The 288358-nt window shown below is 39.6% G+C and overlaps 2 protein-coding genes and 1 long non-coding RNA gene across 12 annotated transcripts; 1 reads left to right on the top strand and 2 right to left on the bottom strand.

Moving 5' to 3' along the window:
- Positions 1-67652: 67652 nt before the first annotated feature.
- Positions 67653-194792, bottom strand: WRN (WRN RecQ like helicase). Of its 8 annotated transcripts, none has more exons than XM_024986202.2 (35): positions 194320-194475; positions 182193-182372; positions 173148-173249; positions 172383-172495; positions 164131-164273; positions 163484-163632; positions 162574-162723; positions 160335-160404; positions 153263-153377; positions 150800-151220; positions 148665-148745; positions 146044-146185; positions 143672-143747; positions 141944-142011; positions 141559-141667; positions 140901-140969; positions 136712-136794; positions 132030-132136; positions 126738-126925; positions 116274-116448; positions 111449-111630; positions 106657-106758; positions 106284-106376; positions 98125-98263; positions 93070-93240; positions 92898-92992; positions 91795-91867; positions 90928-91004; positions 83511-83586; positions 83166-83278; positions 81032-81146; positions 79983-80114; positions 77248-77410; positions 73435-73649; positions 67653-70391 (listed from the first exon to the last, which is right to left on the bottom strand). In XM_024986202.2, exons 2-35 carry the CDS (start codon positions 182193-182195, stop codon positions 70272-70274), a joined length of 4230 nt encoding a protein of 1409 aa, XP_024841970.1. In that variant the 5' UTR covers positions 182196-182372; positions 194320-194475; the 3' UTR covers positions 67653-70271.
- A 302-nt stretch (positions 194793-195094) lies between these two features.
- PURG (purine rich element binding protein G) lies at positions 195095-235780 on the top strand. 3 transcript variants are annotated; one of them, XM_024986352.2, is made up of 3 exons: positions 195095-195191; positions 195508-196386; positions 234883-235780. In XM_024986352.2, the coding sequence occupies exons 2-3, from the start codon at positions 195514-195516 to the stop codon at positions 234976-234978; spliced, it is 969 nt and encodes a 322-aa protein (XP_024842120.1). In that variant the 5' UTR covers positions 195095-195191; positions 195508-195513; the 3' UTR covers positions 234979-235780. The 3 variants fall into 3 exon arrangements, with proteins under 3 accessions (XP_024842120.1, XP_059738338.1, XP_024842119.1); XM_059882355.1 differs by having other exon boundaries at positions 220605-235780; XM_024986351.2 differs by lacking the exon at positions 234883-235780 and having other exon boundaries at positions 195109-195191; positions 195508-214315.
- A 19916-nt stretch (positions 235781-255696) lies between these two features.
- On the bottom strand, positions 255697-284523 carry LOC132344060 (uncharacterized). Its single transcript, XR_009493160.1, has 3 exons — positions 284295-284523; positions 280662-280743; positions 255697-256366 (listed from the first exon to the last, which is right to left on the bottom strand). It is a non-coding gene; the product is annotated as an uncharacterized lncRNA (long non-coding RNA).
- Between the last annotated feature and the right edge of the window lie 3835 nt (positions 284524-288358).

Below are 288358 nucleotides of genomic sequence, written 5' to 3'. Positions count from 1 at the left end.
TCTAAGTAAGGTAACAACAGCCTTCCCTACTGGTCAGCTATTGTAACATAGAGCCCCCAAGTCACATGACTCAACATGACAGATGTTTAATTTGACACAACCTCATCATCCTCACTGAGGGACACAGGCTGGGGTGTGTCCACCATCTGGAACATCGCCAGTCAGTGTAACATGGAGAAAGGACTTGGAAATCCTATCTTGGTTCCTGAAATCAGTCCTGAATATTCACTGGAAGGACTGATGCTAAAGCTGAAGCTCCAATACTTTGGCCACCTAATGCGAAGAACTGACTCCTTAAAAAAGACCCTGATCCTGGGAAAGATTGAAGGCAGGAGAAGGGGACAACAGAGGATGAGATGGTTGGATGGCATCACCAACTCAACGGACATGACTTTGAGCAAGCTCTGGGAGTTGGTGATGGACAGGGAAGCCTGGCGTGCTGCAGTCCATGGGGTCACAAAGAATTGGATACAGCTGAGTGACTGAACTGAACTTATCTTGGTTCTAATAGGCTCCTGCCAAGGAAGGACCGTCATCACTTCTGCTCCCTTTCTATTGGCCAAGTCAAATCCTGTACCTATGTCTAACTTAAGGGCCTGGAATGTGCTTGGAAGGAGGGAAGAATTATTGATGAGCATTCTCAGTTGTTAGGATACAACAATTGTTTTCCAGTTAAAATTATCTTCCATATAATGTAATTCGCACTCCTCTGATACTGCTTCTTTTTCACTTTCAAATATCGACATCTTTCAGAACCTTATTAAGATGCTCCTTTCTAACACATAAAGGATTTACTTCCTAAAACTGCAAACCTCTAGAATGCCTCTGTGCCTATTCAGACACCATAATTTATATGTACAGCAGAATGTCTTATGCATAAATGCCGACTTGCTGTTCAAATAAAATAAAATTCCAGCAGTGTTGCCATTTGGTCATAAAGCTCCTATTACATCTAAGGAAAGCGTTCATTGACAGTTTGACAGATTATTGTATTTTACTCCCTAATAGTTATCAGCTAAAAATTCAGAGGACTTTAGAGCAAGGGCACAGCCCTGTTGGAAACCAGAATTCAAACTGAGCCAAAATGGACTTCCTGATATCACAGGGCGAGTCTGCAACACAGTCTACCAATCACTAAGCATTGGGATGATTTTTGCATTTTCTCTTTTAAAGGGAAGGTCAAAGCATTATCCTCAGGATGAAAATTAAATTCCACCTTGGAAAAGTTTGTTTTTAAAATGACACGGAAACAATTAACTTGGAGAAGATAATAGCATAACTTAAAGGCATAAATTAAAGCAACTATGGGATCTAGTACCTCTATGCGTGTGTGCCCAGTTGTGTCTGACTCTTTGAGATCGCATGGACTGAAGCCCACCAGGCTCCTCTGTCCATGGATTTCCCAGGAAGAATATGGACCAGGTTGCCATTTCCTTCTCCAGGGGATCTTCCTGACCCAGGGATGGAAACTGTTTCCGGTATCTCTTGCGTTGGTAGGCGGATCCTTTACCACTGAGCCACCTGGGAAGCCCTTGTATCTCCAGTATCATATGAAGAAAGTGATCACCTCTAGGCACTTTTATGAAAGTATTAAAGAATGATCGAGAATATCATATGGAATGTTTGAAAAAGTTTGAAGTCTGTTCTAGATTCAACCCTCCTGGTGATGCGCTCTTATTTTCATTTCATATTGATTCCATTCTTTTACTATTAATGGTAGTCTGTGGGGGCTTCCTTCAGGGGTGCACTAGCATAGCACCACAGTGCTGTGGAAAACCCAGACTGCAAATGAAGGTCAGTGGTAACAGAGGAACACTGCATCCTAGGGCTTCCCTGGTAGCTCAGCTGGTAAAGAATCCACCTGCAATGCAGGAGACCCCAGTTTGACTCCTGGGATGGGAAGATCTCCTGGAGAAGGGATAGGCTACCCACTCCAGTATTCTTGGACTTCCCTGGTGACTCAGATGATAAAGAATCTTCTTGCAATGCAGGAAGACTTGGGTTTGATCCCTATGTTGGGATGATCCCCCGGAGGAGGGCATGGCAACCCACTCCGGTATTCTTGCCCGGAGAATCCTCATGGACAGAGGAGACTGATGGGCTGCAGTCCATGGGGTCACAAAGAGTTGGACACGACTGAGCGACCAAGCACATCACAGCACCTTCATCCTGACCAAAAATTAGTATTGATTGAGCACACTTACCAATCACGATAAAATACTTCTATTACTTTGCTTATAAAGTTCAGTTTTCTATTTTCATTTGGGAAGAGGGAGGTTGTACTTTCTGGAAATTCAAATGAGACTCACAGAAACATCTGGGAATTTTCAGCTGCAGACAAAACAATAAATTCACTCTAAATCGGAAAGCCAGTAGGGTAAGGGCCATGGAGATGCCTGCCAAGAAAGATGGGGGTTGGGATGGAGAAGAATATCCCAACAGAGCAAATAGCACCTGTCAAATGGCAGAGATAAAAGGATGAGTGAGTATTACACATGCAACCACCTGAACCATGTTCAGGGAGACCAAATTCTGGAGCAGTGTGGAGAGTGGCAGTGTTGAGATTAGATCCTGCACAGCTTTGTAAGCTCGTGTCAAGAATTTAGACTTAAAGGGCAAAGAAAACCTCTGAAGGATGTTAAACAGACATAAGGCATGATTACATTCATGGTTACACTGTTGCTTAATATAAAGACAGCATAAATTTCACATAGTCATATCCAGCTGTGTCTGTTGTAGTTAGGAGAAACCAGCTTTATCTGGAGCTCCATTTGAAACCTGATCTCAAACTGAGGCATTTCCCCCTCATTTCCTGGGAGCCTGAGTTCACGCCATCCCACTAGGAGAGACAAAACACGATGCAGTCAACTTTACTTACACAACCTGCCAGGTTATTTTCAATGCTCTTTTTGGAGTGTTAGTGTTTAGCTAGTTTCAGCAGCAATTTATGACAGCGCTCATTTCATTTACTGTTCCTTCCATGATGTCCATTTGCTTAGTGAATGTGATATGTTGGCATTGTTTTCATTTCCTTGGTATTTGCTGTTTTGTTGGGATTTTTAATTAAGCTCAATGACTAAACACTGGCAGGTTATATATGCAGGTTCCAACAGTGAGCATATTCTCAAATGTAAAAAACACATAATACTTATAAAAGAAATTAACAAGAGCAGGTACACAGCCTCATTATAGAGACATTAATGCAGAGGAAATTGCCTACTGGTGGATGTGAAGATAACCAGTGTTTTCCTAATGTTAACTATTGAAGCAATCTTTAATTACAGAAATAACTGAGTTTATTTAACAGGATTTCAAATGGATATCCATTTAGGGTAGCAGTGGTGCATGGTAATGTCTCTTTTTAAAATAAGATAATTATATATTCATTTTGGAAAATACACAGACTGCTTTGGGAAAATTTTATCAGTAGCAAAGGCAGATGGTAAAAGTGGATGTCCCTTTGCTCACACCCGTCAACAGCAACACGACTGACAAGTTAAACCAGATCACTCTCTGTTGTGGCGACTGTCCTGTACATCGTAAGATGTCCGGCATCACCTCAAGTCTCCACCTACTCAACGCCAGCAGAGGCCCTGTGCCCGGCTGTGACAATCCCAACCGTCTTCAGACGTTACCAGATGCCCCCAGCTCCTGAGAACACGGCTCTGAACCCATCAGGGGACCAACTCAAAGACTGCATTAGGTGGCCTGGACTCGGGTGAGGAGGGATGGAGGGAGGGAGGCAGATGGAGTCCATAGGCTGAGAACACGTACTGGGGAGGGAAAAGCTTCCGGGTTAGTGACGGACAGGGTGTGGGAGACAGCAGAGGAAAACAGGAAGTGAGGCTAGGCGCTCGCTTTGTACCCTGAGCAACTGTGCTGCACCACCTATTGGGCTAAACTGGGACTGCGGGGCGGAGAAGGCAAAGGCACCCCACTCCAGTACTCTTGCCTGGAAAATCCCAAGGATGGAGGAGCCTGGTGGGCTGCAGTCCATGGGGTCGCTAAGAGTTGGACACGACTGAGCGAAGTCACTTTCACTTTTCACTTTCATGCATTGGAGAAGGAAATGGCAACCCACTCCAGTGTTCTTGCCTGGAGAATCCCAGGGACGGGGGAGCCTGGTGGGCTGCCGTCTATGGGGTCACACAGAGTCGGACACGACTGAAGCGACTTAGCAGCAGCAGCAGCAGGAACTGCGGGGAGCTGAGGCGGAAATTACGAATTTAATTTTTCATGTCGATTTTGGAGATGCCGAAGACGCTTCAAATTAAGAATTTTGTTAATAACAAAACGTTGAGGATTTTCCTATGTTACAAAACCCACATGATCGGTACCCCCCTCCACCTCCCCGTCCCTCGTGACACTGACTTCAAGAGTCACTACTGGTTCCCGCCCAGCAGCCTTTCAGTCTGCTCCTCCCTCTGCCTGGCATTCTCTCACGCTGGGTCCTTTTACGACTGGTTTCTTCCCATCACTCGGGTCTATGTTTTCTTGACCCTTCCAACAGCTCTCTTATCCCAGCCGCCTTTTTCCTAGCATCTTTTTTTATTTTTTATTTGGTGCTTATTAGGATCTAATTTTTTTTTTCCTGTCTAGCCTTTGTTCAGAGAAGGCAATGGCAACCCACTCCAGTACTCTTGCCTGCAGAATCCCATGGACGGAGGAGCCTGGTAGGCTGCCGTCCATGGGGTTGCGAAGAGTCAGACACGACTGAGCAACTTCCCTTTCACTTTTCACTTTCATGCATTGGAGAAGGAAATGGCAACCCACTCCAGTGTTCTTGCCTGGAGAATCCCAGGGACGGGGGAGCCTGGTGGGCTGCCGTCTATGGGGTCGCACAGAGTCAGACACGACTGAAGTGGCTTAGCAGCAGCAGCAGCAGTCTTTGTTAGTGTTTCCCTACCAGAAACATGCTCCATGAAGTCTAGGGCTTCTTCAGCTGTTCAGTTTTTGGTTGTTTTAACCTCTGTATTCCCAGCACCTTGAATAAGGTAAGACATTCATTCATCTATCAAATAAATCAATATGCCACAGACTGCCGGACTCAACAATTTCATATCTACCTCGTTTTTTGCCTTCATCAAAACTGTTCATTTACCTGAGTTCAATTCAGTTCAGTCGCTCAGTCATGTCTGACTCTTTGCAACCCCATGAACTGCAGCATGCCAGGCCTCCTGTCCATAACCAACTCCCAGAACTTGTTCAAACTCATGTCCATCTAGTTGGTGATGCCATCCAACCAGCTCATCCTCTGTCATCCCCTTCTCCTCCTGCCTTCAATCTTTCCCAGCATCAGGGTCTTTTCCAATGAGTCAGTTCTTCACATCAGGTGGCCAAAGTATTGGAGTTTCAGCTTCAGCATCAGTCCTTCCAGTGAATTTTCAGGACTGATTTCCTTTAGGATGGACTGGTTGGATCTCCTTGCAGTCCAAGGGACTCTCAAGAGTCTTCTCCAACACCACAGTTCAAAAGCATCAGTTCTTCAGCACTGACCTGTCTTTATAGTCCAACTCTCACATCCATACATGACTACTGGAAAAGCCATAGCTTTGACTAGATGGACCTTTGTTGGCAAAGTAATGTCTGTGCTTTTTAATGGACAAGAATCCCTTAAAAGAAATGGAGTAGCCCTCATAGTCAACAAGAGAGTCTGAAATGCAGTACTTGGGTGCAATCTCAAAAATGACAGAATGATCTCTGTTCATTTCCAAGGTAAACCATTCAATATCACAGTCATCCAAGTCTATGCCCCAACCATTAATGCTGAAGAAGCTGAAATTGAGTGGCTCTATGAAGACCTACAAAACCTTCTAGAACTAAAGCCCAAAAAAGATGTCCTTTTCATCATAGAGGACTGGAATGCAAAAGTAGGAAGTCAAGAGATACCTGTTATAACAGGAAAATTTGGCCTTGGAGTACAAAATGAAGCAGGGAAAAGGCTAACAGAGTTTTGCCAAGAGAAAGCACTGGTCATAGCAAACACCCTCTTTCAACAACACAAGAGAAGACTCTACACATGGACATCACCAGATGGTCAATACCAAAATCAGATTGATTATATTCTTTGCAGTCAAAGATAGAGAAGCTCTATACAGTCAGCAAAAAAAAGACCAGAGCTGAATGTGATTCAGATCATGAACTCATCGCAAAATTCAGACTTAAATTGAAGAAAATAGAGAAAACCACTAGACCATTCAGGTATGACCTAAATCAAATCCCTTATGATTATACAGTGGAAGTGAGAAATAGATTCCAAGGATTCGATCTGATAGAGTCTCAGAGATTGAACCCAGGTCTCCTGCATTGTGGGTGGATTCTTTACCAGCTGAGCCACCAGGAAAGCCCAAGAATACTGGAGTGGATAGCTTATCCCTTCTCCAGTGGATCTCCTGCTTTGCAGGCAGATTCTTTACCAAGTGAGGTATTAGGGAAGCCCGACCTAAGTTAGGATTTATTTAAATGGCATAATCATCTACTTTGTGGCTAAAAATATGAGTTGTCTTTACTCCCTGCTCTCTCAATTCACACTCAATTTTTCTAAGGCCTTTCCATTCCACCCCTAAAATATCTCCAGTTCACACCTTCCATTTCCTTCACAAGGTCCAAAACATTTCAAGTGACTTCCTAATGAGTCATTTTCTACCTGCTGTTACTGAGTCTCTAAGCTACTCAAAAAGTTATCTTTCATAAAATATGAATATTATTTATTCTTTTAAAAGGTTCCAGTTACCCACAGGGGGAAAAAAGGTTTTTGTTCACACCATACAACATGTGGGATCTCAGTTCCCCAACCAGGGGTTGAACCTGCACCCCTTGAAAGGTGGAGTCTCAACCACTGGACTGCCAGGGAAGTCTTTTAAACTTTTTAAAAAAGTTTAAAAGGAAAATCTTTTATACTCTATAACATGGCTTCTAAACCTATTCCCAGTCTGGGCCACTTCTTCAGCAGCTGTGTTTCCATTTAGTTTTTAAGCTTCATTTCTGTGGACTGACATGCACTGTGTGATTCTTTAGAGTGAAACTTCTGCCATTCCTTGAAAACCTTTTTAAAATAGCTATGTATTGGGGACCTCCCTGGTGGACTGGTGGCTAAGACTCTGCATTCCCAGTGCAGGGGGCTCAGGTTCAATCCCAGGTCAAGGAACTAGGTCCCACATGCCACAACTAAAAATCTCACATGCCACAATGAATATCAAAGATCCCACGTGCCTCAACTAAGACCTGGTGCATCCAAAATAAATAAATATTTTACAAATAAACAGGTATGCTTTTGGTCAAGCGTTTTCCATGGACTGAAATGCCTCTTCTCCTTTGTACACAGTGAAATCCATTTATCTTCTTCAAATCCAGTTCATACACCATGGCATCTGTGAAATTCCCTTATCCTATCTGTCAGAAGTAAATTCCTTCCCTGGTGCTCCTGGAGCTCAGACATGGGCATGTCTACACACATCTTTTAACACCAGTTCAGTTCAGTTCAGTCGCTCAGTCGTGTCTGACTCTTTATGACCCCATGAATCGCAGCACGCCAGGCCTCCCTGTCCATCACCAACTCCCGGAGTTCACTCAGACTCATGTCCATCAAGTCAGTGATGCCATCCAGCCATCTCATCCTCTGTCGTCCCCTTCTCCTCCTGCCCCCAATCCCTCCCAGCATCACAGTCTTTTCCAATGAGTCAACTCTTCACATGAGGTGGCCAAAGGACTGGAGTTTCAGCTTTAGCATCATTCCTTCCAAAGAAATCCCAGGGCTGATCTCCTTCAGAATGGACTGGTTGGATCTCCTTGCAGTCTAAGGGACTCTCAAGAGTCTTCTCCAACACCACAGTTCAAAAGCATCAATTCTTTGGCGCTCAGCCTTCTTCACAGTCCAACTCTCACATCCATACATGACCACAGGAAAAACCATAGCCTTGACTAGACGGACCTTTGTTAGCAAAGTAATGTCTCTGCTTTTGAATATGCTATCTAGGTTGGTCATAACTTTCCTTCCAAGGAGTAAGCGTCTTTTAATTTCATGGCTGCAGTCACCATCTGCAGTGATTTTGGAGCCCCCCAAAATAAAGCCAGCCACTGTTTCCACTGTTTCCCCATCTCTTTCCCATGAGGTGATGGGACCAGATGCCATGATCTTTGTTTTCTGAATGTTGAGCTTTAAGCCAACTTTTTCACTCTCCTCTTTCACTTTCATCAAGAGGCTTTTGAGTTCCTCTTCACTTTCTGCCAGAAGGGTGGTATCATCTGCATATCTGAGGTTATTGAGATTTCTCCCGGTAATCTTGATTCCAGCTTGTGTTTCTTCCAGCCCAGCGTTTCTCATGATGTATTCTGCATATAAGTTAAATAAGCAGGGTGACAATACACAGCCTTGACGTACTCCTTTTCCTATTTGGAACCAGTCTGTTGTTCCATGTCCAGTTCTAACTGTTGCTTCCTGACCTGCATACAGATTTCTCAAGAGGCAGGTCAGGTGGTCTGGTATTCCCATCTCTTTCAGAATTTTCCACAGTTTATTGTGATCCACACAGTCAAAGGCTTTGGCATAGTCAATAAAGCAGAAATAGATGTTTTTCTGAAACTCTCTCGCTTTTTCCATGATCCAGCGGATGCTGGCAATTTGATGTCTGATTCCTCTGCCTTTTCTAAAACCAGCTTGAACATCAGGAATTTCACGGTTCACATATTGCTGAAGCCTGGCTTGGAGAATTTTGAGCATTACTTTACTAGCATGTGAGATGAGTACCATCTGATCTAAATGAAAACTACTTTGTGTCTGTCGTCCCCGTATTTCATCTTATGAGCATCTTAAAGGGTGGAGACTAACATGTTCGCTTATTCATCTTTGTAAATGTCCCACGAAGCCAAGCAAATTCTCTAAATAGATTGGCTCTCAATAGATGTTTGTGGAATTAAACATCTGAAGAAGCAGAGAAGCCTCTGGGACCATCTTAACTAGAGACCTTACAGCCACATTCATTTTCTAAAGAACACTAAGTACTTTCTTGTCTTGTCTTGACTCCTCAGTTTCAGTCTCTTGATGAATCTTCACATCTCACTCTGACATCATTTAAAAATCTCTGGTTAACGTGGCTCACACCTCACTTCAACTGGCAAGCAGAGAAAGCGAACGGTGAAGCCCAGAGTTTGAGCTTACAAATTCAGACTGGATTTTTGAAGGTTCAAGCAGGAACAACCAGAAATTGTGTGCCTACAGATGTATGTACTGAGAAGTACTCAGAAACGCTTATGTAATATCATTGCCCCCAAAGTGGAACTTGAATCAGTCCTCTAGAATAACTCCCATTACAGAAAATTCAAGGGACAACAGATTGAGTTAAATAATACCACAAAGAGAATAAAGAAAATACCAAACTGGCATAAATTCTACAGGAAAACTGATCTAGTTTTTGTAACAGGTCAGTGGGAAAAGGTGAAGAAAGACATTTTTTAAGCACAAAGAAGTTAAAAAGCAGTGTCAAAGACAGAGAAAAAAAATCAGAGATTCTAGAAGGACCCATCAATCATGAAATAGGTCTAAGAAGTTATGGAAAACAAAGGACATTTCTATAACCCCTGGACTCAGAGACCCTGCTTTCCTGAGCTGTGGCCTCTATGAGAGAAAAGAATATGATCACCAAGTTTTTCCTGACTCTCACATTCACCTTTAGTAAGTCTGCCAGACTTTCTGTACTTTGTGAGGTTTTTTTTTGTTAGCCATGCCACGGAACATGTGGGGTCTTAGTTCCCCAACCAGGGATCAAACCCACAGCCCCTGCAGTAGAACCTCAGAGTCTTAACCACTGTACTGCCGGTGAAGTTCCAAGTTTTCTGTACTTTGGTTTGATTTTCTGAAAAACTGAGAAAGTAGCTAGTGGAAAAAGGGGAAAGCAACTGATTGAATGTCTTTTCTCAAAACAGGTGACAACTCTAGCGTCAGACTCTGTTAGAGCAAATGAACCAGTGGTTAAATTCACTGTTGAGAAACAAAGAACAGCTTTCCTGACTTGCCTCACTGAGTTAGTGTGTGACAGAGAAGTTTAAAAGAGAAATAAAAATAGTGACTGCAAAAGACTCCCCCAAAACATTCCCATTAACTGACCATCCTTTTTAAAAATGCAGTATCTTCCGTATCATCGCCAGCTTCCCAGGTCCTCCTGAGGTCACAGTCTACCAGTTCCTGACAATTTTCTCATGACCTACCTGGATGCCAATGCATTTGTTAACCGAGAGCAATTAAGTTCTTAACAGGGGGAAAAAGAGGGCTGGGGGGATTTCTTTCCTCCCTATGCTTTCATGCTTCCATCCTCAGATAATACTGAAAGAAGGGGATGTTTGAGTATCTGCCCTACATCTTCAAATGGAAAGTAAGCACAGAAAAAAACACATTTGGCTAAAATCACTGAATGACGTGAGACTATTTAAAGCTGTTCTTTATTTTTAGGTGTTGCCCTATGTATCTAACCACATAAGCTTGTGAGAAGAGAAATAGAGTAGAAAGAGCAGTAATCCTGGTTTTGCCACTAGAGGGAGCCAGGGTGAACAATTTCTCTGATTCACAGTTAACAGGGAAATTACCCAGACTGTTTTACATGAAATTGAGGATAGGGGACGTGATGGCGCTTTGTGATGACTCTAAAATGCTACCTAAATATGACGAGTTGTTACTACAAGATCTGTTGCCTCCCTGAATACTAATGGCCACCATAAAGTTGTGTTAGAAAAAGAGACTATTTTGTATTGACCATGTACTAGATAGAAAGTCAAATGCCTACAAGTCTAGCAATCAAAATGCTTAAACATGGAGGAGATTTCTAGTGCATGGATTCAATAAATTTGTCAACTACAATTACACTTAACAAAATAATCTAACAAATTGGTAAGCAGAATATACTAGCTCCTTTTGGGCTCCCTGTAGATGGTTAATTCTCTGAAAGATAAAAAGTATATATCTATGTCTTTAATCAAATGAAAAAATATCAAACCCTGTAAGTAGGCTGGCACTTGTACTCTTAACAACAAATTAGAACCCTAAATGCTTTTTATTCTAACAGCACCTGTGGCTAAACGTTATCAAAGATCAAGCTGAAATCAGTCATATTGTCCAGTAAATAGGAAAATTCACTCTTTTTCTTATTCTACTATTTGCAATTGCATTCTCCTCGGGCATTATAATAGTAATATGCTGCTGCTAAGTCACTTCAGTCGTGTCCGACTCTGTGCGACCCCATAGATGGCAGCCCACCAAGCTCCTCCATCCCTGGGATTCTCCAGGCAAGAACACTGGAGTGGGTTGCCATTTCCTTCTCCAATGCATGAGAGTGAAAAGTGAAAGTGAAGTCGCTCAGTCGTGTCTTGACTCTTCGAGACCCCATGGACTGCAGTCCACCCCAGCATATATTATGTATCAGACATTATTCTAAGTTTTCTATACATATTAACCCAACTATATTGTATATATTAACTATAAAGAGTTTTCACATCCATTCTAATTAATTTGGAATGATTTTCTCTTTATCACATTATATTTTGTTTTATGTACATTTTCACCCATTCTGCAGGTGAGTGAAAAACGTTCTCATCTACTAAAAAGGGGTTTCCACCCTGCTACAATGAAATAACATATTTAAATGAACTCCAAAGGACTATAACTAACTTTGCCTCAGGTTTTATATAAAAATTAAAAAATAATTTATCCTTACCATAGTATGTAAGTTAGTGAATTTAAAAATATTAAATAATTACTGAATCCAAATTTCTGAAGCAGTTGTCACTAAGTCGTGTCTGATTCTTGCAATCCCATGGACTGTAGCCTGCCAGGCTCCTTGTCCATGGGATTCTCCAGGCAAGAATACTGGAGTGGGCTGCCATTTCCTTCTCCAGAGGATCTTCCCGACCCAGGAATCAAATCCAGGAATCCTGCATTGCAGGCAGATTCTTTACCAACTGAGCTATAAGGGAAGACCCATAGCTGGGTCTTCTGAAGTAAAAACAATAAAAAGTAGGGATCTTTCCTTATAAAAATAGATTAAAATATATTCTACTTCTAATTAATACAACATACTAGTTATGATTTTCTGCCAGAAAGTTTAAAAATCTATAAGGAATTCTGTGTATCTTAAATTACAAAAGGACAAATAATTTCCATCAGATTTAATTTTCTAATACATATCTCCATTGAGATTAATCAGAGATTCAGAGAGATTAAAAAGAGGTGGGCAAATGTAGATGGTATGAAATATTCACCAAGGCCAAGAAATAAATTCTATACCTAACAAAAAGCAAATGCAAAGCATCTCATTTCAAGATGCAGACTTGAAAAGTTTCCATCCACGCCTTTAAGGGCTGGGCACACCTGCCTGTTGTGACCCCTCGCCTGCTCACAGCTCACCTGGCTTCTGACTGCCACAGACAATGGGGTGGCGGGAACCTGCCTCAGCCCCCTGCCCTCCCCTCCCCACCAAAAGGTTGCTGTAGAGTAGGAGCTGTGTATCTTTCTCCAAAAGCTAAGTGGTCATTTAAAAAAGGCACAAAGCATTTGGTAAGCACTGTGCTTCATACGTTACAGGTAAATATCCCAATTATTTCAAGACCACCTATGATTAATCAGTTACTCTCTGTATTTCACAGTGAGGAAACTGAGGTTTAGATGGGTCAAGGACTTTCTTGATGGTCACACAGTAAATGGCAAAGAACAAAATCAAATCCAAGCCTGTCTGATTCCAGAGCCCATTGTCTTAATCACAACACTACATTACCTAAATGTGACAGGCTCCAATAGAAAGAATTATAATTGGGGTGTTGACTTCCGGATTCAGGTTATTTATGAATCCTATTTTATAGAATGTAGAATATGTATTCCCACTTGATAAGGAATTACCTATTTTTTAAGATTATTACTCAAAAGTATAAATCTCTGAAAATTGCTGTTGATTTTGAAATGTGTGTTATCACAGACACTTACTTCAAGGATAAGCTCTGATTACTCTTACAAGCATTGGTAACCACTAGACCTTTCAGGTATGACCTAAATCAAATCCCTTATGATGATACAGTAGAAGTGACAAATAGATTCAAGGGATTAGATCTGATAGACAGAGTGCCTGAAGAACTATGGACAGAGATTCATGACAACATACATGAGGCTGTGATCAAGACCATCCTCAAGAAAAAGAAAGGCAAAATGGTTGTCTGAGGAGGCCTTACAAAAAGCTGAGAAAAGAAGAGAAGCTAAAGGCAAAGGAGATAAGGAAAGATATACCCATTTGAATGCAGAGTTCCAACAAATAGCAAGGAGAGATAAGAAAGCCCTCCTCAGTAATCAGTGCAAAGAAATAGAGGAAAACAATAGAATGGGAAAGACTAAAAATCTCAAGGGAGAAAGCAATGGCACCCCACTCCAGTAGTCTTGCCTGGAAAATCCCATGGATAGAGGAGCCTGGTAGGCTGCAGTCCATGGGGTCGCTAAGAGTCAGACATGACTGAGCGACTTAGCAGCAGCAGCAGCAGCAGCAGCAGAAATCTCAAGAAAATTAGAGATACCAATGGAACATTTCATGCAAAGATGAGCACAATAAAGGACAGAAATGGTATAGACCTAACAGAAGCCGAAAATATTAAGAGGTGGCAAGAATACATAGAAGAACTATACAAAAAAGATCTTCATGACTCAGATAAGCATGATGGTATGATCACTCACCTAGAGGCAGACATCCTGGAGCACGAAGTCAAGTGGGCCTTAGGAAGCATCACTAAGAACAAAGCTAGTGGAGGCGATGGAATTCCAGTTAAGCTATTTCAAATCCTAAAAGATGAGCAACTGAACTGACTGAACTGAACTGAACAAGCATTAGTATAATTACTTATGTATTACTCAGTTATCATTTAAATTCACAAATGGTATTCCAATTATAATTAACAATTCTAAACAGCTCTGTAAGAGTCTTGTTAAATATTTGTGCTGTTCTCCCCCATGCTATTTTTAAAAAGATTTTCTGAATTCAGTGATTTGAGAATCATTGGAATTTAGGAAACTAGGCACCCCTCTTCAGTCCCATTACTAAATTTCCCCTAAAAAACTAAGCAGATAAGTTTAAATACCCTGCACAGTAAGAAATGTAACTGGCAGAATAAGTGGACTATATATGTGTTTGTTTAGTTTTCATTGTAAATTTAAGAATCTATGTGACTAATAATTTCTAAGATTAAAAATGAATTTTCCTAATTATTCAATGAAAAGAAGGCACTTATTTATATACTTCTCTATTTGCATAGGTATTCATTACACACTTTTTAAAAAAGATTTATTTATTGACTTCTTTTATTTTCGGCTGTGGTGGGTCTTCACTCAGGTTCTCTCTCGTTGTGCCAAGCAGGGGCTACTCTTTCTGCAGCATGTGGGTCTCGTTGCCATGGCTTCTCTTGTTGCGGAGCACAGCTCCAGGCCCGTGGGGTTCAGTAGTTGCAGCTCCCAGGCCCTAGCATTGGCTCAATACGTGTGGACCATGGGCTCAGTTGCTCCACGGCGTGTGGGATCCTCCCAGACCAGGGATCAAACCAGTGTCCCCTGCATTGTTAGGCGGACTCCTCACCACTAGACTACCAGGGAAGCCCTCATTATATACTTTAAAATTTTCCCAAATTCTAAAATCCTGGCTCATCCCTGACGACAGCAGGATGTCAATTCCAGGGATAGTCTGGAATCATCACCGATACATAGCATCAAAGACAACAGCAAGGCCATTTTGCAGGTGCAGGAACAATCTTCATGATAATTACAATCCTGAGTCTATTTTAAAATCTAATCAGCAGCACTCTCATGAACATGATGATGTTGGTCAAACATGGTCTTTACCTCCGTGATGAGTTTCTCTACCAAACCTTTAGAATTCCAGAACTGGGAAAAAACCATAGGGATCACCCCTATATAACAACTTACTCTTTGTATAAATGAAAATCTGAGATCGGGGGATATAATTTGCCTAAAGTGAAAGTGAAAGTCACTCAGTCATGTCCAACTCTTTGTGACTCCATGGACAATACAGTCTATGGAATTCTCCAGGCCAGAATACTGGAGTGGGTAGCCTTTCCCTTCTCCAGGGGATCTTCCCAACCCAGGGATCGAACCCAGATCTCCCACATTGCAGGTGGATTCTTTACCAGCTGAGCCACAAGGGAATTTGCCTAAGGTCACTTCTTTTATAAACTTGACTTTGATACTGAATTTCATAGAATCACATGAGAACTAAGTTGTGTCAAAAAAAAAAAAAAAGTGCACCTTCAAATTTGAGAAATTCTATATTAATAAGAGGACCAGTGGGTGGGGTTGAATTCTGGTTTCATCAGGCTCTAAGTTTGGGCAATTGGCATACATTCACAGATTTCAGTTTTCTATTCTATAGAGTAAGCAGTCAATTACTCTTGAAATCTGACACCCTTGAGCAAATGAAGAAGGCAAAAAGTTTAGTCTTGATTGTTGAATGTGGAAGAAAACTTAAATACTAGATTGGAGGCACTTTAGCTGGAGGCATTTAATTAATAATAAAAGCCTAACATTCATTATTTATTATGTTCTAATACTGAGTTAACTGTTCTACATGTTTCTTTTTTCCTCACAACTTTGAGACAGATTCTATTACACTGACATTGCAGGTGAGAAATTGAGGCTTTAGGTTAAGCAGCTCAGCCAAGGTTTCCAAATATTAAATGGAGCAGCAAAAATTTAAACCTAGATTTAGTCTAACTCTAAAGCAATGGTTTTAAATACTGCGCTGCCCTTTGGATAATTCATTTTGTTATCATATTTCTTTTTTTTTTTTTTTATCATATTTCTTAACCAGTCGCTCTTCTGGACTTTTTTTCCTTCTGAGAACAACCGTGTTTGTCCACGACTCTTGATAAAATCCAATTCCTATCTCTGTGGGCAGCCATTCACTCCATTTCCGTTCCTGCTGGCATCTGTAAATTAGCCTCTGGTAATTATCTGTGTAGGAAGCAGCAGACAGTGTACAGAACAATGTAACTGTCGGTCAGATTCCAACATGGGAATTTAGCATTCTTGAGTCATAAATCAACATACAATGGCCCAACTTGAGGATGTATTTGCTCAAGCTTCAAAAATAGGCTTAACTGCATAGCTGTGTTCAAATACACCTTCTTACACCTGCAACGGTAAATTCTCAATCCACAAGAAAAAAAACAGGTGTTCACATCTTACCCTCAAAGACAACTGGTACCCACTCTGTTTGACCAGATAGTGAATTCAATGTGGGGGTCATCTCTTCTCCTTGAGAATATACTATATTCAGTTCCAGAAGCCATATGCAGATACTTGAAATGTAGCCTTAGAAATAATCTTAATTCAAAAGTTAAGATTTAGACCTAGTCGCAGGAGAATAACTTCCTAAGAGGCCTGAAAGTTCAATGTTATGTTTCATTACATCCTTACACTGTGGAACACTCATATTTTAATTTATAAACATTGTTTTCTCTTTAAGGGAACCAGAGACATGGGAGAGATGAACAATGCAAGAGAATAAGTAATCTTAGGTAAAGGCACTGGCAAACTACAGTCTATTGGCCAATCTGCCTGCCATCTGTTTTTATAAATAAAGTTTTATTGGAACTCAGTTTCACAGTCCACAATTTTTTTTTCATGCTATTGCAGCAAAGCTGAGTAGTTGCAGCAGAGACTGTATGATATGTAGAGCCTAAAATATTTATCATCTGGGCTTTTTATAGAAAAAGTTTGCTGACACTGGCTTCCATGATGAATCGGAAATCATCACATACATACTTCTTTGGAGTTTCTTATAAGAATACATCTGTAAGTGAAAAAGCAGAAAGCTCAGGTCAGATTATCCATTTGATCTCGCTTAAGAAACCAACTCAGCAATCTAGAATCGGCTCCTCTGACACCAGTTCCATTAGCAGATGTTCACTGTGCTCTTTCCATAAGCTTTTTCGTATTCTACCATCAGAATGGCTCTCCTCGTAGAGGCATCTTATGATATGTCATACTTGTTAAAATAAGATGTGAAGAGAAAGAAAGGAAGAATGCCAGGCACCATGAATAACACATTTAGGGGCACAGAAGACATCTTTTGCTTCACAGCTGTTCTTAGGCCTGGCCTTGCTGCTGCTGCTGCTGCTTCTAAGTCGCTTCAGTCATGTTCGACTCTGTGCAACCCCATAGACGGCAGCCCACCAGGCTCCCCTGTCCCTGGGATTCTTTAGGCAAGAACACTGGAGTGGGTTGCCATTTCCATCTCCAATTCATGAAAGTGAAAAGTGAAAGTGAAGTCGCTCAGTTGTGTCGGACTCCTAGCAACCCCATGGACTGCAGCCCACCAGGCTCCTCCGTCCATGGGATTTTCCAGGCAAGAGTACTGGAGTGGGTGCAATCGCCTTCTCCAAGGTCTGGCCTGGCCTTATTAGCCCTTTACAAAGTATGTCAAAATATAGGAGATCATGTAAGCCAAGTCTAATCCAGGGCCTGAGATTAGGTCCTCAAAGTGAAGAACGGAAAACACTGGACTACTGATCCTTAGGTCCCAGTAGAGATGGAAGACAGATTCAAAGAAACAGCACTTACCAAAAGTGAGTCAAGGAAACAGCACTTAGCATAAATGAACCGATCCTGCGAGAAATGATGGTTAACATTCTCTACTGAGGCTTTCGTCTTTCTTTAAACTCCTCTAAAGTACATGTCTCTTTTATTCCTGAATGATGTTGGAATTCCACTGAGAAAGTACCAACATAAATTAAGAGCGACAGACCACTAAGGAAACAAATCCTTATTGATATTTTAACTTCAGAACACTAGACTCTTGAAATTCTAAAACTTAAACATCTCCCGAAGCACAAATTGGTACTGCATGCTTTGTAAGACTGCTGAACTGAAATGAGTCACTGAAGTAATGAGTGAGCACAGCCGACAGCCCTGCTCTCGGGTCTCAAAATAGCTTCATAATTCTCTGTTCATCTTCTAGATGAAGCAACATTTCTCATGTGATTACAAAAATAGTGCCCTGAGGAAAATCACCTGCTAGTCCTCATGACAGAAGAGAAAAGAATTAAAGATGGCAGTCCAGTGGTTAAGACTCCACGTTTCCAATACAAGGGGCACCGGTTCGATCCCTGGTCAAGGAAGTACGATCCTGCAAGCTGCAAGGCATGGTCAAAATAAATTAAAAAAAAAAAAACTAGAGAGGAAAAATGTGATGAAAATGTAGTGGGATGAGATGGAAGAGATGGATCAATGGGGGTCTAGAATTCCACCTGAGAATTCACTGGAAAATGAATTATCTACTCACCAGTTTTCTTAATTTTTATCATTTATTTTTATTACTATTATTTTCATGTCTTCTGATGAAAATATGTGTGCATTTTGGGGATTTACACCAACCATTGGGTCATAGGATATGTGCCTATTCAACACTAGTAGATACTTTCAAATAATTTCCAAAGTGGTCATACCAATTTACACTCCCATCAGCAGAGTATGAGAATTCTGTTGGCCATCTCCCTTCCCATCCTGGACAACACTTGACTTTTACAGCTTTTCTCAATTTAGCTGTTCTATATGTGTGTATACGTATGTATCACGTTGTGATTCTTAATTTGGATTTCCCTGATGGCTAGTGAATTCTACCTCTATTTCATGTTTCTTACCATATGGATATGCTTTTTTAGGTTTGAATATTTCTTCCATTTTCTACCAGTCATTTTGCCTTTTTCTTATTAATCTGTAGGCACTATTATTGGGTTGGCCAAAAAGTTCATTAGAGTTTTTCTGTAGGAGGCTATGGGAAACCCCCAATGAAATTTTTGGCCAATCCAATATACTTTACAGATACAAGTCCCAGTTGAGGTTTGCCCTTTCACGATCTTAATTATTTTTTGAACACATTCTTAATTTTAATGTGGTCCAGTTGATCAATGCTTCACTTATGACTGACCCATTTGGACAGTATTGTGAATACTATTAAGAAATCTGTCCTAGACTCCCTCCTCCCAGATAATAAAAATAATCTAGAGGAGTATATGATAAATGCATAATTCAGACAAAAGATATCATATATACAGTTGAACATTGAACAACTGGAGGGTTAGGGACACTGACTCTCTGGGCAGTCAAAAATCCGCATATTACTTATTATTAGAGTCAGCCCTCCGTATCCATTCCACGTACTTCTATCTGAGCACCCACATCCACAGATTCAGCCAGCCATGGTCATGCAGTGCTACAGCATTTTCTATTGAAAAAACATGTGTTTTAATGGACCCAAACAGTTCAAACCCATTTTGTTCATGGGCCAACTGTATACATATATATACAACTTTCGCTCCTTAAAGCAAACCCTCACCATTTTAAATTCTCTGGAGTTTATTAGGCCTGACTTTTCAGGTTGGGGAAGAGATGCAGTTAGATTGTATAACATAGAGACTTCAGGAAACCCTCCATTCCTGTGTTTAGCCCCTTGACCCAAGCTCATCCTCATGGTACCTGTTGCTGGCAAATCCTAAACAGATCTACATTCTCATCACAGGATTTGGTTCCCATCTTCCCCTGTCTTGTTTTCAGCCTTTCAAAAATGTGTTGACATCTCCTGTCCATTGCAGCTCTTCTCCCATCCCCTAAAATCTTATGGTTTTACTCATTTTTCTATCGATTAAGTGTGAATTGAGAGGGGCAGAAAGGCAATGGCTTCCATCCATCATTTCACAGCACTTTTATCCTTACCTCTTTAACCGTCCCCTTCTTCCCTAAGTACTTATTCTTGCAGTTCTTTCCCCAGCTGCCTGTATTCCTATGAGGTTCCCTTCCAGCCCATATGGTCAACTCTCCACCTCCATTCCTTTCTCATCCTTCCCATCTTGATCTCCTGTTAACCTCTTTCAGTGGAGAATGTCCTAGATTCAGATTAAGAAGAGACTAGACAGAAATGTTAAGTATGTTTTAGAATTTGGCGGTTGCTTTCGGAGAAGCCAGCTGACTCCTTCCCTTGAGAAGAGGCTGCTAGGGAGCTAGTCTGCCCTGGTTGCCTGCCCATCCCTCATACAGGTCTCCCAGGTCACACTCAGGTCCAGTTAGTTTATCATTCCTGGAATGTTAAGAAATACTCAGGAATATTCAGGTCTCCATGGTAACTACTTCCATGGATTCTCACTTTTTCCATTTTAGCTGTTTAACAGAGCACTGAAGTCTGCAAAGCACTGAAGCCTGCAATTTTTCTGTAATTCTCTGAAATTTCTTTCTGCTTTAGGACAGTATACTAATTCCATCAAATATCAAACCTGAATTCCTGAAAGTTCCTTTGGGTATTTACATGACCTGGTACCAATATAGGAGCTACACTCACTCCTCAGGAGTTCTCACATAACTTATGGCTTTAAAAACCATCTCTGTGCTGCGGGTTCACACATGTAAGTTCTGGCCTCAAAATGTGTACACAACTCTCTACTCCACATTGCTACTTGGCTGTCTAACTGAACCAACACCAAGCCTTCAGTTCCAACACATTTCCTCCAACTTGTTCCTCTCATAATCTTCAGTTCAGTTCAGTTCAGTCGCTCAGTCGTGTCCGACTCTTTGCGATCCCATGAATCGCAGCACACCAGGCCTCCCTGTCCATCACCAACTCCCGGAGTTCACTCAGACTCACGTCCATCAAGTCAGTGATACCATCCAGCCATCTTATCTTCTGTCGTCCCCTTCTCCTCCTGCCCCCAATCCCTCCCAGCATCAGAGTCTTTTCCAATGAGTCAACTCTTCACATGAGGTGGCCAAAGTACTGGAGTTTCAGCTTTCGCATCATTCCTTCCAAAGAAAGCCCAGGGATGATCTCCTTCAAAATGGACTGGTTGGATCTCCTTGCAGTCCAAGGGACTCTCAAGAGTCTTCCCCAACACCACAGTTCAAAGGCATCAATTCTTCGGCGCTCAGCTTTGTTCACAGTCCAACTCTCACATCCATACATGACCACTGGAAAAACTATAGCCTTGACTAGATGGACCTTTGTTGGCAAAGTAATGTCTCTGCTTTTGAATATGCTATCTAGGTTGGTCATAACTTTCCTTCCAAGGAGTAAGCGTCTTTTAATTTCATGGCTGCAGTCACCATCTGCAGTGATTTTGGAGCCCAAAAAATTAAAGTCTGACACTCTTTCCACTGTTTCCCCATCTATTTGCCATGAAGTGATGGGACCAGATGCCATGATCTTTGTTTTCTGAATGTTGAGCTTTAAGCCAACTTTTTCACTCTCCTGTTTCACTTTCATCAAGAGGCTTTTGAGTTCCTCTTCACTTTCTGCCAGAAGGGTGGTGTCATCTGCATATCTGAGGTTATTGAGATTTCTCCCGGCAATCTTGATTCCAGCTTGTGCTTCTTCCAGCCCAGTGTTTCTCATGATGTACTCTGCATAGAAGTTAAATAAGCAGGGTGACAATATACAGCCTTGACGTACTCCTTTTCCTATTTGGAACCAGTCTGTTGTTCCATGTCCAGTTCTAACTGTTGCTTCCTGACCTGCATACAGATTCCTCAAGAGGCAGGTCAGGTGGTCTGGTATTCCCATCTCTTTCAGAATTTTCCAGTTTCTTGTGATCCACACAGTCAAAGGCTTTGGCATAGTCAATAAAGCAGAAATAGATGTTTTTCTGGAACTCTCTTGCTTTTTCTATGATCCAGCGGATGTTGGCAATTTGGTCTCTTGTTCCTCTGCCTTTTCTAAAACCAGCTTGAACAACTGGAAGTTCACAGTTCATGTATTGCTAAAGCCTGGCTTGGAGAATTTTGAGCATTACTTTACTAGCGTGTAAGATGAGTGCAATTGTGCGGTAGTTTGAGCATTCTTTGGCATTGCCTTTCTTTGGGACTGGAATAAAAACTGACCTTTTCCAGTCCTGTGGCCACTGCTGAGTTTTCCAAATTTGCGCATCTGAGTAAATTGCAACTCCATCCATCTTTCCAGCTGCCCAAGCCAACTAAATGTCTTATAATCAAATGAATTTAAACCATATCTGTGTATACACATAAACACACACACTCACACTGACAGATATACACAATGAAAGACTATTCAGCCACAAAAATGAAAGACATGCTGCCATTTGTGACAACACAGATGGCGTTTTCAGGGCGTTGTGCTGAATGAAAAAAGCCAATCAGAGAAAAATACTATATGATCTCACTTCCATGTGGAATTAAAAAAAAAAAAAAAGCCCAAGCTCATATAAAGAGAGATCATATTGGTGGTTACCAGACTTGGGGGCATTGGGTGAAGATGGTTAAAAGGCCCAAATTTCCAGCTACAAGATAAACAAGTTCTTGGGATGTAATATACAACATGATGACTGTGGGTAACAATACTGAAAGTTATGAAGAGAGTAGATCATAAATGTTCCCAGCACAAGGGAAAGAAATGTGTAATTATATGAGGTGTCGGATGTTATCCAAACTTATTGTAGTAATCATTTCACCATACATACACATATCAAATCACCATGTTGTACACCTTACACTTATACATTATATGCCAACTGTATCTCAATAAAACTGGGGGAAATTTTATAAATTACAAAAAAAAAAATTCCCTTCACGTCGTCTAGAACAATCAGTTCTAGACAACAATCCCAACAGTCAGAACAATCCTTCCAACATTTCAGTCACATCATGTCGCTTCTGTGCTCGGAACTTTCCTCTGGATCCCCATCTTTCTCAGAGCAAAAGCCTACAGACCACATGTATCTGGCTACCACATCTGACACTTTCCCCGCTGCCTACACCCCTCCAGCCTCGCCTCTCTGTTTGTTAAGCACACAAGCACAATGCTGCCTCAGGGCCTTTGCACTTGCTAAACCCTCTGTCTGGAATGCTCTCCCTTTAGATATTCCCAGGGATAATTTTGTCACTTCCCTTAAATTTCTGTTCTAGTGCCTTCTTAATAGTAAGCCGATTTATGCAATAAACACTCCCCATCTCCCAGCCCAGACATAAACACACACACACACGCACACACCTTAACTTGCCCGGTTTTTCTCTGTGGCACTTATCACCATCTAATATGCCATGTGCTTCCTGTGTATCTCCCCCCATTAGAACAGAAGATCAACGTGATTATTTTGTTCACTGCTCTATTCCTAGCGTCCATTCTAGGACAAGGTTGCTGCTGCTGCTGCGTCGCTTCAGTCATGTCCGACTCTGTGTGACCCCAGAGACGGCAGCCCACCAGGCTCCCCCGTCCCTGGGATTCTCCAGGCAAGAACACTGGAGTGGGTTGCCATTTCCTTCTCCAATGCATGAAAGTGAAAAGTGAAAGTGAAGTCGCTCAGTCGTGTCCAACTCTTAGCGACCCCATGGACTGAAGCCTACCAGGCTCCTCCATCCATGGGATTTTCCAGGCAAGAGTACTGGAGTGGGGTGCCATTGCCTTCTCCGAGAACAAGGTTAGCCATAGAGAAGTCATTTGATAAATACTTACAGAGTGAATGCCTGAATACGTGCTAATATATGTGTAGATTTTTCCTGATACGATACAGAAGAAAACCTAAGCAGTAACCTTGAGAGAGAGAGACTAAGAGTGAAGTGGGAAGGGATGTTCTGTTCCTCTTTCAGGCCTTAATATATTGTTTGATTTATCTGCATTATGTCATACATTAAATAATTATATTGTGATTTGTTTTGGCCCTGTAATTCTGTACACTAAAAATAATAAATGACTTTTAATAAAAAATAGATACTTGCAATGACACGTTTTTACCCCCACTTCAGTGGTCCATCCTTTCCATGGATCAACAATGTTAAATACCCACCCCCACCAGTGCATTGCCCACCAGTCTTCTCCCTCCAGGAGTCCACTCTACTGCAGTCATGACCTGTTCTAAAGGATTTATAATGATTATAAGAACATAAAATTAGCAGAGTGTCCTTATTACCAACAAGCATCGCTGCCATTAACTCTGGGATGACCCTAGCCTAGAACATTTCTGAGTTCACCTCTGTTCCCGAGCATAGGACTCAGCCCATGAGTTACATGTAGCACCTTCTTGCTGTGTGGCTCCCATGGATGTCAACTTCCCTTTTATGTCAGCTCCTTCCCCTGGGATCCTTCACCTCCAAGGCTCTGAGGGGCAGTAGAGCACAGGCGGGTTGAGGAACTTACCCCTCTTTCTTCTTCCCTTTCACTTCTCCTCAAGATGTACTTTTCATTGATTTATTTTACTTCCTTTATTTAGCATTAAATCTTTTATATCAAGTTATTTTTCTGAATTATCTATTTATTCACTTACCAGCACTGTGCGAATATAAAGGGTATATATAGCTTTATAATAAGTGATAGCAAATATTTTAAGTAGAATCCAGTGTGACTGTTTCTGCCTCATTATATTTCTTTTTCAGCATTTTTCAGTGCTATTTTTAGTGCTTCATTCTCCAGTGGGGAACAGGGTTTATCTCCATTCTGGAACTCATGTGTTTTCCATGTATTTGCTATTTATCTCTTACTGTGCTTAATTAACACGATCTCAGCTTTGTTTTTTTTTTTTTTTTTTTTCCAGTGTGTCATAGGCACCTGTTTATTTGTCTAAGTAATGATGTTTAAAAAAATATTCTGTTCAGAAATACAAATGTCCTGATAACAACAACATTGAAAAAGCATGGGCCTTCCACGGTGGACCAGTGGTTAAGACCTCACGCTTCCAATGCAGGGGGCGCATGTTTGATCCCTTGGAGGGGAACTAAGATCCCACAGTTTGCAAGGCACAGCTAAAATAAATAAATAAGATGGAAAAACCAACCACCAGGGTCTCTCTAGAAATTGCAAATGTTCAGCTGAAGAGACTTAAGCGTTCGGGGTCATGCAGGTGTTTCCTCACAGTCCTCCTCTGGTCGTCACGGTTTGGCTGGAGTGAGCAGAACAAAGGGAAAGATGACAGGCCAGCAGCCTGGGAAAAACAGGCAAAGTGCTGAGGTAAGAATACGAGGCTCCTGACGCTGGATACGTTCCAGTGTGATAAGATAAACCCATCTCACCGGAGTCTTGTGGGAATGAGGTAATCAAAATTATGCTCTGGCTTATTATGCACAGAATGATGAACAGATGTTTTGCATCTCCTGAGGAGCCAACAAGTGGGAAAGGGCACACTGCAGCGTCAAGTATGTAATAGTGTTTCTGCGACTTTCATGCATATCAGCATCAGCTACTGAAGCAGACTGTCTCAGCGCGAGGGGGAACAATGTGCATTTTTAGCCAGCACCACAGGTGATTCACACAGAGGAGGCTGACGGACCATATTTATGTAAATTCTGCACATAAACTCAACTGAAGGAAGAACTTTCTAGAAGCTGGGAACTAAATCTCTGGAGCAAGATGGTGGGAATTCCCAAGGAAGTAGAACAGGGAGCCTGCTTTCGTAGTGGCTCGTGTTCTGGTAAGAAGGAGGGAAGGGATTTTGAGGCCAAAATGTTCTGTTTTTAAGACTAAAACTGCTTTGGCTGCATTGGCAGGAGGTCAGGAAGTAAAAACCAGAATGGAAAGAGGTCCGGACAGAGCCTAACATGGTTGAGTGTTTGTCTCTCCTTAACATACACCAGCGGAGTAAACATCATTATCTTGCTTTACTCTTTGTAGTTCACTGGGCATGATTTTCTTCATGAAAAAAAAAAGTGACATTAGCCTAGAATTTCTAGGTGTCCTTAGTTTTCTATTGCTTTCTAACAAATTGCCAGAAACTTAGTGGCTTGAAAGGAAACAAGTGTGACCTCACAGTTTCCGGAGGCCAGAAGGCCAGGCTTGGCAAGGCTGGATTCTCTGCCCAGAACCTCACTGGGCTGAAATCGAAGTGTCAGCTTGGGCTGCATTTCTCATCTAGAGTTTGGAGTCTTCTTCTGTTATGCACTGAAATGTGTGCCCACAAAACTCATGGAGCCCTAACTCCCCAATGTGACTGTATTTTGGGATAGGGCCTTTAGGAAGTAATCAAGGTTGAATGAGATTATAGGGGTGGGGCACTAATCTGAGAAGGTTAGTGTCCTTTATTTGTTCACTCACAATTTTATTAGCTTATGCTGCCCCCTAGGCTCATAACTGCAAGTGCAACATTTTCAGGCTATCATTGGCCTTTTTTTTAACTGAACTATAGTTGATTAAAGAATAGCAAGAAGAAATAAGAAAGCCTTCTTCAGCGATCAATGCAAAGAAATAGAGGAAAACAACAGAATGGGAAAGACTAGGGATCTCCTCAAGAAAATCAGAGATACCAAAGGAACATTTCATGCAAAGATGAGCTCGATAAAGGACAGAAATGGTATGGACATAACAGAAGCAGAAGATATTAAGAAGAGATGGCAAGAATACACAGAAGAACTGTACAAAAAAGATCTTCATGACCCAGATAATCACGATGGTGTGATCACTGACCTAGAGCCAGACATCCTGGAATGTGAAGTCAAGTGGGCCTTAGAAAGCATCACTATGAACAAAGCTAGTGGAAGTGATGGAATTCCAGTTGAGCTATTCCAAATCCTGAAAGATGATGCTGTGAAAGTGCTGCATTCAATATGCCAGCAAATTTGGAAAACTCAGCAGTGGCCACAGGACTGGAAAAGGTCAGTTTTCATTCCAGTCCCAAAGAAAGGCAATGCCAAAGAATGCTCAAACTACCGCACAATTGCACTCATCTCACACGCTAGTAAAGTATTGCTCAAAATTCTCCAAGCCAGGCTTCAGCAATATGTGAACCATGAACTTCCTGACGTTCAAGCTAGTTTTAGAAAAGGCAGAAGAACCAGAGATCAAATTGCCAACATCCGCTGGATCATAGAAAAAGCAAGAGAGTTCCAGAAAAACATCTATTTCTGCTTTATTGACTATGCCAAAGCCTTTGACTGTGTGGATCACAATAAACTGTGGAAAATTCTGAAAGAGATGGGAATACCAGACCACCTGATCTGCCTCTTGAGAAATCTGTATGCAGGTCAGGAAGCAACAGTTAGAACTGGACATGGAACAACAGACTGATTCCAAATAGGAAAAGGAGTTCGTCAAGGCTGTATATTGTCACCCTGTTTATTTAACTTCTGTGCAGAGTGTATCATGAGAAACGCTGGACTGGAAGAAACACAAGCTGGAATCAAGATTGCCGGGAGAAATCTCAATAACCTCAGATATGCAGATGACACCACCCTTCTGGCAGAAAGTGAAGAGGAACTCAAAAGCCTCTTGATGAAAGTGAAAGTGGAGAGTGAAAAAGTTGGCTTAAAGCTCAACATTCAGAAAACAAAGATCATGGCATCCAGTCCCACCACTTCATGGGAAATAGATGGGGAAACAGTGTCAGATTTTATTTTTCTGGGCTCCAAAATCACTGCAGATGGTGACTGCAGCCATGAAATTAAAAGACGCTTACTCCTTGGAAGGGAAGTTATGACCAACCTAGATAGCATATTCAAAAGCAGAGACATTACTTTGTCAACAAAGGTTCGTCTAGTCAAGGCTATGGTTTTTCCTGTGGTCATGTATGGATGTGAGAGTTGGACTGTGAAGAAGGCTGAGCACCAAAGAATTGATGCTTTTGAACTGTGGTGTTGGAGAAGACTCTTGAGAGTCCCTTGGACTGCAAGGAGATCCAACCAGTCCATTCTGAAGGAGATCAGCCCTGGGATTTCTTTGGAAGGAATGATGCTAAAGCTGAATCTCCAGTACTTTGGCCACCTCACGCGAAGGGTTGACTCATTGGAAAAGACTCTGATGCTGGGAGGGATTGGGGGCAGGAGGAGAAGGGGACGACAGAGGATGAGATGGCTGGATGGTATCACTGACTCGATGGACGTGAGTCTGAGTGAACTATGGGAGTTGGTGATGGACAGGGAGGCCTGACGTGCTGCGATTCATGGGGTCGCAAAGAGTTGGACACGACTGAGCAACTGATCTGATCTGATCTGATAGTTGATTTACAATGTTGTGTTAGTTTCAGGTATACAGCAAAGTAAATCATATATATATATATAAAGGAGTGTGTTTATACACACGTGCACACACACACACACACACACATATATATATATATATCTCCACTCTTTTATATGAGTAGATTCCTTCCCATATAGGCCATTACAGACGACTGAGTCATGTTCCCTGTGCTATACTGTAGGTCTTTCTTACTTGTCTATTTTATATATAGTAGTGTGCATATGTCAACCTCAATCCCCCGATTTATCCCTCCCCATTAAGAGAACTAATGTCCTTTTGTAAGAAGAGGATGAAGCAACAGTAATCTCTCTCTGTCACCCTGAGTGTACACAGAGAAAAGCCATAAGAGAACACAGCTAGAAGGCAGCTATTTGCAAGCTAGACAGTTCTCATCAGAAACTAACCCTGACAACAGCTTGATTTTCAGAACTATTAGGAAATAAATTTCTGTGGTTTGAGCCATTCTGTCTGTGGGAACCTTGCTATGGCAGTGCTGGCAGACTAATGCATCATTCAAGCTCACGTGGTTGCGGCAGAATTCAGTTCCTTTGGGTTGTAAGACTGAGGTCCCTGTTTTCTTGCTAAATCAAAGTGATTGCTTCAGAAATGAGCATCTGCCCCAATTCAGGCCATTTAGTTTTGGGGTGGGGAGGGCATTACTACAGATGAAGATCCCTCAGTCCTTTGAGGTGTTCTTGCCTGGAGAATCCCAGGGATGGGGTCGCACAGAGTCAGACACGACTGAAGCAACTTAGCAGCAGGCAGCAGCAGCAGCGGTCCTTTGAGAGAGTCAGTAGAAGCCAGTCTTCACAAAGATTGATGCTAGTCTTTGAAACATCTCAGTATCTGACTGAATTGAGGTAATCAGTCCCTGACCTAACTGCCTTCCAGAAGCAAAAGTATATCATCATTGGAGAAAAATAACATTGTCCAGATCCTCCACTTCTCATCATAATTTTTCATACACTATAACTGCAGCCATGAAATTAAAAGATGCTTGCTCCTTGGAAGGAAAGCCATGATAAACTGAGACAGTGTATTAAAAGGCTGAGACATCACTTTGCCGACAAAGGTCCATCTAATCAAAGTTATGGTTTTCTTGGTAGTCATGTACAAATGTGAGAGTTGGATCATAAAGAAGGCTAAGCACCTAAGAGTTGAGGCTTTTGAACTGTGGTGCTGGAGAAGACTCTTGAGAGTACTTTGGACTGCAAGGAGATCAAGCCAGTCATTTCAATTCCTTTCCATTTCAATTCAAAGGTTAATGTCGAAGGAAATTAACCCTGAATATTCGTTGGAAGGACTGATGCTGAGGCTGAAGCTCCAATACTTTGGCCACTTGAAGCAAAGAGCAAACTCACTGGAAAAGACTCTGATGCTGAGAAAGATTAAAGGCAAAAGGAGAAGGGAGTGGCAGAGAATGAGATGGTTAGATAGCATCACGGACTCAATGGACATGAATTTGAGCAAACTCCAGAGATAGTGAAGGACAGAGGAACCTGGCGTGCTGCAGTCCAGGGGTCGCAAAGAGACGGACACGACTTACCAACTGAACAACTACAACAATGTAGAGCTTACAACCTAAAATTATCAGGTATCAAAAAAAATAAAATAAAATTATCAGGTATCAAAAAGATAAGAATTGTCTAAAAGTTAAGGAAAACAACAAATGATAGGATTGGATGATATATTTAACTTAAAAAAGCAAGATGGAAAATTTCAAAACTGTAAACTTTAAAAAAAATAAAATAGAAATTCTGGACCTGAAAAACACAATTATTAATCAATTGAAAATAGAACTAATGACAAGAAGATACAATCTTCTCTTGGTACGCATGGCGGTGGGGTGGGATTGGTTCCAGGACTCCCTGCAAACACTTAATTTCCATGAATGTTCAAGTCCCTTATTTGCATATGACCTACATACATCCTCCTATAAATCATCCAGCAATTACTTATAACACCTAATACAATGTTAATTCTATGTAAATAGTTGTAAATACAATGTAAACACTATGCAAATAGTTGCTGGCATGCCTCAAATTCAAGTTTTGCTTTCTGAAACTTTTTGAAAAAAATTTTTATGAATATTTGCAATTCATAATTGGTTGAATGCATAGATGCAGAACCATAATATGGAAGACTGACTGGAATTCAAAAGAAAGTATCAAGTGGACAGGAAGACTCAACATTATTAGGACATGTGTTCTTCCCAACTTGATCTAGAGATTCAATGTGAGCCCGATCAGTACCCAGCAAGTTGTTTTGTGGATACCAACAAACTACTTCTAAAGTCTGCATGAACAGGCAAAAGACCCAGAATAGTCAACACAATATTGAAAGAGAAGAATGAAGTTGGAAGACTGATATTACCCAATGTCAAGACTTACTTTTAGCTACCAAGGAAGCATGGCATTGGCAAAATAATAGACGAAGAGATTAATGGAACAGAGCAGAGAGCCCAGAAGTGGACCCACATAAATATAGTCAACTGATCTTGACAAAGTGGCAAAGACACACACAATAGAGAATATTATCTTTTCATAAATGACAAAAAAAATAGACATTCACAAGCAAATAAATCTAGACACAGACTTTTTACCCTTCACAAAAAAATAACTCAAAATGGATCAGAGACCTAAATGTAAAATTCAAAACTATAAAACTCCTAGAAGATAAGATAAGATAAATCTTCGATGACCTTAAGCATGAGGATGACTTTTTACAGATAACATCAGAGGCATGATCCAAGAAGAAACAATAGATAAGCTGGACTTCACTAAAATTTCTGCTCTGCAGAAGACATCAAAAAATGTCCAAAAATGAGAATACAAACCACACACCGTGAGGAAATATTTGCAAAAGACACATCTGATAAAGCCCTGCTATCCAAAATAAACAAGGAATTCTTAAAGTTTCAGATCAGATCAGTCACTCAGTCGTGTCCGACTCTTTGCCACCCCATGAATCGCAGCACACCAGGCCTCCCTGTCCATCACCTACTCCTGGAGTTCACTCAGACTCACGTCCATCGAGTCAGTGATGCCATCCAGCCATCTCATCCTCTGTCGTCCCCTTCTCCTCCTGCCCCCAATCCCTCCCAGCATCAGAGTCTTTTCCAATGAATCAACTCTTCGCATAAGGTGGCTAAAGTACTGGAGTTTCAGCTTTAGCATCATTCCTTCCAAAGAAATCCCAGGGCTGATCTCCTTCAGAATGGACTGGTTGGATCTCCTTGCAGTCCAAGGGACTCTCAAGAGTCTTCTCCAACACCACAGTTCAAAAGCATCAATTCTTTGGTGCTCAGCCTTCTTCACAGTCCAACTCTCACATCCATACATGACCACAGGAAAAACCACAGCCTTGACTAGACGAACCTTTGTTGGCAAAGTAATGTCTCTGCTTTTGAATAGGCTATCTAGGTTGGTCATAACTTTCCTTCCAAGGAGTAAGCGTCTTTTAATTTCATGGCTGCAGTCACCATTTGCAGTGATTTTGGAGCCCAGAAAAATAAAGTCTGACATTGTCTCCACTGTTTCCCCATCTATTTCCCATGAAGTGATGGGACAAGATGCCATGATCTTCCTTTTCTGAATGTTGAGCTTTAAGCCAACTTTTTCACTCTCCACTTTCACTTTCATCAAGAGGCTTTTGAGTTCCTCTTCACTTTCTGCCAGAAGGTGGTGTCATCTGCATATCTGAGGTTATTGAGATTTCTCCTGGCAATCTTGATTCCAGCTTGTGTTTCTTCCAGTCCAGCGTTTCTCATGATGTACTCTGCATAGAAGTTAAATAAACAGGGTGACAATATATAGCCTTGACGAACTCCTTTTCCTATTTGGAACCAGTCTGTTGTTCCATGTCCAGTTCTAACTGTTGCTTCCTGACCTGCATACAGATTTCTCAAGAGGCAGATCAGGTGGTCTGGTATTCCCATCTCTTTCAGAATTTTCCACAGTTTATTGTGATCCACACAGTCAAAGACTTTGGCATAGTCAATAAAGCAGAAATAGATGTTTTTCTGGAACTCTCTTGCTTTTTCCATGATCCAGTGGATATTGGCAATTTGATCTCTGGTTCCTCTGCCTTTTCTAAAACCAGATTGAACATCTGGAAGTTCATGGTTCACATATTGCTGAAGCCTGGCTTGGAGAATTTTGAGCATTACTTTACTAGTGTGTGAGATGAGTGCAATTGTGCGGTAGTTTGAGCATTCTTTGGCATTGCCTTTCTTTGGGATTGGAATGAAAACTGACCTTTTCCAGTCCTGTGGCCACTGCTGAGTTTTCCAAATTTGCTGGCATATTGAGTGCAGCACTTTCACAGCATCATCTTTCAGGATTTGGAATAGCTCAACTGAAATTCTATCCCCTCCACTAGCTTTGTTCGTAGTGATGCTTTCTAAGGCCTACTTGACTTCACATTCCAGGATGTCTGGTCTAGGTCAGTGGTCACACCATCGTGATTATCTAGGTCGTGAAGATCTTTTTTGTACAGTTCTTCTGTGTATTCTTGCCATCTCTTCTTAATATCTTCTGCTTCTGTTATGTCCATACCATTTCTGTCCTTTATCGAGTCCATCTTTGCATGAAATGTTCCTTTGGTATCTCTGATTTTCTTGAAGAGATCTCTAGTCTTTCCCATTCTGTTGTTTTCCTCTATTTCTTTGCATTGATTGCTGAAGAAGGCTTTCTTATCTCTTCTTGCTATTCTTTGGAACTCTGCATTCAGATGTTTATATCTTTCCTTTTCTCCTTTGCTTTTTGCTTCTCTTCTTTTCACAGCTATTTGTAAGGCCTCCCCAGACAGCCATTTTGCTTTTTTGCATTTCTTTTCCATGGAGATGGTCTTGATCCCTGTCTCCTGTACAGTGTCACAAACCTCATTCCATAGTTCATCAGGCACTCTATCTATCAGATCTATGCCCTTAAATCTATTTCTCACTTCCACTGTATAATCATAAGGGATTTGATTTAGATCATACATGAATGGTCTAGTGGTTTCCCCTACTTTCTTCAATTTAAGTCTGAATTTGGCAATAAGGAGTTCATGGTCTGAGCCACAGTCAGCTCCTCATCTTGTTTTTGCCGACTGTATAGAGCTTTCCATTTTTGGCTGCAAAGAATATAATCAATCTGATTTCGGTGTTGACCGTCTGGTGATGTCCATGTATAGAGTCTTCTCTTGTATTGTTGGAAGAGGGTGTTTGTTATGACCAGTGCCTTTTCTTGGCAAAACTCTATTAGTCATTGCCCTGCTTCATTCTGTACTCCAAGGACAAATTTGCCTGTTACTCCAGGTGTTTCTTGACTTCCTACTTTTGCATTCCAGTCACCTATAATGAAAAGGACATCTTTTGGGGGTGTTAGTTCTAAAAGGTCTTGTAGACCTTCATACACCTTCATAGAAGCGTTCAACTTCAGCTTCTTCAGCGTTACTGGTTGGGGCATAGACTTGGATTACTGTGATATTGAATGGTTTGCCTTGGAAACGAACAGAGATCATTCTGTCGTTTTTGAGATTACATCCAAGTACTGCATTTCGGACTCTTTTGTTGACCATGATGGCTACTCCACTTCTTCTGAGGGATTCCTGCCCACAGTAGTAGATATAATGGTCATCTGAGTTAAATTCACCCATTCCAGTCTATTTCAGTTCGCTGATTCCTAGAATGTCGACATTCACTCTTGCCATCTCTTGTTTGACCACTTCCAATTTGCCTTGATTCATGGACCTGACATTCCAGGTTCCTATGCAATATTTTACCTTTTTCCTATGCAACCTTTTACATAGGAACCTCTTTACAGCATCGGACTTTGCTTCTATCACCAGTCACATCCACAGCTAGGTATTCTTTTTGCTTTGGCTTCATCCCTTCATTCTTTCTGGAGTTATTTCTCCACTGATCTCCAGTAGCATATTGGGCACCTACTGACCTGGGGAGTTTCTCTTTCAGTATCCTATCATTTTGCCTTTTCATACTGTTCATGAGGTTCTCAAGGCAAGAATACTGAAGTGGTTTGCCATTCCCTTCTCCAGTGGACCACATTCTGTCAGATCTCTCCACCATGACCCGCCGATCTTGGGTTGCCCCACGGCATGGCTTAGTTTCATTGAGTTAGACAAGGCTGTGGTCCTAGTGTGATCAGATTGACTAGTTTTCTGTGAGTATGGTTTCAGTGTATTTGCCCTCTGATGCCCTCTTGCAACACCTACCGTCTTACTTGGGTTTCTCTTACCTTGGGCATGGGGTATCTCTTCATGGCTGCTCCAGCAAAGCACAGCCATTGCCCCTTACCTTGGACAAGGGGTATCTCCTCACTGCCGCCCTTCCTGACCTTCAACGTGGGATAGCTCCTCTAGGCCCTCCTGCGCCCGTGCAGCCACGGCTCCTTGGAGTTTAACAATAAGAAAACAACTTGACTGAAAAATGGACCAAAGGTCTTAAGAGCTACCTCACTAAATAAGATATACAAATGGCAAATAAGCGTGTGAAAAGATACTCCCAACATATGACACAAGGAAACACAAATTAAAGCAACAATGAAATATTTGTTGTGAAATGAAACACAACATCCCTCGTGTGTGCTCAGTTGTACCTGACTCTTTGAGACCCCATGGACTGTAGTCCACCAGGCTCATTTGTCCATGGAATTTTCCAGGTGAGAATACAGGAGCAGGTTGCCATTTCCTCATCCAGGGGACCTTCCTGACCCAGGGATCAAATCGTCTTTTCTCATGTCTCCTACATTGGCAGGAGGGTTCTTTACCACTAGCGCTACCTGGGAAGCCCTATTGCTGCTGCTAAGTCGCTTCAGTCGTGTCCGACTCTGTGCAACCCAATGGACGGCAGCCCACCGGGCTCCCCCGTCCCTTGGATTCTCCAGGCAAGAACACTGGAGTGGGTTGCATTTCCTTCTCCAATGCATGAAAGTGAAAAGTGAAAGTGAAGCCACTCAGTCATATCCGACTGTTCTCGATCCCATGGACTGCAGCCCACCAGGCTCCTCCGTCCATGGGATTTTCCAGGCAAGAGTACTGGAGTGGGGTTCCATTGCCTTCTCCGGGGAAGCCCTATTAAGAATGGTCAAAATCTGGAACACTGACAACTTCAAAAGCTAGTGAGAATGTAGAACAACAGACACTGCTTCATTGCTGGTGGGAACGCAAAACAGCACAGCCACTGAGGAAGACGGCTTGGCAGTTTCTTACAAAACTAAATGCACTCTTATCATACAATCCAGCAATTGCACTTCTTGGTATTTACCCAAAGAAGCTGAAAACTTATGCCCACATAAAAACCTACACATGGATGTTTATAGCAGCTCTATCCATAATTGTCAAAATTTGGAAGCAACCAATGATCTCCACTACGTGAGAAAATAGATAAACTGTGAAATATTGTTCAGTGCTAAAAAGAAATGAGCTATCAAGCCATGAAAAGACATGGAGGAAAGTTAAATGTTTATTACTAAGTGAATAAAGCCAATATGAAAAGGCCTACCTTCTGTACAATTCCAACCATATGACATTCTGCTGCTGCTGCTAAGTAGCTTCAGTCATGTCCGACTCTGTGCGATCCCAGAGACGGCAGCCCACCAGGCTCCCCCGTCCCTGGGATTCTCCAGGCAAGAACATTGGAGTGGGTTGCTATTTCCTTCTCCAATGCATGAAAGTGAAAAGTGAAAGTGAAGTCGCTCAGTCGTGCCCGACTCCTAGCGACCCCATGGACTGCAGCCTACCAGGCTCCTCCGTCCTTGGGATTTTCCAGGCAAGAGTACTGGAGTGGGGTGCCATTGCCTTCTCCATATGACATTCTAGAAAAGGCAAAAATTATGGAGATAGTAAAAAGATAGATGGTTGCCAGCGGGTGGGATAGGGGTGGCGGGGCGAAAGGGGGTGGGGGAGAATGAATAAATGGAACACAGAGGATGGGGTGCAGTAAAAACACTCTGCATGATATTATAATGATGGATACATGTCGTAATACATTTATCCAAACCCACAGCCCCAAGAGTCACCTATGGACTTCAGAGGGTTATGCTTAGTTAAGGCAGGCTCATCAATTGTAACAAATGTAATCCCTCTGGCAGGGGATGTTGATAACGATGGAGGCTAAGCATGCACAGGGGTAGGGAGTACATAAGAAATCTCTGTACCTTTCACTCGATTTTGCTATGACCCTAAAACTGCTACCCCCAAAATGTCTTTTTATTTTTAAAAGAAAATATCTGGAGTGAATCAAGGAAAATGCAAAGAGTTTGAAACCAACAGAATATAATAAAAATATGCAACATATGTAATCAGGCTCCTAGAAGAAGAAATAGAGAATGAGGACAAAGCCATATTTGGAGTAATAACGATACAATTTTTCCCAAGATAATGAAATACACAAATTCACAGATTCAAACCCAAAGCAGGAAAAACAAAGAAAATCCCTAGGTACATCAGATTAAGATTTATTTACAGAGCTAAAAGTGCTAAATAAAATAATAATAAATAAAGAGAAATTTTTTTAAAAAAAGAAAAAGATTACTTTTAAAGGATAAACGGTATGACATTAAGACAGAGGATAACTTTTCAAAAGAAATAATGAAAGCCAGAAGATGATGAAATAATATCTTCAAAGTATTTTAGCCTAAAATTCTATACATAGTGTGTGCATGTATGCTCAGCTGACTCAGTCAAGTCCACTCTTTGTGATTCTTTGAGACCCTATGGACCGTAGCCCACCAAGCTCCTCTGTCCATGGGATTCTCAGGCAAGGATACTGGAGTGGGTGGCCATGCCCTTCCCCAGGGGATCTTCCAGACCCAGGGACTGAACCCGGATCACCTGTGTCTCCTGCATTGCAGGCGGATTCTTTTCATGGCTGAGCCACCAGGAAAGCCCCTATATATAAAGTAAAAATACTTTTTGAAAGTGAAAATTGGCTGGACCCATTTTCAAACTAAAACTGGAAGCATTTATCCCCAGCAGACCTAAAAAAGAGAAAGAGAGAGGCCTGAGCAGAAGCAGCTGCCCCACATGTCCCCCCCGGGCCCATGTGCAGTGACTGAGCCTAACGGGGGGGACAGGGTCAGTTGCTGGTCATGGAGCTCCTGCTAAGGAGCCCTCACTATACACAGAGCTTGAAGCAAGTGGTCTTACTCTCACAAAAAGGAGGGAAATCCAACCTTCAGCTTCCGCATGCGTGCTCAGTCGATGCAGATGAGCACACAGGCTCATCTTACAAGATGAGGAAACTTGTAAGGCGAAGTGATCAAATTCCCTGGCGAGGAAGTGGCCAAGTTGGATTTAGACCAAAAGGTCTGACCCCAAAGGCCATACTCTTAACTCTGATGAGAACCCCTCACCAAACAATCCTAAGCCCCAGTTCTGCACCACACAAGGCTAGCGGCTTCGTAGGCATCACCTCATTTTCGTCTCCAGACACCTCCATAGGTAGGCATTAGCTTTGTTTTATACATCAGGAAAAGGCATTAGACAGCACCTTGACCAAAGGCCTAAGTGTCAGCAGTGGACCTCAGATTCTGATTCAAAGTGAAGTCTGGAGAATTTAAATGTTATAAGTGTATCCCTTTTGTGAGTGAACAAAAAAATAACAAACCTGGAGGCTAACTGGCAGATCAGTTCAGTTCAGTTCAGTCGCTCAGTTGTGTCTGACTCTCTGTGACCTCATGGACTGCAGCACAACAGGCCTCCCTGTCCATCACCAACTCCTGGAGCTTGCTCAAACTCATGTCCATTGAGTAGGTGATACCATCCAACCATCTCATCCTCTGTCGTGCCCTTCTTTTCCCGCCTTCAATCTTTCCCAGCATCAGGATCTTTTCAAATGAGTCCATTCTTCCCATTAGGTAGCCAAAGTATTGGAGCTTCAGCTTCAGCATCAGTCCTTCCAATGAATATTCAGGATGGATCTCCTTTAGGATGGACTGGTTGGATCTCCTTGCAGTCCAAGGGACTCTCAAGAGTCTTCTCCAACACCACAGTTCAAAAGCATTAATTCTTCGGCACTCAGCTTTCTTCACAGTCCAACTCTCACATCCATACATGACCACTGGAAAAACCATAGCCTTGACTAGACGGACGTTTGTTGGCAAAGTACTGTCTCTGCTTTTTAATTGGCAGATCAGAGCCTTGCTATTTCCGAACAAAATAATTTGCCTCCTTATCCCTCTGTTTCTCCAAACCTTTTCTCGCCTTTCCCCTTTTCTTTTCTTTAATTTTTTGGCCACACTGTGCAGCATATGGGATCTCAGTTCCCTGAGCAGGGATCGAACCCACACACCCTGCATTGGAAACTTGAAGTCTTAACCACTAGACAGCCAGGGAAGTTCCCACCTTTCTCCTTTTCTTTAGGACCACCAACCACTCTACTATCCTTGAAGCAGCTACATGTAAAGGCATCCATGGTTCACACCTGGGGAGGAATATAAGACAATACTTTAACTTCCTGGGGACATGCACCTTGCAGTCTCATTCCAAACTGCAGAGTCAAAGGCCTTGTCCCCAGTTAAGGAATTTGAGCAAACGGGAAAATTGCAGGAGAGATTCTAGAAGTTTTGCCACAGATTATCAGCTTTCCTCTGGCTCTGTGCAATTGGACATCTGATCATTTCCTAAATAAAAACTTTTACATATGCCATATAATAATACATATGACAAGTTTTAGGGATTTTTGTCTTGTTTAAAACAGTTGGGGGGAATGAGAAAAATAGTCTACAATATTCCTGTCTTAGGGTTTCTTCAACTCCCCAGTACTTATCATTAATATAATCCTGAAATGTTAAATCCTCTTAAGGGCATCAGTCACACAGGACGAGTACTCATACCCTTACAACTTCATTTAACCTTAATTACCTCCTATAAGTCATATCTCCAAATACAGTCATATTGGGGGTGGGGAGGGAACCCAATTCAGCCCACAGGGAGGACTATGGAACACATTAGAGAGGTCTGGGAATAAGAAGCAACCTGTCTGGTTAAGGAACAGGATGTGATCCTATGTGATTGTGGCTGTCTGAACTAATGTTTCTTGATTGCTTTCTCAAATTCAGCGTCCTGGAGGAAGAGGGAATTAAAAAGCAATAAGCTTTTGTAAGACACATAGAAAGCAGTCAATGGTCAAACGGATTATTCAATTAAAGGATAATTTTGTTGGTTTAAGTTTCTAACCTCTCAGTTCTACAGAGCAGCCAGTCTTGGCTTCTTAATGATCTTCCATTTGTCAACAGCGATAGAAACTTCTGAGCCGATAGGAGTGTTTCTGTGGATTGAGCACGCCACCCAGTGGCCAATGTGGAAATTGCAGAGACACGCCGCGTAAACAGTGCAAAAGAGAGCTTTTCATCCAACAGTGCAACAGTCACTGCTAATTACCACTTCCACCTCCCAGACCAGAAACCCCTTCTGGACTTGACTGTGTTTCCGGCTCTCCTGCCTTCTGTGTTGTGACGATCACTACAGCCTGAATTGATTCTTCTGTCCCCATTCATGTCCCATCTGCATCCCTCCAACCCATTCTCCATGTCGCTGCCAAAAAAACTCTACAAACTTGTACTCCTCGCATACATTTTCGGAGCGCTATATTAGACAATGCAGCTAGGCATAATTTGAGAATATTGCTTATAATAAATATAAGCCAAACCAAAGAACAAAATGAATGTAGATGATAAATATGAGTATGAATGTATATTTATATATATATATACTTACAATGCATAAATACACACAGACATACATAGATACATCAAAGAGGAGATCTTTCTAAAAATAATACAAAATCCAGAAGTCACATGGAAAAGATCAATTTGACTACAGACAAGCTTGCTGCTGCTGCTACTGCTAAGTCGCTTCAGTCTCGACTCTGTGAGACCGCATAGACAACAGCTCACCAGGCTCCCCCATCCCTGGGATTCTCCAGGCAAGAACACTGGAGTGGGTTGCCATTTCCTTCTCCAATGCATGAAAGTGAAAAGTCAAAGTGAAGTCGCTCAGTCGTGTCCGACTCTTAGCGACCCCATGGACTGCAGCCTACCATGCTCCTCCGTCCATGGGATTTTCCAGGCAAGAGTACTGGAGTGGAAAGTTTTGATAAAGAAAAATAATGCAATAAATGTTTGGGGGCTTTCCTGACCAAAGATCAGGGAGCATCCCCTTTCCTTTGGCACATTTAAAACAAATACAAATATAACCTGTGATGGAAAAATTCAGAATTCCAAAAGACAGATATCAGTCAGAATCTACTACTCAAATGATTAATATCCACTCAAATCATTATATAATAATCAAGTATCACAAGATCTGCTTTCTCAGACCACCATTGGTAGGGGGTGTTTCCTTTCATTCAACTGTCTAAATGGTGTAGACCTTCACCCACCTATTTTAGGAAGGATCAGCTGACAAGTTTGTCCACCAACAAGCCCCATGTATAAGAACTGCTTCCTCTAACCCAGGACTGAAGCTACCTGACGCCCTTTTACATCCAAATTGATGAGAATGATGAGATGAAATTATAACTTTTCTTACTTGGGTCACGTTCTCAAAGAGCAAAAGACAGAAGAAACTTAGAATATACTTTGTTCTTCTGTTCCTTTCTCTTCTCGCAACTTGGATAAATTCACTTTTGGCAATGAAAGTCCTCATGCCTTGTTTTGAGAACAAAAGTCACAGCCTATCAGGCCCCTGTGTCTCCAGGTGGAAGAAAGAATGTCAGACGTAAAAGGTAGAGCAGGAGTCTTCACCTGGACGTGCAGGATTTTCCAGCAAAGTCTCCTGATGCAGGTATCAAATTATCAAGTTTAATAATCACCTCCCCACGATGCCTGATGGCCCCAGCACAGGTCTGACCTGACTCAACCAGCCGCTGACTTAACATGAGAAATCAGAGAACTGGAGGAGCCCAGAGCTGGGAGACCTACTAGAGGAAGCCAAGGAGTGCAGTGCCTGATGGGAATATCTTACAGGATGCAGGACAAGGAAACCAGTGGCACAAGATCAGTGACCTCGGGCATATTTATCACCCCCTGAAAGCAGGAATCATGGCAGAGAAAGTCCCTTCACAATAAGCACAAATAATAATGGATAAGCCTTCCCTTTTCACCACGGCCAGTAACTCACACACGCTGCCTTTACTGTGCTGGAACAACCACATTCACAGTGAACTGGGAACATGGCTCACACTCTCCCTCTCTCAAGGAAGAAAGCCTGCAGCGTACCAGAGTAGTTTTGCTTCCACTTCCATGAGCAACTCAGTTCACACCTGTTACTGCTCTTTATCTTCCTTGGGTTCACATAGAGAGGATTTTTGTACCTAAAGGCTCTGAAATGGCCGAAACGGAACATTTACTGAATTAACTTCACTGCCCAACTGCACCCTGAGCCTAAACTCACTTCCTACCTGTTTCCATCTCAAATGCTGCCAGGCTGTGCTGTAACAGCTCCCCAGAAGGACACAAGGAACAAAACGGACATTTTTTAATCCCCAGACCCTTCAGCAGTAATACAAACATGCACCAAATTTCGACAATATGAATCCCCTCAGAGTGAGTGCTGAGAAAGAAATTGGACTCCAGAAGTAAAATCATCTTATGTACGACAGCCAAAAAAAAATCAGTCCCCAAATCTGTTCCCCTCCCACATTTTCAGTCTGTTTTGTCTTAAAGAATCTCACCTCCTGGGTGGATTCAGGCCCCTGAGTCAGTAGCTATAGGCTAACTTTTACAGAATGGGTTCCTTCAACACCTCCAAGTTGAATTAACCAGCCTCACATCTCTGCCTTAAACCACTTGTCCAAAGATCAGAGTAAATAGCATAAAAGAGACACCTAGCATTAGCACTGGATGGAACCCATCGCCAGCAACATCCCTTCCAGCTTTTTAGGATGAAGTGTGTATTCTGACTGTGCTAAGATATTATTCTTGTGGAAAGAATGTAAATAACTAGGTAATTAACATATTAGGAGAATTCACTTACTGATCGTTCCATCACAGAGCAGTTAGAAAGCGTCAAAATTAGTGCCGTGTGCAAAGAAGCTTGGAAGACTGCATGGGCCCAGCTGCCCCTGGAAATCTTCAGCCCTTTCCTGGAGCTTTAATGATGCATCATCCCCCTAAACCTTAAAATTCCCTTACTGCCCTCCCTTCAGAGGGAAGGTGTTTTTAGAACACCAACTCTCCCTTCTCTATTCCTTGATCAATGAATAAAGTTTCTGCTCTGATTTATGGAAGCTAGTTTTATTTGATGGGCATTCCCAGCTCTAGGCAAAGGACCTACTGAAGGGGTCACTGACCTGGTGGGGACAGATAATAACTCTCTCCCTCAATAACTGACCAGATATCACCGCATTGCAGAATGTGAGTCCTGAACACACACAGCACTCTGTGAGTTCAAGACATCAATGGAGCAGTTAGGGATAAAAGCTGTTAGGGGCTGCTGGTGGGCCTGACTCTATAAAACAGCAGGATTAACAGCACATTTATCCAACCGCTAAGATCAGGAATTAAACCTTAATTCTCTAAAAGAACAGCAGGTAGAAATTGAATCATGTTTAAAGAAAACTGGATACCACCACTGAGAAGGGAAAAATAAATCAATTCTTCAAACACATTGGCAAAGTTCCCCAGGGAGAAAATTCAGTGGCTTTTTTTTTTAAACCTGTTGCCTCAAACTCTACCCACCCCACTCACCATGCACAATCACACACACACACACGCGCACACACATTCACATACACGCACAGCTGCAAATATTTAAACCCCACCAACAACTTCATCTGTATCATTACACTGCCTATCAATATTTCATTATCATCAGCAGCATTTCATTTCACTATCATTGTGAGAAATGCACAGTGTTTTCACATGTTATTTATTCTATTTCTTCTTCCAGTATTGCGTACATCATGTGCTTTTTTTTTTTAACCTTACTCTACACTCTTTATAATTCTCTTCTTCCTCAATACATCAGACTAGATTTTTTTTTCCATATAAGCAATGGCTCCTCAACTTGTTGCCCTACATAACCCCTTATCATAAGCAAAACTTCTCAAGAGAAGAGGATTCCATGAGTGTTGGACTCCTTTCAGAGTTTTTATAGGACTCTAATGGGAATTCCAGGACAAATATAAAATGTCTCCTTTCATGTGGGAGATGAGGTCATTTCTAAGGGGCATATGTTAGGTGGGAGTCTTCTCATGGGGGCCTGTCCTGTGACACAGAACAAAAGGTGAGCCACTCAGAGCAACAGACCCTCTATACATCAAGTCACATGACTGTGTGAACATAGCCTAAATAGACACAGGCATAAATGTCTACCAACTCTCACCAAACAGCAGGTCCATCCACAAACTCAACACCCTCCTTATTCCCCAGTAAGTTGCACAGAAGCGGCTGTCATAAGACCAGGAAGACAGGCATGATCTTTGTCCTTCCAAGTGTCTTTGCACAGCTGGGTTCTTCCCACGTGTTCCATGAATGGACACACAGACATCAGCTATGTACAGGCAACCCCCTCATCCACTACAGATGAGTGCAAATGCGCTCAGTCCTTGGCTTCAGCTACTTCCTAGGAAGTCACTCACACAATGGAAATAGGACCTTTAAGCCTGCTCATGGGAAAAAAAAACACCAGAGTTCGAGCTATGATTGTTGGAGGAACCTAGGAAAAGTAATTTCCTTTACAACTTGTTAGCTAGTTAACATAAAACTTATGTTTTAGACATCAGAAAACTGGGCATAAATCATGAAGCTACTGCTTTAATACTGACACCCTTATAATTACAAATAGACCACATTTTTAATTTTTGACTTAAAAGTATATACCTTATGTTTTTACAAGACACATCAAATTTGAAAGAACTCTTTGTATTCAAATAATTCAACTATTTTAGGGGATGTCACAAGGGAAACTCACTTTGTAAAACAAAAACTTAAAAATTATGATAAGTCATGCCCCTGATTTATACCTTTGGTAAATTTCCATGTTTACTTGTGAAAATATTTTATTAAAGTCAAGCCTGCTTGTATTACCTAAAATAGCAGTGACTAATCATGAACCAGAGCTTCTGACAACAAAGGGAAACCCACCTCTATCATGCTCCTGGCCATCACCTCAGAGAAAACGCTGATGGATTTGGGGAGTAAGAAAACACAGGAGACTCTACTTACAACTAAAGTTGCCGCAGGAGCTGCCTCTAGAAAGCCCATCGCAGTAACTCTCCACTGGCAGAAATGCAGCCTTTCTGAGCCATAGGGAAATGGGGAAAGGCCTGAAGGAAAGACCCCCATCACCTTGCTAGAAGAGGCTTAAGAAAAGAAGGTTCCAGATTGTGCACTCCCTCATTTCTTTCTGTTGTCTTGTTAATGCAAGTTCGTGTGCCCGACACACAGTGGGGCTAAACAAACTGAAATATGGGAGTTGGGAGCAGAGAAAGGTTTATCGCAGGGCCCTGTGAGGAGATGGGGTGGCTCATGCCCTGAAAAGCCTCGCGCTCACCCAAGGTTTTCGGCAGAGCATCTTTAAAGGGCAGGTAGGATTGGGGCATCCACAGGGTATGGGATCACAGTTCTCTGACTGGCTGATGGTGAGACAACAGGTGGTGTCACGGGGGTGAACGTTATCAGTCCTTCTTAGGCTCCAGGAGGCCTGGGGCCACGTGCTCATGGTCAAGTAGTAAAGATCTTTTGTTTGGCGGGGCTTTTTCACATTTGCCAAACAACTCAGGAAATGTGCATCAAATACTGTTATCTACTCAACAGGTACTTCAGAGACGAGCTAAAGAAGAGGATATGCGGGAAGGCCTCTTCTGAGCAGGCCCTATAGGATCCTGTGGAACTCCCGTCTCTTAAAAAGAAGCTCCTTAGGAAATCTGTCCAACTGAAAGCTTTTCCATTGTCGGTGTTATTAAGCTATTTTTGATCATGGTCCTAGGGAATAAGGCTATTGTCTGCTCTGCTCTTGACTCTCAAACAAGGTGACCCAAGCTCTATAGAGCGAAAGATCACAGATTCCGGTTCTGTAAGGCATGGTTGTAGTTTAGTCACTAAGTCATGCCTGACTCTTTGTGACCCCATGTACTGTAGCCCGCCAGGCTCCTCTGTCCATGGGATTTTCCAGGCAAGCATACTGGAGTGGGTTGCCATTTCCTTCTCCAGGGGAACTTCCCGACCTAGGGATTGAACCTGTATCTCCTGCCTTGACAAGGGGATTCTTTACCACTGAGCCACCAGGGAAGCCCCCTGTAAGATGCACGGCACACAGAACCACAAAGCAGATGCCTGAGCAGCAACAGAGCTCGTGAGGCTCTTCTGGCTAATCAGCTTGGAGACCAAAGTGTATGTCCAAGGAGAGATAGGTCCCAAAGCCCTCAGAAAGCGAACCTTCTGGTGACTCTTAATGGGCACTGAAATGGACGTTTGTTCTACAGGTGGACTCTCTTCTCAGTCCCTTCCCCGTGGCCGTTATCCTGGGAGTGCTGGGAGGTTGGCTTGATATAAACTGGCTACTAAACAACTGGTGAGTGTAAAAGACATGGAGGCTGGCTGTTTACCAAGAGCTAGAGAACTTCAGCTTGTGGAGAGTAAGAAGAGCCCTAACAGACTGAAGAAATCCACACAGGACCCCCATGAAACACACATCAAACAGGCAAGGCACTGCCTGTCTCCAGGAAATCTCCAGGAAATGGGAACGAGTTTGAAAGAAGTGAGTAAGTCAGAAATGAAGGTGAATTTCAGATGAAGCCTGGAGGAGTTCCCCTGGGGTCCATTTAGGAAAGCTTGAGTTCTTAAAGAGCAGCCTTGAAAAGGCAGGGGAGTCCCTCTTTTCTCTCCCAGATTACACACCAGCTTCCTGGCTGTGCAGCACTACTGAACATAACAAAAGGCAAAAAGCCTCAGCCAATTATAGCCTGGACGGAGGCAGGTGGCCAGAACTCCCTGGTCTCCACGCCCATGTTGTCACTGCAGAGAATGAGTCACGCTGAACCCAGCTCGGAGCCCCCCTAAACTACATTTGTTCAGGAACCACTGTCTGGACCAGTCCAAGACAAAACTGGGAGCCAGCTGAGGCTGTCCCAGTCTCCTCCCAATATCCTGTTTTCCAGCCCCTTTTGGCTCCCAAGCAGAAGCTAAACACAATGTGATTTTTCTACTTTGTCACATCGCTAAGATGCTTCAAAGAGAATCAGCATCAGGATCACCTCTATCCGAGTCACAGAAGCATGTCCAAGCCCAAGACCCAAATCGGCATCTCCATGTTGGAACTCTCTCCTGGGTTCCCATAGTCTGTCTCTTTTGAATTATTATCTGTAGGTCTCGGAAGTACTTCTAAACTCAGCCTGGACACAAATGAATATCTCCCCAATCCAACTCTACAACATCTCCAGAACTCCCTGTCTTGGTTAAAACACTGTCCAACTTCTTAGCAAGGAAGAGTTCCTTCTATAGGAAAGCAAAATTTGTCATTCCAAAATGTGTCTCTTTGGCATGAGGATTATTTTGGACTGATTGTTTTAAAGGAAAAAAACAGGGGGCTCAGGAACAACTCTTACCTCTTCCATTTTAACTGCCTAGAAAATTTCAGATGGAGGATCAGAGAGCCATCCAACGTACAGGAATTAGATGTTGCAGACAAAAAAGAACCTAGCCCACTGTGCACGTTAAAATTTTTCCCCGTGTCTCATTGTTTCTACATGGCCCAGCAAACATTTGTTGACCGGACATTTGTTCTTTTTTTTTATCTTCCTGTGACTTGCCTTCCTTCTCTTTGAAGTCTCAGACCCCTGCCGCCTTCTTCCTTGGTCTGTGCGTGCATAGTGGCTCGGTTGTATCTGACCCTTTGCAACTCTATGGACTGTAGCCCCTCAAAACTTCTCTGTCCATGGGATTTCCCAGGCAAGATTACTGGAGTAGGTCGACCATTTTCTGCTCCAGGGGATCTTTCCGGCCCAGGAATCGAACCTGCCTCTCTTGCATCTCCTGCATTTGTGGGCGAATTCTTTACCACTGAGCCACCTGGGAAGCCCTCTTCCTTAGTCTAGAATGACATACACACCTCATTTTGCCTGACTGTTTTTGGGATCTCCAATGTTTGTGCAGATTTTCCATACCTACATAATTAAATCTGATTTTCTCCTGTTAAATTATCTCAAGTCAACTTAATTCTTATGCCAGCCAGAAGAACCTAGAAAGGGTGGAGGGAAATTTTTTCCTTCACCAAACTTGCCTCAATCCAGTCCCCAAAGCCTAACAATCATAGCGTAGTAATAGCTTTAAAATGTATCTCTTTAACCCCATCACCTCATTACTGAGAACATTTCAGGTTATAAAATTAAAGTAATTTCCTTTAGTTGTGATTAATATTATTGGGTTGACCTTTAAAAAGCTTGTTTGGGTTTTTCCATAAGATGTTCTGGAAAAACTCAAATGAAATTTTTGGCCAACTCAGTATTGCTATTTTGGGGTTTTGCTATTTGGAAGAATTAAAGGTTAATTATTTTTGTTTTGGATATTAATTATTTCTCTATTAAAAGTGGAATTAGTGAAGCTTTATCTGGAACTCTTGAGAAACAGGAACTTCTTCAAGGGATATATGTCAACTGAAACAAAATGATTTGTGATGTTTATGTGCTATGCTGTGCTTATATGTTCAATCATGCCCAACTCTTTGCGACTCCACGGACTGTAGCCCACCAGGCTCCTCTGCCATGGAATACTCCAGGTCAGAATACTGGAGTGGGTTGCCATGCCCTCCTCCAGGGGATCTTCCCAACCCAGGGATAGAACCCAGGTCTCCTGCACTGCAGGCAGATTCTTTACCCTCTGAGCCACCAGGGAAGCCCAAGAAGACTAGAGTGGGTAGCCTATCCCCTCTCCAGGGGATCTTCCTGACCCAGGAATCAAACGAAGGTCCCCTGCGTTGTAGGCGAATTCTTTACCAGCTGACCTACCAGGGAAGCCCTTGGCATTTATATACACTCACTAAATCAGATAGCACAGAATGGCACTTACGTGTCATAAACCCAGGAGAACTTTAACACTGATTTCTGCCAGGCAGCCTGATGCTTTAGACTAATGGGGTGCTGGAGATCTTCCGTGTGTCCTCTTATACTTACTCTCGAGCCTTCTCCGCCCACTGCGAGCCCCAGGTGGTTGGCTGGAAGAGACCGCGTCAGTGGTTGCCTTCTGGCTTCCGGCAGGGCTGAGCCAACTGAGATCAGAGGAGAGAAGAAGCGCGGTCTCCCCTTCTGCCCTCGATTCCCTCTCTTCCTGGCTGCTCTGACTGGCTGCCTCCTCCGCCGCCGCCGCCCAGAGGCCACAGTCGGCCTGGCAGCCTCCTCAGGGAGCGTCTCTCTCCAGCTTCCGGTAGCCATTTCCTCCCCTTGCCTCCCCAGGCCAGGTTGGCATCAGCGCCCCGCAGTTACTAACCCGTCGGGCGACATTATTCTCTGTCGGTTTTCCTAAATCTTACCTACCCCTTTGCAAATACTCCCTTATTAAAGCCTCCTTAAAATAACTATTTTGAGGTACCCTGTGTCTTTTCACAGGACCCTGACTGATACAGTAATTGTTGCCTGGAGTGGTCCTAGGATAAAGGCTGTACAGTGGAATTCTGGGATTCGAAAAGTTCACAGAAAACTTCCTTTGTTAAGAGAAAATGGAATTCAAATAATCCATGGCCGGCTTTGGCATCACAGTTACTCAAATTGTAACAAGGCATGAGATGCCCTACAGGTTGGCAAGTTATTGAGAAAGAAAATGCATGGGCCCTGTCACTGCCATGGCAATAACCGTGCTCATAAAATGTGAGGGGTTGATGATAAGAACCCTCCCTGCCAGCTGGCTTCTGAGGGCCCGAGAGCACATACACAGGGAAAAGAAGAAATTGGAGTTTGTGGTGACTCAACTCAAAGCACAAGTGGAAAATCAGAGCAGGATTTACCGGGTGTCTTGTCTTGTGCAGTCAGAGAGAAAGTGCTACTGAGGACTGAGAGCAAGCCTGATCTTAGGAGACATCAGTTATAAAACCTAAGAAGTCTCCACCCCACCATGTCTCCGCAGCAAGACAGGGCTGGTGGTGAAGGAGCAGGGACCGGAGATATGAGAGGGGGGTCCCCTGAGTAGTCGGAAATGAAGCTGAGACGGTTGAAACTTCCTGAAGCGTGGGGTCAACACCTCCCCACTCTCCATCCAGAGGATGCAGCCTTCTGGGGGAGAAAAAAATTTCAGTGACCATTCCCATCCCTGCTTTAAAAACAGATGTTTCTTCTACTCAGGACCCAGCCCTTCAACTTCTTCTTGCCTTCATGTTCATAACGAGAGTTCAATACTAACAGAGTTCAGACAAAGTGCATGTTTGCTACAGGATTCTGAATAGCAAACTCCTGTGATCTGAAGAGAATGACATCAAGAAAATTGAAATATAAAGCTGGACTGGACTGCACATATTGACAACCGTACCCTTCCCCAGGAATTGGGCTCGAAGGAACTGGCTTCAGTGCCCAGGGTTAGTATTAACCACCTACCGGATTAGAAAACAGACTCGCAGACTTAGCGAACTTAACAGTTACTGGGGGGAAGGATGGGGCAGACGGGTAGTTAGGGAATTTGGGATGGACATGTACACACTGCTGTATTTAAAATAGATAACCAACAAGGATCTACTGTATAGCACAGGGAACTCTGCTCAGCGTTATGTAATAACCTAGATGGGAAAAGAATTTGAAAAAGTATACATGTATATGAATAAGTGAATCACTGCTGTACACCTGAAATGCAACACTGTAAATCAACCACACTTCAATATAAAGTAAAATCGTAATAAAATCCAAAAAACTGTCTACTGGCTTGGTTAATTGAAGCATGGATTCAACAGTGACTAGTAGTCAGTGAGGTTAAAATGTTCCCAGTTCTCTGGTTTACAGGAGAAGGAAATCAAAGCCTCAATGAGATGGAAATGTTGGACCAGATCTATTAGGACCGACCTACCCAGCCACCCCTAACCTAATCTCAGTCTCTAAAAGGACCTGAGGACACTCCCTTCACCAAGGCACTAGGAAGTTATTTGTTGGTGGGAAGGAGGTATCCAGCATGCTTGAGAAGCCTATGGCAGCTACCCTCTACAAGCCAATGACAACAGGGGGAGATGCCACAATGGAACCGGCGCCCTGGTTTCAGTGGAAATAAGGGGATCCCTGAATAGAAGAGGACAGGTGGTGGTCTTCACCCACACAGACAAGGTGGGCATGATTACCACAATCAGCCACAAGGGCTGAGTTGTTCTCACAGGGTTTAGAGTCACAGGACTCTGCAGGATCATCTAATTGATCATGAAATCCCCAGAAATGGAGTGGATGGGCAGCCTACACAGCTGCTTTGCATTTATAGGTAGAAAAATCCCAGGTCTGCTGGGAAGACACCTAACTCTAGTTGCTGGAGTGAGGAGTTAACCACATCTAAACAAGTTCCCACATCTAAACAAGTCCAAACACCCAGAACTCTGGGAAAGGATCCTGTAATGGAGTCATAGGTATTCATCATAAATCACTCCTCTGGGATTCCCTAGAGGTGCCTACAGCCACTTAAGAGATTAACTGTACCTTGGGAAAGATGAGATACCAGACCTTCCGGAGCATTAGATAAACACGAGGAAAGAGAAAGTTCACAGTGAAGAATTGGCACGTGTGGCTGTGGAGGCTGACGAGTCCTCAGACCTGCTGTCAGTACACCGGAGGCCCAGGAAAGCCGACAGTACAGGTCCATTTCAAATGCCAGCAAGTCCCCAAAGAGCCAGTGTTCCAGTTCCAGTTTAAAGGAGAGAAAGAAATAATGTCCCACTTTGAAGGCAGGCAGACAGAAGACATTCCCTCCTACTTGGAGGAGGGGCAGGGGAAGCCTTTCAGTTCTATTCAGGCTCTTAACTTGATTATGGTGGTGGTGGTGGTTTAGTTGCTAACTGTGTCTGACTCTTGCGACCCCATGGACTGTAGCCCACCAGGCGCCTCTGTCCATGGGATTTCCTAGGCAAGAGTACTGGAGTGGGTTGCCATTTCCTTCTCCAGGGGATCTTCGCAACCCAGGGATCGAACCTGCATCTCCTGCATTGCAGGAGAATTCATTACTCCTGAGTCACCAGCAAAACCCCTGATTCTACTCAGGCTCTTCACTGGGTGAGGCCACTCACGCTAGGAGGATCGTCTGATTTACTTAGTCTATCAATTCAAATCTTCATCTCATCCAGAAACACCCGCATAGACTCACTCAGAGCAATGATTAATTTTTTTTAATTAATTTTATTTTTAAACTTTACATAATTGTATTAGTTTTGCCAAATATCAAAATGAATCCGCCACAGGTATACATGTGTTCCCCATCCTGAACCCTCCTCCCTCCTCCCTCCCCATACCATCCCTCTGGGTTGTCCCAGTGCACCAGCCCCAAGCATCCAGTATCGTGCATTGAACCTGGACTGGCAACTCGTTTCATATATGATATTATACATGTTTCAATGCCATTCTCCAAAATCTTCCCACCCTCTCCCTCTCCCAGAGAGTCCATAAGACTGTTCCATACATCAGTGTCTCTTCTGCTGTCTCGAACACAGGGTTATTGTTATCATCTTTCTAAATTCCATATATATGCATTAGTATACTGTATTGGTGTTTTTCCTTCTGGCTTACTTCACTCTGTATAATAGGCTCCAGTTTCATCCACCTCATTAGAACTGATTCATATGAATTCTTTTTAATGGCTGAGTAACACTCCATTGTGTATATGTACCACTGCTTTCTTATCCATTCATCTGCTGATGGACATCTAGGTTGCTTCCATGTCCTGGCTATTATAAACAGTGCTGCGATGAACATGGGGGTACACGTGTCTCTTTCCCTTCTGGTTTCCTCAGTGTGTATGCCCAGCAGTGGGATTGCTGGATCATAAGGCAGTTCTATTACCAGTTTTTTAAGGAATCTCCACACTGTTCTCCATAGTGGCTGTACTAGTTTGCATTCCCACCAACAGTGTAAGAGGGTTCCCTTTTCTCCACACCCTCTCCAGCACTTATTATTTGTAGACTTTTGGATCGCAGCCATTCTGACTGGTGTGAAATGGTACCTCATAGTGGTTTTGATTTGCATTTCTCTGATAATGAGTGATGTTGAGCATCTTTTCATGTGTTTGTTAGCCATCTGTATGTCTTCTTTGGAGAAATGTCTATTTAGATCTTTGGCCCATTTTTTGATTGGGTCATTTATTTTTCTGGAGTTGAGCTGAGCAATGATTAGTAATGGAGCACCCCATGGCCTGGTCAAGCTGACACATAAAATTAGCCGTAACACTTTTTGAATGAAGTCTCCAATTTTAGGTTTAACTCCTAACAAAATGAGAAGAAAGGATGCTGTGACATCAGCACCATTTGTAACTTCCAAATATTGTTGGAAGTTATTTCCTAGTCTATCGCCAAACTCTTCTTTTGCAATTTCATATTTTTGTTTGCATGACTGATTTGTGGTTCAATCATCTTTTATTGGAAATGTTTCAGGGATAGCTTTTAAGAGACTTTGACCTCATTTTCTAGCCCATTTTTGACCTCAACGTTTATTGTGAAAAGAGGAATCCTATGATCCCTACCAGGCTGGGGTTCTGAGTTAGTCCAATCAGCTTCCACCATTCAGAATTTAATCTGACGTTCCAGCTAACATGTATGTATATAAGTTGATGCAAGTCAGATAACCCTGGGTCCTATGCACTCAAAGGAATTCTAAATTCTTCTATGAATGTTTTCTGGTCTTGTTCGGGTTTGGGGAAATCTTTCATTACAGCTCTTACTTCAACTCAGATCCAAAGTTTAAATTCCATAGTTGCTTTCAGACCTGGCTCAGGGGAAGGATGAATCTTTAAAAGTAATTGACATTTGGGGATTTTAGGAGCATTGTTGACAAAACAAAGGGTCTGGACATGGGGAAGGGGAAAGAGATCAAAAGGACTCAGGGGAAGGAGAGCTGGAGCCAGGGAGGCAACTGAAAAACAGGAGTGAGGGAGTAACCAGGGGAGTGAGTCTAGTTTGTTCTTGCTGACATTTGTCCAACTGCTTGTTAGTCTTGACCAAAGAATCTTATAATGAAGCAATGTTTGACTCAGAACCTTTTTTTTTTGGAGGTCTCTCCTTACCAATCCAAACAACAGTGCCCTCTGGGCTTTCAAAAACTTTTCCCGTTTCTTTTCTAAAGCACCTCTCAAATGAACAATTTTGTTCACATCAAATGCTCTCTGAGTGGCCACTGAAAGCCCAACTTAACCTCAGTAAAGTTACGCCATCTAGAAAGACAGGCATGAGAATCAGTATTTCGAGAAGAGTACAGGAAAGAGGCAGGAGTTTTTCCAGGCAGAGGAGCAGATGTGGACCTAGACAAACCCATGAAATCTGGCAGCAGTGGGCATGAACAGGCAGTGGTCTCCCCTTATCACGATGGATACATCCCCAGACCCCCGTGGATGCCCAAAACCATGGATAGTACTGAACCCTAAATATACCATGTTTTTTCCTGTATGCACATACCTATTATAAAGTATAATTTATTGATTAGGCACAATAAGACTAACAATAGTCACTAATCATAAAATAGGACAATTATAACAATATACTGTAATAAAAAGTTACATAAATCTGGTCTCTCTGGAGACATCGTATTGCACAAATTTATGCCTTTTCCATCTTAACTAAGCATGCATCATGCATTGTGGCCGTAACTTCTGCAGTTGGATGTGCAACAATACATCAAACAGGAATTTCTTTTTCCTTTCACAGTTTTACAGACAGAAGATCCTTTCTTACAGTAGATCTCAGTGACCTCAGCATAGGATTTGTCTTTCCTTATTAAGTCGAGAACTTTCATCTTTCTGCTTTGAAGAAGCACCTTACAGCTTCTCTTCAGGATATCCAAATTGCCAGCATCACTGACTCTGGCATTTGGGGCTATTATTAAGTCACTTGAGGGCTTCCTTTATGGCTCAGCTTGTAAAGAATCTGCCTACAATGTGGGAGACCTGGGTTCGATCCCTGGGTTGAGAAGATCCCCTGGAGAAGGGGACGGCTACCCACTCCAGTATTCTGGCCTGGAGAATTCTATGGACTGTATAGTCCATGGGGTCACAAAAAGTCAGACACGACTGAGCGCCTTTCACTTTTCATTTTCAAAGTCACTTGAACACGAGCACCGCGATGCCACGACAGGCAATCTGATAACCCAGGGGGCTACAAAGGGACAAACGGCAAACAGCGGGACACGTCTGGGCGGGACCAAGTGGGATCCGGCGAGATTTCATCAAGCTAATCACAACGGCTTGCAATTTAAGACTAATAGGGTTTTATTTTAGTATGTTCGGATCGAGGTCGACCCCAGGTAACCGATAGCACGGCAGAGTGAAAACATAGACCTATCTATACCCCTCTCGGCGACCTCAGATGGAAAGCCAGAGAATGTTCTCTCTCCATGAAAGCCAAGCCCTCTGGACACAAAACTGACATGGAAGGAAAAACCTCAGCTGGTTTTATTTGTGAAATTCAAAGCGAAGTTTGTCCAAGCAGATGCCTGTCCAGTGAGAACTGCAAAATCCATGAGGCAGGTTCAAACAGGCTTTCGGGGCTTGTGCCCCTGTTTTAACCTGAGTCTCCTTAGAACAACGTTTTAACAGCACAGCGCAACACAACACAGCAATGCAAAGGACAGCAAGTGGTGTAAGGGGATGATCTGACTCCACCAAGAATGCCAAACAAATGGGAACCGATTTATTCTCAGTTTGGTACGAAACCTGATACCAAACTGAGAATAAACAAACTCAGCGTGAAAAGAGCGGAATTGAGACCCAGCACTTGACCGTGTCCTCCCAGGTTGGACAAGCCTCCAGCAGAAGGGATGGGGCCCCTGTGGGTGGTTCTGCTCCTGGTGAAGCCAGGGGTCTGCAGGGACAGGACAAGCCAGGTTCTGAGGGACTTCAGGAGAGCTGAGAGATAAACTAAGACCACCCAAAGCAGAGCAAGCAGAGGCTCTTTATCCAGAGCCTGTGGAGCAAGGCAGGCAGCCAGCGTCAATTGTGTTTGGCGGAGGCTTGAAGGCAGGCAGAGGAGTGGGAAGGGTTGACAGTGGGAAAAAGGCCAGCTTCCAGCATGCCCTGACCCAAGGCCGCTGGCCGGGTGTGGTGGGGAGTGGAAGGGCGGCAGCTAGGTGATGGGCGAGGGGCTTGTTTGCTTTTCTCTGGATGGTCCTCAGTTGGAAGCAGGGCCAAAAATTAGATTAACAATCAAGTCCGGGCTCTTCGGGGCCAGTTGTTACAGGGCTTACTATTTGGCTTCCTGGAGTCCTTGCTAGAAAAAGTGATCTGATACTCACCAGTCTGACTTGGAGGTGGTAGGCTGGCTTCTAGTAGATAACAGGTTGGTTTCCTCGGCCAGGTGCTGTGGATCAAGGGCCAGAGTTCTGTTCTTATATATGGTCTGGCCACTGTTTGTATGTTGTCTCTCGCAACCTTACAATGTAGGTTATTATTAGTGAGCTGGTGAGGGGCAGGGAGGCCTGGTGTCCTGCAAATCCATGGGGTCACAGAGAGTCGGACACGACTAAGCAACTGAACAATAACAACAATCGTTATTATTATTCTCATTTTACAAATGAGGTGAGTGTGATGCAGGGACGCACTTAATGGCAGAACCAAGAATACAAACTAAGGCACTCTGTCTACAGTCTATGCCCTCAGCCTGGCAGGCAGCTGCCTCCAATGTTGCCATCTTGCTGTTGGGGTCTTTCTGGAAATTTCTGTGAAAAAGTTTAGATCTCTGTTCTTCTACCCAGTTGTTTGGGGCTCCTACCCACCCATTTTTGCAGCTCAATCAAAGATGACAGCTTGACTTTGGCATGCTAAAGCACAAGACTATGTAGTGTATTGTTACATTAGTAACAGATAATTTTTTTTTAGTTCTGTTTGTGATTGTCTTCCCTGATAAGACTAGGAAATGAGACTTTTTATGATCAGGTTATAATGTTTTCTTCCCATCACTTTTAGCAAATAATGTATGCTATGCTATGCTAAGTCACTTCAGTCGTGTCCCACTCTGTGCGACCCCATAGACGGCAGCCCACCAGGCTCCCCCGTCCCTGGGATTCTGCAGGCAAGAACACTGGAGTGGGCTGCCATTTCTTTCTCCAATGCATGAAAGTGAAAAGTGAAAGTGAAGTCGCGCAGTCGTGTCCGAAAGACACAAATCTTGCAACCGAACCCTCTCCAGTTACAATAAAGTGGGTGAGAGATAAAGCCAGGAAGAGTAACATCCCACCACTGAGTCGGGAAAGCTGAAAGCAATCTTTTCTACTCACACTAAAAGTAAGACTATGAAAAGGAATCACCTGTTTTTCAAGTAGTCTGCTCTTTATAACAAAGTTTTCAATGCAGAAAAGGATAATGCTTAACAGCTCAGAAAATAGCTTTGAAAATTCATATATGAGAGCATTTTATTAAAATGTTTCACCTACCAAAAACTATACCCTTTATGGCAGAACACAGGATTTTTCAAGTGTTCACAAGCCCTCTAAATGCATCTCCTAGATTTTCCAAATATCTGCATAGAAAGTCCATTTCTTTATTGCACTGAAAGATCCCTTCAGGATATTAGACATACATTTCTTCCAAAAGTACAATCACTAGTGATTTGCCCTTTTCCATTTTTTCACAGGTCACTTAGCAACATATTTAGGCTCATAGGTATTTGGGAATCAGTTAATATTACTTATTTGCATGAAATTCTTTGTAGTCACTTCTGAAGAGAAGATTCTTGTTTCCTTTTGTTTCTCTTTATTTTGGTAGGAGAGGAGCCTCCTTCCCTTGTGCAGGGGAGCTGTCATTTTTGTAGTAAGCCACTGAAGGTTTCCGTTTGTCTTTAACATACTTAAACTGAAAATGTCACTGAAGCAGTTCATCAAGTTGAACCATTTAATCAAGAATTTGCTCTAAATTTTCCTGGGGGTGGGGGACAGTTCCTCATTGCCTTGTCTTCTTACCAAACTGTTTCTAACACCATTGCCAAGTCTGCCCATCCTGGGGAGAACACACCATCATCTCTAAATGCGGCACATCTTATTTCTCTATTTAGTGTTAGCTGACAGGACTGTTACTGTTCCTGTAGATATTAAAAATTGGGTTCACTGAGGCAGACATTTCCCAGTCACCATAAAACATCCCCCAAAGTAAAACCCCAGTTCCATCGATATCCTAGTCACAGTGTCTCTAATCTAGCGACTTATCACTTCAACAAGGTCCTGAAATTTTATATGACCCGTTTTTAGCACTCGTTCCATTTTCCGCAGTATTATGTAGCCCCTGGCCGACATCACTTGGGGGGAAGGGGCTCTCAGCACAGAACAAAGAACCGTATTACAGGGAAGGCCAAAGTCCACAGAAAAGGCAGAGCCGCGCTGATGCTCGCAGTCTGTCCCAGGTGAAAAGCGTAAATAAAACATGATCGCTTCAGCTGTGCTCCTGTTTCCTAAGTGCCAATCTCGTGGAGTGAGGACCCTTGCTGGGCTGGTGAAGGCGACGGTTCACGATTTCACTGGCCTCAGGGCTAAGAATTTAATTTGCTTTTCCATCAAGTTTTGAAGTGATCCTGCTCTCCTTTTCCCATGAGCATAGAGAGACCAATACAGATGCAAAAGAGAGAACCGGTTTGTTTCCGTGTTAGCAAATTGCTGCAGCTTAGTCTAGACAGTGGGTGAAATTCTAGGGAGGGTCTGTTTTGTGCTAAACCAAGAAAAAAAAAAGAACGTGCTCAGAGAGTATAGAGGAGTCAGCAGAAGTTTCATTTCAGTAGATCCCTGAAGGTTTCCCGATAAAGATGACATTGGAACTTGGGCTTTCAAGGGAGAGCAGTTTCCATTGATGGCGAACATTCGAGAAAGAGCAGCATAAATATGCCAGACACCGTGGTAAACATATGGTTGGATGCAGGTACACAGAATGTTCTTAACTCCTGGAAGATAACAAAATATCCTCCAGTGACTTTTGGTCATAAGAAAAGCCTCAATTCAAAAGTTAAGACACCTAGTCGCATAATAACATGGAAAGTCCCCAAACTTGAGTTAGTGTTACATTTTCTCCATCCTTCAAATTTCATTGCCTTCAGTTCAGAAGAGGGGCGTCTTCTGCCATCTACTGTCTCCTAACTACTTTCTCTCCTATGGTGAAGCTACAGTCAACTGAGGTTCTTACTCAACGGGTATTTCCAGATGGGTCTGGCTGTTAACTTCACATAGATTGTGGTGGTACTTTTCAGGGGCTCATCAGAAGGTCCCTGAAGTTCCCATGACTCCAGAAAGAAAACCCTTGGGCATCCAGAGGGGGTACGACCAGACTCCTCATGCTGAAGTGTCTGTCCTTGGTCTATCAGGCAACCCTAGACCACCGGCTTCCAGAAGAGCCCACACCAGGCATCGCTCCCGCTTGGTCCACACGAAACAAACGCACACCACTCACCCAGACGAACCCTAGGAGAGCAGGCTGCTCCCTGCAGAGCGAGCACCGCTCCGGCTCTGCCACCAGAGCAGCTGGGAGTCCTTCTCTTACTCTCTGGAACTGCCTTTGGGTTATCAGACCCCAGTTCCCTGTGTCTCCCAGCTGCCGGGAACACATTTCAAACCTGTCCGGTGGGCTCCCTGGAAGCGCTTGCAAATTGAGAATTAGAAAAAAGAAGATTTTGTCAGCTCACATGGTAAAGAATCCGCCTGCAACTCAGGAGACCTGGGTTCGATCCTGGGTTGGGAAGATCCCCTGGAGAAGGAAATGGCTACCCACTCCAGTATTCTTGCCTGGAGAATCCCATGGACAAAGGAGACTGGCGGGCAAGAGTCCATGGGGCCACAAAGAGGCAGACACGACTGAGCAGCTAACACATTCACTTTCCGGACAGGGCAAGTGTCTGTGCATACATGTCCATCTAACTGATGGACAATGGATGGATGAAAACAGAATAAATGACATTTATTTAACTGGCATCACACCACTGTTATAAATGTACTAAATTTAATTTCACTTGAGTTTAATGGACAGAAAATTGTCAATATCAAATCAATGTTCTTTTTTTCTCAAGAGATATTGTTTCGTAAAATATCCTTCTAAGGATAAGGAAAAAAATAGAGGAAAATTTAGTTTTTTCTTTTCTCCTGTGCTTGAGTTTTAGACGGACTTGACTCTCTGCTATGAAAGACCATGTTCTTCCATGTCCCTTCTTCCAACCGCTTCATTTTTCTTAGTTTTACATTGTTCAGATTTGTATCATTTGTTTTGCATTCCGTAACGATTCTTATTGGTTTTAATGTGAGATCTATATTTAAATAGATTCAACGCAGGGTCTCTATTCTTACATCCTTTGAGTCAACTCTTATTTTTCTACATTCATTGGTAATTTAATGTTCTTGAGTGTTGCATGCTTTGTATTAGGCAATACCTGCCAGAAATCTTTATTTGAAGGACATCTTCATTGGCTATAATAATCTTAGATCAAAATTCCTTTCCTTCAGAATTTAGTGGATATTGTGCCATTGTCTTCAGGCATTCAATGTTGGGGAAGTTATGGAGGTAAAAGGAGAAGGAAAAGGAAAAACAAAGCAGAAATACACTTAAAATCAAACTAAGACTTTTATGTTTGTTTAAAATTGGATTGGCTTAGGGCTTAAGAGATTGTTATGAAGGTACAATTCAATACATTATTCAGGAAATTAACCTGAATGGTTCAGCTTTGGCATTCATGGTTGGTTCACATTGAGAATTTTGACTTATAGGAATTTGTATAGCCATGTACACAAACAAACACACGTATACACACACACACATATACCCTGTAAACACTGGATCTCAGCAAAAATAATAAAGATCACTTGACTTGACTTCTCATCTCAGATCATTTTTCTGGCTTTAAAAAATGCCCATAAAACTAGTAGCTTCTGAATATATCCACGGCATTTTATCACCAGAAGTCAGGGCTGGAGCTGAGTTAACTAAGCCCTTCTCCATTCGGGAAATTGAACTTTTGAAAGCAGGCTAATTTGGTAGGTTCTGAAATAACATATTTCTAAATGCAAGGCAATTTTACTGTTATGTTGAATTAGCACACTTGAAAAATTAGTTACCTTTTTAAGATCATTAATGTCAGGTGGCACATTGTTTTATTTATAAATATCTCGGCTCACTTGACAGAACTGCGCAGACTTACTGAAGGACCAGCAGGCTGGGGACCCTGGCATATGAATTATGGAGGAAACGTGCCAATGTACACAGCAGGAGTAACTAGTAAGGATGTAAAAATCTGCCTTTCATAACATTTTTGAAAGGCAGAGTTCTCCTGATTAATGAGAAAATTACGGAGGAAACCTAGAGCATTTCTGGGACTTGACCGTTATCCGGGAGAACCAAGAATTTCAGAGTTTGTTTACCCCAGCAGGTTTTAAGCCCAGCTGCTCGTTAATCCCTCTAGATTCCATTTTGCTGATCTTGCTATCCTGTTGGAATCACTTCTTCAATCCTTCTCAGGCCCTTCCACCACAATCACCTTCACCTTGCCACTTGAAATTAATCTAGAGTCCTTGAAAGGGAATGGCTGGGTGAGGCACTTCTTGGTATCAGTAGGAGAGGCGAGATGGAAGTGCTACTTACCCTAAGCTTCACAGGTGCTCTCTACAAGAGTGAAGTTCCACCTTCAAGACCTAGAATCTAGGTTTGGAGACTAGACATAAAGATTCACTAAATGATGATTACACATTGCTCTCATTATGTATAGGAAACTGTGAGTTGAGTTCTCTACGGTGGTGGTGGAGTACATGAGAAAAGATTTAAGAAGCCCCTTTCTAGACTGTGGGAGGCCACAAGATTTTCTCAACGCAGGTCAAGGAAGATTTCCAGTTGAGAGTAGAAAAGTAAATCTTATTATCCCTTGAACCAACGAACTTACATCTTAGAACTGACCAACAGACTTGGATTCAAATTTTGGCTGCTCCATAAATGAATAAACAGATTCCAGTTTCTCTGTGGCTCATAAAAACTGGCTCAGAGTAAACACCTTTCCCTCCAAATCTTGACAAATTAGCTGAGCACCACCTGAGGACAGTAGCAGTGCTCAGTTGCATCTTACCCTTTGCAATCCTTGGGACTGTTACCCGCCAGGCTCCTCTGTCCATGGAATTCTCCTAGCAAGAATACTGGAGTGGGTTACCATTCACTCCTCCAGGGGATCTTCCTGACCTAAGGATCAAATCTGCATCTCCTGTACTGGCAGGTGGATTCTTTACCACTGAGCCACCAGGGAAGCCCTCTGGGAAGCCCACATGAAGATAAAGTGAAGTGAAAGTCGCTCAGTCGTGTTTAACTCTTTGCGACCCCATGAACATGGAATTCTCCAGGCAAGAATACTGGAGTGGGTAGCCATTTCCTTCTCCAGGGGATCTTCCCAACCAAGGTCTCCTGCATTGCAGGTGGATTCTTTACCAAATGAGCCACAAGGGAAGCCCCATGAAGATAAAACCCAAGGAAAATTATCTGATTTTTCTGTGTACCGTATTACCTAGCATTACCATACTTGACCACTTGGTGGTGCTCTTGAACCACTGAGGTCAATGTTCCTTTGGTTACTCCCCAGGAGAATGAAATAAAGGTGCAAAACAAAGAAACAGATGGGTTCTTGGTGCTTAAAACTGTATAATTCAAAGGAGTCAGTAAAAATAATAACCTGATCCTCTTAGGACCTAAAGCAAACGGGGTTTGTGGGCCTTGTCAAGTCCCAAATCTCCTTCAAGGCTTAGAGTTCTCAAAGCCCCTGTCTCTCCCCTCTTGTTCCTCCCCATCTTAGGTACTCTGCTCTCCCCAGCTTAAATACCCCTACCCTTAATCAGCCGCAGTAAACCTTTGGGGAAATTTTAAATGGTTTATATTCCAAAATGTTAAGACAAGGCCTTGGATAACCAATTCATGAACCAGAGTATTTCATCGACTTCCAAATATTTTATTATTACAACTATTAAAAGTTTTGGAATAGCCATCCCTTTTTTTCTTCTGTTAAATGACAAATACTTACTTTGGGGCACTCTATCCAGTGTCCTTAAATATTAAAATAACTTAACTCCCCTTTCTTTGACCAAACCACTAGGCAGCTTCCGAGTATATTTAATGGGGATTCCCCTATAGCTTTCCTAGAGTCAAAGAATGAGAAGAGCTATGTTTATTATTCCTATGGTGTGCCAAGAACTATGAAAAAGGCTGTGCTTCATTTAATTCCGCAAACACTCTAAGCCTGTTTCCTCTTCTATAAAACAACGTTGATAAATGAGGCTCAGACGGGACTGATCTGCTCGAGGTCGCCGTGACAAATTGTCACTCAGGCTAATTCCAAAGCTCACCAGGGCTGCGACCTGACCCCGTGTGAAACAACCCTCTACCCCCTCCCAGCTGCTCTGCTCTCCATCCCCTTGCCACCTTCAAGACAGAACATCTTACTTCTTTGCCATTGTCGTGTCCTCAGCATCTAGGACTGTGGCACGTAGCCAGTTCTCAGTAAATCTTTGTTGAATACTCACTTCCATCTCTGTCAACTTGGATGAGAAGCTGAATCTGCCATTGAAAGGAGGAGACACTATGGGGTGTTGACACCCAGATTTCTGAGCAAACACAGTAGGGAACATATGCAGGACCACAGTGAGTTCAACAAGTAGCATCCACCAAATATTATCTAGGGAGGGAGACTGCTTGCCTCTGGACACCCAGCCACTGACTCAGTAATGAGGAGGGCTTCAGTCCACAGCTTGTTTTTGCTCCTACAAACACATAACAAGTGCACGTGTTGGGGTATAAACTTGCACTTCTTCTAACTTCTACCAAGTATCAAACCCCGCTTTCCCCTTGGGTGGTGGGTCCCTTTGCTTATTCAGTCCAATCTCAAGAGTTTTCTATCGTTTCGGGATGTCTGAACAATGTCCATTCAGGTTTTGAGTCTTCAGTCGTGTGTCTGATTCCCAGCTCTCCTCACATCTACCTCCCACTAGACCGACAGTTCCAGCTGTCTCTTTCACACCCCCTCCCTCTTGCACGCACTCAGCCTCTGGAGTGCAAAGTCGGGGAGACAGGGAGAAGCAGGAGCATGTCACTGCCCAGCAGGATGGTTTAATCCGTCTTCTGGCTGGGGCTGCCTCTCTGGCTAGTTGACTAGCGGCTGCTCAGTCTGTTGGCCCATCACCTGAATGTTGGCTCTCTTCAGGGTTTGCTAATTGGTCCCTCCAGGGGCTCAAGGGGGTTCACCTCTCTCCCATCTCCTGCCAAGTGTGTTCTTGCTGCTGGGTGGCCCTCACTGCTCAGGTTGCCTTCTTCTGAGGGTACCAGAGGGATGGCCTTTAAACCCAGCTCCCTCCAAGGGGTCCATTCCACCCTCGGGAAACACGCATTCTTGTTATCACATGGTGGAGGGCAGGCTCCATCTGGACTCTCAACCCCAGGTATTTACAAGCTCCAGGAACATCAGGTCCTCTGCTGGACTAGCAGGTCAGAACTTCCAGAAAGAGACCATCACACTCAATATAGTGCCCAGTTCCAATGTCTTCGGTCTTCCAGAAATGAGGATGGGAGGCCCAAGTGAAAAGCCTCCTTCCTCACAATAAAGGAAAGTTGGAAGGTTTCTTGCTCTCCATGTTCCTTTGCAAAGCAAGTTCTTTCTCTCACCCAATATTTCTCTTTCTCAAAGTAGCGATGAGAGAGAAACAGTGGGGCCATTTTTGCTAAAAAGACACTATCACTTGAACAGCTAGAATTCTACTGCTCTGAATTTAGAACCTTTGTTAGAACTGGACATGGAACAACAGACTGGTTCCAAACAGGAAAAGGAGTACGTCAAGGCTGCATATTGTCACCCTGCTTATTTAACTTCTATGCAGAGTACATCATGAGAAATGCTGGGCTGGAAGAAGCACAAGCTGGAATCAAGATTGCCGGGAGAAATATCAATAACCTCAGATATGCAGATGACACCACCCTTACAGCAGAAAGTGAAGAGGAACTAAAAAGCCTCTTGATGAAAGTGAAACAGGAGAGTGAAAAAGTTGGCTTAAAGCTCAACATTCAGAAAACGAAGATCATGGCATCTGGTCCCATCACTTCATGGGAAATAGGTGGGGAAACAGTGGAAACAGTGTCAGACTTTATTTTTTGGGCTCCAAAATCACTGCAGATGGTGATTGCAGCCATGAAATTAAGACACTTACTCCTTGGAAGGAAAGTTATGACCAAACTAGGTAGCATATTCAAAAGCAGAGATATTACTTTGCCAACAAAGGTCTGTCTAGACAAGGCTATGGTTTTTCCAATGGTCATGTATGGATGTGAGAGTTGGACTGTGAAGAAAGCTGAGCACCAAAGAATTGATGCTTTTGAACTGTGGTGTTGGAGAAGACTCTTGAGAGTCCCTTGGACTGCAAGGACATCCAACCAGTCCATTCTAAAGGAGATCAGTCCTGGGTGTCCATTGGAAGGACTGATGCTGAAGGTGAAACTCCAATACTTTGGCCACCTCATGTGAAGAGTTGACTCATTGGAGAAGACCCTGATGCTGGGAGGATTGGGGGCAGGAGGAGAAGGGGACGACAGAGGATGAGATGGCTGGATGGCATCACCGACTCAATGGACGTGAGTCTGGGTGAACTCTGGGAGTTGGTGATGGACAGGGAGGCCTGGCGTGCTGTGATTCATGGGGTCGCAAAGAGTCAGACACGACTGAGCAACGGAACTGAACTGAACTGTTACCAGTTCTAGGTTGAGTCAAAAGTCGGGGGGAGGGAGTTGGGGGCAAAGTAAAGTTCTATTTGAAAAAAGGGAAAGACCCACTTGGTCTCTAACCTACCTGGTAACATACCCACAGACTGTGATCTCCTTTCCGGTTTGTATATTCTACGTATATGAACAGGCCAGTACATGACTCCAGCTCTATAGGTTATCCCAAAGGTTAATGCACATGCTGTGACAAATAGCAAATGCCTGATAAATTATTAGTTATGAATGCTATCACTATGATCCCTTCATAGGAGCTCCTTTTTTCCTTCACAGAGAAAAATGTCTTTCATACAGTTATTTCTTACAACTTACTGAGCATGTGAAGTAAATATTTTCCTAAAAATGTTGTGCTTCCTGTAAGAAAATACTTTTGTGAGATGTTCTATTAACTCTTTGCAGAGTACACCTTTCCTTCTTGGAAGCATGGGACCCATGTTGCTTTTTCTTCTCCTTTTTGTTCCATTTCTTATGAAGTCAGCAAATGGTCTTGGAAACTACAGATGCAAATGTTTATTGAATGAAGACATAGTAAGTACGTACTTCTCAGTAATCCTTTTGAATTAGAAAATGAAGCTGGATGTGAGGCTGAAGTTTTGTCAATTTTCATAAAAAACAATGAAAGCTTTGGGTGTAATGAATAACCTTAATATTAATACTAAGCATAATATTAGATTTTTTTCTTTCTCATATAAGGGAAATTTGTTGATGATACTATTTCTATGCAATAACAAATTTAAGGACTTACTAAATAATCCAATAATGTTTTGACTTGGTAGGATTGTGACTAAAAAAATAACATGGATATACTAATTTTTCAATGGTATATTATAAATGAGTCACAAGAATACTCTATTAAAGGAGGTAAAATATCTCAAGTATTACAAATGCTTACAATATCAAATATGCACTTATGTCTTAACTCTAATATAACCAAAGGTTTATTTCTGTATTCTACTTATGTCTCACCTTTTCCAAAGTTTAAACACATGTAACCAGTAAGGAAGTTAGTACATCATCCCAAGTAATTTTTAGATTGCCTTCCAAGCAGAATCATGATGGGAATATCTTCTCAGACAGCTGAGATGGCCACAGTTCACAGCTGCCATCAAGACTCGCTAACTTTCTTCAGTGTTTTTGATGGTTCTGCATTTCTTTGCTTCTCATAAGATAGATAACTCTACAATGACTTTAAAGTCATTCCATTGGATCTTTCATGCTCTCAGTTGATTCTAGAGCAACCCATTTGAACAGGAAGAATCCTCTATTCTTTTCTCCTGTTACCTAGACCACAGCTCTGTTGAATTCTAAGTAACTGTCAGTGATTTATTTGACTCCTGTTATCACAGTCCTAAGGCCCAGTGACAAAGGACACAGAAGAGAAAGCAATTCATGTTTGGGGGAGACAGCATAACAGCATTCTAAAAGAAACTCCTCAGGGACACCCCTGGAATGCCAGTGTTTATGCCTCGGCACTTCCACTGCGATGGCCCAGGTTCGATCCCTGGTCGGGGAACTAAGATCCCACAAGTCCCACAACATGGGCGAAAAAGAAGTAAATAAATCAATAAAAGAAATTCCCTGTTTCTAAGAATGAACCGGAGACCAACTTCAGGCCTGAGCCTGCTGCAGAAAGATGTTTCATCCAGGAGATTCCAGTTCAGTCCATCTGTTTTTATGGTAAAGACTTTGTAATGTGTGAGGGTCATTTTGAACCAGTTATTCATACGTGGTCATGAGGCAGATATGTATGGGATGGCTTCCAAAACACACTCTGGCAAGGAGTCAGGAGACAGGAGGACAGAGGCAGGGAGGATTTAAAACAAAACAAAACAAAAGAAACCAACCCAGAAGGTACTCATGGAAAACGGAGAACTTGGGGATCTAGGAACTCTTATGCCTCTGCCTGGGAACAATAACCAACGATGTTTTCTCTTGGTCATTTTTTTCAGTAAAAATGATATGCCACAGAATAAAAGCACCTAATCCACAACTAAACAACCAAACGGGGGCTTTCCTGGAAATCAACCATCATACCTTGGTATACCTTCAATCATACTGAAATCAATCAATCATACCTTGGTATACAGGACAGGTGCTGGATGTGAATTTGCCTTTTTATCACACAGAATATTGGAAAAATGTGTTCCAGAAATGAGAATTAATCAGATCAGTAATTTGCTGCCATTGCCTTGATTTGCGGTAAAGTACCAGTGATTTGGGGAGAAGGCCATGGCTATGCACCTTCAATGCAAATATCAACACACTACAAACGGTGAATAACCTCTTGGTATTATAAAAATAGTTTCCCTTCTGCAGATCCCCAAAAGGGTCTCAGGGACTCCTCACAGTCTGCAGACCACACTTTGAGAATCACCACACTGTGCTGCTGCTGCTAAGTCGCTTCAGTCATGTTCAACTCTGTGCGACCCAAGAGACGGCAGCCCATCAGGCTCCCCCGTCCCTGGGATTCTCCAGGCAAGAACACTGGAGTGGGTTGCCATTTCCTTCTCCAAAGCATGAAAGTAAAAAGTGAAAGTGAAGTCGCTCAGTCGTGTCCGACTCTTAGCGACCCCACGGGCGACAGCCCACCAGGCTCCTCCATCCATGGGATTTTCCAGGCAAGAGTACTGGAGTGGGGTGCCACTGCCTTCTCTGCACCACACTGTAGAAGGCCCCAAAAAAGATTCTGTGGAAGATTATTTAATGACATGGAAAAACACGTTCATAATACACCCAAGTGAAATATAATAAAGAACATGTTTGTGTTTGATAATAATTATACTTCTTGAAATAATCTGAAATAGAAAAAAATAACAAAGTCACTTACAGGTAGTGATTATATAAATTATAGTATATTCACCAAATAACATAGTATATAGCTGTAAAACAAAAACAAAAACACACTGATACATATACTGACATGCAAAGATCTTCACAATAAACTAAGTAAAATAATCTTTGTTGCAGAAAATTGTAAGGTGATGGGGAGGGGTGAGATAGGACTAGGGAATTAAGAGGTACAAACTACTAAATATAAAATAAATGAGCTGCAAGAACATATTGTACAGCACAGGGAATATAGCCAACATTTTACAATAACTGTAAATGGAATATAATCTATAAAACTATTGCATCACTATTCTATACACCTAAAACAAATATAAATTTTAAATCAACTGTACTTCAATATAAGAATAAAAGTAAAAAAACAAGAATGTATGTGTAGCTACACACGCAGAAGCACATAATGCAGAAGAAATGGTTATGGAGAACTGTACGTCACATATTCAACAGGGGTTACCTGGAAAAGGGCTTGTACTGGGATGCAGGGAAAAGGGAATATGGGGGACTTTTATGTTTTAAGTGTAGCTTGAATGTTTCACAAAGAATATTCATTCATGTATTATTCATGTAATGAAGAAAAGAAGTGAATATAAAATGGCTTGGCCAGATATATGAAAAGGGTTAATAAATTACCTACCATGGGAACTTCAGTTTTTTTTTTTTTTTCACTTTTCTGGATTTTTTTCATTTTTCTACAATAAACGTGTATTTCTTCTTTATTAACAACAGCTATTTTTATTTACAAAGAAGTCAAGTAAATGCTACATGTTGAACTGCTTAAAGTTATATCAACTGTGATTTACCCAAATCAGTGGCAGGGTTTTGGATATTTCAGTTACATGTGCTAAATAAAGAGATATTAGAATCAAATTCCAACATCATCAAAAGTTAAAGGTAGTCAAAGTAATTCAGTTCAGTTCAGTCATTCAGTCATGTCCCACCATTTGCGACCCCATGGACTGTAGCACGCCAGGCCTCCCTGTCCATCACCAACTCCCAGAGCTTACTCAAACTCATGTCCATTGAGTCGGTGATGCCATCCAACCATCTCATCCTCTGTTGTCCTCTTCTCCTCCCACCTTCAATCTTTCCCAGCATCAGGGTCTTTTCCAGTGAGTCAGTTCTTCGCATCAGGTGGCCAAAGTACTGGAGTTTCAGCTTCAGCATCAGTCCTTCCAATGAATATTCAGGACCGATTTCCTTTAGAATGGACTGGTTGGATCTCCTTGCAGTCCAAGGGACTCTCAAGAGTCTTCTCTAACACCACAGTTCAAAAGCATCAATTCTTCAGCACTCAACTTTCTTTATAGTCCAACTCTCACATCCATACATGACTACTGGAAAAACCATAGCTTTGACTAGATGGACCTTTGATAGCAAAGTAATATCTCTGCTGCTTCCTGACCTGCATACACATTTCTCAGGAGGCAGGTCAGGTGGTCTGGTATTCCCATCTCTTTAAGAATTGTCCACTTTGTTGAAAACTGATCACAGTGATCACACTTTGTTGTGATCCACACAGTCAAAGGCTTTGGCATAATCAATAAAGCAGTAGATGTTTTTCTGGAATTCTCTTGCTTTTTCTATGATCCAGTGGATGTTGGCAATTTGATCTCTGGTTTCTCCACGTTTTCTAAATCCAGCTTGAACATCTGGAAGTTCACAGTTCACGTACTGTTGAAGCCTCGCTTGGAGAATTTTGAGCATTACTTTGCTAGCATGTAAGATGAGTACAATTATGTGGTAGTTTGAACATTCTTTGGCATTGCCCATCTTTGGGATTGGAATGAAAACCGACCTTTTCCTGTCTGGTGACCACTGTTGAGTTTTCCAAATTTGCTGGCGTATTGAGTGCAGCACCTTCACGGCATCATCTTTTAGGATCTGAAATAGCTCAATTGGAATTCCATCACCTCCACTAGCTTTGTTCATAATGATAATTAAATAAATGATAGTTTAAGAAAATATATATCTTTATAATTTTCAGTAGGAAAGAGTTTTTATTATTATTTGAAAAATAATAGAAATCATATGTAAAATACAAAGTGCATTTGGTCTATTCTTTTCTCTATTTACACAGAACCCTAAACGTTTCATTTTCACTGGTCTGGCCCACTAGCACCATTTTAAAATGCGTACAAGAGTTTCTTCTAAAAATAAAAAGACAATTTGTAAAATAATTACACATTCTTCATGTATAAGACAGAATTTCGGTAATACAAGAATACTTCATATCACACACATAATCACTATACAACTCCTAATCTGTTACATGTATTAAATCATTGCACATTACATATTCCAAACATACTATGGGAATAAGTGAAGAGATTAGAAAACAGGCAATGACACGATTTCTTAAAGCGATCTCATAGGGAGGTAACTTAAGATTCTGTCCTAGGAGGCACTCACTCAGACCCTCAGAAGACTCAACTTTACGTGGCTTGCCCAAGACTGTTTTCAAATGCCAGCTATTCAATAAATAGATGAGTTTTACTTCAAAATTAGAATAATTTTTAAACAAACACTCCCTACTCTTTTCAGAAATGAAATACAGCTTCCCTCTTATAATACAGCAGGACATACAATTCCTCTGACAGCTGCCAGTCTAACTAAAAAGACCCTTGTTTTTGGTTTTGGCCACTGATTTCTTGCTGGTATCAGGTAAGGTGTCATTTCCTTTGGCAAACCACCAAGGTAATTTTCTCTTGGACATTTCAGACGAAGTCTACAGGAAAGAAACAACAAAAAAAGTATATATATTATATATATGTATATATATATTTGTACTGCTGGCAAGTAACACGTGCTGTGCTAAGTCATTTCAGTCATGTCCGACTCGGATCCCATGGACTGTAGCCCGCCAAGATCCTCTGTTCATGGGATTCCCCATACAAGAATACTGGAGTGGGGTGCCATGCCCTCCTCCAGGGGATCTTCCCAACCCAGGGATCGAACCCACATCTCTTACATCACCTGCATTGTTACTAAATATACACCCATCATCATTCCCTTTTCAATAAAACAAAATAATGATATCTACAGAGTTTATTTCTGATTCAAAAGTAAACACATGAGAGACAAAATCACTATATCATTTGTTTAGGCAATTACCTGCCACCCTCTTACATGTTTTTAGACACTCAAGTGTCTAAAAAAGACTCTCATTTGGGAAGGAAAGAACTGGATATTATTTCAGATCCATATTAACTTTGGGTATGCCAAAATGGTGAATTTAATGTTCGGAGGAAGGCATCTGCTTGAGCATGTGTACACACACACACACACACACAGAGTTATATTAGCAATTAAAAAAGCATACAATGTGTACATCTACACTAGTGGACAAATTCGGAGTAGTTCAGGCATCATCAGGGCCTTGCAGAACTGCTGAGACATCACAGGTACTCAAAAAATATTTGCTCAGTAAATGGGGGAAAAAATTATCTTTGTTTTGTAGACTCTTTTGAGGATCTGCTGAAACTAGGGATCCACTTAGGGAAAAAAGACAAATGTACACATGCACAATATTTTGTCTAATTCTAGAGGGTCCCATGCACCAAATGAAGCCTCAGAATTTTAAGTTAAAAGTCTCTAGCTTTTAGGGGAAAAAATTAAACACAAAGGCAGTGGTTGCCTACTATACGATCTGCACAAGCAGATCCAACATATAGAGAACAGAAATTTCTTCTCCCTTAAGAAGAAATAAAAAGCAATGGGACAAAAATACTAAAACGCAAAAATTTTTTAAACAACCTGAAATAAACAAAATTTAAAAGCTTCAATTTAAGAAAACTTGCCATCAATTTTTAAAAAACTTATTTTAAGAATCTTATTTGAAAAAAACTTATCTGAAAGAAAAAAAACATATTTGAAGACTCTACTGTGTGCCTTGGTATATTAATCAGAACTACCATTATCAAGACATAATCTTCCTCCAGTAAACAGCAGTCACAACAGATGTAAACCTAATGATGCATCAGCTAATAAAGAGAATTTGTTTTGACATTAGCTTTTATTAGAAGCCTCATAATCGTAAAATGAAAGAGACTAAGGAATACAACCCAGGGCGGTAGAGAAGACAAATGTTAACACAGGAAGGATCTTGAAACTTGGCCTCCAACAGACTCTACAGCGCTCAGAGTAGCTTTCTATACTGGAAGGTGGATGGAAGAAAAACAGTCTGGCTGGCTCACTCATCTCATAATCTACTTCCCAGCCTCAATATTCTTGTTCCCCTAAATGGGGAAAAAGAAAAGGCTAAATCCAGTAAGCTTAGTATGATTTCCACCCACTTACCCACCCTCTCCACAATACCCCCATTCTACATACACACACATGGTTGATTCATGTTGTACAGCAGAAAATAACATAACACTGCAAAGCAGTTATGTCCCGATTAAAAAAAATACCTCCACTCTGTTGTCAGAATATGATATTATTTCAATAGGAGGGAAGCAAAAATGTTAATGTGAGATTGAAACAATATTTCACTATAAATGTGCTTCAGTATTCAGGAAAAATAACAAGTTACACTTTTTCCTGTATTGACCGATACAGCTGGGAAAAAAATAAGGTCTTAGGCACTTTGTATACAGATTTCAGAAATAAAAGGCTGGGAATAGCAGCCAAATTTCACTACCACTGCCCTACATATATCTTCTTTAATGCCCTTCTTATAGCTAATCAATTGCCAAAATAATGTAAAGAATTCCAGGTAAGCAAATTTCATTAGGTTATCTAGGACATGAATATATATACATCTAACTGAAGGACAGTTTTAAAAAACCAGCCCCTCTTATTTTTAAGCTATTGAGAGAAAAAGAGTTTAACTGTTGGAAATCTTATAAAGATTACAACTGAAATAAAGTTCCTAATTCTCTAATATAAATAGTAGCAACCACCTACCGCTATGCTGAATTTATCATCCGTGAACTAAAGTAATTTTTGAGTTAATTATGATTTTCACAAACTTTTATCACTGAACTTTAGGCCCAGAAGAAATTAAATGTCAAATTTTCAAGTCTTTGCAATCATTTGGTAGAGTCACAGTGTCAAAGAAGAGTTATTCTCTAACTACAATTTATCTCAGATAAATCATAGAACAATAATTTTCAAAGCATGTGATTTTAATAAAATATACCATGTAAAATACTACTAAACTCATGGTCGTTCTCTGATCATGCAAAAGTGCACTGGGCTGTGCCCAGGGCCATGAGAAACAACTACCCTTGTACCTGAGAGACTCAGTGTAACAGGAACAGAGAATGAAGAGTAACAGGAGGGAGACAAATTCCAACATCTAAAGAGGTATTTATAATAGAAGCTGGGTTTTGGTTTTGGTTTTGGTTTTTTGACCATGCTACAAGGCATGTGGGATCTTAGTTCTCTGAACAAGGACTGACTCTGTGCCCCCTGCATTGGAAGAACAGAGTCTTAACCACTGGACCCCAAAATTTTAGGGAAGTCCCTGAAAGAAAGGGCATTTCCAGGTTATACAGTCAATATAAGGTAGATGTAAAATTTAAGCTGACATTCCCACACAATAAGCTAGAATAGATGGGATTATATTCTTCTTTTCTTGTCATTAAAAAAAAAAAATCTCTTTTCTCAGATCAGATTTACAAAACCAAAGGAAACACAGCTCAGAGATTTTTTTTTTAAGTAACCTTCTATCAGAATTTGTAACACATCAAAAACACAACACTGTGGTATTAGGGTATGGAAATTGAACACTGACAGTATATGAAAATCCTACGTATAATTAACACCTTGGCCTCAGTGTCTACTTCTTCCTTGGTTCTCTTAGAATTTGAAGAGCTCTCTTCAGGGTCGGGGAAACGTCGCTTTTTGTTGGGATCACATGAAGAGTGGCATCGCATTCTGTGGTCACCATCTTTTTCCAGGATCTTGATTGTCATGTGGATAAGATACGTGTCAATGTTTTCAGGAACATATATTCTAATTAGGTTAATTTTATTTGTATCTGTAAAAGAATTTTTTAAAAGATTTAAAAGTAAATTACATAGAGCATCACAGAAAAATCTATAAGCTGGAAATAATGAAATATTTTGTAGAGAGGAAGGAGGAAGGTGGTCAGAGAAGATGTTCCTCCTGCAAATGCCTACCCCCTCCCAGATCGGAAATGGAGTAAGCACACACCCCCTTCACTCCTGCACTCCTGCCTCCGAGCAGGTCAGCTCATCCACTCTGCAGAACTTCTGTTTCAAACTGAGAATCAAAACCACCATCCATAGAATCGTTTCTAAAGGAATTATGTTTCAAATTCCAAATATCAATTATAAGCTAATTTTTTTGAAAATAATTTATTCTTAAAATAGAAGCTAATCATACTTGTAAATAAGATGCTAATAAAAAGGATTCTTTCAATGGATACTGAAGCATAACAAAACATATCAACTATTTAAAATGTCTATTAATTGAATATGTTTTCTGAGAAAGATAGATTTTATTTTAAGATCTTATTTGCCCTAACTTTCCACACAATTAAGGGCTGAAAATATCTCCCGAAAAATCAAGTGAAACAATGAGCACTGCCTGCACTCCTTCAGCGGTTAAAGAGATCAAATTACCCTTATTTTTGTGGCATGTCCCTTGGAAGCCACCCTTAATTTTCCAGGGACATGCACATTAAGAATGAAAGAACAAAATTCTTCAAAATATTATCCAGGTACATCATTAAATACATTGCTTCATTTATTAGCAGGCATAGTTACTATCTCAACTCCATAAGAGAAGCAGCTTAAAATTAGGTAAACATGAAAAAAAACTAAAAGAATCAAAAAGTGCAGAATTCCTTAAAATATTAAGTTACAGGGACAAAATCTATTTAGCAAATAAGCATGAAAATAATAAGACATAATTTCTCTGTTCTCGAATACTCTATGTTTAAGTATAAGATCATGCCATAATAAAATATAGAAAATTATCAATTCAAGATTGGGCAGAATTTAAATGCCAACAAACTGGTTCATTAAAACACCAAATTATGTGATATGGCTGCTGCTGCTAAGTCACTTCAGTCATGTCCAACTCTGTGCGACCCCATAGAAGGCAGCCCACCAGGCTCCCCCGTCCCCGGGATTCTCCAGGCAAGAACACTGGAATGGGTTGCCATTTCCTTCTCCAATGCGTGAAAGTGAAAAGTGAAAGTGAAGTCACTCAGTCGTGTCTGACTCCTAGCGACCCCATGGACTGCAGCCTACCAGGCTCCTCTGCCCATGGGATTTTCCAAGCAAGAGTACTGGAGTGGGGTGCCATTGCCTTCTCTGGTGATATGGCTACAGCTAAGTAAAAGAATGAAATAACCTATTTGAATCATTAGTGTGACATGGATATCTTCATCTCTTATTATAGTTTATAACTCAACAATGTTTCCTCCAGTGAGATAATAAACAGTATTTTATTATGGAAAAATAAGAATTCAAAAATAAAATTTCACATCAATAAATTATATATTACAGACTATAAATGTACAATTGAAAGAAATAAAGTTTAGTTAGAGCTCACGAATCTTAATGTTCTCAATTTTGGCTTTGGAAGTAAACTACAATAATATATATTTTCACATTATCTGTATAATGTATATATAATGTTTGGACAGAAAGATGAAATAAGTGTTTAGTAAGTATAATTTAAATTTCATTGTTCTTTGGAATTTCAATTTATGCTAATATCTTTATTAATTCAACTGAAATATTAATTTCATTTTAATATTTAACTCTGAATGAAAATTTGCTATACTCAATATGTAGTAGTAAAGAAAATAGGAAAAGGGGGGGAAAACTGCACAAGCTCTTTCAGATGATATTGTATACAATCAAATAGCTTATCAGAGACACATCTTTCTCTAAATCCTAAGAGACAATACATATATAAGGAAAAAAGTAATTCTAGGGTGTTAATATCAAACAGGCATCTGAGCAAGAAGGCATTTGACTTTCTTTGAAATACTATTTCCTTCTGCACTGAAGAAAGAAAGATTTTATACAATCATGATTCTAACCCCACCAGTAATTACTGTTGTCCTTTCTCTGCCTTAACTTCCAGTAAAATGGCAGCTGTAGTGAGAAAGACTAGAGAGTGACCGGCAGAGATGGCTAGCTTCCTCACAAGACACTCATAGCTAAGTGACCTTGGGTATTTTATTACAGAACAGGATCTGGCCCTCAGGTTTTCAAATTTACAAACCAGTAATAACCTCGACAGAGCCAGGTGAACCAAGTTCACACAATGCCAATTCATTAATTTCCAGTTATGAACTCACAACTATTACATAGATTAGCAAGCCTAGCACATAGGTCCCTATAGAGACTGCCCTAAATGGGACACCAAACATAACCAGAAAGCTGTGACACAGGAGCAGAATTAGCTGTTAAGGTGTCTCCTCCCTCCAATAAGATCTAGACATAATTTATCAACAGGCCCTTAAATACTTGAAGGTCTCATCGACCAGGATTAGAAATTGCATATGTCTTTGCTTTAAATAAAAGTTGGCAGAACAACTTTAACACGGTATATAGTAAAGAGGGAAACTTAGGTTCCCTGGAACTAACCTTGAGCAGGTTTCCCTGCTCAAACCTGTGTTTGTCCCTCTCCTGGCCTCTTAGGTTGATCAGCAGAAGAGATGGAGGTCTTCTTCAGTCAAGTCTTGTTCAGGCCTAGAATGAAGGCTGCCTTTGAAAGTAACTTAAATACCTTTGTACTTATCAATTAAGTATAGTATTAATTGTGATCTTTTTCACCTTATTTCTAACCTTGGGGGGAGAACTATATACTTATTCCTGAGTGGGAAAGAGTTTGACGTAGTAAAAAGCTTAATTCACTATTTGCACTGCAGCTCTGGAGATGAGGCTTTTGCTATGTCCTCTGCTCTGTCCTAACAGTCCAAAAAAATTCATCAGATTTACCGGATTATTATGATACACCTAGTTTATGTTTGTACATTTAGAGTAGGAAAACCCTTCTAATGTACCTCGTCTTTACTTCTGTAAAAAAGGGATCATAATTTTAAAATAGGCAGATTCTAACATTTTCTGTAAGGCAAAGGGGCTTGACCACAGTTGAGGTTCCACAGCATAATGACAGGAGAAAACCCTTCCACAAGGGGCCCAAGTCCATCCCTTCAATTGCACAGTGCCTGACGTGACTGCCTGGACGAGACAGGCTAGTTCAGTGAAAGCAATGACAGGGAATCAGAAAGATGTAGGAAGAAACTAAGAGTCAGTAAGCTATGGGGAAGGATGTTTTTTTCCAAGTGATGAACTAGAAATCAGAGAAGGATGAAAGAGCTCTGTTTTGGCGATGGGTATGGAAGGTGTAATAAGAAGCTGAAACAAACAAACAAAACAAGAATTTCTCCGATTCAGACTTTCCTTTGAGTGATGATGGGAAGAAAGATTGTTTTTCTAAAACAAGACAAAGCATTAGAAAAGTGAAGTTTTCATAGTAGCATAAAGGGTTAATGTGATCAGAGTGGAAAATATCAGCAGATTGCCTGTTTACTTCATCTGGGTTCAATGACTCAAGTCATTAAGGCTGCAGACAAGGGTCCTGGTTATCACCTGAGTTGATGGGAGGGTTTCGGATAACATCAGCAATAATCTTTTGAATCTCTGGAGTCAGGCCTGCTCGCTCTGTATCGACTGGGTAGCCAGCTTTCATCGCCTGGGATAAGTGCATGCCAACTGCTGTGAGAGGCAGAGTCCTCTTCTCAGCTGTATCCTTCTAGAGCAAGGGCAGCAAAACAATCAGTGAGTTTTTTTTAAGCTTCCACTGTGCTGTATAGAAACACAAGGTCCAAAACCTTCAGGTAGTAAGTGTTCACTGAGAAATAAAACAGTGGACTGAACCTTCATTTACATTTCTCATTTTAACTAATTCTTCAAAATGACTCACATGCTAGAACTCCCCAGGTGCTGCTGCTTTGTATACTTCCTATATTGAATGAAGCAAAACCACCCAGCTTTAGCTGAGATCAGTCCTCACCCTTCTGCAATTATTCACCTTAAAAACCCATTAGTAACAGAGAACAGTCATTCCACGTAAGTCTCATAGCTGCCACGACCTTTTAAAAATACAGCAAACTGTAACTCAATAAACTGCACACTTGAAATAACACATGGCCTTTCAGTTACATGAACTTCCAGGAAGACAAATGCTAAAATGCTTAGTGGTAACATCAGGTTCTGAATGTATTCTATAAAAGGTTCTCAAAAAGACTTTAACAAGTGCTTAAGTGGGCTCTATTCATAAAATAAGAACACACACAGTTTACAAGGGGCTGTCATCTTTTGCCTAGTACTGAACTTAACATGAATTGTGCTAAATTAAGGACATTGCTACATATTTATGTAGCTTTTAAACAAATGCAGCTCCAAATCCAGTTAAGGTGTCTGTTAGATAAAATATTCTTCTCAACATTCAGGAAGTTCAATCACTCAGCTCTAAATTACTTCATGATACTCTTTTTTAACACACCTTGAAAGCCTAAATTTGGAGTGTATGTGTATGAATGCTGATATTTTCACAAAACAGGGCACGTAAAGCAATATTCTTCATCACTCAAAGGAAGGTTTTTAGTTACTTCCATGTCTGCCTAATATCAGGGTTATTTGATACCAGGCATCATATTACCTAAAACTAATTGTATTATAGCTCCTGATTAATTGGCCCTTAGGCATGTTTAATTTTGTGCTTAACTAGCAAGACCCCCCCCCCCCTCAGGCTCCCTGGAGGCACAGATAATTACACCACAATATTTCACAATAATATACAACCAAATAATAGCAGAAGACCCAAATGAAGATATACCACTCCTCATATTTTTAACCATGAATAGGGAATATACGAAACTTCATATCCTGGCTGAGTATGAGAATACAATTTATTCAAAAAATTTAGAGGCTATTCCATATTTTCTTAGTAATTACATACAGTTTTGCCATACATATTTGGTCCAATTATATATATACAAGCATTTTTAACATGTTACTGTTTAAATAAGAGACTGAACTTAAAATTCCTCTTTATCATGTAATTTCTTTCAAAAAGAGTACAGTGGAATTATTTGGTTCTTTGTGTAATGGCTTTCAAACTTTTAATTAAGGAGTTTGGCTATCTAAGTAGAACATCTATTAATGACTAAGACAAGCTAGGGACTGTTTATTCTTATTTATATTGAATCTTAAACAGAATAGAAAGTGTGTAATGGAGCCTACAGCATGAGACACAGAGAACAGAAAAAAGAGGCCCTGGACCATACAGCCTGATCTAAATCAATTTAACATTAGAGAGGATAGGAATGCAGATCAGTGAAACTCAGGGGGAAGCCTCATTCTGCCCTTCTGCCACTAAGATACCCTCTTCATTTTGTGTATTTAAAAAATCTCCACAACCTTAAGGACTTGTGCCACAATGATGAAGAAACAGGAAGTATGGCCATTTTTCACAGCAGTCAGATTTCTTTCAAAGAGCATCAAGCAGACACAGTTAAGAAAAAAAAAAAACCATGACACTAGAGAAGAGAGTGAAAAGCAAGTTTGTTGCTTTTTTAAAACTTATTTTTAGCTTCTTGGACATCCTTCCAGAGATATTCTATGCACTTTTGTATACATACACAGGGATACATGAATATGTGTGAAAGTGAAAGAATTGCTCAGTCATGTCCAACTCTTTGCAACCCCATGGACTGTAGCCCACCAGGCTCCTCTGTCTATAGGACTTCCCAGGAAAGAATACTGGAGTGGGTTGCCATTTTCTTTTCCAGGGGATCTTCCTGATCCAGGGACTGAACCCCAGTCTCCTGCACTGCAGGCAGATTCTTTACCATCTGAGCCACCAGGGAAACCCATTTATAAATATATAAGGATGCAAATCCATATATATACACATTTATGTACATTTTTCACACCACTAGGCACCTTCCTTTTTCTACTTAACAATGTATCTTAGAGATTATCTATTATCAGTACATACTATAATAGTTTTTTAACTATTAATCCCATTAAAAAAAGTAGCTTCAAAATATGGCTGCTTCAACATCCCTAAGCTATAAATGTGTTAATCAGTACCTCTGATACAACCTCTGTAAGATGATCATGCTCAAACTATACTTGCTGATTTTACTAGAAGTAGGCTTAGAAAAAGAAAATGACCTTGTTCTAAAATTAATTATAAAATGAACCAATGTGAAACACTGTAGGATTATAAGAAATTTATCCCAATTTAATACTGAAAAGCTGATAAAATACATTTAGATAAATTTAAAAATTCCCTCTAACTTGAAAGTAACACTTACCAAAGACATTTTCTTTTCTTGGAAAAAAAAATATGTAATGGCCATAGACGGTGAAAGTGAATTTGCTTTATTTTCCAGCACCAAATTTTTCTTCTCTTCTTCCTGTAGTTCTGAGCTTGAAAAGAGGTCTGTCTACACAATTTTAAATGTAGCACAAATAATCAAAAATAATATCAATATAATGATAGAATATAAACATGATCATTAGCTATTAAGGAAAAAAATAACATAAACTTCAAGGAACTGCCCCAAATTCTCTTTTTATGAGAAGCTCAAAAAAGAACGTTTTTTTTTTTACATATTGATTTTTAAAAGTAAAATAGGCTACAGTGAATAAATTTTGAATAAAGTATTTGCAATAGCAAACATGGTTACAGAACTAAAAATTCCCAGTCTTCTCCTTAAGCCAAAAGGAGAGAATACAGATGAACTATAATGTTGACCACACTGCTTCTAAATTAGTCCCCTAATCCCCTGGAAGTGAATAGTAAATAAATAAATGAAGTTTTAATTTCTATCTACATTTGAAAGTAAGATAATTTATTAATCTAAAATAACGTATTCATTCAAATTTTAAAACCTCTCAACAAAATAAACAGATACCAGCAGCCTTGACAACTATTTTAGTATATTAATTATGTAACTAGTGGTTATCAGTGGGGAGAGGGATGGGGGAAGGGACATGATAGGGAAAGGGGATTAAGAGGTACAAAGTTCTGGGTATAAAATAAGTTACAAGGATGTAACATACAGCACAGGGCACATAGCCAGTATTTTATAACTTTGGAGTATCATATATAAAACTATTGAATCACTATGTTGTACATATGAAACCAATATAATACTGTAAGTCAACTATATTTAATTGTTAAAAACTGGTAACTAATATGTTTTTATAACTGATTTAATAAAGAAACTCTCCAAATTCATTTCTAAGTGTCCAGCATGGAAATTAAAATGAAGGGAGAAAATGATGCTTTTGAAGCATGTTTTGAAATCGTCAAAAAAAGTTAATTCTCTCAGAGCTCCAGTAAATCACAGTATTTTACCTGAACGCTATTTATTTGACAGAAACGTCTGATGACTTCCAACAGAGGGGCCAACATCACAGCTTTGCCTTCAGAAACACCATCGATCCTTTTCACATTTTCAACTGTAGTAGGTCTATCATTTTAAAAAATTAAAGTCAAGAAACCACTGAAACATTACTACTCCAGCAACAAAGCTGATGGATATTTAGCTTCATACTGGCCTTCAATACGCATGTGTTAATGTTTGTTCCAGAAACCAAAACCACGTATAAAACAAGTAATCAGGTTTCGAGTCTCAGAGGACAACCAAAGGCTAAGGCCCCGACCTGCCTCCTGAGAAATCTGTATGCAGGTCAGGAAGCAACAGTTAGAACTGGACATGGAACAACAGACTGGTTCCAAATAGGAAAAGGAGGACGTCAAGGCTGTATATTGTCACTCTGCTTACTTAACTTATATGCAGAGTACATCATGAGAAACGCTGGGCTGGAGGAAGCACAAGCTGGAATCAAGATTGCCGGGAGAAATATCAATAACCTCAGATATGCAGATGACACCACCCTTACGACAGAAAGTGAAGAGGAACTAAAAAGCCTCTTGATGAAAGTGAAATAGAGTGAAAAAGTTGGCTTAAAGCTCAACATTCAGAAGACGAAGATCATGGCATCTGGTCCCATCACTTCATGGCAAATAGATGGGGAAACAGTGGAAACAGTGTCAGACTTTATTTTTTGGGGCTCCGAAATCACTGCGATGGTGACTGCAGCCATGAAATTAAAAGACGCTTACTCCTTGGAAGGAAAGTTATGACCAACCTAGATAGCATATTCAAAAGCAGAGACATGACTTTGCCAACAAAGGTCCATCTAGACAAGGCTATGGTTTTTCCAGTGGTCATGTATGGATGTGAGAGTTGGACTGTGAAGAAAGCTGAGCACCGAAGAATTGATGCTTTTGAACTGTGGTGTTGGAGAAGACTCTTGAGAGTCCTTGGACTGCAAGGAGATCCAACCAGTCTATTCTAAAGGAGATCAGCCCTGGGTGTTCTTTGGAAGGAATGATGCTAAAGCTGCAACTCCAGTACTTTGGCCACCTCATGCGAAGAGTTGACTCATTGGAAAAGACTGATGCTGGGAGGGATTGGGGGCAGGAGGAGAAGGGGATGATAGAGGATGAGATGGCTGGATGGCATCACCGACTCGATGGACATGAGTTTGAGTGAACTCCGGGAGTTGGTGATGGACAGGGAGGCCTGGTGTGCTGTAATTCATGGGGTCACAAAGAGTCGGACATGACTGAGCGACTGAACTGAATTGAACTGAATTGAACTGGTGGCTCAGATGGTTAAGAGTCTGCCTGCAATGCGGGAGACCTGGGTTCGATCCCTGGGTCGGAAAGACCCCCTGGAGAAGGAAATGGCAACCCACTCCAGTATTCTGCCTAGAAAATCCCATGGACGGAGGAGCCTGGCAGGCTACAGTCCATGGGGTCGCAAAGAGTCAGACACGACTGAGCGACTTCACATTCACTTAAGACTGAGAAACTAGTTAAAAGTAAAGTGTGGTAAAGAAAGATTAATTTGTTATTCATATATCAGATGAGATAGAGAGAGAGACTGATGAAAGAGAAACTAATTAGAGGCTTTTACAATAGTTCAAGGGTAATGGTCTGAACTACCATGCTGTCACTAAAAAAAAATGAAGAAAAGCATAAACGGATTACACAAGGAACAATTAAACAAAAAAGTCTAAAAACTATATAATAAAAGACGGGGCTATATATTAGAAGAGTAAAAGTAATATCAGAGGTATTAAAGAGGCGTGATGAGGAACATGATTGTATGAATAACAAAATTAAGGAATTCAGAAAGTAGAGTTCTGGTATTTGCATGAAATGCACATACATATGGGGGGTTGGTGGGTAATGTGTTAAGATTTTATAATATATCCTTGATCTGATTGCTGAAAACAGCTGGTTTCATAGAAATGTAGGACTAAAGCTCAGTGAAGAGATCACTGGCATCAACACAGGAGATTTGGGAACCACTTCTCAGATGTGACTGCTGGAGCTATAGTCGTGATATCACTTAATGATATATTTTACGAATCTATTATGTTAGAAGAAAATAAGTTAAAATATGTAAATAGTTTACCTCATTTTGGCCATATCCAACAATATCTTATTTGTTGCCAGAATAGCCGGAGGAACATCCATCATATTGGCGTGTTTCTGCCTAGCTGCTACCAATTCGCCATATAATGCAGTCTGAACAAAAAGCAAATAAACAACATCTGTTTAAATGTGCTTAGAAATATCCAGTCCTTTATTTCAGAGTTTCAGATAGTACATTTCCTTCTAGGATGAAAAAATAAACGGAACTGTATCTTAGCCTCTTTGTTAAAGAACAATTTTTAAAATACTGGCAAGAGAATTTCAAGCATGCTTAGGTTCATAACTATCGTCTCAAAAACTAACTGCCTCTCTACAGAAGTCATACCTGAGTCTCCTGCTCTTGAGCGGAAATAACAGGTTCTGAGGACTTGTAATATTTTCTTGGTGATGACACTATGATGCTAAAACAATTAAAAGAAAATTAATAACAAAAGCTTTTCTTTCTCCAAGTTCACTTTCTATTTTGCCTTCCAAATGAGAATATCTTTCCAAATCAATATTAACACTTGTATGTCATAATACCAGTAAGGTGACTGTTACTTAAATGAGAGCCTAGATTTTAAACATTCTGGATCAAATACATACATTATAAAGGTAAAGTTAAAGCTGTAATTTGAGTTCATCACAAAATTGGTATAATTAAAAATACCATTTGCCTCCTCCTCCTCAATCAAATTCTTTGAAAGAAAATACTCCTTATCTACACTGAAGTAAAATAAGCTGTTTTAAACCAAAAGGAATACAATCTATAATCCTTCTTGTGATAGCACTGTTAATAATTTATAAATTTATAATAATTTTTGGTTGCTGAGGAAAATTAGCATGGATTTAATTAAATTATTGACAATTTTCTTCAAAACCAAACTAACAAAAATAAGCCAGAAGGTGTAATTTTGCCTTTGACTCGTTAAAAGAAAACTTCAAAACACCCAATTAGCAAATATATGAAAGGTGTTAGGCAGCACATTAGACGGAACACCAACTTCTACAAGAGGCATTTCTCACTGATAAATTACTTATAAAGAGGAAAAGTTATAAAAATGAAATTGTATGGAACAGCATATGTAAAAGATTTTAATTATAAAGAGGAAAAGTTATAAAATTGAAATTGTATAGAATAGCATATGTATAAGATGTCAAAGTTAAATAAATTTCTGCTTTTAGGGGTGAAAGAGAAGAACGTGCTTGATATTTAAGAAATGCTTATAAATTTCCCAGCTGCAAGGGCTCAACATCTACAGTGTAAGGACTTCAATTTTATAATTATCAGATCCTGGATCATGGAAAAAGCAAGAGAGTTCCAGAAAAGCATCTATTTCTGCTTTATTGACTATGCCAAAGTCTTTGACTGTGTGGATCACAATAAACTGGAAAACTCTGAAAGAGATGGGAATACCAGACCACCTGATCTGCCTCTTGAGAAATCTGTATGCAGGTCAGGAAGCAACAGTTAGAACTGGACATGGAACAACAGACTGGTTCCAAATAGGAAAAGGAGGACGTCAAGGCTGTATATTGTCACCCTGCTTATTTAACTTCTATGCAGAGTACATCATGAGAAACGCTGGACTGGAAGAAACACAAGCTGGAATCGAGATTGCCAGGAGAAATCTCAATAACCTCAGATATGCAGATGACACCACCCTTATGGCAGAAAGTGAAGAGGAACTCAAAAGCCTCTTGATGAAAGTGAAAGTGGAGAATGAAAAGTTGGCTTAAAGCTCAACATTCAGAAAACGAAGATCATGGCATCCGGTCCCATCACTTCATGGGAAATAGATGGGGAAACAGTGGAGACAATGTCAGACTTTATTTTTCTGGGCTCCAAAATCACTGCAAATGGTGACTGCAGCCATGAAATTAAAAGACGCTTACTCCTTGGAAGGAAAGTTATGACCAACCTAGATAGCATATTCAAAAGCAGAGACATTACTTTGCCAACAAAGGTTCGTCTAGTCAAGGCTATGGTTTTTCCTGTGGTTATGTATGGATGTGAAAGTTGGACTGTGAAGAAGGCTGAGCGCCGAAGAATTGATGCTTTTGAACTGTGGTGTTGGAGAAGACTCCTGAGACTCCTTGGACTGCAAGGAGATCCAACCAGTCCATTCTGAAGGAGATCAGCCCTGGGAATTCTTTGGAAGGAATGATGCTAAAGCTGAAACTCCAGTACTTTGGCCACCTCATGCGAAGAGTTGACTCATTGGAAAAGACTCTGATGCTGGGAGGGATTGGGGGCAAGAGGAGAAGGGGATGACAGAGGATGAGATGGCTGGATGGCATCACTGACTTGATGGATGTGAGTGTGAGTGAACTCCGGGAGTTGGTGATGGACAGGGAGGCCTGGTGTGCTGTGATTCATGGGGTCGCAAAGAGTCGGACACGACTGAGCAACTGATCTGATCTGATCACTAAAACAGATTTGAACATGAGGAAAGACAACTCCAGTTCAAAGAATTAGTCATATCAGATTACTCAAGACAATTATAAATTTGTTTGAAGTAATATATTTACTTTTATCTTAGTATTTATGGAAATCTTTATACTAATGGACTATTTGCAAATTGTTACTTTAAAATAGTTCTCAGAAAAATTTTATTATCATATATACTGGCAAAATTCTGGCTAATATACCCCTGAAGCAAAAATACAGGTGGAAAATGTTTGATAGAAAACATTTCCCCTATGAATGCTATAACAATGTACAGAAGGGCTTCCCTGGTGGCTCAGTGGTAAAGAATCCACCTGCCAAGGCAGGTGACATGGGTTTAATCCCTGGTCTGAGATCTCACATGCCGTGGAGCAACTAAGCCCATGTGCCACAACTATTGGGCCTGCGCTCTAACGTAGAGCCTGTGCTCTGCAACGAGAAGCTCGCACGCCACAACTAGAGAGGAGCCCCCACTCGCCGCAGCGAGAGAAAAGCCTCTGCAGCAACAAAGACCTAGCACAGACAAGAATTAATAAGATTAGAAAAAGAAAGTGCACAGAAGAAACATTCAAAATATACAATGAATATCATCAAAGAGGTAAGTGAAGATCCTACACCCACAAATCAAGAAAAGATTGCTATACATGGTTCAACAAAGAAGACAGAGAACGAGAAATACTTCTTAGAAATTAAAATTTTGATAACTAAAACTAAAATCTCACTGGATGTGTTAGTCGCTCAGTCGTGTCTGACTCTTTATGAGCCCATGAACTGCAGTCCGCCAGGCTCCTTTGTCCATGGGATTCTCTAAAGGCAAGAATACTGGAATGCGTAGCCTTTCCCTTCTCCACTGGAACTTCCCAACCCAGGGATCGAACCCAGGTCTTCCACATTGCAGGCAGATTCTTTACCAAATGACCCAACAGAGAAGCTTCTCATTAGATGGGAGGGGATACAAAGGCAAGGAACTCTCCAAGAAAATAAACAAATTAAAACAGGTTGAAAATAGGAGAAATTAAAAATTAGTAATAGGAACATTAAAAATCAAGAAAACAAAGAAGATAATTAAGGGAGCAGTGGTCATAACAACACAGTTTGCCTTAGTATACAATATTTGAGCATATATAATAAAAACAAATTATTTATATGACCAAAACTTGAAATATAATTTTGTTCCAGGGAAGCAAAGGGATTGAAAGTAAGGAAATGAGGGAAGCAGATATGGGAAACAAGCCTTTAGTTTACCATTATAGAATATAAACAGAAAATTTCTAAAATTAATTGAGTCAAAAAACAGTAATCTAAGCATGTCAGAAATATGCAGGCAACCTCTCACCTGTCAGAATGGCTATCATCAAAAGTCTATGAATAACACACGTTGAAGAGAATGCAGAGAAAAGGAAATCCTTGTACAATGCTGGTGAGAATTTAAACTGGTGCAGCCACTACAGAAAACAGTTTGGAGGTCACTCAAAAAACTAAAATTGAGTTGCCACATGATCCAGCAATTCCAGAACTAGGTACACAGCCAGAAAAAAGCAAAAACACTAATTCAAAGATACATACATGCCAGTGTTCACTATTTATAACAGCCAAGATATGGAAGCAACCCAAATGCTCATCAACAGATGAATGGATAAAAAAGATGTGGTGTATAGATATACAATGGACTTACAACTCGGCCATAAAAAGAAGGAAATTCTGCTATCTACAACAACATGGATGGATCTAGAGAATATTATCTGTAGTGAAGTAAGTCAGGAAGAGAAAGACAAATACTGGATGATATCGCGTATGTGCTAAGCTTGCCAGGCTCCTCTGTCCATGGGATTCTCTGGAGTGGGTTGCCATTTTCTCCTCCAGGGAATCTTCCCAGTCCAGAAATCGAACCCATTTCTCTTACATCCCCTGCACTGGCAGGTGGCTTCTTTACCACTAGTGCCGCCTGGGAAGCCATGATATCACTTATATGTGGAATCCAAAAAATAACAAAATGAATGTATATGGAAAAGTCACAGGTTTTATACCAAAGGGAAGAGGCAGGAGGGGAGGGGCTAATTTAGGAGAATGGGATTAAAATTACAAACTACTATGTTTAAAAATAAATAAGCAACAAGGATATATTGTATGGCACAAGGAATCGTAGCCGTTACCTTGTAATAACGTTAATGGAGTATAATCAGTAAAAATACAGAATCACTATGCTGTACACCTGAAGAAAGTGAAAGTGAAAGTCGCTCAGCCGTATCCGACTCTTTGGGACCCCATGGACTATACAGTCCACGGAATTCTCCAAACTATATTGTAAATCAACAATACATCCATTTTATAAAAAAGGAAAGATGAGTGATTGAAAACAATAGCCTCTCTCTTAGCCTTTTCCCCACTTTTTCAGCCTTTCAAAGAGAAATGTAAAATAAAAATAAAATATATGTTGAAAAGGCATTTTTAAATAAAAGAAATATGGAGGCCAATTGCTTCTATAAAACAGAACATGGGTTTGAGAAGGGTGTGAACTTATGCTTTGTTATATGTCTTTAAGTGCCAATCGACTTTTAAAAAATTCACATGTATTATTTTAATGAAAATTCAAATGAAATTTAAAATAATAATTATTGATACATAAGCATCATTATTATTTCTGTACACTAAGCCTGTCCATTAAAATTAACTACTGGACCACTCCATGGGTATCTCAAAGTTGGGTTTGTCTATCACTAAAACTCCTAAGTTAACCTCATCCCCTAAACATACAACCCTTCAAACCTGGCTTCCTCTTACATGGCCCAGGGAAGGAAATGGCAGCACTTAACCTACTCTCAAAGACAGAAATCCAAGCGTCACACTCAAGTCCTCCATTTTTATCAACCCGTATCTTTTCAGTCACTGAGTCCTAACAATTCCATCTCCTAAATATCTCACAAATCTCTTCTCTCCACGCCTACTGCCACTTCCCTCGACTAATCTACCATCACCTCCTGTAAACGGCACACCAACAGCCTTTCTACTTGTGTCTCTACAATGCTGCTCCTCCTGCAATCCATACCCTCCACAGCCAGTCATCAACCACGGGTCGACACGCTAGGGTGCTCGGGCCAAATCTGTCTGTTCTGGCAAAGTTTGTAGCTAAGAATGGCTTCTGTACATTTTTTAAAGGTTAAAAAAAACATCAAAAGAAGAACATTGTGACATGTGAAAATGAAATGAAATTCAAATTTCAGTGTCCCTAAGTAAAGTTTTATTGGAAAAGAGCCCTACTCATTCATTTTCATATCATCCATGGCTGCTTTGAGGCCACAATGGCAAAGTTGTGTAGCTGAGACGGAGACCAAGTGAAAAGTTAAAGTCACTCAATCGTGTCCGATTCTTTGCGACCCCATGCACTATACAGTCCATGGAATTCTCCAGGCCAGAATACTGGAGTGGATAGCCTTTCCCTTCTCCAGGGGATCTTCCCAACGCAGGGATCAAACCCAGGTCTCCCACATTGCAGGCAGATTCTTTACCAGCTGAGCCACCAGGGAAGCCCAAGAATACTGGAGTGGTTAGCCTATCCCTTTTCCAGGGGCACTTCCCAACTCAGGAATCAAACCAGGGTCTCTTGCACTGCAGGCAGATTCCTTACCAGCTGAACTACCAGGGAAGCCCACCTGGCCCTCAAAGCCTAAAATATTTATCGATCCTTCATAGAAAATGTTTGTCAACACCTGTTCTCAGTCATAAATTTGATTATGTCACTGTCCTGCTTAAAACCCTTCCTCGGCTCTAACTGCCTGTATGATCAAATGGAGTGCTTGAAAGGAACTGGGTATTCTTGTTGTTATTGTTGTTTAGTCGCTCGGTTGTGTCCAAATCTATGCAACCCCGTGACTGTAGCCTACCAGGGATTTTCCAGGCAAAAATATTGGAGGGGGTTGCCATTTACTTCTCCAGGGGATCTTCCCGACCCAGGGATCGAGCCCTGTCTCCTGATAGGCAGGCAGATATTTTCACCACTGTGCCACCTAGGAAGCCCACCAGATACTCGGGACCCCGTTCAATCCTCCAGTCTTAAATGTTACCACTCCCTTGCTTCCCTCTCCCAGGGAACTGCCAGCAATCACGTCATCCTCTGCTGCTTTCAGGTTTTAGTGTGTGGCCCATCCCACTGCTTAGAAAGTATTTCCGCATTTCACCTAACTTCTACTTAAGCCTCAAGTGTCACTTCCAAAGTGTGTTTCCAAAGTGCCACAGCCCTGGATTGTAATTTTCTGTTCCCTCATCTGTATATCCCACTAGAATACAAACTCCGAAGAGGGCCAGCGACTACGTGTCTATTAATCTCCACTCAATCCCAGTGCCTAAGGTAGTCCATGGCACCAAGAAGTCACAGGGAATGTTTAAGTGAAGAAATGCTTCAGCATATTGAATGGGTTTACTGTTTTGCACATTCCTTAAACCTTCTGTTTACATGAAACGCAGTCATCACATATGACATATCCAAATCAAAAAGAAACCATTTGATGTGGAAGACTGATGTTATACATAGTACATGTTTCTATAAGCTCCAAAGCAATAGTATTGAAGTGAGCACACCATTGAGAGAACAAACCACTTCTTTCACTTAATATGTATGTAAATGTAGTCCACTTAACCTCTGCATATGTCCTCACAAGTTTTTAAACTCTCTATTTTCAGACCTTCTATAATTCGGTACATTCTCCATACTTTCATTAAGTCAGAAAGACAAATATTAAGCTTGAAAGCACAACAGATGTATCACCTTAATATCCACCATTGTATGTTGCCATAAGATCTCTTTCTTGAAAATGAAGTGGGAATATATATATTTCATACAAATTATAATTAAATAGTGTATAGATGCTAAAGGTTAACAAACATAGATTTAAAAGTCACCTCTGTGATTAATTTATGCTCCTAACAAGTTAGTTAACCCTTAAGTCTCTTCAACCGTAAAATGGGGACAAATAATAGTAGCTAACTCATAGGTTGTTGTAGGCATTAAATGACTATAAATGACTATATGACTATAAATGACATTAAATGACTATAAAGACTATATAAAGACTAGCATTTAGCACAAGCCTGGCAAACAATACCCAGAAGTGTTAGCTCTTAATATTAAAACTATAGTTTTAATATTAAAACTATAATTTTATAAGTCTGCCTCAATAATTGTAATACTGGAGGCTTATGTTTGAACTTTCTTCTGCCAATGAAATAACCCAACATCTGATAGAGCTTTCTCTCTCGAAAAGAAAGAGAAAAAGTGCTAACACAGTGATTATAGAGAATAAAAATGTGAATTCTGTACCTGTTTTTAGGACTGTTACTCCCAGAAGAAATTTTATCATGCACTTTGTAAGAATACAGCTGATCCAAGTTAAACTGCTTTTAAACATATAAAGATCCATTTAAAAAAGAGACGTTTCAAAAATCTTTTAAATATGCAGAAAATAAAATACAAAATATTACAATGATAATTTTTCCTCTGACTAAACATCTCATCAAAGAAATCAGCTGAAAATAAGCTCATGAATTATCGGTTTCTAATGTTCTTAAAGGCAGCTGGAAATACAGTGTAATGTCCCATTCCTTCCAAATCTAGAGAATATGTGGTCTAAAGAATTCTTAGAGACATGGAAAGAGCCAAAGTCATAAAAATGATTTAATTACATTCTGCATACTTTAATAAAGCAGAAAAGATTCACCAGAAAATTTAATTCATTTGTCCATCACCCCATCACCCTAGTATTCTAATTAGTGGAAGTCTGCCTGTGGATAAGTATTTAATCTGTAATAGTTACCTAAGATCCAAAACAAAGCAAGAAAATGTGTGTGTGTGTAACTTTAATGAGAACATTCAGGAATCAAGCTTGTTCTTCCATCAACTAAAAGTATCATAATCGCTAAGAAAAAAAAGACTCCAAAACAAATGAGTTATGAAGTAGGCATAAAAGAAAGTTACTTGCTCAAATACTTATAACTGTTCTATTAATCCCAGAAATCATATATTGCATATTTTATTCTGTTCAAATAATTTCTCTCTCCAAATTTTATGTCTTGCTATATATGGCGTTTTCCTCTTTGAGTGGAAATAAAATGGAAATAAAAATTAAAATAGAAATTGTATCAATGAAGAATGAAATAAATAAGACCCATCTCTTTAACAAAAACAAACCTTCTCTGAAGTTAATTTAACTGGTACTTGATCAGAGACATGTTCCTCAGTGCCTGAAGATACAGCTTTAGAACTGAAAAGTAATAAAATTATCTCAAATGTTAAAATGTAATTATTTAATACATGAATCATCACACCTCTACTCTTAGAGAGGCAGATGAGATTATATTACTCTTTTAGAACTGATGATTTCTTTAAATCAACTCCCCGCCACCCCAAAAGAGATTAAGCTTTTTAAATTTTTTAAGTTTTAAAAGTAAAACTGATAATCTAATGTATAACATTGTGATTAGTCAGTAATACTGTATTATAAACTTCAGAGTCACAAAGAGACTAAATCTTACTTGCTCTCTACACAGAAAAGTTATATTCAAGTAATGAGTTATGTGCTATTGCCATAATCAGAGTAAAATGTAAATGTATCAAAACAATACTTGTACACCTCAAACTTACACAGTGTTATATGTCCATTATATCTCATTTCTTTAAAAAAAGAAAAAAACTGAAAAATGATCAATAATATATAAAAGTATATAATGTATAAAAGTATGATCAATAATGTATAAAAATTATAAAAATGTATAAATAATGTATAAAAGTAGGCAACAACACATGTATTCCTTTCCCATCTTCTATATAGAAGAAGGCAATAAGGGATATGGATTCTTTCATATTGATCTCAATGCTGTTTCTCTATTTATTTTTAATTACAGTTGATTTACCAGACTGTGTTAGTTTCAGGTGTAAAGTGAAGTGATTCTGTTATACATATATATGTATATATCTACATTCTTTTTCTTTCCTGATTCTTTACCATTACAGTTTATTACAAGATGTCAAATATAGTTCCCTTTGCTATATACTTCTTTAATCAATAGGAAAGCAGCTTTCTAAATACTATAATTAACCACTTCCTATACACTAAGAACACCTTCTGAGTGTTCTATGATTTATTCTCCCTACTAACGGCCACCTCCAAACAGACTAAAAGAGGCATGCAAAAATGATTCTCTTTATTCATTTTACCCCATGTGGTGCCTGCTAATTGGAATAAAATGAATCATAAAAACCTGAAAGTTTAAAAGAAAAAGTGAAAAATGCACCTTGGTAGAAATGTCCTTGGACACAATTGTTCATTGGTTTGAAGGAAAAGCCTCGGAGGAGATTCTGTTTTGGCTTTAGCAAACCAGTTTCTACCCTATTGAACACAAGAAGACTCTTTTCAATGCACAGTGAGAATATGAAATCAAACAGGCAGACTTCTGCACGGTTTACCTTTTCCGTAAGGGTGCAAATCTTTACGTATTTGCTGTGCCCAGGAACTTCTGCCAAGAATCCCTCAATGATGAGCTGACGGGAAAGAGCCTTCCACCATTTCTCTGTGTGGTCCTTGCCCGTACCAAAGACACTGTGGCTGCGGTATCTATCTTCAAGACGCTGGGAATTCTGAAATTGGGAATAAAACTTAAAGTGTCTACTTAATTAAACAGGAGAAGTAAAACACAAAACCATCTACTGATTCTTTGGCTTTAATACTTAAGTTTCAGCTACCTAACTCACAAAAAATACACTTCAAACAGTGTTCCTTTTCTGCTTTAAAAAAAAAAAAAACGGCAGGGAATTTCATCTAAAAATCACAAGCATTTCCCAACGCATAGGTACTTACTAGCTTTTTGATATGGGGCAAGTTGCTTACTTATCTGTGTTTCTATTTCCTTGGCTGCTATATAAGTATAATAATAATTCCAATCTCTTGGGGATGTTGTGAAGATTAAGTCAGTAACCAGGACAGGACAGAGCCTGGCTCCATAATACTAACTTTCTTTTTATGAGCTAACAGCTGATCCTTTAACTTAACCTGCATTCCTCAACATAAAAGTAAAAGCCCTGACTCAGTATCTAGTCAGTTTTCCTGGAACACTTGTAATGGCATTCTACACCTGCTAGGGGCTTACTTTTATAGTAGGAGATTCTATTGCTTGCAAACTAATAATACCAAAAGTATTAAGCTGCCTGACTAGTACTTGTTAGCAATCTGGACTCTAAAAATCATTCCTCTAGTCTTCCCTTTCAAAAGCAGAAAACAACGTGAAGTGAATGAACACATTTACTAGTATGAAGTAAGAAGATGCTCTTCTAATCAGTAGGGGTCTCTTCCCCTCATGAGCAATAATCAGTGTGAATACTGTGTATAGTGTGAATAAATTTACACTGCCTTGTTTCCATGGCAATCCCCACACAGAAAATATTTCTGCTCTTCCACATGGAGCATTTTGTCTTAAAGGAACCATATTCCTTTTTCAACTAGAAATCCAAACTTACCCAAGTAACATTTTTGAAAAGTCAAAATACTTTTCAGCAACAAATGTCTAACAATTTTTTTCTCTGTGCAAGGCATCTTCCATTTATTACGTATATGTTCCAGTTAACTTAATTTTCCAGGTTAACCCACAGACGAAGGAAATTGCTAAGGATGAGAAAGTTGCTATAGAGGACATGGGGACTTGGGCACTGATTTTTACAGAGCACACAATTTTCCACACACATTCTAACCAATCATAAACCTTTCTTCCAGTACCTCTAGATCATTCAACTTAAAAATACAAATTTAAAACTGCATGTGAACAGCATAATAAAACAGAAACAGCCCTAGAACAGCAGTTAGGAAAGCTGTCATTCATCCTGCTTCTGATACAAAGCAGACCTGAGGCAGCTCATTTAACTTATGGGATTTTGTATCAACCATTGTGTAAAAGGTGGTAGAGTTAAACAATCGTTTTTCTCTAATAAGAGTCTTTACTTCTATGGGGCAACATCTCAAAAATGGAAATTATCAACCCGTTGTTTCCCTTTAAAAAGCAGGTTGGAAAAATCAGGGTACCAAATGGTGCATCAAGGAATGTGGAAATCTACTAACAGATGGATGTGTGTTAGAATAAAGAGAATCATATCCCCAGTCCTAACCCTAAACCACTATCAGGCTTCCCAAGTGGCTCAGTGGTAAAGAATCCGCCTGCCAATGAAAGGAGACTCAGAAGACACAGTTTTCCACCCCTGGGTTGGGAAGATCCCCTGGAGGAGAAAATGTCAAACCACTCCCATATTCTTGCCTGAGAAATCCCATGGACAGAGGAGCCTGGCGGGCCACAATCTATGGGGTTATAAAGAGTTGGACACAACTGAGTAACTGAACACACACACATGCTATCATGATACAGAAAACAAATTTGCCACTTCTCTGAATTAACGTCTTTAAAAAAAATCACAGTTGTTTGTTGTGGAGGTTCTTCTTGCTGGGAATGCCACATTCCCCTCCATGCCTTCTTCCCTTGATATCTCTGAGCGCACAAATCCACTCTTAGCATCCACAAAATGGAAAAACTACTCTAGTTTTGCAGCTACTAACAACCATTCTCTCTTCAGAATTTGAATAATACTTTAACCTATTCCTTTGCTCCTCATCTCTTTTTATGCTGCAATATACTTATTTCTTCTCAAGTAACATCTTCTATACTGGATGATAAGTTTCACCTAATTTCACTTTGAATTCCCCACAAAACAGAGTACAGTGCCTCACACAAAAATAGCTGTTTAGGTTCTTCCACGACGTCCAGTGGCTAGGATTCTGCACTTGCGTTGCCTGGGGCACAGGTTCAATCCCTGGTTGAGGAACTGAGATCTCTCATGCCCCTGAGGCGCAGCCACACACACACACAACAAAGACGTTTAATAACTAGCAGAAAAAAACAAAACAAAAAACAATTATAAACTCCACTGCTGAGGTTTTAATTTCCTGTGTTCTTAAAGTACAAAGTTCATAGTCTCTGTCTATATTAACTAATGTTTTCCTTTTGCTTCTTCCCCAGTCCCTTCAAGTCAAAGAAGTTCACAGCTACCATTTCAGGGCTTAAAAAAGTCATTTCTGGAACTGCTGTTCTATGTGAACAATCAAGCCAAAATATAAAGTAAAGATAACTAACTCTAGGCATATATATTAATCTGATAAAATAACCTGTCCAGAAAATTAAATGGATAACCCTCTCCTGCTAAGTTTGAAAATTATAAAGGGTGATTAAAACTACCAATAGTTTTCCAATGGTTGCATATAGTCAAAGCGTCTTTTATCAAGTGTTCTCTAATTCTGGAGCCATGATATGGTTCAGCACTTTAGTGACAGGAAAGAGGTTTCACTTAATCTCCTAATTATGCAAATTAATCACTATATCTGTTTTCTAATCAGTAAAATTAAGATAACTGCATATCTTAATACTATTCACAAAGGTGTTTAAAGATTTTTGGAAATCTCTTTATGTGGTGAGCTAGACCCCTAAAACAAATTTCCTTAGGCAACATTTCTACTATTTATTTTCCAACAAAATTTATGCTTTAAAAACAAAATTTCCCAGTGCACTGGGACAACCCTAAGGGATGGGATGGGGAGGGAGGTGGGAGTGGGGTTCAGGATGGGGTACACATATACAACCATGGCTGATTCATGTCAATGTATGGCAAAAACCACTACAGTACTGTAAAGTAATTAGCCTCCAATTAGAATAAATAAATTAATAAAAAAATTTTCAAACTATTCACAAACACCTGGATGGTCCGATTTATACTATTTGTAAACATCTTATGTAACACAGGAAAATCATGTATAGCTGAAATACTTGTTTTACATGTACAAATATCTCTTTAAATAAACTCAAAGAGTTTTGAGTTTAAGGTGTTTAATCATCACACAGATAAAAATTATCTATAAAGATATTAATTTTTCCTAAATTAGTTAAGGTGGACGATTCACTAAATTCTCAAAGGAGATACAATTATAATTTTTAAAATAATATCCCAGTAGATGCCAAGATCTCTGAAATAAGAGAGAAAAAACTTGCCTTATTTTCACTGTAGTTAATGTGTACACATTTTCGTTAAGTGGTACTTTTTAAAAAGTTTTACACCTTTATCTAGCAAGGGTAATATAAAATTTCACAAAGAATAAACTTCTTAATTTGTAGACTCCCTGAAGAGACTGTCAGTATAAGTGGTCTGGCTTGGTTTTTAAATAATAGGTGAAATCTGATCCCTCTTGTGACCAGTTCAAGTTTGTCTAGGAGCCCACTTCCACTTATCTGTTGATACTGGATACTGCTGGGTTATACCAAATTAAAACAAGGCTAATTTTTATAAATTATACATTCAGCTGGGATACACAGGATTTGAGGATGACAGAGACAAAAACTGTTCATAGATCTCAATTATATTTAATCTGTTCCTTGCAACTTGAATTCTTTTATATAAAAAAATACTGCAGCACTCTTAGTTGCTAGTCCAAGTTCCTCAGGCAACACTTCTACCATTAGATTTCTAATCAAATCAAATCAAAGTTTAAACTCCATTCAGAATCTAAAAATATCAGTACCTGAAGGTAACATGCTTTCGATCTTTCATTAAAAATATTTTACAACTGACTACCTTCAAACATCTCTCTCCAAACAGAACAAAAACTCAGAAAGTAAATATTTACATAAGGTATTTAAGAATTTAACAAATAAATGCTGACCTAAATTATTTTCAGAATTCTACATACAAAGTGAGAATTTTAATCTCTACTTTTAGTATATTTTTAATAAATATACACGGTTGCAAAGGATTCTATCTCCCACTAATTTTTTTTTCAACTAATATCAATATATAAAACTTAACTTTACAGACTTGTAAATCAGGAATAAAATCATATAAACAAAAGAACTACAGAAAAAGCTCCTTGGCTATAAGGGTCATGACCTACTCATATTTGTACCTGCAGCTGTTAGCATAATGTTAGCACACTAATCACTCAAAAAAAAACCAAGTAGCTGAATTAACTATTTTTTCATTAGTTAAGAAACAGAAAACTTTCTAGGACTTTTAAATGCTTCTGATAAAAAAAAGCAGAAGGAAAGAAAAAAACATACAACCAAATATTATAACTGAACTGAGACATTTACAAAAGATCACTAAAATTTTAAGTTATGCTCAAAAATTTCACCGCTTTTCAGGGCACCAAAAGACACAAATTTGTTCTACCTGTCCCTTGACACAATGAAAGTTAACTTTTCTTAATTATCCCAAAAAAGACCAGCCTAGGGATTCATCCGACTGCAATGTAATGAACTAAGACAGACAGCCTGGAAGCATTCTTAATGATACACGCAGGTTTTGTCAAAAGTAATGAATGCAGTGATGACCTGGAACTTAATACGACTCTGAGTTTCTAATAACTAAAGCCAAAGCTATAATCACAGAACAGCAAACCTCTGAAGAAAAGTACAATGGGAGTAAAAGAAGACTTACAGATCCTCGGAGAAATAAAATTGGAATCCCAATGCCGAACCTTCCTCCTAAGATGGTCACAGCAGATAAGAACTGGAATGCTTGCGGACCAAAGTCCTGTGTATCTTCTGAGTCTTCAAGGGAAAAGCAGTGATCCAATCTAAATAAAAACAATACGTTAAGAAAGTTTAGTCAAGCTATGTACCTTTAGAAATTAAAAGAATTAGTGTAATAATTAAATAAGTAATTGTAAAAAAAAAAAAAAATTCCAGTAAAAAACATTTCAAACGTGCCAACTGCTTCAGAAACTACAAAGAAAATTCAACACAGCAAAGAGCATTTGAAGTACATAGAATATGAAATATAAGCTGTAATACAGCATCACAGGCATGTCATGTTGATGTTTCTCAAACCCTAGTGCCCCAGAACCCAAGTTTCACAGGAGGTCCTTTGGCCCAAAAACAGAAGAGAAAAAGGTTCAAGCAGGCAGAAATGTAGGGTTATTGCTTGAAGCGCTTCACTTAATTGACTGTATAAATGCTGGAATTTTGCATTAAGTTTTGGTAGAAGAAAAAGGGTTATTGCCCTCACTCTCCAAAAAAAGTTTTGAACCGAACAAAAAAATCTCCTATGCAATCAATCCTTAGTTTAAAATCTAACCACTGTAAAATATGACCAAAGATGATAAATTGTTCATTTAAGACCATTTAGAAGTTAAATTCCTAAGCCATCCTTCAAGCAGATTTGAAATTATCATTAATACAAATGAAAATTCTTTAGAGCACGTTGAGAACAAAAGAACTTAAGAGAAAATCTACTAACATGGCTCAACTACCTCATTCAGTTGCTTTCTTTATAATAAATATCTTTGAAATAACAATAAGAATATAGTCAGTATTCTAGATATATTTGAGGGAAAAAGGCTACGCTTAGGTTTATTCTCTACAATAACTATTTTAGCAAGATACTTAGCTCATTAATTTTCTTTTCTACTATGAGTATTTAAAGTTATCAAATCCCCATAAAGTACCACCTATGCTGCAACGTACAAGTTGTAGTGTACATTACTGTAATGATCACTAAGCTCTCAAAATGTTTTAATTTCCAGTTTGAGTTTTCCCTTGATTGATGAGTTATTGTAAAACATTATTTTAAATTTCCAAATGAATGAGAATTTTTCTGCTTACCTTCTGTTTACTTCTAATTCAGTTGCATTCTGGCCAGAAAATGTAGTGTGTTTGATATCAAGACACTAAAAATTTGAAACAGGCTAACACAGAGGTCAGAAAATCTTTCCTATAAATGGTCAGACAGTAAATAGCTTAGGCTTTGTGAACCATATGATGATCTCTGTGACACAACTACTTAGCTCAACTTTGCAAAAGAGTCACAGATAACACATAAAAGTACACGTCTGTGTTCTAAGAAAACTTTATTTACGAAAACTGGCTGCGAGTGAATTTGGTCCGGGGGCCACAGTTTGCCAAGCACTGCTTATAAATATGCTACCTATGTTTGAGAAGTAGTCTCTAATTCAGTGCTCCCCAGCCATCATGTTGCAAATGGATTATAGCTGTGCTGAAGGCTAATCCCTTCAGACCGTAGGGTTCTGAACACAATCGAGATTCAAGTAGCCTCATGTGCTATACAAGTATTATCATTAACTATGTGGGTCATGAAGTAAAAATGTCTGAGACACATTACTCAAACTGCTTGATACAGGCTTCTCTATATACCACAAATCGATAAATCAAACTTGTTACTGTATTGACCAGATTACCTCTTGCTTCCTACTTTTTATTTCTTAGCCTACCAAAAACTAAAAATTACATCAACCTCTCCTATTTTGGGGCATAGACCTGGATTACTGTGATATTGAATGGTCTGCCTTGGAAAAGAACAGAGATCATTACTGTGATATTGAATGGTCTGCTTGGAAAAGAACAGAGATCATTCTGTCATTTTTGAGACTGCAAAGAAGTTCTGCATTTTGGACCCTTTCGTTGACTATGAGGGCTACTCCATTTCTTCTAAGGGATTGTTGCCCACAGTAGTAGACGTAATGGTCATCTGAATTAAATTCGCGCGTTCTGGTCCACTTTAGTTCACTGATTCCTAAAATGTCGACGTTCACTCTTGCCATCTCCTGTTTGACCACATCCAATTTACCTTGATTCATGGACCTAACATTACAGGTTCCTATGCAACAATGTTCTTTACGGCATTGGACTTTACTTCCATCACCAGTCACATCCACAACTGAGGGTTGTTTTTGCTTTGGCTCAGCCTCTTCAGTCTTTCTGGAGCTGTTTCTCCACTCTTTTCCAGTAGCATATCGGGCACTATTGACCTGGGGAGTTCATCTTTCAGTGTCATTATCTTTTGGTCTTTTCATACTGCTCATGGGGCTCTCAAGGCAAGAATACGAAAGTGGTTTGCCATTCCCTTCTCCAGTGGACCACATTTTGTCAGAACTTTCCACCATGACCCGTCCGTCTTAGGTGGCCCAACATGGCATGGGTCATAGTTGTATTCAGTTAGAGAAGGCTGTGATCCATGTGATAAGTTTGGTTAGTTCTCTGTGTAATCCAAGTATATACCCCAACCACAAATGCTGAAGAAGGTGAAGTTGAATGGTTCTATGAAGACCTATAAGACCTTCTAGAACTAATACCAAAAAAAGATGTCCGTCTTCATCACAGGGGCCTGGAATGCAAAAGTAGGAAGTCAACAGATACTTGGAGTAATAGGCAAGTTTGGCCTTGGAGTACAGAATGAAACAGGGCAAAGGCTAATAGAATTTTGCCAAGAGGATGCACTGGTCATAACAAACACCCTCTTCCAACAACACAAGAGACAACTCTACACATGGACATAACCAGATGGTCAATACTGAAATCATATTGATTATATTCTTCACAGTCGAAGACGGAGCTCTAGACAGTCAGCAAAAACAACACTGGGAGCTGACCATGGCTCCGATCATGAGCTCCTTAATGTAAAATTCAGACTTTAACTGAAGCAAGTACGGAAAACCATTCAGGTATGACCTAAATCAAATCCCTTACAATTATACAGTGGATGTGGCAAATAGATTCAAGGGATTAGATCTGACAGAGTGCCTGAAGAACTATGGACAGAGGTTTGTGATGCTGTACAGGAGGCCGTGATCAAGAACATCCCCAAGAAAAAGAAATGCAAAAGGCAAAATGGTTGTCTGAGGAGGCCTTACAAATAGCTGAGAAAAGAAGAGAAGCAAAAAGCAAAGGAGAAAAGGAAATATATATACATCTGAATGCAGAGTTCCAAAGAATAGCACAAAGAGATAAAAAAGCCTTCCAAAGTGATCACTGAAAAGAACTAGAGGAAAACAAGAAAATGGGAAAGACTAGAGATCTCTTCAAGAAAATCAGAGATATCACAGGAACATTTCATGCAAAGATGGGCACAATAAAGGACAGAAATGGTATGGGCCTAAAAGAAGCTGAAGATATTAAGAAGAGGTGGTAAGAATACACAGAAGAACTATACAAAAAAAGATGTTTATGACCCAGATAACCATGATGGTGTGATCACGCACCTAGAGCCAGACATGCTGGAGTGGTAAGTCAAGTGGGCCTTAGGAAACATCACTATGAACAAAGTTAGGGGAAGTGATGGAATTCCAGCTGAGCTATTTCAAATCCTAAAAGATGATGCTGTGAAAGTGCTGCAGTCAATATGCCAGCAAATTTGGAAAACTCAACAGTGGTCACAGAATGGGAAAAGGTCAGTTTTCATTCCAATCCCAAAGAAAGGAAATTCCAGAGAATGCTCAAACTACCGCACAACTGCACTCATCTCACACGCTAGCAAAGTAATGCTCAAAATACTCCAAACTAGGCTTCAACAGTACATGAACCGAGAACTTCCAGATATTAAAGCTGGATTTAGAAAAAGCAGAGGAACCATAGATCAAACTGCCATCATCGGTTGGACTGTAGAAAAAACGAGAATTCCACCAAAACATCTACTTCTGCTTCATTGACTATGCGAAAGCCTTTGACTGTGTGGATCACAAAAAACTGGAAAATTCTTAAAGAGCTGAGAATACCAGACTACCTTACCTGCCTCCTGAGAAATCTGTATGCTGGTCAAGAAGCAACAGTTAGAACCAGACATGGATCGACGGACTGGTTCCAAATTGGAAAAGGAGTACATCAAGGCTGTATATTGTCATTCTGTTTATTTAACTTATATGCAGAGTACATCATGTGAAATGCTGAGCTGGATGAAGCACAGCTGGAATCAAGATTGCTGGCAAAAATATAGATAACCTCAGATATGCAGATGACACCACCCTTATGGCAGAAAGTGAAGAGGAACTCAAGAACCACTTGATTAAATGAAAGAGGACAGTGAAAAAGTTGGCTTAAAATTCAACATTCAAAAAACTAAGACCATGGCATCTGGTTCCATCACTTCATGGCAAACAGATGGGGAAACAGTGGAAACAGTGAGAGACTTTATTTTGGGGGGCTCCAAAATCACTGAAGATGGTGACTGCAGCCATGAAATTAAAAGATTCTTGCTTCTTGGAAGAAAAGTTATGACCATCCTAGTTCAGTTCAGTTCACTCAGTCGTGTCAGACTCTTTGTGACCCCATGAATCGCAGCACGCCAGGCCTCCCTGTCCATCACCAACTCCCAGAGTTCACCCAGACTCACGTCCATCGAGTCAGTGATGCCATCCAGCCATCTCATCCTCTGTCGTCCCCTTCTCCTCCTGCCCCCAATCCCTCCCAGCATCACAGTCTTTTCCAATGACTCAACTCTTCGCATGAAGTGGCCAAAGTACTGGAGTTTCAGCTTCAGCATCATTCTTTCCAAAGAAATCCCAGGGCTGATCTCCTTCAGAATGGACTGGTTGGATCTCCTTGCAGTCCAAGGGACTCTCAAGAGTCTTCTCCAACACCACAATTCAAAAGCATCAATTCTTCGGCGCTCAGCTTTCTTCACAGTCCAACTCTCACATCCATACATGACCACAGGAAAAACCATAGCCTTGAATAGACGGACCTTTGTTGGCAAAGTAATGTCTCTGCTTTTCAATATGCTATCTAGGTTGGTCAAGTGGGCCTTAGACAACATCACTATGAACAAAGCTAGTGGAGGTGATGGAATTAGAATTGAGCTATTTCAAATCCTGCAAGATGATGCTGTGAAAGTGCTGCACTCAATATGCCAGCAAATTTGGAAAACTCAGCAGTGGCCACAGGACTGGAAAAGGTCAGTTATTATTCCAATCCCAAAGAAAGGCAATGCCAAGGAATGCTCAAACTACCGCACAATTGCACTCAACTCACACGCTAGTAAAGTAATGCTCAAAATTCTCCAAGCCAGGCTTCAGCAATATGTGAACTGTGAACTTCCAGATGGTCAAGCTGGTTTTAGAAAAGGCAGAGGAACCAAAGATCAAATTGCCAACATCTGCTGGATCATCGAAAAAGCAAGAGAGTTCCAGAAAAACATCTATTTCTGCTTTATTGACTATGCCAAAGCCTTTGACTGTGTGGATCACAATAAACTGTGGAAAATTCTGGAAGGGATGGGAATACCAGACCACCTGACCTGCCTCTTGAGAAATCTGTATGCAGGTCAGGAAGCAACAGTTAGAACTGGACATGGAATAACAGACTGGTTCCAAATAGGAAAAGGAGTACGTCAAGGCTGTATATTGTCACTCTGCTTATTTAACTTATATGTAAAGTACATCATGAGAAATGCTGGGCTGGAAGAAGCACAAGCTGGAATCAAGATTGCCGGGAGAAATATCAATAACCTCAGATACGCAGATGACACCACCCTTATGGCAGAAAGTGAAGAGGAACTCAAAAGCCTCTTGATGAAGGTGAAAGTGGAGAGTGAAAAAGTTGGCTTAAAGCTCAACATTCAGAAAACGAAGATCATGGCATTCGGTCCCATCACTTCATGGGAAATAGATGGGGAAACAGTGGAAACAGTGTCAGACTTTATATTTTTGGACTCCAAAATCACTGCAGATGGTGACTGCAGCCATGCAATTAAAAGACGCTTACTCCTTGGATAAAAAGTTATGACCAACCTAGACAGCATATTAAAAAGCAGAGACATTACTTTGCCAATAAATGTTCATCTAGTCAAAGCTACAATTTTTCCAGTAGTTATATATGGATGTGGGAGTTGGATCATAAAGAAAGCTAAGCACTGAAGAATTGATGGTTTTGAACTGTGGTGCTGGAAAAGACTCTTGAGAGTCCCTTGGGCTATAAGGAGATCAAATACTAAAGGAAATCAGTCCTGAATATTCATTGGAAGGCCTGATGCTGAAATTGAAGCTCCAATACTGTAGCCAGATGATGCGAAGAACTAACTCACTGGAAACGACCCTGATGCTGGGAAAGACTGAAGGCAGGAGGAGAAGGGGACAACAGAGGATGAGATGGTTGGATGGCATCACCGACTCAATGGACATGATTCTGAGCAAGCGCCGAGGGTTCGTGATGGACAGGGAAGCCTGGCGTGCTGCAGTCCATGGGGTCACAAAGAGTCACACATGACTGAGTGACTGAACTGACCTGAACTAAACTACTCTGATGGTAAATGTGTTGACTTTTTTCCAGCTATTATGTCAGTTGGGTGCTTTACATATTTGTAGGGGTTTTCTTGTTTAAAGTGCCAATAAGAATTTTCAACGAACTGGTCCATTTCATCTAAATTACTGAATGTATGTGCACTGAATTATTCATAGTGTTTTCTCGTTATCCTTTTAATGTCTGTGAAATTCCTCTTTCATTCCAGATATTGGTAATCTGTCTCTTCTTTTTCTTTTTTTTCTCCCCTTTTTAGGAGTCTCTATCAATTTTATTGACCTTTTCAAAGAATAAGCTTTTGAGTTCAGTGCTTTTCTCAATTGTTTTCCTGTTTTCTATTTCACTGATTTGGTCCCGTATCTTTACTCTTTCCTTTTCTTTTTTTACTTCCTTTAAGCTTATTTTACCCTATTTGCTAGTTGCTTAAGGTAGAAGCTTAATTACTAATTTGAAATCTTTCTTCTATTTAAGTATTTAATGCTCTAATTTTCCATTTCAGTATCACTTTAGTTCTATCCCATACATTTTGCATTTTCATTTCATTCAGTTCAAAATATCTTCTGACTGAACTTGTGACTTTCTCTTTGACTAATGGATTATTTAGTAGTGTGTTGCTTAATTTCCAAGCATTTGGAGACTTGCCTCTTATCTTTCTATTGATTTGTAGTTTCATTCCATTTTAGTTAGAAAATATATTCTGTATAAATACAAATCTTTTAAATGTGTTAATACTGGTTTTATGACCCAAAATACAGTCTGTTTTCATGAACATTACACTTGCACCTGAAAAGAAAGTGTAGTTCCTGTTGACAAATGGTCTATAAAATTCAATGAGATCCAGATTTCAGACCTGTTAATCCTTACAAACAGCATGAGCCAATTCCTTAAAATCAACCTCTCTCTCTCCTTTATTCTCATTCTCTGTGTATATGTGTGAGTATGTGTGTGTACCCAAATGTGATGCGTTTCTCTAGAGAACCCTGATGGACACATTCGTGAATTGACCGTTTTATCATCATGTAATATCCTTTTGTAACCCTGGTAATATTTTTTCTCCAAAATCTTCATTATAAGACATTAAAAATAACTCCAGCTTTCTTTTGATTAATGTCTTCATGGTATACAGTTTTTTATCTTTTTTTTTTCAATTCGTATTTATTTTTTACTTGGAATTTAACTGCTTTACAATGTCTGTATCCTTTTATTTTTAATTAACTTATATAATTATATCTGTAGTGAATATATTGTGGACTGCTATGGTTGGGTCATATTTTTAAACCAATTCTAACAATTTCTTTAAATGGAGTTTTTAGACCATTTACAGTTAATATAACTATTGATATGTTTAGATTTAGGTCTACCATCTTATTGGTTTACCTCTTTATAAAAGTAAAACGTTGTAATACTGCTTGCTTTGTCCTCTTTTTAAATAAATAAATTCATTATTTAGTTTTTTTTTAAAACTGCAATACATATCATTCAATAAAAAATCAATTTAAAATCATTTGAAAAGGAAAAGAAAGAAACAAAGGAAGATTTTTAGAATGTCCATCTAGAAGAAAAAGGTACCTGGACTTGCAATTATCACAGCAGTTTTCAGTTCCCATAATTCCTACGGAGGCCTTTCGTAGTTGTTTGTCTTCAAAATGAGACAAGATGATTCTACCCATGAGAAAATTTAAAATTAAATAAAAGAACAAAAACATATATGTTCAATTCATTGTTGAAAATACTGAGAAATCAATATTAACTGACTCAGCTGGAATCTCATTATTTGGCTTCACTTTATTGAGGCACAAAGAAAGTTGACTTAAAAATTCAGCACATATGTAACACCGGCAAATATTTTCTAAGTATTTCTAATTATTCTGTAAAACATTTTTCTTAAGAGTATCATCTATATCTCCTTGTTATTGAGTGATATAAAATAAACAATACTTACTGTCGCCTACACTTGCTGGAATAAAGATATTTTTCCATCTTTCCCATCATCTTTAATTTGTATAATCGAAACTTTTCATTGCGTATCTCACTAAGGAGGCACCTGTCAATTAAAAATATCACAGTAATATTAAAATTGTATTAGCACTTTATTTCATTTATTCATTACTGCTTATTTTTTGTAACTTAAAATATCTACACCACTAACAAGATAAAGAATACTTCTATCATCTCAGAAAGTTATTGGATCCCTTTCCAGTCAATGCCCCCACAAGAGCTAGACATTTTTCTGATTTTTTATGAAAACTGCCTTTGAAAGAATGTCACCTATGTCCAAATATCAACTGTTTCATTGCCTATTAAAAACTGGTTAACCTCTAAAGGTTTTCACTTTGGCTTATGTGCTACTTCCTTTTTTGGCAATCGTTCTACTGTTCATGAATTTTTACCTTTTTCCAGTAAAAGATTATTCTTAAAGTTATTTTACATGAGAAACTAAGGCATCTAATCTATACAAGGAATACTGAAAACACTCATGATCCAAATATGAGCCTTTACCACTTCAGCTCTTCAGAAAACCTCTCAGCCTTCTAAAAACTACCTCTTTGTATTATGGGGTTTTACCGGACATCACTGCACATGGAAAAACAGACTGGTTTCAAATTGGGAAAGGAGTATGTCAAGGCTGTATATGGTCACCCTGCTTATTTAACTTAAATACAGAGTACATCATGCTAAATGCTGGGCTGGATGAAGCATAGCTGGAATCAAGATTGCCAGGAGAAATATCAATAACCTTATACGCAGATGACACCACCCTTATGGCAGAAAGCAAAGAACTAAAAAGCCTCTTGATGAAAGTGAAAGAGGAGAGTGAAAATTTGACTTAAAACTTAACATTCAAAAAACTAAGATCATGGCATCTGGTCCCATCACTTCATGGCAAATCTATAGGTAACAATGGAAACAGTGAGAGACTTTATTTTGGGGGGCTCTAAAATCACTATAGATGGTGACTGCAGCCATGAAATTAAAAGACACTTGCTCCTTGGAAGAAAAGCTATGACCAACCTAGACAGCATGTTAAAAAGCAGAGACATTCATTACTTTGCCAACAAAGGTCTGTCTAGTCAAAGCCATGGTTTTTCCAGTAGTCATGTATGGATGTGAGAGTTGAACCATAAACAAAGCTGAGCGCCAAAGAATTGATGCTTTTGAACAGTGGTGTTGGAGAAGACTCTTGAGAGTCCTATGGATAGCAAGGAGATCCAATCAGTCAATCCTAAAGGAAATCAGTCCTGAATACTCACTGGAAGGACTGACATTGAAGCTGAAACTCCAATACTGTGGCCACCTGATGAGAAGAACTGACTCACTGGAAAAGACCCTGATGCTGGGAAAGATCAAAGATGGAAGGAGAAGGGGACGACAGAAAATGAGATGGTTGGATGGCATCACCGACTCGATGGACATGAGTTTGAGTAGGCTCCAGGAGTTGGTGATGGACAGGGAAGCCTGGCATGCTGAAGTCCATGGGGTCACAAAGAGTCAGACACGACTGAGCCACTGAACTGACTGACCAGACATCAGAAAATTATCAAAATTAAGTTCCTTCCTCAAACTTCTTTTCCCATAATGCTGAATTTATAGAAACTTTTAAAATAACACGAAAGACTTTTTTTTAAAGTACTGCTGCTATACCTTATGCTGACTCTCTTAATTTTACTCTTCTATGAAGACATTCCATGACTATCACATATTAGATGATGAGAATCTCCCAAATAGTTTTTGCATATCTTTCCAAGAATAAATATAAGTCTGAGTTGAACAGGTTACAAAAACTTCAAAAGAAAACAACAAAACCTACAAGATCTAGATGATAATACTTCTCATCAAAAGGGAACTGACTCACTCATATTTTGACTATACAACCTTCTGACTGATAAAAATACTGATAGAAGTACAATTCTTAAGGAAGATACCAAGAGGGAATCCAGTTAAGAGAATTCTGGCAAGTCTGAACACACAAATGACCTCTGATTCAAAAACTTCCTTATCCTTTGACACCACCAACCACCGTGCCCTTCCATGTAATTTCTCTAAAAAGTCTCTTCCAACAACTGACTCTAGTTCCTGGTTCAGCCATCCAATCTCATTCCTAGCTCCTGGGCTAAAATTCAGTCCCTATTTTGCAATGATTCGTTTGTTTAAGTCACCTCCTTTTCCTCAGAAAGAGCAAAGGAAGCAAATGCCCACTCTGAGAACAAGATCCCTCATTTTTGGTTCCAGTGACCAATATTTAACACATCAGTTTTGCTAACAAATTGAAGGAAATAAAAGAACAAGTTTCTAACAACAAATCAAATGAATATTTGTTCTTCTTCTGGGACCATCAAAATAGTTAAAGTATAATATTCCACAGAATAAAAAGAAGTTGAAAAAGAATAAATATTCTGAAAGCAATACCCTAACTAGAAATCAGTTGGAGCCAGTGGAAGATTTATTAAACTGTGATTAATTTGCAAATTATTCCCTTTAAACAAAGATTACAGTAACTATCTGGGTTTTGACTGTTTCAAATAATGACTAGCAACTGTAGACACTGAGACTTTGCCAACAGTATGGCTTCTACGATAAAAAAATTTTAGTTGCATATTTACACTGATGACCAGACAAGTTTCTTCTCTTAGTCACAGGATTCTAGCATAAGACAGGCTCTAAACATTTCGTGAATTACAGTGATCTTTTCATTTGAAAATCAGCTATTCCACTTATTCTAAAACTCTCTTTTCTCTAATAGAAGAGGTTTGTCATACGATAGCACAGATTTGGGCCTCGACCCTTGCTGAAATATTTTTTTATGCTGATTAACCCTATAGTTTTATTTCCTTTAGTATGGATACAAAGAACAACCTGTCTGTATTAAAGATTCAAGTATGGGTTTTCTGGCAACACTATTTGATTACTACTCACTGTTAACCTCTGTTAAATCTTAATGAGATAACCATTTAAAATATCTTTGAGACTCAGATAAACAGAAACTGTATCCACTGATGAACCCGCCAAGCCACAATACAAAACCTAAGTTGTTAAGTCTTCAGCATCTAACACAATGCACAAATAAAATCAGATCTGGTAGGAATCAACTTACATTTGATACAATCCCAAATGTTTTTAACAACCCCAAACTTAATAGTGGTATACAAAGCTGTGTTCTATCCCAATTACTTTAAATTAGTTTATAAAAAGCTTTACAAAGACACTAATGTCAAAAGCACAACCTTAAGAAACAAAAGCTACTGATACTCCTAAAAGGAGAGGCTTAAAATTTATAGCCAACATTCTTACCTAATTAATCCCTATTCTTCTCTCATACCTCAAGTTAACTCACTAGTTCCTCAAAGAAGCCTTACCTGATCTTTATAAGTGGGTAAACACACACCCAATATTACACTGGCTACTCAAGGCAAATTTCCTTCATAGCACGTAGTAGCTATACCATTACACGTATTTGCTCGATCCTTTCCAAAAGAACTTTTGGTTATTGAAATTTTCAAACACAAACAGAGCAGTAAAATGAACCCTATGTACCCACAGTTGTATGATTCTGTGATTAAGATCTGTCATTCCCATTATATAGTAAACTCTATAAAAACAGGTACTATTTATCTGCTGCTCCTCTGCTAAGTCGCTTCAGTCGTGTCCGACTCTGTGCGACCCCATAGACGGCAGCCCACCAAGCTTCCCCTTCCCTGGGATTCTCCAGGCAAGAACACTGGAGTGGGTTGCCATTTCCTTCTCCAATGTATGAAAGTGAAAAGTGAAAGTGAAGTCGCTCAGTCGTGTCCGACTCTAGCGACCCCATGGACTGCAGCCTACCAGGCTTCTCCGTCCATGGGATTTTCCAGGCAAAAGTACTGAAGTGGGTTGCCATTGCCTTCTCCAGTACTATTTATATCTGCTTTTATTTACCATTGGATACTCAGCACAGAGCATAATGCTTGGGACATAGTGTTAAAAAAAAACTGCTGAGCACTAAATAAAAATAAAAACTGTATTAGATAAGCACTCTCACCATTTCAATAAAATGGGCTAATAAGTCCACCACATACGTGTTTCTTAACTTTTTTTCCCTATGGGTAAAGGAATAAATTGGTAAATCCTGCCACTAAAATTCTGCAAGATGAAGTCTTCCTTTCAACATCAATCTCACAGAACATAAGTGCCAACAAAATACCTGTTTAGTATTTAAGTAGTAAGGCTTTCCTGCCTCTAAACACTAAGCACAATATTTTTCCATGGCAGTCAGTCAGTACAGAGCAACATGATCACTCAGACGGGCAAGGACAGCGGACATGCTCTCACAGAATAAACAAAAGAAACAAAAATGGTAATTAGAGCCAAACTGGAATTGACAGAAGTCATTTGGAATAAGCACCATGGCAGCATGAGAAAACAAAAACAAAATAAATGGTATCTAAAGTAAATATGGCTGAAGACATATCAAAACTTGAGAGAACTGAAGAGAAAACCAAATCATCAACGAACAATATTTTGAAAGTGTTTCACAAGATCTACGTTACATTCCCAGTATAGTGCTGGTTTAGTTAAATCTTCACAGTAAAACATGTATAGATGAAATTAGTTCATCGCGGTAACTCACCACAAATCTTCTTAAACATCTTGGGTTTTCTTTTGGTTTTAAATGCACTTACACATATTAGTTTAAATTTTGAATGTTGCCTCCAATACTTTAAGAAATCTGCAAGGGTGAAAGTAATGAATGTTTTTACCTATTTAGGTTCATGTCTGCTGGAGCCCAAAGAACGTGACAAGAACTTTGAAGTCCATCTCGGCCAGCTCTACCAATCTCCTGGTAATAGGATTCCATTTCCTTAGGAGCACCATAATGAATGACTTGGCGAATGTCAGCCTTATTAATGCCCATTCCAAAAGCTACAGTAGCTATGACACACTGAGAATAAATAACAACATAGTTAAACGTTTAGCAGAATTAAAACATGTTTCCCTTTGGTAAGTACAATTAGTTCATTCATTACAGTCCCTGGCATGCTACTAAATTTAATATGAAAGTGAATTTAGAAAGATGGTAATGATAACCCTGTATGCAAGACAGCAAAAGAGACACAGATTTATAGAACAGTCTTTTGGACTCTGTGGGAGAGGGCGAGGGTGGGATGATATGTGAGAATGGCACTGAAACATGTAAATTATCACATGTGAAACAAATCACCAGTCCAGGTTCAATGCATGAGACAGGGTGCTCGGGGCTGGTGCACTAGGATGACCCAGAGGGATGGGATGGGGAGGGAGGTGGGTTCAGGATGCAGAACACATGTATACCTGTGGCGGATTCGTGTCAATGTATGGCAAAAACCACTACAATATTGTAAAGAAAATAAATAAATAAAACTGAAAAGAAAAAAAAAAAAAAAGAAAGTGAAGTCACTCAGTCTTGTCTGACTCTACAATCCCATGGACTGTAGCCCGCCAGGCTCCTCCATCCATGGGATTTTCCAGGCAAGAATACTGGAGTGGGTTGCCATTTCCTTCTCCAGAGGCTCTTCCTGACCCAGGGATCAAACCTGGGTCTCCAGCATTGCAGGCAGACTCTTTACCATCTGAGCCACCAGGGAATTTAATGTAATTTTGACAAATCACTTACAGCTTAAGAGATTATCTGCCCAATTTACAGATTTAGGACTGGTGACCATCAAATAGGATTTGTTCCCTCTCTACAAAAAGGAGCAAATATCATGGTTCTTCTGAATGCATATAAATATAGGACACAAAAGAGACTCTTAAAATATATATTAAATGAGCCTTTGGGTTATTCTGAAGTTTCAAGACTGCATCTCAATTTTTCTAGCAGTATTCTAAGGTAGAAAGACAGGTATGGGGCATGCTCAGTTGTGTCCGATTCTTTGTGACCCCATGACTGTAGCCCACCAGGCTTCTCTGTCCATAGGATTCTTCAGGCAACAATTTTGGAGTGGGTAACCATTCCCTCCTCCAGAGGAGCTTCCCAACCCAGGGGTCGAACCCTGGGTCTCCTGCGTTACAGGAGGATTCTTTACCATCTGAGCCACCAGGGAAGCCTAAAGGTAAGAGGAAGCTGCTCATTAAAGAGATAGAATGAAATATGCATTTCTCTCTGCAAATTTAAAAGGATAAAACTGGTATAACAGGAATGAACATACAGAGGTGAGATTTACATGCCTAGGGGAGATTTTAGGCCAAAATTAGTGATAATTGTCAAAAAAAAACCTAAATACATTTCTTGAAAGGTATTAATTAGAATACAAAAAAATGTACAAGTAACTCTAAATATACTACATGCCTTACATATAAAAAGCATTTATAAAGAATACATAAACATAATATTTGGGTATATTGATCTAATCAAAATTATGATATAAATATATTGGGAAAAGAGGGGGTAGAAACTTGTAGACGCAATGAGAAGGGCAGGAAGGGATGTCAAAGAGCTATGCGTTCACCTTTCATAGTGGGGAATTGAGAGATAATGCCTAAATCTAACAGGCAGATAATAAGTACACTAAGTAGGAGCAGTACAAGCAAATTATTCCAAGATACAGTGGCAAACACCAAAGGAATAAGCTCAAAAAGCTGAGAGCAGGAGAAAGAAGCAGGAAGGAATGATGACTTGTGCTTTTCATTTTAAACACCAGAAAACTACTTAGTTTGTTAAACTATGTGTGTGTATAAGTGGTAAATATTAAAGTGCCATTTGAAACAAAAACGTGTAAAGATGTACCAAGAGTAGAAAAAAAAGAAGGAAGGAAGGACAAATAAAGGGAAGTATGAGAAATATGAGAGAAAAATAAACATAGGAATGGAAATAATATTAAGAAAAAGCTTTGTGTGAATACAACTATCAGTTTTGCTATATTTGAGTAAAAAAGCAATCTAATAATAATTCCAATATTTATTTTTTAAATGTTATTTCTTATTCAATTTTTCCAACTTTATTGATATAAATGAATTATAACATTGTGTAAGTTTACCATATATAACATGATTTGATATACATATATATTGTGACGTGATCGATAACCTCAGTAAGGTTAATACCTCCATCACCTCACATGATTACTGTGTGTATGTGTGTCTGTGTGTTTGTATGATGAAAATTTTTAAGATCTAATTTTTTTCATGATATTGTCTTTAAAAGAGATTAACCTATTCTACAGATATGATTTTCAAAATATCGTTATAACCTCTCAGGTGTAAATGAAAATACTTTATCAAATAATTTACTCATAACCTCATCCCAAAAGGGAAAGGGATTTAAGCCATCTAGAAAAGGCAAATAAAATACAAAGGACATAAAATTAAAAGTCAGGATTAAAAGACTGATCACAGACTCAAAACACAAATCTACATCCAAATGTGGTTAGATTTCATCATGAAAAACAGGAAAGAAAAAAATCTTAGTCTTCCTCGTGTCCCTGGGAGATGTTTCTATCTAAATAAATAATTAGTAATAATACAACAAGACAGAAAAACCACTGGTCAATTATTGACTCAAAGATCAATTGTTAAGATTTAGTAAGCAGCAGCTAATGAACTTTATCTGATAATTTTCAAGCTTCAGAGCTAATAGAATAAACATAACAAGCATTTAAGAATTTGGATAAAACCTCTATTCCAGGCAGCTGTGATAGCTGTTCTTGCCTTTGGAAAGAAGAGGAAGAAAGAGGACAGATGCCTTCAGGCAGATATGCGCTGCAGCGTGACAATGTCAGTGAGCTGCATATGCAGAGTTCTAGATTCATAGGAGATGGATGATCTATTGGACAGAAAATGCAAAACGGAAGTTAAGTTCCTCTCAATTTGAGATGGGGACTATTCCAGGAGTATATTGACAGGGGGTGGATATGTTGATAGTGTTGATTTAAACCTACTTACATGTTTGAATTGAAATCATCCAAAATAATCTGTGTGACACCCGCTGAACCAGGATTCTAACCATAAGAAATCTCAGCTGCAGCACTTCTTGTGAACTTCATCAATACCTTTCTTCTCTCCTTCAGACCAATCCTACTTAGTGCTCCCAGTCTAGTGTTTCTATAATACTATTATCTTGCTCAAAAACAGAGCAGTATGTCACAGTGGTTTTCAAGTTTTGTTTGGCAGAATTCTGAAGATTCTAAGACAACCCCCAAGACACTGACATGGAGACAGGGACGTTCCTGGACTTGATTCTCCATCACATCAACTTCAACAAGGCCATTCTACTTTAATCTGCTTTACCTGTCAGATGGAATGTCATTTACATAAAAAGTCCTACAGCTTATCTGGAAAAAATAAGGGAACTTCATACCAACTCCAGCTTGCCTCTCTGCAAGTTTTAAGATCCTCTCTAACCTGGCCAAACAACCAATTCAACTCTCTTCCTAAGTCTTCACCAGATCCTGCCATTTTACCTATACTCTGCGTCCTCCTACTCCATACTTCCCTTTTCTCCAACCATTGCAAGCTACTCACAATTCCTTGAACCCAGGATGCTCTCTTATACCAAAGTGCCTTGCACATATCAGTCCTTCTTTCAGGAGTTGTATAATCAATTCCTTATCCTTCATCACCCCCTAGCCATGCATACCTGATGAACTTCTATTCACTTGTTCAGATTCTACTCAAACTGCTTATTCCTGGGTGTACAACTCCATTTGACAATCTATCTTAACAGCTAGTGTTCCCTCCTCTGTGAACCTAAACACCATTCTATGTACAGGCTGCCATTTATACTTGCCTGCAACAGTTTTCTTACCTATCTATCTCCCATATTCTACACCAATTCTATCAGAGTGACTGCTTTATGCTCATCAAAACGGTACTCAAATCTATATGCATGAATGAATCACATGGATGTACACCTAAAATTTTTTAATACACATTGCTGTTTTTCCATTTTTGTGCTCGTGCTCAGTCATGTTGAACTCGACCCCATGGCTCCTCTGTCCATGGAATCTTCCAGGCAACAATACTGGAGTGGGTTGCCATTTCCTACTCCAGGGGATCTTCCCAACCCAGGGATCGAACCCGCATCTCTTACGTCTCCTGCACTGGCAGGGGGATTCTTTACCACTGCAATTTTAAACAAATAATATTTCAGGATTAAATTATGAAGTTCAATTCCAACTTTAAAGAAATTTTTGTTTAATTTTTAATATAGTTGACTTACAATGTTTTTTTTTTATAATGTATTAGTTTCTGCTGTACAGTAAAGTGAATCAGGTATACATATATCCACTCTTTTTTAGATTCCATTCCCATATAGGTCATTACAGAGTACTGAATAGTTACTTGTGCTGTACCATAGGTTCCTATTAGTTCCTATTTTATATATAGTATGTATACCTGAAATTAACAATACATTGTAAATCAACTATAAGATACACTTTAAAAAAAATTAATTAGAAAACAAAAAACATTATCCCTCCATGGAGGGGCAGGGGCAAGGAAGTTGGGGAACACAACAAAGATATTCAATAAAGACTTCATAAATAGCTATTATAGAAATATCTGTTTCCAGTATGGGGAAAAGACAGTCATGATGATCCATCTTCACACCTGAATTTCATCTCTCATGAACCTATGATGAACTTGCTTCCGTAAGTTAATACTCAGTCCTGCATGGTATGTTCCACAGGCTAACTTCAGTTTTTTAAGTTCAGCTGTAACTTGCTCTGTCATTTTTCTGGAAGGACAATAGATGATAGTTGGACCTTCAAATTCCCAAGCAGAACTAAAGAAAAAGAAGAGCAAAAGGACAAATATATATATATATGTTGGAGTTTTACATGATTTAATTTCCCCTTCTTTTTAAATTTTTAATTTAATTTCATTTTTAAATTTTAATTTACATTTTCCTTTTAGTAAAAAACTGAAAGGAGAAAGCATATAAAAAACAATGATATATTTAACAAAAATCTAAAACATTTTGGACACTCAGATGTGGAAATAAATTATGTTAAACACAAATACCACTGACTTCAGTTTTTTGTTCAAATTAAAACCAGAGACAGGTTTATTTATTGAAGCACAAGCCTTGCTAAAAACCGGCAAACTAATGGAAATACAATTACCATCCTTTTGGAAATGCAGAACTCTGGTTTAACAATTACTCTTCATTTACACAGGAAATGTAATATTTACATAGAAGAATAAAATTTTTACATTATTCTTATCTCTCTTATGATTGTAAAATTCAATTTCTACATGTTAACCAAAAAAGCAAGAACTTTCATGTAATAATAAAAGATCATTTATATAGTTCAAAGAAGCATTTATTGGTAATCTTAAGGCTATGTTATAGAAAATAACATGTTAGCCTATTTTAGAAACCTGCACTTATTAAAAGTTTAAATGATGATTTTGTAGAATATTTAATTCCTCAATATATTCATTTACATAAATACATTCATTTATGCTGACCCAACGAATATAAAAAGAACATACCCCTTAGATTTAGAAAGTTATTTTATTTAATTTTTAATGCATATAACCTGTGATACAATTTTAATTTTAGGAATCTATTTTGCAAATATACTTAAAGATCAGCCAAAAGATACATACAAATATTCATGGCAAAACTATGATAATGAAAAATTATCTAAATGTTCATGATCATACACATTCATACTATGAAAGTGAATCAAATATTTAAAAAGTAAATGTATAAAAACCTTTAAGAAGGACTATGGTAAAAATCATTGAAAACTTAGAAAAATAATGCAGCAATTTTACTCTAAGAGTCTTAACTAAATCATCTACCCAAAGTAATTTTTGAGAGTGACCAAATGGGCTTCCATGTCAAAATTTCACTCCATGGAGTGCAAAAAAAAATGCAAATTATCTTTTTAATGTACAAGAATCTCATTAAAAAAATATTTTTCAAAGGAAGAACTGTGTACCAAAACGTGAATACTGTAACATCTTAAAACATAAAGGCCTAATTTAAGAAAACACAATATACAGAAAGATAACAGAGATACAAAAAGGAGGAAAATTGCAGACAAAATGGACATACTACAACACCATTTCTGTGGCAAGCTAACAACAACAACAATTGAGAGCACATATTTGCATAGTCTAAGACAAAGAACAGAACCTATAAAGCTAAATGCAAAAATGTCAGCAGTGAAAACTGAGGAATGGGATTGGAGAATCTAAGTACTCTTCAGTTTACATGCATCTGTACTGTTCAAAATGATACTAACAATATGGATCGCTTTTTACATAAAAAAAAAAGTAGAAAATATGAAAATTTGAATTTATAGAACCGAAAAATCAAAGCAGTGAACATTCCTATTGACTACATCAGTGAAATGACTGGAAGAAGGGCCTTGGTCTTTGTCTTTTCTGCCAAAAGAATTCATAAGAGACGAGCATTTATTGGAGGCAAAGCACGTGTGGAAGAAAACAAAGGCAAACTCATAGAGTGAGCTGCACCCAATAGGGAGGCTTAGATTGCTTATATGAGGGCACTCTTCAGGTTATGTCTGGCCAGTCATCTTGCTTGTTCCCATATTTGGCCTGTCTTGGGGTTCTTCCTTGGTCAGCTCGAAGGTTTTTGGGAGGTTGGCAGGACATATTATGGGCTGGCATCTCTTCCTTCCTTTTCCCCTCCCCTAGAGTTGCATTATTCAGAATTCCTTAGAGGACAACGAGGACATTCTCTGCACACGTCGGGATGACCACAGCAAGAGGAAATTGTGGTCTCAGGGCCCAGTGCTCCTGATGGCATCTTCTCTCAATGGCATCTTCTCTCAAAGTGTAAACTGGAGACTTTGCAGCAGCTCAGCCTGGGGCCCGCCTATTGCCTACCTCACATCCCCTCTGAGATTCCTGGACCCCAGGGAATTTTTATTGGGAGGATGCAGGGCAAAGGTCCACCTTCTGTAGCTTCTTCAGGCTGGCATTGGGCTCGTGGGCCACAGAACTCTCATCCTGCCTTGCCACGGAGCCCCAGGGAGACCTCTGCTGTTGGTCCAGAAGAATCTGCCTCAGGGAGTGGCTAGAACCCCTGAATAACCATCATCTTGACATGGAACTGCTGCCACCTCGAAGAAATAAACTTAACATACCAGATGCGTGGCTTTTGTCAACTGGGAAGACTCAGAGCAGGAGCTCTGATGGATCTTCCCAGCCCAGGAATCGAGCCTGCATCTCTTATGTCTCCTACATTGGCAGGTGGGTTCTTTACTACTAGCGCCACCTGGGAAGCCCAAGGTATAGAGATGTCCTTTTGTCTTTGGAATATTTAGGCCTGCTGCTGCTGCTGCTGCTAAGTCATTTCAGTTGTGTCCGACTCTGTGCGACCCCATAGACGGCAGCCCACCAGGCTCCCCCATCCCTGGGATTCTCCAAGCAAGAACACTAGAGTGGAATGCCATTTCCTTCTCCAATGCATGAAAGTGAAAAGTGAAAGTGAAGTTGCTCAGTCGTGTCTGACCCTCAGTGACCCCATGGACTGCAGCCTTCCTAATACAGATTATTTTCTATGGATCCCATGTATTTAACTTGTTGCTTTGAGATCTGCGCCTTTTTCTGGGAGACCCTATAATCTCAAGTCCAAGGAAATTAAGAATTTCAATGGTGTTCTGATCTAAGGCCTCCATGGAGGGGCTACATATCAATATATCTACATACTGTAGAACAGGCCCTTCTTTTAGGCATATTTCCCCTAGTTTCTTTCCTAGGGCCTGGGCAAGCACGTGTGGGCTGTCTCAAAACCCCTAAAGCAACACTGCCCAGGTATATTGTTGCATCTGACCCAAGTGGGAGTTGGTCCACTCAAAGGCAAACTGATACTGTGAAGATCAACAGATACTGTGAAGATGAGAGATGAACTGGGATGCCAAAGAAGGCATCCTTGAGGCTGAGCACAGTAAAACATTTAGCATCCTGAGGGAGCTGGACTAAGATGCTATAAGGATTAATCATAAGGGGATGTACAGGAACCACTCTTATCATTTACTGCTCAGAGCCCATCCACCATGCTATATTCCTCATTTGTATTTAACAAAAAAAAAAGGTAGAGGGGGCGCTGCTCGGGACCTCCTAACCATAATACGGTCAGGGAACTCAGAAGGTCTCTCCCCATTAGTGGGGTAGGACACTCAGTGACAACCAAAAAGGCATGTGAGCCCACTTCAGTTCAGTTCAGTTGCTCAGTTGTGTCCAACTCTTTGCGACCTCATGACTGCAGCATGCCAGGCTTCCCTGTCCATCACCAACTCCTGGAGTTTGCTCAAGCTCATGTCCATCAAGTCCGTGATGCCATCCGACCACCTGATCCTCTGTTGTCCCCTTCTTCTGCCTTCAATCTTTCCCAGCATCAGGGTCTTTTCTAATGAGTTAGCTCCACATCAGGTGGCCAAAGTATTGGCGCTTCAGCTTCAGCATCAGTCCTTCCAATGAATATTCAGGACTGATTTCCTTTAGGATTGACTGATTGGATCTCCTTGATCAGTCCAAGGGACTCTCAAGAGACTTCTCCAACACCACAGTTCAACATCAATTCTTTGACGCTCAGCCTTCTTTATGGTCCAACTCTCATATCCATATGTGACTACTGGAAAAACCACAGCTTTGACTATACAGACCTTTAATGGCAAAGTAATGTCTCTGCTTTTTAATATGCTGTCCAGCTTTTCTTCCAAGGAGCAAGTGACTTTTGATTTCATGACTGCAGTCACCATCTGCAGTGATTTTGGAGCCCAAGAAAATAAAGTCTCTCACTGTTTCCATTGTTTCCCCATCTATTTGCCATGAAGTGATGGGACCAGATGCCATGATCTTAGTTTTTTGAATGTTCAGTTTTAAGCCACCTTTTTCACTCTCCTCTTTCACTTTCAAGAGGCTCTTTAGTTCCTCTTCACTTTCTGCCATAAGGGTTGTATCATCTGCATATCTGAGGTTATTGATATTTCTCCCAGAAATCTTGATTCCAGCTTGTGCTTCATCCAGTCTGGAATTTCACATGATGTACTCTGCATGTAAGTTAAATAAGCAGGGTGACAATATATAGCCTTGATGTACTCCTTTCCCAATTTGGAACCACTCCGTTGTTTCATGTCCAGTTCTAACTGTTGCTTCTTGATCTGAATACAGATTTCTCAGGAGGCAGGTCAGGTGGTCTGGTATTCCCATCTCTTGAAGAATTTTCCACAGTTTGTTATGATCCATGCAGTCAAAGGCTTTGGCGTAGTCTTTAAAGCAGAAGTACATGTTTTGCTGGAACTCTCCTGCTTTTTCTATGGTTCAACAGATGTTGGCAATTTGATCTCTGGTTTCTCTGCCTTTTCTAAATCCAGTTTGAACATCTATAAGTTCTCTGTTCATGTTTAACTGAAGCTTCGCTTGGAGAATTTTGAGCATTACTTTGCTACCATGTGAGATGATGAGACCAAATACTGTTCAAACTGGCAAACATGATTCCAGTGAATTAACAGATATGAGGCTTTTCACTGACACCTGTCACTGTGCAGCTTTTAGAGAAAAAAGGTCCAGAGTAAGAAGTCAGGCGAGTCAGTGGCTTCTGTATCAATTAAAAAATCAATCTTTTTTCCGCCACATCAGAGATGACCCAGGTTCCTTGATGGAGATAGACACCTCAGGGCAGGTGTGGGGGAAGCTGCCAGGACACCTCAGGAGCCCAGCATGGTCATCTCAGAAGCAGGAGTCCCTCTTCCTCTTCAGGATCAAGCCTGTCTACAGACTGGGCATGGCCTAGGAGGCTCCTTCTGGCATCCACGGGCCCAGTGGTCAGTTGACTTGCCTTTGAAGCACTCCCCCGTGTTGGTCTAACCTCTGGACTGATGGTTGACACCTGCTGTCCCCTCAGTGGCCCTGAAGTTGCAAAGTGTGTCCGACAGCAACCGTTATCAGCTGAGCTTTGGCTCTGGCCTGCCTCAATTCACACTGAGTTCTTTTCTTCTCCTCAGCTTGATTTTTTACCCCAAAAGCCACCTCTAGCAGGTGGGGCATCAGGGTTTGTGGCCCTGACTGTAACATTTGAAGTTTTCGCCTATTGTCATAGGGGCGAACTGAATGATAAAAGGTAGTCCCAGTAGGGACTGACCCTCAGGAGTGGAGGTATCTATGTTAGTAAACGTTCTAAAAGCTTCCACAAGTTGTCCCCAAAAGAGGGCTGGATTTTCTTCTTTCTCTTGGGTCACTTCTTTGACCCTTTCATAGCTGACTGGTTTTCTAATGCATTCCTCATTCCTTCTAATAGGCACTGAATAATGTGGTTCCTGGCCCATCATCCCAAGAGGGACTCTGCATCCCCAGCATATCATAAACGCTGGGCTGGGCTCTGACAAGCTGCTCAGTGTGCCCCGAGGCTGCCGTCCAAACCCTCTGCTTCTCCTCACAGGTACAGCAGGTAGTGAGGATTAGTTGGATGTCCCTCCAAGGTAAACCAAATGCCAGGGTTAGGGCCTGAAATCCTTCAGTAAACCTACTAGGGTTTTCAGAAAACTGGCCCAGTCTTCGTTTGCACTCTGCTGAATCAGTTAAAGAGAAGGGCAGGCGCACTCAGACTGTGCTTTCGCCATTTGCTGCTTCCCTGGGAGGACACATTCTCCCTGATCCTGGGTGACTGGAAGGCCCACCTATGAAATACCTCAGTGGTGGGATTAGCTTTTTCATCCTGGGGTCACTTCAGTTCAGTTGCTTAGTCATGTCTGACTCTGTGACCCCATGTACCGCAGCATTCCAGGCCTCCCTGTCCATCACCAAATCCTGGAGTTTACCCAAACTCATGTCCATTGAGTCAGTGATGCCATCCAACCATCTCATCCTCTGTTATCCCCTTCTCCTCCTGCCCTCAATCTTTCCCAGCATCAGAGTCTTTTCAAATGAGTCAGTTCTTTCCATCAGGCAGCCAAAGTATTGGAGTTTCAGCTTCAATATCACTCCTTCCGACGAACACTCAGGATTGATCTCCTTTAGGATGGACTGGTTGGATCTTGCAGTCCAAGGGACTCTCAAGAGTTTTCTCCAATACCACAGTTCAAAAGCATCAATTTTTCAGCGCTCAGCTTTCTTTATAGTCCAACTGTCACATCCATACCTGACTACTGGAAAAACCATAGCTGTGCTAGACAGAACTTTGTTGGCAAAGTGTGGTACCAGTGTGTTTAGAGGTGAATAGGGAAGCGAGGTTTGGGATTTGCCAGGGGGGTCTGGAGAATCAGGGGTACTTGTAGGAATCAGAGAAGGCAATGGCAACCCACTCCAGTACTCTTGCCTGGAAAATCCCATGGATGGAGGAGCCTGGTGGGCTGCAGTCCATGGGGTCACTAAGAGTCAGACACGACTGAGTGACTTCACTTTCACTTTTCACTTTCATGCATTGGTGAAGGAAATGGCAACCCACTCCAGTGTTCTTGCCTGGAGAATCCCAGGGACGGGGGAGCCTGGTGGGCTGCCGTCTATGGGGTCGCACAGAGTTAGACATGACTGAAGCGACTTAGCAGCACAGTAGAATAGGAGAAGCTCAGTTTCCCCACTGAGAGTTGGGGGAAGTTAAATGAGGACCATCTAGAATGCTGGGAGAATTCTCTGGTTCCCCAGGCCTCTGAGCTGCACAGAGCGAGACTCCGGTAAAGGGACATGAAGGCCTGGACGCAGGGAACCTCAGTCCATTGTTCCAACCTGCAGCAAGAACGATCCAATTGCAAGATGGTATGATAATTTACAGACACATTTTGGGGCCATCTTTCTCCATCACCCAAATTATATAAAAGCCAGGAAGTATTACAGAAAAACTTAAGTTTTTCTTTTCTTAGCCCATCTAATTTAAATAGCTTCCAGTTCTTAAGGAAACAGCCCAGAGGTGTTCCCTCTGACTTAGGAGGGGGTCCCCTCATGTTGAACAACCTGCAACCAAGAACAAAGAGGCTAACCTAGAAATGTAATCCGGCATCCTGGAAACATTTACCAGAAGGCTTTAATCTGGGCTTCCCTGGTGGCTTAGATGGTAAAGCTTCTGCCTGCAATGCGGGAGACCTGGCTTCAATCTCCGGCTCAGGAAGATCCCCTGGAGAAGGAAATGGCAACTCACTCCAGTACTCCTGCCTGAAAATCCCATGGAATGAGGAGCCTGGTGGCGATAGCCCTTGGGTTGCAAACAGTCATGACTGAACAACTTCACTTTCTTTCTTTTAATCTAGAAGGGGTCCAAGGCGTCCCTGAGATCCCCAGCAACCCTGAATCAGATGTCTTTGGCTGAACTTAGTTCCCTGAATAGAGAAAAATGTTGCAGTTGCCAGGGACTCCCTGGGGAGGTTATTTTGATTGTACAGTCTTATGATTATTTTTCCAACACTGGGATGTATCCTCTGGGACCAGGCATCTCAAAGATTCAGGTGTGGCAGCATGGAATCAACCAGCCCAAAAAGGCTGTTGTTATTAACAGAAGCAAAGCTCGTGTGGAAGAGCACACGGGTGAACTCACAGAGTGAGTTGCACCCAACAGGCGTGGCATGGATCGCTCATATGGGGCAGTCTTCCCGGTTGTCTCTGGCCAATCATCTTGCTTGTGCCCATATCTGGCCTGACTCAGGGTCCTTCTCGGTGGGTGTGCACGATTCTCAGCAAAGATGGATTCCAGTGCAAAGGTTTCAGGGAGGTTGGCAGGACGTGTTACGGGCTGTCGCCTCCTCCATCCTTCGACCCCTCCCCTAGAGCTGTGTCATATGGAATTCCTTAGGGGACAGCTGAGGACTTTCTCTGCACATTGTGTCAGGCTGAGAAATCCCCTTAACCATAAGAATGAGGAAACTGTGGTCACTGTCTCAGGGCCCAGTGCTCCTTCTGGCATCTTATCTCAAAGTGTCAGTGGGAGACTGGCTGCAGCTGCTCAGCCTGGGGTCTACCTATCTCCTACCTCACTATTACAAGAGGATTCATTACTTTGCCAAGAGGTTTACTAAAGACAGTTTTTTCCTCATAACAACTTTCTGAGAGGGGGAAAAAAAATCTATCCTCATGTAATCAAGTTAGATAGGTGAGACAGGCTTATTTAAATTAAACGCATCATGCATATAGAAAACAAATAAGGTAAGACTTTAAGAAACATGATGGCTCAACGAAGAGAAAAAATGTGAATACAGATAAACAAATAGTAGAATTAAATGAAAGGAAGAAAATGAAGATAACAGGTAACACCTTGAAGTCTTAACTTACCCTCCATCGCAGTGCTCATTAAGAGGAAAATTTTTTTCTTTTTTTCTTTGTTTCTGGCCAAGTCACATGGCGTGTGGGGTCTTAGTTACCCGACCAGGGACCAAACTCATGCTGCCTGCAGCAGAAGCATGGAGCCCTAACCACTGGACTGCCAGGGAATTTCCAAGAGGTAAACTTCTATTTGCCCAAGTTCTACAGAGAACATTCTGACTCTTCAAGGTTCCCTGCTACCACAACTCTTCTTGGAAGATGCAAAACAGGTGCAAAATCATTTCGGATTTGCTTTTAGAAAAACCAGTCATAGTCAGTTTCAAAATCTTTGGATGGTCTTAGGAAAGAGGGAGCCACAAAAAAAGGAACACCAAGACTCAGGGGATATGCTCTCAGGTGATATGCTCTCAGGTGATACATCAACTGTATACAGATGGCTGAGGAGCAAGGAGGTCTGTTAAGAGAGGCTATATTAGTCTGAGCTAAAAAGTAATACAAACCTTCTCACCTCGTGAGAAGAAATCATTTATTTAAGATATGATAAGAAGACAATATAATCGCAGTGTCACAGTGTTGGGGGGGAAAAAGGCAAGCACAGTTTCAAAAAAGATAGGTTTCAAGCACCATAGAGCTTGAGAATACTATGGACTGAAAAGGATCAAGTATTAGGAAAGTAAATAAGGATCTGATTGTGGAGATGCTAACGTAAAATAAATAGCCTTCTCCAAGAGAACATTTTACCTTTAGGACAGAAAAGAAGTGTAGTACAATGTGTATTCACTTTGGAGAGATTCCCTAGAGCAGCCAGAACACTCAAAATACATTCATTACACGCGTGCTTTAACCTGAACACAGGACAGTCAAGCCAACAGTGAATTCTATATTTAAATTCACCCTAAAAGACCTTAAGAGTTACTTTAGGGTTTCCTAACCTAGGATCAATCTTCTTTTTATTACTTCCTGAGAAGGAAAATACTAACAATGTTCTTTAAATTCTATTTTCCTAGATTTGCTTTGTATTTGTATGGATAGGACAATTATTTCCATTTACTCTAACTTCACATTTCATAATGCGAAAATTGTAAGTTTTTCACTGAGAAAACAGATCAGAGAAGCTTTCTTAGCATACACATAAAATGTCCAAAAACAAAATAAACAGGAAGAAGTGCTAGTGACAGTTTCTACATCAGTAAAATGAAAATAATATGTAGCTTACAGAACAGTTATAAAAATCAAACTAGATCATTTACCTGAAGCACCTAGAATACTACTTGATACATGATATGGGCTCAAAAAGTATTTAAATTCCTTAAAACTCAAGTTAGTCATATAACTAGTGAACTAGGCAGAATTCAGATAAAAGACTCATTTGCTTTTTTTGTAAATTTGTCACTTATTAGGAGTGTAGTGAAAGTCACTCAGTTGTGTCCGACTCTTTGCAACCCTGTGGACTATAGGGTCCATGGAATTCTCCAGACCAGAATACTGGAGTGGGTAGCCTTTCCCTTCTCCAGGAGATCTTCCCAACCCAGGATCAAACCCAGGTCTCCAACCCAGGTCCAACCTGCAATCCATTGCAGGCGGATTCTATACCAGCTGAGCTACCAGGGAAGCTCATTAAGAGTGTATGTCCTCTTCAAATAACAGCATGGAGTATAAAAACATAAGAAAAATTAGTTTCTCCCTTCCTTAGTCACTGATTATATAACATCACACTTGAACTGAAGCTAAGCAGAATTTCAAATATGTTAAATATACATTCCAAAGAGATAAGTTTTAAAAATAAAATACTTTTTTATAAAGAACAAAATAGTTACCAAAATTTATCAACCATGAAATGCTCACCTTGACTTACAGACAAGAAACTGCTTCAGATCCTGGAGGATGTCTCCTGTTTTTCGTCCAACTTCTAAATACAAGTTTGGTCGATCAAAACCAGTACAGGTTATCTGAGGATCCTTCAGGTTTAAGCAACATACAATGTCTTCTCGGACTGAAGAACCTGCCGTAGCAGTCAGTGCAACAATTGGAACCTGAAACAAGGAAAAGGGATTTTTAACAAAGGAGAGAGGTTGTTAATTCCCAACATTTCTATTGCCTTCTTAGAAAGACACTGGAAGACAATTACAGGAAGAATAGAGAACAGTGATAAAAATGAAACTTTAAAATTATTCTTTCAAAGAAGAAGAAAAACACTTTCTTCTTGTTTCTCAGCCTTCTAAGAAATCATTCAAACACTAAACTCATAAGATTTCTAAATGCAATTTCTATCTAAAGTTAAATCCACTTATTAGCTATCTACCTCTCCATTTATTACTTATACATTTATTACAGTGCCGGGACAAATGAGGGGTAAGTTACGTCTTATCTTTGATAATCTATAATTCATAAATTATAAACCCTGCACTCACTGAAAATTTAGCCATACCGAGCCCAACCAAGGCTCTTGTTTTACTCCTATACTAACTACACTGGTATATGGCTTTTCAGATCTAAAATAATAGCTCTCAATTACCTGGATAACCTCTCAACAGTTTTAAATGGTTAATTGTGGCATACAATATAAAAGGAAAATGCAGAAAATAAGACATCTAGTATTAACTGATTCCTTGAGCAACCAAGTCATGTTCTATTTTCAGTACAGTAGACTTCTAGATTTAATTTTTTCATCACTATTATCACTGGGAGTATTAATCAACTATGCAATCATCTCATAATCAGAAAAACTCTTCCTATATAATTAGCTGCTTGATATCCAAGATTACAACTTTCTGAATACTTTTTGGCTTATTATAAAATATGGTAAATAATATGCTCATAACACAGCTCTTCAGATGCAATACATTTACCCTGCAAATCAGTTGAAGCAATTACTGTACATAAGTGAAAATTTAGGTACAATTTGTAAAAATGCAATTATAGAATTTGAAAAAAGATACAATTTATTAAAAACTGTAAACTACTTTTATAATCAATATAGCTTTATTAAACTGAAAACTATCTCAAAGTTCATGCAAGGAAAAATCAATTAAGTCTGGGAGCAGTTTTTAAATGGAAAAAAATGATAACCAAAATCAATGTGACCAGTTAACTGACATTTTGATATTCTCTAGCCTTAAATTCTGTGACATTATTAAAAAACACCCCAAATCAACTTAATTGATTTTTGGTTTACAATCAGACTATTCTCTGAATTTAGAGAGCATCTGCCTAATAACATATAGGAACAGGCCAATTTATAAAGAAACTAGTTTCTCTAATCAAGGCTTAATATATATGGCTTAATATATATGTATATACCTGCTATATATCTTTATAGCAAACAAAAATATCTGTATCAAAAATACGGCTGAGAATAAGGGAAGTTCAAACACTGAATTTTCCAGGACACGAACATTCTCACCTTACCACAATGAAGCATTTCCATCAGTTTAACTGTTACTCAAACAATTTATAAATGAACTAAAAAAATGCTTGGTATTTAACTGCATATACAGATAAATACAGACGTTTTCAGGATAGATAAGAGGGCCTGGTTCATTTCTATGCAATATCACGAAAGAGCAGACAAGCAATGCTTTTGCGAAAAAAAGGAAACAAGCATGAACCTGACACATTTTGAAGGAGTTAGTAGAAAAATCAGGCAAAATAGCAGCACAGTAGTATAAGAATCTGGCTCAGAAACAGCTGCCTCAGTTCAAAGCCAGCTTCGCCACTAACGGGATGTGAGATTTTGAGCTGCGTATTTTAGACACACTGGCTGCACTGGACAACGATGGAAGCCACGCCCCCTGAGGTGGGAGTGCTGAGTCGCCAGGGAATTCCCATGAGCTATTTACTTCATATTCTAAACGCTGGTTTCCTCATCTCTAAGATGGCTACAACAACAGCAACAACCTCAGAAAGTCACTGTGAAGAGCAAATGGGATAAAAGGTCTAATATGCGGAATATAACGGCACAGTACACAGAAGGCAAGTGACAAGTGTCAGCTATTACTGACATTATTATGGAACATCTGAAAAGAATTCTACACAAGAACTCCGGAGACACGGCCACTACTCTCAGATGCGCCACTCACTCTGGCAAGAGCTAACTTCTCTCGGCCTCAGTTTTTTCATCAAAATATGAGATGGAGAGGGCTACTGGATGTTAACCTCTCTTCTAACTTAAAAATTCCCATTTTGCCACGAGAAACTCCTTATTCTAGTGACCAGCTAACAGAGAAAATCACCATAAATGATTCATTCCTTTGCCGACATCCTAGAAAGGCACAGTTAAGAATGTTGCTTCCGTAACTTAGAAAACACAGTAAAGTAATGGAATGCACTAAATTTAAAGGAACAGTATTTACTTTCACTTCAGAAGTGAACAGAATGTTTTTGCTTAGAAACTCTGGTGCTTTATGATATTTAAAAGAAGTAAACTAGGGTAAAGCTTGAAAATAACTCTCAGGTTGGCTAGGAGAAAGATGTATCCATACATCCTGGTTTGCTGGGAAGCTCTCAGTTTATCTAGTCATCACAGCATAGTTCTTCTAATTGGAGGCTAATTACTTTACAATACTGTAGTGGTTTTTGCCATACATTGACATGAATCAGCCATGGGTGTACATGTCTCCCCCATCCTGAACCCTCCTCCCACCTCCCTCCCCATCCCATCCCTCAGGGTTGTCCCAGTGCACCAGCTTTGAGTGCCCTGTTTTAAGCATCGAACTTGGACTGGTCATCTATTTCACATATGGTAATATACATGTTTCAATGCTATTCTCTCAAATCATCCCACCCTCGCCTTCTTCCATAGAGTCCAAAGTCTGTTCTTTATATTACAGCATAGTTCTTAACAGCTTCAACTTTTTAATTTTTAAAAGCAAACTGGTATGGTTGATAAATTACCTTGTCACTCAGTTTTATCAAGTTCACAACTCACGAGACTTGTTCTTTAAATTGGCAAATCTTGGTTTCTTTGGTAATAAGTACAAAGTTTTGGTGAAAAAAGCAATAAAATGTAAATTAATCTTGTGACTATAAATCTAGGAATGCCTTAAGACATATACTTCAATGGTGCTACCACTACAAATTCCAAGAACTGTTACTATTCCATTTGCCTCTGAATTTGGGTGGTGGTGGTGGTGCTGCTGCTGCTGCTAAGTCGCTTCAGTCATGTCCAACTCTATGCGACCCCATAGAAGGCAGCCCACCAGGCTTCCTCGTCCCTGGGATTCTCCAGGCAAAAACACTGGAGTGGGTTGCCATTTCCTTCTCCAGTGCATGAAAGTGAAAAGTGAAAGTAAAATCGCTCAGTCGTGTCCGACTCTTCACGACCCCAGGGACTGCAGCCCACCAGGCTCCTCCGCCCATGGGATTTTCCAGGCAAGAGTACTGGAGTGGGGTGCCATTACCTTCTCCGCTGGGTGGTGCAGTTAATCTATATACTCCATAGTATGCTTCATTCATTCATTCACTCACTTATTCCAAATAGTTACTGTCTACAATGTGCTGATCTTTGTAAAAGGGCTGGGAGGAATGTCATGGAAAGATCCAAAATGTCTCATTTCTTACAGTTCCTCTTACTTGAATTTTATAGAACTTTAAGGTTGATGTAAAGCTTTCTAGGGCTTCCCTGGTGGGTCAACAGTAAAGAATCCAACTGCAATGCAGGAGACGCAGGTTTGATCCTTGTGTAGGGAAGATCCCCTGGAGAAGGAAATGGCTACCCACTCCAGTATTCTTGCCTGGAAAATTCCACGGACAGAGGAGCCTGGTGGGCTACAGTCCGTGGGGTCGCAGAGAGTCACACACAGCTGAGCAAATCAACAACAACAACAAAGCTTTCAACAACAAAGTTGTTCTTTGGAGACTCATTTTGTCAGATTCTCTCCAAATGGGAATAAGTTAGTGATTTTTTTTTGCTATTTTTGAACTTATTGAAATAGTTCAGTGTGAAGCACTGGCGACAGTCAGCTGTAACTGCGATGAGAAGAAAAAAAAAGCACTGAGAACAGCGAGGAAAATGAGAGCCCTACAGCCACCAGGGGGCATTTCTCACCACTCAGCTAACAGAGATTTCATGAAAACACCAGGGAAAAAGGTTTCTCAGCCGCTGCCTGACGACCATCCTGGGCTCAGTGAATCATCCCAAGAAATGAAAAGAATCCAATGGCGTTCACAGCCTGACAGAATAAAAGACTAGTTCAATATTGAGAAGCATTTCTAAACTGCATAAAACACTTAAAACTCCTCTAACACAATCCTTCTAGAATCAAAGGCCCAGGAAAGGATTACAGACAGCAATCTTCCTAATTTCCAAAAGCTTACTTTAAACCGTTCTACATCAATGAAAAGCAGTCCTCAAGGAATCTGAGCCTGCTGGCTTTCACCATATCATCTTCTTTTTCTATTAATATTACGGGTACTATTAACACTACTAATCTTTCTATATTATTCATACTGTTCCATGCACTTCATTTGGTACTACTGCTTCCACTTTTATGGGTAATTCTGAATCTAAACTCCTTTACTGGCCTCTGTGCAACTTCAGGGCAGAAACTGTTTTAAACTTCTTTTATGTCATTGGCTCTGGAAGCCCATCTAGTATCCCACTGTGTAGCACTGCCCAGCTCTACCACTCACTGCCTGTGTGGTAAAGTAACTTCTCAGGGACTCAGCTTTCTCATCAGAATTCACTTATTCATTTACCCAATTATTTATGGAATACTCACCATGTGACAGGCACTGTTGTAGATTTTACCAACTAAACCAGCAGAAATCCCTCACCACAAAGAATATTCTGGTAGGGATCCACAGGCCATAGACAAAATATATTAAAGTACGTTAACACTGCTAAGTGTTATTTAAAAGACAGCAAAGGAATATGAGGAATGCTGAGAGTTGTGGGAAGAGGGTTAATTTGAAAATCTGACTACAGTGGACAGGAGGACTAAATGAAAAAGTACTCTTTTCAGCAAAGACTTGAGAGAAGTAAAAGATATACCATGTTGTAAAAAAATCTTTCCCCTGCTTAAAAAGCAACCATTTGCCCTTTCATAAAATCATTTTCAGATTTTTGGCCATTCCCCAACCCTGGATCCTCCCTTGCTAAGCAAGTCATTTCAAGACATTGTACTTGGCAAAGCTTACCTTCGGGAATTCTGCCTTTAGGCAACCCAAATCCCTGAATGAATTTCTAAAATCATGTCCCCACTCAGAAATACAGTGAGCCTCATCCACAGCAATAAGTGTGATACCTATCAAAAAAGAAAAATATGTAAATGGAGAAGATAAAGTTCAAAAAAGTAATAAACTCATCTAAAGTTTTACCACCAATTCCACTTTGAATATGTAAATATAACAGAAAGGAGAAAAATAACTCAAAGTATTGACTCATATAAAAATATAAGCATAAATAATAGCAGATAACACCAAAAATTGGGCTTCCCAGGTGGTACCAGTGGTAAAGAACAAATAGACCAACGCAAGAGACCTAGGAAACAGAGGTTGGATCCCTGGGTCAGGAAGATCCCTTTCAGGAGGAAATGGCAACCCTCCAGTATTCCTGCCTGGAGAATCCCATGGTCACAGGGGCCTTGAGGGCTACAGTCCATGGGGTCACGAAGAGTCAGACACGACTGAAGTGACAGCACGTACACCAAAAATCATTACTGAGAATAAGCAGAGGGAGATATATGGATAAAAGGCAGATGGATAAAAGAAAGAAATATTTAATATCTATTTTTCAAGTAACATATTTATTCAATTTTGGTTTTCATCATTATTTCTCAGAGAAATTAATTACTACTACTCTGTCCTCAAAGCTATCACTCATCTGCAATGATAATACCTTAAAAAGAAGAGCTGTTCTAATTCTCATTCATAATACTTTTAATTTTATCTCATGGATTAGCTATCCAAAGAGAAAAAGTCAGCATATTTCTACTGAGATTACATTCATCACTGTCTGTGAATGATCACTACAGAATTCCTCTGAAATGCCAGTTCTGAAAGACAGGATGACATCCACAGTTTCTAATATAAAACGGGAAGGGAAGAACTATATCTCATTTTGTACAAAGTAGGTAAGAAGGAAGGCAAATTGTTCCTTCTTCACCTAGCAACCCCTTTGCTCGGCCCCCACCCCCACCTCCACATTGACTCAGAATCAATAATGTATGGTAATGCCTCTCAGAAAAGGGCTTTACTATATAACTTCCCTGGTGGCTCAGACGGTAAAGCGTGAGCCCACAATGTGGGAGTTCCGGGTTCAATCCCTGGGTTGGGAAGATCCCCTGGAGAAGGAAATGGCAACCCACTCTAGTACTCTTGCCTGGAAAATCCCATGGACAGAGGAGCTTGGTAGGCTACCATCCACAGGGTCGCTAAGAGTCGGACACGACTGAGCGACTTCACTTTCACATAACCATCCATGAAAATGTCTTCAGATATTTCAAAGTAATGACAGTAGAGCTTTTGCCCTTGATTACCAAATTGATACTTAAGAAATAAAAAATGTTTCCCTTCAACGGGGATGATCACAACTTAATGTGTATCTGCATATTTATGTTTTGCCACTGTGTTAGCCGCTCAGTCGTGTCTGACTCTGTGCAACCCCATGGACTGTAGCTCACCAGGCTCCTCTGTCCATGGAATCCTCCAGGCAAGAAAACTAGACTGAATTGTGATTCCCTCTTCCAGGGGATCTTCCTGGTCCAGGGGAAGTTTTGCCACTGGGGGTTAATTAAAAACATAAGTCAGACTACCTAAATGCATAACTTGGCTTACCATTTATATTACTTTAAGCATCTTACTTAAGCTTTCAAGTGTCAGTTTCCCATAAGTATAAGGTAGATAATAAAAGTAGCTAACATTTTTTTTAGTTACTCTGAAGATTAAGATCATTCACATAAAATGCTAAGATAGGGGCTGGCATAAAAGACTGCTCAATTAAAAAAAAAACTATTATTATTATAGTTATTGTGCTAGTCGCTCAGTCATGTCCAACTCTCTGCAACCCCATGGACTAGCCCACCAGGTTTCTCTGTCCATGGGGTTCTTCAGACAAGAACACTGCAGTGGGTTATCATTTCCTTCTCCAGGGGATCTTCCCAACCCAGGAATCGAACCTGTGTCTCTTCTGTCTCCTGCATTGGAAGGCAAGTTCTTTACCACTAGCACCACCTGGGGAAATGCATACTATGTTCCAAACACTTCCCTAGGAATAAAATAATAGTAAAATGCAATTCATGATCTTGAGGAGCTCACATTTCTAAAGGAAGAGACAGAGAAACATGCATATAACTACAATTCATTGAGATTACCAATTACAACAGGGTTGGAGAAGAAAAAGAAGGAAAGAAAAAAAGAAAACCCTGCTAAATCTGAGCAAATCCAGGTTGATTCACATCAAAATTCTATTAACTGATGAGTGGGAAACATTCAATATTACCACTATATTTATTTGGCTTTAGAAACTATATGACCCAGATTTTAAATTAAATAGGTTAAAACAAAGAATGACAGCTCCTTCATTTTAAAACCCTCCTTAAAATCACAGGTTTGATTAACTAGCTTTTGCACTTCCCCGGTGGCTCAGTGGTAAAGAATCCACCCGCAATGGAGGAGATGTGGGAGATGTGGGTTCGCTGCCTGAGTCAGGAAGATCCCCTGGAGGAGGAAATGGCAACCCACGCCAGTATTCTTGCCTGGGAAATCCCATGGACAGAGTAGTCTAGTAGGCAGGGATAGGAAAAGACTCAGACAGAACTGAGCAACTAAAACAACAACTACTATTTTTTAATGGAGTTAAACTTTGTCCCTCACAACCAGCTGCTACAAGCTTCTGCCAACTTTCCCATTAAATGTGCAAGTCCAAGTGTCTGCCCAGGTCCAGGATATATTTCATTTTGGCACATCAGTCATTAAAGCCTTATTCCCAAATTTACAAGACAATTACAGGTACATTTGCTTTTAAGGTGTCTCTATGTAAAATTCTGCTTGCTGCTTCTGTTATAAACCCACACTACTTAAATAATAGCATTTCATAAAAATCATAAATCAGAATAGCTAAATGTCAAAACTACTGTACAAATGAAATTCTGAGTATATTCATTGCTGCAAGCATTGTAAAATGAAAGTTAAATAAAAATACTTAAGAGAATTTATCCTATTTTGTTCAACACTGACAGCCACCCAAAAAGAGCATTTTCATCCATCTTATGCAGATACTCAGCTCTAATAATTGCAGTGTTCATAATTTATTCCTTTACAAAGAATTAAAACAGAGAATTAGAACAACCTATCAAGAGGCTCTAAGTAAATATTGGATTAAATCCATCACAGAAACAAAGCAAATGTTAAAATGGAACAAAACATATCCAGACCACTAGGTACATAGACCCTAACTTTTGCAATAAAATCATGGAGTTTATATATCTAGAGTTGTTGATTTTAATCTGAATTGAAATATTCATAAGAACTTTATATAACCTAATAGGATACACACCAAATTTGTTTTAAATTAAAAGCAAAAATATAACATGCCAATAAGGGAGTTTAACAGCTGATGGTCGCCCTTTTTGATAATATATTTAATCAAATGCTAATTTCTGCGCTCATTCTTTTGTTGATACTTAACACATATTAAAAGATAAATACTTGTTTTCATTATATTAAGAGAATAACTGTTAAATGCTTTCCCAGAGTTATCTGCAAGTAACCATTAAATGAGAGACCACAATGTTTAAAAAAACTTTAAGTGCTAGGAATTATTTTAACACATAAAGTGAGATCATATTACATTAGACAGCAAAGATTGTCTGGTTTAACTTAATGTTTGAAACATAAACAACTGCAATAGAATCTGTGATTGTAGCTCTTAGATAACTGAGCCTGACCATCAAGAAGGGAAAAAACAAGACAAAAATGTTTTTAGCACACACATCAAAGACGATACCAGCTTTTGACTAATTTTCTATTTACATTTTCTAGGAAATAGGATGACATATTATGTAATTTTTAAAATTAATCGTACTCACTGACAAAAAATAGTCAAAGGTACTGTGGTCTCCAACCTGAAAAATCACACATCAGAATCACCAGTGAAAAGACTACAGCTGCCACAACCTCATAGCAGGTGCATTAAATCACAATTTTCAAAGTTGGAGGATCTGAAATTTTCTAAAGTTTGAAAGGTGATTCTCATGAACAATAAGAGTAGAGAACCACTACATTGATTAAGATTCAGAATATCAAAAAAAGGAAATTATAATATCATAGAATCCAAGATTCAACATTTATTCAATAATATATTTAAATGCCTACTATGTGCCAGTAACATACTGCTACTGCTAAGTCGCTTCAGTCGTGTCCAGCTCTGTGCGACCCCACATACGGCAGCCCACCAGGCTCCCCCGTCCCTGGGATTCTCCAGGCAAGAACACTAGAGTGGGTTGCCATTTCCTTCTCCAATGCATGAGAATGAAAAGTGAAAGTGAAGTCGCTCAGTCATGTCCAACTCTTCATGACCCCATGGACTGCAGCTGACCAGGCTCCTCCATCCATGGGATTTTCCAGGCAAGAGTACTGGAGTGAGGTGCCACTGAAGGAAATATAAATAAATAAGAAGAGCATTTTCCCCTAAAAAGTTTATAGTCCAGTAGAAGAAAACAGGTATACAAATAGACAATTATAATCCAGGAGCTTACTTTCTAGGGCAAAAGGAATTGTGGGACAGGACAGGAGAGACAGAGATTTGCTGGATCCATCCACAAGTTTAAAGAATATCTCACTTTAACAAGTACTTATAAAGATTCTATCATCCCACTTACCAATATTAGCCTCAAGTTGCCGAAGCAGCTCCAAGTTACCTGAACAGAATTCTGGAGTTAGGTATACAATCCGGTATTTGCCTCTGTAAAAACAAACAAAGAAATAGGAAATGTAAAAACAATCACACAATGAATATAACTGAAAACCATAACACAGTATAATTTTTTTAAATAATGCATTACACCACTTAATAAAAACAAAATGCATATTATATGTGTGGACATATACACATATATTTGTTCTCTGATTTCATTTCAATTCATCAAAACAAACATGGCAACACCAGTCAGAGAGTACTCAGTATAAGATGCCATTAGAAGCCAGATTCTGATTTCCAGCAGTCTAGCCCCAAAATGGCAGTGCTTGAGTTAACTGATCCAGCCTACAGTAAACCTTCTATATGTTAGCAATCCACCTGCATGTCACCTTCCTTGGAGAACGACAACCCCATTACCCTACACAGTTGATCCCATCTCCACAATTATACCCGCAGCACCCACGTTTCTCCTGTATATTCTGCTCTGTTGCCCACATCTTCTTGGGCCAGTGATGAAACCAGACTAAGGTCAAGTTAGTCAGTCTCTGTCCTAGAATTGGAGGGTCTAACCAAGTAACAACCAGTCAGTCTCCAAGCAGCAAGATCTGTAACATGTACATGAAAAATACCTGCAATCTATTTTGTGACTAGAAAAACAGAGAACGCTTACCTTCTGAGAGAAAGCAAGAGGAAGACAGAGAATTTAGATTAAAAAAAGAAGGCCCTATTGTATTTTCAATACTGATTCCAGTCTCTTCCTGAGGGCTGGCTAATTTCTTTTCATAGGGATCCACAAGCCATTCCTGTATCCTTACTATAAAATTTGATATTCGTTTAAACGTTTGATTGATTTCTATTCTGTGCAGACAGAATCCTAATTAAGACAATGTTTGCAATGAAGGTTAGGGCTAGGGCAAAATAGGTACAGAGTCTCTTTTCCATTCTATCAAATGATGACATAGATCAAATTAAATAAAATAAAATAATGTTCTTTATGAAACCACTTAAAAATATTTAATCCACTGTGTGCTAGGCATGGTGCTTTCACTAGGAATGGGTAGAAAACAACTAAGAAAAAAAGTTATGCTTTTCATATCATGAAATTGACTCAGTAGTCTAATTAGTTCTGATGCCAGGCTATCTAGGTTTGAATCTCAGTTCTATTTCTTACAAGCTAAGTAATCTTAGGCAAGTATTTAACCTCAGTGTGCATCAGTTCTTCAGGGTAAAACAGTGATAAGAACTATAAAGACAGCTAATTCTTTAGATAGCTACTTTCAAAGTAAACCCAATCAAATCCCAAATCGCAATTTAGTTGAAAAGGTGATATCGAAATACAAAGAACCTAGAATAGACCCAAAAAAATTGAAGAAAAAAAACAAACAAACCCTACTTTGAAAGAACAAGAAAACAAAAGTGGAAGACCCGTACTACCTGATTTCAAGATTTATTATAAAGCTATAGTAATCAAGACACCAATCAAGGCAGACAGTGACAAAAATAGAAAATAAACACTGCAGCAATAAACCCATGTATATTTACTCAATTAAGTTTTTACAAAGGTGCAAAAGCAATACAGTGGAAAAAAGATAATCTCCAACAAATGGAGCTGGAAGAAATGGATGTGCCTAGGTCAAAAAAAAAAAAAGAACTGCAGTCAATACCTGATATAATATACAAGATTTACACAAAATGGATCATAGATCTACATGTAAAACATAAAACTACAACATTTTTTGAAGAAAATATAAAGGAAAATCTCTGTGACCTTGAGTGAGGCACCAAAAAGCAACAGCAAAAGCAAAATCCATAAAAAAACACACTGACAAACTGGATGTTATAAAAATGAAAACGGGAGAATGGTGTGCCTTCACCAAAATCTTGTATGTTGACCTTCCTCCCACTGCCTCTTTGGAGCAGTTTCTAAGAACTGAGATGCTGCCTCCCATGCTGCAGTCCTCATTTTGCCCCAAATGAAACTTAACACACACACACACACTAATCTGTTAAGAGAATGAAAAATGGAATGATAAACTAAGAGAAAGTGTCTGGTAACCATATAGCAAGTGAAGGATTTATACTCAGAATGTATAATATAAACTATCAAAATTCACAAGTGAAAAAAAAAGAATAAGCAAAAGATGGATATAAACACTTCATCAAAGATACACAGATTTTTAAAAAAACATAAACAGATGGCTAATAAGTATATAAAGAGATGCTCAACACAATTAGTCCTTCAGTTCAGTTCAGTTGCATCCGACTCTTTGCAATCCTGCAGGCTGCAGCACACCTGTCCATCACCAACTTCCGGAGCTTGTGCAAACTCATGTCCACTGAGTAGGTGATACAATCCAACCATCTCATCCTGTCATCCCCTTCTCCTCTGACTTCAATCTTTCCCAGCATCAGGGTCTTTCCCAATGAGTCAGTTCTTCACATCAGGTGGCCAAAGTGTTGGAGCTTCAGCATTAGTCCTTCCAATGTAAATCCAGGACTGATTTCCTTTAGGATTGACTGATTGGCTCTCCTTGTAGTCCAAGGGACTCTCAAAAGTCTTCTCCAACACCACAGTTCAAAAGCATCAATTCTTTAGCACTCAGCTTTCTTTATGGTCCAACTTTCACAACCATACATAACTACTGGAAAAACCATAGCTTTGACTAGACAGACCTTTGATGGCAAAGTAACATCTCTGCTTTTTTTTTTAATATGCTGTCCAGGTTGGTCATAGCTTTTCTTCCAAGGAGCGAGGGTCTTTAAATTTCATGGCTGCAGTCACCAGCTAAAGTGATTTTGAAGCCCCCAAAAATAAAGTCTCTCACTGTTTCCCCATCTATTCTCCATCTATTTGCCATGAAGTGATGGGACCAGATCCCATGATCTTCATTTTCTGAATGCTGAGTTTTAAGCCAACTTTTTCACTCCCCTCTTTCACTTTCATCAAGAGGCTCTTTAGTTTTTCACTTTCTGCCATAAGGGTGGTATCATCTGCATATCTGAGGTTATTGATACTTCTCTTGGCAATCTTGATTCCAGCTTGTGCTTCACCCAGCCTGGCATTTCACATGATGTACTCTGCATATAAGTTAAATAAGCAGGATGACAATAAACAGCCGGGAAATGTCAATGAAAAACACATTGAGGGGCTTCCCTGGTGGCTCAGTGGCAAAGAATTTGCCTGTCAATGCAAGAAACACAGGTTCAGTACCTGGTTCCGGAGGATTCCACATGCCACAGAGCAACTAAGCCCATGTGCTGAACTACTGAGCCTGTGCTCTAGAGCCTGGGAGCGGCAATGACTGAGCCCACGTGCCACAGCTACTGAAGCCCCTGCACCATAAAGCCTGTGCTCAGCAACAAGAGAAGCTACTGCAATGAGAAACCAACACACCGCCACTAGAGAGCAGCCCCTCTTCCGCAACAAGAGAAAAGCCCGCACAGCAACAGGGACCCAGCACAGACAGAACTAAATTAAAAAATTTTAAAAATACACACTGACATTCTATTAAAATGGCTAAAATTAAAAACTTGGCCATACCAAGTGATGGCTGAGATGAGAAATTAGAATTCTAAGACACTGCTAGTAGGAATGTAAAATGGTACAACCACTCATCAAGTCTGGCAGTTTCTCAAAAACTTAACACAGAATAACTATGTGATTCAGCACAGGCCTTCCCTTGGAGCTCAGTGGGTAAAGAATCCTCCTGCAATACAGGAGACCCTGGTTTGATCCCTGTGTCAGGAAGATCTCCTGGAGCAGGGCATGGCAACCCACTCCAGTATTCTTGCTTGGAGAATCCCATGGACAGAGAAACATTGTAGGCTGCAGTCCACAGGGTCGCAAAGAGTTAGACACGACTGAGCGAGTAAGCACAAAACATGCAAATGCTCACAGCATCTTTATTTGTAAAATCCCCAAACTGGAAACAATCCAAATCTCTATCAACAGGTGAACAGATAAACAAATTACGGCATATCCACATGATGTAATCTATTCACCAATAAAAAAGAATGAACTATTGGTACATGTAACAACATGGATGAATCTCAATATATTGGGTAGGCTAAAAAGTTCAGTCAGGTTTTTCCACTGAGAAAAATACCACAGACAGTTGACAACATGATCAGGAATCATATAAATAACTTACAATTTAATATCTTCTACAACATTTTTTGACTGTGCTGATCCAAGAAAACAAGCTGGAATACTGGATATTCTGTAAGAAGAAACACAAACATCCTGGAATCATGTGCACACTACAAATATCAACTTCATTTTTAAGTGAGAAGAAACAAAAAGTTATAATGATGTACATTTCTCTTCTTTGCAATCTCTTTTTGTAACTCACTAACTTGGTAAATAAATTCCTTCAATGGCTATATTAGAAGGAAGGTGGTTGTTAAGGTGGATTTTCCAAAAAGACTGCAAGCACAGGTTGAAGGAATTTAAATGTTTTCCATAAATGAAAACTACACCTCTATGTATATACTTCATACCAAGCTAAAGAAGAATGGTAACCAACAGAGAAAAGAATTTTGTGATATGTAGTGTTAACCAGCATAAAATTTGCTTTTTAAAAAAAATTGGGGGGCGGGGGGTCATCTGGTAGCCCTAAATTACAGAGAACTCAAGAAAGAAGATACGCTCTTCCACTAAAGTGTCATATTACTAGTAAAGACAAAGCAACAGTATATTAGAAATGTGTTAATAGGAACTAGATTTTAACACACAAGATAAATCAACTATTTCTTTCACAGGAGTTAAAAAAAAAAAGGTGGCAATGTGGCTCTGAAAGCCTTACTCACTCAAGCTGAAGTACTTGGTCTTCCATCAAAGAAATAAGGGGAGAGATGACAAGGCCAATCCCACCTGCATAAACAGGTGGATACTGGAAGCACAGACTCTTTCCATACCCTTAAAATAAAAATAATACACTCAGAGAAATGAAATTAGATCGCTGTTACTCTGATTTCTTCTTACAATGTACTTGCATGAGATGAACAGTCACTACTAATGGGCTACCTACCTAAGAGTTAATTCGTGCAAAATTCAAGCATCTACCCTCAGCTCATTCTCTGCTACAATTTACACCATTTGTATACATACATACCTTATGGAAAGATTAAGTATTTCAAAATCTTGAAGCTTTATTTTTTAAAAGATAAGGTTATTTGCTTAAGTACAACTTACCAGTTGTCATGACAACAACATTATCTCTTCTTTCTTCCAGTACAGAATGAATCACTTTCCATTGAACCCTGGAGGATGAAAAGCAAAATGCTGCACTGTTTTACTAATAAGAAATGGAAGAGACAAGTAAAGTCTAACCATTTCCTTACATGTAAATTTTAACTTAAAAGTAAAATAAATAAATAAACATTTAACTATAGTTAATGATTTATCTGCTGAAGTGATTAGAAGGGAGTGTAAGGATGCCTACAATTTACCCCAAGATGCACTTTATTAATAAAAACTGAATGGATTAAAAAATGGATAGACAAATAATCGATATGTGATAAAGCCATTTTATTTTTTCATTTCCTCTAGAATTTCTTTCACATTTCCAAGTTTCAATAAAAATACTGTGAATTCTGGAGCTTTAAAACAGAACTCCCACTTGACCAACTTCCCATTCAAGGTGACTGAACAACTAGGATTTCCATTTATATTTGCATTAAATTTTATTACCTATATCTAAAATATAAAATAAATTCCAAGCTTCAATCTAGATATCCAACAGAATCACTCATTTAAATAAATAAGAGAAATGCTCTAGGTGCAAGGACTGACTAAGAAGGGAAATGAGGGAACTTTTTGGAGTGATTGTAATGTAGTATCTTTTAAAAAGGGTTTAGGTTACATACGGGTGTGCGTGTACACTTAAGACTTGCCAATGTTAAACACTTAAGTTTAACTATTTCCTTACATGCAAATTTTAGTTCAAAAGTAAAATAAATATTTAACTATAGTTAATGATTTACCTGCTGAAGTAGTTAGGGCAGAGTGTAAAGATGCCTACAATTTACCTTGAGATGCATTTTATTAATAAAAATTGAATGGATTAAAAAGTGGATAGACAGATAATCAATATGTGACAGAGCAAGTATACTAAAATGCTAATAGTGAATTAACAGTGAATATACAAGTATTCGTAGTAAAAAAAAAACTACTGTATCTTTGAAATTTCTTTTAATAAAATTTTGAGGGAAAAACAACTGGGAAGGTGATCTTCTGGTATGCTGATAATGATCTATTCTTTCTTATCGGAATGCTGGCTACACAGGGTGTCTGGTTTGTGAAAATTCATTGATATGTACATTGATGTGTACTATGTGTAGGACACAGTTTAATCTAAAAAAAATGTTTTAAGATCAGAAGAGAAAAAAACAGTATAGATTTTTACATTCCTATTACCAACAGTTTTATTCAAATTTACTTGTTCTTCATCTCATTTGTATTCCTCTCATTTTAAAACTTACAAGTGTGCTCCCTTGGATGTAAATACATTTGACTATGTTAAAACAGATATGATTATCACTGTTTTTCACACTACTGTCTTATGAATGTCTATTACATCAATATGTAATAGAATAGACAATAAGATGCACAAAAAAGGCACACAGATACTTTTGTAATAAAATAAATGTCAGGATTAACTTAAGATGAATTTATTAATGTATTTAACTCAGAACTCTATCTTAAGGAAAACCATTTTTCCTCACTTATAAAAACAATACGCAGATATGAATTTTATATAAATATTACTTCAAAATAATTCTTCACTTAGAAAAATTAGTGTAGCATGTATAAACAATAATGAAGTTGTACTTTTACTGTTCACTGGATGGGATATTTGTCTTTTAAAGTTTGTAAAGAAAACAGTAAATGTGCAATTTAATTAACTGAGACTATACTCACGGCTTAAAACTAGAATGGCCAAAGTAGGTCTTGAGGCAGTTAATTTGCTTTTCAGTAGGTCTTGGTAACAGGCAGTCTTAAAATAAAATGGGCATTTATGTTAAAATAAAGGTACACAAAGTGAAAGGAAGTTTTATTTTATTGACTTCTTTTAAAGAATCTAGTTACTGTGTTGTTGTTCAGTCACTCAGTCATGTCTGACTCTTTGCAACCCCAAGGACTGCAGCATGCCAGGCTTTCCTGTCCTTCACCATCTCCCAGAGTTTGCTCAATGGCAGAAAGTGTAGAAGAACTAAAGAGCCTCTTGATGAAAGTGAAAGAGGAGAGTGAAAAAGTTGGCTTAAAGCTCAACATTCAGAAAACTAAGATCATGGCATCTGGTCCCATCACTTCACGGGAAATAGATGGAGAAACAGTGGAAACAGTGGCTGACTTAATTTTTCTGGGCTCCAAAATCACTGCAGATGGTGACTGCAGTCATGAAATTAAAAGACGCTTACTCCTTGGAAAGAAAGTTATGACCAACCTAGATAGCATATTAAAAAGTAGAGACATTATTTTGCCAACAAAGGTCCGTCTAGTCAAGGCTATGGTTTTTCCAGTGGTCATGTATGGATGTGAGAATTGGACTATAAAGAAAGCTGAGCAGCAAAGAATTGATGCTTTTGAACTGTGGTGTTGGAGAAGACTCTTGAGAGTCCCTTGGACTGCAAGGAGATCCAACCAGTCCATCCTAAAGGAGATCAATTCTGGGTGTTTATTGGAAGGACTGATGCTGAAGCTGAAACTCCAATACTTTGGCCACCTGATGTGAAGAGCACCTGACTTATTTGAAAAGACCCTGATGCTGGGAAAGATTGAGGGCAGGAGGAGAAGGGGACGACAGATGATAAGATGGTTGGATGGCATCACCGACTCAATGGACATGGGTTTGAATGAACTCCAGGAGTTGGTGATGGACAGGGAGGCCTGGCGTGCTGCAGTTCATGGGGCCACAAAGAGTCGGACACGACTGAGCAACTGAACTGAACTGACACTTATTTTTCCTTTGAGTACCAGGCACAACTCCAGATAAACTGTTTGATTAATTTCTTAATACTAAGTATAAGAACTTTGCTACGATTCACACTTTTGCTAGCTTCATAAAAATACAATGTGTTGGAATTTGTTATACTTCTAAAAACTAACATTTAGAGCCAACCATGGCAAACAAAATAGCAATCCAAATTTTATAATATAACCAATTTTCAGTCAACAGTAAGCTGGAATTACTTACTGTCACAAATAAAACCCATAGGTAAAACCTTCATTTTAATTACCACTCCACCAAAAATCTCTGATCAAAATTCCAACTGCAAAGCAGAATGGAGTTATGTTAACTTCACCCCACTGATTTTCATTTTTTCCTCAAGTTGAAGGATTCATGAGTAGCCAAGAAAGATCAAAGCAAAGAGTCAAGAAAACCCACCTCTAAACAAATGAATATTTGTCCATTTTTAATACAAGAAAACAAAGGGCAAAACCTTTAACATTTTCATATACTTTCCATCTATGAAATGTATTTTAAATTTTGCATATTACAACACTGAAGAAATCTAGCTCCAGAGAGCATTCTACTCTATGAGAAGATGCCTACAGCTTGTCATAATGAGTATTATCACTTATACTTAAATGACAGAAAATTCATTTAACAGATTCTTTACTAGAGTTTGCACATACAAGATGAAAATTAGTCCATTTTGCTATTTGACACTTTGCCACTTATTTTAAGTAATAAGCACCTGAAGGACAGATATTTATCAATGCCATTTATAATAATGTTTAATATAAGTATTAATTTATTATTTCTTATTTCTGTACTGTGCTCAGTCATGTCTGACTCTTTGCAACCCTATGGACTATAGTCCACCAGGCTCCTGTCTATGGGATTTTCCAGGCAAGATTACTGGGGTAATGGAGTGGGTTGCCATTTCCTCCTCCAGCTGATCTTCCCGACCCAAGGATTGAACCCATGTCTCCTCTGTCTCCATCATCGCAGGTAGATTCTTGACCGCTGAGCCATCGGGCAAGCCCCTGCTTCTTATTACATGATTTTTTATCGTTTTTGACAAAACATAAAATTCAGGAAACTTTTCGTTTCACGTCACCATGTTCACCAAATGACACAACACTTTTATTACTTACTTTTCTAAGTAGTATGACTGTCCTTTATGAAGACCAAAGCACCATAGGATTTAATGACAAGTTTTCAGGGCCTAATTAACTACATGCCACAGAATCCTTGATGTCCAAAATGTCTAAAATTAAAACCTAAATTAAAATCAGTGATAGGTATCAGAGAGGAGTCAGTTCAAACACAGGACAGTGCTTACCTTCATCAGTTTCTTTTTCTTCTTCAACAGCTTCGTTCTCATCTTCATCATCTTCTTCAGAAGGAAGATCTAGATTTTTTTCCATTTCTATGCATTTTGAATGATTTGGATCTACCATGCCACTTTTGAGGTTTTCTAAAGACTGAACATTTAAAAGAATTTTTCAAAGCAAAAGCATTGAGAGTGCTGCATCTTTTTCAGCAAACACAAAAGGAGTATTATTAACAGAGCCTACAATTTTGTTCAAAGCTGGCAGATGCACAAGCAGTACCACAAAAGAACATGTGTGCTCCTGTTTAAATATGTGCTCAAGAATGGCTTCTCAGGCATAAGGCCAAAGATGGAATACTGCCAGCACAAACAGGGTTCATTAATAGCATACAATGAACTGGCCCTAGGGAAAGTTTTCATAAATTTTGCATTTAGATTATTTAAAACATTTTTTTCTTTATCATACTTCAATGCTTCCAATTCCCAAGTTGTAAATGTGGGTTTTAATGTGATTCTTGTAATGAGTTTCTCTGTATCATGTGTCAGCAACATTATTTTTGAGGAAGCATAAAATTTAAACTACAAGCCAACAATAAATGTGTTTCTGGAGTTGTCAAAGCAACAACAAAAACACTGAAATAATTTTAGGAAAGGAATATTACAAATGTAAAACAAATGCCTTCATGTTGGCTTGGTATCTGATTTCCTCCTCTAAATGAAGATTATCTGTTTAATGAATCTGCAGGTATTTCAAAATTGTTTCATCTGTAAAATTTCTTAATGAGAAATAACAAGAAGAATTATTAAACCACAGTTGTCATTTTCTCTTTGTATTAAAACTTCTATTCAGTAAGTCTGACTTAAAAGGTTTTTTAAAAAGTATTTGTTTCAGGCCTTTAAAAGGGGAAAAAAAGAGATTCTTTCACTTTTTTTTTATTCCAGTCAACAAACATACTTGTAAAAAAAAGTACTTTTATCTGTGCACCCAAGTTGCCTTCTAAGAGGTTCAATATATAACATAAATTTGCAGAAGTCCGCAAGTATCCTATAAATCCACTACTTTAATAGGACTCTTCAGAGAAATGGCTCATCAACAAAGGCATATGATTTAGTATTTATATCCTTTTATTACTGTTATATTTATTACACTTAGGAAATGCCAGGCTCTTTAGTTAAACCCTTTACAAGTAACACCTTAATAATAAATACAACTGTTAATAGAGTATCAAAAAGCTAAGAAACATGCCCAAAGTCACCTAGCTAATTAAGGGAGAAGTTAGACTTTAAACCCACATTCACATTCAGAATCCACATTCCTATCACTACCCAGTACACTGACTCAAATTCAAAGAATCAGGAACTTAAATCTCATTTCATAAAAAGAAAAATCACACTGACCTAAAGATGAGAACTAAAAAGTATGCATAATGGTGAACTTCCATGTTTTTCTTCATTTTCCCTTAATTTAGCTAAGTTTAGGCTTTTCTTTCTAATTGTCCATCTTTGATTCATAAGATTTGATGAAGAAACTGGAGGTCAGGTGAAGAAGTAGACTATACATAAATTATAAAATACTATTTTCAACTTGGTAATAGGGGAAAACTGAATCACTTAAAACATTAGAAAATTATGTATAAAAGAAAACATCCACAGCAAATAAAACCAAAGTAAAGAAGATGGAATGTATAAAAACAGAACTTCCAAATAAAAGTGGACACACATGGATAGGAGGAAAGAGAAACCTGTTTCAATACTGGAGAGCTGAACCACTACTCACGTTCCAGGAAAAGATTAAAAGAAAAAGTGACCTAATTAGTATACTACGGAAATGAGAATCCGAGTTCCTACTCACAGAGCCAAAGAATGAACTTCATGAACGCTCAGAACACTCACAGTAGCAAGCAAACAGGATTTATTTCAGAAAGAAAGTACAAAGCTCTCAGGATAGACGCTGAGAGGGGGTGAAGTTCCCACAAAGGTGGGACTTAACAGCAGTTTATATCCCTACTCATAATGATTTGTACACTTTTGATTGGTTCTTACTTTTAACATATGTTGTTTCTAACCAATCAGCGTAAAGACCACAACGTTTCACTTGACATCTTTATGGCTTCTTTTGATCCTTGGATTCTTAGTTTTCTTAGACATTAAGTTACCATCTGCAACCATTTCTCATGACTCCCAGCCATTTTACAATGGACCAGATGTATGCACTAAAGATTAATGATCACCAGTTGTTTTTCCCTCAGGCATATGGAACACAAATTAATTAGTTAATCAGATCCTTCCTGGATCTGAGTGCTGATAATTTATCAAATTCCCTCTAAGAGCCAGGAATTCGGGACAAAGGAGATAGGCTTAGTTTAATGGAGTGGGATGCTTATTAAAACAGGCCAAGGTCTCAGAGTTCCTACACTAACTGCCTAACAACTTCTACATCACTACTGCTAATACATTATGCACAGGCCGTACAAAGACATAGAGAAATATGAAAAGGAAAACAAAATCTAATGCTACATAAGTGACAGCAATCTCACTGTGGTAGGACCAGTTTAGAATCAGGCAATATTTTACTGAATTAATGTCCACTGTAAAGAACTAGAAGTAATTTTCTGTAACGGTAAACATACCTTAAGCATCTCCATTTCTAAATCTTCATCACTCTCAATTATGTAAGATAGATCCTCTTCATTATCCTTGGAAGATGAATGCTTTAAAAAAAAAAAAGTATGTCAAACATTAGTTTCCAGTATAATTGACTCAATACCCTCTTCTCTACAAAATAAAGTTCCTTTACACTAAATATCTTTAGACCACCTCCTATTTTTCACTAATAAACGTATAATATATATTTATATATTTGTGTGACAGGTAGATAGAAAGGAAGGGAAAGAGGATGGTAGGAAGGAAGAAGAGAAGGAGGAATAAATGTAGAAACAAAGAAGCAAATAAAAAGAGAAAAACTACCTAACCTGTTTACCTAATAAACAAGATAGATAAACAAGCTTGTGATAGTCCACAGTCTCTAAATGAATGTACAAATGACAAATTCATTTATAGTTTAAAAAAAGCCCAAACTGTGGTTCCCAAACTTTTTGAGTACAGGAACCTCTTCTCAATATTGAGAAATTCTGTACAAAGCCAGGAACTATACTTGTTCTCTTATAGACACTGATTTTTAAAAGATCACAGCAAGTTACAATGACTAATAATACCTTTAAATAAATTGATATTTTACAAATAGCATCTACAGGTATTCGAAAAATAGTGTCAGATAATTATTCAGCTATTGCCAATGTGGAGATATGAAGAAACTACAATAGTCTGGCAATCCTTACAAAGGAAATGTCCAATGATAGTAATTTGTATGAAAGAAACCCACCAAAGAAATACAGAAGGACCCCAAAAAAGTCTAAAATTTAAACTGGAAATAGGAAAAGGAAGTATAGACTTAATTAAGATCTTTAAAAAAGATCTTAAAATAAGTCTTATTCTTTTATTTTTTAAATGGGGTCTCATGAATTTTTTAAATGCTAATAATTATTACACAATAAAAAATGGCAGTAAATGGGGTAAAAGATGTGTGTCAAGTAAAAATATGGGTTTAATAGAAACCCTCTCAGAATATCAAGTAAAGAAAACCCATATGAGGAAACAAAACTACCCTCAAGAATCACGTTTGGAAAAGTAAACTCTGGTAGGTATCCAGGGATCTACAAAAAGAAGAGGTATATAGTAGGTTAAAAAGCAGGAGAAATATCATATGCTTAGCTTCTGCTAAGTCGCTTCAGTCGTGTCCAACTCTGTGAGACCCCATAGACGGCAGCCCACCAGGCTCCGCTGTCCCTGGGATTCTCCAGCCAAGAACCCTGCTGCTCCTGCTGCTGCTAAGTCGCTTCAGTCGTGTCCAACTCTGTGCGACCCCATAGACGGCAGCCCACCAGGCTCCCCCGTCCCTGGGATTCTCCAGGCAAGAACACTGGAGCGGGTTGCCATTTCCTTCTCCAGTGCATGAAAGTAAAAAGTGAAAGTGAAGTCGCTGAGTCTTGTCCGACTCTTAGCAACCCCATGGACTGCAGCCCACCAGGCTCCTCCGTCCATGGGATTTTCCAGGCAAGAGTGCTGGAGTGGGGTGCCATTGCCTTCTCCAATATGCTTAGCTGCTGCTGCTGCTGCTGCTAAGTCGCTTCAGTCGTGTCCAACTCTGTGCGACCCCATAGACGGCAGCCCACCAGGCTCCCCTGTCCCTGGGATTCTCCAGGCAAGAACACTGGAGTGGGTTGCCATTTCCTTCTCCAATGCAGGAAAGTGAAAAGTGAAAGCAAAGTCGCTCAGTCGTGTCCGACTCTTCACGACCCCATGGACTGCAGCCCACCAGGCTCCTCCGTCCATGGGATTTTCCAGGCAAGAGTGCTGGAGTGGGGTGCCATTGCCTTCTCCGGATATGCTTAGCAAATGATAACAAATGTGTACTGACACTAAAAATCTTTCCACTATAAAATGCTGTTGATCATACTAAGTCAGGAGTAGCAAACAACAGCTCACAAGCCAAACCCAGCCCACTTTTTTGCTTTTGTAAATAAAGTTTTATTAAAATACAGACAGGCTGCTGGTCTATAGCTGCTTTCACACCAAACTGGCAAAACTGGGCAGAAACCAGGTGGTCTGCAAAGCCTAAAATATTTACTATCTGCCCATATATAGAAAAAAGTCAGCCAACCACCTTCATGAATGAAAACTGTTTGCTCTTTACTGTATTCAGTACCTCAGGAGATGTGCAAGTAACATCAGTAAGATGCTTTTCCTCAGCCTGTTGTTCCCAAAGTTGGAGTTCCTCTTCTGTAACATCTAATGACATCAAACAATTTCTTTCTGTATTCTCTTCCAACTTCTTGCCTTCCAGTTCATCTTCAAATCCATCTTCTTGTTTCATTTGATTTCCAAGTACCTTTTCTCCATCATGTTCAATTAAACCATCAGGTGTTGCATCCCATGCCTCATCTTCAACTTCAGGAAAAATGTTATGTGCTCTAATTTGTTTCTCTTGTGCTTCACCAGCAGTTGGCTCTTCCAGTGGTAATAAGTGAAAGTTATCGCTGGGTCTCAGTTCCTTCTCAGGGGAGCCAAACATCATCATCCTCAATGAATACAGATTTTCTGAAATATCCTTCAATAGTAGGGAAACCCTAAAAAAAAATTTAAGAAAGGTGAATTCAACTTTAATTGTGTTAACTCTAAGGACAAGTTTTAATGTTTTTAATAAGAAGATCTTCACTTAAAGGACACACTGGATTAAAGTCACTCTTCATGCCCTTCATGCTTATAGTTTCTGGGCTCCTCGCTAGTACAGCAAGGTACTTCTACACTCAACACCTAACCTGCATGCTTACTAAGTGTCAGGAGTGTTTGGCCCCAAACTAATTGTTTATGGTGTCACTCCTTATCCATTCTTGATTTTCATGTTAAGCATTCATCCAAGCTTGTCAAACTATGTCATAAATGCAAAGCAAATATGCCCTGAATGCAGCCTCATGCACTCCACTGGAACTGCAGTTAAGTGGATGTGAATTCATGCTTATGGCATGTGTTTTGGCTATTCACAGATCTCTTTTGTTCTACCCTAGTTCAGAGATGTATCTAAATAAGTGAAGCAACAGCATAGACTTGTTACAGAGAATCTGGAATAAAAGATCTTAACTAGTTCTTGTTTTGACCCACTAAAAGTTTATAAGATCTACCTTTATTAAAAATGAATCCAGGGAGGTGGGAGGGAGGCTTAAGAGGGAGGAGATATATGTGACTCATGTTGTTGTATAGCAGAAACTAATAATACATTGTAAAACAATTATATTCCAATTAAAAAAAAAATGAATCCAACATTGCCCATTCTCAAAATTTAAGAAAACCTACTTAGCTTTGATATTATAAAGCAAAGTATTAAGCACATGTAATTTATACTCAATAGTTATTTTAATTCCTAGAAAGAAACCTGAAATGCATGTGAATAGTAATTTTTCATATAAATGGCATTTTCTTCTTTCATGGAGGGAAAAATGTAAAAATGAATATGAAATAGCTTTATTAGTGCCTTTCCCCATTTGACAGTTACTTCTTTCAGATATTCTCAAAGTTACATAGCAACTACTAAAACAAATTGCCAGGAGGAAAATTACTTTGATAAAGAGCTGAATTTCTATCTCATACTTTGAAATCTATCAAAATATATCACAAACCTCATCCAAAAAAGAATACATTAACATTGCATTTTTTTCAGAGTCAGAATTCTATTTCAATTAACTGCTTCACATTTCTACAAAGGATTTTAGCCTCAAAATTGTATTACCATGTTATATTCAATCACTGTTCAACAGTACTCCTGTTTCTAGAGGTTTTATAAGGGAGTCATTCATCCATTAAGGACAGAGCAAAGCCAGATTCCAAGAAGTAGCTACTGGGAGCTACAGTCCCTGGAGGCGCAAAAAAGTCGGACACAACTGAGCAACTGAACAACAACAACCAGTAGTCCAATACCTGTCAATTCAAATATCAAAAGTTATCCAATGCTTGGCTCAGACCGTAAAGAATCTGCCTGCAATGCAGGAGACCTGGGTTCGATCCCTGGGTCAGGAAGACTCCCTAGAGAAGGGAATAGCAATCCACTTCAGTATTCTTGCCTGGAGAATTCCATGGACAGAGGAGCATAGTGGGCTACAGTCCATGTGGACATGACTGAGCAACTAACACTTTCACTTTTTTTCCAATGCTTCAGCTATATAAAACACTCTTTAAAATCTAAATGCCTCTTGTTTTAATAGTCTGATTAGATAGAATTCTCATATAATAATCACTTAATAACCAGAAAAATGAGGTTACAGGTTTAAAAGTTGCTCCTATTTACTGATTTCAAGTAATCTAATTATAAATATAATTAAATGAAAAATGCCCATAAACAGAAAGAAAAAGAACACTGTGAATCTTAAATGTTTCCTTCAAATGAACTTAAGTTTTATTTGGCTTCGCTTCGTAAAGTATCCTACAAAGCACAAAAGCCTCCAACTTTTGTGCACAATTTCACAGTTAGAAGAGATTTCTTAAATTTATACATCAGTCTGTGTGCATGTATTCAAGCAAATTTATGAGTCCACCCTAATGAACTTCTTTACTGTATTTAGAAAAATGCAATAAGAACAGAATTTATTAAAAAAAAAAAAAAACAGAAACATTTAACCTCTGTGGATTTTCCAGTTTTCCAAAAGTATCAGGAAGACGCTCAGCCAGATCCATCATCTCCTTGGAAATTGAAGTCAATTGTTTCTTCACATCACTAGGTAGTATTTCCTCCTCTGGAATAAAAGAATCATTATTAATTTTCAAATTACAAAGCAAAGATATTTATTTAAACACTGCTGCTGCTACTGCTAAGTCGCTTCAGTCGTGTCCAACTCTGTGAGACCCCATAGACGGCAGCCCACCAGGCTCCGCTGTCCCTGGGATTCTCCAGCCAAGAACCCTGCTGCTCCTGCTGCTGCTAAGTCGCTTCAGTCGTGTCCAACTCTGTGCGACCCCATAGACGGCAGCCCACCAGGCTCCCCTGTCCCTGGGATTCTCCAGGCAAGAACACTGGAGTGGGTTGCCGTTTTCTTCTCCAATGCATGAAAGTGATAAGTGAAAGTGAAGTCGCTCAGTCGTGTCCAACTCTTAGCGACCCCATGGACTATAGCCTACCAGGCTCCATCCATGGGATTCTCCAGGCAAGAGTACTGGAATTGGGTGGCAAGAACACTATTAGGGCTTAAATTTTCATTGTTTCTTTAAATGAACTGCAACAAAAAGACTTCCTTAACCTATCCCAAAATCACCTCAATCACTTTATTTCCCTTCCAAATTTCTGTTCTTTAAAATTTTAGACTAAATTCTAACTGATCTGCATTCATACATATTACAACCCAGTGGTTCTCAACCTTGGCAGAAGGTGAAGGTAGAAATGAGACTCTGATCTCACCTGCACTGTTTCAACATCAGAAAACAACACACCACCATATGGGACGCTACTTACTAAAACAGCTTGGTAAACATAACCTTACCCGACAGATACTCCTCACTGTCCTCATTACCAGTCGTCACAAAATAAAATGCAAGCCTTTCTCATTCATAAGTGATCACCTTCCGAACTTTCAGCTTCATTCTGTCTAAATAAATGAGATAGTGTCTCCGCCAACACCACCTAACTTGCCCACTTTCCCAAACCCCTCCCCTGCTTACGATTTCTTCCCTTCATCACCACTTCTTGTGTCCTTCAACAAGTCCAGCTCTTCTGAAGCACTGGACATTGGATTACATCATCAGCTATTCCTACTAGTTGCAGTTATCTTGTGATCTCAAAATCACATCACTGAAGATTTCAGCACTTGGTTCACTGTCTCTTTCTTCCTTCTATTTCTGTGATAACTCCTAGTGATTTCGACATTCACAGAAACTCTCTGCCTAAGAATGTGGCCTTTTCAGTTCCTCAGTCCCTCCATTTCTAGCCATCTTTTCCTCAACTGGTCTCAGCCACCCTTCCCATAACCATGTGCCGTGCTTAGTCGCTCAGTTGTGTCTGCCTCTTTGCAATCCCATGGACTGTAGATGGCCAGGCTCCTCTGCCCATGGGGATTCTCCAGGCAAGAAAACTGGAGTGGGTTGCCATACCCTCCTCCAGGGGATCTTCCCAACCCAGGGATCGAACCCAGGTCTCCTACATTGCAGGCGAATGCTTTACCGTCTGAGCCACCAAGGAAGCCCAAGAATACTGGAGTGGGTTGTCCTCCCCTCCTCCAGGGAATCTTCTGACCCAGGAATCAAACCGGGGTCTCCTGCATTGCAGGTGGATTCTTTATATCTCATGTGAGCTACCAGGGAAGCCCATAACCATACCCTTGATCTTAAAATTGTCAATAAAGTCATCACTTCCAAAATGCCAACTGCAAGCATTCCGTCCTCTGAACACCAGCATGACTTCTGCAATACAACAGTTCTTGCATTTTCAGAACCAAGCCCACTGACCTCCTGCCTTTTCCTCACCCATTCTTCTTCTCGCCGCTCCCCACACCCCCATGCCTTACTCTCCTCCCTTACCCATATTAACCATTTGCTCCTGTGGACTCAACTCTTTTGTTCCTTCCTTCTTCCATGGCACATACTTGATGCCCATACCCAAGCAGTTGACTACAGTCGAAAATAAACCACAGTTACGGGGGTGATATTTTGCTTTCAATTCATGCACACACCCCATGGACCCTCAGTAATGACTGTTAATTATTCTACATTTCCCACTTTCCCACTCTCAAGAGGACTATATCATACTTCTTTCTTTCTCTTCATGCTTCCAACACCTCCAACACTTGTCCCTCCTTTTAGTCAGAGAACTTCATCTCTTACTTCACTAAGAAAACAGAAACAAAAAGAGAACTATCTCATCTTCCCGCCACCAATCTGCTAATTGCTAATTCATATCACAACTCCCATTTACAGCAAAATTCCTTGAAAGAAAGAGCGGTCCACACTCACTGTCTTCAACTTTCTAATGCCATTTTCTCCTAAGCTGACTGCCTGCCACTGAGCTTTTTCCAAAAGCTGTTCATGGAAAGGTTACAATGGCCTCCACATAGCCAAATCAGTTCATCCAAGTTGTTCATCTCACTCTTTCATTGGAATATTCACTGGAAGGACTGATGCTGAAGCTGAAGCTCCAATACTTTAGCCACCTGATGTGAATAGCCAACTCACTGGAAAAGACCCTGATGATGGGAAAGACTGAGGGCAAGAGGAGAAGGGGATGACAGAGGATGAGATGGTTGGATGGCATCACCTTCTCAATGGACTTGAGTTTGAGCAAACTCTGGGAGATAGTGAAGGACAGGAAAGCCTGGCATGCTGAAGTCCATGGGGTCGAAAAGAGTTGGACACAACTTTAGTGACTGAACAACAACAGCAACATCTCAAACTCTCAGAGGCATTTAAAACAGTTGATAACTTGCTCCAGCTCACAGCATTGGCTGGCTTCTAAACACTGCCCCTCCTACGCTTCCTCCTTCATCACCACCCCTTCACAGGCCTCTTCGCTATACTCTCCATGTCTTCCTGACCTCTAGAGGCTGGTGTGCCCTTGATGCTAATATGTGGGCCTCTTCTATTCTTTATTCCACTCGCTTCCTATTTTATCTTCTCAAGCTTAACTGCCATCTGTATACTGACGACAAAGTTACAGCTCCAACCTGTCTTCCCTCCAAACTCCAGAATCACGTTCCCAACTAAGATATCTCCTTGGGTGATGATAAACATCTAAAACTTAGCACAGATGTGTTCTCAGTCACTCAGTCGTGCCCAGCTCTTTGCGACCTCATGGACTATAGCCCGTCAGGCTCCTCTGTGGGTTGCCATTTTCCCCTCTGGGGATCTTCCCGACCCAGGGGTCAAACCGGTATCTCCTGCATTGCAGGTTTCTTTTACCACTGAGCCATCTGGGAAGTGACCAAAACTGGAATCCAGATTTTTCTTACCCAAACCTGCTCTTCTCATTATCTTTCACTGTGACTGACCCTTGCATTCGCTCAGTGGATCCGACCAAAACACCTTTATGTCTCACTCCCCACAGAGAATTCATCAGCAAATATATACATATCTACCGCTTCTCACCCCCTCTGCTGCCACCAGCTCAATCCAATCATCTCTTGCTTGGATTATTATAATAGCCTCCAAAGCGATTTCCCTGCCTAAATACTTACCCTCCTGTAGCAGCCAGAAAAATCCTTTTGAGATAAATATTTAATCACATCATGCTGCTACTCCAAATCCTTAAAGTATTTCCCATCACTCATCCTTGTATTTAATTAATAAAATATGAAGTCAGATTCACAGCCTATAAGCCCCAAATGATCTGGCCCAAGCTACCTTTCTGGCCTCATTTCCGACTCCTCTCACCCTTGTTCATTTCATCTCGGTTACACTCACCGTCCCTCACAGCTTTGCTCTCTCTTCCCCTCACGCCTTCTATGTTCTCCCTTCGGGCATCCACGTGGCTCATTCCATCACTCAGACACACAAAGTGAAGGTTTCGTCTGTTTGGTTCAGTGCACTTTCCTCAGCAAGTGGTACAGTGCCTGATGCCTAATAAACCTCCAACAAATCTGCTACATGAATAAATGAATAAATAGTCCCTTTCTGAACCAAGCTTCTTTACCAAAAAAAAAAAAAAATGTTTACAGGTGCTTTCTCACTTTCCTTAGATCGCAGGCCTCTACTCACGCTAATGCAATTTCCACCCACGTCATTCCACTACTCCATTCTGGCTCCGGTTATGGGACCTTCACGGTACCCAAGCCTCCCTCCCTTTCTTGTGTCCCAATGACCACTGTCCCCTCAATACAGTCTTTTGTCACCCAGTCTACCAAAGTGGCTGTAGTAAAAGGTTACCAACGACTGCCACATTGCCAAACCCAAGAACTAACTCTAAGTCCTCAGTTTCTCAAACTTGCAAGAAAATTTAAACAGTGGGTAACGCCCTCCTCTGTAACACATGTCCTTTACTTGGCCTGCCGCACGTCCACCTCCTCATTTCCCTCCATGCCCACGGCAACTCCTCTAGGTTCCCCTCCTCACACAAACATGGAATACTGAGAGTTCCTTGAGACTCTTAGCCCCAGTTCTTTACCTAGAACTCCTAATTCTTTAACTCCAATCATCCTCTGAGTTAACAGGCTGTATATCTAAGAGCTTACTGGCCACCACCTCCACTTTGCTATTTCGCAGGCTTCCTTCCATTAACGTGTCTAGAATCAACTGTACAACCCCTTGACCCCAAATCTGACTCCTTGCCCTCAATGTTTCTCAACCCTGCTGCTCACGCTGACAACACAGGACTGATCCGTGCACGTGGCTCACACCGTCACATTAAATCCTGTTGATTCTACTGCTCTGTTAAATGTACTTTGCATTACCCACTTCTCTCCTTTCACAATGCAACCAAGCCAAGCCACGTCACCATCACCTTTCACTTGGATTATGGGCACATCACCCCAACAGGTCTCACTCTGTGACCCTTGCCGTCCAGAATCAATATTCTGCTTCACAGCCCAAGTTCTACTTTTTTTAATGTAACGCATGTCATTCTTGTTTAAAACTCTCATCAGCTCTTAGGAGGAAATGAAAGCCCCTGCCTCTCCTCTATCCCTTACCCTGTCATGTTCAACAGCTGACTGTACCAAACTGCTCTCACTTGCCTAGACACCTCTTCCTCCTGAAACTGGGCAGCTGCCATTGCCTGTGCCTTTGACACTCCTCCTCTAGTCTTCCGCCAGCTAACTCCTGCTCATATTTAAGATCTTGCCATAAACATCACTTCTTCCAGAAAATATTCTCTAATACCTCCAAATATTCACTGGGCACCTCTATATGCCAGCCATAACACCTTTTTCCCCCACATCATAAGCCTCATCTTCCTACAGTGCCCTTGTTTTTGGCGTTCACCTATATCCCCATAAAGCTGTAGGTTTCCCCCCTCAGGAGACAGATCATGCCTGTCTTGTTCACTGCTGGCTCTCCATTTATAATGGGCTGAATAATATTATATTCTGATCTTCTTTTATTTTTTAGTAAAAGAAAAAAACATAATAAAAACCGAAAGTTTTGAAAATATCATCTATATATACGTCTATATTTGAGAAAGGTGAGGTTGACACTGCTGGTTTAGTAACAAGAAGGAAAGAAGAGAAGGAGGGAGGGAGGGAGGAAGAAAGGAAAGAAAGAAGGAGGGATGAAAGGAGGGAGGAAAAAAAGGAATGGTAATGTTAGTTACAATTCACTGGAATCCTAGTCAAGTAATTTCCCTTCAGATGTCACAACACACTTAAACAAATAACATAACAGAGAATAAAAGTGAGGGTCAAAGAATGCAATATTGCAATGACAGGAATCAGGACTTCCATAAAAACTTATAAAACATATGCTACTTTACTTGAGAAATATCTTACAGTCCTCAGAAGCATTTTCATCAGACACAAAATAGCAAGCATAACCTACAAGCAATCTTGTAAACCACAAAATCAGAAAATCACGAATCCCTCTGTTGAATTCTGAGTTAAATAAGCTCTTATATATTGTTCTCTACACCAGCTTCAAAAACATATCATCTGCCTCAGTTATCAAGGTAATTTCCAGCCACCATACAACTGCCAACAGAAAGCCAGCAGGCACTCAACAGATGTGGCCTTCCAACGAGAGAAAGTATAAGAAATCTTCCTTAACGTGTAAAGGAGGGTCACCCACAGAGGGTATGGATTCCTTCTCAATAACAGCTATGAAGGATATTATATAATTTTTTATAAGGAGGTCATGCCATATTTTTAAAAGTTTGGCAAAATCACCTCATTTAACTAAAACCTTCACAAACACAATTATTTAAAATCTCTAAAAGGAAGCTACAAGAATAACAACTATACAGAGATCAGTATGGGTGCTTAGTATGAGTTCAACAGCTACTCTGTGAAACAGGTATTATGCCATCACTCACTTCCCAAACACAGGAAACAAGTAAATTCCAGGTCACGTGGCTGGGATTCCGCCACTGGCCTACGTGACACTATATAAGCAGATCTGCCATCACTGACCTAGCAAGAGATCTGAGGGCCGAACTTGAAAGCTGCAAGTGGCCATTCTTTTAGCAGAAAAAACAGAATTATCGCATCCTGGGGAAAATTTAGAAATTTAAACCAGAGCACTCTGCTCAGTCATTCAGTCATGTCTGATTCTTTGTGACCCCACAGACTGCAGCCCACCAGACTCCTCTATCCATGGAATTTTCCAGGCAAGAATACTAGAGTGTGTTGCCATTTCCTTCTGCCATTGCCTTCTCTCAAGGGCATCTTCTCGACCAAGGGATCGAATCTCCCATCTCCTGCATTGGCAGGCAGATCTTTACCAACTGTGCCACCCACGGAGCCCAAATATTTATAGCAAAGATGTATAATCTCCAGGCTGAGAGGCGGCTGTTTGTATCACTGATGTTCTCCAAGCTACAAAATCCCAACTCTAGAAACCTCATGAACAGCAGTGCTACAAAGGATAAGTAGTAAGTGCTGCTTTGACACAGTAACATGCTTGAAACCCTAAGCTTTGGCCAAGCAGACCTCATCCTGATCCTCAGACAACCAACACGCTGTAATAATGCTAAATACACATGTGAGAAAATTTGTGCTTTTGGAGCTTAACCTCACACATGAGCAAATTCAAATTTTACCTTTTATTTTTAGACCATAACATACCTTTACTCTTGACAAATATTTGTACAGGATCACTCAAATTTGCTAATTTTTGATAAATGATGAAACCAGCCTGTAGGAAAACAGAAAGGTGAAAACAGTATGCTAAAATCACCAAAATAAAATTTGATGCCTCACCTTTACAAAAATTAAAAACAATGATTCCCAAAGCAGCCAAGAAGCTGAATGCAGCCCTTTAAGTTAAACAAAGATCTAACTGTCTTCATTTACTCACCACACCCATTGTGAGAATGGAGAAAGTGACACAGCTTTAAAATAAAAATTTTCTCATTTTAACCTCCAGTATTATGAGCAAGTACCAAAATCAAATACCTTATAAACGGAATCTAACAAAATATAATCAAGTACGAGACAACCGTATGATACAGATGTCCATTTCCCATCATCTCATTATGAGCCGCTGGTCAGTGTATACACAGTCCCCCAGCTCACTACTGTAAATAGGAACAATCAAGTCACACAGAGTTCTCATGACTCACAAATGCTACAGAACTTGGATTAGTTCTCAAAAAGTTTTCTATTTTAAACAAAATATAAAGGAAAATTATCTTTTTATTTCCCCCAAACAGATGAATTTTCTTCTGGTTATAAATAAAAGAAGCTCCCATTTCTAAAAATAGATGCAAACAAAAGAAACAAGATATTAATCTACAAATAAAAGTACAAGCTTGGGGGGAAAAGTCTATTAGGCCATAAAATAAGACTTTTAGGGAAAAAGAAAAGAGTGCTATATATACATATGTATGTACAAATAGATCGATAAGCCCTAATTTCACTATGTACAAATAGATAACTATAAAAATCATCTGACTAACAGCAGTGGAGAGCTAATTGTGGGGCCAATTTTCTAAATTTTTACTGCATTTTAAATATAACTGTAAGAAATAAGGCCAGTTTTGATACAGAAACTGCATTGTAGTTATTTTTATTCTGAAGTGGCTTATAATCAAATACATCATCAACACCATTTGTGCTTATTCAGTCTGAGCTTACTGTCCTCTCATGTTTTCAAAGAACTCATTTTTTTTCACATAAAAATTGGACATTATTTTTGCTTCATGATGATAAAAATAACAAGCATTACAATCTATTGATACTTGCTAATTAATATTTAGAATTAACAATTTCACTAAATTTCTACCTAAGCATTTTTAATGCCCAACTGACTTAAAACATTTTAGTTTATACAATAAAAATTTTATAAGGTAATTTATTATAAAGTTTAGAAAATAGATTGTAGTCTAAAGATCTTAGGAGGGGGATGGGATGAATGAAGATTCAGACTGACATATATACAGTGTTGATTTGTTGTTGCTCAGTTGGTAAGTCGTGTCCGACTGTTTATGACCCCATGGACTATAGCATTCCAGACTTCCCTATCTTCCAGAGTTTGTTCAAACTCATGTCCATTGAGTTAGTGATGCCATCCAACCATTTCATCCTCTGTCGTCCCCTTCGTCTCCTGCCCTCAATCTTTCCCAGCATCAGCGCCTTTTCCAGCAAGTCGGCTGTTTGCATCAGGTTGCCAAAGTACTAGAGCTTCAGCTTCAGCATCAGTCCTTCCAATAAATATTCAGGATTGATTTCCTTTAGGACTGACTGGGTTCATCTCCTCACTATCCAAGGGACTCTCAAGAGTCTTCTCCAGCTTTTGATAATTCAAAAGCATCAATTCTTCAGTGCTCAGCCTTCGTTATGGTCCAACTCTCATACACATACATGACTATTTTGGAAAAACCATAGCTTTGACTACATGAACCTTTGCTGGCAAAGTGATATCTCTGCATTTTAATACACTTTCTAGGTTCATCATAGCTTTTCTTCCACAGAGCACACGTCTTTTAATTTCATGGTTACTAAGTATAAAACAGATGACTAATGAGAGCCTACTGTAGAGCACAGGAAACTCTACTCAATGCTCTGTGATGACCTAAATGGGAGGGAAATTCAAAAAAGAGGGGATGTGTGTATATGTATGGCTGATTCATTTGCTATACAGTAGACACTAACATATGGAGAAGGAAATGGCAACCCACTCCAGTATTCTTGCCTGGAGAATCCCAGGGACAGGGGAGCCTGGTGGGCTGCCGTCTATGGGGTCACACAGAGTCGGACACGACTGAAGCGACTTAGCAGCAGCAGCAGCAGAAACTAACATAACATTGTAAAGCAACTGTATTCTAATAAAAATTAATTTTTGAAAAAGATCTTTGGTACATACATAAGCATCAGTGGCTGCATAGACTTTCTGGTCCTCAGTGAGGGGAAACCTACTCCAGTCGCTACAGCGGATAGACCGGTCTTTCAGAAGCTGTTTACCAAAGAGGTATTTAACCAAACCATTGAGGCTCCAGGTCTCTATACATTTCAGCTAAAAATAATGGAAAAATCAACTCAGGAGAAGTTATTTCTTTCCTTTTATTCTTAGATATTTCTAACCGATACCAAACGACCATGTCACATGTAAAGTTGAAAATGTTACACCAAAATATAAGGCAGAGATAGTCCTTAGTAGATTTCCAGTCACTAAAAACCTCATTTGCAGTCTACCTTACAAGAATGTAATTCTATCATTTCCTCAATGTAGGTATTAAAATTCTAGGACTGTCAAAGTATCATTCATGGACAAAAGTTGAATAGGTTGGTGATTTTCCTACTTCTCAGCCAAATGAACACTTGGCTAACGTGAGAATGTAACTTAAATGACTACATTAATAAAATATATGAAATATGGGCCATGGAAATGATGGTCAAACTTCCACTAAGAGGATCACACCACAAAAGCTGCATTATGTTCACGTCAAAAAAAAAAAAAACAGGGGATATCGATATAGATGGGTTAAAGAGAGAAACTTTAAATATAATAATTAAATTCACAAATATATAAAACAAAGTGAAACAGTACTAAATATGGGAGAGGGTGTTTGCTTAAAGAAACTATTTGCTAAGGCAACCGATTAGAACTGAAAGTTTTCATTATGAGACATGCATTAGGGACTTCTTTTTTTCTAAAAACATTACGTAGCTTAAAATATGCTCTCAAAAAAAATATCTAACAGTCAGAAGGGACATTCTGTAAACACAAATTTATTTTGTTTTTATTCTGAAAATAATATATGTATTATGTCTACCTTTTCATTGGCAACATCTGTCAGCTCCACAATACTCTTCAAGTTGATATCAAAGTCACGTAGAAGTTTCCACTGATCTTGTTCAATTCCCACACCTGCCTTTTTAATTGCTTCATTTTCAAGCAACATTTTTAGTCCCTGAGGGAAACCTATAATTTTTTATATTAATGTTTATATAATATTTATATAATATATAATATTTATTTCCATAGGTTCTATCAAACATGACAGATTTATTATGTTCTACTTCATACACATTTTATGTTTAAATTTGTGTTTAAATTCAGAAACCAACGCTTACCTTGAATGTTTTTGAGAGCTTTTTTTTTCACCTAAAGCAAAAAGTCCTGACTGATAAATGACAAGAAAAACAACTAATTTAAATGCTAAATTATCACTAACATTTAGCCCCTCTGCACTTCCGTTCTCCACCCTGTGAAACAGGAATAATATCATCATTGACTGACAGATATGACATGAAAATTAAATAAAACAGGGATATGAGTGAAAACTTAAAATATAAATACTTAAATATAAGGTGATGAGAGAGGCACCTGTTAATTCAAGAGCTTAATTTCATATGGACAAAGTTGACATAATACAATTATCTACCATATAAAAATGAAACAAATACAAGAGATACCAACCTGACATAGAAGAAATATGAAACAAGTAGCACTTGCTCTCTGCCACACACAGCTGAATGAGGGCCACTCTGCTCAGTGTCCCTTTCTTGAACGGTGGCCACTCGATGTCAAATCCGACCACATCTCCATCAGAGAGACTCATGCTAAAGGGGGGAAAATAAAATAAGTTATTTAATTAAAATTTTAATTTCTGCATCACTGAAGACATCATTTAACACGTTAAAAGACAAGCCACAGACTGTAAAGGATATCGTAATACATACAACTGATAAGTCAGAAAATATTGGGTTAGCCAAACAGTTCATTCTGGTTTTTCCACAAGATGTTACAGAAAAACCCAAATGAACTTTTTCACCAACCCAATACTAAAAAATTCCTTGAAAAGTCAATACAAAAAAGATAAATAATCCAGTTTAAAAAAAGGGGGGGGGGGGAATATGAACAGGTAATTCCCCGAAGAGGGTTTCCCAGGTGGTGTAGTGGAAAAGAATCTGAGTGCCAATGCAAGAAACGCAAGAGATGGGGGTTCAATCCCTGCATTGGGAAGATCATCCCCTGGAGTAGCAAATAGCAACCCGCTCCACTATTCTTGCCTGGAAAATTCCATAGACAGAGAAGCCTGGTGGGCTACTGTCCATGGGGTCATAGAGAGTCGGACACAACTGACCGACTGAGCACGTAATTCCCCAAAGGAAATCCAAATGGCCAATACATTCAAATATATACATGAAGGCACAAAATCTCCTCTGAAGTCAGAGAAATGTAAATTGAACCTTTACAATTTCACATCTATCTGACTAACAAAAATTAAAGCTCCACAATACTGAATGCTGATAAAGAAAGCTGCCAGTGGGACCACTCACATACTGGTGAATTTTTAAAGTGATAATCCTCTTGGAAAAAACTCTGACAATATCTAGCTAAAGATGTATGAACTGTATGACCTGACACGACTTTCTCATAAATATATGAAACTTATATGTGCATAATTAGAAATGTTTAAGAATGTTCATTGCAATACTATTCTGACTAGCAAAAATGGAAACACTACATTTCCATCAACAAGAGTGAATAAATTATGATATACTGAGACAACGTAATACTATATAAAAGTTTAAATAGAACTTCACATACCAAACCAAAAAGAAAAATTCACAAGAATATAAAGTGTTGAGTGAAAAAGACAAGTGGAAGAATACACAGAGTTTGATAGCATTATTTTTAAAGTTTCTTAATGGGCAAAGTAATAGTATATATATTGACGGGGACACTAAATTATGAAAATTATAGAAAATATGTGAGGGAATACTAAACACTGAACTCATGATAGAAGTTAACTCAGAGGACTGCAAAAGAGAATCAGAAAGAGCATACACGAGGCTTCAGCTGTATTTTATTGTTCTGTCTTAATAAAGATTTGAAGAAAAGGAAGATTAAGGTTTGACAAAGCTAGTGGAAGGACTATGGGTGCGTGTTAAATTATTGCTTATATCTGTCTGCTTCATAGTTTTTAGAAGTGAAAAACCTATTTCATAAATTTTTAAAAACTCAACCTCTGTTTTGGGCTAAGATGAAATATCACTGATCAGTAAAAACTTTCCCCCATGAACCAATAGAGATTAAACAAAATGCATAAACAAGAGTTTCCAGACACTGGACAACAAGAGCTACAGGACTATGCTCTCTGAGGGGAGGAAATCAAGTGTAAACCCAAATGCTGCCCCAGATTTCCTCCTGGAACATTCTAGACAACAGAACAGGAAGGAGAGTCCACAGCAGAGCACGGAATTGGGAGGACAGAGTTCAGAGCCAGAGAGGCGAAGCAGCTGCAAGGTGTGGGCAGAGTCCTGGGGAGGAGGGAGCTAGGCAGGAAACGACACGTAAGCACAGAGAGAAACTACGAGGCTGGACAAAGAAAAACCAGGGAACTGCAATCTGGACAACTCCTGCGGCTTACACAGAGGTAAGAGGCATCGAGTTCTGCAAAACTGGAGTAGAGAGATTCGTTTCGATCACCTGGGGCAGTCACCAAAGACTCCAGAAAGGTCACACCCATTACAGACTAAATCATGCCCAGAATAAAGGCTACTGACATCTGGCCTAAAAAAGTTAAAACTAAGCCTCAAAGTGTAAAACTGATTTTCAGGTGACTTTACTGCCAACAAAGCAAAGCTCCTTTCTTTGAAGGAAGACAACAAAATCTAACATTGAACCAAGTAAGATCATAACATCTAATCAAAAATTGTCAGTCATGAGAAAAGAAACAGGAAAGCATAACTTATAAGCAGGATAATAGTCATTTAATAGACAAATAATTAGTATAATGGAATTAATAGAAGAGTATATTAACACAGCTATTTTATAAATATGCTGAATATGTTCAAAGATTTAAAAGAAAACATGAATATCAGTTCAGTTCGGTTGCTCAGTCATGTCCAACTCTTTGCGACCCCATGGACCACAGCACGCCAGGCTTCCCTGTCCATCACCAACTCCCGGAGTTCACCCAAACTCACATCCATTGAGTCGGTGATGCCATCCAACCATTTCATCCTCTGTCGTCCCCTTCTCCTCCCACCTTCAATCTTTCCCAGCATCAGGGTCTTTTCAAATGAGTCAGCTCTTTGCAGCAGGTGGCCAAAGTATTGGAGTTTCAGCTTCAACATCAGTCCTTCCAATGAACACTCAGGACTGATCTCCTTTAGGATGGACTGGTTGGATCTCCTTGCAATCCAAGAGACTCTCAAGAGTCTTCTCTAACCACAGTTCAAAAGCATCAGTTCTTCGGCGCTCAGCTTTCTCTATAGTCCAACTCTCATCTCCATACATGACTACTGGAAAAACCACAGCCTGGACTAGATGGACCTTTGCTGGCAAAATAATGTCTCTGCTTTTTATGAATACGAATATGGTAAGAGCCAAAATAGAAGGTATTTTTAAAAAGAAACAAATAGAGCTTCGAGACATGAAAAATACAACAAGATTTTAAATTCACAGGATGGCATAATAGCTGATCAGATACTACAGAATAAAAAAAAAAAAAACAACAACAAGGGAACTTGCAGACAGAGCACAGAGAAAAAAAGAATCAAAAATTTTAAAGACAAAGACGCTCATGACCAAGAACACAGCCGCTGTATTAAGCAATGTAACCTATACGCATATAGAGTGGCAGAAGAGAAAAACAGGATGTAAGAGAAAACACATTTGAAGAAATTATTCAAACATGATGAAACTATAAATCCACAGATCCAAAATGTTCACTGAACACCCAAGCAAGACAAACACAAACCACACTACACAAAGGTACATCATAATCAAATTGCTGAAAACCTGGAATGAGGTGAAGCAAAAAAAAAACCAAACTACTTGCTTACCTTCCACAAAACACAATTCATCAGAACTACACCCTTCAAGACACTTAGGCTTATTACCTTCAGATAGGACATACTATAGCATTGTTAAAGGTAAGATGGTAGCTGCTGCTGCTGCTGCTAAGTCGCTTCAGTCGTGTCCAACTCTGTGTGACCCCACAGACGGCAGCCCACCAGGCTCCTCTGTCCCTGGGATTCTCCAGGCAAGAATACTGGAGTGCGTTGCCATTTCCTTCTCCAATGCATGAAAGTGAAAAGTGAAAGTGAAGTCGCTCAGTCGTGCCCGACTCTAAGTGACCCAATGGACTGCAGCCTACCAGGCTCCACCGTCCATGGGATTTTCCAGGCAAGAGTACTGGAGTGGGTTGTCATTGTAGAGTTAATACATAATCATAAACAACAGATTTTATTTTCTCTGTAAGACAAACTTAGTTCTATTTGATGAGACCCAAAAAAAGCCAGTGAACTATAGTGGGAGTAAGCTCACCTGACCACTCTTTCTACAATATATCTACCAGGAGACCATTAATAAACAACTTACCTCTGCTTCTTTCAAGCCAATGTGTGCTATGTTTATGCTTAGTCCTAAACTCAGTCACGTCTGACTCTTTGCAACCCCAAGGATTGTAGCCCACCAGACTCCACTGTCCATGCAGATTCTCCAGGCAAGAATACTGGAGTGGGTAGCCATTCCCTTCTCCAGGGGATCTTTCCAACCCAGGGAAAGAACCCAGGTTTACCACATTACAGGTAGATTCTTTACTGTCTGAGACACCACGGAAGTCCAATATGTAAACTGTAATTAAATATATATATATATATACAAGTATATTAACATCAAAGATTTGAAGGAATCTCCTACTACTTCTCCTTGTAAAATGCTTGAAGAGTCTTAGACTGGATTATTCAGTTCAGTTAAGTGTCTCAGTTGTGTCCGACTCTGTGTGACCCCATGAATTGTAGCATGTCAGGCTTCCGTGTCCATCACCAACTCCTGGAGTTCACTTAAACTCATGTCCATCAAGTCGGTGATGCCATCCAGCCATCTCATCCTCTGTCGTCCCCTTCTCCTCCTGCCCCCAATCCCTCCCAGCATCAGACTCCTTTCCAATGAGTCAACTCTAAGCATGAGGTGGCCAAAGTACTGGAGTTTCAGCTTTAGCATCAGTCCTTCAAAAGAACATCCAGAACTGATCTCTTTTAGAATGGACCGGTTGGATCTCCTTGCAGTCCAAGGGACTCTCAAGAGTCTTCCCCAACACCACAGCTCAAAAGCATCAATTCTTCAGCGCTCAGCTTTCTTAACAGTCCAACTCTCACATCCATACATGACCACTGGAAAAACCATAGCCTTGACTAGACGGACCTTTGTTGGCAAAGAAATGTCTCTGCTTTTCAATATGCTATCTAGGTTGGTCATAACTGTCCTACCAAGGAGTAAGCGTCAAAATTTCATGGCTGCAGTCACCATGTGCAGTGATTTTGGAGCCCCAAAAACTAAAGTCAGCCACTGTTTCCACTGTTTCCCCATCTATTTCCCATGAAGTGATGGGACAGGATGCCATGATCTTCGTTTTCTGAATGTTGAGCTTCAAGCCAACTTTTTCACTCTCCTCTTTCACTTTCATCAAGAGGCTTTTGAGTTCCTCTTCACTTGCTGCCATAAGGGTGGTGTCATCTGCATATCTGAGGTTATTGATATTTCTCCCGGCAATCTTGATTCCAGCTTGTGCTTCCTCCAGCCCGTTTCTCATGATGTACTCTGCATATAAGTTAAATAAGCAGGGTGGCAATATACAGCCTTGACGTACTCCTTTTCCTATCTGGAACCAGTCTGTTGTTCCACGTCCAGTTCTAACTGTTGCTTCCTGACCTACATACAGGTTTCTCAAGAGGCAGGTCAGGTGGTCTGGTATTCCCATCTCTTTCAGAATTTTCCACAGTTTATCGTGATCCACACAGTCAAAGGCTTTGGCATAGTCAATAAAGCAGAAATAGATGTTTTTCTGGAACTCTCTTGCTTTTTCCATGATCCACTATATGTTGGCAATTTGATCTCTGGTTCCTCTGCCTTTTCTAAAACCAGCTTGAACATCTGGAAGTTCATTGTTCACATATTGCTGAAGCCTGGCTTGGAGAATTTTAAGCATTACTTTACTAGCGTATGAGATGAGTGCGATTGTGTGGTAGTTTGAGCATTCTTTGGCATTGCCTTTCTTTGGGATTGGAATGAAAACTGATCCTTTCCAATCCTGTGGCCACTGCTGAGTTTTCCAAATTTGCTGGCATATTGAGTGCAGCACTTTCACAGCATCATCTTCCAGGATTTGAAATAGCTGAACTGGAATTCCATCATCTCCACTAGCTTTGTTCGTAGTGACGCTTTCTAAGGCCCACTTGACTTCACATTCCAGGATGTCTGGCTCTAGGTCAGTGATCACATAATCGTGATTATCTTGGTCAGGAAGATCTTTTTTGTACAGTTCTTCTGTGTATTCTTGCCACCTCTTCTTAATATCTTCTGCTTCTGTTAGGTCCATACCATTTCTGTCCTTTATCAAGCCCATCTTTGCATGAAATGTTCCCTTGGTATCTCTAATTTTCTTGAAGAGATCTCTAGTCTTTCCCATTCTGTTATTTTCCTCTATTTCTTTGCATTGATCGCTGAGGAAGGCTTTCTAATCTCTTCTTGCTATTCTTTGGAACTCTGCATTCAGATGCTTATATTTTTCCTTTTCTCCTTTGCTTTTCACTTCTCTTCTTTTCACAGCTATTTGTAAGGCCTCCCCAGACAGCCATTTTGCTTTTTTGCATTTCTTTTCCATGGGGATGGTCTTGATCCCTGTCTCCTGTACAATGTCACGGACCTCTGTCCATAGTTCATCAAGCACTCTATCTATCAGATCTAGCCCCTTAAATCTATTTCTCACTTCCACTGTGTAATCATAAGGGATTTGATTTAGGTCCTACCTAATGGTCTAGTGGTTTCCCCTACTTTCTTCAATTTAAGTCTGAATTTGGCAATAAGGAGTTCCTGATCTGAGCCACAGTCAGCTCCCAGTCTTGTTTTTGCTGACTGTATAGAGTTTCTCCATATTTGACTGCAAAGAATATAATCAATCTGATTTTGGTGTTGTCCATCTGGTAATGTCCATGTGTAGAGTCTTCTCTCGTGTTGTTGGAAGAGGGTTTTTGCTATGACCAGTGTGTTCTCTTGGCAAAACTCTATTAACCTTTGCCCTGTTTCATTCCGTATTCCAAGGCCAAATTTGTCTGTTGCCCCAGGTGTTTCCTGACTTCCTACTTTTGCGTTCCAGTCCCCTATCATAGCTACCCCATGCCTGAGGTCAGGGGTGGAGGCCAAGAGGAGCAACCCCACGTCCAAGGAGCAGTGGCTGTGCGGGCGCAGGAGGGCCGAGAGGAGTTACTCCACGTTCCAGGTCAGGAGGGGCAGCTGGGAGGAGATACCCCTCGTCCAAGGTAAGGAGCAGCAGCTGCATTTTGCTGCAGCAGCCGTGAAGAGATACCCCATGTCCAAGGTAAGAGAAACCCAAGTAAGACGGTAGGTGTTGCGAGAGGGCATCAGAGGGTAGACATTCTGAAACCATATTCACAGAAAACTAGTCAATAATCACACAGAACACAGCCTTGTCTAACTCAATGAAACTAAGCCATGCCTGTGGGGCCACCCATGATGGGCGGGTCATGGTGGACAGGTCTGACAGAATGTGGTCCACTGGAGAAGGGAATGGCAAACCACTTCAGTATTCTTGCCTTGAGAACCCCATGAACAGTATGAAAAGGCAAAATGATAGGATACTGAAAGAGGAACTCCCCAGGTCAGTAGGTGCCCAATATGCTACTGGAGATCAGTGGAGAAATTACTGCAGAAAGAATGAAGGGATGCAGCCAAAGCAAAAAGAATACCTAGCTGTGGATGTGACTGGTGATAGAAGCAAGGTCCGATGCTGTAAAGAGCAATACTGCATAGAATAGGGAATGTTAGGTCCATGAATCAAGGCAAATTGGAAGTGGTCAAACAGGAGATGGCAAGAGTGAACGCTGACATTCGAGGAATCAGCGAACTAAAATGGACTGGAATGGGTGAATTTAACTCAGATGACCATTATATCTACTACTGTGGGCAGGAATCCCTTAGAAGAAATGGAGTAGCCATCATGGTCAACAAAAGAGTCTGAAATGCAGTGCTTGGACGCAATCTCAAAAACGACAGAATGATCTCTGTTCGTTTCCAAGGCAAACCATTCACTATCACAGTAATCCAAGTCTATGCCCAACCAGTAACGCTGAAGAAGCTGAAGTTGAACGGTTCTATGAAGACCTACAAGACCTTTTAGAATTAACACCCGAAAAAGATGTCCAGACTGGATTATTAGAGAAAACTAATTTGACAATTTAAAAAATATTAATAATCATTTTTAAAGTTCTTTTAAAGGATCATTTGCTATAATTGTTGCTAATTAAATGCAACAGAGACAGTCATAGTCACTATTCAATATTACAATGTTGGTATGTTTAATGAAATAGAAAGGGACATTTTAGAGGTTGAATAACTTTTGCATGTTTTTCCTAAACTAGTGTGTTCAGTAATTCTATATATAATATCTTAAGTATTGAAAAGATTAAAAATTAGCTAAAGTAATACAAAGGTTTATTAATGAACAAACACGGACATTACATATTTAATTCAGAAATTTTAAGTTTTTATTTAAAAAGTAGAATTAGTGATATTTTACATGTATAACTATGTACTAAACATACCTCCACTATAAAACTCAGCACACTTACAAATACTACCATAAGGCTTATAGTCTAAGGGTTCAAATTCAAATGAAAGTTGGAAATTTAAATCTTTACCTAATATCTTCTGAGAGCAAAGAACAATCATTAGCTTCATAACTGTACACAGTGGATCCAGTGAATTCTAAGAAGGGCAGGTGATCTTCCAAAACACTCTTCCGAACAGATGCCTTGAGTTAAACAAAATTCCAAAAAGGCACAAATAAAAGTCACATTAAATAATAAATATTCATTGAAATAATAAAATTCACTGAAATATGGCAAATTAATAGCTCTAAGTTTTATCAGCTAAAGCTTTATAGATTAATGAGTCATATGGACAATTTAACAAAGATGAAGCTACCTACTGTAAAATTATTTTTCTAACAAATTTACTTGCAAACTTCTACCCTATTTTCATAAAAGCATTTATTTTGTTAATACTTTTCTGCAATTATATTAGTATTCTAGATGCAATAATGTTGCCTTAAAATATTGAAGACTGGTTGGTGAAGCTTAAATCTATCAGGACTTAAAATTCACTTGACCATAAAAAAATTCACCAAAATAAATACTGTCTAAATTACAATCTGAATTGGAACAAATTGGCAAGGCCAGCCATGTGAACTAGATAAAAAGGGAAAACAGAATAAGAATTCTTATATTGTAAACCCAATTAAAATTTAATTCCACTCATCCATTCAATGACTAGGTTCTGGTTCATTCACAACAACTCTAAAAGTAAATAATGGCTTGAAGTTTATAAGTGTGAGGATGAACTCAGTTTACAGTCAAATATACATTAAATTTTCCATCTGAAAGAATTACTGATGAACTGCATACCTTTTTTTCTTCTACTGTATAGCTCTTCTGCACAGACATCCAATCAGGAAGTTTCCGCTGCCCTCCTCTTTCCAACGTTTGTTCACTCATCTTTAAAAGGTCCTAGTTGCAAAACCCAAAGAACAATTATTCTGTTAATAAACCCAGTCTTTGTAAGAAAACCCACAGACAGACCAATCAACCTGACTGAAGAGCCAAACATACATATTTAAAGTAAGGTGTGGCATCTGGGCCCAAACACAGGATGTAAGAGCCAGAATCGCAAAAGAAACAACATGCTAGCTCTAAGCCATTCATTTAGTATTTCTTTTTTTTTAAAATAAGTGAGGCAGTTTAATAGAGTTCTAAATTCTAAGCTTCTAGCAGTTTCTAAATTCTATTATTCTCTGACTTTGATCTCTTCAAAAAACAATCTTCATCTCATTCACAATGAGAATCTCTGGGTATATAAATTTTTACAAATTTTTGATAACTTTAATTTTCTTATCATATTGCCTAAGATCTAAGTAAACTCATGAAACTGTTAAATTGTTCACAAATCTACCTGAAAAGACAGAAAAGCTTTTCTATATTAAGGGTTTTTATTACACTCTTGGCCTATCAAGTGAACTAGTCTCTCTAGTTTCGTTGGGAGTATTTTTTAAAAATCTGTTATGAGCTTTGAGGGCTCTCCTCAAGGTAAACTGCACTTCAAGAACTGTTACAGAATTACAAAGACTAGGAACACTATGACATACTCTGTTAAAGGTAAAACAGAGCCATCTCCTCATGTCACTTTACACAATAAACTGAAGTGGCCTTAAGGTCTTAATAAAACTCTTCAAACGCGAACCTTATTCCTGACATCTCAAATTTCTAGTAAACGCACAGCAGATTTTAATATATACCGGAAGATTCTTATGATGAAACATGATATCAACATGAAATAATCAAAGCAACTCTTTATGATTAGGGGTTAGCTTGTCATCCCTATTGATATTATAAATGCTGAAGAAATTAAACAGCATCCAGCAAGTATCCATTAAGTTCTCCTCTTCCCAAGCATAAACCCCCAAAACTGATAACACTAATAATGTATGAAAGAAAATTTTTAAAGATTACTTTGGCAAACAAATCTGGCATACAGAACAAACTCACTCTTACACCTTGAGAAGGAAACGGTTAACAGCAGTAGAAGGTAACTCACTCACTCTATTGAGGAAGTGGGAATGGAAGACCTCAACCACTGAGCCACCAGGGCTCACCTATCAATGGTATCTACTAGCCAAAAAATACCAAAGAGCATCTATCTAGAAAATGTTGTTAGCCAGATATAACTAACCTATCTAGATTGCTTATCATAAATAAGCTTGGAATGATGGATTTATTAATTTATTCCTGGAAAATGGGAGGTAGTCAGCAAGCTGTACAATAAAGATAATATAAAACAGAGAGGAGTTCCAAAATGAAGACAACTTCCTTTGTGCAATTTTTTTTTAACTGCTCAAAACTATTCTGCTAATCCAAAATCATAAATTGGTACTAATGCAGAAGAAAAGGAAATTTTTAGAATCTGTGTGTGAGAGTTTGGGGTTCCTCCAAAAACCAAAAAGAAAATAATATTCCATCTGCACTTCGTGCTTGCCTGTACTCTTTGAATCATCAGCAAAGTCTGGCATTGGGGAAGATCTATGGTTCAGTCGATCAGAACTAACAACTCGAATGTTAGCACTCCCACCTGCATTATATGTTGTAAGATAAAATATATGCTGGATGAAACACAAGCTGGAATCAAGATTTCCAGGAGAAATATCAAAAACCTCAGATATGCAGATGACACCACCCTTATGGCAGAAAGTGAAGAAGAAATAAAGAGCCTCCTGATGAAAGTGAAAGAGGAGAGTGAAAAAGTTGCCTTAAAACTAAACATTTAGAAAACTAAGATCATGGCATCCGGTCCGATCACTTCATGGCAAATAGATGGGAAAACAATGGAAACAGTGACAGACTATGTTTTGGAGCTCCAAAACCACTGCAGATGGTGACTGCAGCCATGAAATTAAAAGACGCTTGCTCCTTGGAAGAAAAGTTATGACCAACCTAGACAGCATATCAAAAACCAGAGACATTAGTTTGCCATCAAACATTCGTCGAGTCAAAGCTATAGTTTTTCCAGTGGTCATGTATGGGTGTGAGAGTTGGACTGTAAAGAAAGCTGAGCGCTGAAGAATTGATGCTTTTGAACTGTGGTGTTGGAGAAGACTCTTGAGAGTCCCTTGGACTGCAAGGAGCTCCAACCAGTCAATCCTAAAGGAAATCAGTCCTGAATACTCATTGGAAGGACTGATGCTGAAGCTGAAACTCCAATACTTTGGCCACCTGATGTGAAGAACTGACTCATTTGCAAAGACCCTCATGCTGGAAAAGATTGAAGGCGGGAGGAGAAGGGGATGACAGAGGATGAGATGGTTGTATGGCATTACCGACTCAAGAGATATGAGTTTGAGTCATCTCTGGGAGTTGGTGATGGACAGGGAGGCCTGGAGTCCTGCATTCCACGGGGTTGCAAAGGGTCAAACACGACTGAGTGACTGAACTGAACTGACTGACACATTGCAAGGCATTTTATAAATGTTAATGGTTATTAATAAGCTTATATTTATTTCAAATCCTAAAGATGATGCTGTGAACGTGCTGCACTCAATAGCCAGCAAATTTGGAAAACTCAGCAGTGGCCACAGGACTGGAAAAGGTCAGTTTACATTCCAACCCCAAAGAAAAGCAATGCCAAAGAATGCTCAAACTACCACACAATTGCACTCATCTCACACGCTAGTAAAGTAATGCTCAAAATTCTTCAAGTGAAGCTTCAGTATGTGAACCAATAACTTCGAGATGTTCCAGCTGGATTTAGAAAAGGCAGAAGAACCACAGATCAAATTGCCAACATCCAATGGATCACAGAAAAAGCAAGAGAGTTCCAGAAAAACATCTACTTCTGCTTTATTGACTACGCGAAAGCCTTTGACTATGTGGATCACAACAAACTGGAAAATTCTTCAGGAGATGGGAATACCAGCCCACCTTACCTGCCTCCTAAGAAATCTGTATGCAAGTGTAGAAGCAACAGTTAGAACCGAACACGGAACAACAGACTGGTTCCAAATTGGGAAAGGAGAACATCAACGCTGTATATTGTCACCCTGCTTATTTAATTTATATTCAGAGTACATCATGCAAAATGCCATGCTGGTTCAAGCATAAGATGGAATCAAGATTGTAGGGAGAAATATCAATAATCTCAGATATACAGATGACACCACCCTTATGGCAGAAAGCGAAGAAGAACTAAAGAGCCTCTTGATAAAAATGAAAGAGGACAGTGAAAAACCTGGCTTAAAACCCAACATTCAAAAAACTAAGACATAGCATCTGGTCCCATCACTTCATGGCAAATAAATGAGGAAACAATGGAAACAGTGACAGACTTTGAGGGGGCTCCAAAATCACTGCAGATTGTGACTACAGCCATGAAATTAAAAGACGCTTGCTTCTTGGAAGAAATGTTATGACCAACCTAGACAGCATATTAAAAACCAGAGACATTACTTTGCCATCAAAGGTCTGTCTGGTCAAAGCTATGGTTTTTCCAGTAGTCAGGTATGGAGGTGAGAGCTGGACTATAAAGAAAGCTCAGCACTGAAGAATTGATGCTTTTGAACTGTGGTGTTGGAGAAGACTCTTGAGAGTCCCTTGGACTGCAAGGAGCTCCAACCAGTCAATCCTAAAGGAAATCAGTCCTGAATACTCATTGGAAGGACTGATGCTGAAGCTGAAACTCCAATCCTTTGGCCACCGATGTGAAGAGCTGACTCATCGGAAAAGACTCTGACGCTGGGAAAGATTGAAGGTGGGAGAAGGGGACGATAGAGGATGAGATGTTTGGATGGCATCACCGACTCAATGGACATGAGTTTGAGTAGGCTCTGGGAGTTGGTGATAGACAGGAAAGCCTGGCATGCTGCCATCCGTGGGGTCACAAAGAGTAGGACACAACTGAGCAACTGAACTGAACTGGTTTGCCACAAATCCAAAGCCCTTAACAGGAAAGTTGAAAGCTAATCCCAAAGTATGTGTATATATACACAACACACATAGGAAAAGAGTCTATTCTTAATCTTAAAACACATTTTTATTAAACTGGAAAACAAGTTTTGCTATATACAGAGTAGATCATTTGCAAAACTTCCAGAAAATTGTTTTCTGCAAATAATAAACAACTCTATAAAAACAACTATAAAATCTTGTAATTCTGTAGTAATCATTCACACTGCCAGAAGAGAAATAAACCTCAGTAACTCTTCCCTATAGCCAACTATATGACTGAAATCATTTTAATTTAAAATGTCTAATTTTTAGATGTACATACTCTTTTTTGCACACAAAATTCTATCTAGATGCCTCCAGGTTAAGAATTTGAAAGTAAACTTGTTTACAAACCTAACATTTTTATCAAACTTAATAAAACTTACATCTTGGGCCAGATAAAAAGCACACAGAAAAGAAAGTTGGAGAATAATTCACAGTAGAGAAATTCTTCTGCATGCATGTGGCTTTTAATCATTGATTAGATAAAGGTTATTCTTGGAAAGGTTATTCATTACCAGATGGTCAACACCGAAATCAGATTGATTATATTCTTTGCAGCCAAAGATGGAGAAGCTCTTATACAGTCAGCAAAAACAAGACCGGGAGCTGACTGTGGCTCAGACCATGAACTCCTTATTGCCAAATTCAGACTTAAATTGAAGAAAGTAGGGAAAACCACTAGACCATTCAGGTAGGACCTAAATCAAATCCCTTATAATTATACAGTGGAAGTGAGAAATAGATTTAAGGGCCTAGATCTGATAGATAGAGTGCCGGATGAGCTATGGAATGAGGTTCGTGACACTGTAGAGGAGACAGGGATCAAGACCATCCCCATGAAAAAGAAATGCAAAAAAGCAAAATGGCTGTCTGGGAGGCCTTACAAATAGCTGTGAAAAGAAGAGAAGTGAAAAGCAAAGGAGAAAAGGAAAGATATAAACATCTGAATGCAGAGTTCCAAAGAATAGCAAGAAGAGATAAGAAAGCCTTCTTCAGCAATCAATGCAAAGAAATAGAGGAAAACAACAGAATGGGAAAGACTAGAGATCTCTTCAAGAAAAATCAGAGATACCAAAGGAACATTTCATGCAAAGATGGGCTCGATAAAGGACAGAAATGGTATAGACCTAACAGAAGCAGAAGATATTAAGAAGAGGTGGCAAGAATACACAGAAGAACTGTACAAAAAAGATCTTCCTGACCAAGATAATCACGATTATGTGATCACTGACCTAGAGCCAGACATCCTGGAATGTGAAGTCAAGTGGGCCTTAGAAAGCGTCACTATGAACAAAGCTAGTGGAGGTGATGGAATTCCAGTTCAGCTATTCCAAATCCTGAAAGATGATGCTGTGAAAGTGCTGCACTCAATATGCCAGCAAATTTGGAAAACTCAGCAGTGGCCACAGGACGGGAAAAGGTCAGTTTTCATTCCAATCCCAAAGAAAGGCAATGCCAAAGAATGCTCAAACTACCGCACAATTGCACTCATCTCATACCCTAGTAAAGTAATGCTTAAAATTCTCCAAGCCAGGCTTCAGCAGTATGTGAACAATGAACTTCCAGATGTTCAAGCTGGTTTTAGAAAAGGCAGAGGAACCAGAGATCAAATTGCCAACATCCACTAGATCATGGGAAAAGCAAGAGAGTTCCAGAGAAACATCCATTTCTGCTTTATTGACTATACCAAAGCCTTTGACTGTGTGGATCATGATAAACTGTGGAAAATTCTGAAAGAGATGGGAATACCAGAACACCTGACCTGCCTCTTGAGAAACCTGTATGCAGGTCAGGAAGCAACAGTTAGAACTGGACATGGAACAACAGACTGGTTCCAAATAGGAAAAGAAGTACGTCAAAGCTGTATATTGTCACCTTGTTTATTTAACTTATATGCAGAGTACATCACGAGAAACGCTGGACTGGAAGAAACACAAGCTGGAATCGAGATTGCCAGGAGAAATATCAATAACCTCAGATATGCAGATGACACCACCCTTATGACAGAAAGTGAAGAGGAACTCAAAAGCCTCTTGATGAAGGTGAAAGTGGAGAGTGAAAAAGTTGGCTTAAAGCTCAACATTCAGAAAACAAAGATCATGGCATCCAGTCCCATCACTTCATGGGAAATAGATAGGGAAACAGTGGAAACAGTGTCAGACTTTATTTTTCTGGGCTCCAAAATCACTGCAGATGGTGACTGCAGCCATGAAATTAAAAGACGCTTACTCCTTGGAAGGAAAATTATGACCAACCTAGATAGCATATTCAAAAGCAGAGACATTACTTTGCCAACAAAGGTTCGTCTAGTCAAGGCTATGGTTTTTCCTGTGGTCATGTATGGATGTGAGAGTTGGACTGTGAAGAAGGCTGAGCACTGAAGAATTGATGCTTTTGAACTGTGGTGTCAGAGAAGACTCTTGAGAGTCCCTTGGACTGTAAGGAGATCCAACCAGTCCATTCTGAAGATCAGCCCTGGGATTTCTTTGGAAGGAATGATGCTAAAGCTGAAACTCCAGTACTTTGGCCACCTCATGCGAAGAGCTGACTCATTGGAAAAGACTCTGATGCTGGGAGGGATTGGGGGCAGGAGGAGAAGGGGACGACAGAGGATGAAATGGCTGGATGGCATCACTGACTCGATGGACGTGAGTCTGAGTGAACTCCGGGAGTTGGTGATGGACAGGGAGGCCTGGCTGCGATTCATGGGGTCGCAAAGAGTTTGACACAACTGAGCGACTGATCTGATCTGATTCTTGGAAAGGATTGAAGTCATTGAATAATAGAGTTTTTAAACTATATATTGAGCTGTTACCTTCTTGAGTATGAACAATGTTCACACATTTTTTTCCAAAGTCAAATCTTATCATTTCTTATTTGAGCCATTAAAGGATCCCAAGTTCCTCTTTAAAATAATGTATTTGATTTGCTTTGGTTTGGATTCTTCTAGAATAATCTCACCTATCTAGCCACCACTATCTACCACTTTTCACCTTTATCACTTTTTTAAAGGCTGGCTTTAAACAACATACACATGGGATTTTTGTTGTGGTTTGTTTTTCTGGTTTTGGTTTTGAACAGCGCCAATTTGAACACGCTGTCTTTCAATAAGGAGATTCACCTGATTCACAGTTAGTATAAGAACTTGAGCTTTCCCTTTCATTTTTGATTAATATTTATCGTCCTTTCTTCGGTTTCTTCTTACCCTTTGTCCATTTTTCCAACTGGGTGAAGTTACCATTCATATTCTTTTTTACCACTGTCAGTGTTAAAACTTCACTTTTTACACTATTATTACTATTACTACTATTACTCCACTCTCTGGGCAAAATAATAAAACTATATCCCTTCCCCATCAAGACCTGACATTTATACTGTCTCTCCATCCAGTAAGGGAAAACTCTGAAGAATGTTTTGACTTCCCCACCCTTAACCACTGCTTTTTCGTGATACAGTTTTGGCTGTTACAGCCTGTTAGCTTTCTAGTACTGCTTTTCTATTTCAAGAATCCTTACTGTTTCTGAACATTTTTGTTACAAATTTCATCATCCATTTTAATGTTTATATAAATTTAGATATATATGTAAGTGTTTATATCGCTTACTATGGTTTCCTTTTCAATTCATCCTGCCCTATCCTGGATCTCTGTTCTGAATTCAAGTGTTTGCTCAGAGGTTCTTTTCAATTGCTTTCCTCAGGTAGAATATGTAGAGATAAGCACTGATCCCTTGCATATATAAAAACCTATTTTTTCAGACAGATAAGAGAATGATGTGTTGACGGAGCATAATAGTCTCTCAGCAGTTTATAGATGTTCTCCTACAGTCTTCTGCCGTTTAACATCACAAGTAAGAAGTCCATTGCTTTTCTGCTGCTTTCTTCAATTATGAGTAACATTTTTCCCATCTGGAAGCCTCAGAGACTTTAAAGGATTTTTATATTTTAAAGCGCTCTACTCTATTCTTCTTGGGATCAGCGAGTCCTTGGAAAGGATTCCAAGTCTTAAGAAAATTTTCCTCTTGTCATAGGATGAACTGTATGCCTCTCCAGTATAAGACAGGTTGGGGTCCTAATCTCCAAGTACCTCAGAATGCCACTTTGGAGACAGGGTCATTACAGAGGTAACCAAATTTAAATGAGGTTATTAGGGACGTCCCTAATCCAAAATGAGTGACGTCTTTATAAAAAAGGGGAAATCTGGACACAGAGACAAGACATGCATACATAGAAGACGATCTGAAGAAACACAGGGAAAAAGTCATCTACAAGCCACGAAGGCAGGCCAGAAGCAGACCTTTCCCTCACAGCCCTCAGGAAAAAAAAAAAAACAAAACTCTGCCAACAACATGATTTTGAACTTCTAGCTTCCAAAACTACAGAATATTAAATTTCTGTTGACTCTTTCAGTTTGTGGTACTTAATCATGGCAGCTATAACAAACTAATACACTCCTGTTACTGGTTTAGTTATTAATTGCTATAACCTATTCTTTTTTTCCTTCTATACCACTTATTCACATTCCAGTGAAAACTTGCCTGAATTTCTTCTGTTAATGTCTATTTTTTTCTACCTGATGATGACTTCCTTAACTTTGTTCAGTATTACAAGACATCTCTTCTACTTGATCTCCAAGATGCTAATTTCATTCTCAATATTCTCCCTTTCATTTCAAAGTTCTTATACAATTTGCCTTACTGAACTTTTACAATGTTAAGATTTGGACTATTTGTTTCAGAAAGTTTCTTTGCACTCTAGTTGAGTCTCCCCAAATGTGCTTGTAATTTCTTTCTTTAGTAAAAGTTATGATTTAATTATTTCAAAGACCCGTTTCAACAGGAGTTTCCTCTTCTGGACGTTCCTCATGCTGAATTCCTTGGGTAAAATGTTATTTTACTTTACCCGTGTAACTCTATTTACCATCAGCAGTCTCAGCTCTTAGGGTCCATCAGAAAGCTGCAAACTGAGCACCAAGAGAATATACTAAGTCTTCCACTGAAGTTCTAGAAGACAATTTCTTGATTCACAGGTATCCAGAGTTGTAATCTCAAGCTCTAGCTCCCCAGCACATAGAACCCAACAGTACACCTCCTCTAGGTCCTGTAAGACAGGAAATATCAAGTAGGCTTCCTAAGTCCAATCAGTTCTTCAGTACATTCAATACCAATTTAATTTTCAGCCACATATGTTTTACCACAGTAATTCTAACGAGTACTTATTCAGGAAATGTTTTAATTCCTCTCCTAACCTCCAATATTCCTTTTATACCATTTTCAGTTCTTTAATACATTTTCTATTGAATCCACTGAATCCATTTTTACAAGGAGTCTAAGTTATTTTTTGTGTAGAAAATTCTTTTTTATCAAGGGTCAACTATTCAGCTAAGTGATTTGATACCTGTTGATTTTACCCAAATACATGATGACTCTCAACTGTCCTATTCATTTATAAATGAAGTTCTATACCAGAAGTGGACAACAATTTCAAATTCATGGCACATTCAGAAAATGAAACTGTTTTCATGGCATGCTGGGAATGGGATCTGGGAATGTGAATATACTGTGAAACTTCTACGTTCTTTATAAAATTAAAATTTTCAAACTTTTAAAATAACAATCTTGAAATTATTTAGAAGAAATAACTTCTGTATATTAGGTTTTATGTTTAACACGGTTACACAAAATTCTCGATTTAGATCTTTAAGCAACATATTCTTAATACTCCGTAGAGCAACCATCCCGAACAAGCTTTGTCGGCACCAATGGCAGCAAATGGCAAAAGGGGAAGCTTTGCTCCGACATACTGAAAGCTCCTTTTTCACTGTTAACCAGCACTCCAACAATTCAATCTCCTTAAATTGAACTTCAAGCCTGCAGGAAGTCTTTAATGCTTCTCCTGTTCCTCTACTGAGAAATATGTTAATTTCTTCCGATGATGTTAAATAAGCTTCAAATACAAATGAATGTTTTTATATCAAGAATGTCAATGCTAAAGTTCCATATCAGGCACACACTGGCTTCTCTCTAATAATATTAATCCTTCTTTAGGATTCAAATAACACCAATTAAACAATCACTTCTAAAAGTTATTTTAACTTCACTCCGCCAAACCTGAATTTTTACTCTGAATCCATAAATGTTGTCAGTACACATTAATATATTTTCCACATGATCACTACAGTGATGATTAAGTTAATTCAAGTGCTCAAAATGTCAGTTAAGGATACCATTTTTTGAAGCCAATAATCAGACTTCAAAAAATCTGCAAAGTAAGAGTCATTCACACAGAATAATTTGAAATTTTTCCCTTTAGCTTATAAATCTTCCTTTGGACTGTCAACTTATTTCAGTAATGAAATAGCTAATCAGATTTCTTCACCTCAAGCTGAAAGGATGGCATTGTAGCCACTTGGATTTCAGGAGATTCACCATTTTTATGACACCATTTAATGCAGAATTCAGAACTACAGGTAAATTTTAATATACAAGAGATTCTCTGTGAATAAAACAGCACATAACTAGGAATATCAGGTTTTTTACGTTGAACTTAACACAAAGCCTTTCTACGTTCCTATTGTTACCAGCCCCACATTTCCAGTTTCTATAATTTCTCACGTTTCAAAATATTCATTTTTCACTTCATTCTTCATCCCCAGTTGGTTTTGGAACTTCTGTGCCAAGCAAAAAATGTCCTTCCAGGCATTTTTCAAAGGTTCTATAAAGCCTGCTGAGGACCACTGCCAGTATTTACGAATTCATAACTGCAATGAACACTTTTTTCATTAATCTTCTTCTAATGTTGTCTTCAGCATAAATCTTCAACATATCTTCTAAAAGATAACTGAAAAATGGCAACTTTTCTACTTCCTTTGCCTCACTGGTCCCAAACATAGTATTCCATATAGGCAGGAGGGAAAAGAGCAGATTTAGCAAACTAGTGAGGTAATCTGGGCTCTATTAACTGTTTAACCCTTCTTGAGTTCAATCTGATTACTTCTTTTATCAGTCTCTTAAATTTGTTCTTATTTTTTGCTCATAGACACTTTCAAACGTTCAGATCTTTTATTTAGTAAAATAAATGTTTTATGAAAAGGTATCAGAATATTCTGCCTGACACCCCCACTCCATTTGATTTAGGCTGAAATGTGAAGAATTCTGGGAATACCAAATCCAATTCTGAGATAATCCTTTACTACTTAGTTATTGATTAATAAATATTTACTATTATGTTCAACTCATAAACTGAATGACTTTCCAGCTTTAATCAGTCTTACACATCAAAATTGGGTAAGTAAGTATCTAAGGAAATTCAATCTACTTGCATATAAAGTACTTAAAATACTACAGGTCTTTAATTCCTCAGGAAAAGTTTTCTGTTGTTTAACCTGTCTGTATTCTTATGAACATTTCTAAACAAATCCTATCAAAAAAAAATTTTTTTTAATTAAGGAAATTAAACAAAAAACTAAGTGTACTGAAATACTTATTTTCATTTATTTTAATAATTAAAAAATTTTAAAGTAAACAAAAAATACTTCAGGGTAATCAAATATTTTTAAATGAGCTTCTGAAGTTATAAAGACATATTTTATTGAACCAATTGAGTTGCATATGTTCAATCAATCAATAATAGTAATAATTAATAATCATGGTCTTTTCTATGTTTCCAGTAAACCTATGAGAATTAAGAAAGAAAATTCAAAGAACACATATAACTTTCCCAATGATTAAATAACATACACATACCCAATTAAAGTGATTAACAGATAGGAAATTACTTAACAGTTAAGACGGAAAGATACAGCCACAACACAGCCCTTTTCAACCAAGTTTACTGCACAGAACTATACATGTTATAGATATCAAGTAATTGACAAAACGATCTACATAAAGAATGCTCAAATATAATTTAACCTATTGCAAATCTTTGAACGTTTGCCTTATAAAAAGCTTTTATGTTTGAAAATTATAAAAAATATGCAACCATCAAAATCGTGCATTACCCATAACCCATATCATTATGCTGCAGCACAAACTGGAAGGCACTAACCTTGCTTCAGCTAACTCTTCCCAATGGTCAGTTTGGCCCCAGTTTTGCCAGACCTTCCAGTTTTCCAAAAGAAATGGATATGACTATGCAATCTCCCATCTGATACCAATCTCCAAGACCCAGTTTCCTGCAGGCCTCTTAATTCTAACCTCAGCTGTAAACAAATCAATACCAGCAGCTGGTCTGAGTATCTCTAGAAATGTTAAAGAGTCAATATCCCTTTAAAAAACATTCTTTGAGTGAAATATTGGGGTACATTTTTGGAGGTACACTACAGAATGAGTAGTTGAGAAACAGTAGGAATATGCCAAAAGATGAATCAGGGTGGTAGTCTGGGACACCTACTTAATCAGGGGAGTAGGAGGGGAGTTATCCTAAGACTGGAGCACGTCTCCTTTTCTCCCCATCTCTGAGCCTTCTGTGTCAATTCACACTGGCCTGGCGCGTTACTTCACCCTATGGATTCCTCAATGATGCGAGCAGCACCCACACAGCCCATTATTTACCTTCTCATCTGTAAAACTGGGACTAAAAACGATGAACCCAGAGAGGGGCACTAGCTCAGTTCTTCCAGTCCATTAACTATCAGCATCAATCAAATGCTTCAATAGTCAAATTATTAAAAGGACCAGTTTGATGGTCTAGTGTGAAAATTAATGTCTAAATAGAGCCTAGGGTAAATGAAAGAAAAGCCATCTTCATGAAGGTAGGCCAAGGAAATTTCTTCACACAATACTAAGATTTCCACTCAAAATACTTCTCTACTTCTCACACTGTTTTACCTATAGTTACATTTTAAAAAATTAATGTTACAAAAATAACCAGCATTCTCCAGAAAGATTTATATACAAGTATAGTCATCCTTCGGAGAAGGCAATGGCACCCCACTCCAGTACTCTTGCCTGGAAAATCCATGGACGGAGGGGCCTGGTAGGCTGCAGTCAATGGGCTCGCTAAGAGTCGGACACAACTGAGCGACTTCACTTTCCCTTTTCACTTTCATGCATTGGAGAAGGAAATGGCAACCCACTCCCGTGTTCTTGCCTGGAGAATCCCAGGGACGGGGGAGTCTGGTGGGCTGCCGTCTCTGGGGTCACACAGAGTCGGACACAATTGAAGTGACTTAGCAGCATAGTCATCCTTGTTATATGTAATATAAAACCAAAGCAGCTTAAATGATTCAGCAATTCACTCTGGTTATCAATGTCCAAATTTTGGTTAGACACTTTGAGTCAGACAGGACAGAGAGACTAACAATAATAAATTTTATATATACATACACACAGATACATATAGAGACACACTGTTGTTTTAGTCATGTCCAACTCTTTTGCAACCCCAAGGACTGTAGCCTGCCAGGCTCCTCTGTCTATGGAATTTCCCAGGCAAGAATATAGAAATTGGTTGCCATTTCCTTCTCCAGGGAATCTTGCCGACCCAGGGAATTAACCTGCATCTCCTGCATTGGCTGGCACATTCTTTACCACTGAGCCACCTGGGAAGTCCCCACAGAGACACATGTACACACATATTTCTACACAAGCATGCACAATCTGTAATTACAGTAGAGGATATAACTTATGAGGTATCCTTCTGTATTGTTTTTGAGAATTCTTTTCTACTTTTCAATGCACTAATAGGAATAGGAAGGGTCAGAGGAAAAAGAACCATGGAATCCATGACAAAGCCCTCATTAAATTCCCTAATTAAAGAGGCTTTCATTAATCTATTGAATCTTAATTTCCCTCCAAATAACCCAGGCAAACAAACTATAAACGCTAAATAAAATCACCATTAGCATTTGCTTCAGCTACAGTAATCACAGCAATTTTAAAGGTAACAGGATTTTTCTTTTGAGAGACCTAATTCTTTATAGGTATCTACTAAATATTCATAACTGTCAAACATTATGTAATATATAATTTATATTTTTAAAGTGTAAGTTAAAATTTGTGTTAATAAAGTCAATTGAAATAAAGTATAAGTAGAACCAAATAAATACAATAAGATGTCATTAAAATGCTAGCAACAGGGGAAAAGAATAATGCAGTGTCATTGTGAGAAGCCGCACTGCCCATAAACCAGGAACATGACTTGACCTGAACTGAGTCCATGGCACAGCGAAGTGCTTTATAACTGAATTTCACTATCCCACTGAATAATTCATTATTTTTAATGAATTTCCTCTGTTCTGTAAGTAGCTATAGCCAGTCAGCTAAAATCAGCCACTATAAACTGGGAAAGTACAGAGAAAGTTTTCAGGTAAGTCAATTTAAAACATTCTTAGGCTGCCTGTTTTTTTTTTTTTTCTTCCCCTGTCACTTCATATGGGCTGAGATGAAATTTTATAAGACTCATTATCAAAAGGACATTGACGGTTGGCCACCCAGCATCCATTCCACCCTGCACCCTTTGCACAGTACTGTAAATTTAATTCAGATACTGACCAGTTATTTGCAAAACCAATGTGCTTCAAGGAAGCTGCCCCGAAATGCCAGCTCCCATGGAAAATCTAACTGATGTAAAATAAATCCCATTCCCCTAGTCACAATGATTCAGAAACTCAGGTGTGAACTCAAGGCATTCTCCTAGCTTTGGGTTAAGAATAAAAACTGCCACCTAAGACAGACCAATGAGATACAAGAGATGTTTACAGGGCTTCTGAGAATATTTTTTTCTCTTATATCAAAGTACCACAAGAGATGTCTTGTTTGAGAATGGGAAGCCTGGGCCTTCGACAGCTGATTTGCCACGGTGATGGAAATTGGCCAGAGTATGAAGCCAACACACAGGAGATGGAAAAGATGAGAAATGAAGCTACAGTCAATGCACTAAACTAGTCTTCAAGTTAGTCCTCCCTTAGCCTTCAAGGTTCATTTTAAAAATAAGTTTCCTTATTCGTTAAGCCTGTTTGAATCAAGTTTTCTGTGCTTGTGTTGTAACTAACACACAAATATAACTGAAAATAAGAGTATGTGGCCAATTCTTTTCTTTGACCCCTGATCTTAAATAAAAATAAATTATAAGGATAAAAATACTAGCCCCAGACAAATACACAAAAATATTAGCCACACAAAGTATACAGTACCAAAAGTTTCAAAATTTCATCAACAGAGCTTCATATCTTCTTTAAATCAAAACAAGAATTAAAATAACATTAAAAAGCAATGCAACAGAAAATTAGAACTTAAATAAATGGGAGTGATATTGAACTTTAGGATGCACAGCTCTGCGTTGGGCTGAAATTCAGGATTTTCAGACAGAAAGAAAAATGCAATATTTTACAATAAGACCAATTTAAGTGTGGAAGGAAGAGCAAAAGGTAAAAATAGAGACAGAGTGAAAAAGAAACTGGAAAATGAATATACAATTCTGAAAGCAACCATAAGTTTATCCAATGCCAAGAACTTCAGATTAACTTCTTCACACAGGGAAAGTTTATATAAAATGAGTAAAAGGAAAAACGAGCAATCCTGTGCTGGTACAGAAGGCAAAAGTTACCTTCTAGTCCAGTGATCTTTCCACTGCACTCTGGTGCCCTCATTTCAAGAATGAATAGCTAAAGTACATCACATGCCAACAGGTGATGTCTCACGCTACAGATCAAAATGAGAAGAAGCAACAAACCTTTGATATTTTTTCTAATGGCTTCTGCTATTCCTACAATACACTAGGGAGATTCCACACCTCTACCTTCTTGGCCTCAGAGACACCTAAAGAGAGGGTGAATCTCTGCCCTGCCCCAAAGACCTAGCCTATCAGACTATAGGTGGAAGATCATAAAATTCAGACAAGACACGAGTTAGAAAGAAGCAAAGGCTTGAAGGGAAGGGAGGGAAATTCACTGGTTCCACTTACTGGGAGATAATGTGAAATTATTCTAATCACTTATTTCCCAGTGAAGAAATTATTCCAAAACCATCCTCTTTTTTAATCCTCCCATATATAAAACATTTATCAAAAAAGAAAGCAAATCACCTTTAAAAGAAGCTGACTGCTCTGCAGGTGAAAGAGGATACAGGGTAAACCTATATGATCCCTAAGGGAAGTAATGCAGAATAATGATGGTGTTGATGATAATAAAAATGCTGATGATCATCATTTTAAGGCAAGGAGCAGGGGTAGCACCTGACTGCTATTACTAACCAGTTTTCACAAGAGGAAAGCTTAACTCCTATCAAAGAGCTAAAGTCTCCGAAATACTTGTCCCTAGTATCACTTTGAGGTAATTTGATTTTATAAAACTTCATCAATTTGATTAAAAGACTGACATACTCCAGAGATGACCAGATTCAAGATAAGCATATCCAAATGAAGGGACTTCTCTATATATGAGCAAGAATCAATTAAAAAGTATAATTTATATCTAAACTCAATAACAGCAAAAATGACAATCTGCCAAGGAATAAACTTAAAGTAAACTACGTAAGACCCATTTTAAAGACAACTAGGCAAGCTTAGTAAAACATCAAAAAAGGTCTAGAGAAGACATACTGAGTTCCTGGACAGTTAAGACTCAAAACTTTAAATTAATTAAATCAATACACTCCAGAAGCAACAGCAAGAAAAGATGTCAGCAGGATTTTTCATCAAACCACACAAGCTTATATTAAAGTTCACTAAGAGAAGAAAATAGTCAAGAGCAGTCAAAAAAATGTATTTTTTGAGAAAATAAGACCAATAAAGAAAAATTCACTCTATTAAACATAAAAAAAAGTTTGAGAACTCCTAAAGTGAAGTCGCTCAGTCATCTCCGACTCTTTGAGACCCTGTGGACTGTAGCCCATCAGGCTTCTCCATCCATGGGATTTTCCAGGCAAGAATACTGGAGTGGGTTGCCATTTCCTTCTCCAGGACATCTTCCCGACCCAGGGATCGAACCTGGGTCTCCCATGTTGCAGGCAGACTCTTTCCAGTCTGAGCCACCAGGGAAAGGGAAAGGGAAAGTCACTCAGTCCTGTCCAATTCTTTGCGACCCCATGGGCTGTATAGTCCATGGAATTCTCCAGACCAGAATACTGGTGTGGGGAGCCTTTCCCTTCTCCAGGGGACCTTCTCAATCCAGGTATCGAACCCAGGTCTCCCACATTGCAGGCGGATTCTTTACCAGCTGAGCCACAAAGGAAGCCCCAGGGAATTCCTCTATTAAACATAAGCAGTACACAAAAACAGAAATTAAAATGGTGTGGAATTGGTATAAAAATAGATATAAATCAATGGAACAAAATATATCATGTTCAGAAACAGAGCTATGTAAATATAGAAACTTGACATACGATAAAGGAGGCATTTCTCATCTTTGACAACCTGCACAGGAAAACCCTGATTCAAGCCACATTACCTCTTATTTCCGTCACCTCCACTGTCTTCTCAAAACAGAAGTCAGAGTGATTCTGTTAAAAAATGTTTCCATTTAAAGAATTATATACCATAACCAAGTGAGATTTATCCCAGCAATGTAAAGGTGGCTCAATATAAGAGAATCAATCAATGTAATACGTAACTTTTACAGAATGAAGGAAATACACCTGACCATCTCAACTGACATGGGCATTTGACAAAATCAAATACTCTTTCATGATATAAAGTCAGAAAACTAGGGACAGAAGGGAATTTCCTCCACACAATAAAGAGCACTTATGAGAAACGCAGTTAACATAATACTCAACGGTAAAAGACTGAAGATCTTTTCACCTAAAATCAAGATCAAGACAAAGATACTCCTTCCACCAATGCTATTGAACAGAGTACTGAAATTTCTAGCCCCAGAGAAATTAGATATAAGAAATAAAAGGCAATAAATTGGAAAGAAGTAAAACTCTATTCACAGATGACATGACTGCGTCTATAAAAAAAAGTCCCAAAGAAACCACAAGAAACTTACTAGATCTAATAAGCAAATTCAGTAAAGTTGCAGGGTACATGATCAAGACACAAAAACCAGCTGAGTTTCTAGACAACAGCAATGAGCAATCTGAGAGGAAACTTAAAAAGCAATCTCGTTTACAATAGCATCTAAAAAAATAAAATACCCAGGAGGTGAAATGAAAAACCTGTACATCACAACCTACAAAACATTGCTGCCAATTAAAGAAGACATTTCATTCACGAAGAAGACAAGTTCCACCACAACAAATGGAACACCACCTGTGTTCACGGAAAGAAGACTTAATATTGTTAAGATGTTATACAACCCCAAGCTATCTACAGATTCAACACAATCTCTATCAAAATTCCAAAGGCCCTTTTTTTTGCAGAAATGGAAAAGCTAATCCTCAAATTCATATGGAATTGAGAATTCCCTGGTAGTCCAGTGATTAGGACTCATCACTTTAACTGCTGTGGCCCGGATTCAATCCCTGGTCAGGGAACTAAAGTCTCGTGAGTCACCAAGCATAGCCAAAAAAAAAAATTCATAGGTAAAATGGTTCCACCACTGTAGAAAACAGTTCCTCCAAAAGCTAAACACATAATTATCATATGATCCAGCAAGTCCACTCCTAGGTACAGACCCAAAAGAAACAAGAACTGGAAACAGGGACTCAAGTAGATCCTTGTAAGCCAGTGTTCAGCGCACCATTATTCACAATAACCAAAAGGGGGGAAAACCCAACTGTCTGTCAACAGATGAATGGATAAACAAAATATAGTATGTACACACAACGGAAACACATTCAGCCATAAAAAGAAATTAAGTTCTAATACATGGTACGACGTGGATGAACCTTGAGAACATCATGACAAGTGCAAAACAACAAATATGATTCCACTTGCATATACTATCTAGAATAAGCAAATTCATAGAGAGCGAGCATATCAGAGGTTACCTGGGGCTGGACAGAAGGGCAGTGGAAAGCTGTTGCTTAATTAACCAGTTATAGAGTTCTGCTCTTCAAATACACCAAGCAGGTTCCCTCAGAGCCTTTGCACTTTCGTTTACCTCAGATAGCCACAAAACTAGCTCTCTCACTTCCTTCAGCTCTTTACTCAAAAATTACCCAGGTGGCAAAGAGGATAAAGTAATCCTCCTGCAATGCAGGAGACCCGGGTTTGATCCCTGGGTGAGGAAGATCTCCTGGAGAAGGGAATGGCTACCCACTCCAGTATTCTTGCCTGGAGAATCCCATGGACAGAGGGGCCTGACAGGCCACAGTCCGTGGGGTTGCAAAGAGTTGGACACGACTGAGCAACTAACACGAACAAAGAGTGAAGTAAGTCAGAAAGAGAAAAACAAATATCATATATTAACGATATATGTGGAATCTAGAAAAACAGCATTCAGTTCAGTTCAGTCGCTCAGTCGTGTCCAACTCTTTTCGACCCCATGAATTGCAGCACGCCAGGCTTCCCTGTCCATCACCAACTCCTGGAGTTCACTCAAACTCACGTCCATGGAGTCGGTGATGCCATCCAGCCATCTCAACCTCTGTCGTCCCCTTCTCCTCCTGCCCCCAGTCCCTCCTAGCATCAGAGTCTTTTCCAATGAGTCAACTCTTTGCATGAGGTGGCCAAAGTACTGGAGTTTCAGCTTTAGCATCAGGACTGATCTCCTTTAGAATGGACTGGTTGGATCTCCTTGCAGTCCAAGGGACTCTCAAGAGTCTTCTCCAACACCACAGTTCAAAAGCATCAATTTTTCGGTGCTCAGCTTTCTTCACAGTCCAACTCTCGCGTCCATACATGACCACTGGAAAAACGATAGCCTTGACTAGACGGACTTTTGTTGGCAAAGTAAGGTCTCTGCTTTTGAATATGCTATCTAGGTTGGTCATAACTTTCCTTCCAAGGAGTAAGCGACTTTTAATTTCATGGCTGCAATCACCATCTGCAGCGATTTTGGAGCCCCAAAAAATAAAGTCTGACACTGTTTCACCATCTATTTGCCATGAAGTCATGGGACCAGATGCCATGATCTTCATTTTCTGAATGTTGAGCTTCAAGCCAACTTTTTCACTCTCCTCTTTCACTTTCATCAAGAGGCTTTTTAATTCCTCTTCAAACGGCATAGATGATCTTATTTGCAAAACAGAAACAGAAACATAACGCAGAGAACAAACGTATGGACACTAAGGTGGGGAGAAGGGGGGGATTAATTGGGAGACTGGGATTAACACAAATAGCTAACTAATGAGAACCCACCACATAGCACAAAGAACTCTACTCAGTGCCCTGTGGTGACCTAAATGGGAAGGAAGTCCAAAAAGAGAGGATATATGTATACGTGTAGCTGATTCACTTTGCTGTACAGTAGAAACTAACACAACATTGCAAAGCAACTATACTCCAATAACACTAATTCAAAAAAAATTACATTCTCAGCCAGGCCTTGCCTGACCACCTTACTTTAAAATTTCAGTTCCCTACCCTCATCCACACTCCTCATCTCTCCTTCATTATTCTCCATGGAATTGTCACCTTCTTGACATACCAGGCATTTGACTTATAGCCTATCTCTCTCCAAAATGTAAACTTCCCAAAACAGAGCGATTTGTGTTTGTTTTGTTCACTGATGGACCTAGAGCGGCGCTCGGTAAATATCTGTGTAATTAAGAAGGGGAGATCACTGTTCAATAGCATGAAAATCTAACTGCCCTACCCATAGACTTCAACTCCCTAAAAATTAACGTGCCTAAGTACTCTGATTTAAAACACTACTAAATTAGCATCTTAAGGATGTTAATATCCGCTTCTGTAAGGAGAATATTTACATACTGACACATAACCAGAAAACAACTCAATTTTAACCAGGAAAAAAAAAACAATAACAACAACAAAAACAAAATTAAAGACTGAATATTTTGAATTCAAAAATCCAACATGATTTGTTACATTACACAAAAGGGAGGCGGAAAAGGAGAACGAAGATGCCCATCCCTAAGGAACCTCCCACCCAAAGCCCAGAGACCTACTCTGTGGGACTCAGAACCTCCAGATAAGAGAAGGCTAGAAAGATACCCCAGGGCCTGGAGCCTGAAGCAAGGTTGGAGGGACACGTTACCCTGAGATGAGCCAGTTCAACGGGACTCGTCCATCAGCTGGATGACTTGTGCAGCGACCCAACACCACAGCCTCGAACCAGGTATCAGGGTTCGATACCGATTCAACAGACTCCCGCGCTGCGGAGCCCACGCGGGAGGATCACGGCGCACACAGTGACGCGTCACTCCTGGGACACGGACCTTCCCCTCCCCTCCGTCCGGGCTCCGCCACGCCCCCAAGTCCTCCGCTCCCGGAGCGCAGAGCTGCAGCCCCTCCCACCCAAGCCCAGCTGGCTACTCGGCGCGCATGCGCAATTGGGGAGGGGCTCGCCGCCGCTAAGCCCTACGGGAAGTGTAGTCTCCGCGCGGGCGCCGGTGGGCCGCCCGAGTCCTACGTCTCAGCGGTACCTGGAGAAGTCAGAACAGCCTCCCCTCAGCCGGGTCCTCGTCTCCATCTTCACACCTGTCCGGTCACCTCACGCTCACTCCCCAGTCCCACGCGCTGGGCTTCCGTCAGAGCGGGCCGCAGAGGAGAGCCCGAGACCCGATACTCGCTTCAGCGGGCTGTGCTGGAGGAGGCGGGGTCCACTGCCCGCCTCCCGCCGCCCCCCTCCCCGCCCCCTCCCCTCCTCCCCGGCGGGCGTCGGGCCGGTGCCCGGAGAGCGGCGGCGGCCCCCGCAGCGGCCGCTGGAGGGGCGGCGGCGGCGGCGGTGGGCGCCGCGGGCGATGCCCCTGCCCGGCTGCTCCGGCGCGGGGCGGTGCGAGCGGCGGCGGCGGCGGCGGCGGCGGCGGGGGAGCAGGCAGGGGGCGGCGGCTGCCACAGAGGGGCCGAGAACTGGCGGCGGCGGCGGTCGTGAAGGGCACCGGCGGCGGCGATGATGGTAGTGCTGATGTGAGTGTCTGCTGACTGGGGGACCCGGGGGCTGCCGAGCCCGAGGCGGGCGGCCCGGCGCAGAGCGGGAGCGGGAGGCCAGGGGCGGCGGAGGGATGCTGAGTGCCCAGTGCGGAGCCGGGAGACGCCGCCCGCCCGCCCGCCCGCTCGCCCGGCCGCCGCAGCCCGTCCGGGAGAGGCGGGGATCCCGGCGCTGCGGCGGCCCGATGTGGGGGTCCCGGGCAGAGGCTGGGGCAGCGCAGGCCGAGGGGCGTCTGCGATTGTTCTCAACACCCCCTCCCCCACCCCACCCCGTGTGTCTGTTTGTCACTTGCAGCTGAAGATGGAAAGAGCCAGGCGAAGGGGAGGCGGCGGCGGCGGCGGCGGCCGTGGCCGCGGCGGCAAGAATGTAGGGGGTTCTGGCCTAAGCAAGAGTAGACTGTACCCCCAGGCCCAGCACTCCCACTACCCCCACTACGCGGCTTCAGCCACCCCTAATCAGGCTGGGGGCGCAGCCGAAATCCAGGAGCTGGCCTCCAAACGAGTGGACATCCAGAAAAAGAGGTTTTACCTAGACGTGAAGCAGAGCTCGCGGGGCCGGTTCCTCAAGATAGCCGAAGTCTGGATAGGGAGAGGCCGGCAAGACAATATCAGAAAGAGTAAACTGACCCTCTCCCTGTCGGTGGCAGCGGAGCTGAAGGACTGTCTAGGGGACTTCATCGAGCACTATGCCCACCTGGGCCTGAAAGGCCACCGGCAAGAACACGGTCACGGCAAAGAGCAGAGCTCCAGGAGGAGACAGAAGCACTCAGCGCCCTCCCCGCCGGTCTCGGTGGGGTCCGAAGAGCACCCTCACAGTGTCCTCAAAACAGACTACATCGAGAGGGACAACAGGAAATACTATCTAGACCTGAAGGAAAACCAGCGGGGTCGCTTCCTAAGGATTAGACAAACCATGATGCGGGGTACTGGCATGATAGGTTATTTTGGCCACACTTTGGGCCTGGAGCAGACTATTGTCCTCCCAGCTCAAGGAATGATCGAATTCCGTGACGCCTTGGTTCAGCTCATCGAAGACTATGGCGAAGGGGACATCGAAGAACGCAGAGGTGGAGACGACGACCCCGTGGAACTCCCCGAGGGGACTTCTTTCAGAGTGGACAATAAAAGGTTCTACTTTGATGTGGGCTCTAATAAATATGGAATTTTCCTGAAGGTAAGTGAGGTGAGGCCACCTTACCGTAATACTATTACCGTTCCGTTCAAGGCTTGGACAAGGTTTGGGGAGAATTTTATCAAGTATGAAGAAGAGATGAGGAAAATTTGCAACAGCCATAAAGAAAAGAGCATGGATGGCAGAAGGGCCAGTGGTGAAGAACAAGCGTGCCTCGACTAAGATGAAAGTGAACTCCATCAGGCAAAAGTTAAAATCATAGATTGGCTAAAAGAACTGATCCATACTCATTTGAAGAAATTTCTCCTCTTTGGGGGCCCTTTGTTATCAGTAATACCTCTAGTAGTTTATACTTCAAGGAGTCTGATTCTTATGTTATGTTACCCGTAGAACACTCTAATTCTTATGGGAACTCCTGCCTTCCCAGAGCTAAATAGTTTAGCTGCTTCAACTGCTCCAGACTATTGAAGTATGCAGATCAGCACAAAGTATGACATTCTGACCTTCCAAGTACCCTAGCTAAGATTTACATTGCACTATGACATAAGCCTGAAAAAATACATATACCTAATATGGAAGTGTGAATTTCTACTTAATAAGTTCCCCCAAAAAAGGATTCCATGCCTACTTCATTAAAAGCTGCTAGGATTACCTGTAGGACAGTTACCACAGAAACAGAAATTGACTTCTATTTATTTATTTATAAAAGGACAAGTTGAAATACATTCAATGTCCATTGGATAACTGAATATTAAACAGTCCCATTAAAGAATCAAATCTTAGTTACTATAGTATGCTATAATTTCAAATTTTGTGGTAACCCTACAGTTTACACTTGCCGTATCAACGCCATGAAGAGTTTTTATTGGTTATTCTAAGCTAGTTACAATCCTATCTTCACCTCTGATGATTGTACCATATATTATTAGTGGCTTTCCAAAGTTTCAGGAATTACTTTTTATGTCACTGTTGCGTGGGAGGCTTCATCCTATGGCTTTGCTATGGAAATCTTGATATTTTAGCTTTTCATACTAATTTGAAGGTTGTAAGAGGTTCTTTCCCAAAATATATCATAGACTCAAGGTGTTACAGTTTTTGCTGCTGCTTTAACACGATTTCAGAGGGGTTGGTGCACCAGTTATCTGATATAAAAACACATCTATAATAATATATTTTAGTAGCACTTTTAGCACCTTAAGACCATTTCAACACTTCCAGTATAAACCTGACTTTTACAGGTGTTTTAATTCCAGGAAAAGTTTTCTCTTTTCTAAAAAGCATTTAGAATAAACATAAAATTTCAGCCTGAAAAAATATTATTTGAAGATTGGTTATAAGCATATTTGAAAAGAAAATTCAGGCATTTTCCAAGGTGCTCTTTATGATACTTAAAAAAGTTTACTTACACAAGACTCACCCATTTACTTGTATGAAAAATTACTTTCCAGGAAGTGCCACTGCAATTTTCCAACACCTAAGCAGTTTTTTAAACAAGTGGATATAATGTATATGTGTACCAACCCACCCTGTATTAACTGACTGAAATTTTATCTGTTGAGCTGCATTTTATTCTGAATGAAATTACTGTCTTTTCTCTTGGCTTTCCTCACCTCCCACACAATAAGTCCATATAATCATGTTTAGGAGCCAAACACTGATTTCAACCCCTAAATATAGCTCTCATTGATGAGAGCTGACTGCACGGATTGAGATCAGAATGTAGCTCTTCTTCTATACGCTATAAGTAATTCACAATTATTTTAACAGTTGTTTTCCCTCCAGAGGTTGTCCCCCAAAAGGTCACTAAATGAGATGAATTAAGAAAATTAATTTCACTAATTCATGTTACTTAAAAACAAGCAGTCAGTAACCCAGATGTATATGCTGGTGTTGGCTTACGGATTGTATTTCCGGTTTCCTCAAACAGTGTGAAGGAATCTCACTAGTTCATTATAATTGTGGACCATCTGGATCACTGTGGAACAGCTGAAGGTTAGAAGATGATGTTAGTACTAGAGTTAATAGCACATGGTGGGTGTTGAGACTCTAAAAGTAGCAAGGATCTTTAAACAGTCCTCACTGTAAAGTAACTATTATAGGCTTGATAAAAAGTAGCTTTGGGGTCTAGGAAGGAATGGTGTGCCCTTGAATTACAATACTACTGATTGCTTTGCTGCCCATCATAGTGCCTATGAATAATAACCTGTCAGATTTTGGCAAACTGGAGCTGTGAATATTCCACTATTTGAGCATTCCTATCACTATTGCTGTGACTGTGTACTCTCTTAAAACCTTCTCTTCTAATATATTTATATCCGTTAAGTCTAAATAATTTCCTTTTTGGATTTTACTCTGGTAAGATTTGAGTGTGTGTGTCTATATATATATACATATATGTGTATGTATATATGTGTGTTATATATATATACACACACACACACTACTATGTCAGACGTAAATATCTTTAACTCATTGTATATAAATATTATTAGTTTAATTTTCATTAACAATTTAAGTTAAAAATGGGTTAAGCAGCCAAATTTTCTACATGGTATGTATACTTCAAAGTTTTTACCATCTCAAAGCTATAGATTGCATAGATGCATATATACCGGCAGTTGAATATACTTTAAAATCATTAAGCCTTCTGCCAGTCCTTTAGTTTCTTTTTTTTCCAAAGTTAATGTTCACTGAAAAAGGAAATGATGCTATGATTTTTTGATACTTAAAATTTCCAATCATTCATTAGCCATAATCCAGTAAGATCCAGTCCAAAACTCTGGTATTAGGACATGTATTGCCATGTATCTTATAAAATAAGCTACTACTCTTATCTGTGCAATATACATTTTATTTATTGTCATTTGTATCACAAATGGAGCTGCACATGTACATGGTATTCTTCAAAATACTAGGATCCCTGCCTTGAAGATATAAAACTCTTAAGGCAACTGGATGTTAGCAATCAAAAAGTGAGCATTTAAGTTAGTAACCAAAATTACTCTTTCACTATATAATTCTAAAACACTGATGATGTTTGCACATAATAATCCAAGCATAATGTGGTACAGACTCAAAACTGTAATCATATAAGCTGATAGTACAAAGTCTGGAAACGGGTTCCTCTTCATTGTTGGCAGTGTGCTCCTACCAATTGAAAGCAGCACTAATCTGTTGCTTATATGCAAGAGATGCAATGTATTATAAAAGAATTCAACTTCTGCCACATTTTATAATTTTCCTTGTTAAAGCCCCAAACTGCCATGTCCCTTAAACTTGAGTCAAACACAAGCTTATTTGCACTAAAGAGCATGGCCAAAAATAAATGACAGGGTGGAAAAGCTAGTTGGAACCTCTTGAAATAATGGGTTCTAATGGGGGAATTTCACATTTGTCTATTTGAAAGCTATATGGTCCAGGCAGACAATCTGTCAGTTCACTAATTTAATAATGCACTTTACCTTTTGTATATAAAAGATGTACATTTATGCCACTTGACTGGTGGGACGTGTTTCAATAACTGTGTAGTTTAGAATCTGTAGGGTGAGCTCTTGCATGCATATGTTTATGTTGGAACTGCTGTAGTAACAAGTTTCCATTCAACCAGTGTCATGGAGAAGGGTAGAAGATGCCTCTGAAGTAAATCCCAAGACACCTAACAAAGAATTTTAGAGTTCGTATTTGTATTCTTAAGGACTAGAATCAATTACTAAAACTCTTTCTAGCCCAGACTAGTATTACAGTTGAGATTATATCTAATTGAGACTCCCCATAATACCCTGAAAATGAATTTTGGGAATTTGTGCAAAAAAAAAAAGCTTTTAATGATTCTGTTTCATTTTTGATGCATGTTTCACTTACTAATGAAAAGACAGTACCTGGTACTGTATTAGAATACAAAGTATGATTGGCTGATATGGCATCATTAAGAAAATAACCAGACTAGAGACATAAAGTTCAAATTAAGGAAATGCAAAGAAACTAAGAACAACTGCTAAAATAAATATGACGTTATTTCAAAATTTGCAGAAGAGCTAACTTTCACCAACCAAAAAGGGTATTAGGGGATTTAGTGTATCCTTCCATCCTGAAAACTTCCTAAGATGTACATTTGAAAAGTAGATAAATGTTGCTTAATAATAGGTTGTATGTACTTTACTAAGAAACACTGTGTACTAACGATTCATCAAGAGTATACTATATTTACTGCATTCATTTTATATATGTGGATAAGAATACATTATATAGAGTGATCCTATCTTAATATACTCATGTATTTATATTGTAATTTTGCAAATATTTTCAGTAAAATAAACATTTATCTGAGCTGCACAATCTGAAGAGGATGAAATTGAAATATACCCTCAGACATTCAGTTTTAATAAGCAGCTGCCATGGAAAGTTGATATATGTACTATCATTCCTTTAGATTTTATGTTTATTTTAATATTTAAATAGGACTTGATTGGAAACTTGAAGTAGTATACTGAAAATAATTTCTTCATAAGTATGAGTTTCCTTTTTTCCTGCTTATTTCCAAGTGTCTTTCATTGGAACTATTTATAAAATCTTATTCCAAGCTTTATGTAAGAACTTTGCTTAGTCACCACGTAGTTTGAAGTCTGTCTTTTACCAAAACACCAAACATCTTTGGCAGGATAAAAGTCTAAAGTAAACCACAAAGAGAATTTAAAATTGACTCTATGCCAACACAATAATACAGGTGTAATATTTATCCCTGCCAAATACAGATTCTTAAAATCTTTCTGGAATTTCCTTCAAGATTCCTTGAATTTCATAGAGAAATGATGGCTCATGGCTAGCCCATCAGAGGAAGAGAGGAGAGATGTTCGCATGCTGTTAAGACAATCTATAGTCCACAATGCTGTAGAAATGAGGTACAGGGAAATGTGTTTTTCCCAATTTAATGTCTTGTGAAAATTGAGTTTTTAGGTCACAGTTACTCTGTCATACTCAAATTTATGTAGAAAAACAGTTTATATGTTAGTGTATTTTCTTGAGTAATGTCAAAAATTAATCTTTTCTCCTTAATTTGACATGGCTTTTTAAGTAATTTAAATTTATTTAATCAATATTTTTGAATAGGGAAAACCTGCATATAGTACAAAATTTAGATGCTCCAGATTGATAGACACTGAAAGGTAGCAACTAGTGTTACCAATTTCTTGTGTATCCTTCTAGAGTTACTCTGCATATACACACATATATATATACACATATTCTTTTAAAACATACAATTAAAAACATATAGACACTCTCTTGTACCCAGTAGTATCAGTAGTAGATCTATCATTATAAGTGTATTTTCCCCCTTCTCCTTTAGATGCCATGTTTGATCTAGTTACCATAGCATTTAATTTGAGCTATTTATGACACCAAGGGAACCCCAAGGAAATTTCGAATGACTCCCATTGGAATTTACTTGAAGTGCAAATATATGTACATATCAGTTTTTAAATGTATAAATATTCAGTTCTCCTTCCTTATTCCAAACTACTTTGTGCTCATATCTCTCCCTCTTCTGCCCCTCAAAAAAGTGGTGGTCTTTTTCTTTATGTGATACAGTTCAGGATGTGAAATTGTTTACCCAAAGATTATTTTAAATTAACTGTGTCCTCACGAAAAATACCCATATTTAAAAGCTTTAATAAATTGTCACTTTTAATCAGTTTTTACTAATTATGTTACTATTATTTTTATATAAGACCTTACCATTATTAGAGAAAATCAATACTAGAACCACCACAAAAGGTTACAACCTGTTGAAGATTGTTGATTTAATAACATGAGCATTTATATATATAATAAGAAAAGTATCGTTATTAATGAATCATTCAGTTAGCACTTAGTCAAATCAAGACTAAACAAAAAACAGAAAATGCTAGTTCTGTTTATTTAAAGCATTGGGTCCCTTTGAGGGACCGAGTCTATCAGATTTCCTTGAGACCAAAAGGTACTATGATGATTTGGGAAAAGATTAAATACCTTAGGGCTATGTAGTTAAAAATACAACTAAACCATTTCTATTCTCTGCCAGAAGAATATTTGTTTTAAAATGTAGTTGCATAATTACTATTCTTGAAAATATAAACAAAGTTGCTTTAATAGTTCCCCAACCCCTCCTTGCAAAAAGTCATAATTCTCTTTTTATTCACATCAAGGAGGCATTTTAAGGTCACTTTTCTAATAGCCAACAGGAAAAGATTATGATATGAAAGATTAACGTCCCATACTTGAACCATGAAGGATCCTATCTAGTTATGAATTAAAGCAACCAAAGTAAAAACTCCAATACCATTAGAAATATCTTAAAGAGTATATGGGTTGAGAAAGAATTTTTTTATGGATTAGTATATGTAAACTTTATGAAAATGTTTAAAGACTTAAAAAATTAAAGCACTTTAATTCATCTTTAGAATAATCATAATTGATGGCATGATTTTCTGTTTGTAACATGAGAAAGGTGTTGTTAGAAAGCGAGATTGTCTTAAACATATATTTTTAAAGCTTAAAAGTTTGCTTCTGTCATTTTAGTGAACAACTCACTATCCTTTGCAGAGTCTATTACATTGGTTAAGATTTCCAGGTATTTACTTGTTTAAGCTTAAAATGGTTTGTAGTTATTGTTCCTTTCTTAAAGAGAGGGATCAAAAGGAAGGTAAATTCACCTTTGGAAAGAGTTTTGCTCACATTTAGGCTAAAAATATTAATAATTTTCCATCCTTGTAGCTCAGTCAGTAAAAAATCTGCCTGCAGTGCAGGAGACCTGGGTTCCATCCCTGGGTTGGGAAGATCCCCTGGAGAAGGAAATAGCCACCCACTCCAGTATCCTTGCCTGGAAAATCTCATGGACAGAGGAGCCTAGTGGGCTGCAGTCCACGGGGTCGAAAAGAGTCAGGCACGACTGAACAGCTAAAACACATCCTTCATTAAAGAGAAGTTTCCCATGTTGATGCTTTCTGGTAAATTTTTTTCCAAACTTTACCTTCTTTGCAATATCCCTTGTGAGAGAGCGCTTAGCCTTATTGAGGCCAATAACATCTAGTAAATAAAATCTTACTGGAAATGAATTAGTGCTGCTGTAGTGGAAGTAGTTGGTAATGTGAATGTGGAGAGAATACTCTTTTAAATGAGATATACGATTTCTTCTTGAGTGTTGTTTACTTTTTTCTAAGATTGAATAGTCGTTGTCTGTACTTTGATTTTTACCTCTTTATACTTCATTTCCATATTATTCTACTCAAACTATTCATTGTTTCCAGGAAATACTAGGAGTAAAGAAAAAGGAAAGTAATCCCTAAGAAAAGAGTTTACAGTATTTAAAAATTTTAAAGTCACTCAAAGTGTAAGATTGTGGGGAAAATGCTTTTTTTGGTTTTAGTCTTTATCAAGGGATTACCTTGTAGGATCTGCCTGCAGTGTAGGAGACCCAGGTTCGAACCCTGGGTTGGGAAGATCCCCTGGAGAAGGAAATGGCAACCCACTCCAGTATCCTTGCCTGGAAAATCTCATGGACAGTGGAGCCTGGTGGGCTGCAGTCCATGGGGTTGCAAAGAGTTGGGCACGACTGAGCAACTAGTACTAATTACTTAGATCGTAAAGTATCTACCTGCAATGCAGGAGACCCAGGTTTGATCCCTGGGTTGGGAAGATCTTTTGATAAGTCTTTATCAAGATAGCAATATAAATCTGATTATTTGATATGGGTAGAGGCAGAATGTCTTAATCTGAGATGCCTATATTGAAATATTCAGTATTTTGGTTTTTTTAGAACAAATAATTGTGTAAGATAATTCAGGATTTTATTTATGGTTTGTTGTGGGTTTAATGAAGTTGTCTAGAGGTCACAAATATAAAAGAAGAAATAGAGAAGACAAAGGTGGTGGCTGATTATTTTGCTTGACTGTAACAAAAGAAATCAGTCTAATAGAACTGAGGTAAATAAGTCCTTCTCAGAACAAAATCTATTTATTTAACCTTTGAAAGAGCATTTGAGAAAGAATGATAAGACCTAATTCTGCCAGTGTATGGCCTGACCCTGAGCAAATTATTTAAGTTTGGTTCGATTGTTTCTTTATATGAAACATGAACAATTTTGTCCTAGAAGCTAGGGTTCCCTCCTACTCTAAACTTTTAAAATTCTGTATTGAAGGAGAGCGAAAGAAAAAAATAGATGAAAAATACCTGAACTGGTAAGTGTAACAGATGCTCTCTTTATATTAAAAACAACTGTAATAATGTAACAACCTGAGAGGATGCCAGAAAGACTAGCAGAAGTATCAGTTGTAGAATGTGTGTATCCCTGTAACCACACAAGATAAGATTTTGTTCCTAGCCTTCTTTAGAACCAAATTGTTGTATACTTACTCCATAACTATCCTAGGCTTTAAATTTTTTACCAAATATTTTTGTTGTCTATTCAAGGTCTGCTTTTTGGAAAGCAGCATCTCTAGGTCTATACATACTGTAGTCATTTTTTTATATTAAGAATTATTAAAGTTAACATCAGTTTTTGAAATGCCATTGTTCCAGAATTAACCATAAATTATATTGCTAAATAATATACTGCAATTATCATCACATTGGTCCCTGACAATCAGATACTTCCTTTGACCCCAATCTCCTTGGTCCTATTGAATGTCCTATATTACAAGTCATGACATTTAACAGAGAATATCAAGAACGCTGAACTTCCAACAGTATTGTTCTGCTGTAGAGGACTGTAACTACTAGGGTGTGCCAAGATAAAACATAATAAGTTTGTTTTATTTTTGTTTTTAGCCTTGAGAAACTGCAGAGGTTGGTGACTGGAGAGACAAGAAGCATCACACGGGTTTTTGTCTCAGAGGCTTTTATTTAGGCATCCCAGTCCTGCACTGAGCACTGCCAGCATCACTGCCAGTAGGGGGAGTTGAAAAGAGTGACTGGCCTCCCGGGTGGCTCAGCTTTAAAGAACCCGCCTGCCAATGCAGGAGATACGGGTTCGATCCCTGGCTTGGGAAGATCCCCTGGAGAAAAAATGGCAACCCAATCCAGTACTCTTGCATGGAAAAATCCCATGGACAGAGGAACCTAGAGGGCTTAGAGTCCATGGGATGGCAAAGAGTCAGGCATGACTTAGCAACTAAACAACAGCAATCACAAAAAGTGACACCTTTCTCTCTAAACCCGTCTTTTGGAGGCCCATTTCTTTATCAAAGACAGCATTTTAGAGCAAGCAAAGTGTATTTTGAAGTGCATATACACATATGTGATCTGTCAGTTTCAAAAATACCTGTGCACATAAATTCCATTGCAGAAGCATTTAATGAAAGCCTGGTGGTGGTTCATGCTAGTAATCTGATCAACAGATTCTGTAGAGTGAATTGGCTGTTGTAGAAGGTTGTTTTTTTTTTTTCTCTCCTTGTCCTCAAAATAGCAGATCCATTTTAGATTCATGATTGCTTCTTCTTCAGTGTAGTTTGAAATCTAACTCAGATGAAAAATAATACTTCAGTTTGGCAGTTCTTTACCCTGGCCATTTTGTAGAAATGTTTCTCAGTTTCCCATTTCAAACCCTCCAAGCAGCTTTACCAAAAGAACACACCTAAGTGACAGAATTACCCAGCAAATGAAACAACAAAATCTTGAGCTAATGACTTAGGAATAAAGATATGGATACGTACAAAACACCTTGTATGTACAAAACTTTTGTACAAAATGTACGGAACTTTTCTTATCATTTGCTAATTTACTTCAGAAACAGCTATATTTTATTTCTAGGTCCTTTAAACTAGCAATGTGATTTATACCAATGATTGTCAGTCTAGAATTTAAATAAGTAGAATAGTCTGAAGTTTCAGTTGCATTTATTATGGGGTTTTATCTATTGGTTAGGATGCATAAAGGGCTTGCCAAGTGGCTCAGTGGCAAAGAGTCTGCCTGCCAATGCAAGAGACGCAAGAGACTCGGGTTCTAGACTCACAAGGCCTCTTCCTGAGTCAGGAAGATCCCCTGGCCCCCTGGAGGAGGAAATGGCACCCCACTCCAGTATTCTGGTCTGGAAAATCCCATGAACAGAGGAGCCTGGTAGGCTACAGTCAGTCCACAGGGTTGCGAGTCAGACACTTTTGCATCAGACACAATTGAGCAACTGAGCACACATAAACACATCGATCGTTGTTGAGTAAATTCCCCCATGAGGGTAAACCATGTTATTATCAGGCATAAAAATAGAACTTGAAGTTCTGCCACTTATAAATAATCTTCCTTATTTTTCCCGTCCCTTCTGTACATTTTACCCTATTGAAAGTGGTGGTGGTTGTTCAATTGCTAACTCATATCTGACTGTTCACAACCCCATGGCCTGCATTGTGCCAGGCTTCCCTGTCCTTCACCATCTCCCAGAGTTTGTTCAAACTCGTGTGCATTGAGTCGGTGTTGCCATCCAACCATCTCATCCTCTGTCGCTCCCTTCTCCTCCTGCCCTCCATCTTTCTCAGCAACAGAGTCTTTTCCAGTGAGTCGGCTCTTCGCATCAGGTGACCAAAGTATTTGGAGCTTCAGCTTCAACGTTAGTCCTTCCAATGAATATCCAGTGTTGATTTCCTTGAAAGTGGTTCAGTTCAGTTCAGTTCAGTCGCTCAGTCGTGTCCGACTCTTTGCGACCCCATGAATTGCAGCACACCAGGCCTCCCTGTCCATCACCAGCTCCCGGAGTTCACTCAGACTCACGTCCATGAAAGTGGTTAAGGACTCATTTTCTCCCACTACCACCATGGCCCCTCTTTATCCTATTTATTTGTTCCAATGACTATTGAAACACCACAACGAAAGGCTAAAGCTCATTTTGAAAATGTATAAATGGCCCTATGAACTTGACTTTGGACTCTAAGAAAGAAGGGCTGCTGCTTCACTTAACTAATTTCAGCACTGATTAGAACTTCTGTATAACAGTTTAAGATGAAGAGAAAACATTTTACTTGGGATGATACAGCCTGAAGGGTCAGTTACTCCCACTTTTCAGTACCCAGCAGATCTTCAGAAAATATTTTGACTAGCATGATTGACAGGTAATTTCAGAAATGAATTTAGCCTCTAGGAAAATTGCACCATGACCATTTTCAAACAGAAGGTGTTAACAAAATGGAGAGTCAAATAAGATTTATCAGTACTAATAACTACTACCATGCTCTAGGAAGTACTAATAACTATTGTCTTCCATGCTCTAGGCTTTGCTAGACATCTTCTACCATTCAGTTCAGTTCAGTTCAGTCACTCAGTCGTGTCCGACTCTTTGTGACCCCATGAACCACAGCACGCCAGGCCTCCCTGTCCATCACCAACTCCCAGAGTCCACACAAACCCATGTCCATCAAGTCAATGATGCCATCCAACCGTCTCATCCTCTGTCGTCCCCTTCTCCTCCTGCCCTCAATCTTTCCCAGCATCAGGGTCTTTTTCAATGAGTCAGCTCTTCGCATCAGGTGGCCAAAGTATTGGAGTTTCAGCCTCAACATCAGTCCTTCCAATGAACACCCACGACTTATCACCTTTAGGATGGACTGGTTGGATCTCCTTGCAGTCCAAGGGACTCTCAAGAGTCTTCTCCAACACCACAGTTCAAAAGCATCAGTTCTTCAGTTCTCAGCTTTCTTCACAGTCCAACTCTCACATCCATACATGACCACTGGAAAAACCATGGCCTTGACTAGATGGACCTTTGTTGGCAAAGTAATGTCTCTGCTTTTTAATATGCTGTCTAGGTTGGTCATAATATTCCTTCCAAGGAGTAAGTGTCTCTTAATTTCATTGCTGCAGTCACCATCTGCAGTGATTTTGGAGCCCAGAAAAATAAAATCGGCCACTGTTTCCCCATCTATCTGCCATGAAGTGATGGGACCGGATGCCATGATCTTCATTTTCTGAATGTTAAGCTTCAAGCCAACTTTTTCACTCTCCTCACTTTCATCAAGAGGCTCTTTAGTTCTTCACTTTCTGCCATAAGGGTGGTGTCATCTGCATATCTGAGGTTATTGATATTTCTCCCGGCAATCTTGATTCCAGCTTGTGCTTCTTCCAGTCCAGCGTTTCTCATGATGTACTCTGCATATAAGTTAAATAAGCAGGGTGACAATATACCGCCTTGACATACTCCTTTCCCAATTTGGAACCAGTCTATTGTTCCATGTCCAGTTCTAACTGTTGCTTCCTGACCTACAGTTATCCTCATTTTAATATAATTTTCTAGAGTCTTAGAAACTGGTTCAGAATATATTTGATGCTTACTGACACAAAGCCAAAGAGTGCTCAGTTAGGCCAGACTGCATTTAAGACTTAGTCTGAGATTTAACCCCCAACTAATAAAGCACAATCTACCCCAGCCACCACTGTCAATAAATCTGCCTACAGTTACTGGGAATTCTTTTTAATCCAAAACTTCCCTACACCTGGGCTGGTACCACCAAAAGACACTTACTTATATGAACATTTATCTAGCTGGTTAAAGTATGATGCTAATCCAACTTACTTGATTTTTGTTGTAGATTATAGATTGAATCTCTCATCTTGACCACTTATTTCAAATAAATGTGAATAATTCTTTAAAGAGATCAGATGATGAAAATGCAGATGATCACCCCAATTCTACCCAAAGGGAACAGAGGAAACAAATTACTATTCACTGTGGGTCAGTTCAGTTCAGTTGCTCAGTCATGTCCGACTCTTTGCAAGCCATGAACCACAGCACGCCAGGCCTCCCTGTCTACCACCATCTCCCGGAGTCCACCCAAACCCATGTCCATTGAGTCGGTGATGCCATCCACCCATCTCATCCTCTGTCATCCCCTTCTCCTCCTGCCCTCAATCTTTCCCAGTATCAGGGTCTTTTCCAATGAGTCAGCTCCTCACATCAGGTGGCCAAAGTATTGGAGTTTCAGCCTCAACATCAGTCCTTCCAATGAACACCCAGGACTGATCTCCTTTAGAATGGACTGATTGGATCTCCTTGCAGTCCAAGGGACTCTCAAGAGTCTTCTCCAACACCACAGTTCAAAAGCATCAATTCTTCAGCACTCAGCTTTCTTTATAGTCCAGCTCTTACATCGATACATGACCACTCGAAAAACCATAGCCTCGACTAGACGAATCTTTGTTGGCAACTGTGGGTCTACAATTTAATTTTCATGATCCAAAGTCAACTGGTTATGTCAAACAGGTCTTAGCAATATTAGAGTTTCATTGGGCTTTTTTTTTTTTCTTTTTGGCAACTTTTTCTGTCATCCTGCTCTTTCTGCATTATTCCATTCATTTTCATATTTTAATTACCAAGTTTCTTCTTTTTCTTCTGAACTCCAAAAGGATGAACTGTGATGCCTGCCCTGTTTACAGATCCAGTGGTTTTCAAACTTTATGGGAATTAGAATCACCTAGAGGGTTTGTTAAACCAGTTTAGTGGCCCTTACCCCCAGAGTTTCTGTTCCCTTAGGTTCGGGGAGTGAAGAGAGGACCAAGAATTTGTATTTCTCATATATTCACAGGTGACCCCATGCGGCCAATATGGGGACCAAACTTAAGAACCAGTACTCTAGGCTGATATGATTCTACCTTAGCTACACAAGATGCTGAAGCAGAAACTTGGATCAAGACAACTGTAGCATCTTGCTGGGAAAAAGATTCAGCATTATTCCTTCTGCTTTAAGAAGTTTACAGATCTCAAAGTTGACAAAAAGATGGTTTTTTGCAACTTTTTCTGCCATCCTACTCTTTCTGCTTTATGCCATTCACTTTCATATTTTAACCTTTTTGAATAAATTGACTAGAGGTTAGGTAAAGAATTATTTTCTTCCCTTTTTACCCTTTCATTACATTTAAGAACTTATTAGTTCCCTCTGATTTTTTGACAGCTATCTTGAGATAATTCTGATTGGAATTAACCATTATGAGTCCTTATATGAAAAGCTTAGCTTTCAGATTTATGGAGACTGTAACATATTTTTGATTTATTGATAACTGCTAGATAATTCTTACTAAAGGAAAGTGAATAATTTCTATACTCAAGAATTGTTAATACAAGTTTTAGTGAATACTAAGTATTAGGACTTGAAGGGACCTTGCAATTAGTTTGGTCTCTTAAATTTACATTTTGTGATATACTCCGTGTACTTCAGAGGTTCATAATTACTAAAATAGGCTAGGTAAACAGATAATAAAGGTTAAAACTTAAAATGCTACTTAGCTCTCAAGATACATAAGTGGTAAGAAATACAGTATAATTTCTTTTGAAAGACTAATATTTTCACCATCTTCCTGAGTCCTATCTATATGCAGAGGATAGAGGAAATACACACTATAGTACTTTTTTCAGATTAACAATTGGACCCATTGATTTAAATTTAGAGATACTTCACCAAAATACTGGGAATATTATTTGGAAATATAACTAACATATTTAAGAATAATTCATCTTATATTTGCCAACTTGAGGACATTCTATAATTAGCATGTTGATCAACATAGCTATTTTATATATTAATATAATTAATAAATATGACTATATGTAAACTCTTAGCAGCTGTCATTTTAGTGGATCAGATCCTATCAAAAATACTAAATTCGTATGTATACACTTGGTGGTTCTGCAAGTTCATTAACTTCTCTTTGCAGCTTCAGTGATTAGCGACTGAATGAGTGAATTCACAATGAGCAAATTCCTAATTGTGAAAAAGATTAACTGCTGATCTAGCAGAGATGGGCTTCCCTAGTGGCTCAGCTGGTAAAGAATCTGCCTGCAGTGCAGGAGACCTGGGTTTGATCCCTGGGTGGAGGGTTTGATCCCCTCACACATAATGCATAAAGGTAATTAATAAATCAGAAAAATAACTGGACTGTTGTAACTTTGATAACTCTTTTCTACTTAGAGTGAATTTCTTAGAAATAATGGTTAGAACTTTTGTAGTCAGGTCCTCTGTTAATTTAACAGGATAAAGAAGTGTGATTTCAATTTTTCTAATATTATTCTGAAAAAAGAGGAACTTTGTCACTTCCTCCCACCACTTGTTATTGTGAAACAAGAAGCAGCTTTCTAATTTTCATGAGCTTCACTACTTAAATGAATTAGTTAAGACAGGTTCCATGAAATTTGCCCTTCAAAATGAAATCCAACTTTAATTTTCATAATAAATTTTTTATTTTTAATCATTCTTTTCAGAAAGGATTTTTTTAAAGGAATAAATTTAGTATTATTTTTGCTTTTTTGAAAGTACGTATACAGGCTTATTTGGAAAGCCATGACAGTATGGTAAATTGGAAAACCACATTATTGGATATTATCAAATAAAGGTTTTCTTTATAGAAATCCAGATTAAATTCTGTTTGAAGGCTGAAGAAATAATATTTTCACTTTTTTTTTTTTTTTGCACTACTAATTTAAGATGGAAAGAAGCCGTGAAGTTTGCTAATTTCGGCTCGGATAGTCTGTATTACAGATTAGGCTTCCAAGAAAGTTGATTATTGTTGCAAATAATACGTGTGATTCTCTCCTGCAGAATTTCAAGGCTTTACAAAAGGCTGAAGGATATTAGTGGCAATAATATCTAAATTCAGGGATCTAGTGTAAACCAATATGAAACTCAGTTCTCATGTGGAGAGTCCACTTTTTTTTCTGGTCACTTCTTAAACCATTTGTGCTTTCTGTGATACTATAACATATCCAAATTTCAAAAGGACAAATACTAATACCTTTAAGAGAGAGACCTGAATACATTGAAATATATTATGCCAAAGTCTATAAACTGTATATGTATTATATATTTCTAACTAGCTAACTAAATTTTATTCTACAAGATTATTGTGTGTGTGTGTATGTATAAAATTATAAAGAGAGACCAGTTCTTTCTGCATCCCCTTCCATGCCTTGGAGAAGTAAGGACAAATTGGCTTCATCTTGTTTGTTACTATAATTGGTTGGCTGCCCTAAAGTGCTGCATTGAGAATTTGAAATTTGCATCTAGAGGGAAAGAGAGAAGAACAACATTCATGCCAAATATTTGCTATTTGGCTAAAGTCGTCTCTGCTTTAGAGCTATAAAGTTCTCATTGTAGTTCTGAAATTTTCTAACTTAGCCAGACAACTGGCCCTTGGAGCAGAAAACTGTCATATGACTCACCTAGGAATGTGTCTCTTCTAATGCTTCAAGAGAATTTTGTGTTAATCTAATGGTCCCTCCTTTAACACAGCAGAGAATCTCTTCTGTGCCTCTGAAGAACTCAAAGGACCATGGTCATGATGATGTCATCAAGAATATCCTTCGGCATTAAACTCTATATTTGCCTTTAATGAGTTCTAACTTCCATTAAAATGACAGCATTTTCTCCCTTTAAATCAGCCCAGAACCTCCTTGGTGGTCCAGTGGTTGAGAATCTACCTTCCAATGCAGGGGATGTGGGTTTGCTTCCTGGTTGGTGAACTAAGATCCCATGTACTATGCATTGAAGCCAAAATTCAGCCTATACATTCTGAAACATTAGCATACATAGTAATTAAAAATGCAGGTTCTTGTCCCTATCCCTAGAGATTCTGATTTTGTTGGTCCAGAGTGAAGTTTGAGATTGGCTTTTTTCATTCTGATACAGATGGTCTGGAGGCCATTCTTTGTCTTAGACTTACAGTCTTTCTTCCATATCATTTTTGTAGCTGAAATTGCTTAAATTTTAATACTGTCAGCCATAACACGATGGAAGATGAGTTTTTGGTTATGTTATTAACAGGTAATATCTGTAGCTCTCTAAGAGAGGCTGAATACACAAATCCAAGTATTTAAGATTTTGTGCTGTCATATTAGGGGCTTCCCTGGTGACTCAGATGGTAAAGAGTCTGCCTGCAGTGCAGGAGACTTGGATTCCCCGGGTTCAATCCCTGGGTCCGGAAGATCCCCTGGAGAAGGGAATGGCTACCCACTTCAGTATTCATTGGCTAGCTTTCTGGGCAGTGATCACTGGGAATGTTAGTTCCCCCTCCTCTGAAATTCAGGTTCAAACTTCTTGACGTGTACCTACCGGTTACATTCTCCCCAGATCTGACAACCAAGATATTCTGAGTCTTTCCAGCCCAAATCAAATCCATAGGTAATTTGTCTTCTCACAAGTTGACCAAGTCTTGAATAACTTTCCTCAGCCTTATTTTTTTCGGCTATAACTTACAATTTAGTAGAAGTAGAAAAACATATCTTTAATCAATCTGAATTCCTCACTTCTAATCTTGCTCAACTTGTGTTTATGTGTGTTTAAAAGACTACATAACAAGAAATTTACTACCTTAACCACTTCTAAGTATATAGTTCATTGGTGTTTAAATATATTCAGCTTGTTATACAACCAGTGTCTGAAACTTTTTCATCTTCCAAAACTGAAACTCTATACCCATTAAACATTCCTTATCCTACCATCCCCATCTCCTGGCAACCCCCATTCTACTGTCTTCTCAACCTTTTTTCTCTATAAGCAAGATACTTAACTGTTCTTCCATCAATAATGGGTTTATAATTATTGCTACTTAGCTCTCCAAGTAGAATCCTTATATATCCTATATTGTTATAATTATTGTGCAAAAAGATTTACAATTACAGGACAATTACGCTTCTATTAAGAGCCCCTTATAATCTTTGGGTGACTATGAATGAGGATATTTTATTTTGGAAACTTGATTTACAGGGAAAGGTAACCCTTTATTCTTCCTGAGACTGAGAGGATTCCAATGGAATCTTTGTGCCTGTTTGTTGGAAGTCTCAAGTTACAGTTAGTTACCAGTGCAATTAGGCTAAATCCTGGAATTTCCTAAACTTTTCCTATGTACATCCTAGAATTGTCTTCTACTAGACAATTCTTGTATAATATAATAGATTACTTGTATAATATATATTTGTATATATAATAGATTGAAATTTACTTGTATAATATAATAGATTGGAAATTTTTCTGGTGTTTGACAGTGTTTTTTTCTTTTTAATTTTATTTTACTTTTAAACTTTACAATATTGTATTAGTTTTGCCAAATATCGAAATGAATCCGCCACAGGTATACATGTGTTCCCCATCCTGAACCCTCCTCCCTCCTCCCTCCCCTACCCTTCCTCTGGGTCGTCCCAGTGCACCAGCCCCAAGCATCCAGTATCGTGCATCAAACCTGGACTGGCGACTCGTTTCATACATGATATTATACATGTTTCAATGCTATTCTCCCAAATCTCCCCACCCTCTCCCTCTCCCACAGAGTCCATAAGACTGATCTATACATCGGTGTCTCTTTTGCAGTCTTGTACACAGGGTTATTGTTACCATCTTTCTAAATTCCATATATATGAGTTAGTATACTGTATTGGTGTTTTTCTTTCTGGCTTACTTCACTCTGTATAATAGGTTCCAGTTTCATCCATCTCATTAGAACTGATTCAAATGTATTCTTTTGAATAGCTGAGTAATACTCCATTGTGTATAAATATACAAGCAACTCCTACAGCTCAACTCCAGAAAAATAAATGACCCAATCAAAAAATGGGCCAAAGAACTAAATAGACTTTTCTCCAAAGAAGACATACAGATGGCTAACAAACACATGAAAAGATGCTCAACATCACTCATTATCAGAGAAATGCAAATCAAAACCACTATGAGGTACCATTTCACGCCAGTCAGAATGGCTGCTATCCAAAAGTCTACAAGCAATAAATGCTGGAGAGGGTGTGGAGAAAAGGGAACCCTCTTACACTGTTGGTGGGAATGCAAACTAGTACAGCCACTATGGAGAACAGTGTGGAGATTCCTTAAAAAACTGGGAATAGAACTGCCTTATGATCCAGCAATCCCACTGCTGGGCATACACACTGAGGAAACCAGAAGGGAAAGAGACATGTGTACCCCAATGTTCATTGCAGCACTGTTTATAATAGCCAGGACATGGAAGCAACCTAGATGCCCATCAGCAGATGAATGGATAAGAAAGCTGTGGTACATATACACAATGGAGTATTACTCAGCCATTCAAAAGAATACATTTGAATCAGTTCTAATGACAGTGTTGATGTTCACTAGGTGATTTCAGAATCTTTGCTTAGTACAGTACAAAACTGTTTACCTTTAAGTAGCTTTATTAGAAACCTAATGAAGAATAGCCATAAATAAAAATACATTTTCTGCAAGTAAAGTGTTTCACATGGTATTTTCAAAATCATTGGCAGTTGAGAAAAAACTCAACCCAAGAAACATTTTCAAAACTCTTCAAGTTTTTCCTCAAAAAGTTTCTCTTACTCTGTTCTTATTTCAAGAATTCAATAAAGCAGTATCCATCTAAATAACCAAAAATGCTATAATTACAACAATTATGCTTATGTTCTTGACATAAGGAAAACAATAAATTTTTTTGGCTTAAATTATCTTGGAACTGGGACTTATGTAGTGGTCCAGTGGTTAAAACTTCACACTTCCAATACAGGGGATGTGGGTTCAATCCCTGATTGAAAACTTATACCACATACTGTGCAGGGCAGCCATAAAAATAAATAAGTAAATATCTTGGAACTGGCACAAAAACTAATTGATCATGATTCTTGAATAATGATAATTGAATCTTCATTTTACTAATTTATAGTATCGGTGTATCATGAGTTTCATCTCCATACTTTTTGTAGCACCTAGATTTTTCTTTAATGACATGTTGCAACAAGAGTGATAATATTTCAAAGAAAATTCCTTAAAATTGAATTTTGTTACTTCTTTTATTTCTATTAAAAATCAGAAATGTTTTCTCAGTAAGGGAAAATTTTTGAGTTAAAAAGATGTAATGAAAGAGTTGGAGTGCATCTGGTTCAGTAACATACTAAGCAATTACTTTTTTTCTTTGCAGTGCTCCCATCACTATATATATAATTTGGCCACACTGTGCACCGTGTGGAATTTTAGTTCCCCCACCAGGGATTGAACCTGGACCCTCGGGAGTGAAAGTGCTGTGTCCTAACCACTGGACTGCCATTGGACTGCCAGGGGACTCCCTCCCATCACTATTTATGATCTTTCTCTATTGCCCACCATTGTCACCCCTCAAAACACAGAACTTCTCTTAGTGTCATGTAATCCTCAGGGCACATGCTGTTAACAACCCAGAAGTTAATCTCTCCTCTCTTTGTAGTCTCTAACATAAGCTAGGCATTAATGTTTTGCCAATTGGGAATCTTTAATGTAGTAAACTCCAGTCTGAAAATTCCCCCAAGTTCTGAGCCTTTTTTTATTTTTTGACAGCTGTTTACTTTATCAATTATAAGATTCAACTTACTTAGAATTAGCACTGCCTGTGTGACTTACAATAATTAAAACTAGTTTCTAATATTCTTTAAACATGCTGAACAGTACTTCTATTTAAGGATCTTTTGGGTTATTAGGTAACTATGTGCAATTTGGTTAATCACTACCATTTACTATTTGACTCATTTTTGGAAAAAGACTCCAATATTACATTTACTGATGTGCCAAGCTGGGATTCAGGCAGTACCTTCCATTAGGTAATTTGCTTCTGATCTGAGACATATTATAGAAAATCTACACTTTGATGGAAATTTACGACTTATGTGGAAAAAATTAATCTTAGATAAACATGAAATTTGATTATTAGGTAATTTGCTTCTGACATGAGACATATTATAGAAAATCTACACTTTGATGGAAACATGATTTATATGGAAAAATTAATTTTAGATAAACATGAAATTGATTATTAGATTTTAATAATTCAATTCTGACAAGTTTGTTTTAATAATTTTGTTTCAAAAATAACTGTAAAATGACTGTGGGTGCCAAATTACTCACTATATCTGTGCTATAATTTATAAAGCAAAAAAAAATTTCAAGTGTGTATTATTTTTACTATTATTTCAAGCATTCATGGACTTTAAAGAATCCTAAGGTCTCGCCTTTGCTCTCCTGGTATGCAGAGGTGTGGTGCAGAGGCTGAGAGCGCTGTGTTGTGTATTACCATTTGAAAGCCCCAGCTCTGGTGTTTTCAAGATAGGCTTGTTGTTTAGATGCTAAGTCATGTCTGACTCTGTTACCCCGTGGATTGTAGCCCACCAGGCTCCCCTGTCCGTGGGATTTTTCAGGCAGGAATATTGGATTCTCCAGGGGATCTTCCTGACCCAGGGATTGAACCCTGAGTCTCCTGCTTGACAGGTGGATTCTTTACCACTGAGCCACCTGGGAAGCCCCTAGGTAGGCTTAGAGCAGGTCATTTCACTGCTGTGGACCCCAGCTTGTTTATCCATCAGTGTGGGCATTGGATCAGAAGAACCTTTCAATTTCTTTATCCCACGGAGTCATGAAACTTCTAAAGTTACTTTCAACTTCGTTTTCTTTTCTTATTTTCTCCACATCTTAACCATTTCATCTGACATTAACTGATCATCCTTTCTTTCTTGGCATCCTTCATGTTTAGTTACAGTTGCTTAATGGCACCCCACTCCAGTACTTTTGCCTGGAAGATCCCATGGACGGAGAAGCCTGGTAGGCTGCAATCCATGGAGTCGCTAAGAGTCGGACACGACTGAGTGACTTCACTTTCACTTTTCACTTTCATGCATTGGAGAAGGAAATGGCAACCCACTCCAGTGTTCTTGCCTGGAGAATCCCAGGGACGGGGAAGCCTGGTGGGCTGCCGTCTATGGGGTTGCACGGAGTCGGACACAACTGAAGCGACTTAGCAGCAGCAGCAGCAGACTTATCTTTTGGTCCTGTATACTAAAAACTTTCAACAGGCCATTCTTCTAGTTCCAAAAGGTTTTTTTTTAGACACAGCCTAGAACATGATTAAATATATTTAAAATTTTAAACTTAACTTTCCTGTACAGAAATCCCATCTCCTTAACTTGAATTTAAGTTTAAAACCAGAGGCTGTTTTTTTCTTTCTCTTTTTTATTCCCCTCTACACCTTGCCCTGGGCTGATTACTAAAATCATCCCTCTTCATTTAATCACAAGCGTTCCTATTCCTGTTTTGCCTTTGAAATCTTGTTACCTGAAGATCACAGTACTTAACAGACAAATCAGAATGATGACAAGTGGGAATGAAAGTTGATAAGAAATACTGATAAGAAATACTATGTCATCTTATTCCAAAAACTGACTCACAAATTTTGTAGCATATGAGATCTTTGGTTTCCTGCCCATCCAAAATTTTACTTCAGAAATATTTTGTCCCTTGCTTAATAGATAAATGATCCTGTTCTTGTATTCACTCAGTGAGTATTAAGTGGCTGCTCTGTGCCAGCCCTTTCGCTAAGAACTCAAGATACAGTGATTTATGAAAGAATAATATTCCACCACCATTAGCTTGAAGTGGGCCATGTCCAAAGTTATTTGATTCAAAGCAGCTGTTGGAGCCTAATCAATCTGTCATTGTTCTCCATTCACTGGATACTCACCTGATTATCTGCCACAGGCCTGGCATGTATTGGTAAATGTAAGTATGTTTGGAGCTGTTGTAAAAGTCGTATGTACTTTTCCCTTGAACAATGTATTCTCTAAATGTGATGAATGATCTGCATCTGTTATGGTATTTAGGGTATATTTCATTGATGCCAATTTAGAGAACTACAGTCATACTACTTTAAACAATATCTCTGTCTTCTCCATTCCAAGTCTCTCTTTTTAAAATTAATTTATTTTTTTATTGAAGGATAATTGCTTTACAGAATTTTGTTGTTTTCTGTCAAACCTCAACATGAATCAGCCATAGGTGTACACATATCCCCTCCATTTTGAACTTCCCTCCCGTCTGCCTCCCCATCCCACCCCTCTAGGTTGATACAGGAGCCCCTGTTTGAGTTTCCTGAACCATACAGCAGATTCCCGTTGACCATGTATTTTGCATATGGTAATGTAAGTTTCCATGTAACTCTCTCCATACATCTCACCCTCTCCTCCCCTCTCCTCATGTCCATAAGTCTATTCTCTATGTCTGTTTCTCCATTGCTGCCCTGTAAGTAAATTCTTCAGTACCGTTTTTCTAGATTCCATATATATGCATTAGAATACAATATTTATCTTTCTCTTTCTGACTGACTTCACTCTGCATAATAGGTTCTAGGTTCATCCATCATTAGAACTGAATCAGATGCATTCCTTTTATGGCTGAGTAATATTCTATTATGTATACGTACCAGAACTACTTTATCCATTCATCTGTCGATGGACATCTAGGTTGCTTCCATGTTCTAGCTATTGTAAATAGTGCTGCAGTGAACAATGGGATACATGTGTCTTTTTCATTTTTCCATTCCAAGTCTCTTTTGATGTCCTAGGATGAAAATAATGATTCTGATTCATCTCATGTGCTGTGTTCAAATGGTGATGACTTCCTGAGCTCTAAGGTTGGAGATTCTGGAGTCCCAGGCAGGCTCATCCTAAGACCGCTGTGACTTCTGTGTGTCCATGGGGTTGAGCTGGGGGGAGGATGAGGAAGGCGTGGAGTAGTAACATTCATGTCACATATTTGTCCTCCCTGCCCCAGATCTTTGTATTCATCTCACTTTAATTTCATTTCATTCTCATCATGTATACAGTATCTTCATGCACTCCTTTTTTCTCCATATGTCTGGATTGATATACAAAATCCATCCATGTTCTCAACTGTGAATTACTCAGCAGTGTCTTAGCTGAATGCAGTAAACCTGATTCAACTGTGTCTGTGTAAATCACCAGCTGTAATAATTTTCACTGTAGACTCATTGCAGTGAAGAGCCGTTAATGGATAAATTCAATTATTTTTTGGTACAAAAGATTCATTTATCCTGAAAGTTTTTCTATAAATGGTCATTGCTGCTAAAATATTTTCTAATTAAATGTTAAAAAAGAATTATGGGATTTTTAAATTATAATAATTTTCATGTAATTTGATATTTTTCAAAGTTCTTTCATATATTGGATCTCATTTCATCCTAATGAAAATACTAATTCAGATGAGTTTAGGTCAGTATCACTAACCTCACTTAACAGATGAAGAAAACAGGTCCAGGCAGGTTAAACAGTTTGCTGTAAATCACGTAGCGATCTACTAAAATAACCAAGGTTTATAAGGAGCCCACGGCTTGTTGAAGCCTTCATAATAAAACTATAGACATTTTAAATGGTAAAATTTGTTCAAATTAAGTACATACTTTTTATAACTAAATAAAATATTTTTTAATGCATTCTAGTTACTTTCCTGTTTTTGTTACATCTTTAGGAGCAGTTCTACACTGAATCTTTGATGTATTTTGGCCCTGGCGGAAGGCATGTCAAATCATTATATTGGTGCGCATGTCTATACAGAAACCACCTGTCTAGATTCAGTCGCTAGTTACTGAGAATTTGACCCTCTTTTCTGAGCTTCCTACCTTAGTGAACCTCCCAGAACTGGATCCTATTGACTAGAATACAAATCCCCTCCTGTAGACACGAGTCCTGTCATGGCATTGCGTTGCATTGTAGTCTTCAAACATGTTATTTGGAGAATTTAAGAGAGAAAACTACTTGATTTGCACAGTAAATTCAATTAATAATTAAAAGTCAACTGGTGATTTTTTTTTTCCCCTACACACTCCTGAACAAGAGATAAATGACCACATAATAAGTTGGAAGCAGGCTTTTTTGGAAACCCGTTTGAAACAGATGTTCCAAGTTTTTAGCAAATTAACTCAAGAACCCACATCTTCTTCCATTATATCATTATAATAGTTAACAGTGCAGTAATCTTCACCCACACACAAAATTTTATCATGTTCACTGTTGTATTTATTGAAGCAGAAAATCAAAATAATCATACATACTAGGAATATTTGAATTTCAACAGGCTCAAGAGCATTGTGGTTAAAACTGCTGACTAGGAAGTTCCATTGAATAAATGAATTGTTCCTAGCATTCCCAGTTAACCATGGTTTTGTAGTGTCACAGGGGCTTCCCTCATAGTTCAGTTGGTAAAGATTCTGCCTGCAAAGCAGGAGACCCCGGTTCGATTCCTGAGTTGGAAAGATCCCCTGGAGAAGGGCTAGGCTACCCACTCCAGTACTCTTGGGCTTCCCTTGTGGTCCAGCTGGTAAAGAATCCGCCTGCAATGCGGGAAACCTGGGTTTGATTCCTGGGTTGGGAAGATTCCCTGGAGAAGGGAAAGGTTACCCACTCCAGTATTCTGGCCTGAAGAATTCCATGGACTGTATAGTCCATGGGGTTGCAAAGAACTGGACATGACTGAGCGACTTTCACTTTCACTTCTAGCCTCACTGAGAAATTAGCAGGCTGAATTCTAAATTCTCACCTGGAGATTGAATTTATCTCTGCATATATTTCTGTGACCATAAAACTTTCATGTGGCTCAATCTGCATAAATAATCACATAGCTATAAATATAAAGGTCAGTACACCTAGGATTATCATGAAGGAGCTTAGTAGAAAATCCATGTTTGCTTTTTGCTTTCAGAGGAATAAAATAATTTCAGTGCATTTTGTCCACCCCCTTAACCTATGGCAATAATTTCAGCTGTATTTCTAGGTACTGGTTCCCCACAGAGGTATCAGGCAGTGTCAGTAGTCTAGTAGAGAATGGTAAAGAGTATAGAACAGACTTTCATGTCAGCCAGTCCTGGGTTCAAGATCAAATTTTGTCACATATTGTGTAATTTGGGACAAATTTTATACCTTTTCAGAATCATTGTGAGAATTTATTCAATCAGCTTTCCATTTATAATGACTATGTGCTGGGCCAAAGGATGTATCAATAACAAAACAGATAAGGTTCCTTGCCTCACAGAACCTATAGTCAGCCAAAATGCTCTTAAAGAAAATTCAGCGTCCTAAGATACATAAGCTTAGGTGGCTAAACTAAGCTTCCCTGGTGGTTCAGATGGTAAAGCATCTATCTGCCTGCAATGCTGGTGACCCAGGTTCAATCCCTGGGTCAGGAAGATACCCTGGAGAAGGAAATGGCAACCCACTCCAGTATTCTTGCCTGGAAAATTCCATGGATGGAGAAGCCGGGTAGGCTACAGTCCATGAGGTCACAAAGAGTCGGACACAACGGGGTGTCTTCACTTTCACTTTCAAGATACATAAAGCTGTTAGCAAAGTTTCTGTCACATAATAAGCATTTAATAAACTTAATAACCTCATTATTAGTTCTTTCCAACGCTTAAAGTGGATAGTTCTCCAGAAAGTAGAACAAAAGTATGCAAAATTGGAAGGAAGTGGAAGTTTGCTTTTACCAGAGTAACTCTGTCAGGTACAGCTGCAACAAGGGAGTTGGGTTAGTTAAAATCTGTTGAAGCTGTTTTCAGTAAAATATAAAAGCCAACAACTGTGTAGGCAGAAATTTCTTGGGCAGGAAACAAAAAGCACTAACTTTTATGAAAGAAAAAAAAACTAGACTTCACCAAAATTAAAATTTTCTGCCCATCAAAAGACACCATTAAGAAAGTGAATAATCTGTCTGCAGACAAGGAAGTATCAAAGCATGGTTTTATTGCTGGAGGAAAACAGAAATGCTTTGCTTGACTTTTTTTAAAAGAAGATCATTTGGCAGTCTGCATAATTTGGGGCCAGTTGCCCCACAGCTAAAAGGATTGTAATCACCTGTTTCCTAGTATTCTTGTAAGTATCCTTAGTGACTTGACAACCTAGGATTTTCTTGTCTTCATCTGCCTCAACTTCCCCCCACCCCACCCCCAACCAACATAGGAATCTTTGCAGTAACACCTTCATTTTATGTGCTGTGCTGTGCCAAGTCGCTTCAATTTTGTCCCACTTTGCAACCCCATGGACTGTAGTCCATCAGACTCCTCTGTCCATGGATTCTTCAGGCAAGAATACTGGAGTGGGTGGACGTTTCCTACTCCAGGGGATCTTCCCGACCCAGGGATCGAACCCGAGTCTCTTATACCAGATAGGAAAAACATTAAAGATGTTATGTGTCTTGTCCAAAATCACTTAACTAATCATTTCAGAACTTGAGCTAAACTTGATTAAATGGTCTTCCCACTACCTAATACCTACTTCTCTATTAGTTTGCTTCAAAATCTGTTGGGGGTGGAATATGTGATTCATTTAAAATATGTGTTTATTTTCTCTTAGCTACAAGACTTCTCTCACCCATTTATTTTAAAGTTGAAAGCTATTACAAACAAGATCATGTTTGTGAGTCATTTTTTTCTTCTGAAAAATAGCTGTTTGATAGTTGACACACACTCTAACCCTTATTTAACCAGAAAGTAACCATTATAATTGAGGTCCCAGTTACCGTCATAAAAGAGGCTCTTATAGACCATCATTCTAATACTGAGCTTTTCCTCATTTTATATCATCTTGGACTATATTTCTTCTATCTTCTAGCACCTGGCATTCTGTTTTTCTTTGGTGCTTATGAACCTTTAAACCTCTCACTATCTCAGAAGATATTTATCTGAAGCATCATACAACTACCCATGCCATTAATTATACAAGTTTTTATCATTGCCTCTAGAAAAGCAAATGGTGTCCTTTAGTGTCAACTGAGTTTTTAAAAGGAAATTTTTTATAGCTAAACATCTAGGTTGCTGCTGCTGCTAAGTCGCTTCAGTCGTGTCCGACTCTGTGCGACCCCATAGACGGCAGCCCACCAGGCTCCCCTGTCCCTGGGATTCTCCAGGCAAGAACACTGGAGTGGGTTGCCATTTCCTTCTCCAATGCATGAAAGTGAAAAGTGAAAGTGAAGTCGCTCTGTCATGTCTGACTCTTGGCGACCCCATGGACTGCAGCCCACCAGGCTCCTCCATCCATGGAATTTTCCAGGCAAGAGTACTGGAGTGGGGTGCCATTGCCTTCTCCCACATCTAGGTTATCATGTAGCAATTTATTGTTGTGGTTTTCCAATTACATCAGTGTATGTTGATACAAGTTTTGGGGTCAACAATAGCAATAGCAGCGATAATGATGTGGTTTCAGAGCACTACTTTCATTCTATTTACTTTTTTAAACTTATTTGGCCGCACTGTGTGGCATGTGGGATCTTACTTCCCTAGCCAGGATTGAACCCATGCTCCCTGCAGTAGAAGCCCGGTGTCCTAACCACTGGACCACCAGGGAAACCCCCAGGGCATTACTTTTTTTTTTTAACTAAGTATGTGCCTATGTTTTTCCTTTTCAATCACACTGAATTTTTAATGTATAGTAAGAAGTCATTTTGTGAGGTAAGAAATGACAGTTCCAGGAAATGAAAGCATTCATTCATTGGTTCCATGCATCCTTATTGAGTTCCTCCTACAGGCAGGCATTGTGCTAGGGAAATGGCTTACTTTTTCCGTTTCTTCCCTCTACTCTGGTGGAAATGATGAATAGCACTTAAATTAGATATTTTAGATGACTTTGTATAACACATCGGTTTAGGACAGCATAAGCCTTTGGTAGGTTAGAAATGGAATTAAAATAAGAAATAATTTGGAGAAATAAGTATCTGGTTTTCATTATGGTCTTAATTTTGCCCATGAATACTTGGTATCACTTGCACATAAATTCTCTTCAGGATATGTCCGGGTATTACTATTTTCTTCTCAGAACCAGTAGAACTTCTTCACTTTATTTTTAGAATTGTCCAGTAGTGTAATAAGATTATTTCTATAGGAAATTGGGAATTCCTTGAATATTTTACCTCTGATTGTCACCTCTTTAAAGTCAATGAGCTTGGCCCCTTAGATTTGAAGTGGTGAGCTAATCATTAAAAATTAGGCCCCAACCAGTGGCATTGAAATAGTTTTAAAATGTGGCATACTGTCTACGCTCGATTACACACCAAGTAGCACAAGGAAATGGAGGAGGGAATGGCAGTCCACTCCAGTATTCTTGCCTGGGAAACCCCGTGGACAAAGGAGCCTGGCAGGCTATAGTCCACGGGGTCGCAGAGTCTGACGCAACTTAGCAACTTCACTGCCACCACAGCATAAGATAAAATTTTGTTTCCTTCCCACCTAAATGTTTTAAGATCATCGACCTGCTGTAGATATTAGTGGTCACTACTATTAGTGGTCACTACTGCTGCACCTGCATTCACACTTCCTTGGGGAACCAAAACAGGATTGAAGGCCATACTGCCATGATTACTTTTAAGCATTTGAGCCAAAATTTTAATTTATTTTTTTTCTGTGTGTATAAATTAGTATTTTCACATGAATAAATCTGACTTGGAAAACCTTTCACATTCTAGGAGTTTTTTTGTTTGCTTGGCCATACCAGGCGGGGCATCCTGGATCTTAGTTCCCTGACCAGGAATCAAACCCCTGCCCTCTGCATGGGAAGCATGGAATCTTAACCACTGGACTGCCAGGGAAGTCCCAATTCTATGGTGTATTTGAAACAGATGTTTTATATCTTTTCTTAGATATAAAGACACATTTACTGTGGTCAATAAAAGAATGTGTCTTAATTTTTCTCCAGTTACAAAGAGCCTGTTTGGGTTTAGTGTGCTGATACAAAATCCATGTCGTCTGCAGAGTACATCATAGACCCCATTCTGGGATATGTTGCTCTCTGTGGGGAACGGTGAGGGTAGGAGTTTTGACATGAAAAAAGAGAAGTGACACCAACCTTCACGATGGTTCTTCAGTGGGTATATTTTGCTTAGTCGTAATGCTGTTGAACGTTTTATATTCAAGTTTAATTTACATACAGTTCTTATACCAGTCAGTCAGTTTGGGCAAGTATCAATACATAGAACGTTTTCCTCACGCCAGTTCCCATGTATCCCTTCCCAGTCACCACGCACACCGTCCCCCCATCCTGACTTCCAGAAGCAGTCACCAGTCTGATTTCTCACCCCATAAGTCACTTTCATCTATCCTGGAATTTCATATAAGTTGATAAGTATTTTTTGTTTGACTTCCTTCACTCAGTCTAGTAGTTTCTTGACCATCCCTGTTGTTGAATTTATATTTCCTTTTTATTGCTAATGATTCTTTTTTTAAACAGGCGAAAAATAAGCAGATCTTTTCTGAGTATCTTAACTGAATCATGGCAGCAACCCTGTAGTAAGGATGGAGGGGACAAAATATCTGCTAATATTAAATGATAGTGCTCCTAACATTCAGGCAACTCTCCTATATCTTAGTTATATTCGTACTCTTTTGAGAGACCCTAAATTATGCTATTGTTCTATTAAAAGCAGAAGTAATGGGCTTGTGCAGTTCAACAATTCAATAGCCAGTGAACCGTTACTGCTTTTTTTTTTTTTTTTTACTTTATAGCTCTGTTTTGAGCTCAGAAAGTAATGTGAAAAATAATTCCAGGCTAGGAGACACTTCTTATGATATCTCTATATATCTGTATTATCAAAACATGCAGGAAGGAATGCTTTCATTGTTTATCAGTATGGTGATGCCTCAGTTGCTTGTATACACTTTTAAAATTATATACTGTAAACCTTATGAACTCAGTTTTATTACTGGAAACTCACATGGGTCCATATTTTATGTAATGAAAGGAGAATGGATACAATGAAAGCAACATCCAGATTGCATTTTTTGTTCTTCTGAAAGTTCTAATTAAATTTACCAACATTTTGCCATTTTATTTGTTTTTTAATTTTTTGAATTATAATTTACATACCATACAATTCACTTGCTTTACTTGCACAATTCCGTTATCTTTGGTGTATTTAGAGAGTTGTATAACTATCACCTCTGGCATAGAGATTTTTTTGTTTTTTGGTCGCTTAGCATGTGGGATCTTAGTTCCCCCACCAAGGATCAAACCTGTGTCCCCTGCATTGGAAGCGTGGAGTCTTAACTGCTGGACCGCCAGGGAAACATTTAGGAAATTCCTAAATTTTACCATTTTAAGCAAAGAGTCATTGAGATTCTGGGGAGCAGCAATATATTTAAGCAAAGATAATACTGTGATTCTGGTGTGGCACAGTCAATTGTATACCAACAGATCTGCTGTTGTCTTTTTTAAGAGACTCCTATTCTTGCCAAAGAGGAGTCTGAATTCAGATGTAACTAAAGAAAGGAGAGGCTTGAGCTGGTCTTTGGCTTAGTCCTTTCCTATCCATGCCACGTCCACCCTTAAGATTCTAAAATGGGGAGCAGCAGAACCACAAAGAGGTTGCAGAACACAGTCATACGAAGAGCACCCCCAACGGGCGCTCTCTTAACTTTATGGGAAACTAGGAGGTCATTTTCAACAATAGTTTATACAACTATTCAGCAAGGGGAAGAGAAACCATATGGTACTACAGTGTTGCATCAGTTCTATGGAAAAAGACACTCGCAGGAAATATTTTGCCAGATCACTGAGAGAGTATTAATAACATTTCATCTATTCCCAGTCTCTGAATCCCTCTCATCTACTTATTTTCTCATTTCCTTTGCCTTTCTGCCTGCCGCTAAATACACATACTTTCCTTCTTGTCTCTGATAGCTATTTTTCTCCTTACGGTTCCTAAATTATTTTGCCACATTCATATTTCATTCTGATTATTCCAGAAATACTGAAATGAAACTCCCCTTTAACATGACCTACTTTAATGTAGAATTTGGCCCAAGTCTTATTTCTCATAAAAAAGCAGTTACATTTAAATTACCAAAAGAGTCTTACTACTGTAATTTAACCCATAAGGAGGATTTGAAATGCTATCATACTCAGCTTCAAGGATATATGTTCTATACTATGAAGATGGTTAACCACTTTTGACCAGTATGCATGAATTCTCTAAGCAGTTCACCATTTTTTTGGTTGTAGTAATTAATTTTAATTAACTGTCAATATGTTTGTTGCCACGTGGAGAAGTGAGGATATAGCCCTGGCTCCCGTTTTGGTATGCGCGAGGACATGCTTTTAACGTTCAAAGTGTAAAGTGGTCTTAGGTTGTGAAATAAAAAATGGTATGCCTGATTTCCCAGTGAGTACATGCAGTTTAAAGAGTTTTGGAAGTCCTAGCTTAGCAGAAATTAAAGTTCATAGTAAATCATCTTTCTTCCACCCATGTATTTATGTTCTGGCTAATAAAAATTAGATTTTTGCTTCCTAATTTTGGATAAGTAATGTTTTTGCTTCTCTGTCAAATTAATTAATCTAGCTATTGTATAGTGCTGTTTTTATTAACATGTACAGCAGCTTAGAGATTCATACTCAGTATGATTATCATTTGTGATTTAAAACCAAAAGTCTTAATTTTTACAAAAAACAATTTCGCCTTTCTCTCCTTGAAATTGAACATGAGGTCATGAGTCGCACTTAGTGGGTAAGACCTATTCAGAGACATTCATGTAAAGTTATGGATGTAGGAGCAAGCTCTTAGCTGCCAATTTGGCTGATAATATAAAGTATTATAATATCCACAGTAGGTTGACATAATTTAAGTAGATTTATTTAGGATTTAAAAGGCTTGACATGGCACGTTGCAAAAGAAGGCTGTCACCTACAAATTGGCACTTGCCATCTACCTCTACAAGGATTAAATCATGAGCCACTTCAACTACTCACCTTCAACATCCTCTAAAAGGAGTTCCGGGTGGAGACCAGGAATGAGGCATTCTGTGCTCTGGGAGAAACTGCCAGAACAGGTCTACAGATAGTAAGATAGTTTCAGGAGAATGGTGTGTGAGCCCAGTTCTTGTATCTCCTCATATACAGAAAAGCACTAAAGTCTTTCACGGTGATGTCGGCTCCTTGGGACTGGCAGTGACCGTCATGAGACTAGCAGAAACCTTTGGAAAAAACATGTGCTTAATGCATATATTCCCCTTCTGCAAAATCACCAGTATACTGGCCTTCCACCCTACCTCTCTGGGGCAGTTTCTCAGAGCTCTCTGAGGTGCTGTCTCCCTGGCTGTGGTCCTCATTTTGCCCCAAATAAAACTATACTCACAACTCTCACATTGTGCTTTTTTTTTTTTTCCAGTCAACAAGGCCTAGAAAAGAAAAAGAAAAAACTTAATACTCAGTTGTTCACAAGATCCAGGATATTAAACGTTACAAAGTTTATTCTTTTCTCTTAAAAATAAAATTTATTTTGGTAACCGTACACATTCCCATCATATCTGAGAAGGAAGCACAGCACAACAAAGAATTTTAGAGCTGGAAAAGACTGACATCATCTAGTTGAACCTCACCATTCACCTAGCTCACTAAAATCTCTATCTCCTCAAGGATATTAACTTTCCTGCACTTATTTCCGAAACACTGAAATACCGGAATTCCCCGGTTCCTTTCGCACTGTCTGTGTAGCTGTCTTTCCACTCCCTTCGGTTATTCTCCATTTTCAAGATAATGATTGCGCCTGGAAGGATTACTTCCTTGATTGTTTTGTGCCTGAATTAGCTTGGGAAAAGAATAGTCTACTGTGCATGAAAGTACAACCTCTCATTTAAATGTTTGGCAAAAGGCAAGGTGATTCATTCAAAGTTTTAGGAGTGGTTGTAATAACGGTTGTGTCATTGATATTCTGGTGAGCATATACAACATGGGTTTGCCATCGTGAGTGAGTAATACCACCCTATCACTTAAGACGCATAACACTACCACCCTCTGGTAGCAGAGAAGCACGAGTGGGCAAGCGCACCGTTTCAGTTGGGCGTGGGGTTGAGGTTCTTTCTTCTGTTTTTTTCCAATCTCATTTCTCCTTCATTAAGTCAACAAATATTTATTTTGCATAGAGCATGACCCAAACAGGCTTCTAGGTCTGTAAAGCAGAGAAGCTCTTGCCTTTGACCCCAGGGATCGTATGGTATAGATACATAGAATTGGACAACTGCTTTTGGCTTGGAGAAGATACCTAAGGTCTGCGTAGTTCCACCACTGCTCAAGCAGTTTATGAACTTTCCTTTCCTCATAGGAATGCAGTGAGAAGTGACTGTTCTAATCATTGTAAGGCATTTGGAAATGAAAAGTGCTATACAACAGCTGAATGATATTGAAATACTAAGTAGGAAATACAGTAGAAATAGAAAGCAAGATTAAATTATATGGTAGGAATGGTTCTCATAGGTATTTTCAGTACTTACGTCATCACAATAGCACTGCTTCCAGGGAAAAGCTAAATTAGGTAAATACAACTGTTTTTGCAAAATCAAGGAAAAAAATCTGTGTGTGTGTCAGCAAAAAATATTGTGGAATCTTATACTGGGTATTACATGAGGTAATATATAGTTGGATTATGATACATAGTGTGGAATTTCCACACATCTACAATTTCTATTAGAAATATTATGCATTTCCATTATTTGAAGTATTTCTCTAGTAATTTTTAAATGCCACCACTATCAAGACTATTACTTACCAATAAGAGATTATATCTTCATACTCAAAAACTACAAGAAGGTCCTTTAAATTATATAGGAAGGAAATTTGTTGTTTCTCTGACTTACCTATTGTATGTTGGGTTGGAAAGAGTCGTTATCAGTGATTTATCATGATTGATCCTTTCTGATTTTACTTGATTTTAAAGTTTGTTGCTTTTCTCAGAGAATTTCTCAGAGGATACAAATCTCAATTTGTATCCCATTCTATATCCTCAGAAGATAAAGAACTTATTGAATTGGGCACTTCTTTCATATGCTTTTATGTGGTCATTTTTACATCCAAGGGAGATTCTCAAACCATAGAAAAAGGAAGGGGTCCTTTTTTGCTAGTCATTTAATATTCCATGACTGTGAACTAATCCTCATTGTAACATAAGTTATTGTATGTTTTTCCCAGCATTTTCACCCTAATTAAATGAGACGCTCCACCACAGTGTTTAACCTGCAGCCTAACAAAAAACAAGGGGCTGTCATTGACAATCACAATCCCATGTTCTCTCCTTTGAACAATACAATTTTTTTTGGTCACAATTTATAAACAGATACCTCCTTAGTTTAATGTCATCACGTTCAAACTACAAAACTATTAAAACTCTAATATTATGTGGGGGCATTTATTTTAAAATATATATTAATATAATTATTACATGGTAAAGAAATCATTTATTTTATTGTCTTCCCCCAATTCACCAAATTTAATCATATGGAGAGGTTCCACCATGTTTGTTCCATATGTTTGTGCTTTGGCCTCTAATGACCTTTTGTCCTTCTTATATGACCTCTCTACATTTCTATTTAGAATAAAGAGATAGAAGCATGAAAATTAATAACCCATGCATCAAACCTTTTTTGCTGTGCTTAAGAGGAATGAACACTTAAGGCTAGAAACCTTATGTTTAGTACTGTCTCCAAAGCTCAGTTATTGCATATATTGTCCCTTCAACATTTGAAGAAAGTAAGTATAATATGTAGTCAAATTTAAAAAAAGTGTTAAAAAAAAAAGCACTTAATGTCTCTGCATTGCATGACAGGGTGTGACTAAAATTTGCCTACATAAACTCTCATGATGTTTTCAGATTTTATGGAAATGCTTTGGCTATACTTTGGGTTTGAATCTTCATAATGACAAAAGTTCATAATAGTTATTTTTTTTAAATACACTATACTGTTTTTAGAAAGTTATAATTCATCTTCCTGCTTATATTTGTGCTGTTTGTACTATACTATTAAAAATAAAGGTAAATTTATATATACTTAGATTTTGAAAAGTAGCATCATGTACATTTTTTAAATGTTTTGGTAACTTGTGGCACTTTGGTAAAGGAATGTGCAATTATAAATGTTTATGCCATTGTAATTTCTTTTTTAATTCCCAGGAATGACTCTTACTAGGCTTTAAATTAGAAACCAAACTCAATTTTAAAACTAGCACTTTGGTCCTACTGGTGTTCCTATTTTTCTAATTGTATGGAACGTTAACTTAAACCATTCTTTGCAATGCATTTTACCTTTCCTTTTAACATCTAATCTCAAAAATCTTTATGGAACATTTGAAATTAATACAGTGGTAATTAAGAAAGCATTTTAGATATCATGGCTCTTTAATCTGGTGCCTGACTTTAACAATTTTCTGATAAAAATAACTAAACGCCTGAAAAGAATATTTAAACATTTTAATTCATTAGAGCAAAATCAAGTAGTTGATGTCCATATAGACATAATTTATCTTAAACTCTAGAGCTGCCAAGAGAACTAAGGACAGAGCTGTGTTTAAAATACCCCCATATCCTCCAAAGAAAAATGACGAGAAGAAATAGAATTCTGTATGATTATGGCTATTGTATGTACTTCAATTAGCTTACCAGTATTTCATCCTGATACATCTGTGGGTATTAGAAGCAAAATGAAAACAAATATAAATGCTTTAACATTAGGTATTGGCATCAATATAGATTATGCATAAGCTATTGCAATAAAAAATATTAATTGTGCCTGTATTTGAAGATATTATCTTAGATTTTCTGTGGCCTTTTTCATTTAAGGCTGCACAATCATTTTAAATGTACAGACAACAGAATATATGAATGAATGAAGTCATGGCCCTGTTTGCCATGAAATGAAGTATTCTGTTGAATTTTGGGGGGCGTTGGCCTTTATATATTATGACATAAACGGATCAGTCACAAGAAACATGTGAATCTTATGTTCAAATCACAGCATTTAGAAATTATACATCTTTCTTTTTCCTTGCAAAATGAATTCAGAATTTGCAATTCAAATTTTATCATTTTAAGCTGCTAATTATTAAAAATTACCTAATATGGATCAAAAGATTAAATGAAATGAAAACTATGAAAGAATGCTAATTAATAGCATAACCCCATATGCTATCAAACTTCTGATAACATTAAGTTTCTTGTAAAGCCTTAAAATATTTTAATGAAAAAGTAATTACCTGGAAATGAAGGCACTTTATTACCTTGAACTAGCTATATGTCTGTATAGAACTTGTCTAAAAATCCCATAAAATATTCTTTATCCTTTTATAAATTTATCCTACTTATGTGTTTTTCTAAAGCTTCTTATAATAAAATATAATAATTCAAACTATTTTAATGTAACAAAATTGCATTACATAATACAACCAATGAACACTACAGGAAAAAACTCAAGTGTAACAAAAGTGTCTGTGATAATGGCAAAATGTTAGTCTGAGTTAGTCTACAATCATTTGAGGTTAAAATGTTGTAAAATTTGAAGGCTTTTTCATTGAACAATTTTTAGACAGCTTTTAGTTTTTAATCCTATTTTTAATCGGAACTACCTTGTTTTGAAATGTTGATCAAAGATAAGGGCAATCAAAATATTAAGCCAGCCTGTCATTACTCAATTTTTAGTTGAGTTTTGTTTTTTTTTTTAATGTAACCCTAACACATTAAGAAATCAGTGTTGCTTCTACGCTCAAATCAACCATGCCTGGTGAATTACCAGCTTTAAATCGGTAATGTGGATGTGCTGCCGTGTATACTTGCTTCCTCTTCAGAAAATTAATACTTGATTTAAACAATAGATTTGATTCAACAGAAAAAAAAAAGGATTTTTTTTTTCCAAAAGCTAAATTTTTTTCTCAAGGTATACCTTACATTTCTCTGATATTTGTAAGGATAGACTAACTTGTATCCAAATATGTTTTTCAACACAAGAATATTTCAAAGCAAACAGACTTTGTGTTTTTTGTTTGTTTAGTTTGAGGGCAGTTCACTTAAGAAAAAAACATTTTTCCATAATTCTACTTATTTTTAATTCTTTCTCTGTAGTGGCCATTTTCCTGTCACTAGTCTTAAACGTTTTGCTACATGTAAATGCTGCTTCATAGATGCAATCATCATTACATGGTACAGAAAGGAGTCAAGTTTATTAGAAGTCTACTCTTACCAAGAAGAGACTAAAGATAAATTCCATGTCAATTCTTTGGTTCGTTTCTTCGTTTTGTTTTGTTTTTTCTAAATAAGATATATTAACCCAAAGGTGTGTTAATGTCATGGCATGAACAATCTTAAATGTAGATCTATCGAGTATTTTGTGATGCTGAGTAACAGACTTTTCTCAAGTCTCTGTGATGCTAAATATTTTCCTTAGAAGGTTTTTGTTTCATGTTAGATTGTTGTTCAGAAAGATGTTGGTCCTAGTGAGATTTTTAAAAACTGGGAAAACAAATGCATGTATTACAAGTATAGAAATGGTGAATTGTAAACTTACCGTATAGTACTGATTCTATTTTCAAAGATGTTTTTGCTGTTAAATATATACAACATACAATTGCTGCCGTACTGTAATTGAGTACTTTTTTCCTAAATGACCCTGTTATCACTATTCCAGAATTAGAAGTTGGGCAGATATATGATTGATTCATGTGTCTGCATAGATGCTTCAAGGTATATTCTTCTCTTGGTGAGTAAAAATATTTTTTCCTTGGCACCAACGCATTGAGATCTGAATATACCTGTATCTATTCTTATTGCACATTTCTTATACAGTATCTTCAAATACGCCAAAATTGGCCTAGACTTAAAATTGAGGGTTTGTTACATGTTTTCTAACAGAAAGGTTTTCAATGATATTCATTATGGGTTTGTACTGTGAAAATAGTGAAAATCCCTTTAAAAGTTCATCTGTGCTAAATTTAAATTAATATTTTTTCTTTAGCTCACAAATTACCCTAAATCCAGAGAGAATATCAACCCTTTTCACTGTTGTCAAATCCAGCCAAAGGAACAGCCCATGACACTACAAAAACAGTAGAGGAATAAAGAATAAATCTCTCATGTTACACTCCAGAATAAAGGCATTCGGTGAAAGAAATGAACCGAAGTTCATCGTGAATGCGAGGCTTCTGTACTTGACATTCCTCCACGGAAGGAAAGACAAGTGTCAGCACCACTGGCATCCTTTTCAAACCGATCTGATGTGGAATATCTTCCACCACACTGGAGTACTTCTAGACTCTATTTTGTTTGTTTGTTTGTTTGTTTTGTTTTAGTTCATCAAACCTTTCTGTTTTCAAAAAAAAAATTGTCGGCATTGGTAGAGAGATATAGATTTGAAAATACTTTCTTAAGAGATCATGTAACTATATAACTCTGAATTTAAAAATTGAGGAGGAGGGATCATTTCAACCCACCACCTCTTCCAAGAAAACATGTTTTTAAATCTGTAACTGCTTTAGTGTTAACAGGGTACAAAGTGTTTCTTGTCCTTTATTGTACTTAAAAGGTTCTCATTGATTGGTGATTGTATTGTACCGTATGAAAATGAGTCATAAATTGCCTTGTATTGTTTCTAATAGACCATACCACGTACTCCTTCAGTTTTCATGTTCCAAATTTTTCAGTGATGCATGTCAACAGTTAGGTCCGAAAATTCTGTGGTGCTAATTCTTCCATATCCGATGGTGCTTCTGTGGATGCTAACTGCACACATGCTGAACAAAGCTTGAAGTTTAAAACTTTCCTCCCTTCCTCTGTTTATATAAAGAACAATAAAAATAACTTGAATTTGTCTCAAAGTATCACTGACAATCTAATAAACTGGTTTATATGTGTGATTAGTTTGGATTCTCGGTTATTTTTCAGAAAGCAGGTTAGTTCTCCTGAGCCCTCATATCAACCCAAAGTAGATCTTACTAGAAGTGTGTACTATGTTATTTGTGCCCCCAAATCTATGGTATCTTCAAGAATTTAAATCCAGTTGGGCTGGCTTCTAAAATCAAGTTTAGATCAGAGCTATAAAACTTAGATTGATCAAATCTGGAAAAAGTAAGTTGAGAACACAACTGTTCTGAGTATCTATCTTAATATTTTATTAATAAAATTTTATCACCTGGTCCATGAGATAACATTTACATGGAAGCAAGTAGGCCTTCAAAATCTTTAGTACAATGCAAAGACATTGTAAAGACCATTCCTAAATGATATTTAAAGTTCCTCCCCATGAGTATGAAATAGGACCAAAAAAAAAAAAAAAAACAAATTGGAACTTTCCAGAACAAAGCCAATATCACATGCCAGAATGACATAATAAATAACTCCATGCAGGGGGTTCACTGGATTTTTAACTTTAGTATTTGCACTAAGAATCACAGCATTAGGACAAATGAAGTTGCTTCCCTTTCTTCATGATGGCAGAGGGCTTTTTCACCTAGAGATAAATTCAGTTTATGACAAAGTGTGAATTCGTATGCTGAGCTTGGTGTTTTTCCTAACTCAAGGATAACCTTAAATTTAAAAAGAAAAGATCTATATATATGTGTTAATATACTGTATTGGTGTTTTTCTTTCTGACTTACTTCACTCTGTGTAATAGGCTCCAGTTTCATCCGCCTCATTAGAACTGATTCAAATGCATTCTTTTCAATGCTGAGTAATATTCCATTGTGTGTATGTACCACTGGGGAGGGAGGTGGGAGGTGGGGTTCAGGATGGGGAACACATGTACACCCGTGGCTGATTCATGTCAATGTATGGCAAAAACTACTACAATATTGTAATTAGCCTCCAATTAAAATAAATACATTAATTTTAAATAAATAAATGAAAAGATCCAGCTAAATCTATAAAGCTCCTAAAGTAACAATCATTGATCTCAAATAGAAGATGATCAAACCTATTAACCTAATCCAATGGGTCCATGACTGAAATGACATTCCCATACTACTATGGCTCTTTATTACATAAAAAGTATAAGCTACAGTTATTTTGCTTCACATAGTTATTAAATCCTGTCTAACTTCTAATGTCAGTAAATGAAGTTTAGAGAACAGAGCCCATGTGAACACTGGGTTTGTGTGTCCATGATTTGGTGGTTGTTGGTTAGTTGATAAGTTGTGTCCAACTCTGTGCGACCCCATGGATGTACCCTGTTAGGCTCCTCTGTCCATGGGATTCTCCAGGCAAGGATACTGGAGTGGGTTGCCATGCCCTCCTTCAGAGGATCTTCCTGACCCAGAGACTGAACCCATGCCTCTTGCATTGGCAGGAGGATTCTTTACTACTGAGACACCAGGGAAGGCCCATCTCCATGACTATTTTGAACAAATGCAGTATGTACTAAATCACAGGCTCTCCCTAGAGACATTTCTACTGTATATTTTTATAACTACCTTTACAGGACTTCATCTCCTGAAAACTGGCAACTAATAAATGTACTACAAAATAGTTCCAGGTTTTCTTTCATCAAAAAGAGAAAGATCTATGAAAGTTTTAGAGTATTTTTATTTCTGTGATAATATTTTGCCTGTGAATTGAAAGAAAATTCTATTTTTATGAAAGGATGAGAGAATAAATAAGTTGATTTTGGAAAAAACAATCTACTTTTTAATCTACGTGGAAAGATCTCTAATTTTTATTCCCATGGTCAACCATATTTAAAATTAAAGTTGACCATAGTTTGTCCTACCTAAAAAATTATTCTCATAAATTTTTTATCAACTTTTTTAGTATGAAATAACTTTTAAAATCTCACCTGCCTTTTATAACTAAAAAGTAATACAATGACTATACTTTGTAAGTTTAGTTGCTTATGAAAATAAAGTAGTCCCTCCCTCATTGAGTGAAAACATCATTGAAGGTTTTTAAAAGGTACAAAATTATATTTGCCTCTATGGTTTTATCAACCTTATTTTGTTAAGTTGCATTTTTTGTTCCCTAAACAATAATTTCCCTTTGAGATCTTAAGCTCAAGTGCCATTTGTAAATTCTTGAATGAAAACTTAAATAAAGATCCAAATGTTTTCCACTGAGGAACATCTTTAAAGCTAAATTTTGTGTACACTAACAGCCTAACCTCACTCATCTTAGGGAACTGGTTTTTCTCATTAAGAATTTCTTTGAGTTTGAAAATATCCAATGTTAATAATATTGACCTTCTTCTTAGCTTTTTAGTGTTTTGTGGGGGGGGGGGGGGGGATCCTAGTTCCCTGATGAGGGATCAAACAAACCCATGCGTACCTGCACTGGAAGTGTAGAGTCCTAACAACTGGACTTCCAGTGAATTCTCTGACCTTCTTTTTTTTAAAGTCAATCTATAACCTAAATTATTTCAAACTGGTCTTCACACATTCTTTTTAAAACTACTGAAGTAAGTGCACACTGAGTTCACACTGAAACTACAGTTACTTTTCTTACCCCCTACTTTATTCTTGGGGAAGACTTCTAGAAAATAAGGGGAAAGTTAACACAAAAACAAATGAGTCGGGAGAATGGATACACGTATATGTATGACTGAGTCCTATCTCTGTTCATCTGAAACTATCATAACACTGTTAATTGGCTAAACCTCAACACAAAATAGAAAGTTAAAAAAAATTTTTTTTAATCCAAGTAATTAGAAAAAAAGTCACAGTTCATAAGAGTAAATAAAAATTAAAATGCAGTAAGCACAGCACTACACATACTCTCCCTAAACAATCTCTCATATTCTAAGTGGTAACTGAAGTTTACACTGTTTGCAAAGCATAGTGTTTGCCATCATAAAAGACTGAATGAAAGATTGGCTTGTGAAAATTAAAAACGACTCTGCATGAAAGAGTTGGCCCTCAGTTTTGTGTGTTTAAAAGTTCAGTCTTGTTAGTTCATTCTGGGTAAATACACAAGAGATTCCTTTCAAACAAGATCATTAAAATCATACCTTGAGCATCAATATCCAATGGAGAAAACAATTTCCAACAGAAAATAGTGTTGCTTCGATGGAGTAGGATTGAAAGGAAACTGCACAAGAAGTAGACTTCAAATTTTGCTTTTATACTTTTAAAATTATTTTGTGATGATCAAATATTATTTTTATAATTTTAAAAATGATTATTTAAAGGAAGGAAATAAATGCTAGATAGATTAGAATACCTGTATCAACTAGTTGGCAATTCTAAATAGGATAATCTACTTTATTCTTTTTTTTTTTTTTTTTTCTTTTTTGAGACGGGGGTCTTGCTATGTTGCCCAGGCTGGAGAGCAGGGCTATTCACAGGTGTGATCCTACTACTGATCATCACCGGAGTTTTTACCTGCTCCCTTTCTGACCTGGGCAGGTTCACCCTGCCTAGGCAACCTGGAGGACCCCCACTCCCTGGAGGTCACCATATTGATGCCCAACTTAGTGCGGACACCCGCTCGGCGTTGCTCACTGCAGCCGATAACTCCTAGGCTCAAGTGATCCTCCCGCCTTAGCCTCCGGAGTAGCTGGGACTCCAGGCTTACACCACCACGGTGCAGGGCAGGAAAATCTACTTCTAAAATTTGGTAACAATGTTTCTTGACAAGTATAAAATCGGATAGAAAGGAAATGAGTAATATTAATGAATAGCATCATCTGATGATGGACTCCGTGATACAAACCTGCCAAGAAAAGGGAAATAATCACATCAGCTCATCAGAGCCGTCACCCCAGAAAGGTATGATTACCAAGAGATCAGACCACTTGGGAGTGAAGGTTTGAATCATACCATCAGGTAAGCCACTGATTCCTGCCAAGGTGAGAGCAGGGGTGAGCGGTAATTTAGAATGGATGATGAAGGAGGAACAGGATGCGTTCCAGTTGTGGCCCTGAGATCAAACCCAGCAGCAGGTTCTCAGATTGTGGTTGCTACAGACCTTTGAGAGCAGATACAGCGGGGCAAGGGAGTACCCAGAGGTGGCTGGAGTGAATCATGTAGGTTCCTTACACAATTCCTCCTTCCTTGCCCCCTTGTTTAAAGCAGCACCATCTCCTACTGATCAGTGAATTATCCTTCCTCAGATGGCAACTCTTCCAACCTGCTGGTTCCTTAGCAAAAGGAATCCAGGGTGCAGGCTACAGCAGCTGTAACTTGTAGTTACATTGTAATTCAATGGCTCCTAGCTGTGTTTCTTGGCAAGAACTTGCCTCATTTGGAGAGGACAGCCTCCAACTCTGCAGAGTCCAGAGCTATGAGGACAGGGAGGCAAACTCCCCAGTGGGTCCCTGGCAGTAATGATGAAAGAGAGCAGAGTATATCACCCCGAAATGTACCATTTTGGCATATGAATTATTTTGAATTAAAATTACTTAAAAAACAGCCAGCACACAAAGGACATTCTGATCCTCCTTTGTCCCCTGAAAGTAAGAAATCCACCTCATGTGAAGTTACTCTCTGCACCAACACGGCAGCAGGCATCTTTATCATCAGAGTAGGGAATTCAAGGCACAAAAGGCTGTCTATCTTGTCACTTCTTCAGTGGTGTTCTACCCCAAGTACAAACCCCTTTGTTCAGTCGATTTATCATAAAAATCAAAAAAAAAAAACACAAAAACTTTTGTTTAAAAGGTATAAAACTTGCTGCTTTGGTCACTTTTTGGAGTCTTCTATTTTTATGGGCTCAGAAATGTATGAAATTCAGTTCATTTTTTTCCCCTGCTAATCTGTCCTGTGTCAATTTAATTATCAGACCAAAGAACCTGGAAGGGAAGAAGGGAAAATTTTCCTTCCCCTAAAGACCCTGATCCTGAGAAAGACTGAGGGCAGGAGGAGAAGGGGAAGACAGGACGAAATGGTTGGATGGCATCACCCACTCAATGGACGAGCATGAGCAAACTCCGGGAGATACTGAAGGACAGGGAAGCCTGGCGTGCTGCAGTCCATGGGGTCACAAACAGGTGGACGCGACTGAACAACAGCAAGTTTTGGTGCCCAACATGGGACCCTCCACAGACTGGTTGTATTTTCTCAGGGCCTACTGAGAGATCCTGGGACCTCTGAAAAATGCCAGCAGAAGGTAAGAATTCTTACCACGTCAGTCTCCTGAATCTGTGCCTAAGGATGTGTTGGAAGTGAGCATGTGAGAGTCCTTTTCGTTTTCTTAAATTGAGATGAGTAGGAGAAAATATTCGTGTGAACTGGTTACTTGGGTACAGCAACTCTGGTAGAGATTTGTGATGAGTACACCTGTTTTCTATGGATCCCTTTCCTCCCCAGAGACGGTCACTGTTTTCTTTTCTCTCTTTTGTGTCGTTTGTCGTAAGGAAGAAAAGCACAGAGTGGAACCGGGTGTAGGTCCTCTAAGTCTGTCACTCAAAGCGGCCTCACGGGCGGGTGAGTTCACAGTTGTCATCCGGCCAGCATCTACTTAGACAAACTTGGCTGTGGATCACCTCTGTAAAACCCAGAGGAGATTTTCCTTTCATTTTGTTCTTTGTCCTGAGAGCTTGGCTTTGTGGCCAGTGAGGATATACTTTCTGGTCTCCATCAGCTGGAAGGTGCAGCGCTGGCTTGGCTTTGGTGGCCAAACACCCTGGGATTCTGAGACGCAAGTTTGCAAGCAGCGTTCTCGTTGTGCCAGCTCAAAGGGGAATTTGTCAGAAGGGGTCCCAGACCCAAAGCTTTAAAAAAAAAAAAAAGCACAATGTCAGAGTTGTGAGTTAAGTTTTATTTGGGGGTAAATGAGGAATATAGCTCTTAGAAACTGCTCCAAAGAGGTGGTGGGAGGTCACTATACATGTGATATTGGTGAAGAGGGAGTATATAAGTGCAATCAAGCACATTATTTTTTTTTTGCACAAGTTTCTGCTAGTCTCGTGGATGTCACTGCTAATCATAAGGACCACATGTCACCACAAAGGATTTTAGTGCTTCTCTAGATATGAGGAGATGCAAGAACTGGGCTCATAAAATCATCTCCTGAAAATATCTATCTGAAGACTGGTTCTGGCGGTTTTTTCCAGAGCACAGAGTGCCTTATTCCTGATCTTCACCATCAACTCCTTTCAGGGGGATGTTGAAGACCAGCTGCTGCAGTGGGTTCATGATTTAATCCTTGTAGAGGTAGATGGCAAGTGCCAATTTGTAGTTGACGGGACCTTGGTCATTTCAACCTTCATTGTCTTGTAATTTCTGGAAAAGCCCCATTCCAGTAGTTCCTGTCCAGTGTCACAGAGTAGCAGCTTTGTGGTCGGATGTCTCACATTCTCTCACATTCTCAAGGGAGGTTTTAGATTTCTTGGGCTAAATTCTGGAAATGAATTTTCTGGATCTTGCAAGGACTGCATGTTTTGCACTCTCCTTTGGGATGACTCTTGTGTTCATGGTTGAGCCATAAAAAGGCTTATTGGTTTGAGTCACTATGGAGATTACTGTAAGATCCTGCTCATCAATGACAGGCTGATGAATCCTTTGAATTGGCTATATTTGAAAGAAAAAAAATTTTTGAGAGTGCTCATCCTAAACAATTATCTTACTTATGGAAAGACCAAATTAAAGAGAGTTCAGAAAAGACTATAAAGGCTAACTTGAGGGAATCCCTTCACAAGCTGAAAGAACAGAAATTAGATTTAGAACAAAAATCAAAGTTGACATCCAAAATAAATTCCAGCATCATCTATTAGCAAATTCTCAGAACTCCCCCATCTTCCCCAGAAAATCCCTTAAACACCCAGCTGTCTGTTAATTTCCTAGCCCTTCAGCCTGCTCTTTACACCCAGGGTATTCAGGTGCCAAGTGTAAATGCTTAAAGTCAGAAAGTGAATTTAGTAAAAGCACCTGGGAAGGTCAGTAAGGCTTGCTTTTGCTGTCTTGTACAACTCCTGCTCTCCTAGGCTCTAAATCTGGTTCGGCAAGCATCAGTCCTTCCCATGCAATATCCTTTACAGATGTATCTTTGACCCCCCACCATCAAGAATTTATATACCCTGGTTGGACAGTGACAGACCTTTTAAATTATAAAGCCCCTTTACCTCCAGTTTCAGAAGATCCGACCAAATTTAGAGGAATTAGAAAGATTAGTGGTCATTCAAAAGCCCTTTCACGGAGGAGACCGATGACCAAAGTTTCTCCCAGGCCTTCCTACAAATTATCAGGAAATGGATCAGCTAGAGGTTCAGGGTCTAACAGAAGCCATAAAAGAGGCTTTCGCCGCTAAGGTGAGCTGGTCTAAGGTTGAATTATGTGCTCAGAAAGAACGTCCAGAAGTCTTTGTTGAATGCTTTGTACAGACTATTCAAAGGTATACTGCACTAAACCATGAGGCTCCAGAACATAGAAATCTTTCATTTCTGCTTTAGTAGGAGATTTTCTCCAAAGTATAAAAAGACAAATTCAAAATAGTGTGGCTGAGTGGGCAAGTCAAACTGTTATCATGGTCATGGAGGCAGCTACCCAACCGAGGAAGATAGCTTGCAGGAACGCAAGAGAAAAACAGAAGTTAAAATAAAAAATCCTTGAATTGCCAACTGAATCTTTAGAGAAACAAAAGTCCAACTCTGAGAATAGCACAAAGTCCACTCAGACCCTTTCTTTTTTGCCTTCAGACATCTGCACATATTACAAAAAAAAAAAAAATAGGACATTGGAAGTACAATTGTCCTGCACATAAGGAAAAGAAGGAAATTTTTAAATAGTATTTACTCTCAACTTTTGATGACTCCAAAACTCTCAGAAAAAAAGAAAAGAAAAGAAAACTTACATTCTTTCTCTATGCATCGAAGACATCTATCTTACCATGTCTGTGAAATATAAACACCCCAGGAGATAATTAAAACATTGCACACAAACACCTGAGACAGAAGGGGGAAAAAAGGTTTTGAAGTATGCACACTGCTATAAAATCTCCTTTCCCAAACTCTAGTCCGTAGCTACTACAGGATTTGTCATGGGAAAATCCGAATCTTAAAAGTCTTGTCCACAAATAGTAAAAGCTTTAGTCATCTGAGTGGGTAATCTTAACATATTCCAACTGTTATTTATAAACTAGTGAGTTTTATATTGTTGGACCTGATTCATAGCTAAAATTTGGGAATGAAAGTATAGGGTCTCTGCATCTGTCTATATGTTTTTGTATCTATGGATATATGTTTTATATATGGGATATTTTTCTACCTCTGAAGGGTATTGCCAAAATTAATTTCTGAACAGTTCTGTTTAATTGGCTTAAAGACAATCAAGTGCTATATAAATTAAGTATATCCTCAGAAATATAAAAACTAACCCAAATGTTTTCAAGTTCACACGATCTAGAATAATTTTGTTAAATAAAAGTTAGCTTGTTTGGTTTATAAAAATGGGCATATTTTTACAGTTATCATCATTAAATATAATACTTTTATTCTGCCTAGGTTTACTGAAAGTTAAGTAAGTTCATATTAACTCTGTTGTCAAATTTATCAGCAAAAAAATAACAAGGTGATGACTAGCTGCTTTGATGTCTCATGAAGTTAGGGGTGGGAACAAGTTTTGATTGGTGGAAATTGTTTTAATTGATGGGAACAAGTTTGATCAAAAACTGTTTTGATTGATGGGAACAAGTTTGATTAATGGGAAAATTGGTGGGAACAAGTAAATTAAATAAATGTAGTGGGATTAAAAATTTTAAGTGAACTTTTCAACAATAAGTGTTTTATGGTATGTCTACTGAAATAAGTTTCCCAAATCTCTACAAGTAGTTTTGCTAAGTTAAATGCTAGAAATTCATTGACTATCTAGATCACTTCCAGGTAAGATAAAACACAGGTACATTAATTATGTTGAACATGATTTTTGCTTTTGGTTGCCTATTACAGAGAAACAAAAGTTCATGGTGGTAGTTTAATCGCTAAGTCATGTCCAACTCTTGCAACCCTGTGGACTGTAGCCCACCAGGCTCCTCTGTCCATGGGCTTCTCCAGGCAAGAATACTGCCGTGGATTCCATTTCCTTCTCCAGGGGATTTTCCCAACCCAGGAATTGAACCCGGGTCTCCTGCATTGCAGGCAAATTCTTTACCAACTGAGCTGAGAAGCCCAAACAAAAGAGACTTGGACTCATTAGTAAACATGTCTTGCTCCACATTGAAAAATTATACTATGAGAAAGTATATGCATCTAGAAATTATGAAATGCATTCACAAATGTGTCAGTGTAAAGAATGTTTGTGTAGCACAGTTCACAGTTGCTTATTTCTTAGTTTTCAATAGAAATTAAGGTTTTAAGGGATAAGATGTATTAATAATAGTCATGGGCTGCAAAGAGACATAGCTGAGCGACTGACGCACATACTAGAAATAATAAGGGAAGCAACTCTGTATGCAAAGGAACTAGGATGTGTTTGGGCGTAAGAAAGGTATGAGGTATGGAGGTGCATTTTTGTAAAGATAAAAGAAATTAATTTGCCCAAAAGTCAAACTGGTTATTTCTGAATGAGAAAGAGGAAAGTAAAGGACAAACTAAGTTGATAGAAAAACTTGGCAGGAGAGAAAGAAAGGGGGTTTTATTTCGTGTAACTCAAACTGTCTAAAAATGTAATAAATTTATTACAATAGATTTTAAATAGTGTACTTATGCTTATGTAAAGTTAAAACTTAATTTTCTTTCATCTACTAAAAACTCAATGTTTTCTTGGACCACTGGTCAGCTCTTGATAAGATTAGAAAGGTGATTTATGGCAAAACCAATACAATATTGTAAAGTAATTAACCTCCAATTAAAATAAATAAATTTATATTTAAAAAAAATTAGAAAGGTTTTCTTTACCTTTTAAGTAATCTGCTTGGAAAGCAAAGATTTTATGTCTTACTGAAAAAATTGACTGTGCTTCACATTGTCTTTATCAGGTCTTTGATTATCTAAAACCAAGTCTTCTCCATTAAAAGAGCTAAGGTTTTTTTGACAACCATGTAACTTTCTGTTTTTGTCTCTGTCACTTTGGTTTAAATGGGTAACACAGTATTGTTTCACGTAATCAATGAACCCATCTATTTAAGTGTTTTAAAACCTTTTTATAAAAAAAAAAATCTTAGCAAACTTCCCACACTCCCCCTCCCCCCAATTAAATTCTAAATGAAGTTTTTCTGACCTCAAACTACTGGAATTTATTTTCAGGAGACTCTGGAACATCTCAAAAACAAAATTTGCTCTCTTGCCTTATTAAACTACAACAACAACAACAACAAAAATGAGAGAGGGGGAGGGGTTAAACCAATTTACTTTATTTGATATGTTAAACTACATGGAGTGGTTAAACTAATCAGCTTTATTTTATATGTTAAGTTACAAGAGAAACATTATCAAATAAGGAGTTAATACTAAGCCTTCTTTATGTTTTACTTGTAGAGGTGTATAACTGTTCCAGAAATTTTATGAAGTTCCTAGAAATCTGATATGTCCTAATATAATGTCATCACTTGTAATTCTAGCTATTATCCTAAGATGTATGTCACGGAAATAGCCAAACTTCCTTATCAACAACATCAACAACATCAAAATGAGAGAGAGCTCTCACCAGATTTTTACCCAAGGTCGTGTTAAAGTCTTTTTATTTACACAAGTTATTGTTTTACTCTGATATTTTTGTAGAAGTGTTTCATCTTCAGAGAACCTCATGAAAAGGACAAGTACTCTAGAATACAGATTACTAATAATTTTTCTACTGGTGAATTCAGTGAGAATTTATAGAACTCTAATGGAGAAACAAATGGCTTTGTAAAGCTGCTAAAAGAGGATCAAGATGAAGAAGAATTAATTACATGGGGCTGCATGAATGAGGATGATTATAATTGTTATGGTTTTATTTGAAATTTTTTGATTATTTTATATTTTGTTTTCCTAGACTTAAGGATATTTTTCTCTTAATTAATCTGAGATTTGGGGAAATACACCTTTGTGAACAGAGATGAAAAATATTTATCTTTTTCTCCCGATCCAATTTCTTCAGAATCCAAAAACTCTTAGTGAGCATTTTTATTTTTATGGCACTATAATTGTTTACATAGTTGAAAAGAATCTGATCTCATTGTAACAGGACACAGATGGAAACATTGGTTATATTACCAAGGCTGTGATTAGAAAAGAATCAGATATGACCAAACAGCTTTTTGGTCCCTTAGGGGGGAAGAAAGGGAAAGTCTTCCTCCCCTGCAGTTTTCCTGCTTCCACCTCTTCCCAGGAAGATTCGTGGAGTTGTCCGTCCTATTGAGTGCCCAGTTGCTATATGGAGGCCTTTGATTCTGAGGGACTTAGATGGGCCCCAGGCTAAGCATTCACAACTGCCCTGCTGTTTGCATTTCCTGAAATAGGAGGTAGGTGAACTCCAGGTTAGATATTTACGGCCAGCCTCCTGTTTGCTCTCTGAAATGGAAGTAACAACTGAAAGAGGATAAGTAGGCTTTGTCTCCTGTGGACACCTTAAGATTGCAGTCATGGCAGGAGGAGAATGGGGCTAAACCTTGTTTGACTAAATGTTCAGAAGGTCATATAGTCCCATCCTTGGGGCAATAAGACATTTCACACATACCCTCATTTTGGGGGGTCAAAATGTGATCCCATAGGTCTCTGGGCTGGAATTGATCTTGGGAAAAAGTTGTGCAGGCATGGCATGTTGGGGAGGGTCCTAGGGGTAGGTCAGATGTGGGAAAAGAAACCAGTTAATTGGCTAAAGGTAAACACACACCTGAAGAACTGACCTATATAAGTGATTAACTGCCTCTTTACTGCGCTCCTCTTCACTAGGGGGGGGGCACTCACACTCTTTCTCTCCAGGTGTCCATCTCTGCCTTGCTTCTGTCCTAGCTAAACAAACTGTTTCTCTGTGTGCTCTCCCACTTGTTGTGCTGTGTCTCTAATAATAAACTTCGTACCTGCATTTGCGGCTTTTGCCTCCGTGAGAAGTGTATTTTTCACTGGGGGCAAAGATCCAGGGGGAAATAGCTTCTAGCCTCTAGCCCTTGCTGGCCTGGTGGCTAGGACTCCTGATTCTCATCCAGGCTGCTAAGTCACTTCAGTCGTGTCAGACCCTATGAACTATAGCCCTCTGTCCATTGGATTCTCCAAGCAAGAATATTGGAGTGAGTTGCCATGCCCTCCTCCAGGGAATCTTCCCCATCCAGGAATCGAACCTGCGTCTCTTACGTCTCCTGCATTGTCAGGCAGATTCTTTAACACTAGCGCCACCTGGCAGACCCTACTGTACGCTGTGCCTGCAGAGGATTGCCTCAAGCGGGCACTTCACCTGTGCCTTTCGAAGCCTTTCTGCATTCTGTGAAGCTGCCTTCTTCTAGACGGTGTGATGTTCATGCCGTAGGCCAACTCCATCCACCTCCTTCAGGGTGAGGTGGGTCCCCTGGTTAGTTGTCTCTTTACCATGGCCACCCCGTTCCATCACTTCAGTTCTGAGGCAGCCAATGGCGTCCTGAGTTCTCTTTCCCCCTGCATCTTTCTCCAACATTGACAGTTCCAAAGCCTCGGATTCACCCGAGGACCACGCAAGCAGTGCTGCCGTACCTGCCGTACAGCATTTCCTGCTCTGATCTCTTCTCAAAGCTGGCGTTTATCTAAGCAGTATATGGGCAAGATTATATGGGCAAGAAAATGTGAAAATACACATTTTCATCTGTAGAGTGTGTTGTCTCCTGAACCTCGCAAAAAGCTACGTGAGTGGGCGGAGCTTCCTTAGGTAGTGGGAACGCAAGATGTACCCATATGCCTTTTACTTTGAGGAGATATCCTGGCACGCTCTTGATCGTTGGGCCCGCTAAAAACGTCACCGAAGCGGCAGGAGTCTGCATGTTTCACAGGGTGCGGGCTGGAATACCCACTTCCTTCAGCTTCCGTATTCCTTCCTCTGACCCCCTGGACCAATGAGCCGCATCGTGGCACCGGCACTGCAGCCTGGACCTGTTTTGGAATCCTTTCCTCCTGAGGGCAGCTCGGAAATTTCCACTTCACTGAGTGCTGTCATTGCTTTGCCCAAACTTCCAAGAACCACCCTGGCAGTGAATTTGCCCCGTTCCCTGGGTCCTCGCAAACGTGTTGAATCACCGGTCCTGGGAAAGTTACATTTAAGCCCCTTACCAATCACCCTCAAAATACAGCCCCGGGGGTACACCTCTGCTCCTGCTGGTACATACCAGCTAATTCTCTCAGTTCTTCTGGTGTATGGTCTCCTTCCTTTTTTTAGAATACGTATTTATATGGCTGCATTGAGTATTAGATGCTGCACGTGGGATCTAGTTCCCTAAACGTGGATCAAACCCACACCACCTGCATTGGGAGTGAAGAAATCTTAGCCATTGGACCACCAGGGAATTCCCTCCCTGCATCTTAGTCATTCCTAACATGGACCTGTTGCAGTGAAAAGGATTAAAAAAAAAAAAGGAATGAGGTTTTCTTCTTTCCCATTCTTAAGAACAAGGAAGATAAAACAGTGAACATTCATAGTTTGTTTGTTTTTAACTTTAACCACTCCTAACTCTGAATGTCTGTAACGAAGTTTGCTTTTCTGCCCTCTAACTCTGCAAGAGCTACGCTGCACACTTTTTTCCTCTGACTCTGTGCTATATACATTCTCTATCTGGTGTTTACCCTTCCAACACCCTTCCCCTTGTAGTTATGTATCAGAAAGAAGGACACAGAGCCACCCAAACTGCCAGACTCAGAGACTGGGCTATGACGTCAGCAGGTGACTGTCTTTGAGAAAGAAGTCAAGATCGTAACACCTTGGTTCCTCATCACCAACTACTGACTTCGAGCCCTCATCTTATAGAAGCCCCTAGGCTCCTCATGGGGGCAGGGGGACACAGTTCTTGAGGCGTGAGCCTACTATGTTCCCCTTTCTGCCAGCTGAGAATTAAAGCCATCTATTTCCTCCAAACTCTGTCTCCGTATGTTTTATTCCACGTCGGTGGGCGGCCAGCAACAGAACCACCCAAGTGATGCTGGGAGTGAACCTTGGTCATCAGACAGGAGAGGGTGAGAGCAGCTACTGAGGGGAGCCTGGGTTCCTCCCTGATGGAGAAGTTTCTGGAGCACCGTCCGGTGTGATGGAAGTGCTCACTCTTCCCAGCAAAGGATGGGACACCTCTCCAAACCTAAATGGTGGGGACGGAGGTAGTCCTACAGACTCAGCACACTCAGGGGGATCTACCTACATGTTCTCCTCCCGGGTTTCAGGGTTCCAGGGTTTTCCCCGACTCTGATCTTGGTATCGCAGATCTATCTCAGCTGAGTATGCGAATATCTAGGTATCTCTGAGATTTTATTTCATCTTTGGGGGACTTCCCTGGTGGCCCAGTAGTCTAGAATCTGCCTGTCAATGCAGGGAATGTGGCGTCAATCCCTGGACGGAGAACGAACATTCCACATGCACAGGGCCACTAAGCTCGCGCTGCGGTGAAGCTCTCGCGTGCCACAACTGAGACCTGCCACGGCCAAATAAATAAAAACTAAGCCCTGTGGACACGCACAATAAGCTTTAAAATTTTTTTATTTGATTTTTGGCCTGTTCAACTTTCGCCTCCAACATTCTGGAGGAGGTAAGGGCCTCTTTGGAAGCCACCAAAGAGACCCTCTGGCTCTCGCACTTAGCCATTAATTGCTTGTTAATGGCTCTGAGCCCCTCATTATCCCTCTACTGCCATCAATACAGCTTAGCATTAATCAGACAGCTCAGCTGTCTTTGAGTCCATTGTTGTCTCCATGGCTTTCAAATGCTTGGATGTCACATCTGCAACAGCATTTGCCTCCTCCAAGACCTTCTCCCAGATTTTATCAATCTTTAGCATTCGACAGTCACCCACCTTACACCAGGGGCACCCCAGGTGGTGGTAAAGAACCCACCTGCCAATGCAGGAGATGTAAGAGACGTGGGTTCAATCCCTCGGTTGGGAAGATCCCCTGCAGGAGGGCATGGCAACCCACTCCAGTATTCTTGCCTGGAGAAACCCATGGACAGAGTCGGACACGACTGAAGCGACCTAGCACGCATGCACCTTACACCAGGGCCTACCCGGACCCCAACTATAAACCAGGTTATCATCCTTTTTGCCCTCTGCCTGATTGGTGGACCAGTCCCAAATGTTAGTCTTGGTTCTGCTTGTATCAATCCAGGTCATCCAAGAAGCAAAACTAAGACGGGGATTTCCATGGTGGTCCAAGGAAGACTCTGCTCCCAGTGCAGGGGACTGGGGTTCAATTCCTGGTCAGAGAACTAGATTCCCACACGCCACAGCTAAGAATTTGCATGTAAACTAAAATCCTGCATGTAGCAGCTAAGACCCAGTACAGCCAAATAAATAAATATAAATAAATATTAAAAAAAAAAAAAGCTAAGACCGGATTAGAGTTGTAAGGGGCAAATACTAGAGAGGGAAAATGGGGAGCTGCGGGAAACAGAGGAGACAGGCCGTCAGCTCATTGCTGCTCCGTGTGAATGAGAGAGGGAACATCTTAGACCGCAACACTGTTGCAAGGAGGTTGGCAAGACCCAGAGGGAGACCTCGAGCCAAAGGCACTCTTCAGAGGAGTCCTGTGTCTTTCAGAAATGGGCCTGCCTTGGTGTTCCTGCCGTGAGCAGTCACTGGGAACGGTCCAGGGGAATGAGGTCTTGGCTTGAACCCAGTGATGGAAGTCAGAGCACAGCAGCTGGTGCCTTTCTTTCACTCTCCTCCCTGCATTAGGAGATCTGAGAGGCACACTCTCATGGCTGCCCACCACATAGAGGGGTTTGGACCACAAAGAGCTCATCTTGGCCATGGATGAAATGTTCATGCTTATTTGGCTCATTTTGAGTGAGGGGTAATTTTGATATTTATACTCAAATTTGGTAGGGAAAGATTAGGCTAAGTGGAGTCTGAACTGACCATGAGAAATAAAATTAATGGTAAAATATTCATGAGTACTGTTAAGCTCGATAGTCAGATTTCTACTGCATAAAAGCGACTACTTTATGACTTTTAAAAACATCTTAATATACAAATATCTCATTACATAACTTGCATCTTATGTATTAAAATTAAAATATCTCTTTCAATATAAAAGCCTAAATTTGTACAAAAAGGAATGATTTTAAAGTAATCAGATTATTTTTTAAGATTCCCTGTATCACATATTTAATAGTAAACTCTGCTAGCGTACTTATTTAATCCTTGAAAATTCTTTGATTTTACTCAATCACAAAAATCATTTGTACATATATAGATATAGTATAGGTGCTAAATATATATATATAATAGATTACTTATTATTAAATGTATTAATTAGAATGTTAAGTTCCTCCATAATCTCACTCATCAGAAGCAACTGTTGCTAACAGTTTAGTGAATAGTTTTCCAAATTTAATTATTTAATGTAAACAAAAAATTTTAAAACAAAATTAATATTTTTGTCTACTCAACTATGCTTTACCCAAATTGCTTCTTTAAACCACCTTTTTAGTCCTCATAGGTTTTTTAAATAACATTTTTTAAAATTGAGATATACTTCACACAACATAAAATTCCTTATCTCTAAGTGTACACATCACTGGCCTTAGTATATTCATTATGTTACACAACTATCACCACTATCCGATTTGAGAACATTTTCATCCCCTTAAAAAGAAACCCTGTACCTATCAGCAGTTAATCCCAATTTCCCTTCCCACTGGGCCTGTTAGCTACTAATCTACTTGGCTCTATGGAATTACCTGTTGTAGACATTTCATATAAATGGAATTATATTATGCTGATGCAAATGTAATTGTGTTTGCATTGTTGAAATTTGCCGTTTGATATTGGAATACATTCTTAAATAAATGTGGTTTGTTATACATCATTTTAATGAGCATTTCTACCTTTACTGTTTTTGCTAATGACTTACTTGCTATTTATTTTATATTTATTTTAGACTATGGGAGTGATGTTAGACAAAAAGCAAATTAGAGCGATTTTCTTATTTGAACTCAAAATGGGTCAAAAGCAGCAAAGACAACTCGCAACATCAACAATGCTTTTGGCCCAGGAACTGCTAACGAACATACAGGGCAGTGGTGATTCGAGAAGTTTTGCAAAGGAGACGAGAGCCTTGAAGATGAGCATAGTGGCCAGCCATCTGAAGTTGACAACAACCAATTGAGAGAAATCATCAGAGTTTATCCTCTTACATGAGAAGTTGCTGAAGAAACTCAACATCAACCATTCTTCGGTCATTTGGTGTTTGAAGCTAATTGGAAAGGTGAAAAACCTCAATGAATGAGTTCCTCATGAGCTGACTGAAAATCAAAAAAATCGTCATTTTTAAGTGTCATCTTCTCTTATTCTGGCCTTGCATGGTGGTTCAGCAGTAAAGAACCACCTGCACGGACTTCCCTGGTGGTCCAGAGGCTAAGACTGTATGCTCCCAATGCATGGGGCCCAGGTTCAATCCCTGGTCAGGGAACTAAATCCCTCATGCCACAACAAAGACCTGGTGAAGCCAAATAAAATTAACAAATAAATAAATGTTGGGGGGGGGGGAATCTACCTGCAATGCAGGAACCTCAGGAGATGAGGGTTCAATCCTTGAGTCAGAAAGTTCCCCTGGAGGAGGGCATGGCAACATGCTCCAGTATTCTTGCCTGGAAAATCCCATGGTCAGAGAGCCTGGTGGGCTACAGTCCATAGCGTCACAAAGAGTCAGACATAATTGAAGCGACTTGGCATGCATGCACTTCTCTTATTCTAGGCAACAACAACGAACCATTTCTGAGTTGGACTGTGATGTGTGATGAAAAGTGGATTTTATATGACAGCCAGTGACAACCAGCTCAGTGATTAGACTGAGAAGTTCCAAAGCACTTCCCAAACTTGCACCAAAAAAAGGTCGTGGTCGTTTGGTGATCTGCTGCCTGTCTGCTCCACTACAGCTTTCTGAATCCCAGCGAAACAATTACATCTGAGAAGTATGTTCAGCAAATCAATGAGATGCAGCAAAACCTGCAACACCTGCTCAATAGTATTTCAATGTATGGATATACTAAATTTCTAAATGTATTAATCTGTTGATTGACATTTGAGTTGTGTCCAGCTTTTAGCTACTAAAAGTAAAGCTGCTGTGCAAAGTTGTGTTCAAGTACACTTGCTTCCATTTCTCTTTACCAAATATCTAAGATTGGAATGACCGGATTATATGGTAAGCGTATGTTTAACTTTTTAAGAAACTGTCCATCTGTTTTCCAAAGTTGCTGTTCCATTTTACATTCCTACCAGCAATTCCTCCACATCCTTACCAATACTTGGTATGATCAGTTTTTCTAATTTGTCTCATTTGAAGAGGTATATAGGGGGTATCTCAGATGGTTTTACTCCGCATTTCCCTGATGACTAGTAATGCTGTGTATCTTTTCATATACTCAGGTAAAGTGTCAAATCTTTTCCCATTTTTGATTTGCAATTTTTTTGGTTGCCTTGTTTGAATGTTTTATGATTTTTATTTATTTACTTATTGTGGCTGTGCCGGGCCTTCTGTGCTGCGTGGGTTACTCGCTAGTTGCAGTGCTAGGGCTTCCCACTGCAGTGGCTTTTCTTGTTGCGGAGCACGGGCTCTGGGGCACTCAGGCTTCAGTAGTTGTGGCTCATAGGTTCAGTAGTTGTGGTTCCAGGGGCTCTAGAGCACAGGCTGAGTAATTGTGGCACACAGCTTAGTTGCTCCTTGGCCTGTGGGATCTTCCTGGACCAGGGATCAAACGCACGTCTCCTGCATTGGCAAGTGGATTCTTTACCAGTGAGCTGCCAGAGAAGTCCGCCTTCTTTGAATTTTAAGAGTTCTTTATACAAGTCCTGTATCAGCTGTATGAGTACAAATATTTTCTCATTCTGTGGCTAGTCTTTTCATTTTCTTCTCAATACCTTTCAAAGAATAGAAGCCTTTACTTTTGCTAAAGCCCAATGTATCCATTGTTTTCTTGTGAATCATATTTTCAATACCATATTATAGAATCCAAGGTCTCAAAAATTTTCTCCAACTTTTTATTTCACAAATTTTATAACATTATTATGTATGTAATTTATAATACTATTTATAATAGTATTATGTATATAAGCACATAATCAATTTTGAGTTATTTTATTTTTAAGAATGAATCTTTATTTTTTTGGCCATGTTGCAGCAGGTGGGACTCTTAATTCCCCAACCAGGGATCAAACCTGTGCCCCCTGCAGTGGAAGCGTGGAGTCCCAACCACTGGACAGCTAGGGAATCTCCGAGTTAATTTTTGTGCATAATGTAAGATGTGGATTAAATTCCATGGAATATTCCAAGCAGTCATTCTGTAGTGGGTTGCTGTTCCCTTCTCCAGGGTATCTCCCCAACCCAGGGATGGAATCCAGGTCTCTTGCATTGCTGGCAGATTCTTTACAGGCTGAGCCACCAGGGAAGAGCTTTGTTGCAACAGAATATCCAATTGTTTCAGCATCATTTGTTGCAAAAATTATTCTTTTCCACTGACTCACCCTTGCATCTTCCTTGAAAAATCAATTGTCCATATACATATGGCTCTATTTTTGGACTCTATTCTAATTATCAGAGTATCCTACCTTGGTTCCTTGATTTTTGGAATAAAAAATTTTTAATGGAAAAAGGCAAATAGAAGTCTCTGAACTACTTCCTTCTCCCAGCAAAGATAGTAAATACAAAGCAATACTGGATCCCAGGGAGGAATGGCCAAAATTGATTCTATCCCTAGAGACTTAAAGGATGCAGGGGTTAGTGATCCATATCATACATTTAAAAAAATAATAATTTTATTTATCTGTTTATTTATTTTGGCTTGCTGGGTCTTCAGTGCTTCATGGGCCTTTCTCTAGTTGTGAGCAGAGGCTACTCTCTAGGTGCACTGCAAAGGCTTCTCATTGCAGTGTCTTCTCTTGTTGCAGAGCTTGGGCTCTAGGGCATTCTGGCTTCAGGAGTTGTGGCACGTGGGCTGAGTAGTTGCGGCTTCCAGGCTCTAGAGCACAGGCCCAGTAGTTGGGGTGAACAGATAGTTGCCCCCACCTCCCCTGACATGTGGGATATTCGCCACCCAGGGATCAAACCGCATCTCTGCATTGGCAGGCAGGTACTTTACCACTGAGCCACCAGAGAAGTCCTATTATACTCTTAGCACTCAGGAACTGTTGAGGGTTTTAGGAGCTCTATGCCAAGAATGGGACAAAGACCAACAGCACAGGGATATTTTATGATGTTGCAGAGATGGCTTGCTGGGCTTCGTGTTTTCTCTGAATTCTCTAATGTTGCTGTCGCCCATCACCTTTGCAGTTCAGAACGATTTGGCCTGATGACCGCACTCAACACCTTTCTCAAACCCGCTTGAAGCTTGTGCTGCCGCGTGGGAAAGCGCCCTCGCATCTCCGAACAGGACTTCTGTAACTTCCTGATTCGTAGGTCTCAAAGCAGAGCATGCAAATTTTGAAACTTTCTGACAGTTCTCCTAGGAGACCAGAGAAGGAAAGGTTAAAAACATTCACACCTACCAAACAGATTAAGTGTTCTTTCCTCTGTGCGAGCAGAGTGTAGATACTAACAAAATCATCTCCTTTCTGCATTCTGTACTCTCACTCATGTCCAATAAACTAAGGTCTAATTACTGAAAACTCCATAATTATAATCTGAATCCTTCATATAGTGAAATAGTAATTATGTATTACTCAAGGGCTTCAAGCCAAAGCATACTTTCTATTTAGCAGAAAACACCCCCTCCTACTTATTAAGGAACAACCGTATCATTTATTTATCACTTATGTACCATATGTTAGACACGATGTTATTTCTTTTCACGTAAGTGATTTCCTTTACTGTATCTTTTGTGTGTGTGTGTGCGTTTATTCATTCATTGCACAACTGGTAGCAGAGAAAAAAATATCTAACAGGGCTTTATGCCTCTTGACTTGCCTGAATCCTCAACATTGAGGACAGAGCAAATTAAGGGTTAGTGTAATCGGCTTCAATTTCCTACAGATGGAGCATTGTTATTTAAATATAATTACTTTCTTTATGTTGCAGTTCCTGGTTTTAAAAGATTGTTTCCTGGTTGAGCTAAAACTAGATACACAGCATCCCCATCCGTCATTTAAACTCTCATTTGTTAATTACACTGGAAAGCATTTCACCCTGTGTACCGATTTGAAATCACTGGCCATATTCCAACTTTGTGAAAGATGACGTATAAACAGCAGCCTGTCTCACCACTGAATAACTCCAAATGCAACTGTGTGATTTTGCTGTGTTAATACTTAAGGTGATATATGTTCCTATGTGCAGATTTGTTGGAGTTTAAAGGAAAAATAAAATAAAATGATGCACAGATGTCACTATAATCTAATTATAGAACATTTTCTTGCTTTATTTTATTTTTGGAGGATAATTGCTTTACGGTGTTGTGTTGGTTTCTGCTGTACAGCTAGAAGAATCAGCTATATGCATACAAATATCCCCTCCCTCTTCTGCCTCCCTCCCACCACACCCCACCCCACCCCTCTGTGTCATCAGAGTTTTTGTTGTTGTTATGTTTGTTTACTAATTTCAGAACATTTCCATCCCTTATGAAAGAGACCCCATACCCATTAGCTGTCAATCCCTATGTGCCCACTTCCTCCCCTCTGCCCCACTTTCCCAGCAACCACTAATTTCTTTTCTTTCCCTATAGATTTGCCAATTCTGGACATTTCTTATAAATGGAATCAGGCTCATCCATGTTGTAGCGTAAATCAGTACTTCATTTATAAAGAAGGCTTTTTTAAAAATACCCCCAAATCAAATAAATTGTTTGTGAGATAATGAATAAGGTATATTGAGGATAAACATGTAATTTAGCTAGTACCAGAGTATCTTATTTTGATTGTGTCAAGGTAGTGATTCATTTGCACAGTTTTATAGACAGCTGTATAATTTAAGTTCAGAAAATAATAATTAAAGAGAAAGACTAAAGTAAGCAAGACCTGTTTTCTTCCCTAAATTTGGTAATGTATCTCTCCATTTCTCTAAATTTGTAGGTATGGTGGAAAGTTAGTACTTCTAATCCATTCACAAAGAAAAAAAATCTGAAGGGCTGAAAAACCAGATGCTTGAAAACTGATGAAGAGGGTGTTTTCCTTTCACCAAATACCAGAGGTCTGAAAGCTCATTTTAGACTAAGAACATTCAGTTGCCTCATAAACAAAGCAAGATCATGGGTTTTCCACCGTGTAAAAGGTACATGAAAAAGTATCACGCAAGTTGCCAGCTGCCCTTAGGGCACTGGGCAGCAAGGCTATCTTTCAGCAACTCACCCTAATTCTTCTGCTTTTCATAGGTCTCTTCATGACCCTTTGCTCTAACTTTTCCTTGGCTTTCAGTTGCCTTCTCTCCCTGGCCTCGGTTTGCTGTTCCATCTCCCGATGCAGCTTGCACAGCGAAAGATGACACGAGTAGCCAGGAACAAATTGCCCGAGTGACTTTTTGTCTCCAGAAGCTCTAAGTGGCAACCTCATCATTGTGGGTTTTGCTGGGCAAAACAGTATTTTTTAAAATATGTATTTATTTGGCTGGACCTTAAGTTGTGGCATGTGGGATCTAGTTCCCTGATCAGGGATCGAACGTGGCCCTCCTGCATTGGTGGCACAGAGTCTTAGTCACTGGACGAACAGGGAAGTCCCCAAACAATCTTGATTAGACTTGGCAAACAGTCTTAAAGCTTCAGCAAAACAGGGATGCCGGACAATAAGAAAGAATATAAATAATCATGCACTTAATATTTTCAAAAATCATCTAATAGTTATCCTGGTATAGATTTTTAAATAATTGGACTGACTGACACTTATTTTATGTGAGTTTGTGCCTTTATTTTGCACCACATGGTGGCGAGGGGCTGCCACCTGATCCAAGTTGCTTTGAAACACTGGGGTTCTTTTGGAAAGATGACAGTAGCTGCCCAAAAGTTTGCCTTGAATGAGGATTAGCACTCAGCTGACTCCTTGATGCCTGGATATGAGGAAAGGAGCCCTCAGACCACATTCTGCCTACACACTCACATTTCTTTTTTTTCTTAATATATATATATTTTGTTGAAGTGTAATAGATTACAGTGTTTCAGGGGCACAGAAAGGTGATTCAGTTATACATATGCACATATACTGTTTCAGATTATTTTCCATTATAGGTTATGACAAGGTATTGACTGTAGCTCCCTCTGCTATGCAGTAAAGCTTTGTTGCACATCTATTTTATTTTAATTAGAAATCTAACATTCTATCCATACTAAGTCAAACAAGTGGAATCAAAATGTCATACATTTTTTAGTTAGCCAAAAATTCATATTTTCTAAAACATATATATTTTACATACTATTTATATATGTGTATACAAAAGCTTTTCTACTACACCTGATAAAGGCTTGAGAAAGAACATCAAAAAGAAAAAGAGATGGAGAAATTGGAAAATATAAACTAAATGAAATGGGAGCCCTGAATATGAAATAGAAAAAGTGAAACAAACTAGAAAAATAAAAGATCATCCGCACATGCATTTGTATTGAACCGTTTGCTGAACAGGCAAGAGCAAAGCCTTTCACACAACCCATTGTGTGCTCAAAAGCAATTCCTCCTTCTTGTGGTGACCTGGAAGGGTGGGATGGGGGGATGGGGAGAGAGGTCCAAGAGGGAGGGGGTATATGCATACACACAGTTGATTTGCTTCATTGTTCAGCAGTAACTAACACAACATTGTAAAACAATTGTGTGTGTGTGCGCTCGCGCTTAGCCATGTCTGACTCTTTATGACCCCGTGGAGGCTCCTCTGTCCATGAAATTTTCCAGGCAAGAATACTGGAGTCGGTTGCGATTTCCGGTTCTGGGGGATCTTCTCAACCGAGGGAGCAAACCCCCGTCTCCTTCATTGGCAAGTGGCTTCTTTACCACTGAGCCACCTGGGCAGCCCAATTTTACTCCCATTAAAGTTTTACTCCCAGCAAAAATCAATTCTATTCCCATTAAAAAAAAAAAAAGAAATTCCTGCTTGCTTGCTTCCTCCCTTCCTGTCCTTTTCTTTCTTGGAAGATTCTCTTACCACTCTAGATGGACATGCCAGAACATTAGATAATAAGAATCCTCTTAGCCTACGGTTACCCCCAGAAGGTATTCTGTAGATTCTTGTTGTTCTCTCCAGGTAACTGCAGGGAATGTCTCCAAAATATTTACCAGTCAATATATCTTGAGATGACCCATTTCTACCTTCTTTATGCTATTTAACAATTCCCTAACCTGGCCAGGAAAATGACCTTTTCGACACTCTGCTAAGTAACAGAGTAACTATGAGTGGATCAAGATACACTTATTACAGGTAGTCACACAAGTATCATCTGTGTAGGATAGCCATCCCCAGTAATGTCTGATCAGAATGCTCACTGTAACTAGGTTGTAGCTTAATCTAAGTAACACATCCATAATAACACCCAGTCAGGGCTGAATTATCTTCAAGCGAAGTGTAGACATCCTAACATAAAAATTGCACTGGGACTTTCTTGGTGGTTCAGGGGCTGGGACTGCACTCTGCCACTGCAAGGGGCCTGGATTCAATGCCTGGTCAGGGAACTAGATCCCACATGCAGCAACTAAGACCTGGCACAGCCAAATAAATACGTAAACATTTATTTTAAAAGACAGAAGGATGGTGTCATAAACTTTTCTGTCCCTGGAGTCTCAAGTCCCATCTGAGACTTGTTTGTAAGCTTTCTCACACTGTGTACAGCAGGCAGGTTTTTCCATAGGGCCTCCAGTTGAAGAAGTTCAGGGACATTTTCCATATAGCCATTTGAAGGGCAGGATGAACAGTAACAAGGTCAAGAAAAGTCAATACTCCTTCCTCTTGGCCCTCACATTCAGTCCAGGCCAGACTCCTGCCATAATGAAGTTAGTATCTGCTCCTTCTATATACCCTTGTGGCCAATAGCCTAGTTTAGGCCCATTCCCACTCATGGGGCTCTGCAAAAGCCCAATAACTGCATTGATCCATACTCTGTACACAGAGGTACAGGTATATTCCCTGTATAATTCAGGGAATAAATCAACTGAATTACAGCCCAAAATCAAAATCAAAAATATATATAACAAAACTGGAGTATGCATTATGTCCTTCAAAATATTTAAGAAATAGCACTGCAGATTTCAGCTGAGATATCAAACTTGTTACATAATAATCCAAACTTTACAATATTGTAGTGGTTTTTGCCATACATTGACATGAATCAGCAATGGGTTGAAACTTTTGGAAATTTAGAACCAGTTTTCCTAAATCATGTAAAAGTGTAGGTGTACCTACTAAAATACATTGTTTGGAAAGCTATCTATCAGATCAGATCAGATCAGATCAGTCGCTCAGTCGTGTCCGACTCTTTGCGACCCCATGACTCGCAGCACGCCAGGCCTCCCTGTCCATCACCAACTCCCGGAGTTCACTCAGACTCACATCCATCGAGTCAGTGATGCCATCCAGCCATCTCATCCTCTGTCATCCCCTTCTCCTCCTGCCCCCAATCCCTCCCAGCATCAGAGTCTTTTCCAATGAGTCAACTCTTCGCATGAGGTGGCCAAAGGACTGGAGTTTCAGCTTTAGCATCATTCCTTCCAAAGAAATCCCAGGGCTGATCTCCTTCAGAATGGACTGGTTGGATCTCCTTGCAGTCCACGGGACTCTCAAGAGTCTTCTCCAACACCACAGTTCAAAAGCATCAATTCGGCGCTCAGCCTTCTTCGCAGTCCAACTCTCACATCCATACATGACCACAGGAAAAACCATAGCCTTGACTAGACAAACCTTTGTTGGCAAAGTAATGTCTCTGCTTTTGAATATGCTATCTAGGTTGGTCATAACTTTCCTTCCAAGGAGTAAGTGTCTTTTAATTTCATGGCTGCAGTCACCATCTGTAGTGATTTTGGAGCCCAGAAAAATAAAGTCTGACACTGTTTCCACTGTTTCCCCATCTATTTTTCATGAAGTGATGGGACTGGATGCCATGATCTTTGTTTTCTGAATGTTGAGCTTTAAGCCTACTTTTTCACTCTCCACTTTCACTTTCATCAAGAGGCTTTTTAGTTCCTCTTCACTTTCTGCCCTAAGGGTGGTGTCATCTGCATATCTGAGGTTAGTGATATTTCTCCCAGCAATCTTGATTCCAGCTTATGTTTCTTCCAGTCCAGCATTTCTCATGATGTACTCTGCATATAAGTTAAATAAACAGGGTGACAATATACAGCTTTGACGAAGCTATCTATGGGCATTGGCAAAAGAAAAGAGGTTGCTGTTTGCTTCTATGACTCAATTTAATGGGAATGTATACAAAATGAATCTGTGTGTATGTGCGCGTGCATGCATACTCAGTCAATCTGACTCTGCAACCCCATGGAGGCTCCTCTGTCCATGAAATTTTCCAGGCAAGAGTACTGGAGTAGATTGCCATTTCCTCCTCCAGAGGACCGTCCTGACCCAGGAATCGAACCCCTGTCTCCTGCATTGGCAAGTGGCTTGTTTACCACTGAGCCACCGGGGAAGCCCAAAATGTGTCTATTTGTTCAATAAATACTTGTTGAGCACCTACTGCATACTCTGTGTGTTCAAAGTTCCAGGAAAGCTGCAATGACTATAACAGGAAAAAGTCTCTGCTTTCATACAGCTTACGTAGATCTGCCTCAAATCTGTTTTTGGGGGGGGTGCATCCCTAGAGTCATTCAGGATCTTAGTTTCCCAACTAGGGATCAAACCTGCAGTGGAAACAAGGAGTCTTAACCACTGGACCATCAGGGAAGTCCCTTGCCTCAAACTTTTAATGCATCTCTCTCCTACACTTTTATCACTTTGGTTGTCACCAACTCAAAATGGAAACTTTGGGAAATTTTTTTCTAATTTATTTAATTCGAGGCTAATTACTTTACAATATTGTAGTGGTTTTTGCCATACATTGATTTGAATCAGCCACGGGTTGAAACTTTTGGAAATTTAGAACCAGTTTTCCTAAATCATGTAGAAGTTTATGTAACATGCAAACAGAATTCATGTCTTGGAAATCTGCTTTCAAGTCAATTTTTTTAAAAGGGGAAATTGCTTTCCATCCTGTCCTCAACCCTAAACTATCATGAAGACAAAATCACTCATTCATTTTTTAAAACAATTATTTATCGAATGTTTATTATGTCCTGGGGATACAGCAGTGAACTGAACAAGTTCTTACTTCTACGGCTTATGTTCTAGAGCAGAGAGTCAGACAGTAAGCAAACAAGAATTTGTCCGGTGACAAAAAGTGCTAGAATGGAGAAAAAAATCAAGCAGAATATGAAGAATAAGGAGTGCAGGGGTAAGACGAAGTCCTGGCCCATAGGGAAGAGGTCTCTGACATGCTGACATATACAAATTCCTGAAGGAAGTGAGGAACTGAGCCATCTGGATGCGGAGGGAAGAGCATTACCGGCAGGGGAAACAGCAAGTACAGAGGCCATGAGGCAAGATTGTTCCTGGAGTGTTCAAGGGACAGCAGTGAAGTCTGTGTGGCTGGGACAGTTAACAAATAATAATAAGTGAGGTTTCCCAGGTAGGTGTGGCTAAGGCTCCAAGCTTCCAGTGCAGAGAGTGTGGGTTCAATCCCTGGCCAGGGAACCGCTGCGGTGTGCGGCCAAAAAACCCCAAATAAACGGTTTTTTAAAAATCCAGTTAAAGAAAAACACCAATACAGTATACTAACGCATATATATGGAATTTAGAAAGATGGTAACAATAACCCTGTGTACGAGACAGCAAAAGAGACACTGATGCATAGAACAGTCTTATGGACTCTGTGGGAGAGGGAGAGGGTGGGAAGCTTTGGGAGAATGGCATTGAAACATGTAAAATATCATGTATGAAACGAGATGTCAGTCCAGGTTCGATGCACGATACTGGATGCTTGGGGCTAGTGCACTGGGACGACCCAGAGGGATGGTATGGAGATGGAGGAGGGAGGAGGGTTCAGGATGGGGAACACATGTACACCTGTGGTGGATTCATTTTGATATTTGGCAAAACTAATACAATTATGTAAAGTTTAAAAATAAAATAAAATTTAAAAAAATAAAAAAAAATAAAAGTGAGGTCTGCTTAAACGCAAAAAAAAAAAAAATCATTCTTTAAAAAATGAGAGAAAATAAGATAAGATGGGAGAGGAGTTGATGGGGAAAGGAGACAGACCCTGTAGTGATGTGTAGACCAGTGATGTGTACTTTGATCAAAATAAGAAGCTACTGGAGAGTTTTAAGCATGTTTAGTATCATGATATGACTTGCATTTTATTTTATTTTCTACTTGCATTTTCATAGGACCCAAGAGACCACAAGAGGGCCAGAGGGAAGCAGAGAATTCTGTTAGCAGGTTGCAGTAACCCAAAAAAGAGATGGCAGTGGCTTAAACCAGGGGAGCGGTAGAGAAAGTGAGAAACAGAAGGAAAATAAATATGTCCTCAAGATGCAGCTTAGAGGATTTGGGTAGTAAGTGAGATATGAGAGAAAAAGAGGACTGTCAGAAAGGTGAAGCCCTTTTACAAAAAGAGAAGACATATGTCTAAAAATATAGTTCAGTTTTATATGTCATATACGTGAAATAGAGCAACAGTCACTTTGTGTTTAGCATTCTAAATACTTATTGTACATTATCTCATTTTTGTGATCTATCTTTGTCAGGTAACCCAGGAATTTATGCTACTCTTTTACTCCAAGTATACATATGTTGAACCCCTCAGCAATGGGCTGGCTTGCCCACGTTTATACAAGATGTGTGATTTCTTATTCTCATTCCAAACTCATTTATTTTCTTCTCATCTCTCTTGCCCACTTGTAGCACCATTATCATCCAAAAGTATGTTACGTATACTGTGAAATATTACCTAAATGGATGAACACCACTTTCAATTTTTAGGAACTTTCAGACATAAAAATCCTCTTCTGCACTTTCTTCAAGATGAGATGACTAAGTGGTAGAAAATTGTGATAGTAAATTGCTTTCCAAAGATGACTATTCAGGAAAAAAATGGTTATTTAAATCCAAGACACCTGGGGCCCTATTATTACTAGGTTTTTAATATTAAGTCATGTTTTTTTATAGGCATATCCAAAATCAATAAAGATGAGCCCTTTTATGGTTTACTGTACATGTGTATTTTGAAGCTCACTAACCCGAGTTCCTATTCCAGCTCTGTTGCATATTAGTTGTGTGATCTTGGGCATTTTCTCATTGCACTATGAAGACATTAGGTTTTGGGGATTAGATGACGGGCAGAAGAATGCCTGGCATGTTGTAAACATTCAGTATATAATATCTTCTATCACCACCACCATCTTTATTGGGCTAGCAAAATCTGTTAGTTGATAAATCTTGAAATCTTAAGTTGCTTCTACCCCATGCAGAAACAACCATTCTTTGCAATGAATTCATTAAAAAAAAAAAAAAAGAAAAATCATTTGATCTAGGACAGTCAAAGCACCAGTTGTCTGTTAGATTTTTTTTCCCCTACTGCATTTCAGCAGATTACTTTTGGTATTATAGAGGAATAGACGATGGAAAAGAACTTCCCTTTTCTTTCAGCCAATGTTTTCTCTTTGTGAAAATTACTGCCAACAGCAGTAGTCAGTTAAAAAGCAAGGGGTGGTTTTTGCCTTCTGGGCCAATTTCCTGCTAGTTCTGGACAAAGCCTGCTGATTAGGTAGCAGCAAAAAAAAGGTCAGTGCCAGTATTTATATATGAGGCTTTCTCTCTCATTCTCATTATGAAATAGTAAAAAGGTGTTGGAGCTAAGCAAATTCGTTCATTGAAGACAAAAAATACCCAACATATTTCTTTAAGGTTGAATTTCTGTCGATTTTTATCTTGAAAGGATGATTTCAAGTGAAATTCACCTTTTTTCTGCAGATGAAGCAAATTTATTTTGCTCTTTGATCTATGGAATTCATACACAAAATCCAAACTACATCTTCCATTTCTCTTTTAAGTTTAAAAAATATCACTCTTTGTATGTTGTAACTTGGAAACAATAGTCTATGTTGGGGAGAGGAAATTGAGATCATTTTGAATGAAGAAGATTTTAATTCCCATCATCAGCTTCTGCACTAAAAAACTTATAGACTTTTCAAGCTTAGGGAGGTGAAGGTGAAAGTTATTCCTTAAGAAGTCTCACTTTATGTCTTTATTCTTCATTTTCTGCATCTTTCCCCCAAAGCAAAATCTCAGCATGACACATTTCTCACTTGGAAACTGTTCATTCACAGCGTTTTCATGATAAACTTATTGCTTTTTCACTACTATACCCTTGACACCTAGCACATATTTGTTACAGGAAAATAAGAATGCTGAATGATTTCTTATTTTTTTCAAGAGAGATATGTGCAATGTAGGCATCTAATCAAAGAGAATTCTGAGAAATACATCACTCCAGGTGAGTACTTAGAAGCAGGCAATGCAATCTTGCAAATTATTATTCTCCTGCTTGCTCAGAAGGGATGACTTTTTAAAGACTAATGTAAGAGGATCAGTTAGGATCTATGCCCAACACTACTTAAAATCAGAGCTTACTCCTTTTGGGGGAAGTTTGGTATTTTAAAATACATTATAGGAAAAAGTTTTAAAATGCCAAAAGACTCTGAGACAAGTAAAAAGAAATTTCAATGCCTATTTATTCTTTAACCAAAACAAAATGAAACAACATTCAGGTATGACCACTCTAAGCTTAGCCTTCTGCTCATGGGAGTTTTCTTTTTTCATATGTTTAATTAGAAGTTGCCCTCCCCATATTCCAATGAAGAGACAAAAACCAGTGGTTCTAACAGTGGTTCTCGTCTGCACTGGTTTTCCTCCGCTTCAAAGGGGGAACATGTTCCAGTTCCTTTTCTTTCTAGTTGGCTGTGGTGCGGGCAGAATTTCATTTCAGGTCCTTTTTAAAACTTGTGATGCAGAAAAGATGGACAATGATAATATCTCAGTGTAGTTCTATTATCTCAGTTAAGAAGGATTCAGTGGGTGGGTCCCTCTCTATTATTTAGTACTTAGTATTTATGTTAGTTCAAACATTGGTATAATGTTAATATGGTATACTTTATATTAATGTCAGTACAAATATTGGTGGCTCAGGTGGTAAAGAATATGCCTGCAAATGCAGGAAACCTGGGTTCGATCCCTGTATTGGGAAGATCCCCTGGAGAAAGGAATGGCTCCCCACTCCAGTATTCTTGCCTGGAAAATCCCATGGACAGAGGGGCCTGGTGGCTATAGTCCATGGGTTGCAAAAAGCCAGATATGACTGAGCAACTAACACGCACACCTGTAGGAACTTTGCAAACCTTGCATGTGCTATTTGTAATGAAGGATGAATTTTTTCCCCAAGAAATGTACACACAAATCTTGATGAGACTTGCTTGAGAAATCTCATTAGTCGTGGTTTTGTATTTTTATTTTTTTACTCAGAGAGGAGGAAAAACTATTAAATGCATAATGAGTATCAATAAACTTCAGGACTAGAATGAGGAATTTTACCAAGGGTCTTCTGGACTAGAACACTAACATGTAAACAAAATCTTTACATTAAAAAACCTGTAAGTTGGTTTTTGGTAAATCGATCTACATTTTAAGTGCTGCTAGGGTCATTTCTGGTTAAAGAATCTTTGGGGGAAAATCCTTCTGAAAGTGAAGAATCTCTTTGTGATATGAATTTTTTTTTTTTGCCTGAACAACCTGGCAAGTCTATTGGGTATATAATGAGCTTTCATACTAGAGAATTCATCAATGAAGAAATGAGTCATGCTTTACCATGGGATGGTGTAGTATGTTGGATGGAATACTATTCAGCCATGAAAAGGACCAAACTACAGTTAGCTTGACGGCCCCTAACTAATCACGGATGCTGAATGATCTCTAGTGCCTTTTTGGCTGCATTGCTCTGCCAGTCTCCTGCTTTTCTTTGAGGATAAATTCTCAGCTCCCTATAATTTTTGGCTAGAACACAGGGCTTCCCTAAATTCAACTTCAGTCCTGACTGTCCTGACCTTTTAGTTCAAACACCCCCAACCATCTAATTGACTCAAACTCTCATTGTCACAATTCCAACTTCTCAAAAACAAAAATTTAATTGGCATTATCTAGTGTTGGGTATCCACAACTTGTCCTATAAGCACTTATTCCAGTGCTTGTGGGCAGAACAATATCTTGAAAATAGCACTGTGGATCAGAAAGTGATGATTGTCAATTTTTTTTGAGGGGGGAGGATAATTGCTTTACAATGTTGTAATTTCTGCTGTACAACAAAGTGTATCAGCGATGTGTATACATATATCCCGTCCCTCTTGAGGCTCCCTCCCACCCCTGTAGGTGATGACTGTCCAATTTACTACAGATACCATCTTTGCATCTCTTGCCCAGGATCCTACACCCAGACACTCACCTCACAGAAAGCCCTCTTTAAAATCTGTCCTTGAAAAGAACAAGACCTCAAATTAGATACCTGTTCCCTGCTCTACATTCTAAGTTCTGATTTACTAAATCCAACTGAATATATGATGTCAGAAATAATTGATCCCTTTAGAGAAAATCCTTGTTCTATTTACAAGGGTGTCTGATTCCCCAACATCTGCCACATATTAGTCAAATCTTGATTTAATTCATTAACCCTAACATCACAAAAGAATCCTAGGTAGAGTAACAAGCAGGGCAAATGCTCTAATCATTGGGAATTACTCCTAATTGGCTTTGATCACTAGTTCTACTGTTGTCTTTAGTTAAGATTTGAAAAAAATTATACGAACATTACACTCACTTTTAATAAGAATAGGTGTCTGGGATCATATTTCTCTTGAATCTTTCACTGAAGGATGCCTGAAGGCTTGAAATATCAGAAATCACAGTTATCCACTATTGACAAGGAAATATCATGCACTTATAACAGAGAATATAACTTCTGAACTCCCATGCAGCCAGCCATGAGAAGAGGGCAAATCTTGAGTTCCTTAGGGAAATTAAGGAGATTCTGGACCTGAATGGATCCATTAGATTTCTAAGAGGCTTTGGGGACTTGTTTAAATGTTATGTTACTGCCTGTGATATTGAGCACAGGACTTAGGCAAAGAAAAAAATGAAAGAGCAAAGGACACTTGTGGGAGAGAAAATTGGTCAGCAAAGAGGAGACGGACAGTGGGGAGAGCAAAGGAAACAGGTATAACTGAGGGATGGGAAGTGAAAGATCACCTCTAACAATCCCTTAGGATTCTTTTTTTTTTTTTTAATTTTTTTGGCTGCACCTCATGGCATGCACGGAGAAGGCAATGGCACCCCACTCCAGTGTTCTTGCCTGGAAAATCCCATGGACGGAGGAGCCTGGTAGGCTGCAGTCCGTGGGGTCGCTAAGAGTCGGATACGACTGAAGCGAATTAGCAGCAGCAGTATAGCATGCAGGATATTAGTTCCCAACCAAGGATCAAACAGGCGCCCCGTGCAGTGGAGGTGCAGAGTCTTAACCACTGGACCATCAAGGAAATCCCTTTTAGGATTCTAAATGAAGACCACCACTGGTCTACCAAAATGAACAAAACAGTGTCTTTCTCAGCTTTCTCTGAATTCTGCCTCCCTTAAACCCCCTCCCCTCACCACCAGATACACACACACAGCGAAACACACAGGGCCATTTAATACATTCTAATGTGTGTGTCCCATCAGCTGTTCATTTCAGTGCCTTGTTCTCTCTTTGGTCCAATTTTTTCCCTCCAAGTTTTAAAATGCTTTCAAAATTATTTTTCAAGGCTCAGGAGAGTGAGGACACTGCAGATGATAGTATCAAGGACCTGGAGTGGTTTGATTTGCCAGTGGGAATCCAATGATGTTTATACATCCACAGAGTCTCTGGTTTTGAGTTTTAGTGTAGCTGCTTTCCATGTACTGGAAATACACGTATCTTTCTCTAGTATCAGTGCTATGGACTGAATGTGTCCCCCAGAATCCCCATGTTGCATCTCTAATCTCCAATGTGATGGTGTTTGGTGGCGAGGTGTTTGGAGGTGAGGTCTTCAGGAGGTAAGTAGTGCATGACTGGTATTCATGTTCTCAGAAGAAGACATGTGAGAAATGATCCCTCTGCCACATGAGGTTTCAGCAAGAAGGTGACCACCTGCAATCCAGGAAGAGGGACCACACCAGAAACCAGAACCAGATCAGCTGGGACCTTAGCCTTGGACCTCTCAGCCTCCAGAATTGTGAGAAATTAATGTTAGCTGTTGAAGCCACCAAGCCTACAGTATTTTGTTACACATCAGCCCAAACTAAGACAATTAGGATAAGAGGTATTCAGGGTGCAGCAAGATCTGTCCACTAATATGAATCTGGGAGAAACGGCTCCTTCGTGACTTATAGATGGCTTATTTCTTTGCCTGCACAGAATTGCTTTTGTAAGTTAATTTTACATAATGATTGTAATCCAGTATTACTGTAATTGACTTGATCTCTTAGGAAAGAGGTGATAAGAAGAATTTTTTTTTTAAAGAAGGCTCAGCTAAATGGAGAGGGTAATGGTTGTACAATATTATGAATGTACTTCACACCATTGCATGGTATATTTTAAAGTGATTAAAATGGTACATTTTATGTTATGTATGCTGCTGCTGCTAAGTTGCTTCAGTCGTGTCCGACTCTGTGCGACCTCATAGACAGCAGCCCACCAGGCTTCCCGTCCCTGGGATTCTCCAGGCAAGAACACGAGTGGGTTGCCATTTCCTTCTCCAATGCATGAAAGTGAAAAGCGAAAGTGAAGTTGCTCAGTCGTGTCCGATTCTATCGACCCCATGGACTGCAGCTCACCAGGCTCCTCCGTCCATGGGAACCCTCCAGGCAAAAGTACTGGAGTGGGGTGCCATTTCCTTCTCCGTATGTTATGTATATTTTACCACAATAAAAAATGATGCCTCAGATGGTCAATGTGGGAGACCCAGGTTTAATCCCTGAGTTGGGAAGATCCCCTGGAGAAAGGAATGGCAACCCCCTCCAGTATTCTTGGCTGGAGAATCCCATGCACAGTGAAGCCTGGTGGGCTACAGTCCATGGGGTCATGCACAGTTGGACACAACTTATTGACTAACCAACAACAACCAAGTCATGGACATGCAAACCCAGTGTTCACATGGGCTCTATTCTCTAAACTTCATTTTCTGACATTAGAAGTTGGACACAATTTAATAATGATTTGAATCAAAATAACCACATAGTTAGCAGAAATATTACTTGAATCCTGCCCACCACACCAAATTACTTTATTTCCCCTCTTCAAAAGACTATCGGGACATATACACAACACGATTTAAGTTCTAAGCAGAAATAACCCTAGGTCTAGAAAACATGTTTCCTCTGCCTTTCATTAAACTGAGGGTCTTGGCACCCTTATGCCATTGGGTCAATCTATTCTATAGGGTCAGAAAGGGGAAGGCTGACTCCTAAGAGCTCTCACCTACCAATTGCCACTTGCCATCTACCTCCACAAAGATTAAATTATGAGCTGCTGAAGCTGCTGACCATCAACACCCCCTGAAAAGAGTTCAGGGTGGGGATCAGAAATGAGGCACTCAGTGCTCTGGGAAAAGTGGGCAGGACAGGACTTCAGATTGACATTTTCAGGAGGAGATTTTTGTGAGCCCAATTCCAGTATCTCCCAGAAAAGCACTAAAATCCTTCATGATGACTTTTGCTCCCTGTGACTAGCAGTGACCTGCCAAAAAAAAAAGTGCTTGATTGCATGTACTCTACTTTGACCAAAATCACACATATACTTGTTAGGGGAAGCACACTGACTGAAACCCCCCTACCCTGGCCAGGCACCATAGTAACCATTTGCATGAATTGTTTTACGACAGGAGGTCCTGGTAAGGAACACGGAACTAATAAGCCACCACCAACGGGGAGAATTCAGGAAAGGTCAAAAAATGACACCACGTGTGCAACCACCTCCCAGAATCCTCCTCGCTGGCATCCATCTTGGCTGAACAAGATGGCACCACCAGGAAGGACTCTGAGTCAGAATGATTGGCTAAAGACAATCTGAAACTAATTCCATCACCATAAAATCCAAGACTGCCAGAGCAGTCCTCCTGGGTTCCCTTACCCTACTGCTCTCCGCCCAGGCGCCTTTTCCTCTTGCTTTATCAGCACATGTGTCTCCTCAGACGATTCATTTCCAAGTGTTAGACAAGAGCCCACTTTCCAGCCCTGGAAGGGGTCCCCCTTCCTGCAACATACCAACCTTCCTCCTCACCTCTCTGGAGCAGTTACTCAGAGCTATCTAAGATGCTGTCTTTCAGGCTATAATACTTTTTATAATACTTTATAGTCCAAATAAAATTTAACTCACAACTCTTGTGCATTTTTTTCCAGCTGGCAGAGCCATGATTAAAATCCATAAACACTACCTAGGGTATGTTTGTGAGGCAGAGCAGCAGGGCTTGTCTTTTCTCACTCACAATCTACTAACCCAGGGAAAAATTCACTTAGCTTTACCTTAGAAATCAGAAAAGAGCATTAGAATTTCAGGACTACATAACAATGTCATTCAGTTTAAATGGAGATCAGAAATTGTCTGGGAGGGGCAGTCATTATCAGGTCACTGGAATAGGGAAGGAACACTCAAAATGAACTCATAGTCATTGAAAATATTTAAGGGAAGAATCACATTGGAAAGATTAAAAAACAGGCAAAGAAATTAACGGGAGAGAAACCAGTATATTTGTGATTCAATCTAGGACAAATGGAAAAAACTAAAGCCAAATAGATATTGTGCCTAGTAAGGAAGAAGTCATTGAAATGTGGTGAAATTAGGTTCATAAAGTGAGAGGATTCTGCCATGTTCTAGAATGGAGCCAAAGTCTTATAGCTTAGATTTTGGGACGAGATTGGAGAAGCAGGCTGGGGAGTCACTCCCTCAGTCAAGCCCAATTGAATAGAATATATTAAAGCTAATTTAATGTTTTTCCATCTCAAGCTGTCAAATTTCTCTGCATCTTTCATAATACTGTAGCAGTTTGAAGCAGATCTGAACTATTAAAGAGATTCTCGAGTGTCATGTTCAGAATTTATGTTTCTGAGAAATGCCATGTCTTAGTTATGTTGTATTCCTACACCTAGCAAAATGGCACATAGTAGGTATTAAGTAAATGTTGACCACTTGAATATTGTAACACATGCTGTCAGGGCATTCATCTTTTCCTCTTGACCTGCCCTGAGGTCACCAGCAGCTTCAGGTGTGACATCCCTGACTTACTGAAGCCTTCTGTAGTGTTCATCTGGCTGTTGATAGTGATGCTCTCAGCTAGGATTGCTGAGGCACTCACCTGGGCTCCTACTACTCTCGGCAGCCCCCAGGCATTTTCCCAGAGCCTACGATGTGCCTAGACCGCCCCTTGTGGTTCTTATCATAATTGCAGGAAGAGAGGGGGAGTGAACACAGAACTGGGTCCAGGGTGGGGTATCTAGGGCTTCCTGGTTTCACTCTTTACTGGCTATTTTCTTTCTTTCTTTTTTAAGTTATTTTGTTTATTTTTGGCTTGCAGGATCTTAGTTCCCCAACCGGGGATCGAACCCGTGCCCCCTGCACTGGACCACCAGGGAAGTCCCATCAGTGTCTAATTCAAACCTAAGATCAGGAATTGGGGCTTTGGAAAAGAAAAGCCAGGTCACTCCAGCGGTTAGTTCTCTAGCCACTCAGGGCTTTCTTACAGGGACTTACCAAGGTGGGGGCAGCCTGTTCTCTTACATGGTTGTTTTGCTGCTGTGTCACACAGCCGGCAATTATCTATGGCTGTCTTTGCAATGGATGCCTCAGAAACCAAACCAGTAAAGTGAGGCACTTAAACTACAGCCTCATAGCATTTCTCTGAGGGCTTTCTGGCTCCAGGAGCCCTTCTACCTGCATAGACTGCTGCAGGAAAAATGATCAATTAAAGAGGTCTGGGAGTTAGGTCATCAAAACCTAACTTCCTGGCTCCTGGATGGGACACTTTTGAGGTGCAGGTATATGCAGTCTCCCTGTAGGTCCACTCCACAGCTGCAAGCTGCTCATTCAACACTTTATTAACTTTCCTCTCATCCCTTGTCTCCACACTCCTTCAACAAGCTTACCCTCTGGATAAACTGCTTGCACTCAAATCTTTATCTTAAAGTTGTTTTGTGTGTGTGTGAGGGGGAGAGGTTCAGAAACTAAAACTAATTGCCAATAACCTACTAAGCCAAGAGACTTTCCGTTATTATTTCCCTGACCTTGCAATTCCTTCCACGGCGTCTGTGACTCCTGGGCTCCAAAGTTATTAGTCAGGGAGAAATGTGGCTTTGAATCCCAGGAGACAAATGTTGTTATTCATCAGCGTGAATAAAGACTGAATAATAATCAGATTCTCTTGTTTATAAAGCCAAAGCAAGACCTTCATTTATTAAAAATTTTGAGAAATCTGAACACTAAGCTGTGTTGAACCGATCAATCATTTATAACTCATTTCAAGAGCCTTATGTTAATACCAGTATGAATTCCCTGTACAGACCCAACCTTTTCTCACCCAAATCACTTACCCTCTCAGCGGCTCCGTTTTTCCTCTTTGTGAAATGGAGATAATCATACTCACCAGCTCCTTCACAAGGACATTGTGAGGATTAATGAGTTAATGCTGGGAAGCACGTTTCTGCCTTAGATGAATGTTTCTATATAAATGCAAATGATTGCATTACAGCTAGGCTTCCATGTATAAATGCAATGACTTTAGATCCTCAATTCACTCATAACACTGAGAAGTGCTTCTAATCTGAACACAGCTTCCTCCTTTTTTTTTTTTTTTTTTGTCCAGTAGAAAAAGCAACCATTGTGAAGGGTAGCCAGGAATGTTAGAGTTGTTCCTGACTGTCTTCCCCAGACTTGCTGCCTGCCCTCTGATGGCTCGCTGGTTATGCACATGCTGTCTATTTAGCAACTTACCAAGTTATTCCTTTGTCACTGTCCCATCACTCCTGCAGCCCTTTGAGGCTTATTTAAATAAAAGAGAATCATTCTATATCTCACTTTTTCAATTCTTACAGAATTCCTTTTTCTCCTGATTTACCCCCTCTGAAATCTGATTAGGTGGATTCTGGGCAGTCATCAGAGAAGAGAGGAGTCAAGTTCCCCATACTCTTTGATCGAATTCTCCTCTGCATAAAACTCGGCCTGCGCTTCGTGATCTGTAGGATGACATCCACACTCCTGAGCCTGGCACCCCGCCAAGCCCATTCCTAATCCTACTGATGTCCCTACCCCCCTGCACAAAGAGAAACGCCTTCTCTCATCCCCCTTACAGTTCCGAAGACCCAGATTTACTCCTTTTTTGTCCATTACTACCTGTGCGACCTTGTGCAAATTCTTTTCCAGCTTACATTTTTTTATCTACATAGCATGTGTGTGGTATAAAATTCAAGTCACACAAAATGTAAAAACAAGTCTCCCCCCTCACATATCCTTGTGTTCCTCACTCTCAGAGGCAATCACTGTTAGCAGTTTATAATGAACCTTTCTGAATATAGTCTACATATACACAAAAGCATGTACAAATATCCACGAAATAACTTGCTAGGGCTCTGATTGGGATAGCATAAAATCTATAGATCAAGTTAGGCAGGACAGACATCTTGTCAGTATTGAGACAATCTTCTGCAATCTTCTTATTCTTACACATGGGATATTTTCTCCACTTATTTAGATCTTTTTTTATTTCTTTCATCAGCATTTTGCAGTTTTCCTCATATAGCTCTTATATTTTGCTAGATTTATACCTAAGTGTTTAATTTTGGAGGTGCTAGTGTAAATGACTTTGGGTTTTAAATTTCAAATTTTGGTATATAAGAAAGCAATTGACTTTTTGTACATTAACCTAGTATCCTGCAATCTTGCTATAATTGCTTATTAGTTCCCATGGTTTCTTGGTTGATTTGGGGGGATTTTTCTACATAGACAAGCATGCCACCTATGAACAAAGTTTTGCTTCTTCTTTTTCAATCTGTATTATTTCCTTTTCTTTTTTACTCTTTTGCTAGGAGCTCCAGTGCGATGTTGGCTGCTGTTGCTGTTATTTCTGTATGCTATTGAATAGCAGTGTTACCAGAGGACACCTTGCCTCATTCCTGATTTCATTAGCAAAGCATCTAGTTTCTCGCTGTATTAGTTTGCTAGGGCTGCCATAACAGAGTATCACAGACGGGGCGACTTAGGCAGAAATGTATTGTCTCACAATTCTGGAGGCTAGAAGTCTGAGATCAAAATGTTGCAGGGTTGGTTTCTTCTGAGCTCTCCCTCCTTGGTTTGTGAATGCCTGTTTTCTCCCTGTGTCTTCACAAGGCCTTCCCTCTGTACCTCTCTGTGTCCCCATTTCCGTTTCTTAGATAGGTAACCAATCAGATTAGGGTCCACCCTAATGAGCTCATTTTAATTTAATTACCTCTTTAAAGACCTTACCCCCCAATACAGTCCCAGTTCCAGGTTCTAGTGGTTAGGACTTCCATCACATGAATGGGGGGCAGGGAGGGAGACACAATTCAGCCCATAACTCTCACCATTCACTATGATGTTAGCTGTTGCTGTTTTTGTAGATGTTCTTTACAAAGTTGAGGAGTTATCCTCTATTCCTGGTTTGTTAAGAGCATATATATATATATATACTATTTAGAATAACAGAAATTACATCATTAAATGGTCTTATAAAGACACAAATTGAAAGTCGTCACTCCCTTGTGCAAAACTTTTCAGTATTTCCCATTTCTGTGTCATCCCACCTGGCCCAGTGATCTGGTCTCTCAGAGTTTTCATCTCGTACCACTTTCTCCTTCCTGCTCTTCTCAGAGTACCCTGGCCTGTTCGTTTCCTCTGAAAGAAGGCCTTCTGTGTCACAAACTTCCTGCCGTATACTCTCTGCTGCTGCTGCTGCTGCTAACTCACTTCAGTCGTGTCCAACTCTGTGCGACCCCATAGACGGCAGCCCACCAGGCTCCCCCGTCCCTGGGATTCTCCAGGCAAGAACACTGGACTGGGTTGCCATTTCCTTCTCCAATGCATGAAAGTGAAAAGTGAAAGTGAAGTCGTTCAGTTGTGTCCGACTCCTAGTGACCCCATGGACTGCAGCCTACCAGGCCCCTCCGTCCATGGGATTTTCCAGGCAAGAGTGGGTTTCCAATGGAGTGGGTTGCCATTGCCTTCTCCGCATATACTCTCTAGGTGTACTGTTTATGATAGTTGTAGTTATATGTTTTTATTTAATGTTGTTTTTCCCCACTACTACTCCATGAGACAGTTCAGTTCAGTTCAGTCCCTCAGTCGTGTCCGACTCTTTGCAACCCCATGAACCGCAGCACACCAGGCCTCCCTGTCCATCACCAACTCCTGGAATTTACTCAAACTCATCTCCATTGAGTCAGTGATGCCATCCAACCATCTCATACTCTGTCATCCCCTTCTTCTCCTGCCCTCAATCTTTCCCAGCATCAGGGTCTTTTCAAATGAGTCAGCTCTTCGCATCAGGTGGCCAAAGTATTGGAGTTTCAGCTTTAGCATCATTCCTTCCAAAGAACACCAAGGACTGATTTCCTTTAGGATGGACTGGTTGGATCTCCTTGCAGTCCAAGGGACTCTCAAGGGTCTTCTTCAACACCACAGTTCAAAAGCATCAATTCTTCGGCGCTCAGCTTTCTTTATAGTCCAACTCTCACATCCATACATGACTACTGGAAAAACCAGTAGTCTCTCAAGCTGGAGAGCCTTGACTAGATGGACCTTTGTTGGCAAAGTAATGTCTCTGCTTTTTTAATATGCTGTCTAGGTTGATCATAACTTTCCTTCCAAGGAGTAAGCATCTTTTAATTTCATTGCTGCAATCACCATCTGCAGTGATTTTGGAGTCCCCAAATATAAAGTCAGCCACTGTTTCCCCATATATCTGCCATGAAGTGATGGGACCAGATGCCATGATCTTAGTTTTCTGAATGTTGAGTTTTAAGCCAACTTTTTCACTCTCCTCTTTCACTTTCATCAAGAGGCTCTTTAGTTCTTCTTCACTTTCTGCCATAAAGGTAGTGTCATCTGCATATCTGAGGTTATTGATATTTCTCCTGGCAATCTTGATTCCAGCTTGTGCTTCCTCCAGCCCAGCATTTCTCATGATGTACTCTGCATATAAGTTAAATAAGCAGGGTGACAATATACAGCCTTGACGTACTCCTTTTCCTATTTGGAACCAGTCTGTTGTTCCATGTCCAGTTCTAACTGTTGCTTCCTGATCTGCATACAGGTTTCTCAAGAGGCAGGTCAGGTGGTCTGGTATTCCCATCTCTTTCAGAATTTTCCACAGTTTATTATGATCCTCACAGTCAAAGGCTTTGGTATAGTCAATAAAGCAGAAATGGATGTTTTTCTGGAACTCTCTTGCTTTTTCCATGATCCACTGGATGTTGGCAATTTGATCTCTGGTTCCTCTGCCTTTTCTAAAACCAGCTTGAACATCTGGAAGTTCACGGTTCATGTATTGCTGAAGCCTGGCTTGGAGAATTTTGAGCATTACTTTACTAGCGTGTGAGATGAGTGCACTTGTGTGGTAGTCTGAGCAGGAATCATATCTATTTTGATCAGCTTTATTTCTTGATAGGAGAAGGCAATGGCACCCCACTCCAGTACTCTTGCCTGGAAAATCCACGGACAGAGGAGCCTGGTAGGCTGAAGTCCATGGGGTCGCTAAGAGTCGGACACAACTGAGCGACTTCACTTTCACTTTTCTCTTTCATGCGTTGGAGAAGGAAATGGCAACCCACTCCAGTATTCTTGCCTGGAGAATCCCAGGGACGGTGGAGCCTGGTGGGCTGCCGTCTATGGGGGTCACACAGAGTCGGACAGAACTAAAGTGACTTAGCATTAGCATTTCCTGATAAATAAATCTGTAAAGTTAGGTTAATTATAACTGATCTAATTTTTTTTGGCCACACCACGTGGCATGTGGGATCCTAGTTCCCCAACCAGGGATCAAACCTTTCCCCCCTGCAAGGGAAGCACAGTCTTAACCAATGGACTTCCAGGAAAGTCCCTGACCTAAAGTTTTTTAACCAAGTTCCCTATCAATTGAATCCTGTTATGTTACTATGTTTTTCTTATTATTAAGGTGCTCCAGAGAAACAGAATCCATAGGGTTATAAAGAGAGACATAAGAGAGATTTATAACCAGATTTATAACCAGGCCTGGGGTCACCTGGTTACGGAGGCTAAGTCCCACAGTTTGCTGTCTGCAAGCTGGACAGCAATTTAGTGTCTAGAGACCAGACACTAGAGGCAAGTCACCTAGATCAGAGCCAGGGATTTGTTCAGGAAGCAATGGAAACCTAAATCTTGGAATGGTGACATCTGGATAGATGCACTTGAGAACCTTGAACCCTCTGGGTCTGCAGAAGTGGCCTCTATGCCCCTGGTCAGAGAATAGCAGCCCACTCCTCACCTGAAGAACACCTAAGGCCTCAAGTATGGCTGATTCCCTGTGCTCAAGATGATATTTACTGGGACTTGCCTGATGGTCCAGTGGCTAAGATTCTGCACTCCCAATGGGTTCGATTCCTGGTCAGGGAACTAGATCCCACATGCTGCAACTGAGTTCACATGCCACACCTAAAGATCCCATATGCTACAATTAAGATCAAAGATCCGGTGTGTCACAAGTACGATCCAGTGCAGTCAAATTAATAAATGAATTTTTTTTTTTTTTAAAGATGATATTTGCCATCCTCCTCAGATTCAGCAGTCTCCTCCCCTCCTGGCCACTAGACCGATAACAAAGGACAAATCTCACTGTGGCCTGATTGAGAAAGAGCTGTTTTTGCCACAGGGAGAAAGAGAATACGCGCTGAAGGAGCTTCAAGACCTGGATCGTGAAGCTTCAAGACCTGAGTGGGGCACAGTGCACTAGTCTGGATAAGGGACAGTTTGAAACGCTGAGGGCACCATATTGTGACTCAGGAATTAATTTCCTGGCAGCGGAGCCCACCCTAATGTGCTCTTGGGATGGCTTTTAGAAATTATGGGGGGGAAGTAATCCACATTAAAAGAAGCAGAGATGTTGGAAGTGCTTTGGCAGAGTGCTCAGAATGGCATCTGAAGGCTCAGAGATGAATGAATCAATTATTTAGAATCAAGGACTCACTTTGTTCCTTGAGAAGGTCCAGATGATGTTTCTTTCTCTTATGCAATAAGGGATGTACAAATGAGAGCACAGAGCACTCCTGAGACACTTGGTCGTGGGGTCCTCCACTGCATAGGGCTGACCCTCTGGAGGCTGTTACGGAACTGTCCTCCTTAATGACAATGTGGATGGCAGGATTCTGGAATAGCAGAAGCCAGGTGGTAGACCTTAACTACCAACAACAAGGGGAACTTAATTATTGTAATATTTGATGAGGAAGGATGGGGCAGTTCATCAGTGTGTGTATGTTTGTGTGTGTGTTAGTTGCTCAGTTGTGTCCAATACTTTGCAACCCATGAACAGGCTCCTCTCTGTCCATGGGATTCTCCAGGCAAGAATACTAGAGTGGGTTGCCATGCCCTTTTCCAGCGGACCTTCCCAACCCAGGGATTGAACCTGGGTCTTCTGCATTGCAGGCACAGATTCCTTACTGTCTGAGCTACCAGGGAAGCCCTCAGAGGGGACCACAAACAGAATGCGCTGCACTCCAACCTGATTCAGGAGTGTTCTTCAAGGAGAGTAGTGAGTGGAGGCCCTCCTGACGGGTTGAGTTTCAGGCAGCACAACTGGTCATCTGCTTGTGGAAGAGAGAAATGTCTGAGTAATGGTATCATGGAAGGTTGAGCAGATACTATTGGGACTTACCAAGTTGTTGGGAGGGGAGTAGTGGGAACCATCCACCCCAACGTGGAGAAATAGTTTAATACTGACATTGTTATAATTGCCACTGCCCAGTGATAATAAAACGTGACCTGTCTTTTAAGAATTTCTACATAAATTCTCTACAGACCCTTCTTGCTCAAACAGGTGTGGACCACTTCCACCAGTGGTGATCCCCTAGGTTCAGCATTGCTCATTGGCTGTGGTGAATAACTCAATAGGTTGTCAGAGGTTTGGGAAGAGTAAGCCTGGGGGCCTAGAGGAATGCGCTAAAGTGAGAGGGGTCTTTGCATGCCCCATGAATGTTCACCAGAGTAGATCCATTGCAGAAGAGACATTAAACAGGAGTTTCCCAAAATTTCAGACTTAAAAAAAAATTGTAGTCACACCACACAGCATATGGAACCTCAGTTTCCCCACCAGGACTGGAACCCATGCTCCCTGCATTGGAAGGCAGAGTATTAATCACTGGACCACCAGGGAAGTCCCAAAATCTCTGGTGACTTCTATCACCAGCCACCTGGTACCTGAAAAAAAGATGGCCGAGATGGAGGCTCTGTAGAACCCAACAGCACTGACTTTCTCACACTGATTTGGCTTGGTGTGACTTATGCTCCAGAGCTCCCTGTGGGGTCCTGTTGAGGCTGGTATAACAATATATCCATGGTGGGCAGAACCCTACAATGGCTGCCAATGACCCACATCCTTGCATGATCCCTTCCCCTGAGTGTAGACAGGCTCTGTGATTATGATGGAATATCCCTCCTGTGACTGTGTGGCATTATACAGCAAAGGTGAAGAAGTTTTGCAGTTGTAGTTAAGGTCCCTAGTCCGTTGACTCAAGAATCTGAGGTGAGCCTAACCTAATCAGGTGAGCCTTTCAAAGACTGCCTAGGCTTTTCCTGAGAAAGGGAGCCCAACGAGGAGGTGTCTGCAGTGGTCAAGGCAGGAAGTGAAAGTGGCTGGACTGGGGAGAGGATGGGGAAAAGTGGTCAGGTTGCAGACAAATTTTGGAGGCCGAGCTGACTGGCTTGCTAATGGCTTAGGGAAGAATTCCCTCAACAGCAACCCTTACAGCTCTTCAATCAACTCTAATTCAGCTAACACTGATGGAGAATTCATTTTCAGACAGGTCTAATTGACTATCTTCTTTTCTGTGGGAGCTAAGTCCACCTCATATGGTTCTGCCACGTGGTCCTAGCTCTGCTGCTGCTAAGTCACTTCAGTCGTGTCTGACTCTGTGCGACCCCATGGACTGCAGCCTACCAGGCTTCTCCGTCCATGGGATTCTCCAGGCAAGAACACTGGAGTGGGTTGCCATTTCCTTCTCCAATGCATGAAAGTGGGAAGTGAAAGTGAAAGTGAAGTCGTGTCTGACTCTGTGCGACCCCATGGACTGCAGCCCTCCAGGCTTCTCTGTCCATGGGATTTTCCAGGCAAGAGTACTGGAGTGGGGTGCCACTGCCTTCTCCGGGTCCTAGCTCAGCATAGTATAAATGCCTGAAAGTTCACCTTTTTGATTTGATACCGGTGTCTCTGACATTAAGCTTTGATTGCTGAGGCATTCACTTCAATAAACACATTGCCTGAAGAGCCAGGCCACCCCACCCCTGAAGTTCCTGTGTTCTATTTATTTTTATTGGTGTATAGATGTAGAGAAGTTCCTTTGTTTTAGAGATCTCTGGTTGACTTAGATAACTGACCCTATTTGCTTGTTTTGCCTTTGCCATCTTTAATTCCCACTCTTTAACATTTAAATTCAACAGGAGTGAATCTGTGAAATCCTAGGTACCCCACCCTCAGCCTCCAAAGAAAGAATTCCGGGCCCACGTTGACTCTCTCTACCAGAGACCTTACTGTGCAGTTCCACGTGTGCCATGGGCCGTCTAGGACCTAAGGGTAATAAATTTTGTTTTTCAAAACGTCCCTGATAGTTGTTGCTGACTGTAATAAAGTATACAAAACGTGTGTGTGTGCTCAGTGGTGTCTAAGCACGACTGTAGCCTGTCAGGCTCCTCTGTCCATGGAATTTCCTAGGCAAGAATACTGGAGTGGGTTGCCATTTCCTATTCCAGCTGATCTTCCTGACCCAGGGATCAAACCCGGGTCTCCTGCATTGGCAGGCAGATTCTTTACCACTGCACCACCTGGGGAGCCCATACAAAACATAGACACTACCATTTTAAGTGTATAAATAATCCATGGCATTAAGAATATTCAGTGTTGTACAACCATCACCACTATCCATTTCCAGAATTTTTTCATCTTTCTGAACAGAAACTCTATATCCATTAAATACTAATTCTCATTCCCCTTGCCTCCTGAACTCCTCCTTGATAACCTCTATGTGTCTTGCAATCATAATAAGATCCACAATGGCCAGTACAAACACACTATTGATTCTGAAAGGAGAAATGTCTTCGGTGGCTCCCCTGGGAGTGCCCCCAGGCATCTCTAGCCCATAGATCACTATGGAGAGGTGAGACCAACACGAAACCTCCAGCTTCTGACAGCCCCAGAGAAGTCAGTTCCCTCTTCCACTTGTCAGATGTCAGTCACTGCTTGCTCTCATCCTTCTCTTTGTAGGCTCAGCCCTATGCAGTTTTCAAACCCATGAAAACTCAGTCAGGCAAGAAATGAGAGCTTTCCCCAGTAATGAGTAGGAGCATGGAAATAATTGCTATACCAAAGATGCAGAGACTCCTGATGTGAACACTGAGCAGTAGCCTGCCTCTAATCCTACCCCCAGCAAAGAGACACTCACGTGGCTTCCAGGTATAGCCAGTCTGTCTGGTTTGCCCCACTAGGGTTCTCTGCCCCCAAGCAACTGCCCCACTGGGAATGAAGCTTGACCCTGAATCGGAGCTAGGTAGACCATAACTCAGGTCAGTTAAGTCCCGCAGTTGTGTCTGACTCTTTGCGACCCCATGGACTGCAGCACCCCAGGCCTCCCTGTCCATCACCAACTCCTGGAGCTTGCTCAAACTCACGTCCATTGAGTTGGTGATGCCATCCAACCATCTCTTCCTCTGTTGTCCTCTTCTCCTGCCTTCAATCTTTCCCAGCATCAGGATCTTTCTCAATAAGTCAGTTCTTTGCATCAGGTGGCCAAAGCATTGGAGCTTCAGCTTCAGCATCAGTCCTTCCAATGAATATTCAGGACTGATTTCCTTTAGGATGGACTGGTTGGATCTCCTTGCAGTCCAAGGGACCCTCAAGAGTCTTCTCCAACACCACAGTTCAAAAGCATCAATTCTTCACTGCTCAGCTTTCTTTATAGCCCAACTCTCACCTACATACATGACTACTGGAAAAACCATAGCCTTGACTAGACTGATCTTTGTTGGCAAAGTAATGTCTCTGCTTTTAAATATACTGTCTAGATTGGTCATAGCTTCCCTCCAGGACTCTTGCTATTCCTTGCTCTGACTGAGTCCTCCCTGACTTACAAATCTGGAAACCCACCTGACACTGAGAATCACTGCTGTCCAGAAATCCTGTGCTGTGCCCAGTTTTCTGAGTCAAGTTTCCCCTCTTGGAGAGTACCCATTGACCTAGAGCAACCTGGAGTTTGTTGCATCTCCATGGACTTGTTGATTTGAAGGCACATCTTTTTCCCAGAGAGAGCTCATGTCCTGGGGGTTTCTCTACAGCACTGCCATTTTCTGACAGTGGAATGTCCCAGCATGCCGTGCAGCACAGGCTGTGGATTGTGACACATGACCGAAAGAATATTAGAACTGGAAGGAATCTTACAGATCATCTTGTTGACTGTTCCTCTACCTTTTCTTTGAACCACACATCTGAGGGAAACCCACAAATAGCAATGGGTGTCTGTTCTTTATAGACAAGAAAACGAGCCCAGTAACTAAGTGCTTTACCAAAGGTCTTAAAACAAGTTACGATTAAGAACGAATTGCCTAGCATTTAGTAGATTTTGTATATCATTAACAGTTGGATCTTTTTTCTGGTGACTTGAGCTTATTACTGATGAGAATTTTGAGAGTTAGTGTGCGCACAATTAAATTCAACTTTTAAAATATCTGCTCATCTCTTTCAGGGATCATGCTAGGAACTGAAACGATAATATTTAAGACAGAATTCTTTACTCCTGAGGTTTTAAAAAAAAAGTTAAGTGTGTTTAACAACTCTTGCATAGAAATGGTAACCCTGATAGACTGATGGTGAGGGTCACCATTTTCCAAAGATTCAGATGAATAAAGCTAATACAGGGCATACAAAGAAGATAATACAAATGTGCATGGATTCTAAGGTATTTTAGCAATTTGGTTCTAAACCAGAGTCTTAAGCTGTTCTTTTCCCAACTAGTTTTTTCAAAGAATGAAATAACGTTGTACTACATTTTTCTCAGTCTCTTATCTAAAGAGCAAAAGACTGAATTTTAATAAAAGCTAGCAAGATAAAAATGATAAGAAGTGATTGAAAGAGAGCAAGATTGAGAACAAAAAACAGAGATGAGACTGACGATTGAATACAATGGCTTGAAAAAAGACAAGAGGGGATCGCAGTTTAATAAAAAGAGAGGCTGAAAGAAAGATGCTAGGACATTTGTTTGCTTGGGCTGCCGCTCGAGAACACCACACTGCGTGGTGTAAACAACAGAGATTTGCTTTTTTCAGTGTTCTGGGGACTAGAAGTCCAAAGTCAAGGCGTTGGTAAGATCAGTTTCTGCTAAGGCCTCTCTTCCTGACCTGTAGACACCTGTCTTTCCACTGTGTCTCTGTGGCTTTTCCTCTGTGAGTTCAAGAGAGAGATCTCTAGTGTCTCCTTATTAGGGCATCAGTTCTATCAGATTATGGCTCCACTCTTTTGACTTCATTTAACCGTTACTACCTTCTTAAGGGCCCAATCTCCAAATATAGAGGTTAGGGCTTCATATGAACTGGGGGAGGGGAGCACATTTCAGTCCATAACAGGCACTTCTTCAGCAATTTTTCAATAGTATGCACTAAACTTACTCCTTTTCCTGAAAGTTGTCTCATGTATTCAAAGGACAGACAACAAAGAATTAGTGTTTGTCAGGGTAACAACAACTCTGCCATCATTGCACAATGTGTATTGTGTGAGTAATGGGCTTGTCAGCCCCCAGGGAGCATGCGATACCTGAATTCATCTCCTATTCACATAAATGCGGTACAGACGATTTGCTACTTGTCATATTCCGTGACAACCCACTCTGCACTGATCAAACCAATTATTAACAACTCCCAGCCATACCCATAATTTTGTTCAGGCCTTTGCTATCACTGAATAGCTTAGTTTTATTTTCTCTTCTGGCAATACTGTGAATTGTCTACATATGGTTATATTGATAGCATATACAATAAAACTGATGCAATGGATTCTTGGTATCTGATACAGTAGAAAAAGGCAAATACTGCAAAGGCCATACAAACCTAAATGCTAAACTACATTTCTTCCTTGACCATCGACATTAATAAAAAAAAATATTGTTGGTTATTTTGTGAAGCTTTTTATGTAAAATTCAATGCTGTAAATATTAATATTTATATGAATAAATAATAAATATCGATCAGTTATGCATTTATCTCAAGAAACAAAAAACAACTAAAAGAAAGTAGATAAAGGAGTATTCTATGCAATATACTAAAATAGAAACCATAAAGGAAAATGTTGACAGATTTGACTACAGAACTTATTTTTAAACTTCTGGAGCAAAACAGGTCATAAATAAAAACCAAATACAAGTAACAAACTGGGAAAAATACATGTAACATGGTAAAGATATAATTAATACACTTGGTATATACAAATAATTTTCAAATTAATAAAAATCAGCAAACACATCAATAGAACAATAAATGCAGATCAAACCGAAAATTGACAGAAACAGAAACTAACAAGCTATTACAAAGATGGAAAATTCAAAATCCATATGTGACAAAAATACAAATCAAAAGGAAATGAAAATAGTTTGAATCTATGAAGATAAGACTTTAAAGTCCAGATTTTGCCAGGAGCTGATATGCGAATGGGGAAGTTGACCTGCTCATCTACTATTGATAAAAGTGTAAACCAGTGTAAATTTTATTTTAGAAGGTTGTACTGAATATTTTGTCACTCTTGTTATTTTCCAGTCACTAAGTTGTGTCCGACTCTCTGTGATCACTGAATATATGTTTTGAAATTTAAAACACGTATTAACTTGCTCAAGGTGGTGACCTAAGCAAATGTGTTTCTCTCTCATATCTGCCAGAATCTCACTGAAGAATTAGAAAATACACAAAAGGAAATTTTTTTTTGCCTGATGAGGAAACTGAATAAGAAACCCATTGTCCAAAATCAAGGCCTGATACACAGCTGAACAGCACCTCCCCTGATGGTTTCCAGGAGGAACTCCAAGTTCAGAGTGAGTTAGAGCTGGGATAAGTCATGGAATGAGATAATTTAATTAATTGTACTGTCTGTAGATAGAATACCTAGAGGAGGCGTTTGCTTGCAAGTTAGATATGATCGGAAAAAAATTCTAAATACGTAAAAGGGGAAGACTGCCAAGGAGAGCACTGGAATCCGAGAGAAGTTAAATGAAACCCAGGGAAGCTTTGCAACCCCACAGCAGACACAAAGGCAGAAAGCAAGCGGAGCGACATGCTGGGCACGAAATACACAACGGCACTCGGATGCCACATCAGGGCTTTCTTGCTGCAGCAAATAAGGGACCTAAGCTTAGCTGGCTTCTCCCACCTGTGCCATCTTCACCCCCTCTGAATGGAATCCTGTCTGTCAGCACATTTCTGACCATTCTCCTATTGTGAGAAAAGCCATCGCGGAGGTGCCCTGGGGTACCTAGGCCAGCCTGGATGCTGCATGACCAAGTCTGTCATTGAAAAATATGCATGAACAAGTTACTCAAAGCAGACAGTCAAAGCAAAACAAGAGCCTGAAGAAAAGCTTTAAGATAAACAAAGTGGAACAACCCACTCCAGAAGAAACAGGTATTTCATGAATACAAGAGACCATGTAAAAACTTCTAATTATTGTCCTCAAATCTGAAGACACAAAGAACTTGCAAAAGATTCAAACTGCCGTAAAATTTTTTTGTAAAGGATGTTGAGAAGAGAGAGTTCTTGGAGATTAAAAATGTTTATCACAAAGATTTATTTGAGAATTATAAGATTGACTCAACATTAGAAAATGAATTCATAGTGTATATTACTAACCTAATAAAAGAAAACCTTATGTTATCTCAATGGATAGAGACATATCTGGATAAAATTTAAAATTCATTTCTTATTTAAAAATTTATTATTGAATGAAGAATACAAAGAGAAAAGGTAGAATACGTTTTGACATGAGAAAATGTCCGTGATACATTATTAAGTGTGACTACAAAACTGAATACAAAGTGTGATCCTATGGATCAGGGGTTCCCAGCCTCAGCCATGTTGACATTTTGGGCCAGGTAATTCTTTGTTGTAGGGGGCTGTCCTGCACATTGGAGGATGTTTAACACCATCTCTGGACCCAGTACATTAAAGGTCTTTAGT

The sequence above is a fragment of the Bos taurus genome, chromosome 27, assembly GCF_002263795.3.
Source record: "Bos taurus isolate L1 Dominette 01449 registration number 42190680 breed Hereford chromosome 27, ARS-UCD2.0, whole genome shotgun sequence".
Lineage (NCBI taxonomy): Eukaryota > Metazoa > Chordata > Mammalia > Artiodactyla > Bovidae > Bos > Bos taurus.
The sequence above is the reverse complement of the archived record's forward strand: the minus strand, read 5'-3'. Positions and strand labels throughout refer to the sequence as shown.

What these genes read in the sequence shown, in the direction of transcription:
- WRN (XM_024986202.2), bottom strand. An exon ending in ATACAGTAGAAGAAAAAAAG is followed by an intron (nt 172,496 to 173,147) that starts GTATGCAGTTCA and finishes GTTTAACTCAAG; the next exon opens with GCATCTGTTCGGAAGAGTGT. An exon ending in AAACCCTCCCATCAACTCAG is followed by an intron (nt 73,650 to 77,247) that starts GTGATAACCAGG and finishes ATTCTTTTACAG; the next exon opens with ATACAAATAAAATTAACCTA.
- PURG (XM_024986351.2), top strand. Translation starts at nt 195,514, where the DNA reads ATGGAAAGAGCCAGGCGAAGGGGAGGCGGCGGCGGCGGCGGCGGCCGT.